This window comes from Medicago sativa, chromosome 1 (genome assembly GCF_051527215.1).
Source record: "Medicago sativa cultivar Bolivia chromosome 1, Bolivia_mono, whole genome shotgun sequence".
In the NCBI taxonomy this organism is placed as follows: Eukaryota; Viridiplantae; Streptophyta; class Magnoliopsida; order Fabales; family Fabaceae; genus Medicago; species Medicago sativa.
The window spans coordinates 31,225,959-31,481,218 of record NC_140749.1 but is presented as its reverse complement, the minus strand read 5'-3'; the positions used below and the strand labels follow the sequence as shown (position 1 = coordinate 31,481,218).

Genomic DNA, 255,260 nt, shown 5'->3' with positions numbered 1-255,260 from the left:
GGAAAGTTACGTATATGTTATGTTAAATTGACAAAATACATGTTTATTAGACATTTAAAATTATGTGACATTTTTTTAATTGAATATGTTTTTTTAGGTTAAATAGTTACTAAAAATTACCGACAACTCACACTATCATCTATCATGTTCGAATTCTTTTTTCACATCCATTTTTTTATTCTAATTAACTTTCTTCCTTCTCATAAAGGAAAGGAATATAACCTTCCTCCATGAAACCACCGTCAACCAACTTTTTTGAACATGTTGTGCTTCCATTTGACCTGATTTCATGTAATTCACGGGTGTGGAGAGTTGCACACTTAATTACTAGATGTTAATGTATCAAGTGTGAGTTAAAGTTTTATCTTGGATGGAAGAGTGGATTCTGAACAACATATAAGTGAAATAACGCATATAACTAATGCCTTGAGTATGTTTTGGTGAAGATGTGATATCAATCTTACTTGTGTCGTTTCTCTCAGTAAAATGTGGTGATCAAATTCAGTGTAGGATCCCTAGGAAGTTCGAAAATTATGATGACTTGTTTTGTCAGTTTTTGGATGTCATTTGTTTAATTTTTTATCATAAATTTTAGTAATTAGATTTCATTCACTATCATGCTATTTTTTAAATTCAACCTCCATTATTTCAAATTTCTCAACTTCGAACTTTGGTGGAACCTAACAACGAAAAAAGCATACCTGTTTAGTTAAGTTGACAAAATATATGCTTATTAAATTTTTTGAAACGAGGTAGCATTTTTTTTACTTTGAGTCTAATTTTTTGGTTAAATAATTATCCTAAAATCTTTAAATCCGTCAACAAACACGAAAAGTTATCAAGAACTCACTTATACTCTCACGATTAAATCACACACTCCTTTTTTTTTCTCATACCATTGCTCTCATGTTAAAATTCTCTTTTCATCTTCTTTCTTTTTCTAATATATTTTCTCTATTCTAATGAAAGAAAGGAAAATAAACCACCATACATAAAACCACCACCAACCCACCTTTTTTACCATGTTGCGACTTTGGCTATGTCCCCGGATTAAATGGCTTGCCAAAGAATTAGCAGAAGCTCCCGAAGTTGTTACAAGGTTGAGTCACGAGCAGGTCGCTCTCTTTAAAACGTTTCGTGGCACTGCCCAAAATTGTAAGTTAGACTATCAACCACGCCGCCTCCAGGATAAAACAAGCTCAGCTACAACTGTGCGGTCAACTAGTGCACTGTGGAAAACCGTTCGACAATTACACCTTCAATATGGTACTAAGACCACTCTTTTAATACTGAAACTAATATGGTACTGTGACCACTCTATTATGGTGTATAGCCACTCAAATATGGTGTTACCACCATTCTAATTTTTAACTTCTCCAAATATCAATATGGTATTTCAACCACTCAAATATGGTGCTACGACCATTCTAACATCTAACTTCTCCATGAATTGAAGAAGAATATATTTGTTTAAGATCATTCTTATTATACCTAAAAAGGGACTATGATCTTAAAATATTATTTATTTTAAAGAGACATAAATAATTGAAGGGACTATGCTCTTAAGACCATCCTTAATTCCGAAGGGAAATTAAACCGAAAAGGGACTATATGGTCTTAAGAACACTCTTAATTCCGAAGGGACAGAAGGAGTAGAAGAAAGGATAAGGACTCGTCAACACAAGTCGAAGGATCAACTGTGAATTTTGGTGTGTAGAATGCACTGTGTGAGCTCTCTATTTATAGAGAAAGTTCACAACTATAATAAGTGAGAAACACTTTCTAATGATGATTAAATTAATTATGTAATTTATCACTGCCAAACAATAAAATATATATCAATATATTTTTTTTTCTCTAGTGCTTACTTTGTTCACATAATTATGCACCCCCTTAGAGGTACACCCCCACTATATAAACACTACTAATGTCTGTGATCATCCGATATGGGACTTCCACTTTTTTCAATTCACACAACACTAGTTCTACCCAACATGAGAATCTGTGTTTAGTCCTTTAACTCAATTTCCGCACATGTTCCAACACATTCCAAGTAGAATAATTTTGGATAACTTTGTTCTTCACCTTCTTTCGCATATCATCTCGCACATAAAATTTTGAAATGGAATGTAAAGTAGCAATATAATTAAAATTCAACATAGATGGTTTATGGAATGCAATGGGAGAAGACTTCATGTAGAATATTAGTAGTTGAAGTTACAATAGAATCTGTCAACACAGCAGAGGAGTTGCTGCTAAATCCATCAATATAATATGGATACTTTAGCAGCTTTCAATTTCATATCAATACTAATGTTGAAAACATGGAGTTCAGTCCAAATGTGACAAGTGAACTAGAATTAGATTCAAATTTTCTAAAAAGATAAAGGAAATGCAGACAAGGTTTTGCCTTGAAATTTTCTAAAAAGATAAAGGAAATGTAGCATGGCAGCAGGGTCGCGCTGTCATGCTACACCACTCTCGTGGCGTTATAGTGTGATGTTGACAGCATAGTATCAAAGTATACCCAACTAAACAAATTTTTTAGCAAATACCTTATAAGTAGAAATTGTCAAATTACAGTATGAACATACAGAAATGAACACAGTAGTTCAACTATACTATGTTGATAATGCCGTAATGATCATGGTGTTATATATCTTGTTTATTGGGAAGAGGCTGTTGCACTTGTAACCTGAAATGATTAATGATTATGCATGTAAAACTCAAAGCGTATGGGGTTGCCACCAATAACTGTATATTGGATGCAATAGGAATGACCGGTAAATCCCCTTCAGGATACTATGAGTTCCTTGACGTGTATTGCACAACCACACCAAGCGTATCTCCTAACATTATTTTACAGATTTATGGTTCCATAAATTCACTCATGCGTTAGAGAATTGATGGATGATTTAGAGTAAGAGAATGATGAAGAATTATGTTGTTAATGTAACAAAATTCTGTCTAAAATTGTGTGTCAAATTAATGCCCAAATGCCAAGTATTTATAGTGCATTATATGACCCTTCACATGAGAGAAAGCACCCCTTTGACTTGAATCAATGTTATGGTTCATTAAGCACCATTTTGCCAAAGGTTATGATCATTTACACTTGAACCAATGCTAAGGTTCATTAAGCACCCCTTTGCCAAAGGTTCTAATGCATATTAAAGCTTCTCATGAAGATTTACAACTCTTGATATAAAGTGATTCCATTATTTTGGAAATCACCAACAATCCCCCACCATTTTCAAAATACTAAATCTCATAAATCCGGAAATTCCATGTCTTCAGATAATGGTATCTCACTATTTGAACCATTACTTAGTAAGTTAAGTTTTCGCTCATTCCCAAATAGTATGGTAGGCAAGCTTTGAACCAACTATTCATTAGAACAAGTGTGCATAACTTACACATAGAATCTCGGTACCGTTGATAAAGGTACTTGTAAAATGACACATTAAGAAGGCCTTGTGTCATATATCCCTTTTCATGAGAATTTAAGAGTCAAGCCCTTGAACTCCGTGAAGCGGCCAAACTTCATTCTCACATAGGTAGACTATATCGAGAATGCCCCATAAGTATGCATTCCAGCAAATATATGCTATATGTCCATTAAGAGGAAAACCTCATCCTACCTTTTTTCTTCTTATGGTCCAAGTACTTTTACCCTTAGGATGTATATATTGTCAAGTACTACAATTACTCTAATAGATTAATTCACCACTGAACCCAATACTTGATGCCTCAAGTGTGGGTTGAGTTTCCACTATTGTTAATCAATTAGATATGGGCTTGAGTCCCATCCCCAATGATGTCTTCAACACCATATCCTTTGTCAGACCTTTCGTCAAAGGATCTAGAAGATTCTTCTTTGTTCTTATGAACATGATGGAAATTACTCCATTAGAAATCAAGTCTCTTACATAGCTATGTCTTAAACCAATATGCCTTGATTTCCCATTATAAACTTGGCTATAAGCTTTTGATAGTGTGGATTGACTATCACAATGTATGGATACTGGTGCCATTGGCTTTTGCCAAACTGGTATGTCATACAATAAATTTCTTAGCCATTATGCCTCTTTACTCCCTGCAGCCAATGCAATAAATTTTGCAGCCATGGTGGAGTCGGCAATGCATGTTTGTTTCTTTAAACCCCAAGAAACTGCACCTCCACCAGGGTTGAAGATCCATCCACTTGTGGAGGCATGATCTTCAACATATGTTACCCAACTAGCATCTGTGTATCCTTCCACAACAGAAGGGTCTCCACTATATGTTAAACAATCATTCATTGTTCCCTTTAAGTATTTTAATACTCTTTTCACAGCGTGCCAGTGTTCTTTACTTGGATTGCTAGTATACAGACTTAAGCTTCCAACACCATATGCTATGTCAGGTCTAGTACAAGTCATAGCATACATCAAGCATCCGATTACTTTAGAATATTCAAGTTGTGCCACAGGACAACCTTTGTTTGGTTACAAACTAACAGTTTGGTCAAATGGGGTAGAGATAGGTTTACAATCTAAATGATTGAATTTTTGAAGCACCTTTTCTATGTAATGAGATTGGGATAAACCAATATGGTTACCATCTCTTATGATTTTAATTCCTAAAATCACATCAGCTTCTGCTAAATCTTTCATATCAAAATTTTTGGATAAGAAAGCTTTAGTTTCTTCTACCTCATTTATACTTGTACCAAAGATCAACATGTCATCTACATATAAGCAAATCATGACACCTTTTCCATTTTGGAATTTACTGTAAATACACTTGTCAGATTCATTTATGATTTATCTGTTGGCTAACACAACTTGGTCAAACTTTTGGTGCCATTGTTTGGGTTCTTGTTTCAACCCATATAAAGACTTAGTTAATTTACACACTTTATCTTCTTGACCTTTGATCACAAACCCTTCCGATTGTTTCATATATACCTCTTCATCCAACTCTCCATTTAGGAAAGCAGTTTTAACATCCATTTGATGGATTACAAACTTATGCATGGATGCCAGTGCAATTAGCATTCTGATTGATGCAATTCTTGCAACAGGTGTATATGTATCAAAATAAATAATGCCTTCTTTTTGTCTAAACCCTTTAGCAACTAGTCTAGCCTTGAATTTATCAATGGTACCATCCACTTTCATTTTCCTTTTAAAGATCCATTTACAACCTATCGGTTTGGATCCGGGTGGGAGATCTACCACTTTCCAAGTTTTATTACCCATAATTGAATCCATTTCTTCTTGAATAGCTTCTTTCCAAAAGGCTGAATCTTGAGATTTTATAGCCTCTTCATATGTTACCGGATCACTCTCAAGGTTAAAGCAAATTGGTCCATAACTATTTATGGATTTATCTGTTCCTTCTACAAGAAACATGAAGAAATCAGATCCAAAATCTTTCTCTTTCCGGATCCTCTTACTTCTTCTAAGTTCTGAACCATCCAATGTATCTACATTAGATTCATTGTTTTCTAAATTTTGTACTTTAGAATGAACAATATCCTTGGGATAAGAAATTGAGTTAAATCTATCTTCTTGAAAAATTGCATCTCTTGACTCAATTACTGTATTAACAGAATATGAGTCATTCGATTCAATAGTCAAGAATCTGTATGTTGTGCTATTTTCTTCATAGCTTAAAAATACACATTCAATTCCTCTTTCACCCAATTTCTTTCTTTTTGATTCAGACACTTTCACAATTGCTCTACAACCCCAAACTTTTAAGTAATTAAGATTCAGCTTCCTTTGTTTCCAAAGTGCATATGGGGTTAATTTGTTCCTTTTGTTTGGAACCCTATTGAGGATGTAACATGTTGTTAGCATTGCTTCACCCCAATATCCTCTAGATAATCCAGAATAGGATAACATGTCATTAACCATTTCTACCAAAGTCCTATTCTTCCTTTCTTCTATTCCATTTTGTTCCATTTTGTTATGGGGTGTATGGTGCAGTTGTAACATCTCAGATTGCTTTCAGGATTGCCGACTGACCCTACAAACCAACACGAGTCTTTTCAGCGTGTTTTGTCCTCACTCGCACGCTTACCGGGAAACTTCCCGGTAGGTCACCCATCCCAAATTTGCTCCAAGTCAAGCACGCTTAACTGTGGAGTTCTTATGGAATGAGCTACCGAAAAGAAGATGCATCTTGTTGATATAGGTAGTACCAAACAATTCTTATAAACCTTCCTTCAGCCATGTAGTCTCATACCTACACGGCCTCAGGATCCCTCTCATTCCGATGTGATTCGGTTCCTCTAGAAACTGTTGGGAGCCGCTCATTGTCATGGCTTGTGCATCGGCGATCACTCCCCATGCCCTCGTCAGCTGCGGGTATTACATGCCCACCAGCTTCCGCTTGGTTCGTCCCCGAACCACACCGTACTAGGAAAAGCCTGCTCTGATACCATTCATAACATCCCAGATTGCTTTCAGGATTGCCGACTGACCCTACAAACCAACACGAGTCTTTTCAGCGTGTTTTGTCCTCACTCGCACGCTTACCGGGAAACTTCCTGGTAGGTCACCCATCCCAAAATTGCTCCAAGTTAAGCACGCTTAACTGTGGAGTTCTTATGGAATGAGCTTCCGAAAACAAGATGCATCTTATTTTTGGTAGCTCATTCCATAAGAACTCCACAGTTAAGCGTGCTTGACTTGGAGTAGTCTTTGGATGGGTGACCTACCGGGAAGTTTCCTGGCAAGCGTGCGAGTGAGGATAAAACACGCTGAAAAGACTCTTGTTGGTTTGTAGGGTCTGTCGGCAATGCTTAAAGTCGTCTGGGATGTTACAGTAGTTACTTGATGCACAATACCAATGGATTCAAAATAACTCGGATGATAGAACTCTCCTCCCCTATCACTTCTAAAGCATTTAATGAAAGTTTCATGTTGAAGTTCTACTTGTGCTTTAAATATTTTGAATTTATCTAAGACTTCATCTTTTGAATGCATTAAATAAACATAACAAAATCGAGAGCAATCATCAATGAAAGTAACAAAATACTTTTTACCACCAATGGTGGACCAACCATGTAAATCACATACATCTGAATCAATTAAATCTAGCACCCTAGAACTTCTTTTAACACTTTTAAAAGGTTGTCTTGTAATTTTAGTAAACATGCAAGTAGTACATGAATCAAAGTTTTTATCAAAATTAGGAATTAGATTTGATTTCATCATATCCTCCAATTTTCTAAAATTAACATGTCCTAATCGCATATGCCATAAATCACAAGACTCAACAATATAAGCAGAAATCATATTATTATTATTATTAATATTTCCAACATTACATTTGAACATATTCTCACACAAATATCCCTTTCCTACAAACACACCCCCCTTTGAGAGGATAAATTTATCTCCCTCAAATACAGATTTGAACCCATTTTTATTAAGTAATGGTACATAAATCAAGTTCTTCCTAACTTCAGGAACATAAAATACATCTTTAAAAGTAAGTGTTTTTCCAGAAGTGAATTCAATCTCTATGATCCCTTTTCCTTGGACTTGCACAGTTGAAGCATTTCCCATGTACAAAACACTCCCATCTTCATTGATGGTCTTGAACATTTTCTTGTTTTTGCACACATGACGAGTAGCACCAAAGTCTATCCACCAAGAATCAACATCCTCAATCATGTTGATTTCAGAAATGACCGCAACAAAATCATCATTTGTTGCCCTTGAATTCTTTTCTTTGTTCTTCTTTTTAAAGAACCTGCACTCATTCTTGAAGTGTCCTTCTTTCCCACAAAAGTAACATTCACCTTTCCTTTTCCTTTTGTTGTTATTACCATTGTGGTTTTAATGAGACTTATCATTTTCATGATTTCTCTTTTTGGAAGATTTTCTTGAATTTCCTTCTTCCATAACATGAACCGTCTCTTGAGTAACATGATTCTTAATACCTTCTTGTTTTCGGTATTCTTCTTCTAAACGAATGTGACTGCCAAGTTGCTCAAGAGAAACGTCTTCCTTCTTATGCTTCATGGTTAGTTTGAAATCTTTCCATGAAGGAGGAAGTTTGTCAATTATGGATGATACAATAATTGTTTCATCCATATTCATGTTATGTTGTTTGTAGTTGTTAAGAATACGTTCAATCTCATATAATTGTTCCATAATAGACTTATTATTTACCATTTTGTAATTATTAAAATGAGAGACAAGAAATTTCTTACTTGTTGCGTCTTCACGCATGTATCTGGTTTCCAATTTGTCTTACAAGTCTTTTGCAAAAGGGCTGCTTTGGTAGATATCGAATAGAGAGTCAGACATACCATTCAGGATATGTCCCAAGCAGATGTAATCATCATTGTCCCATTTCTGTATGTCTCTTGTCTCAGCAATGGTTTCATCATCCTTCTCCTCAGGCCTTGCCATGTTCAGAACGTATGCCACTTTCAATGTTGTAAGAAGAAACTTCATCTTCTTCTGCCAGCGGATGAAATTTCCCCCATCAAACTTTTCCAACTTAACAAAGTCAGAAGTCATTTCTTTCAATGAAGCATCCATAGAAATTGAACCTATAGATTGTTATATATCCTGTTTGATGGGAAGAGGTTGCTGCACTTGAAACCTAAAATGATTAATGATTATGCATGTAAAACTCAAAGCGTATTACCAATAACTGTATATTGGATGCAATAGGAATGACCGGTGAATCCCCTTCAGGATACTATGAGTTTCTTGACGTGTATTGCACAACCACACCAAACGTATCTCCTAACAGTATTTTACAGATTTATGATTCCAGCAATTCACTCATGCATTAGAGAATTGATGGATGATTTAGAGTAAGAGAATAATGAAGAATTATGTTGTTAATGTAACAAAGTTCTGTCCAAAATTGTGTGTCAAATTAATGCCCAAATGCCAAGTATTTATAATGCATTATATGACCCTTCACATGAGAGAAAGCACCCCTTTGACTTGAATCAATGTTATGGTTCATTAAGCACCATTTCGCCAAAGGTTATGATCATTTACACTTGAACCAATGCTATGGTTCATTAAGCACCCGTTTGTCAAAGGTTCTAATGCATATGAAAGCTTCTCATGAAGATTTACAACTCTTGATCTAAAGTGATTCCATTATTTTGGAAATCACCAACACATGGCACGCATTTTCATATACAAAATATTGCTATGACTAGGTTTTGTGATTGTTATATCCATAAATATATAACAACCATCCCGAACTTTCTCCTCCGGCCTCAATATGCCGTCGTTTCATGGTTTCTCCTGCGTATCAGCTTCTCTCCTCCATTCTACTCATCCACGCGCTCAGTCGCACCAAATAATACAATGTTATACTTAAGTTGGATTTTCTTGTTTTAATAAATATTCTCATTTTTAATTTTAGTTTTTATAAACTTTTTTTTAGTTTTATAATCTTCAAAGGTTTCCGTTCACGTTTTTGGTCCTTGCTTTAAAATTAGGTTATATACATCTTAAATATTGAATGATTTTTTGACAAAAATATTTATAATATTATAAGAATCGTTCCAAACAAAATTAGAATTTTATAGAAAACAACATGAATATTTTAAAATGCTTTTCATTCAAAGGTTAATTTAGTTGTTTTCAAAAAAAAAATATCTACTTTTAACTTTTTACTACTTTTGAAAAGTTATGTTTTCTTTACTTTAAGATGGATGATGTATGAACAAATAAAATATGATAACTTTTTTCCTTTCAAAAAAATGTTATAACTTTTGTAACAACACTATAAAAATACACATAAAATAAATATTAGTTTTAGGGAAATGTTAACGAGTGTCCTAAAGACACTCATTAAAGACTTTAAATAGTAAATTTTATCATATCAAGAAAAAGATACTATTAGATTAATCTTCAAGGTATATTAAGAGATAAAGACAAAATCTAGATTTATATCAAGGATGTGAAGCAATCCAATCAATAAGGCATCCTTCTTCAAACAATCTTTTGAGCTTTCATCACTCATTATCATGCTAAAACATTGAGGATAATGTCCAATTCAAATATGGGGTGGAGGTACCTAATCTTGTTCTTCTTTAATCTATGTTTTCTTTTGTTTTTCTTACTTTCACTATTACAGTCAACTTACTCATTGGTTGAACATTTTGTTTTAATATATACTTGTAATTTTAATTCTTGTGTATGTGTGGATAGATGGTTAGTAAACTTTTTATTTGATGAACCAACTCTATGCTTGAGAAGTTATCCCTACAAATGTGAGTCATTATATGTCCTTTAACAAAACCAAAAAAAAAAAAAAAAAAATTCTCCCTTTTCCGTGTTTTGAGTGAAATCTATCATAGATTTTGTTCTGGATCGGCCAAAAGGACCCTTGGCCCATTTACTTAGGTCCAATACAATCCAAAGCTCAAACACCACGTTTGACAAAGTTACTTGCGACACACCCCTTCTACACAAGAGGGGTGCACGGAACGAAAGAGACTGGTTCAAACGAACCACAACGTCTCTTTGCACGTTCCCGCAATAAACTCTCTGGTGGTTACACTTCCCACGATTTCGTAACCGCCAGAGCCAGGTGTGCCATTACAACGGCTCTGCAGCCCTTCACTTCTATAAATAGGGGACTCACGACAGTCCCCAAGGTAGAATCTCTCTTCCTTCTAAACCCTCACTCTCTGATCTCTACTGACTTGAGCGTCAGAGTGTCTGCAAGTACACACCCTCATCCGCTCCAAGAAGCATTCTGACGTATTCCACCACCGTCACAACCACCGCATTCAAGGCACCGGCAGTCACCTTCTGATCAGGTACGATCAGATTTCATGTTCCTCTAGAATTTGACTTGTAACACTTTTGAAGCTATTTTCTTGTGAAGCATGTATAATGAAAATGAAGCACTTTAAGAATTTTGGCCTTCGAAATTTTCTATTAACCACTACTTTCCCCATTTGAACTATAAATTACTCGTTTGGGTAACCAAGGCCAAATACCATTTTTGGTCCTTTTAGTTTGACAGAATTCTCAAGTTAGTTAGTTTTAAGTTTCAAAAGTTTCAAATAGTTCCTTTTAGTTGATAAGTTATTTCACTGTTACTCTCGTTGTCAGTCTCCATTTCAAGACTAACTTGAGAATTCTGTCAAACTAAAAGAGGTATTTGACCTATTTATAAAAGAGAAAAAGAAAAGAACGAAGCGCAGTAAAAGGTAACTACCCTATCTAAGAAGGTTGGCTTGACCCGTAGGTCGCTTTTCTCAAAACTAGTTGATTCCCCAGATGCATAAGGAGGTAGAAGGAAATTGCACTTACTAAGAAGGGTGACCCGACTCGTAGGTCATTTTTCTTCTTCAAAAGTAATTGATCCTCAACGCCTAAAAAACATAATACAAATGCTCAAGTGGATTACACCATTAAAAACCAATTACCCCATTATAAACTTAAAGAGTGCTTTTTTTTTTTAATCATGTTTGCTTCCACAAGAGAAATAGTGGAAAAGTAGGTTTATTGTCAAGCCTATAGCAGGACTTATTCGCTGATAAACAATTTAGTGAGACTCAATTACATTCTCCTAAAATGAGTGATTTTGTGAGTTGAGTGCCCATTTTTGTTGAGAAATTGTGACTTAGAGAGCCTAAGACTCTAACTTGAAACTTAAGTTAGTCAGCCCTTGATTTTTGACTTTGCCCAATGCTTACACATTCATTTGAATTTTGTTCTTATTAATTTTTATCTTTGCTTGTTCCTAATATTTCATACCGAAGCAATTGCTTGAGGACAAACAATGTTTCATGCATGGGGGGTTTGATAACATATCTTTATACGTATTTTATGCATTTATTTTATTTAAATAGTTATTATATTATATTTTTAGAATTACTTTACTACTTTTTATCTATTTTCCAATAAATAGATATGGTCAAGAGATCTTGAAGAATTGATGAAGAAATAGTGGAAATTCATCATAAAACTATTTAAATCAAAAGGAGGCTAAAGTCATAGTTGGTTACGACCACCTGTAGCCAATCACTATGGTCATAGCCTACCATCAACAGTAAAACTATATGTTTTACTTTGTCTATTCGAATGGTTTTGTAGAATTAGGTGTAGTTAAGTCTTGTGGCTAATGAATTTCACAAATTTAGAGTCTATCTATGAATTGGCTAATAATACTTGCATCTCATCATCACTTCATTGTAAACTCTTAGCGCATGATCATGTATCTTGTTCTTTGCATTTCAATAAGGTTTTAAGTTTATTTACTTTTGTTTTTCTTTTATTTTTGCTCTAGGCCCATCAGTATGATGATTGAGAAAATTTTTTCTTGTATTGGATTATGAAAAAGTAATCCAGTAATAAATTTTTCTTTAATTCTAATTCTTTCTTTTTGTTTAGGAGTTTCAAAGAACATAATTCAATCTATTGTTTTTAAGTTTTAATCGGGAAATGATTGTTTGAAAGTAACTAAACGATCGAAGATCACAATTGATATAAGATCAAACAATCACATGGTCATAATCTTTCAAAACATATTGTATCAACGTTGTAACACAAGTTGAAATCGATATCAACATATAACAATTGAATCATCATAACAAAATAATTTAAAACATGTTAGGCATCAAACTATGTACCTAAAGGTGAAGGTAGATGCTAGAAATATATGATTGGACAAGGGATTTGAAATATGAGAATAGTCTAAAATATCTAGATGTTAAATGAGGTAATAAAACTTAATTGATTTTAGCAAAATTGAATCCATAAGAATAGGGGACTAAATTGGTTTAGAATACACTTTTGCATCCTTAAAAGAGGGCATTACATACCTTAGAATTACCTCATATTTAGAGTTTAAAATTTCATAGAATTAGGAATGATTCAGATTTAGTTGGTTCATCATTGTGATGAAATTCAATAATTCCAAGAATCTTTAATACTAAAGAAATTAGGAGAAACTTTTGATACTCACAAATCATCAACCTCTCAAATATTAAACATTTATAGGTAAAGAAACTAGGAGAATTTTTTTATACTCGCAAATCCCTACACGAACGATCTTTTAATTACACGACAAAATCGTGCACTTGTAGGCTTATCACCTTACATTGAACCTTAGATGCCCCTTATTGCTATTTTTTTTATTAATTAAAGTGACAAAAATGTTTATTTTACTATTGTTCCTTAGGGGATTCGAACTCAAAACATTAAGGTTACATAGTTAAACTCTTACCACTGAGCTAATACCTTAAGTGTAAACCTAATTAATTGCTCTTTGTATTTTCATTTATTTGTTAAAAATTACAAATAAGTTTGTCTCACCAACACCTACACAATTATTTTACAAGATTATTATAATTGTCTAAGTAACATTATCGTTTTTTATGTATTTTAAAGGAGAGCAAAACATTGGAGGTTATACAAAAATTAGAATGGAAGAGAAATGCATGTAACAATTTATGTCATAAATAAAAATTTATAGGCATATAGGTAACATATAATATTTTTCAACTTAATCATTCAAGATATTATTAGGGCCATGAATTATCCGGAATAAAGATAGAAAACAATCTAAACATTATTCTTTACATCCTTATTTCATAACTTTACAATCAAATTATTTAGTGCAAAATCATAATTATTTATATGGTCCATGAAATTAGAAAGGTAAGAAAATACAAATTATTGGGTTCCTCTACAATTACTAAATGAAAGCTTATGGAAATTTCTAGCAGAATCTTATGGGCACATTATCTCAAATACATTCACAATTACCTACCAATGTTTCCTCGATCATAACTGGCACAATCATATTGCACCAATGTTTTTTTGGAGGCAAGCATATTTCCTGATCTTTACAATCAGAATTGTTTTGACATATAGAAAATGCTGTGATAAAAAAAAATACAAGGATGTAACTAAAATAAGAAAAAATATTATGTAGGAAGGAACTAATAAATTTGAGTAAGATAGAAAATGGATTACCATCGACGTTTATTGCAACAATAAATAGTGAAAAATAAATAATCATAAGATAAACAAACTTGACAATTTGAGACATACTTTCTCCTCTTTGGATGTAAGAGATAAAATATGTTTTTATCAATTTACGATTTATAAAATTTATTTTTTGCCTTATGTACATTAAATAGTTTTCATATATTATGAAGATGTTAACAACCTTTCTAAAATTAAAATCATTACTAAATGTCTCTTAAGTAAATCAATGTGTTGTATTTGTCCCTTTAGCCTACATAGTAATGTGGTTATATAAAAACTTATAATTAAATTTCTCTTAAAATAATCAAGCACACAAGCAAGAGGTTTTCTATGCTCAAGCACAAAAGCAAGAGACTTCTAAACAAACACAATTACAAAGAAATATGTTTGGGTTTGAACACTTAATATACAATCAACGGTGTTCACAATACCAATCAGATAAGACTCTTAAGACTCTAAAATTTCTAATATATGAAAGTTTATAAGAAATTCTATGTTTGTGATGCATAGCAAACATATATTATCTTTTCAACCAGACTCCAGGGGCAAAGGGATGCCTAATTACAAAGGATGGTGACGAACTCGCACGTCCTGTGAATGCCGATGCAGTCAAGAAATACGTTGTAAAAATAAAAAAATAAAACCAGCTCGATAAGTCGCAAACCTAAAAAGGGGACTTAGGCAAAAATGAGCGTCTCGGTGGACTGAAAACTCGAAAGGGCGGTCCAAGCAAAAATTAGAGACATGAACAAAAAAATGATTATCCTGATAGGTTGAAACCCGAAAGGGCAATCTATGCAAAAGTTAAGGATTATGACAAAGTAACTGCATCGGGTCAGACGTGATTCACTTGGGGCACCTCAACGGTCAAAAGATCTCCGGTTTGAAGCATCTGCAAATCAAAGACTCGAAACGGTGGAATTTAAAGATCCGTGGAGCCACGCCATTGGTAGGCCACCACTCCATAATACTTTTTGAGCTTGTGCCCATTTACTTGAAATTCTCATTCATTCTATTTACAAAATTTCTTCTATTTTTGATGTTAATACTTAAAACAAAAATTTTCAAAAAAATTCTTTTAAAATTTTTTCATGTCTTTTGAAAAGCATAAACAATAAGTACATCTTTTTTGAACTCATGAGTAGGAGAAGCATAAATCAACATCCGTCTCATGAACGGTTAAATTCTGCAAGATAAGTACGACCAAGGCTGTGAGAAAACCTCTGTCCAAAAAAAACAAAAAGAAAAAGAAAAGCTCGCTAAGTCGAAAATCTGAAAAGGCAGCTTAGGCAAAAATGAGCGTCCCGGTGGACAGAAAACCCGAAAGGGCAGTCCAGAAAAAAATTAGGGGCACAAAAAAGAATACATTCCTGGTGGACTGAAAACCCGAAAGGGCGGTCCAGACAAAAGTTACGGATTCTAAAAAAAAAATATATATTCCTAGTGTGAAGATGAGAAAAACACAAGAAAGGGAGGTTGAATTGTGTTAGATTTTTCTTCTCCTAAAACTGAATTTACTTATTAGAAGCTGATAGAGTTTAGGTTCTGATGCAATGTTCAGAGTCTAATTGTAGTGGTTAAATACGAAGAGGAGAGAGAGAGAGAGAGAGAGAGAGAGAGAGAGAGAGAGAGAGAGAGAGAGAGAGAGAGAGAGAGAGAGAGACAGAGAAATTATATAGGTTCCTTCCACAATCTAGAAGTAGTCTTGTCCCCCTTGCACTTCCAAGAAGAGTTCACTAAAATCAATATCTGATTACAATTACTCAAACACAAAAGCAAGAGACTTCAAACTAACTCAAGCACAAAAGCAAGAGATTTCCTATGCTCAAGCACAACTGCAAGAGACTTCATATGCTCAAGCACAACTGCGAGAGACTTATAATCAAACAGACTTGCAAAGAAAATGTTTGAGGTTGAACACTTGATATACAATCAGTGGTGTCTACAATACAAATCAGATAATACTCTTAATACTATAAAATTTCTAAGATATGAAAGTTGTTAAGAAATTCTAAGTGAACTTTGATGTGGAACAATTTCAGCAGAGTTTTGTCGCTTGTAAAATTGTTGTAAGTTTCTCTTTTAATCTTCAAGTTTTCACTCCTTTATATAGAGGTGTGAAAGAGACGTTGTAGATTGTCAGTACATCAAAAAGAGTCATTGTTGAAGCTTGATAATCACCAATGATATGTTGCTTGATTTGGTTATTGTCCTATGAGGGAACAATTTCAAATCCATTCCTTGTATAGAGAATAATCAGCGTAGGTGCAACTCTATTGTGGTACTATAACAGACATGGTCAGTGGAGTAGTGGTTGTACAATTGTACTATTGTTCTTTTTTTTCTGCGCTCTTCAGTGGATAAGCATCCAATGCCTTCAAATTCCTCTGAATTAGTCGTTGCTCCAAGCTTTCATTTCTTCTGCAATCATAAGCATTCAAAATAAAAACTTATAACAAACTGAAGCTTCCGGTCTTCAACTTCTAATGATCTCAGCTTCTAATGACGTCAGCTTCTAGTAGACAGCTTTTGATGAACAACTTCTGATGACTTCCGCTTCTGATGATCATCAGACACACTTTTCTTCAGATGCTTTTTTCTTGCAACACAAGCTTCATTTTGGAATTCCATTGCGCTCATCTGTCCTTCCAGAACCTATATTTGATATAAATTTTTGTTTATGGTGCTGCACACTTGAAACACATATTAGCATATCCAATTGGCATTTTTAATACCTTTTTATCATCAAAACTTAAAGTGGTATTGTTAAACATATTTTGTTCCAACACGGTGGACTAAAAACCCGAAAGGGCGGTCCAGGCAAAAGTTAGGGATTCTCAACAAAAAAAAAGACAGAGGCATGATAGTTCAAGTGTGTCAATAAAAGAATACTTTGTGCCGGATCACAAATGGCGACTTCTTCTGTTCTTTGGGTTAACAATGGGCTTTCTCCCCAAGATTTGTCTACTTCATCATCAATTGCTACCTTAGGTCGGGCTTTACCCCTACAATGGTTTGATCCTTCTCCAATGATATTATCTTCAATGAAGATTGTCGAGTGTTTGTACTACAATGTCGGTCCACTTCCCATCTTACCTGTCCAGTCTTGTTTCATCAAGTTATTTACAGTCGTACAGTTACACCATCATACAAGTTATACTTCCATACATAGATTCATACATTCATGTATTCATACATTCATGCATATACAATGTAACACCAACGGCTGACGAGCGCAGGGGAGTGATCGCCGGTGCACAAGGCACGACAATGAGCGGCTCCCGACAGCTTATAGAGGAATCGAATCACATCGGAATGAGAGGGATCCTGAGGCCGTGTAGGTATGGGACTACATGGTTGAAAGAAGGCTTATAAGAATTGTTTGGTACTACCTATATTAACAAGATGCATCTTCTTTTTGGTAGCTCATTCCATAAGAACTCCATAGTTAAGCTTGCTTGACTTGGAGCAATTTTGGGATGGGTGACCTACCGGGAAGTTTCCCGGTAAGCGTGCGAGTGAGGACAACACAAGCTGAAAAGACTCGTGTTGGTTTGTGGGGTCAGTCGGCAATCCTAAAAGAAGTCTGGGATGTTACAAATGGTATCAGAGCAGACCTCTCCCAGTACGGTGTGGTTCGGGGACGAACCAGGCGGAAGCTGCTGGGATGTAACACCCACGGCTGACGAACGCAGGGGAGTGATCGCCGGTGCACAAGGCACGACATAGAGCGGCTCCCAACAGCTTATAGAGGAACTGAATCACATCGGAATGAGAGGGATCCTGAGGCCGTGTAGGTATGGGACTACATGGTTGAAGGAAGGCTTATAAGAATTGTTTGGTACTACCTATATCAACAAGATGCATCTTCTTTTCAGTAGCTCATTCCATAAGAACTCCATAGTTAAGCGTGCTTGACTTGGAGAAATTTTGGGATGGGTGACCTACCGGGAAGTTTCCCGGTAAGCGTGCGAGTGAGGACAAAACAAGCTGAAAAGACTCGTGTTGGTTTGTGGGGTCAGTCGGCAATCCTGAAAGAAGTCTGGGATGTTACACACAACATATACACAACATCATTAATACATGATTGTATTAGTCACCCAGAGTTTTGTTTGGCTGTATTTCTTCAGTTCAGGTTTTGACCCAAGCAGCAAGTGGCAATTTATTTATAGAAGTAGCTTGCAAATACATTCAAATTTGTCACAAGTGTCATCTCCCAGTTTGTCAGATAATGAGACGTCACTAAATTTTTAGTGTTGGTTTGTGGGGTCAGTCGGCAATCCTGAAAGAAGTCTGGGATGTTACACACAACATATACACAACATCATTAATACATGATTGTATTAGTCACCCAGAGTTTTGTTTGGCTGTATTTCTTCAGTTCAGGTTTTGACCCAAGCAGCAAGTGGCAATTTATTTATAGAAGTAGCTTGCAAATACATTCAAATTTGTCACAAGTGTCATCTCCCAGTTTGTCAGATAATGAGACGTCACTAAATTTTTAGTGTTGGTTTGTGGGGTCAGTCGGCAATCCTGAAAGAAGTCTGGGATGTTACACACAACATATACACAACATCATTAATACATGATTGTATTAGTCACCCAGAGTTTTGTTTGGCTGTATTTCTTCAGTTCAGGTTTTGACCCAAGCAGCAAGTGGCAATTTATTTATAGAAGTAGCTTGCAAATACATTCAAATTTGTCACAAGTGTCATCTCCCAGTTTGTCAGATAATGAGACGTCACTAAATTTTTATTTGTCTCAAGTGTCATTCCCTGTTTTGTCGGATAACGGAATGTCAAAAGTGTCATCTCCTGTTTTTTCGGATTACGAGACGTCACTCAATTTCTTTTCCTCAAGTGTCGTTCCCCGTTTTGTCGGATAACGGAATGTCAAAGGTGTATGTCGGATAATGAGATATCACTCATTTTCTATTTTCTCAAGTGTCATTCCCCATTTTGTCGGATAACGAAATGTCAAAAGTGTCATCTCCCGATATGTCGGATAACGAGATATCACTCAATTTTCTTTTTTCTCAGAGTATCATTCCCCGGTTTGTCGGATTACGGAATATCAAGAGTATCATTCCCCGGTTTGACGGATAACAGAATATCAAGAGTGCCATTTCCCGCTTTGTTGGATAACGGAATGTCAAAAGTATCATCCCCCGTTATGTCAGATAACGAGATGTCACTCATCACAAAGCCCAGTGGATTCTGGAAAACTTTCATGAGCCAAGCAGATAGCTTGCAAATTCTTATCTTATCCAAAAGTGTCATCCCCAGTGTGTTTGGGCTAGAGATGTCACCAATCAAACATATTTCCAAGTGGCAAGTTCTGCAAACAAACATGCTTTCAAATACATTCAATTTCCCTAGTGTGTCTAATCAAGATGTATTTTCTTTCATTTTACCTTTATTAAGCTATTTCACATTGATAGTAGGTAAAACATGTCATCTCTTTTATATTTTGTCTTGCTCTCTCACATCGACAACAGACAATGTCATCTCTTTTAAATTTTGTCTTGCTCTTTCACATCGATAGTAGACAATGTCTTTTCCTTCATTTTTTTTACCTTCTTTAAGCTATCTCACATCGATAGTAGGTAATGCTTGTCAATTTGTCTTCATACATCTATCAATGCGATAGTAGATGACCCTTTGTTCCCCCAGTGAACTTACTTTATCCCCCAACAGAGTCGGATCCCTTTCTTTAATGAACTCGAGCATCCTTTAGTTGTTTTTCTCCAGTCGAATCATCTTCGCCGCATTCATACTTGCATCGTGAGCGTTCATAGCTTTGCATTCATAGCATTTTACAGTCAAAATTGGTCAAAAATTGCGTACTCTATATTTAATTCTCTTCGGCCCGTCGAATAAAAAAATTCATTTTCAAGTCTCCGTACAAAGAAACTTAAATAAGGGAATCTGTCATACCCCATTTTTGACCCATTATACTCGTCTTTTAAGCCGAGATTTTTCGGTGTTTCACACGAAATTTCGGCAGAGAGATATTTTAAAATACCTCATTTTTGGTTCCGAAGGCGACAGTTTTAAGTTTTTATTATTATTTTTATTATTTTATTTATTAATGTTTTTATTTTATTTTATTTTAATTGGTTTTTATTTTTATTATTTTATTTTTATTTCTTTAAGATTAATTTCGAATTTTTATAATTATTTTCCTTGAAATCATTTTTATTCTGTTTTTATTTGTTTTAGTCCTTTTTTTATCCAAGGGTCCATATTGTCCAGATTGTTCTCATTATTGTCTAGATAGGCAAGGGCATTTTCGTCCAACTATTTTTGTACTCTGCAGTTCTTTTCCAAAAATGGCAAATACTCCCAAACCCTAATTCTATCAGTACTTCCATACCACAATTACACTGAACAGTTCCACTATAAATAACAGCCAAATTCCCCAATCATAGGAAGCACAGATTGAGAAAAAACCCTAATTGTAAACCAGCAAAGAACAACAAGAACATATCAAAGAACCAAACCCAGCCGAACTCACAAATTAACATCACAAACACAATAGAAATTTGGCCATCACCATTTTCAAACTATAAATCCCAACAGCCAACAAACATCCAAACCTAGCAATACAAACCTCATGACATTTGAACCAAGCCAAACATCAACACCACATAAACATTTGAAACCAAATCAACCCAAATCACATAACCGAATCACAAGCTTAACCACATCAACATCTAAAACCGAAACAAAATTTAAAAGAAGAAGGTAGGAACAATTCTAAAGTTTCTTTTTAACCTAGATCTAGGTTAAATCTATGCTTTTCTGAAAATTAGGGTTCGGCCACCACCTGGTTCTAGAGAGAAGCCAGAGCTTCTCTCTCTAGAATCAGGAAAGGAGAGAGGTTTTTTTTTTGTTTTTGTGTACTTTTTTTAATGAACCCTATTTGTACTAATCTAAAAAAACCGATCCACCGCTCTAGTGAACCGACCAGTACCCATTTTTGGCTCGGCCCACTTTCTCTTTGTTTTTTGATTCTTTTTTCTTTTATTTTATTAACTACAACGCCCCTGCTTGTTGATACACCCCCCCCCCCCCCCCCCCTATTTTCTTTTATTTTATCTTTGTTGCATTATTTTTATTTCTTGCCTTGCTTTATTTATTTTTATTGTCTTTTCTTTTTCTTTTTTAAGCATATATACCTATATGCAACATTAACTAGGGTTTTCTTATTTTAGTTTATTTTTCATGAATTTTTTTATTTAGTTTCTTTATTTTATTTTTTTTGTTTATTTTATTGCATTTTTCTTCTTATTTTAGTTTATTAGCTGCTTTTATTTTCTCTTTATAATTTAGTTTACTTTATTGCTTTTTTAATTTATTTAGTTTTATTTAATGCCCTTTTCTTTTTAGTTTATTTAGGACCAACATCAACTCATGCATTTTTTATTTCTTTTATTTAACATATTTATTTAATACCTTATAACATCTCATGCATTTTTTATTTCTTTTATTTTTCTTTATTTAGCATATTTATCTATTTCATGCATTTGTCATTTTATTTTATTGTTTGTCATTTTATTATTTATTTATGCTTTAGAATGTATTTTAGGGACAAATGTAAATATAAATGAGAATATTGCATTGCATGCATATTTATTTATTTTAGTTTATGCATTTTATATTTATTTGCTATTTATTATGCTTTATAATGTATTTTAGGAACAAATGTAAATATAAATGAGAATTTTGCATTGCATGCATATTTATTTATTCCGATTTATGCCAAAAAAAGAAAAAAAAAAGTAGTATAGTTTAATCCGAGGTAAAGGGTACTTTCATTTTGATCCAACGCTATTATGAAAAATCCCTCGCGCTTTAGTTTATTTTATCACGCTTAATTTTTTTTAGACTTTAATTAGAAAAACATAAAATCACAAAAACATTCAAATATTCAAAAACCTCACAAAAATTTCTTTTTTTTTAAACAAACCTTGATTTTCAATCAAGTGACTTCTACATATTTTTTAAATCAAACTTCAATCAATTTTAATCATATTTAGACATTTATTTTCTTCAATTAAAATCAATCAATCATACTTTATTTTTATGCCACTTCAACTTTCTACATTTAAAATCATTTTAAAACTTTAAAATGAATCAAACAAATTACTTGACTTTTTACCCCAAACTACGTGATTTTGATCCCGCTCGGGTACGTAGGCAAAATACTTTGTCTTTCCAAATCAACAAAATACAAAAAAAAATATTTTCTTTCTTTCCTCCCTCATTTACACTTAACTTTTTTTGCAACAAATAACCAATTTAGCACAAGATAAATAAAAACAAGAGGTTCCTATAGAGTACTATAGACGTTTAGGGTGCTAATATCGTCCCTTTATGTAACCAACCCCCGAACCTTTAATCTCTAAAAAATAGGGTTTATTCGAACTTTTCCCCTTTTCCTTGGAAAAAATAAAAGCTTGGTAGTGGACTTAAAATTGAGAGACAAACGCTAATCAATAGCTTGATATCCAAAAATCACCGCGACAAGGCCATTGGGACGTTACTAACCTAATTGGTCTATCCCTCTGATGGCTAACTGCACCTGTTGATTGCACGGTGATCCATACGTGTGGGGTCTTGCTAATTCAAAGGTAATTGAAACATAAACTTAAATTGGCTTTCCAGTTTTTCCCAATGAAATGAAGGCCAAGGTTTCATTAGGTCGCCCCATCTATGAATTTTAGGACACTCATAGAACACCCTCTCTACGCTCTTAGTAGTTCTACAAACGGGCATCCCTAATCTACGTCTACCTTACTAAGGGTTTCAAGAGAATGGTTCGATAAAGATTTATTCCCCTGAGACGCTTGTTTCTCTAATTACTAACCAGTTACATCCTAGGTTCAGCAGAGTTACTACTCAGTCTTAGTAATGTCACCTTAAAGTACTTATTAATAGGGTCAACTCTCTTTTGGTATCTTTCGCTAGTTAATAATCACTTACTTCTTAGACATATATTTACTAGTATAATGCTATAGATATCAAGATATAAGTAGCAAGATAGTAATAACAATGTTAGGCTCTGTCACAACCTAAGTACCTAATCTAGGGTTACATTCCTTTGAAATAAATAACTAAATCAGGAACATAATAGCGAACAAAAGAATAAATAAAAAAACGACATTATATTAAATAAATATCCAACAAAAATAAACATAGGTTCATCTTAGAATTCTAACCTAAAAAGATTTAGTTACACATGGTAACTAAAATAAATTACTAAAGATAAAAACATACCTTAGAAAATCAAAGAGAAGATAGAAACTCCCCCGAAGCTCCAAAGTTGCATTCCTCTTGAACTGCCACAATTCTGAGCGAGAATTTCTGAATGAGGAAGGTTAGTATTTATAGTGAGAGTTTCTACCGGGGTTTGGGTTAAAAGTGCGGGCTTTACCCAACACGGAAGTAGGAAAAGACAGTTGCACCCCACATTTTTGCATGCACAGGGCTACCCTAGGCGCATGGCTTATCAAATCCATGCCCTATGCATTTTTTCATGCCCTAGGTGCATGGCATCTGTTTCCTGGGTCCAATTTTCTGATTTTCCGTCGTTTTAGGTCTTCGTCTTCAAATAACTTGCCACAAAACTTAACGAACATAATTCCTCCCTTTTGTAAGTCTTCTGAGGCCTCTTGAAACTTCATTCTTGGTTTTCATAAGTCGTCACAATTCTTCAGATGTTCTTGCTTTTTTCGATTTGCATGATTTCTTCGTGAATTACTTCAAAACCTCACTAAAATTGCTATGTTTCGGGAAAACTAGAATTACAAAGTCATATATAGAAAACATTACAAAAGTCCCGAAATCATAGGCAATTGTTCTAATACTCCTATAATTAAAGTTATAGATTAAGTGGTTTATTTGCTTTAATTTCTCTCCCCTGATGACAATTGGATGCTTGCATTTTGCAATATTTTTATGGTATTTTTTGTTTAAAAAATACAAAAAAATACGAGTGAAATGTAAAAAATGAACTTAACAAAAAAAGGAGTCGTACTAACAGGAGTCGTACACATGATGAAAAGCTTAGAGGTGAGATGCTTAACGACGATGCTAGAATGATAATGCAAGCGATTTATATATAACATAACAAATGCCATATGTAAGCTCTCTTTGTTTTTTTTATAAGTGATTTATAATGCTATATGTAAGCTCTCTTTGTTTTTTTTTTTTCCACATTTCTTAAGAAAAATTCTTAGTGTAATTAACGTGTCAATTTTGTATGTTATTATTACCAAATTATCCTTTGTTTGTATGTATATTAAATTTGCTTTTTCATATTTCAAGGAAACTTAGTAATATTAATTAGGGGTATGTTTAGGTAAAAAAATAATAAATGTATCTAATAATTTGAAAAGGAGTTTACATTTAGGGACAAAAATAAAGTCAAATGGGTGGTTAGATATATAGACACATGGAGTAGCTTTTTGTATAAGACTTACGGGCCGTTTTGGATTGGCTTATTTTTTAGATTATTTAAGACAGTTTATGCAAACAAATAAGCTTTTAAGTATTTTTTTTACAAAAATAAGTTTTTTTTGTAATATTCATAAGTTTGTCAAAGTAATTTATGAAAAAACTATTTAGGAAGATAAAATTTTTGTTTATAAAAACTTACGAATTAACACAAAAGCTTATTTATTTGCATAAACTATTTTTCATAAGCTAAAAAATAAGCCAATCCAAACGGGACATTAAAACCACAATGGCCAATTTGCTAGATTATCACTTATTCGATGAATATATTTAATGGAAAAAAATACAAAGAAACTATGTTAAATTGATTTACCGGCCAATTTGAATTGAAAGGTTTTTTCTTATTAACTTCAATTGCTTTTTTTTAATCTTACACCCATAAGTTTACATTTTCAGGACATATTCTTCATCTTCATTTGGTCAAAAAAGCCAACAAGGTTACATCATATACGGATAAGGACAAAGGATAGTAATTGTGACAATTAAATGCAATACCAAATAGGATGAAGTGAAACACAAACCAATTTATTGATATTGGTCCTTCAAGGGAATACAAAACTGCAAGGCCATAATAACAAGAATGCTTCAAGTCCTTTTCAACAAGGGAATCCAAAGGTGGCAAGCACAAACAATTATTAATGATTTTTGTACAAGCATGATATTATATGTCGTGTATTGCGAAATATATAAAGATCATGCATTGAAATTTTGTTTCAATGGAACCAAAAAGACAATTAATAACATGCAAAAATATAAAGTCCCAGCATGGCTAATGCTATAGTTTTGAGAATATAGTTTGTCACACTCACACTCACACTCACACTCTCTGAATATGCTTCCCATGACTATACCCTCGTTGTAGGCCTAATATAGCTACCGTCATCTATCTAGTTATGTATGGACGAATAGAAGTTTCATTATAATAGTTATGCATTACACATGTAGACAACTTGACAGTTGTTCCAAATGCTTATTTTCATAGTATAAATAATTAATTAATGTGTCTTTTTTCCTAAAAAATAGGTGGGGTGTAAGTGTTACTCATGTGACTTATGGGGCAAAAGTTTATTCCATTATTAAGGAACAATTTTTTATTCCTTATTATTAACCATGGGAAATTTTACCATTAATTAAAAATCTATAAGCATAGGTGAGTCTTTCTTACTCAATTTGATTGAAATTGACATGGGGTTTGCACAAACTGTCATTTAGTTAGTACATTTTTTTCCTCTTCCTTGACAATTAATTGCACAAATTGTCAGTTAGCAAGTTCAATTATTTCCTGCTTTCTTGACACTGAATTTGTGATTGATAATAAAGTATGATTTTTTAAATAAACACTAACAAAACTTCACGAGCATATTAGAAGTTATATGTACTATCCATATGTGTCAATTGAGGTTACTGTGCAGGGATGCTTTGTACAATTATGCATTATTTCATGAGAAAACTAGGTGTCGTCAAATAATTGGAGTCATGACAAATCTACCCCACGCTCCAAAGAAATATTTGCATGTGAATTTGTGAATTCTCCTTATATTTGCAGCCATAACATGTAGTGTCCTACTCATCTCTATGTCTAGTTTAAAATCGTGCTTCAATCCAACAAGGAGCCATACATTCAAAAGAAAAAGTTTAACTTAAAATAGAGGTCACTTTTAATTATAAGATTATAATTTTTTGAATTGTGCATTTAATTATTATCACAAATATCACTCTCAATTCGATAAGTTTTACTTTATATATGACAATAGTTAATATTTTCTATGTAACAAAATATATGCAAAATTGAGTCAAAGAAAATGAATGTATTGCGACCAAATTCAGAGTAAAATAGATCAATTTTGTTTGACTTGGTTTTGCTTATATTTTATAAGGGATGGAGTCTATCAATACTTGATAAGGTTAATTTGTTAAAACTATTACTCTCGTTCTATCATTTATACCTTATTTTTTGTATGTGTGAAATGAACAACGGGATGAAAAAATGGTCTTTTTAAAAAAAAAAAAAAAAAAAAAAAAACTAACTTGTATTCTTAAGGGCACATGTTAAGACAACTAAATGTATCCTTAAAAAAAAAAAAAAAGACAACTAAATGTAGAAACATAGTATTGCGAATTGTGCATTTAACATCTAAGAAGTATACAAGTTTTTTTTTTCACAATGCAAAATTTATTTTTATTTCCATTTTTAGTTCTTAACTTATGCCCTTAGAGCAAAATAGACCAAACTTTGAGCAAAATATATCAATTTTGTAAAACTATTGTTCTCGTTCTATCATTTGGTAAAACTATTGTTCTCGTTCAATCATTTATATTTTTTTTAGGGAAATGTTAACAAGTGCCCTTAGGGCACTTGATAAGAGGTTTAAAATGGAAATTTTGTCTTAAAATTTGTGCATTCAACATATTAAAACATCAAAAAGTAACTTTTTCTATATAAAAGTTATCAATGGTTTCTATTTTTTGAATCCTTAACAAGTGCCCCTAAGGGCACTTGTTAGGGCACTTGTTAACAAAACCCTTTTTTTTAATATGTGTGAAATGAACAAGATGAAAAGATGATTTTGTTTTTGGAAAAACCAACTTGTGCCCTTACCTTAAGGGCACATGTTAAAAAAAAAACTAAATATAAAAACATAGTATTGGAAATTTTGCAATTAACATCTAAAAAGTAAAAAAGTTATTTTTTTTACTTTTCAATGCAAAATTTATTTTCATTTCCTTTTTAATTCTTAATTTGTGTCCTTAGGGCACAAGTTAGTTTGATTCTTTTTTTTTACTAAGTGTAAAATCTAACTATTTATATTCCTTTATATATTTTTTTTGGTTAATAGATGAAATGATAAGAGCCATTGAAAACTCACACTCACAAGTGGGTGAAGCGGGGTTCAAATCTCAGACACGATATACGACCTAACAATTTCAGCTTTTATTATCAGTTAAGTTAATTAGAATTTACGGACTCTTTCTATTCTTTTTATTTTTTGTCACGTAACTTAGTAGAAAAAATTTATCTTGTTAAGGACACGGAAACACTCTTTCTATTCCTTTATTGTTGTCGTTTTACAGTTTGTTACATATGTGATGTATTTTTTTAAAAATATATCATGACAATCAATAGATTTTTTTTATTTATTTTCAATATAATTATTTAATATTTTCCTATAATTTATATTGCCACGTACTTTCTATTTCTATCTCCCTAATAAATAACTAACGATAGTATCGAAGCAAAACAATAACTAATGTTATAGTCAACTTTGAAATTTACAAATAGGAACAAATATCTTTATGTTATTCACTACCCTTGTTTTCACCCCCCTTCCATTATTGAATTTATAGAAGTATAAGTACAATTATAACCCTTATCTGACTTCATAAAATAGCCCAAAATTCTTGGTGCTTTTTCTATCAATGTCAGGAGCCTAACCTGTACATAACTCCATATTTAACCCTCTTAATTATTATCCTCTTTTCATCTCTCACTATAAGAACAAACTACAACACTTGTCACAAGGGGCCAATTCAAAGATGGGGGGAAGTGTTAGTGTTAGCAAGAAAAATGAGATAAAGTATCCACAAAAATATGTAATGAATTTGAAAGAGAAAGTGAGACTTCTACAAGAAGAAATAAAGGAGATAATGTGTGATAGGGAGAAAGAGAGTAGGAACTATGAGAGGGAGATAATGGTGTTTGCTTTCAAGGAGGCAGATTGGAAACAAGAGATGAAGAGGTTGAAAGAAGAGGTGAAGCAGTTGAGGGAAGTGGTGGAAGAGAAGGAAGAGAAGATAAGGGAGATGGAAGAGGTTGGAATGGTTGAGAAGAATTGTGAGAAAGAGTGGGAATTAATGGGGACTAAGCTTTTGGTTCAAGAGATGAAGGAGGAAAGAGCAAGGAGAGATGAAGCTGTTGAGAAGTGGAAACAACTTTATCTTGCAATTAAGAATGAGTTGGATGATCTCATCCAAAGAACATATGATGGTAAGTTAATCATAATTTGTTATTAATGTCTTAAGACATGTTTGAATTGAGTTATTTTAGCTTATTTATGAGCATGTTTGAGAGTTTATAAAAACAAATTATAATGTGTATAATCTATCTTTTTATGTTATAAGTTGAATTGAGTTATTTTAGCTTATTTATGAACATGTTTGAGAGAGTTTATAAAAAACAAATTATAATGTGTGTAATCTATTTTTATCTTATAAGTTTTCTAAAATAGCCTATAAAAACAGTTTATAGTTTATGCCAAAAGAATTTTATTTAATTTTTTTTTGTAGAAATAGCTTATAAAATAATGATTATATAATAATTGTTTAATTAAGATTTTTATCCAAACAATTAGTGTTTGTATTTTTTTTGTGATTTGCATTAGTCTTTGTATGCTATTAATGCCCTTTGAAAAGTAGTGTGTGGCAGATGGGGTTCAATCCCATCATAGTACTTTTCAAAATTAGTCAATTAATATGTGACAATAATGTGGTGAATTATTTTTATTATCTTCTTGAGAAATATTCATACTACTATGCATGAATGCTATGTTTGAACTACTTGAGCTTATTTGCTTTTGGAAATATACTCACAGGAGATGGTTTGTATTGGAAAGCTGAGGAAAATGACATACAAATTGAAAATCTGAAGAGGGAATTGCAAGAGAAAGAAGAAAGCATAAAAGCTTTAAAAGCTCAATTAGGTTCAGTGGAGAAAGAAAGGTACAAACAAGAAAGGGAATTTGACTTGTTAAGGCAAAGCTTGAGGATCATGAATGGCAAGAAGAATCCAATTCAAACTAAAGAGAAGAAGAAGTTGAAAATCAAATTGGGAAAATAAAATGCAAACATTGGTACATAATTGCTTAGATTTCACATCTAAAATCTAAAATTGGTTGAATAGGTATTATTATTGTATTTTACAAGTAAAAGTGTGAAACCACTTATTTTAATTCCTTGTAGTTTATTTTTACACCTTTTTAAAATAAGTAAGGCAATACTATAAAAAAAAAGTCCTTTGGATCTTGAAAAGGACACAAAATATGAAGGAAGATTAGCAATTTTTTTCCTTGTGGACTGGCTTATGTAGTTACTGAATATGCCATGTCTAAGGAGTAGTGAATGAAAATGAATATGTTTTTATTATATAGATTTAAATACGGTCTATTTCTAAAGGATTTCTGCTCTAATACTTGTGTTTCATGCATCTATTTTCAAAGGCAAAAGGGTGGGGTTACCACTTAGCCAATGAATGGTTTGGTTTCCTAGGATTGCGCCCTTTCACACAAACGAATATAGAAAAATAGTATGCTACCCTACCAATGGCGAATTAATATTATTTCATTAATCTACCGAAGACAATAAGAGTAAAAAAAATGACCCTTAATGACTCAAAAGGGTTTGAGAAAGAGGATTAAATATATAGCAGATAGAAACCACTCACAACATTTATTTGGGCATTATTTTTCTCACTCTATGAGTTTCTCGCACGCCCTATTTAGATTCTAAAATCTGAAATGTTTTGGAGATTTTTATTAGATAATTATGTCATTCGGATTATATAATCTAAGCTGCATAAGACGCGAGAAATCAATAGGGTGAGAAAAGAACAAGTCTTTTTATTTTATTCACTAAACCTGATATAGGCAAGGGTGGTGCTAGCTGCAGTGGCCCACAGGAGCAACCTGGGCCTAATAAGTTGGGAAGGCTCAAATGGATCATCGTCAAACAAAGGAAATTGCTCTTTAAGCTTCTAAAATTGCTCTCACGTATCCGAAAATTACCTTAATACTAAAACGGTAGTTAACTACCGTTCACTCATAATTTAAAAATATTAAGGAGCGAATGACAGTTAACTAATGTAAGAGTTATTGAAGGTAATTTTGAATGCATGAGAGTAATTTTAGAAGCGTAAAGAATAATGCTCTCAAACAAAGGAGGTGGAATGACTTTATTACCATTAAGTAGTAATAACTCATTTAATTCTATAAAATTGGTGACTCGTTAGCTTATTTTGATTTTGTTAGTAAGGATTTGGTTGAGCCAAAAAGATGGTAGAATACTTTGGCTATTTAAGATATTGTACCCGCATTATGAGATCTATCAATGAAATTGCAATCATTCCTTTATTGGTACTTTCTTAGGAGGCTTTTCTAACATATAGAGTACACACTACCAAACTCATTTGATCGGACACTTGGTGTATTATTTGCCTTTAGGGGACTCAAACTCGAAATCTTACTTACAATCAGCTTCATATCAAACACTTATTGAGTTGTGTGGAGCACACTAAGGACAATTGTATCTGTCACACAATACAATATTTACATATTCTTAGCAAAAATAATAATTATTCATGAGCCAGAATTAGGGGAGAGAGAGTTTTTTTTTTTCAAATGTATTTATGACATTCTTGACTTACACTGTGATTGATTTGCTAGAATTAGAGGAGAGAGAGAGAGAGAGAGAGAGATTTTTTTTAGGGGTGGGAGAGTTAGTGAAGAGAGAAAGAGAAGAGACATGATTCACTTATGTTTGCCCTTGTACTCTTGTCCTTCACTTCCCGCGATGAGCTTTGGCTTGCTTCCTCCTCTCTTGCATTTTCTTCCTTCGTGTGGTTTTCTTCCTTCCATATTCCTCCAACTTTGATGAAGGGTCAACAACTTTGATCCATCTCTTTGTCTATCATTTTTTTTAAGGAATCTCTTTGTCTATCATTGTCTTCATATTTTACACAACTCACATCCCTACCTAATTTGAATTATTGTCGAAAGTTTCTCATTAGACTCATGTTTCTATGTTTATTCCACATGACGAGGGATTTAATTGAGAAACTTTTGACAAAGACAGAGATTATTTTGAAATAATAGTAGAGTCAGGGACTAATTTGATAATTACTTACAAAGACAGAGACTATTTTGATAGTTTACTCCTTATTTTTATCTTCTCTTTTTCTATTTAACCAAACCAAAGAAGAAAGAATAAAATACCTTTTTACCCATTTCTTCTCTCTTTCTCTTATATCAAACACTACACCATATCTAATATATTTATGACATCTTTATCTCTGACTTCATTCTCTCATCTAATTTATTCTCATGCCAAACAGGGTGTTAATTTCAAATGTATCATATCGAAATGATATTATAGTCCATGTACAAAGATAACTAAATTAGAAGCAAATATAGACCACTAATTAACAATTATACCCTCACTTGTGAGCCGTCACTTAAAATTTAGTTTCTTCTCCTTCATTCACTAAAGATGAGTGGTTAATGGTCAATTTTGACCCCAAAATCACCCCTCTAAATTGTTGTCTCCTTTTCTTTTGTACCATAATTTCAGTCAAATAAATACAATTTTATCATAATAAAAGGACACTAATTAACAATATTCAAGCCAAAAAAAGAAAAATCTATATAACACGTGGTATATAGTATTCATGCAAGGGTATTAATGGAACACAAAAATTGCGGCACCTCCGTGTTTCTTTGCATTGCAACAAAACAATGAAAATAAAATATAGTGGGCCCCTCTATTTCTTTTTTTATCTTTTTTCGACGGCTCTTCGGTAGTCCAAATGAATGAAGTTTGCACCCTTTCTGACATTTCTCTCTTCGTTCTTTTTTTTTTTTTTGAAAGACTGACATTTCTCTCTTTGATGCCCCCCTTTCGTCTTTATTTCTTCTGTCCAAACCAAATGCGTACCGTAAATGATGGAGCTCCATTCATCTCCCTTTTATAAAAGTGGGATGTTTGGTTGTCTATGATGCTAGCTTTGGTGTCATCAATGACATTTTATTTCTTGACAAAAAGAGCAATATAGTTTTGTTGCAAGATAAAAATGGAAGTTAAGTCTAACCAAATGAGTTAGACTCTCTCTTGGTTTGGATATGACTTGGTGAGAACGCATTTTGCAATTTATTGTAGAAAGTGATTTTAAAATTTTGATTAACATGATTGCAAATACTACAAGTCCAATTTCGTCATACATGGATGGTAATTGATGTGTTGATTGGTTGATTAAGTTTAACCTTTCTCTACATTCTCTGAATTGTATTAGATTGGAGAATCCACCTTGTGAGCTACATGGACTTCTTTTTTATGACATCTCCGAAACTTCCATGCTTAGAAATGTTCGACTAGTTTCTTAGTTTTTGGTTATGTCTTTGACCCTCTTATGTACCCAAATTTTTTTTTATCTCAAATACAAGGTGAAAAAAATGTGTATCAAAGATATTAAATTTTTTAAAAGTAGTACTTTTAAACTAGAGGGAGAAAGGGTGATCTAGCGCTCAAGATCGATATTAGTAAAACATATGACAAGGTTGATTGGGGTTTCCTTCAAGGTATGATGTTACATCTCGGTTTCGATGAAAAATGGGTTAATTGGATAATGATGTGTGTGAGTTCTGTTAACTATTCTATTCTGGTGAATTTGAATAGAGTTGGAACCGTTTATCCGGGAAAAGGCCTCCGTCAAGGTGATCCTTTTTCGCCTTATCTTTTCATCGTAGTGGCTGAAGGATTATCAACACTTATTAAATATTTTATGGCCAATGGTGATATTCATGGTGTTAAAATTTGCAAACGAGTCCCGGTGGTCTCTCACCTCCTTTTTGCAGATGACTGTTTTATTTTTTGTAGGGACAATGCTCAAGAGGAAATCAGTTGCTGAATATCTTGCGTGTTTATCAGGATGCGTCTGGACAAGAAATCAATCTTGCTAAATGCGAGGTTTTAATTAGCAGGAATATTAGCCAAGCTGGGAAAGTAGATCTAGCTAGTATTTTGGGAGTTAGACATGCTTTAGGGACAGGTAAATATTTAGGTGTGTCGTCCATGATTGGAAGAAGTAAGAAGGCTACTTTTTCTTTTATCAAAGACGGGGTATGGAGGAAGATAAATTCTTGGAATGGTTGTGCCTTATCTCGAGCTAGAAAAGAAGTTATGCTCAAATCAGTCATTCAAGCTATCCCATCCTATATCACGAGTCTTCCGTCGTCGATTATTGATGAGATAGAAAGGATGATGAATTCCTTTTGGTGGGGCGGGGGAGGAAACCATAAGCGAATTAGGTGGATGGCGTAGGATAAACTTACGTGTCCTAAATCTCAAGGCGGTTTGGGATTTCAAAACCTCCGAGCATTTAATATGGCGTTGCTTGCTAAACAAGGTTGGAATCTTCTCAATAAACCGAATGATTTGGCCTCAAAATTATTGTAATCTAGATATTTTCCAAATAGCTCTTTTCTTAAGGCTAAACTTGGACATAATCCTAGTTATGCTTGGCGGAGTATTTGGTCTTCTCGATCTATTGTAATTCATGGTTGCAGAGGAAAGTGGAAGCCGATTTGGAGGATTAAATCACCTCTGAAAGTTCGGAATCTTATTTGAAGAGTTTGTCCAGATTGTTTGCCAATGCAAAAGAAGTTGCAAGAGAGGGGTGTGGACTGTCCTAGTAGCTGCCCTGTTTGTGACAATAGTGTGGAACAAACAATCCATCTTATGTTTGGATGTCAGTCCAGCAAAGAATTATGGGACGTGCTAGTTCGAAGGATTTGATTGAGAAACGAATGGCTATTACTTCATCTCCCCATAGTGTTATCATGGATATTTGTGCATCAGAGAATAATATAGTGGTAAGTAAAATAGCTATGGTCATATGGAGTCTTTGGTACAATCAAAATAATATTATTTGGAATAATAAGAGATCAACACCTTTTCAAGTCAATATGATAGCTAATTCTCTATTGGATGATTGGAGGCTAACAAATTGTATTAGTGAGAACTCATCAGACAGCCGTAGTGATAATCCTATTCAAAGTTGGGTGAAACCTCCGGAGGGTTGATTGAAGTATGTTGATGCAGGATTTCATCCTCACTAAAGAGTGTCTTCTTTGGGTGCTTGTATTCGTGATGAGAGGGGAGTTTTTGTTAGAGCTCATACAATATTGCGGGAACCGACGTTGCAGGTGATAGAAGGTGAAGCAATGGCTTTGCAGCTGGGAGCCATCCAATGGGTTCTTAGTTCGGGATTTCAGTATGTCATTTTTTAGACTGATTCAAAGATTCTATCAGATGCTATTTTTCGGAAGAAAGAAGACATTTCTAAATTTGGACCCATCGTTACCGAATGGTGAGACTGATTCAAAGATTCTATCAGATGCTATTTCACAAATTAATGGTGGGATATGTAATTGTCGAGCATTATGGTTTGAAATCTACGAGGGAGATTACGATTTTGCATTGAATCAGACATCTCATAGCCATTGCGGGTGTGCCTCCCTTGTGAGGTGAGGGTGAAAATAGTGTTGTTGGGCACAAATGGATTGAGCCTAATTCTGGATTGTGACTATGGCCCTTGATCCGTTCGCTAGATCCAACCTTCACTTGTAATCTTACAAAACTTTCAATTGTTGCTTAAATATGTTAGAGTATTACTTTTCCCACCCTATGCCTTTCCTACCGCGCCCTATTTTTTTTCAATTTTACCCCTGGTCCGGATTTCGTATTCCGGAACGTATTGTTAGTATTCTTCAGATGTTTCCGGATTTTAAAATCCGGAATAGTATTTTAGCAGAACTTTTGCAATTTTAAGCTCTACAATTCGTAAAATAAAATCCAAATAAAATAAAAAACAGAAATAAAAAGACACAAACATAAAAACAACTCATTTTATTAATATATGAACAATACATTACAATAATTTTCAAGCTTTTTAAGCTTATTACATAAGATCCTAAATCTATTTCTAATCTTCTAAGAGCCTAATTCTAATCTCCTAAGAGCGTAACCACTGCTATGTGATAGGACATAGCAGTAGCTTGGCTATTGGAGGAAAACCGAAGGAGGAGGGAAGAGGAGGGCGGGAAGAAGAAACAAATGCCCCTGAGGGAGGTGAGGGGTGCTCAGACTTACGCCCAGACAGGCGAAGCTAAGAACCACACTGACCCACATGACCCTCAGATGAACCGCCCTTCGTTGCAGCGCGGTTCCATCCTCATTGACCGTTCATACAAACCCTGAAAGTTTTCAACGAGGCCCTTATCTATGAAAGGCCAACGATGGAAAACCATGGTTGTAGAAGGAAGAAGAGGAGGAGAGGGATGGTGTGAGAAATGGTGGGGTTTGGAAGGGTATTTATAGGGAGGGGTGGCTGAAAAATGGTTGGGAAGCCATAAATGCAGTCAAAAAATGTGGTAAAACACGTTTTTTTTACTTGACCACTGTCAAAAACGTGAGGGCAGACCACCGGCCATGACACTGATGCGTTCCGGAATATACAATCCGGAATATATTTTCCGGATTAATGCAATAATGGTCATGAACAAGGGGAAAGTTGGCACTTCCTGTTGGGCTGAGGACATTCCAGAATGTAAAATCCGGAACGCTTCAGCATTGGATTCTTTTGAAAGAGAGCCATTAATTTGGGTTTGGACGGTTACAACCACTAACACGTTTTCATTGATTGTATTAATGACCTAGGACTTGTTAAGACTATAAATAGGCTTCCATCTTCAACAAATACCTCCATTCTTCACTTCACCTCTTTTCTTCAATTTTCTTCAAACGTTTTTAGTTTTTTAGGGGTGTCGGTGGTGTCATGGTCATTGTTGACTGTTCCTATGAACCCTGCAATAGCATTTCAGCTTGTGTGGGGTTCATATAACGGTCAACAGAGAACCTTGACATCAAAGAAAGACACAAAAAAATGCACAACATCTGGTCCGGATTTTATTTTCCGGAAGTAACTAACAATCTGGTTCGGAAAACAAAATCCGGACCAGGGGTATTTTTGGAATTTTTACAGGACGTGCGAGAAGGCAGTAGGGTGGGAAAAGTAAATCCCAATATGTTATTCTCTAGTTGGTCCATTATTTTGTGCAACACTATTGTTTCTCTTTTGGTTTATTGCCTTTATTTGTCACGAAAGGTTTAAAAACAATTTGAAAGGATGATAAAATAAACACTTCATTTAGTGAGATATAATGGTTAACTAAGTAAGAAAAACGAACAAACACAACCCATCAATGTATTCAAGAGTTATTTAATGATGATAATAATTTTAGAAATGATTTCTTGCAACTCCAGATGTCGTAAATAGAACTTTAAGTTTCTTTTATATAATGAGATCAAATAATTTTATGTTTCTAACTTGCATAGGAGACTAAATATGGCCAAAGTTATCAAGATTGTTTATATGATTGTCTTCTTTTTCATATTTCTTTCTGTAACCAACTCTGGTGGTAAACAATTTTACTAGCCCTTTTAATTTTTTCTTATTTATTTTATACACAATATTATTTCATATCTTTTAGTAACATCTCTCTACTTTCATTTTTATTTAACAGCATTTTCTGGATGTACGAATGACTCTGATTGTCCAGACCTTTTTTGTCTCCCTCCTCTTGATATGAAATGCCACGAGCTTGTTTGTAAATGTCGATAACATGTAAATTTAAGAGTAATCATATGTTAATGCAAAGCCTATAAATTTTATTTGAACTTCATAATATTGTTAATCTTATGACTTCTCTTACATTGCGATTTATATTTAGCTAACCTTTCAATTTTTTTAACAACCTTATAAGATTTGTTTTCTATTGAAATATATATATATATATATATATATATATATATATATATATATATATATATATATATATATATATATATATATATATATATTGCTACTTCAATGGATAGAGGAAATATGATTGTATAAAGTAGTAATTTCTTCTGATTTCAAATTTATTGTATAAAAGATGTGCGATAGAAATATAACATATATTAGTATGTATTTGAAAAGAATTTAAAAATTATTGAACTATGAAATCAATAATTCGGTTCAAAAGAGGTAAGAAAATATATATAAAAAAAAAACAATGAACACTCGATATTTTGTGATAAAGTTCAGTTAATGCTATATATCAAGAAAGATTTTATCAAGAAAAATTCAAGAATGACATAGCAGAATAATCACCCTTAGATTTTATAAAGAAATTGTCCCGAAATTAATGTTAGCCAATAAAATCTCAGCCCGGTCGGAAATCATGGGGTGGTGGGTGTTATGTATTTTTTTTTTTATGAAAGGTTAATAAATAAGATTGAAATCTAACGGTGGTTATTCTGCCATGTCATTCTTGAATCTTTCTTGATAAAATCATTCTTGATATTTAGCATTTTCCTTTTACGTATGTTTACAATTAGTTGCAGTTCTTAACCATTAGGAAAATGCTCTTTAAGTTTCAGAAATTGCTCTCCCATACCTTAAACTTACTTAAATAGCCTCAATGCTAGTTAACTCTTGTTCACTACCCAACTACAATTAACTACCATTGCACTCTGATATGCAAACAGTAGCATTTGTAATAGCAACCAGGACACAAATCGTCATGTCTCAGCACTTGTAACTCATAAGCACAATTCCAAAAGCAATACAACCAGTTCACTAAAAATACTTGATCATAAGCAACAATGTTAAATAATCATTCGTAATTCAATAACATTACATGAATTCGATACTAGATTAGCGATACACAAACAATTAAAATTCAAAAAAAGTGTAACGTTACAGGTTTTTGACAACATATTACACGAAAATACATAAAAAAACTTAAAAGTCCATAAAATGACACTACATCTCTACTTGCAATTTGGGCAGTTGCAGTTGGAACGAACACAAATATAGAACTTATCATTTTCAACCATAAAGGAAAGCATTGATGCTACATCGCCATCATTCTGAATAACTTGAGGGTTATAAATAGTTTTTCAAAGGTCTTCATCTTTATTCGTCCCCAGATCTATGCATGTTATTTGTACAAATACACGAGACACAGTTTGACTTTCACCCAGATGGTCAAAGTATTTGTTAAGTTATGTCTTAACTCATCCAACTTGCTAGTGGGGGTTAAAAAACCTTAACTGTCCTTTTGATAGCTGGGTATCAAAAATGAGCTTCAACTTTCTCATCTTCAGATATCATTCATGTTATGTTTTTTGACATGTATTGGCTGCATTTTGTTAAAACATTAGTTCTAGCAAGATGTCAGACACAATGTCTTAACATGTTGGTCCGACATCATAGCGTGCCTTGTTCCGCTTACTTGGAGATTCGTTTTAAGCGTGAAGATTTTCATATATTATCTAAAGATTTGTTTCACGTGAAGCGTTGACCAAGAAAGTGTGGTTCTAGAAGCAGAGAAAGGTGGTTTATACTTAGCTTAGTCCTTAAGAATGTTGTTGAAAATTTTAAGGAAACATCTGATCTGCTTCAGAATATTTGTGCTGAAATATCGTGATTCAGCTGATCTTTACAAGCCCATTAAGCAAGTAGGCTATATAAACAAAGACATCAGACCTAATTGAGTACTGAAGCCGCAATTTACAAAAGAGTCTTTAAGGTTTTAGTCTATCGTTGTTATTTGTCAGCCACTCTTATATCACTTTGATATATATTAGAGTTGGACTTTGTAATTGAGTTGTAAAACTCTGAATCTCTCAAAGCTTTTAAGCACGAGTTGGTTCTTTGTCTAGGAGAGTATTGGACAACCATCTTTCAAAAAAACAAGAACAAACTCTTTGGAGATTAAGCCAAGACACATGACGTGGGTATTTGGGTTAAGTGACAGACTACCCCTAACTGGGAAAAAGGTCTCTGAAATACTGATTTCATGATTGTCAACTAAACTACAACCTTATTGTAACAAGTTTCAACAATGTGACTCATGTCCAGTAATTTCAACCACTTATCTTCAAATGCAAATCCACTACTATTTTAGGAAGGATACAAATCATTCAAGATATAGCTAAAACACGTATTACTCCTAAATACCTTCATATAGTCACTCATATGATCTTTCACCTCTTTAATAAGTGCTCTGTGAACCATAGAATGATTTTCTTCGATCAAACCCATGTGCTCAACTAAAGTCCAAAATCCACAATTCTTGTTCCCTTTAACATCCACAATATTTTCAATAAATGGTTTCATGAGTTTTTCCATATGATCAATAGGTGTTAGAACCGGAGTATGCTTTGGAACCCAAGTAGGAGTTGGAACCGGGGAAAGGAAAAAACAAAAGCAACATAATATGCCATATCCGTTGAGGTGACCAAAACTATCTCAAACAACGACATTCTGTACATTTTGGTTTTATAGGTGAAGTTCATGATCAAAACAGTCAAAAAATTGTTAAAAAAAAACTTAATATATATGAGATGAGTTCAAAATACGTCTTGAACAATAGTATCCTTACATTTTGTTTTGGTGAATTGAACATATTTGTGCTCCTCCAACTTTGCGACCAGATGTTGCATCTCTGAGTAGTCATCTCTGCTTGACTTTTTTATCCTTTGACGTGCATTGTGTACTTGTTTTATATTCGTCAGACGGACTTTTCTTTTTAATTTCCTTCAAATTCATTAGAATATTCTTTGGTAGTATCAAACTCTTGGTCAAAGTCACTAACAAGCTCCTTGTCTTTCCCTCTTAATCTACCCATGTGCCCTTCTAAATTTGACACCATCTCATGGTTGTGAAATTCATTAAGAATAATCAACCATCATTACTTTGTTTCACTATTTACATATACACACAACTTGAACACCCACATTTTCTTGAGTCTGTGGATTCATGTTTCACTTTCTTCTTGGGTGCATTGTATTCACCACTCCTTTCATAAGACAATTGTAAAATTGGTTTCTTTGAATTGGATTTTCCTATAAAAATAGTAAATACCACTCTATTTGCTTGTCAACGTACCCAATTAATCATGTCATCTATGACTTTCCATGTATCTTTGGTTGAAAAGAACGTCGATGTCTCAACTTTATTATCACCAAGTTGGGACACACCATAATCAACAAGTGAAGCTTTCACTTGAACATAAAATTCATCAATATTTGGTTTTGCATCAACCGAAGCTTCAACCTTAAACAGTTTCAACTCGACAGAATAATTTCACTTGGTTTCAACCAAAATCAATTCCCATGGTTTCTACAAATGACCTTACACTCTTAGATCTAGACTAAGGAAAAAATCAATTCTATTCACAATAATTTCACAAGATCATACAATTAAACACATACTTCAAAAAATATGCAATACTCATAATTATCACAACTTATATATAGTTACTAACAATTATGGAGGTATTACATGCGGTGCAAACCTTGTTCATATCAATCTTTCTTTTGAACCTTGTTCTTAAGCGAAGATAAACCTTGTTATCACAATCCTCAAATAGCTTATTTGTAAACTAAATAGTAGTGGTAAAAATAAATGTGCAGAAATTAGTTCTCTTATGATTATTAATTGAAAATGGTTTTAAAAGCCTGCAGTATGCTGTTTATTTTACGGGAAAGCCCACAGTTTGTCATCTCTTCTTTTAGACATATTTTATTTTTGTTTTGTGGTAATGTTGTTTTGAAAGTTCAATAAAATTATATAGATCTTCTGAATTTTTTAATATAATATTTTAGTTAGTATTGGTCGCTCCACTAACATTTTATTCAGGAACTGCCATTGATTGTAAATGTAAACAACTGTATAGTTTGTGGTATGTAAATTAGTAAGGGTATTTTTTTCATCTAATATTTGGAAGGATAAATTTGATAGATGAAGGTATTATATGTTATCTTCAAAACAAACCATTAGAAAAGAAAACGAGCAAGGTTTTTTTTATTTTTTTGACAAAAAAGAAAAGGTGCAAGATTATTATATGTGAATATATATCACTTGTTTTTAGCCACTCAAAAAAAAATATCACTTGTTGAGGTAGATAATTTTTCAACAAAATCTTATAAAAAAAGGGCATTTAATTACCTATGATGATTGTAACCAAAAAAATAAAAAATTACCTATGATGATTAAGAATAAGACAAACTTGGAGGTACGTGATTCTCTCTTGTTAGAGGCTTCCATGCATTCTCTTCTCTCGTCCAAAAGCCCATTTCAAAAGCAGAAACATACGCCAATCACTAACTGAGCTCTACGGATCCTATCTTTACGCATTACGTTTCACTTTTTAGTTAATGCATGCAAACCAAAACACTATATATACATTGTGAATAAGTTCAATAAACATAACACAAACCTGTAACATTTATTTCTTCCTTATAATTCTATAATCTTTTCAATTTCCACTAATCATCAACATCATCATGTCAAGTGCTCAGCAAAACTTCAACCAAGGCCAATCCCACGGCCAAACTCAGGTAAAAGCACAAAATTGTTCATGGCATTTCTGTGAATTTGTACTAAATATATTATGTTAACTTATTTTATATTTTTATTTTTTTTATTATGGCTAGGCTAAGGCTGAGGAATGGATTCAATCCACAAAGGATTCAGCCTCAGCAGCCTCGGACAGGGCTCATTCAGCTGCTAACACAACCGGGCAGACTGCAAAGGATTCGGCCTCTGCAGCCTCAGATAGGGCTCATTCAGCTGCTAACACAACTGGGCAGACTGCAAGGGATTCCGCCTCTGCAGCTGCCGACAGGGCTAATGCTGCTGCTAACACAACAGGCCAGGAGGCTGAAAGAAACAAGGAGGAAGCTTCTGGTTTTCTCCAACAGGTTGCTAGCTAATATATATAATATGACAAAAAATATTGATCACGGAATTTACAACACTCACACACAGTACATTAATCACTTGCACTAGAACCCGATGGTTCATATAATAAGAAATTAGCCCTTGATTTTGATACTAATTAGTGTTTTATATTTTGTTCACTCTAACTTTCTAGTCAATTCAAATTATATCATATTTATACACAAAGGTCTAGATTAATGGACTTTTTTTTATTGTGTTAAATTTCGAATTTGGAATGTGTCGTATTGTTAAAAGTTTATCTTCTTATTGCAGACTGGAGAGCAAATGAAGAACATGGCTCAAGGTGCTGTTGAGAGTGTGAAGCATACCCTTGGCATGGACAATAGCAGCAACACCAGCAGCAACACCAACACCGCCAACACCAACACTGCCAACACCAACACCACCACCGCCAACAAGCAGTAAACTAGGACATCTTGATTCATTTGTGAATGTTGTCCTGCTATACCTCCATTCAAATGGAAGGATAATAATGTATTCACTTATTTTTCTTTTTTTTTCATTTTAGATAGTATAGCTTTTTCCTAGTTGCTAGGGATTAGCATACTACTTATGTCATGATTATTGTGCTTTTTGCTAATAAAGAAAGCCATATCATTTATAATAAAACATAGATTCTCTCTATTTTTCTATCTTGCTTTAAAGCTTAATACATAGTTGTCTGACCTATTCATAAATTTTTCATCAAGCATCTTGTTGAGATATTGAAAAATTGTGACTATTTAGTTTTAACTTCACTATTTATTGTATTGATTGAAATTGATTAATCTTCCTTATTAATTAGGGATTAACTAGGAGACCTACCCATATAAATGTACATTCTCCCCACATAATATGATATGATAAACATATTTTCAGTTTTAAGATGGTATACAGAGCATGGTTCTCAAATCCTAGTTTTGTTTTTGGGTTCAGTCGCTGTCAAGGCTAGCCCTATATTTTTATTATATATTCTTTTCTCAATCTAGTTGTTCGGTGTTCAAAGGGCACCGTCCTGGTTTTTGTTTCGTGTTGTTTAATAGCGATCCAATCAGTTTCCACTTCACCACATTGGCTCATTTCAACAATTCTACGGTGTGCCTATCTCATTCCACCAGATCATGAGTTTTAGATTCTGGTGCTTCTGATCATGTAGTTGGTAATCCCTCTCTTATCTCTAACTTGTCACCTCCTAAGATACCTCACAACATTACTGTTGCTAATGGTTCTAAGGCACAAGTTACTGGCATTGGTCAAGCTTCACCTCTACCATCTCTAGCCTTGAATTATGTGTTATTCGTACCTGAAAGTCCTTTTAATTTGATCTCAATTTGTAAACTTACTCAATCTCTCAATTGTTCTATAACATTTTCTTCCAACTCTTTCCTTATACAAGACAGAAGTATGGGAAAGACAATTGGAACAGGATCTGAACACAGGGTCTCTACTGTCTCCATTCTCATCCATCCACCATTTGTGGTGTTTCTGCATCTCAAGATACCATTCATCGTTGTTTGGGTCATCCAAGTTTGGATAAGTTAAAGGTATTAGTTCCTCGTCTTTCACATTTAAAGTCATTGGATTGTGAATCATGTCAGCTTGGCAAACATGTCAGAGTATCTTTTCCAAGTAGTGCCAATAAAAGATCAATGTCTCCCTTTGATATCATACATTATGATGTTTGGGGTCCTAGTCGTGTGTCGTCTACTTTGGAATGCAAATATATTATGTCACTTTCATTGATGATTTCTCTAGATGCACTTGGATCACCTTATTGAAGGATCATTCAAAATTATTTGGTGCCTTTCAAACATTTTGTTTAGAGATAAAGACCCAATTTGGTCAAACAATTCGAATTTTACGGAGTGACAATGCAAAAGAATATTTTTCTACATCATTCAACTCCTTCATGGCTTCTCGTATTATTATATATCAGTCCAGTTGTCCTCACACAACGCAACAAAATGGTGTCGCTGAAAGAAAACATCGTCATTTGGTTGACACAGCGCGAACTTTATTGTTTAATGCTCATGCACTAATAGACTTTTAGCAAGTGTACTAAAAACTATCGAAGTGTTAAAAATTAAGTTCGTTTCCACAAGGACTGTGTTAATCTCAATTCAGCAATAAAGTTAATATTTAGGATGTGTAAATTATTTTGATGCCCGAGGCAGTAGATTTGATTGCATAAAAGTAAATAACAGAAAATAAAGATTTGTTTAGAAAATATATGGAGAGATAAGACTAGGTTATTCAAATCCTTTTATTTCACTTGTCTGGTACACTGCACCTATTTCCTATGAATATTTCTCTAGTTTCACGATGGTTAACTAAAATAGTTCTAATCAATCCCTTGACTTAGGACACTCTTCTCAGATTACAGTCCCTAATTTCGTGATCTAATATTCTTTGAAGGTTTTAAGAACGTTAACCTAATATCACAAATAAACGATTATCCATTCCTAGACTAACCCTGTTTATTTGAATAATTCAATTAGGTCTAAGTTGTAAGTTATGGTCCGTAGTCATTCATTATATAACTAGATTGATATTTAGATAAAACAGAGTTTCACAGCAACATGATTCAAACAGAATTACGTACATCAGATTCATCTTAGACCTAATCTCTAGAAATTAGCTAGACATGATTAAAGGACTGATAGAGTTCCGTCGTTGTCGGCTTTGCTCCTCAATTACTTCTCAATTGCCACTGTTGATGTTCTTTTTTCATATCATGTGCCTTCTTATCTCGTGATGTGTGTTGTTTTTTCTCCCTTCCAAATCATGTATATCTTTCTGGTACTGTGCGCTCCCTTTTATACGTGAGAACCCTTTTGTTCCGTTTGTCTTCTTGTTTTACTGTAACCAAAACCTAAGCAATTCTTTCTAGATTACTTTTCCCACCCTATAGGATTCTCGCGCGCCTTGCGTTTTTTCCAAAAATGCCCTTGTGTAGTCCGGATTTTAAAATTCGGATTCATGTTTACTATTTCGGATTTTATAATCCGGACAATTTTTATGTATAATCAGCCATCAGACTCTCACATTTCCGCAATTTTGAGTTTTGCATTTAAAAACAACAAAAAAACTAAGTAAAAAATGCTAAAAACTTGTCAAATAAAATCATACAAATATAAAAATACCACCAAAAAATTCTAAAAATCAAATAAAACTAGTGCAAATTTTTTCGGATTTTTCTGAAAATATGAATAATTAAAAAAAATGAAAAATGGGTCTAAACGATGGAATTTTGGATTTTGAGGGGCGGAGTTCCGTAGGAAGTCCCTTCTACGGGAATCATGGTCCTTGAATTTTTTCTTATTTTTTGGGGAAATTTCAGAGCAAACCGATAAAGTAGCCCGAAAACGAACTGTTTTAGCTTGAAAAATGGTGTTTAGGGGGTTTCCGGATTATGCCCTATTTTTGAAGTTTCCGGATTACAAAATCCGGAAAAATCCATAACTCCATTTTTCACCCTATAACAAAGGAGAACACCATTCCGGATTATGAAATCCAGAAACCTCAAGGGCATTTTTGGAAAAAACGCAGGGCGCGTGAGAATCATATAGGGTGAGAAAAGTAATACTCTTCTTTCTATCATCTTGGACTAACATCACGTCACTTCCTTGGCCCAACAATTTAGGCAATGCTTTTTTATTCATACCTGCTGTTCAGCCCTTCATATTGCTTTCACAATTCACACTAATAATAATACTACTACTAATAATATATTATTTGACTCAATAAATTAAAAAAGGCAATTTATTTAAACGACTCTAAATTAAATATTAAACTAATAAAAATAGACTAAAAACTTAACTAAAAGTGACTCTAAAAATAGTGTATGACTCATCATGCACCTTTCAGATTTTGGGGTGATGTCATTCTCACTGTATGTTATTTGATGAACTGCATGTCATCATCAATATTGGGTAATGAAATTCTATACTCACTTTGTTTCCTAAAGATCCTATGTACACGGTCCCTCTTAGTGTGCTTGGATCTATGTGTTTTGTACATGATCTCTGTATGCAAAGTTATCTTGTTTAATTTTAGCAATTTTGAGTTGTGTATTGTTTGATGTATTTTCTATCAACTTGAATGAATGAATGAATGAATGAATGCCATTTTTGGTAATAAAAAAATCGTTATCATTCATTCAAGGTGAAAGAAATTAGTTATGTGGGCATAACTTAGTTGGTAGGTATCGAAGTTTGGACCCTGAATTCCATGATTCTTCACCTTAAAGGTTAAATTCTAACCACTAGACTACATGATCGGGAAGAAGAAAAAAAAGGTAAAAGAAATTAAATTTATAATGATATTGCAATACTCCTTCGTCCCAAATTATAAGTAGTTTTAGTCATTTTATATAAATTAATAAATGAAATTAATTTTGTATGGAAAAGAGAAATTATTAGTTATCTTACAAAAATCTCCTTCATTAATGATATGAGAAAGATAAATTAAATAATTGAAAATAGTTAATAGTGTAGTAGATAAAGGGTCATGTTAACATGTGTCTTAAGGTTAAGGGTGTGTGTTGAAAATTCCAGATAGGAAGCATTTATTGAGAAAAAATAATAATTTTTAAAGTTTTGAGAAATAAGGACACATGTGAGCATTTGTATTGTAAAATAACTTATAATAATCAGGGTCACATCTTTTTCTTAAAGCGGCTTATAATTTATGATGGATGGAGTAATAATTAGAACGTAAAATTGAAAAACAATAATTAATATTATATCAAAATTTGAAAGTGTAGTTTATTTTTCCTTATAAAAAACAAAGAAAGTGTAGTTTATTTTGGAACACTTTTTTTGTTAATTGTCACTCATTCTAGGATTGAGTGAATACTTTTTATTAACAATACTACAAATAAATTATTAAATAAACCAAACATCATAACATATAGAAAGTTAAAGGTGTATAACCAACCTAAAACCATGTTTTAACCTATTCACTTGGAAGTGAAATTTTTTAGAGTGGTACACGTGTACATATTAAGGATGTTTACCAATATTTATTCCAAAAATATAGCTAAAACATCTTTTCTTCTTTAAACAATGTATATCAATTTTTCTACTGCTCTTTTTTCTTCTTATATTTCATACAATCTATCAAATTGTTCAGATTTTCATGACAAAAGAAATGGAGAAACCACCATTTTAGTATCTGGATGTGTAACTCGGAGTCATATTGGTCCTTGACTCGGAAGAAAATCCAAATAAATTCTTCACTCTTCAATTCATTAGTCACTTCAGTCCATGACCTTAACCAAGATGTTAGCTTAGTCAAAATTGCTGGCGTCCAGGGACCAAAATGAAAGATAACTTTTATTCTTCATCATTTCCCAACCCCTCTTCTTCTTTAGTATGCAATCCTTTAAAGAATGCTTCAATCATCCAACAAAAGCTAGCTGAGAAACCTAATTTATCCAACCCCAACTCAAGGGAATCAATACACTCCAAACATTTGATTGTTTTTATGCACAGACCACACAAATAATACTTTGAAGAATAGTAAGGGGTGAAAAAGTGAAATTGAGTGAGCCTTCAGTTTATACTCAAAAACAGCTTGACATTTAAATGGAGTGATGAAAATTCTGAATGTGTTTGGAATTTTGAGGATACCAAAAGGGAACTTTATGAGTAGAGGAAAAAGGCTTGGAAGGATTTGTTAGTGAGATCAAAATAATGAGGATGAAAGAGTTTTTGGCTTTTAATTTGATGATCGGTCTTCCTCATATTGGAAGAAGTGGAAGAAAACATGCTTTGAAGTTTCTAAAAGTAGCTGAGGATTTGATAAAGAATTATGGAAGCAAAGGAACTATTACTTTTGCTGATGGTGAGAGAAACTGAAAAATAGTTTGAATTTCATGGAAACAAGAACTGTAAGTTTAAATACAAGGACTCATTCTTAGATTCTTGGTTCTCTATATAAATGAAAGTCAAAGAGAGTTTGTTTTTATTTAGAAGATTATTTTTACTCTGAAAAATTTCAAAAAAAATGTAGAATCATATGTTCACCCTAAGTATGAACTAAGTATGTAGAATGATATTACAACTATATATATATACCTGTCCATGCATGTAATATCCCTTCCATGAAAAAAAAAAAAAATTAAATTAAAATTTAAGTCCAAGGGCATGTTGGTCATTTAGGATTTGAGATATTTTTTTTAAAAGTTAAATTCTTTTTCTCTCATTCTTTCAATACCTTACCCATCTAGATTTTTCTACTTCATTCTTTCTTCTTCTCTCACGTCTCCCTCCTTTCATCAATCATTCCTAAACCTTGCCAAATTAACATGTAATTCAAGAACTAGCTTCCCTCCTTTCCTCTTCTCTTTAACCGAACCCACAACATCATTCTTGAATGTTGAATCAAGCAAGCTTCAAGAGGGTTGTGTGTAGAAATTAAGAAGTTTGAGTGAAGTTATGGCTTAGGATTTGGACTTTGGAAGCTTTAAAGAATTCAGACTTTGTTTATTGGTGAGTTCATTAGATTTTAGACCTCCAATTTGAGTAGTTGAATTTTACAATGGTGGTATTATTATGAATTATGTGCTGTTTCTAATGTATTATGTAATGGTGGGTTGAAATTAATTATGGTTGAACCATGACTAAATTTTTATGGATAGATTGTTAGAAAATTGTATTGGACTGGTTGTGAATTATGGGTCGAAAATCTTGCTGTGTAGCCTGAAAGATAATAATTGTTAGAGATTTAGATTCAACATTCAATTCCCTTCGATTTGAACATAAATTTTGTATGATTCGGACGACAAACGAACTCGGAAAGTGCGTTTGAAGTTGGATAATTCTGCTGGAAAAAGGCTTACGGGTTTTGTCATGATTTTTGCGAAATGAGCTAAATTGTGGATTTAGACTAGTTAGAAAGGTGCAGAATTGAACGCCTATGATTAATAAGAGTTTTGATCGAAGTTTGGGATGAATTCGGAACACGCAGAAGCCATAAACTGCAGTTAAGATGTTTCGGACAAAAGTGCTTACGGAGCACACCGGGAGCTTAATTAGGACTCAAGCAGTGCGGAGACTTCAGAAAATGTTAAGGTGAGTTCCTTTAGTTGAAAAACCCACCTTTGGGTAGTAAATTATACCATTAGATTGCTAATGTTTGCTTATGAATTATTAAAATACGTTGGCATAATTATAGCACAACTATTATGCATGAATGATACATTTGAAACAGAGTAAATATGAGACAATAGAATGATTATTTCTTGATTAGGCATCCTTATTAGTGTATTCTAAAATATCTTTTATGTTAATAAATATGTTGATGTTAGTATAAATGTTGAAGGGAAATTAACAACGCAATTGATGCATATATACTTATAGAAATAATTTGAAAGGAAATTTGAAATGTAACGTATGAGTAATATACTCACCGTGAATTATAGAAAATCACAGAAAAAAATGGAAATGAGGAGAAAAATTGAAATGAGAAACATGCTTATAGAAAAAGAAAGAAAGAAAGAAAGAAATGAATATGATAAAATCCGTTTGCTACAACGAGAGATAATGTAGCCTATGACGTACGGGTCATAGTAATCCGTTTGCTACAACGAGAGATAATGTAGCCTATGACGTACGGGTCATAGTAATCCGTTTGCTACAACGAGAGATAATGTAGCCTATGACGTACGGGTCATAGTAATCCGTTTGCTACAACGAGAGATAATGTAGCCTATGACGTACGGGTCATAGTAATCCGTTTGCTACAACGAGAGATAATGTAGCCTATGACGTACGGGTCATAGTAATCCGTTTGCTACAACGAGAGATAATGTAGCCTATGACGTACGGGTCATAGTAATGAATTTATATTTCCGTTCGCCACAACGAAGAGATAATGTGGTATATTTCCCGTTCGCCACAACGAAGAGATAATGTGGTATATTTCCGTTCGCCACAACGAAGAGATAATGTGGTTTATGTACAAATAATGGAAAGAGATAAATAATGAAATAATTTATATTGAGTTGTATAAATGAGAAAATAATTTATATACTTTATTGATAGTAAATTCACATCATGAGATGCGAGGATAAAGTACACGTCAGTGGTACTATTTCTGAGTTAACAGGTGAGAAGTTCTATGAATTGTTCAGAGAGTTTTTATTTATTGTAATTTTAATGTACCCGATGCCGAGTTTAACACTCATGCTAGATATCCTAGGTAATTTTCTAGTAGGGGTGTTTCAAGTTGGTATCAGAGCAGGTCGATTCAGATCGTGCCTTGGGTCGTTAGAATTCAATAAGATGTAGTGTGGCTATTGGGTTCCAGATATTTATTCCAAATGTCATATCTGGCTGAGCCTGATCAACTCAGACTAGTATATGACACTTAGAACAAATGTCTGAAAGCTGAATAGGACCTTGGAGGAATGAAGCGTACGAAGAAGGAAAGGCATGATGTGAAGTTTATAATGAATTCTGATAAGGAAGTATTTGACATCAATGGTGGCTGGTGATCTGTGAAGATGAAGATTCTTCAGGAATGGATAGAGGATGTTATCGGTAAGACGGAGTACTTGATGTCATTGAATGGTACTTCGTATGTGGAAACAAGAAAAGTAAGAGATTCAAGAATGATAAAGGGATGATTGAAACCTTAACAAGAGACGCAATATAAGGAGTATGATGTAAGGTATGAAGAAATAATTATGAATGCGGATACTCGAACGAAAATTTATTTGAAAGTATAGGGGAACTATTTGTGCTTATTCGCAGGTAAACTTTAAATTTCGAGGACGAAATTTTCTTAAGGGGGGTAGTATGTAATATCCCTTCCATGAAAAAAAAAAAAAATTAAATTAAAATTTAAGTCCAAGGGCATGTTGGTCATTTAGGATTTGAGATATTTTTTTTAAAAGTTAAATTCTTTTTCTCTCATTCTTTCAATACCTTACCCATCTAGATTTTTCTACTTCATTCTTTCTTCTTCTCTCACGTCTCCCTCCTTTCATCAATCATTCCTAAACCTTGCCAAATTAACATGTAATTCAAGAACTAGCTTCCCTCCTTTCCTCTTCTCTTTAACCGAACCCACAACATCATTCTTGAATGTTGAATCAAGCAAGCTTCAAGAGGGTTGTGTGTAGAAATTAAGAAGTTTGAGTGAAGTTATGGCTTAGGATTTGGACTTTGGAAGCTTTAAAGAATTCAGACTTTGTTTATTGGTGAGTTCATTAGATTTTAGACCTCCAATTTGAGTAGTTGAATTTTACAATGGTGGTATTATTATGAATTATGTGCTGTTTCTAATGTATTATGTAATGGTGGGTTGAAATTAATTATGGTTGAACCATGACTAAATTTTTATGGATAGATTGTTAGAAAATTGTATTGGACTGGTTGTGAATTATGGGTCGAAAATCTTGCTGTGTAGCCTGAAAGATAATAATTGTTAGAGATTTAGATTCAACATTCAATTCCCTTCGATTTGAACATAAATTTTGTATGATTCGGACGACAAACGAACTCGGAAAGTGCGTTTGAAGTTGGATAATTCTGCTGGAAAAAGGCTTACGGGTTTTGTCATGATTTTTGCGAAATGAGCTAAATTGTGGATTTAGACTAGTTAGAAAGGTGCAGAATTGAACGCCTATGATTAATAAGAGTTTTGATCGAAGTTTGGGATGAATTCGGAACACGCAGAAGCCATAAACTGCAGTTAAGATGTTTCGGACAAAAGTGCTTACGGAGCACACCGGGAGCTTAATTAGGACTCAAGCAGTGCGGAGACTTCAGAAAATGTTAAGGTGAGTTCCTTTAGTTGAAAAACCCACCTTTGGGTAGTAAATTATACCATTAGATTGCTAATGTTTGCTTATGAATTATTAAAATACGTTGGCATAATTATAGCACAACTATTATGCATGAATGATACATTTGAAACAGAGTAAATATGAGACAATAGAATGATTATTTCTTGATTAGGCATCCTTATTAGTGTATTCTAAAATATCTTTTATGTTAATAAATATGTTGATGTTAGTATAAATGTTGAAGGGAAATTAACAACGCAATTGATGCATATATACTTATAGAAATAATTTGAAAGGAAATTTGAAATGTAACGTATGAGTAATATACTCACCGTGAATTATAGAAAATCACAGAAAAAAATGGAAATGAGGAGAAAAATTGAAATGAGAAACATGCTTATAGAAAAAGAAAGAAAGAAAGGAAGAAATGAATATGATAAAATCCGTTTGCTACAACGAGAGATAATGTAGCCTATGACGTACGGGTCATAGTAATCCGTTTGCTACAACGAGAGATAATGTAGCCTATGACGTACGGGTCATAGTAATCCGTTTGCTACAACGAGAGATAATGTAGCCTATGACGTACGGGTCATAGTAATCCGTTTGCTACAACGAGAGATAATGTAGCCTATGACGTACGGGTCATAGTAATCCGTTTGCTACAACGAGAGATAATGTAGCCTATGACGTACGGGTCATAGTAATCCGTTTGCTACAACGAGAGATAATGTAGCCTATGACGTACGGGTCATAGTAATCCGTTTGCTACAACGAGAGATAATGTAGCCTATGACGTACGGGTCATAGTAATGAATTTATATTTCCGTTCGCCACAACGAAGAGATAATGTGGTATATTTCCCGTTCGCCACAACGAAGAGATAATGTGGTATATTTCCGTTCGCCACAACGAAGAGATAATGTGGTTTATGTACAAATAATGGAAAGAGATAAATAATGAAATAATTTATATTGAGTTGTATAAATGAGAAAATAATTTATATACTTTATTGATAGTAAATTCACATCATGAGATGCGAGGATAAAGTACACGTCAGTGGTACTATTTCTGAGTTAACAGGTGAGAAGTTCTATGAATTGTTCAGAGAGTTTTTATTTATTGTAATTTTAATGTACCCGATGCCGAGTTTAACACTCATGCTAGATATCCTAGGTAATTTTCTAGTAGGGGTGTTTCAATGCACATCTTTTGGCAAACCAGTGGCCAATACAGCCTTGACAAAAATGTCAGCAAGGTACTCTATCTCTAAGATAATAGCCGGCTTCTCTTCATTAAAATAAATATCATTATCGTCAAGTGCAATGAATGCACAACCCTGCGATAGGAGTGCAATGAATGCACAACCCTGCGAATTCCGGAAGGTGTGCAACTTGGCAACCTCTTTTGGACTTATTAAACCGTAGGCTTAATAATTGGGGAAACAAGTTTATTAGTCTTGGTGGAAGAATTGTGCTTCTAAACTCCGTTTTGAATTCTATTCAGATCTACTACTTGTCCTATTTGAAGATGCCTTTGACGGTGTGGAAGAAGATTGTGAGAATCCAAAGGGGGTTCCTTTGGGGAGGAGTGGGGGGCGGAAGGAAGCTTAATTGGGTGAGATGGAGCTTGGTTTGCAAACCAAAAACGGAGGGGGGGTTGGGGGTGAGGGATGTAAGGGCTGTGAATTTGAGTTTGTTGGCGAAGTGGAGATGGAGGTTACTAAGTGAAGAGAATTCACTGTGGAAGGATGTTTTGGTTGAAAAGTATGGTAGGTTGGCTCGTGGTCTTTTGGTGGATAAGGGGTATGTTTGGTCGAGGAATGTGTCTAGATGGTGGAGGGAGTTGGTTGGGTTGGATGCTTTGAATTGGTTTAGCTCGGAGATCACTAGAAGGGTAGGGAATGGCGCAAACACGAGCTTTTGAGAGGTGCGTTGGAGGGGGGACAGAGCCTTCTGGGTTAAATACCCGCGTCTCTTCTCCTTATCAAACCAAAAGGAGGCGAAGGTGGGAGATTTATGGGATGGTTCCACGTCGGAAGGAGGGTGAGGTTTTTTCTTGGAGACGTCTGCTTTTTGTTTCGGAGAATGACATGCTATTGGCATTGAAGGAAGAGTTGGCTGGGTTAACGGGTCGTCAAGATGCGGACGTTTGGAGGTGGAGGTTGGAAGAGGATGGAAGGTTCACGGTGAAATCTACGTACAAGAAGTTGGAGGGTTTGATGTTGGAGGAGGGTTCTATTCCGCTGAAGCGCGGCCGGGTGTTCGCTCGGATTTGGAGGAGTGCGGCTCCGTCCAAAGTGGTGGCGTTTGCGTGGAAACTGCTCCATAATAGGATTCCGTCGAAAGCAAATCTAGCTCATAGACAAGTTCTCCCTCCGGAGGCCTCCCTTTTATGTGTGATGTGTGATGAGGTGGTCGAGTCGGTCAATCACTTATTCTTGCATTGTACAGCCGCGATGAAGGTATGGGATAAGGTAATGTGTTGGCTTGGCTTTATGTTCCTGACTCCGCCAAATCTGTTTGTTATGTGGGATTGTTGGGATGGAGCTTTTAGTAATAAAAAGATCTGTAAGGGAGTGGGTATGATATGGCATGCGGTGGTGTGGAGCATTTGGAGAACAAGGAATGACAGAATTTTTAATAATTTGACGCGCGATGTGGAGGAGGTTGTGGAGGAGATTAAGGTTATGTCGTGGAGATGGGGGTTAAGTCGGTTGGAAACGACGGTTTGCTTGTTCTATGAGTGGCAATGGAATCCTATTGAGTGTTTGAGGCGGTAGTGTTTTGCTGGACTGCTGTGTTTTGAGGTTGAAGCTGTGGTATTCGGCGCTTGCGGGACTGTTTTTGGTGCTGCTGTCAGTGTTGTATATGACAGCATCAGTTTTCTAGTTTTCATTGCAGCAGGTTCGGCTGCTGTTTTTTGCTGTTAGCAGCCCAGTGTTGGTTGGATTTGTTTCTGGGTGTTTGTTTCGGGTTTTCCTGGTATGTCGGTGCCCTTTGTATTATTCTTGCTCGCGAGTTTGTTGTGCTTCTTGTACACTCTCGACGTGAATAAAATTTGCTTATTCTAAAAACACCAAGTTCTGATTTATTTGTTTTCATAAACAGGTAGAAACCTCTATGCCCTCATAATTATATTAGCAAAGATAAAGATGATACTTTTTACATGCATCACAGTACATATTAATCATAGGAGGAGAAACTAAACAAGGGAATATTGGTTAAAATTGAGACATATACAGAGATTGAGAAATGGAACAGGCCTCCAATTAGACATTAATGACAGCAAACTCAAAATCAAAGAGATCGGAAAGTTTGTTGGCCTTCATGAGCAATTCAATTCAGCTGCAACCAACAAACACATACAATTGAAGAACTCTGCTGAAAGGTGGCAAGTAGAAAAAGAAGAATAAATATCCTTATTGGCACAATCAGAGATGACAAAGAATAGTTCTATGTTTAAAACATGAGTTTGTGTTTTAATATATGTTCATGTTAAGTCAAAACAATTAGATAAACACAAAAATGTTGAAATGCAAAAACGATATTTACTATAATAATAGATTAGAGAAGAACATAAACCACGTTACAAAAGTTTGATATAATCAATGAATTACAACAACTCATTAAAATATATATGAAGTCATATAGACAAAAAGAGCACCTAACGTATTTTGAGTCAATTGATATCTCTCCTTTTCATCTGTTCGTCATCAGTAAGACATTTACTGGACTTGATTGCAGATCGGGAATGTGAATTTGGCTTCTCACAACAACAGGATTGGGCAGAAGCAGGCATGAAACAGAATATCATTCTATAATTAAAAAAGAGTGTTAGTGCATTTTGATGTTTAGTATTAAAATTAACAGTATTAGCTGATGATGACATAATGAGAAAGAAACAAAAAATAGGTGTTTCAGTGACTCACCATATAGGAAACTCATGTGATCAAATTATCATCGATAATTATGGAGGGAATGTGAGCAATCTTACGCCAATCTTTCCCTTGCTTCCTCCGCAAACTTGCTTTGAGCATTGGGCAGCGAGTCATATTTAGTACCAAAAGAGAGGAAGGCAAACCTCTTTCTGGTAACGACTTCAGTTTGGAAGCATTAACAATCTCAAGGTTTTGGAGAGAAGTGAGATGTTGAAGCCACTTCTCATCAATGCTTGTATTATTAAGACCACATATGCATAGTGTAACAAGCGATGCAGGTAGCAGTGGCACCATCAGCGTGTTCACCGTATTATTTCCATTAATTCGCAACACTGAAAGACAGGTGAGATGTTCCCAAGTATTCCGCAAAATAGCTCCAACAGGACCAACAGTCAGTTCCCGCAAACTGATAGGCAAATCATCTGTGACAAAAGATTGAAGATTTGGTAGATCATCAATTTCCATTTCTTGAAGGTTAGTTAGACTAATCATTGATTCTGGAAGTGAAGGGAGCTTCTGACACTTCCACACCGCAAAATAAATGAGGTTTGGAGTGTGCAATCCACCTGGGGGAAATGAATCTAGTTCATTACAATCCCATATTTTGATGCTTCTAAGAAATGAGAGACTATTTTGCAACCCATCTTCTGCAATTAATATTGATTTCAGATTTTTACAACCCTCAATAAACAGACTCTTGAGGACAGGGAGAGCACCCAAGGTAAATGATATCATTGAATTACAGCTATAAGATATTCTCAATTCCTCGAGCAATGTGTAACTGTGAAGATAGTCATGAAGAAGGAATTCCAAATTCTCACAATTACTAATTTTGAGAAATTTAAAGGATTTTGGTAAACCATCTGTTGGGAAAGACTTCAGAAATGGAAAGTCATCTATGGTCAACTGTAGAAGAGAATAGAGAGGGAGCATCAGTTGGCGGATTACATGAGAGAATGGAATTATAGTTATGAAATTGCTATTATCATCTGCATGTCTTGACTCAAGTTTAGTTAAGGAAGGAAGTTTGTCAGGTATGTCTCCTCTCAGTTTCGGGCACTTGCTTAGTAACAAACTTTTTAGACTAGGAAAATTTGTAGTTGTACCTCCAATCATGTTCCACTCCTCCCATTCTGGCATATCCTCAAAGTGTAGAGTTTCCAAGGAGGGAAATGGTTGAAATGAAGGAGAGCTATCACTTCCGTAGAACTCTGTACCAACACTCTTTATTGAAAGCATCGAATCAATAATGAGTTCTTTCAAATTACCCAATTTTCCAAGGGATGGAAGCCATATACACTTATCACAATTCGAGATCCTTAAATACACCATGTTGCCAAATAAAAAATCACCCAACCAATTTGGGATGCTAAATCCACCATAGCCTTTGATGATGAGACTTTTCAAATTTGTTGAAGGTCTCAAATTTTCAAGCACAACCCTTTGAACTTGTGAATCTGAAAAAGTACTACCACAATCCCATTCTAAAGCTAACTTGTCTATTCGTTCTTTCATCTTCAAATTGGCTTGAAAAGATTCAGAGGGGTCAGTAACATTTTGTAGTTGTGAGATGGAAAGTTTTCCATGTAGGTGGGGAAATTTTCCTAGCTCGGCAAAGTTCAATCCACCATTATGTTTACTGACAACAAAGTTAGACAAAGTGTGGATATTTTCTAATTTGGCCATTTGTTTTGGCATCTCCCTCAATGCAGTGTCACTGATGTCAAGGCAGCATAGATTGACCAATTTTCCTATGTGCTCCGGCAATTCAATGAGCCTTGTACAACCTGCCAATAACAAGAACTGCAGATTGTAAAGCTTGCATGTTTCAGAAGGCAACCTTTCAATCTTAGTGTGAGAAAGATTTAAGTACCGCAGGAAAAACAATTTTCCAATAGAATTCGGAACCTTTACTCTTGTAGTTTGACAAAGACAACGCACGTAATTGTTTCATTGTTGGCAGCAAGTCATGTACTACCTTGTTTGATAACAAACACAGAGGCCGTTGTTTTTGTAATGGAAATGCTAGAAAGGTACGTAGACCTTTTACTCCATACAATTTATCAAATTTATTAAATGAGTCATATAGCCCTCTATTGTATGATAAATTATCTATCCTTCCATGTAAGTTTTGTTCGTCCAACCAGGTAGCCAAATCATGGAGGAGGCTATGCATTTCAAAGTTTGCTTCCTCATTGCCAATAGATCGTCGATGTATCAACGATCTTGACACTAGTTCATCAAAGTATTCTTCTCCGACTTTTTCCTGATCTGCAGACGATTCTACCAACCCTTCTGCAATCCACAATTGAACTACCGCATTTTTTTCTAAGATGGATTTCTTTGGAAAAATTGAACAATATTCAAAGCACCGTTTTAAAGGAGCCAGAAGATTACGGTAGCTCAATTGTAAAGCAGGTAGAATATCATAATGTACCAATTCCCAAATGTTATGTATTAGGACATTATTCAAGTAATCCGGCTGGGACACTTTGATGCAAAGAAAATCTGCAAGTGCTACTGCAGCTAATGGTAATCCATCACATTTTATTGCCATTTTCCTACCTACTTCTTCTAGATCGGATCGTTGCTGGTTGTTGCATGTTCTAAATGCATGTCTGGCAACTAAAGACCAACCATTTTCGCTTTCTAGAGGTCTCAAATAGTGGACATGAAAAAAGGTTTGCATGGATTTTGGAACTCTTTCATCTCGTGTTGTGATAATGATCATGCTTCCCGTTTTCATAGCATTTAAGATATCCATAAGTAATGTCCAATTGACAGATCTTGCATCCAAAACATCATCTAATACTAACAAAATTTGGATAAACGGTATTCAAGTTATCACTATTGACTGTTTGAGAAGTAACAGATTCAAGAATGGTTTCCAAAACCCTGAAATCATCAATAATGTTTTGAGCAAACCCTGAAATCATCATGATGTTTTGAGATAAACCTTTTTAACTCAAATTTCTCCATAACTTCGGGATCATTGTAAAGTAGTTTGGCAAGGGCTGTTTTACCAATCCCTCCCATACCCACAATGGAAATAACTCTTATTTGACTATCATCAAAATCACTAAACAACAAAAGATTTTTAAGTTTGTTCATATCATTCTCTCTTCCACAAATACAGGATTCATCATCTAAATTAGAACTTGTAGGAGTTTCAAGCCAAACACTGCTGGAATTCGAAACACGTACACATCCTGAACTCAAGCCTTTTAGTTCTTTAATTAAATTAATGACCATCCTATTTAAGCGTTCAAAATGAGAAGAAAAATTATTCAGAACCTGAGAAGTTGGTGTAAGTGTTTCATTCTCTGCATCCACTTTGAAACGCAATGCCTCAGTGTTGATTTCGTCAAACAATATGTCAACATGAAAGACAGCATCACTCAGCATATTCAACCATACATTGACACTAACAGCGTCATCATTAAGTACAACTTCAAAACTGAGCAGTTCTGTCTTGAGATTTTCCAAGAGTGAAACATCAAGCTTCGTCCTCCTGTAGTTGTCCACGAACTCACTAGAAACAATCTTGTTTAACATGACTTTCACGCAAGTTGAGAGGAGTGTTTCTAACACAATACCTTCCATTACTTGCTTTTTTTGTTTGTAATAATAAGAAGAAGAAGAGCTTAAGAAATCACAACAAATGCAAATGTGAGAGAGAGAACTCTGCTCCCCTTTTGGTTTTAGTAAAGTCTCCGTTTCCCTGATCAAGTTGTTATTTATTTATTGTGAAAAAGACAGACGCGTAGTGTAGGTAGGTGGGCTATCACTGCTCCTTGAACAATGTTAAAATATAAACAAATATTTTGATGCTCCCTTCGAACTCATCTCGTTTTAGGCCCTGTTTAGCAAGGCCAAGAAACTAGCTTATAGTTTAAAGCAGATAACTTATAAGTTCGTCTGACAAAAAAAATCTCGTTTAGTAACAATCTTTTGGTAGAACGATACAACTATACATGTCCATGCACATCTTTTGTCAAACCAGTGGCCAATAGTGCAGCCTTTACAAAAATGTCAGCAAGATACTCCATCTCTAAGATAATAGCCGCTTCTCTTCATTCAAATAAATATCATATCCTTATGGTCAAGTGCAATGAATGCACAACCCTGCGATCGGAGCAGATAAATAAAGAACAAAAATTGAAATTGAGTTGAAAAAAGTCAAGTTAATACTATCTTACATATTCTGAAGCAATAATGCAGGAATTCTAAAACATCATTTGAAGAACATTAGATGCAACTTCAATAAAGAGATATCATCTATCATGATAGTGACATTTTTTTTATTGTCTTGAGGCATTGCCTTGATCACGCTAACATATTCTCATTGCCTTGATAATATCAAAATATTTATGATAATAGAAATATTTTAATTTGGAAGAAATAAATAAGGGAAATGCTAACTTGTGCCCTCAAGACACAAGTTAATGATTCAAATATAGAAATAATTTATTGAAATGTGTGCATTGCATTTAATTTTTAACTTTTTAATCAATTAAATGCACAAAATTTTAGAAAATCTTTCTTCTTTTGTGTTTCTTAACATGTGCCCTAAGGGCACAAGTTAACACTACCCAATAAATAATTATAAAATTATTGTAAAAAAAAAAATAGCTTATTTTTTACTTGTTCCGGGAAGCCTACAAAGCAAGACCCATTAAGTCAAAGCCCAAGACAAACTAAGAAGAACAAAGAGTGATTGAGCACACGAAGTCTTGTGCGCATCACCGCACTGGAGCACGCCCTGACACCATCTCAACCGTTCAAATCATCACCAACGGTATCCTAAGATGACGCTGCATCTCATGGAGACCGTTAAGCGTCTGTGTCTATACATGGGTGACTCAGCGTCACCCTCTAGATACACTTCAGTTTTCACCACTTTTGCACATAACCACCTCCTTCAGATACTGACTTGAATGTTGGAGTGTTAACGTGTCTGCATGCACATTTCTCCTCCACCATGAAGACTCAACCTCTGCCACACCATAGCACCGTGGACAATCATTCAGATTCATCGATCGTCACCGGAATGATCATTACTCACTCTAGTTGTTGACATAACTAGGGTTAGTGTAACTAGAGTTGGTGAAGGTAGTTGTAATTGGTTAAATGTTAGTTAGAGAATCATAGTTGGTTACACAAGTATAGTTAGGGTAATTGAGGTCTATAAATGAGACCATCTGTGTACTCATTAATCAATCTTTTTCAATACAATTCAATATGAATTCTAGGGGTTATCCTTATGTTTCTTCCTATCAATCATACTTCTCTTATGAAGCTATAATCCCCATTTCTTTGATCCTATTATTTATGTTACTTGTCCATTTTGTATAGACCGGACGTCGACTAGGTCGGCAACCCCAAACAACTATCATCCTATACCACTTACTCATAATAATATATATTATTAAAAAAATATATATATGTACAAGAGGGGAGGTCAAACCAGACGGGGTGGTTAAAATTTTTGTCTTTGATAATTAGAGTTTTACTAAACCTATCTAACCAAAAATCTAGATAGAGGGTGTGGGTTACAAGCATCTTACAAATCTTGACGACCGCGCCTAAAAACACCTTATAAATCTAAGGCTTTTCTTCTTCAAAGTAAAATCCACCTAAACTAGGGCTCTTAAGAACCTAAATCAACTTTTAGAAAAATCAATTGAGGCGCACCGCATAAAGGAGGCTACAATTTTTTTAACTATAAAAAGGGGGAGATTAGTCACTTTAATCCCTGAATAGGAAAGAAGTTGTCATTTTAGTCCCTAAATGCAGATAAATTGCAAAATAGTCCTTGAATGTAGACTCTGTTAGTCAATTTAATCCCTGAATGCAAACTCCGTTAGTCATTTTAGTCCCTGAATGCAAACTCCGTTAGTCACTTTAGTCTCTGAAATTGACTAACAGAGTCTATCTTCAAGGACTGTTTTGCAATTTCTCTCCATTCAGGGACTAAAATGACTAATATTTTCCCATTCATGGACTAAAGTGACTAATTCCCCATAAAAAGGCTACATGAAGTCAACAATCTCAATAATGAATCTTCCCTAAGATATGCAATATATTTTTTTTTCAATTTTTTTAATCATTAATATGTACTACAACCATTCAACAAATTCAACTCGAACTTTGGTGGATGGTAAAAATGTGGTTGTGATAGGAGATTCTACTAAAAGTGGTCGGTTTAGTCCATGAATGCAAACTCTGTTAATCACTTTAGTCCCTAAAATTGACTAACAGAGTCTATCTTCAAGGACTGTTTTGCAATTTCTCTCCATTCAGGGACTAAATGACTAATCTTTTTCCATTCAGGGACTAAAGTGACTAATTCCCCATAAAAAGGCTACATGAAGTCAACAATCTCAATAATGAATCTTCCCCTAAGATATGCAATATATTTTTTTTCAATTTTTTTAATCATTAATATGTACTACAACCATTAAAGAAATTCAACTCAAACTTTGGTGGATGGTAAAAATGTGGTTGTGATAGGAGATTCTACTAAAAGTGGTCTGTCAGATTCTCTGACCAAAACTAGTAATATGAATACTTCACACTAATGACATGATTATAAAACAAAATAATTTATATAATTCATTGATTTTTCTCATTAAACCAATAATAGAATTGTAAGCGTAAACATCTATATATTTTGTGGTGTGTAAATTGTAACAATATTGCTTTCTTCTAATATTTGGATAAACGACTGAATACATGAAGGTATTATTACATTCCAAGCAAACCAATAAAAAAAATTTCAAGATTATTAGTATATCAAACTAATAATATGTCACATATTTTTAGCCATGGCCATTAATTAGCTATGGTGATTAAGAATAAGTAATACATGGATGTGAGTGATTCACTCTTTGTTAGAGGATTACATGTATTCTCTCATACAAAAGTCCATTTCATAAGCAGAAAAATACGCCCACCACTGATTAAACTATACGGATCCTATCTTTGTGCAATGTTTCACATTTTAATGCAAACCAAAACACAATATATACATTGTGAACAAGTTCAATAAACATAACACAAACTTGTAATATCTATTTCTTCCTTGTAATTCTATAACCTTTTCATTTCCACTAATCATCAACATCATCATGTCAAGTGCTCAGCAAAACTTCAACCAAGGCCAATCCCATGGCCAGACTCCGGTGAAAGCACAAAATTATTAAATTATATTTTTGTGAATGTGTACCAAACATATATATCATGTTAACTTTTTTATTTTTATTTTGGCTAGGCTAAGGCTGACGAATGGATTCAATCCACAAAGGATTCAGCCATTGCAGCTGTAGAGAGGGCTCATGCAGCTTCTACTGACAGGGCTCATGAAGCTGCTGACGTAACAGGGCAGAATGCCTCTGCAGCCTCAGCCAGGGTTCATTCAGCTGCTAACACCACTGGGCAGACTGCGAAGGATTCGGCCTCTGCAGCCTCAGACAGGGCTCATTCAGCTGCTAACACAACTGGGCAGACTGCAAAGGATTCGGCCTCTGCAGCCTCAGATAGGGCTCATTCAGCTGCTAACCCAACTGGGCAGACTGCAAGGGATTCAGCCTTTGCAGCTACCGACAGGGCTCATGCTGCTGCTAACACAACAGGCCAAGAGGCTGAAAGAAACAAGGAGGAAGCTGCTGGTTTTCTCCAACAGGTTGCTAGCTAATAAATATAATAAGAAGATAAAAAATATTGATCACGAAATTTACGACACTCACACAAAGTACACTAATCGCTTGCGCTAGATCCTGATGGGTCGTATAATATGAAATTAGTCCTTAAATTTTGAATTTAAAATATGTCGTTGTTAAAAGTATATCTTCTTATTGCAGACTGGAGAGCAAATGAAGAACATGGCTCAAGGTGCCGTTGAGAGTGTGAAGCACACCCTTGGCATGGACAATAGCAGCAACACCAACACCGCCAACACCAACACCGCCAGCGCCAACACCGCCAACAAGCAGTAAACTAGGACATCTTGATTCATTTGTGAATGTTGTCTTGCTCTACCTCCATTCAAATGGAAGGATAATAATGTATTCATTTATTTTTCTTTTTAGATAGTATAGCTTTTTCCTAGTTGTAAGGGATTAGCATACTACTACTTATGTCATGATTATTGTGCTTTTTGGTAATAAAGAAAGCCATATCATTTATAATAAAACATATATTCTCTCTATTTTTCTATCTTGCTTTAAAGCTTAATACATAATTGTTATTGCTTGACCTATAGATAAATTTTTCAACAAGCATCTAATCAAATTAAATCTTATATATCACAATTAATCATTGTTTTTATCATTTTCATTCTTATAGTTTCATTTAACTGTTCTCAACTCAAACCATATTTTATAAGCTTCATTTACAATCTCCAACTAAAAAGTGACACCTTCAGAAATCGAGTTATGTCACACTCTAATATATCCTTCAATGGAACATTGGTAATTCATACGAAGACTTCACCGAATACTAGCAACCCAATGTATAATACCGATGGGAGCCTTGTAAAGTATTGTAACGCCCTACCATCATCATACTTATAATACTAGGATAGGCCATCACCAAAACAATGTTCATTAGTAAATAAACATGAAAATAAAAAAATATTAACTACTGAGTGGCTTTGAAACTCTTCCGTCTAGGCCTAAATCGATATTGGATGGCGGGCTCTGAAACTCCTCCGTCTAGGCCTCAATCGATATTGGATGGCGGACGTTGTTTCTATGACAATATCTTGCATATAGAGGTTGTTCTACCCATTCCGTGCCAATTGTCACCGCATTCAAAACCATATTTCTAACCCTTATGCATGTCTCCAAACTCCAAAGCATCAATGGTATCAATTGCTGATCACCCTCTATCACTACATTAAAGGGCAATTTTGAAGGCCTGTGATCAATTAGGGGACCTTAACAGCAATTTTCTGCAGAGTTTAGAATGTGAGGTTGGAGGATTAGTGGGCCTTTCGTCTCTGTAAAGTGTACTATCAAAGCCTTTTGTCTATGCGAGTTTAGGATAATTGCTTTTAAGTACCTGGAAATTGTTCATCTTGCTGAAAATAGCCGGTTTGGGAGTTATGACCCGATATTTTATACATAAAAATAGTTGATACGACTTGATTATGAACGAATTTGAAATGCTTAAAGAGCAATTGTACGAGTTTAGAATGTGAGGTTTGAGGAATAGTGGGCCTTCCCTCTACGTTTGAGGAATAGTTGTCCTTTAATTGAAAGTGTATGATTACAACGATTAATTTAATCTATTACACAACATATTCTTTACTTTAATTATGATCAAGACTTTAAGATAATGCTTGTATATATATTCCTTGTTTGTTTCACCTGTGTGAAAGCACATTCTTACAATTAACATGTTTTTATACCATATTTGACAATTTAGGCATCTTAGCACTAGAGGTTACTAGTCTTCTAAAAAGAGTTCCTAGTCCATGGATGTTGTCTTTAAGCAGATTGATCTTGCCATCCAAAATGAGTTAGAGGCACAACTTGATGTCCACTTGCCTTTCATTACTCTATTTTTTTTTCTTTTTTGCTGGAAGTAATTCTATTGAAGGTGTGTTTGACAGCAAATGTGGATACCTCTCCAATATGAGATCCAAACATTGGTTCATCACATTGTGGAGTCTATCTCAACAACTTTGTTGGTTTTATGCCTCGCTAAAATAATTAGCTTTATGCATAATACAAATTTTTTTATATAAAAAAAAAAAATCTTATGGTGATGGGATAGTGCTCGATTCCAGAGTATGGGAGACCTTAGAGTTCAAAGAACACTTACTAAATAATTTACATTTAGCTCAATCCAATGACATTGGTAAGCCTCGAACCTGGAATATTCGAATCAAAGATATTTCTTTTCTATATTTTTTTCTTCTATAAACAAAGTGACAAATACCACTTAAAACTCATATATATACAACGACGAAGTTTCGTTTTCGAACACCGTAAAAGTTTTCAAACTAGATATGTCAACATTTGTCAAAAAAAAAAAATACGTCAACGTTGGTAGTTAAGATATGTCTTTTCTACAACTTTATTACAATAGTTTTTATTAACAAAAACATAATACAATCTTTTTGCGAAAAAATAATCTCTACAATAAAATTTGATTGGTCAAATGTGTTAATAAGAAATTCTCACACCTCTTAATTTCCTGCAGATTACAAAAGTTTCCACCACCTTTCTTCTCCTCCCCCTCACTCAATCTCTCCACTTCTAGTTTCTAGTATGAAATGTCTTCAATTTTGTTACATTTTTTCTCCACACTCCACGAGGCCCCAATTTTCTCACACTTTTCCGCCTCATTAATATTTTCATGAAAAAAAATTCAGTTTATCTCTTTGGAAGTGTTGAATAAAACAGATGAATAAGAAAGATGCAAGTTTTCTCAATTAGTTGTTCCTTGAAACCGAGTCTCAGATAATCGGATTCTTGATGAGAAAGAAGAGGAACGACCTCCTCTGTTTGATATCAACCTTGTTGTAATTCTAGCTGGCTTCACTTTTGAAGGCTACACTTCTCGGGTAACATTTAAGTTTGATAATAAACATTAGGTCTGTTTGATAATAAACATTAAAAGTGTTGAACCTCTTTCCCTTGTGCTTCTATTTTATGTGTTAATGTTTAAGGTCCGTTTAATGCGAGAGTTTTGGAGGGGTGGGGAGGGAAGGGGAGAGATTATTTTTAATTTCACGTGTTTGGTTCAATTTTTAAAAAGAGTGGGGAGGGAAGAGGAGGGGAGCAAAATCGCTTAAAGATCTATTTTTTGTTTCCCCTAAAATCAGAACTTTTCGGATTGGAATGGAGGAGATCTCTTTAAAATTTTATTACATTATCAAAATTATCTTTTGATGAATTTAAAATCTCAATATTATCCTTGTAACAATTTTTATTATTATTAAGTTATATTATCGTTGTAACAATTTTTATTATTATTAGGTTGTATTATCGTTGTAACAATTTTATTATTATGTTATCTATCACTCTTATTTGTTACTAGTAAAAACAACATTTTTGTATATTTAATTAAATTTAAGGGTAAAATAATAATTTAATTTTTAAATTCCTCTTCTCCCATCAAACAAATTTATAATTAAAATATCTCTCGTCTCCTCCCCTCCCCTCTTTTGAACCAAACATAATAGATTAACAGTTTATCTCTTTTAATAATTAAAAAATAACTTTTCATAATTGTTGTATGTGTTTTTAAGAGTTAATTGTCATATTTTTTTTAAGAGTTAATTGTTGTGCATTTTTTTGGTAAACCAAAAATATCGCACAACTGCAGAGCAATCCATTTAATGAGTTGATCCATCTCAACAAATATTTTTTCACATTTAATGAGTTGATCCATTTAATGAGTTGATCCATCTCGCACTTTTGAAGCTGCGAAGCAGAGGTGTTAACTGCCCTTCAGAGTGTGTTAGGTGTGTAGACCCCCATGAAGATAGTTACCACATTCTTTTTCACTGCCCTATAGCAATTGAAATTTGGCAAACAGCTAATATGTGGCATTTGATTTCTCCGTCCCTGAGTCATTTTGATAACGCACCTGATATTATCTTCAACTTATTGCAAAAACTGTCTGCAGCTCACATGGAGTTCATTGCTACTATTATGTGGAGTATTTGGAAGGCTAGGAATCTCAAATTATGGCAACAAGTATCAGATTCGACTGTTACAATTCTGGAAAGAGCAAGGCACCTTTTAGAAGGATGGCGAAATGCCAATCGTAGGCAGGCACCTATAAGGCAAGACAACTCATCGTCCATTCCGAGATATCCCAACAATAGGGATGCAACCTTTAGGTGGACGAAACCAACAAGCGGAAGGTACAAGTGCAATGTCGATGCCTCCTTTCCAATCAATACAAACAAAGTTGGAATTGGAATGTGCATTAGAGATTCAGACGGAAATCATATCCGTTCTAAAACTATGTGGTTCAGTCCAGCTTGTTCTATCGATGTTGGGGAGGCCCTAGGTTTGTTTCATGCAATTCGGTGGATACATGAACTTCAACTTACAAATGTTGATTTCGAAGTGGATTCTAAAAGAGTCGCTGATTACTTCAACAATGGCCGAGGAGATGTCACCGAGTTTGGGTCCATCATGGAAAGTAGTATCTACTTTTTCAACAATTTTTTAACAAACTCTCATGTCGAGTTTATTAGGAGGCAAGCAAATGAGGTTGCTCATACTTTAGCTAAGGCAGCCACATTTAATACTAGCTTCCAGATATTTGATGATATTCCAACATGTATTACTGATCTGATTTTAAATGAAATGATATAATTTATTTTCTCTCAAAAAAAAAAAAATGTATAGTCATAAAACGAGTTTTGGACAAAATGGTTAAACGGTCTTAGTCTCTACGACTTGTGTCATCCTAATTGTTGTGCTTTTGTCTAAGAAAATTGTTATTTCAAGTGAAACGTTATCTCGCAAATACACGAGTGTGTATTCCACACAACCTCTTTTGTTGACTTCCTCCTTTTCCAATTGACTTACCGTAAATTGTGGAAAATTCCAAGTTTTCATTGGTTCCTTTTTAATTCGCTATACTCTCATGATGGTTTTGTTCACTTTATATAGCAATGTTGTTTGTCCAATGGATATGATACAAATGGAATAAATATTATTACATAAGTGGTTGAATTAATTATACACCAACAATCAATCTAAGTACTCCATCTCTTCTCTCATTCTCAAACTCTAGCCGTCACCCCTCCGAGTTGTTTTTTCTTATATCTTAATTGAATAAGTGATTTCACGTATTTTTTGTTTTTTTTCGTTTTTTTTTTTGTGATTTCGTCGTCTCTGAACGACTCCGTTTGTTTTGATTTTTCGTCTTTGTGCGGTGTGTTTTTGATTTCCCGTCTTAGTGCGGTGTTTATTTGATTCAGGTTGAAAGATTAGCTTTGAGCAAGTGCAGATCCGATCAATGACAATGGCTTTGGCGTTGTCAACATTGCAGATCCGGAGACATGAGTATTCCAGAGACTTGAATATAGTCATATTAGTCATATTTGTAGGCATAGATATTTTGTCGTTTTATGCTATTAACATGGATGTTGTGAGTTTGTTCACAAATTCATCCTTTTTGTTTTAGCGAATTTGGATTTGTATTGTATCGATGTACTCTATCAATTTAAATGAATGAATATCGTTTACTTTTGTAAAAAAAAAAAAAAAAAAAGTGGTTGAATTAAGGTTAATAAATTTCATTTAAATCAAATCAATTGAAAGTAACTCAGTGCAATCTTTGAATGAAACCAGTCTTTATCTAACACTAATTCTTTCTTCAGTTACAATAATATATAGACCAAGTATATAGGGGTGGGCATGGTTCGGTTAACCATTTTAACCGAACCGAACCAAAGTGTTGAAATGGTTCGGAAAAACTGAACCGAACCGTTTAAAGTTTGAAAGTATCCGAACTGAACCTAAGTTATGGTTCGGTTAACCATTTTCTTACCTATTAACCAAACTGATCCGAACCAAAACAAATATTTTTTATCCAATGAATAAAATCACTTTTATTAAAAAAAATAACAAATTAGAATTATTTATGTAAAACAGCTTATTAGGATCTCCTTTTTCAAAATAACTTATTCAAAACAACTTATTTATGCAAAACGGCTTATTAGGATCTCTTTTTTCAAAACAACTTATTTATGCAAAACGGCATATTAGGGTATCTTTTTTCAAAATAACTTATTCAAAACAGCTTATTTATGTAAAACAGCTTATTAAGATCTCTTTTTTCAAAATAACTTATTCAAAACAGCTTATTTACGTAAACCAACTAATTAGGATCTCCTTTTTCAAAATAACTTACTCAAAAGAGCTTATTTATGCAAAACGGCATATTATAATCTCTTTTTTCAAAACAACTTATTCGAAACAACTTATTTATGCAAAACAGCTTATTAGTATCTCTTTTTTCAAAATAACTTATTCAAAACGGCTTATTTATGCAAAAAAAAAAGCTTATCAAAAAAGCTTATTTACGTAAAACAACTTATTAGGATCTCCTTTTTCAAAACAAATTTTTCAAAACAACTTATTTATGCAAAACAGCTTATTAGGATCTCTTTTTTCAAAACAAATTATTCAAAACAGCTTATTCATGCAAAACAACTTATTAGGATCCCTTTTTTCAAAATAACTTATTCAAAACAGCTTATTTATGCAAAACGACTTATTACGATCTCTTTTTTCAAAAAAATACTTATTCAAAACAGCTTATTTATGCAAAAAGACTTATTAGGATCTCTTTTTTCAAAAAAAAAACTTATTCAAAACAGCTTATTTATGCAAAAACAACTTATTAGGATATACTTTTTCAAAACAACTTAATCTAAACAGCTTATTTATGCAAAACAAATTATTAGGATCTATTTTTTAAAAAAAAAAAACTTATTCAAAACAGCTTATTTATGCAAAAATAGCTTATTAGGATATACTTTTTCAAAACAACTTATTCTAAACAGCTTATTTATGCAAAACAGCTTATTAGGATTTTATGAATAAGTTGTTTTGAAAAAGGAGATCGTAATAAGCTGTTTTGCATAAATAAGCTGTTTTGAATAAGTTATTTTGAAAAAAGTGATCCTAATAAGCTATTTTGCATATATAAGCTGTTTTGAATAAGTTATTTTGAAAAAAATGATCCTAATAAGCTGTTTTGCATAAATAAGCTGTTTTGAATAAGTTATTTTGAAAAAAGTGATCCTAATAAGCTGTTTTACGTAAATAAGCTGTTTTGAATAAGTTATTTTGAAAAAAGAGATCGTAATAAGTCGTTTTACATAAATAAGCTTTTTTGAATAAGTTATTTTGAAAAAAGAGATCGTAATAAGTCGTTTTGCATAAATAAGCTGTTTTGAATAAGTTATTTTGAAAAAAGAGATCCTAATAAGCTGTTTTACATAAATAAGCTGTTTTGAATAAGTTATTTTGAAAAAAGAGATCGTAATAAGTTGTTTTGTGTAAATAAGTTGTTTTGAATAAGTTATTTTGAAAAAAGAGATCTTAATAAGATGTTTTGTGTAAATAAGCGGTTTTGAGTAAGTTATATTGAAAAAGAGATCGTAATAAGCTGTTTTGCATAAATAAGCTGTTTTGAATAAGTTCTTTTGAAAAAAGAGATCCTAATAAGCAGTTTTGCGTAAATAAGCTGTTTTGAATAAGTTATTTTGTAAAAAGTGATCCTAATAAGTTGTTTTTACGTAAATAAGCTGATTTGAATAAGTTTTTTTTTGAAAAAAGAGATCGTAATAAGCTGTTTTGTGTAAATAAGCTGTTTTGAATAAGTTGTTTTGAAAAAAGAGATCCTGATAAGTTGTTTTGCATAAATAAGTTGTTTTAAATAAGTTGTTTTGAAAAAAGAGATCCTAATAAGTTGTTTTGCATAAATAAGCTGTTTCTAATAAGTTATTTTGAAAAATGAGATCCTAATAAGTTGTTTTGCATAAATAAGTTGTTTTGAATAATTTGATTTTAAAATAAGTTGTTTTGCATAAAAGAATTTATTTTAAAATAAGTTGTTTTGAATAAATTGTTTTTTAAAATAAATTGTTTTTAAATAGATATGCTTAATGGTTCGGTTTGGTTCGGTTCGGATAATTGTGGTTACTAACGGTTCAGTTCGGTTAGTGAATTGTTATCAAAATAATGGTTCGGTTCGAGAATTTGTTAAATAGCTCAGTTAATTTTAATGTGGTTCGGTTCGGTTAACCGGTTCAAAATGGATTTTGGTTATTTTTGCCCACCCCTACAAGTACATGATCTATCCAATGAATCTAATAAATATAGATTTTTATTTATTTATTTATAATAATAATTAAAGATCAATTAAAATAAGTATGATATGCATCAGAAAATGAAAAAATGACCGAGTTTGAATACACTAACTAGCAGCACAATGTCACCGTCCATTGACATAAACCCGAACAAATTCCAGAACCAACCACCATTTCCTGTACATAAACCTTCCACACCCGTACACGTAAAACCCACTTCCACTTCTCACATCAAATCATTTCACCCATTCTTTTCCTCCAAATTACACTAATTGCCACCACTTTCTTCTTCTTCATCCCTCCCTTTTTCTACTTCTACTTTCTTCCACTCACACACGTGTGACACACACATGATGAACTCTCTTCAATTCCGTTACTCTCCAAACTCCACGCGCCCTCAATTTTCTCGCACTTTCCCGCCTCAATATAATTTTCCACCAAAATTTCGGTTTCTATCTTTACCAAGATTCAACGGAAGAATCAGAAGAAGAAGAAGAAAGCAAGGTTTCTCAATCTGTTGTTCGTCGAAAACCGATTCTCAGATTGAAAAGAGTTCTAATGAGAAAAACGATGAACGGCCTCCGTTTGATATCAACCTTGCTGTTATTCTTGCTGGTTTCGCTTTTGAAGCTTACACTACTCCTCCTGTATGTTCTTCTTTTCTGGTGCTTCTTTGTTTGCTAATTATAGATTAGTGAAATGAAGTTGTTAATAATGAATTATTGAAGTCAATAGTTTTAGTTCTTAATGAGATGACGATTATGATTGGCTGATAATGTAAAAGATTCTTAAAATATTTTGAGTTTAATAGGAATGCACATGCGGACCTGAGTGTGCTCCTCCTTGAGGTTTAGGTTCGATTCTCTCTAGTGTCAATTTAAGTAGGTTAATTTAGCTTCTTTAACAAAAAAAAAAAAAATAGGAATGCATTGACAGTGTAAAATACTACTCCGGTCTCAACTCAAATATAGCTTAAAAAAAGTCAAATAAAGTTGTTGTATTTGGTTAAAATTTTGAACCAGATATATCTACTTTCTTTGATTTTATTTGAGTAGTTTTACACTATCATTCAATAAGAAACTATTTTTGAGATTTGATGGAATACAAGATGTTTATAGGTTGTCGATGTAAAACTATTTTACACTATCCATGCCTCCTTGATTTTCTCATTAATTTTTTAAAAAGTTTGTTTTGGTTTTGCCACATTGTATTGTGGGGAAAAGAGTGTCTTATATTGTGTTCAATGTTGAGTTAAGTAATGATTAGAGATCAAATTCGATTACCAATGGAGTTCGTAAGAGGGTATTAACCACTTGCGTCCAAATTAAGAAATGTTTGCAGTTCAAGTGCTTAGGTAATTTCATTTTTTTTTGTTTTTCTATTTTCGGAGGAAAAGAATAACATACCCTAATTACTCGTGTATTTTTTTTTTTCCTTTTGAAGAAACTAAACTAGCCCACCCAAATCGGCATCGGGAAGAATCAAAGCTGAGACCTTGAGAGAAGCACACTCCAAGGTCCCAAGCCAACACCATCAGGCCAACCCAAGTGGGTTTTGTATTTTAAAAAATTATTAATTTATTTTTGAGAGGTTGACAAGGGAATTTAAAACCAAAATCAGTATGTTGCTTGCTAACTTTTCAGTTTTAACATGTTTATGTATGTTGAAATGTTGAAAATGGTAATGTGATGTGTTTTTGGAGGAAAAGAAGCTAACCTGAACTTGTTAGTAAATTACAAATTATGATTTAGTTTGAGAGATGAAATAAGAAAAAAATGAAATTATCTTAATGTGACACTGGAACTAATAATTTTTTTCTTTGTGATGTATATGTACTCTTTTTAACCAAAAAATGAAATTATTTTAATGTGACACTGAGGCTGATAATTTTTTTTCTGTGATGTATATGTACTCTTTTTAATCCTTTTATTTTAACTTCCCATTATAACGTGTTTCAGGAAAACTTGGGTAGGCGTGAGGTCGATACTGCTGGTACCAAGACAATCTATCTTTCTGAGTAAGTGTCAGTTTCCCTTCATTGTTGCCTTAGAGCTGTTATCTTTGTCATTGTATTTAAATTTAAATTATTTGAATGCAATTTTGATAGAACCCAATGACGGCAATTGATCTATGTAGTTTGACTTCATTTAGATGGATAAAAAATCTTAATATATTTAGTGTATGTTTGTATTACAGATGAGTTCGGCAAAATCACAGTGACATCCTGATTTTGTTGAATCTTGAAAGTGTAGCTTCTTCCAAATCACGGTGGCTCACCGTGATTTTGCCATTCTCACCGCAAATCTAACCACACACACATAATGTGCATGCATGACAAGATTTTTTTGAATATATGCAGGGAATTTTTTCGTGAAATTTATGATGGGCAACTCTTCATAAAGTTGAAAAAAGGATCCAGCTTCCCCGCCATGGATCCATGGGTTGGTTGTCTTTGCATAAATTTATTTACTGTACTGGATAATTCTGTAATGTAGTTAGATGAAGTGCACTTCGTGTTACTTTAGCCATACAACTGAGTTATTTTCCCTTTCCATTTTTAGCTAATCAACACAACTACTTGGCTTTCCTTTTATTTCTGTTGTTTTTTACATTCATTGTAGGGAACAAGTGATCCGTATGTGGTCCTACAGATGGGTTCTCAGACTGCTAAAAGCAATATCAAATGGGGGTGAGCTTTTATATTTTAATTTTTTTTTTCCATTTTACTTATTCCAAGCCTACCAGGTAATGGTTAAAATGAATTTTAATAGTTCTAAATAGTTTACAGTCATCGTCACTGCAGCGTTTTTACAGTTTGACTGTTATGGTTTTCTTTATAAAACCTCAAACTATCCTTGCATTTGCAAGCACTTTCTAGTCTGACGTATTCTGAATTTTCATTTTATTTTAAATGTGTATTAGATAAGTTGAAATAAGAATGATTTCATTCGGACTACTGTTTTGAATTTTGTAAAAGCCTGTGAAACAAATATCTTCAGTTTCTGCAGTAAATTAATTGCAGCAGCAGTATAAAGTGTTTAAATTATTAATTTACTATTGTAACTGTAAGTACACTTGGCTCATTTATGTAAAATCATTTGATGGCAGGACAAAAGAGCCAACATGGAATGAGGAGTTCACTTTTAATTTTAAGCGGTCGGGGATGAAACCTCTACAGGTTAAGAAGCATGATCTCTCTCTCTCTCTCTCTCTCTCTCTCTCTCACTCTCACTCACTCTCATATGTGCACCCATACAAACATTGGCATGTCCACACTTATGAGAATCATTTCGGTACATCAAAAATTATAGATGCATGAGAAGTGGGAACCTTTTAAATACGCATGGAAGTGATATTGGAATTTGCATGCTGTGATACATGGAAAAATGTATTTTGAGCTGGTCAAGGTTTGTTTGAAAATAGTGATCATTCCTAATTGATTGGTTATTAAGACGTTGATTGGACTGGATTCACTCTTATAGACAATCTACCTCAAGGTATTGTTTACTTGTAGGGTTTTATGTCATTTTGTCACTAGATTTAGTGCTCTGGATGAGTATTGTGCTACGGAACTAGTCACATGGGAGCTTATCTAGATAAAGCTACTAATTCATGAGTCGATATTTACTGAGGACTGAGGTATCTCAAATGAAGTTGTTTTGCAATGATTTGGCTACTCTTCATATTTCCTCTAAACCGGTTTTTTTGAGAGAACCTGACATATTGAAGTGGATTGTTATCTCATTAGAGAAATAGTTATATCTAGTTGTATTGTCACTAGTTACATTAGTTTTAGTGACCATCTAGCCGATATTCCCAATACATCTCTCAGGGCCCTCAGACTGAGTTCATTTGTAACAAGCTTGGTATAATCTATGTTCTCCACCCTGTGGCGGAGTGTTAGAGTTCTAGATATTGGGCACTTTTGTGTATACGATGTATATCTTAGTATAAATAACCTTGTAATCATTCATTTTGTATAAAGAATAACATATGAATGATTTCACAAGCAATAATTGAAGTGAGCGCTTTTCCTTATGGAACACCTGTACCGAGGTATATCATCTGGATTCAGAAAATATGTGCAAAAAATGAAATAAAAAATCTGACGGTAAAATTAGAGAGAAAATATTAAATGTTAAATTTCTAACAATTGGCAGTATATATTAGGTTGCAGCTTGGGATGCAAACCTTGTAACCCCACACAAACGCATGGGGAATGCAGTCGTGGATTTGGAATGGCTTTGTGATGGTGAGGACTGGAAAATCTTGCAAAGATTGAAAATTCTCGTGTTGTTTAAAATTTCATCAAGTTGAATTATGCTCTAGAGAGCATAATTAATATATCCAAAGAAGTGTTATAGAATCTACCTGTGATTTTATTCAGTAAGAGAACATAAAGTTAAGATGTCATATTAAACTTTTGACCACAATTCTTTTGACCATATAATGTTTTTGTTGTAGGAGATACGCATGAAATACTGGTGGAGTTGGAAGGAATGGGTAGTGGTGGAGAGGTTTGGCTGGAGGTATGTTTCTTTCAATGGAAAAGAATAAAAACAAATCAACAGTGCAAGCTCTTAATATGGGGAAAAAATTGTTGGCATATGTATTTTGATTAAAAGCATGATGTACTATGCCATTTGTTCTTCATGTACATTTAGTGGACAAAACTATGTCTCTCTATTCACATAGAACTTCACGCTTATCCCTTGCATTAAACTGTTTTCTCTAAAAAGGTCTTGATAATTATTAATTAATAAATTCTCCAAGGGCTACTGTAAAATGATTGTTTGTTATTTAGTTGACTTTTCTTGAGATTAGCTATTCACTTTATCATTGACAGTGGCGACTAATTATGCTTAATTTGGTGTCGATTTGCTTATGTGAGTAATACGAGGTTTCCTTTAAATGAGTCGTAAGTAGTTGACTTCTGTAAAATAATTTTGAATTTTAGGTCAAATATAAGACCTTTGAAGAAATTGATGATGAAAAAAAGTGGTGGAGGATACCTTTTGTTTCAGACTTTTTAAAGAATACTGGTTTTGATTCTGCACTCAGAAAGGTTACTGGTTCTGATACAGTCCAAGTCAGCCAATTTGTAGAATATGCATTCGGGCAGTTAAAGTCTTTTAACAATGAGAAGGTCCGGATGTCTGATACTGATAATGATAAATATGATATTGAAAGCTCTGGGAAATCAAATAATGATACTGGTAGTTCAGAAGCCTCTAATGAAGCTTCTAGTGAACAAAGAAACATGGAAGAGTTTCGTTCATGTGACAGTGAAACTGAAAATGGACACGCTTTGGAAGCATCACCACAAGCTAGTGAGGAAGAGTTGTCAAATCAACGTTTTTGGAAGAATTTTTCTAAAGTTATCAATGCTAACGTTGTTCAAAAGTTGGGTCTCTCTGTTCCTGAGAAATTAAAGTGGGATGGACTGGAGTTCCTAAACAAAATTGGTTCGCAATCACAAAATGTTGCAGAAGATATTTATATTGAATCTGGTCTTGCAATGCCTGAAAGCACAGAAATATCGGATAATAAAACAAGTGGTCAACCTTCCATTGCTGCAATTCAGTCTTCACTTCCAGAGGTAAAAAAGGCAACAGAGACTTTGATGAAGCAAACTGAATCAATTTTAGGAGGTTTAATGCTTTTGACCGCAACAGTTTCCAAAATGAAAGATGAAAGGCGTTCTTCTGAAGAGAGGAAAACCAAAGAAGATTCTACCGAAGGAGTAGGCAGTGACATTCAATATTCTGCTAGTGAAAAGTCTCCTACCCCAGAAAATGGATCATTGTTGGACGATAAAAAAACTGAAGAGATGAAAGCACTTTTTTCAACTGCTGAAAGTGCCATGGAGGCTTGGACAATGCTGGCCACTTCACTAGGTCATCCAAGTTTCATCAAGTCTGAGTTCGAAAAGATATGTTTCGTAGATAATGCATCCACTGACACACAGGTGTTTTGTTACCTCCCTATCAATGAGTTCACTTACCTCTTATGAATTTGACAATTGTTGATGTATCATACCAAATTCTGTGTTTTACTGCCAACATATTTTTCCATGCACTGCTTTCTATTTTCTTAACCATTAGAACTTTCAGGTTGCAATTTGGCGTGATTCTGCACGAAGAAGATTAGTGATTGCATTTCGGGGAACAGAACAGGTAGTTGATATTCTTGTTCTTTTAGTCATAGTACTGTTCTGCCATCTGGTTTGTCTTAAAGATACATATGCTTTTATTTTTCAGACGCAATGGAAGGACTTAGTAACGGATCTAATGCTTGTTCCAGCCGGGTAACATTCATTTCTAACCTAGTTATGACTTGTTTAGTAGTTTATTTTTTATATTTATTGTTGTAGCATCTTTCCTCTGCGATATATTTTTAAATCTTGTGAGATACCGGACTTGTATGATATTTGACTGGTGTATTCAGATTATACTGCTTGATTTTTGTATGATGTCATGCTACTCAACAAAATGGTGTTGCTAAAAGAAAGAATTGACACTTGTAGAAACAGCTCTGATACCATGTAATTTCTGTGAAATTAGTGACATGTAAAATATGCCTTGTGTAAGTAGTTGCTAATGAGATTGGAATTAGCAACTACTCACACAAGGCATATTTTTCATTTAATTAATTACACAGAAATTACAACTGTAAAACAAAATAACCGGTAAAAAAGTCAGAAGGGAATTTATTTTAAAAAGGAATGAGGAAAAACGTAAAATGCGGACAACAACAAGGCATTTTACTTTGTTCGTCTATTAAAAAAAACTTATCATCATTGTGAATAGGAGTTGTGTTTATAAATGTTACTCCATCCGTCCCTTGTTACAAGAATCTCTATCAAATTGTAGGGATATTCAGAAAAGTAGTTGTGTCAATAAATTTGTAGAGAATGTGTACTTTTCCATATTCCCCTACAATTAATGATACGATAAGAGAGAAAAGGCAATTTTACGTTTCCCAATTGTAAATTAAATAAAAGTATTTTTGTAAAGAAATTATTACTCCCTCCGGTCACTATTATAAGCATAAGTAGACTTTTTAGATTCATTCAATAAATGATGTATGTAATCTATATATAGACCACATACATCATTTATTGAATGAATCTAAAAAGTCTACTTTTGCTTATAATAGTGACTGGAGGGAGTATTTTTTTAAAGAAGCTAAATTAGCCCACCCAAATTGGCACCGAGGGAGAATCGAACATGAGACCTTGAGGAGGAGCACACTCCAAGGTCCCAAGCAAACACCACAAGGCCAAACCAAGTGGGAGTAGGAACACGGGACCTTGTAAACAAATTATATTAATGCATGTGGAAGTTTGTAAGGGGTCTTAGATTAAAGGGACAAAGAAATATGAAAAAAGGGTCTAATAATTAAAAAAGTGGGAGTAAATTTGAGCTAATCTCCTTAAAACTAGAAAGTATTTTGGAAATTCTTTTGGAATAAAAGGGGAACCAAGAAAAGAAATATCACCACATAAGAAAGGAAAAGACTCCCCATAGAGAATTCTAGCTATAGGAGCATCCATGTTTTTATATTCTGTTCTGATTTCTCACTTTCTCTTTCTTCCAACTTAGTATATGGTTGGTAGGCTATGCCAGCTAAGGGGCCCTTAAAAATGATCCTCTTGTGCTGCTCAAAATCATAACTAATTTAGGGATTAACTTGTAATTTTTTTTATTTCATCATAATATTTTATTCCATAACTAACTTTGCTATGATTTCCATAGGCTGAATCCTGAAAGGATAGGTGGAGATTTCAAGCAAGAGGTTCAAGTATGTTAGTTGCTGAGATCTTTAGTAGATAACCAAAAGACTACAACCACAAAAATTTCTTCGTTTATTGACGGTGCTGAGATCTTTGCAGGTTCACAGTGGCTTTCTTGGTGCATATGATTCAGTAAGGACAAGGATCATTTCTCTGATTCGACTTGCAATTGGTTGTGTGTAAGTTGTACTTCTGAAGAAATTTTATTGCACCAAACACTGCCTTCAAAACATTTATGTCTTAGAATATTGTTTTTGGTAAATGTAAAAACATTTTTCTTGCCAAGTTTATGCTTTTAGTTTTAATCATTGGTTTTTCTTTTTGTGAATCATGTAACAAATTGTTTCAGCAGTGGAAAAATGTTATTATGATTTATTCAACAGTCAAAGACTGTAGAGTGTATAGTAAAACCTTTTCCTTGAATCAATGAATAATTGGATAAATACATATAATAGAGGAAGGTCTGAACAGAATAGAATAAAATAAAACAGAATTCAAGAAATCTTAATATCCCTTGATTGTCCAACAGCCATGAACCAACTAACTCAAAAGTTTGAGTTGGTTTTAATATTTCTCTTGAAATCCCTTTCTTGCAAAAGTTCTTTGAGCATGAAATGTGGTATGTGGACAATACTCTAGCCTATTTTATCATTATGAAATAAATATTTTACATTATTTTTTCTCATGGCAGTATTGCCAATGACTATTGATCATATTGATTTGGATATAACTACCAATTGTCTTCCTTCATACTCCAATAAGCATTGCCAATGCCTATTGATCATATTCATTTGGTTTTTACATGTCACTTCATTAATTTTGCAAAGCTAAATTTTATTTCATACTTACAAACTGAAGGTATACTGTTTTTGTAACAGAGATGATCATTCTGAGTTCATCCACAAATGGCATATTTATGTTACTGGTCATAGTTTGGGTGGTGCATTGGCTACCTTGCTTGCTCTTGAACTTTCATCACATCAATTAGCTAAGTAAGTTTATTATAATCACCTAGTTGAATTTATCCTGTTTATTGTCTTTCTACTGTCTCTCGTGATAAAATTTCAATATTATTTGTTTAGTGTTATATCATCCAAGATCCTATATAAGATAATACTATATATGTTCAGTAATGCTTGGGATGATACAGGATGAAAATCAGTAGTTTTTACAGAAATACTCTTGATTTAAAATATACTATATTTACATAAATTTATTATGTTTTACTTACTTTTAGAGAAATAAAAGTCCATTACCCTAAATAATAGTCATGACCACTGTGTACTTTGAATTTTAAAAGAAGCAAACCTACACACAATGATTAACAAAGTTCAATAGAATTTTAATTTTAACACCTAGTGACAAATTTTAAGGGAGTTTTGTAAGAGCATTGAGTTTTTTTGATTGTCTAAACTTACATGATGATTCTTTTAACTAGTCATATAATTTTGTATTATCCATGCATTTGAAATGTGGGTGAGCCTTGTGGCCTAGAGGCTGCATAAATAGACTTTTCGCATGGAAGCCTCTAGGAAAATTATTTAAACAATATTATTGCTGCCTTGTATTTATATATGGTGGAAGCCTCATTCACTGTGTCACCTTTTACCTATGCATTTTAAATAATTACATGCCAAATTTTCCCTTGAGTGCTTATTTTGTTGCAAAATTACATGCTTTTACATGCATTTATTGTGTAAGACATTAGATTTACATTAACTAACTAATTTCTGTTTGTTGTACCCATTGTTTTGAATATATGTATGGCTTTTGTTCCTACCAATACCATATAAGTTTATCTCTGCCATTCTTGGCAAATTGTTTCTTTAGAAGAGAGGGATAAATACAGAAGAGTTCTATTTCTAATCACACAGTGCTGACAATGCGACAATGTTTTTACTATGAGGAGAGGTGACGGATCTGATAATAAATTTTTGGGGCCCACTGCTCAGAGTGATTTACTCAAGATTCATCATCATATATAATTCCATCTGTTTTGAAGTAAAATTACAATAAATCTAGCACTCCCCTGCATTCTTTTGAAAACGTCAAATCATCATGATGGAGTCAGCTGAAATTTCAGCTATTTCTATTTTAATATAAAAAATGAACATTCGGTCGCACCTTCTTCTGAATACATCAATGATCGGATCAGAGCACAAATATTCTCAGATATTTCTTTTTAAATATAAGTGAGCACATAGTGTACAGGAAATTCATCTTCAGTCTTATTACATGTTTCTTTCTTTATTATCTTCATTGCTTGAAATGTCCTTTTTGCAGCATGTGATGGATCTGAAAAAGTTAAAATAAACTGAATTAATTGATCAATCAAGTACTTTATTTAACTTCTCTGTTTTGGTTAAAGATTTTGAATTGAATATTTTGAAACTATACGATTTTAATCTTAATAATTGTCCTTGTTGACATACATTAATTGTTTTTGTTTTTATGTTTAATCGTTTTCAAGAAGTACAAGACTAAAAAATTAATTTAACCAACTATATATTCATTGTTCATGCCATATGATATATACATGGTAAAAACTGTATTCAATATTGATTTATTGATTGATTTTTCGAACAGGCGGGGAGCGATTTCTTTTACTATGTATAATTTTGGTTCTCCTAGGGTTGGTAACAAAAGATTTGCAGAGGTTTACAATGAGGTCAGAAAATGTTATATAAGTATTTTGTTAACGTTGTTTTTGTCGCCTTGTTATATGCTAGTATATTGAATAAAATGTCCTTAATGTCTTTCATTGGACTAGAGTAGTATAGTTGTCATGGAATTTGGAAATTATGAAACTTCCAAATGAGTGCATAATAGTCTTCTTATGCACAAGATACCTTTGGCTTTGATAATTGAGCCGCTGGATGTTACAAATGTCTTATGATTCATTATGGCACTTGAGTAATAGTAGACGAGTTATATGTGGATGATCATCCTCTACTCGACTTAATAGCAAATTGTAAAGATCCAGTAAGATGAAGGCATCAGATCTTAATAAGAGATGGAATTTTGTATCAGTAAATAAGAGATGTGATTTGTATCAAGAATAATAGATGTAGTACTTCTTAAACCATACTCTGATCTTGTGTGTGTAGGTGTGTATAAAAGTATAAATCCTAGTTATCAACAGCAATATATAGCCTAAATAGGAGATACTAACACTAAATATCAGACTCTTTTGAACAACTATGACAGAAAGAAGACTGGGATCCATAAGTTGTCTCAATTTTTTTATCCCCCTTTTTCCATAATATAAAGCACTTCCACATTATGGTGTAGTTCTTATAAGCAATCTTCTTTAATTGTGGCCACACCCACGATCTGTTATTGGGCACTTCGTCTACTTTCGTTGCAGCAGTGCAACACCTTTAGTTTTCTGAGTTTAGGAGAGTAAATTTAGTCCCACATTTCCTAGATATCTAGCCTTTATAGTGTTTATAACATTTAGACAGTTCTTACCTTACAAGACTATGGCCAACTTCTAAAGACTATGAGTAATTGATCATCTTTGAAAATCCCCTATGGGAACATAAACTCACACTCTCTGAGGTTGATTCATGAGCATGTTCAAACTAGAAGTTATGAGGTAAAATACTTAAAATAAATGCAAATCATGCTAAAACATTCATTTATTTGGGATTTTAGCTAAAGGCAATTGATGTCTTCTTAGTACGGCGGACAACAGACATTTCGGAGAATGTTCAATTAGACCCGGAAAAACAAGATTCTTTATATCGTTATGAAATATTATAAACATCACTACCAAAGCTCAAAATGAATAATGGTGCATGTTGCGAAAAGTCATAGCAAACTCTTAGAATATTTTATTTAGAGCCTTTTTGTCTTCCAAGCTATATGTTAGGTAAAAGTAGAGTTGTTTGTTTCTCTGTTTATGTTTGTGAAACAGTTTAACAGTTTTGATCCTATATTTGCAGAAAGTGAAAGATAGCTGGCGAATTGTGAATCACAGGGATATCATACCTACAATACCCCGGTTAATGGGTTATTGTCATGTCAATCAACCTTTATTTCTTGCTGCGGGAGTTTCAACAAATTCCTTAGTAAGTTTTAATATATTACTCGGCAATGCTTCAAACATACCTAAAATATAAAAGTATACTCTGCGGTGTGTCATATGCTTTTTGCCAGATCCTTGTTTGATAATTTTAATGAGGCCAATTAATTTGACAACCTGGTATGTAGGCAAAATGATTGAAAAAGATCTTCATATTTTGGCAAAAAGGTTTACCTTAAGTTGATTGGGTAAGAATTTAGAATACCAACATTGGGTCCATAGCTCAGTGGTAGAGCATTTGACTGCAGATCAAGAGGTCACCGGTTCGAACCCGGTTGGGCCCTTTTTTAAATTAAATTTTTGGAAGTTGTCAAATGAATTTTTTAAATTAAATTTTTGGAAGTTGTCAAATTAGTCATTAAATGGAAATACCTTTGTAAGTGCTCTTTGAGCCCGAAGGTCTTCCTGCCTTGGACTAGGACGCCATCCCCTCACCCTAAATTTCTTGTATAGAAAAAAAAATCAGTCATTAAGGTGCGTTTGATATGCTAAAAAATGAAGGACACGACATGACAACTCCAGTTGTACAGTCTTTGATTTGTAAAATTGTTTCTGGGACAGGATAAAGACATGATAAACTGAAGGCAGGGGACACGACAAAAACATAAATTTTTGTCTCTCACTAAGCTAGTTTAGCAAATCAAACGCACCCTAAAGTGGTTTTCTTTTCCTTTGTTTTCAAAAACCAAGTGTTTATTTTTTTGATAAAAAAACTGACTTTTAAAAAGGGCCCAACCGGGTTCGAACCGGTGACCTCTTGATCTGCAGTCAAATGCTCTACCACTGAGCTATGGACCCACTGCTAACGTTCTTATCCTATCAACCTACTTTGAATGTTTTTGCCGAAATTTCCTTCTTTGATTTATTTACAACCTAACCTTTCCTCGTAAAATAATTTGAATTTTTTCATGATTAATTTCGTGCCTTCTATGTTGGAATTCTTTATGTTTTCTTTTCATCATGCTATTTTAGGTAGCACTGTGCATAAAAAGTTGTATAATTAGTTTACACTATATGACAGTTGTGTTTGTTATAAACGAGACTAATTTCATCAGTCTTAGTTAGATTGGACATTTTCTGGTTCTTCACTCTTAATGATATATCAAATGCATGTTATCCACAGGAAAATAAAGATATTTTGGGAGATGGTTACGAAGGTGATGTTCTTGGGGAATCCACACCAGATGTCATAGTCAACGAATTTGTATGTTGTTTCTCTATTTTTCTTTACATTTTCCTGTTCATATGCTCTCGCGCGCACACACACACACAAATCTATATGCATGCATTATAAATTTATAATTTTACGTGCATATAACATGTTATAGCAGTATATTACTATTAGATATTGACAAAAAAAAATGTGGAAAAATATTTTTAGTTAAACAGGTTTGAAAAGATTTTTATAACTAAGTTTTTGAAAGTAAAAAGTAAAGATCCCTGAAAAAGTAGTTTTAATGATTTTGCCTCAATGATTTTAGTGTATCATTTGGCACCCGCACCTCGGAACTATAACTCCTGGTTCTGCTGCTATAATCACATTTGGGGTCAAACATGATAGACATTCACTATATATGCCTGATTTCTATTTTTAATGCTTATATTGACAAATTCTTCTTTTTAAGATTTTTTTAGTTATACTTCTTATATGTTTCACCATTCACAACTTTGATCTATCCAGATGAAGGGTGAAATGGAACTTATCGAGAAGTTGTTACAGACTGAAATCAATATATTCCGCTCAATCAGAGATGGAAGTGCTTACATGCAGCATATGGAGGATTTCTATTACATCACATTACTAGAGGTATATGGTACACTCACTCAAGAGAAAAACCTCAGGATTACTTGTGTGATTCTTACATTCTGTTATTATCATTCTTATTTGGCTTTACTGGTAGCTTAGTTTACTTGGGAAGAACTCTTTGTCTATAGGGAAGAGAGACATGAACGAAAGAAAATTGTTCAATTTTTTCATAAAGAGGTGTTGATAATAGGAATCTTTTAAGAAAAATGAAATATAAGAAGCAAAAAGGGTGTAATTTATTGGGTTAGTTTCGAAATTAAAAAATCTAATTTCTCGAGAACTCACAATTTTTGTTTGAAAAATATTAGAATATAAGGATGTATTTATAATTTCTTTGATATTATATTAGAGAATCTTAATTTACTTTTTATAATGCTAGAATTAGTTTTACATTTGTTTTCTAAATTTCCTATTTGTTTATGATATAGTCTATCTCTATAAGCAGGGGTTAGTGTTCAGTCTTTTCTATCAAACTAATGTCAAGCCGGTTTACTGAGATGAAGTTAAGTTGAATCCAAATTCTAAGATGGTATCATGGTCTATCCAAGATTGATATTGGCGGGTTATAATTAAAGACCAAATTGATATCGACGGTTTAGAGGATCAAATTAATGTCACTTGTATCTGAAGGGTGCTTTAGCAAGCCTTTACTCCTATTTTAGTGATATGATTATACAATTACCAATTCCCCCTTATAATTACTTCAGTTTTTGTTATTAATTTATGACACTGCTTAATGATTAAATTATTTCAGAATGTGAGATCAAATTACCAAGTTGCCTCAAGGTCAGAACAAGATGTAAATAACAGCTTATACTGAGCCAACAAGGTCTCGTGGCTGCAAGGCCAGACAGATGAGGTCCGTGTACAAATAGAAGTACGTTACATACAAACTGGAAGATACGGAAAAGATGCACATAATCTTTACTGGTATGGTAGGATATACACGTTGTGTTTGAGAAGAATATTTGTTCTCATTTTTTGTATGATCAAAACAGGATTGAGTCTAGCAAATTGGGTTAGTCTCAAAATATTACGAACCAAATTCGAATCTCTGCTGAGACTGAGAGGTGTCCATATGTATTGTCCGACTGTGCCTCAAAAATGATTGTTTCTGTTGAAGGGAACCTGACAAAAACATAAGCGTTAACGGAACCTTTTCATTGGATGGCAATTACTAAACTATTGATCTATAATACAAAAAGAGAAGTGCTATCAAAACATTTTTTTATATCTGAGCATCACCTCAGTGTATTTCTGGTTTCCATTCTAGGACCAGTGCAATATGTTCCAAGGGAGCAGCTGCCTTTGTTGATTTTCTAATTTCATTTTTTGTTTCAAATAATCTGTTCAGAGTAGTTTTTCCGTAACTTGTAAGGGAAATGACTACTCGGCACGGTTTAATAAATTGTCTTTTGAAACTCAACTTTCTGTTGAATTAAAGAACTTTACATGTATTGGCAGCAAGGAAAATGACAACGTTGTAATATTTTCGGTATAAATAACTTTGCAAATGGAAAGGATGGGCACAGTGGCTGATCTAGACAGCAAGTGGAAAATATTTAACAAAGTTACAGTTCTAACATTACAGCATTTTTCAACACCATTGTTTATTTGCAGTGTTGTCGTATAGTTTTATAACATGGCGCTATTAGTTTGGATGATACGTATTTTTTTTTTAAGGAAGGATGGATGATACGTATGTTAATTGTCATACTGCACCTCATTCTGCAGGTTTATATATAATTTGTGTTTCCAGATAGGACCAGTAAAAATAGTTTCATTATGAACCAATTTTTTCTACCTGTTTGATTAGATTTTCTACAAGATCTTATTATGGTCCATTCATACCAAATCTAACCCCAACTCTATCTCGCTCATTGTACGTCTCTCTTCTCTCTCATCCAACAATTGCAATCTTACACATTTTTTCTCTCTCAACCAAGTGGTTCATTGTTTTTGTTTTTTTTTTTTTTTGAACAAGAAAAGTGGTTCATTGTTAACAAAGCGCAATCCAAAAGTAAAACATTTGAGACAAAAATGGTACAATTTCTTGTTATCAATAATTTTGGTATCTTGGGTCATCCCTCTTATGGATCTTAATGATTTGCTGGAAAAAAAAAAAAATCAATTTTAATTAACATTATTTTCTTGAATAAGCTGTTGAAAGCTAGATAGCAAATCAGCAAGTCCAATGTTATGGATAAAAAAAAATTAATAATCAAATAGTCAAATGTTTTTTATCAAACAAAAGATGTTTTTGTGAACTAGTAAAAATCAGAGGTATAAAAAAAAACTAAAAACTAACAGGGGAAGATGGAAAATTAATGCATAACTTTACATGCAATTGAAGCAAGATTCTTCCATTATGTACATAACCCATTACAAATTTATTTTTTTCGATGAAGCAGACTTTTCATTTTGCTCGATGGGTTTGTTTTTATTAGATATATTAAAATTGGTGTGAAGTAGAAAATTGTTGAAAGTATAAGAAAGCTAGTTAGCTTTTCTAATGCTTTATGACGATGCATTTAGAAATTTGTCAGACTGGAGATGGGCAAAGGGAGTCTGAAATTGTGCATAGGAAGTAAGATACAAGTCATAACTGATGTGTATTATTTGCTTGGATTGAGAAACAATCTATTAAGTATTGGTCAGCTTCAGCAAAAAAAATCTGATTGTTGTTTTCACAAAGATACTTGTAATATTTTTCATCCTGGAATAGGATTAGTGATCAACACTCAAAGGGATCAACAATGAATCAAAAGGATAGAAAATTTATGATCCTACACAAAATAAAGTGATAATTAGCAGAGATGTAGTCTTTGAGGAATCAAAGGGATGGACTTGGAATGAGTAACAAAAACTACCACTCTTGCAAGGTCACATAAGTGTTGAGAAGAACAACAATGATGAAGAAGCAAATGTTGAGGTTCACCCTGATGGAGGTAATAATAGTAATGGAGAAACAGGAGATTCAGATTCTAGCAATGAGGAATCTGATAACTTGTCTCATAGGAAGAAGGCCTCATGTGTGGAGTGAAGACTATGTTATTGGCAGAGAAGCAGAAGAAAATTGCAAAACCTAGCCTTTTTCAGTAATAGTGAGGGTCCAATTACCTATGAAGAAGCATCTAAATTCAGAATCTGGAAGAAAGCTATCGATCAGGAAATTGTAGCTATAAAGAACAATGGTACATGGGAGTTAACTGAGCTACCAAAGCAAAAAGATAGGTGTGAAAAGGATCTATAAAACAAAGTATAACGAAGTAGGGAAGGTTGAAAAGCACAAAGCTAGACTTTGTAGCTAAAGGATACTCTCGACATCATGGAATTTACTATAATGAGGTGTTCGCTCCGGTAACAGGATGGGATACCATTAGGACTATACTTGTTATTGTAGCTAGTAATGACCGAAAAGTTGATCAGCTAGATGTGAAGAATGTCTTTCTTCATGGTGAGCTTATGGAAGATGTATACGTAGATCAACCTCTTGGCTATCAGAATAAAGAGAAGAAGAAAGTTGAAGAAAGTAGTTCCAAGGGCATGATATGGTCTAAGGAAAGCTCCAAGGGCATGGTATAGTAAGATAGATTCTTTTTTTGTCATAGAAATTTGACAAATGTCCTCATAAGCATACATTGTTTGTGAAGCAAGAAATTGAAGGTAAAATTCTTTTAGTAATCTTGTATGTAGATGATCTGATCTAAGGTAAGAAATGATGAAGTGATGTTTAAGAATTCCAAAAACTCTATGAAAATCAAGTTTGTTATGACAAATTTAGAAAAAATGAGATACTTCCTTGGTGTGGAAATTAAGAAACTTGAATGTGGACCATTCATTCCCCACTGAAATTTTCAAATGAAATATTTACTATGAACAGGCTATTAAGAGATGAAGGTGGAAAAGTAGTTGATTCTACCAAATACAGACAAATGATAGGTTGTTTGATGCACTTGTTAGCAACAATATATGATCTTACATTCTCGGTATGTCTCATTGCTAGATACATGGAGAGTCCTACTGAGAATCGCCTAGTTGTTGTCAAGAGAATCATCAGGTATCTCAAAGGGGCCGTTATGATGGGAATCCTCTATATGAGAAATTATAGCTTTGAGTTACAAGGATGGTTTGATTTTGATTATGCATGTGATATAGATGATAGAAAAAACACATCAGGATATGTGTTCATGTTGGGCTCAAGATCAATGTCATGGTCCTCTATGAAACATCTACTGTCACTTGAGTTTGTAATAGCAACTTCATGTGTCTATCAAGTTGTTTGGCTCAGAAGGATCCTTGAGTAACTTGGGGAGTCACAAGAGAAATGTACAATTATATATTATGTGACAATATTTCTTCAATCAAATTGTATAAGAATCCAGTTAGACATGGCGGATGCAATCACATAGATGTAAATATCACTTTCTCAGAGATCTTACAGAGGAAGGAATTGTGGAATTGGTTCATTGTAACACACAAGATCAACTTGCAGACACCATCACTTTTTTCAATTTAACACAAAGCCAAATCTACGTCAAAGTGTTGGGTTGGTTAGTAGATTCATGGAGCAAACAAGCCATGTTAAAGGTACCATAGATCATCGTATTATAATGCCAAATCAAAAAATGTGCAAGAAAGATGCACTAGCACATGATCTATATCTTTTCTTTTTTTTTTTTTTTTTTTTGAGCAACACACATGATCTATATCTATAATATAAATATAACAAATTAAATATAAATTTTTATCTTTTCAAATGACACCAATAAAATTCTTATCCAAAAATAACACATAATTTATAGTATAGTATAAATATAGATCATGTGTTATTTTTGGATACAGTTTGTTAGAAATTAAATCAAGAAATATCTAGATGAGTATAGAAGCTTGGAGTTACTCTTAGTCATTACGAATCAAAATATCTAAATACTAGCACCACCTAGAATAATCTAGCACAGCGTATGTATTTGCTTAGTCATTAAGAAGTAGAAATATCTAAGTACTATCATCTATCTAAATACTAGCACCACCTAGAATAATCTAGCACAGCGTATGTATTTGCTTAGTCATTAAGAAGTAGAAATATCTAAGTACTATCATCTCCTAGAATAGTCTAGCACCATCTATGTAGAAAAATTTAGTAACGTCATCTACTCTATTATGCATTAAGTTTAGAAGCCTATAAAAGGTATATGCTTACCATATTGGAGTATCAACTTTAACTTATCAACTTTTCATGAATAAAAAACTAATTAGATTAACTAATAATAAGAAGAAAATAATAATAATTATAAGCAAGATGATCAACCAAGGGGCCTAGACGTTTAAGTGGTTACTCTTATATAAGAGGAAAAAACAATAAAAATTTTAAAAAATTTTAAAAAAGGGCCCAACCGGGTTCGAACCGGTGACCTCTTGATCTGCAGTCAAATGCTCTACCACTGAGCTATGGACCCCGTGTTGTGTTTGTAGCCAATTAAAACGCTAGTTCACCCTGTTTCTGTCCTTGTCCTTATTAAAGTATTTCCATTTTTATTAGATGAATAATGTAGGAATTCATGAGATGGATAATTATTTTTTTAAGAACACTTTACATTTGCTACTACTTTTGCATATAGCGACAAATAATGAAATCCAATTTACCAGTAGTGGCACATCCTAGTAACATTTGGTCTTCCATCCTTATATAAGAGGTAAAAGGATGAGTCAATTACTCAATTTTCTTAAGTGGCCTTCTAAGTTAACAGTAACAAAAACACACATTAAGCTTCTTAAAAAAAAAACACATTAAAATAATTTATAAATTCTATGACATCATGTCATCATCATTGACAAGAACTTTTACACTGTGATAAATTACATTCGTCATCATTTAACTTAATTTTAAATAATGAGAACATACTCTTCGAAAAGGATGGAGCTTCATTAATGCAAAAGTAAATGGCATAAAAGCATGTTGATTGTCGAAACATGTTTTCTCATGTTTGGCCACTTTGCTAGACGCAACTTTTAAGGCTGTCTGTCCTACCGTAAAATCCCTGACCCCTAAACTCACAAGTGGTGAAACCTCAGTCAAGTCTACACATGCATGTTTTCCTCCAACTCATCTGTACACCATAACATCCGCATGCCTAAGTGTCGATCTTCTAGTGAGTCAGTCAAAAAGTTCACAGGCACCTTCTTCTTCATTGATACTCCTGCCCGCCTCCTTCTCATAAATCAAACAAAATATACCTCAAGTTCGCTCATTTAATTAACAAATTAATTTTTCAAACCAAATTCAACTAATGTAGTTTTTTTTTGTTACATCAACTAATGTAGTTTAACAACCAAATTCATCTATAATTTGATCGAATGGTTGTTATCAGTCCTCTTATTTTGGATCAATCTCTACCATTCAGTACCCTGAATATTAAAAGGAACTGAATCAAACTTTTCTTTTCACCTCTCTACAATCTGCGTTTTTCGTTTCAGCACCATCACTCATTGTAAGTACTCCACTTCCATTTTTCGCCTTCTTTTTTTTTTTGTTTTCCTTTTCTTATCAAATCTAAAATTAACATTGTTAACATGAATTGATGTTTTCGATGTTTAATTTCATTATTTGGCTCAGTTTTTTTGTAGCTATAGCAAAAAGCCCCAATTTTAATTGAAACCCTAATTTTGATTTTTCATGTTTGTTGCTACTGTTTGATGTTGTTTTAAAATCATCTGAACCTAATTTGATTCATTCGCTTTTGGTTTGCTTTGTTCTGCTTGTTATTAGCTTGTTAATGGCATAGGATTGGATTTTCATAATTCCGTTTGGAGTTAATTGATGTTGGTAATGTTTAGTTATGTTCATAAATTATTTGAAAATTTTCTTGAAGTTTTGTTGTTAAATTCTGGTTTTGTTTTGAACCTTAGGTTTTAGTATGAATTTGTGGGACTTTAGAATGTTCAATGTTATTTTGAAGGAGATTATCAAATTAATGTGTTGTTTTAGAGGTTATCAAATTAATGTTAGAGATCATGTTGTTGAGGATAGAATTAAATTCAAGTGTTTGATGGATTAGTTTGTAAATTAATATTCTCAGAATTTTATTATGAGTTTTTTTCTATTGTAACTTTTTAAAGAGGCAAGATGAGATAGAAGTATGGATCTAAGTGTGTTATCCAATGGATTAGTTTGTAAATTAAGTCATAAGATTCAACGATAGATCTGCTTATCCGCTACACATACAAAGTTGTGGACCGTGTAATCCAAATCTTGACTCTACTGTAGAATAGAACTTTCAATTGCGCTGTTTTTTCTTTTTAATTTCAAAATTTGTTGTTGTTAAATGTTGAGACCATAGACTCTAATTAAGAAAAGTGGGTTTTGTGTTGTTTGTAGCAGAAAGTAGAGTAGTGATAAAGAACAGGAAGGATGTCGTACCTGTTGCCTCACTTGCATTCAGGGTGGGCTGTGGACCAGGCGATCCTTGCTGAGGAAGAGCGTCTCGTTGTCATCCGTTTTGGCCATGATTGGGATGAGACCTGCATGCAGGTAACTATTCTATCCTATTCCATATTCCTTCATTCATTCATTCGTTCACTATTACTAAACACCGCCACAATTTTAAAGCCTGGATTGATATTATCATATCATTCATGATGTTTGTTTCTGTCAACATCATCATATGCCATTTCTTGATTTTAGGTTAACATAGGTTGGTACTCCCGTTTGATTTGGTGTTCTATTTTGTTTTGTTATGTGTCAAGATGGATGAGGTGCTGTCATCGGTTGCAGAGACAATAAAGAACTTTGCTGTGATATACCTTGTGGACATCACAGAGGTGCCTGATTTCAACACTATGTATGAGCTGTACGACCCTTCGACAGTTATGTTCTTCTTTAGGAACAAGCACATCATGATAGATCTTGGAACTGGAAACAACAACAAGATCAATTGGGCTATGAAGGACAAACAGGAGTTCATCGACATCATTGAAACCGTCTACAGAGGCGCAAGGAAAGGACGTGGTCTCGTCATTGCTCCCAAAGATTACTCCACCAAGTATCGTTACTAGAATATATATCAATCTCTATTAGGATGTGTAATTTGAAGTGAACTCTGTATTTTCATTCTCATCCTAAGTTGGTTCACTCTTGATCAAGTGTGAAACTGTCACTCAAGTATTATCAGCCAACGTTGACTGTCATCTTAATATAGACTTGGCTCCTCTGAAAGAGAATTTACATTTTATGCTATCATAATCCATTATCTGGATCGTTTAAAATGAATAAAAAATGCCCATTCATTCTAAATACCATTTTTTTCCCTCTCATTTTGGGTTAATATGAGATGAAATCTCTCTTTTAATCCCTTATCAAGTGTGCAGATGTCACTAAACTAGTTTATGCACATACTTGTCTCTGTCATCTTAAACTGCACCTATTATGCTGTGTGTATGGACTTGAACTACACCGAATTTTCTTGACTACACCACACCACCTTTTTTCTTAAACTGTAATTGTTATCCAGGAAATAAATATTTTAGTCCTGAGAAAACCTGATAGATCCAATTTAAACACTAAGAAAAAATAAAAGCAATTTTCACCTGAGGAAAAAAATCAGGGAACTTAATCCCTACATGAACCATCATCAGAAAAAGACAATCAGGCCTCCAAATAATAATTAAAAAGGGGCAATTTTCTCACCGGAAATAATCTTTATTTTTTTTTTTTAATCCCTACAAAAGGAAAATGTTCCAAAATATTTTTTCTCAAGACATAATTTATTTGTGTTCTTTTCTTCTTTATCATTCAAGAAACTATCATATACTAAAGTTGTTTTTATCTTCTTCGTTACTAAATTGACCCTCCCAACTTTTCATATGAATTAAAAATTAATGTTTGAATAAAATTGAAAATAAAATATAAGAGGTATTTTAAGTACCTCAATTTTTTAGCTGTGATTTTGCTTTTTGTTAGATTTAAACCGAGTACATCGAAGAATTTCAGGAAACCAGCGTTGTAAGGTACAAAACAATTGTATTTAACTATAGCCTTGAATTTCACACTTGATCAAGAGTGAACCAAATGAGGTAGGTTTTAGACGACAATGGAAACTAGTTTTTGTCACTCTTGATCAAGTGCATAATTAAAAACTAGTTTTTGTCATACCATTCACTGAACATAATTAATCACGTTTTTTTAGTGACAAACGTTTTATTAGTGATAATTAATCACGTTTTTAAACATTGCTAACCATTCCCTAAAAAAAACATTGCTAACCATAATTTCTCAAATGTTTGAAAATAAATTATACCGGTTGCACTAAAACTTGGTGAGAAAAATACGTTTATTGTTACTTTGTTAGTGAAGCCATGTATTTGAACGCTTGTTGAATTTGCAGTCAAGTGGGAAAACATGTGTTGTTTTCTCGAGTAAGGCAGTCGAAGAGATAGCTTTCAAGATACATTGTGAGTTAGCTAAGTTAAATCTTTTACGGCAACAATTTTTGGGCACACATTGTATTTGAACAAATCAATATTCATCACATGGTTTGCGAGCTTGGAAACTTTTGTACAAATTTTTGTAAGACCTCAACTGTTTACTGAGCCACAAATATCAATCAGGAAAGCTTTTCAATTTAAATGACTAAAACACAGAAACTCGTTGCCAGAACAAGTAACCAAACGAGACAAATAAAACTACAACAGTGGACACTGCTGAATCATAACACCATTTCAAAACCACCAAATATTCAAGTTTTTTTTATCAAGATAACATAAAACTTCACCTGAGATTAACGTGATATAATTGACTTGCAAGTAAAGCAAGGTTCCATGAAAAATGAAGAGACCAGTTCTGACAGCAATTGTTAATTTGGGAAATCAAAGAAGATTCACTTAGTGAAATTTAGTCCTAAAAGATGATTCTGGTACTGCTTTGGTTAATAAAAGTTTCTATTGGTATCCAAAAAAATTAGGCTTAAATATGGAAATGGTCCCTGCAAATATCTGGCGTTTTGTTTTAGTCCCTGTAAAAATATTTTTTTGGTTTTAGTCCCTGCAAATATAGAATATTTGGTTTTGGTCCTTTGTATTTTGTTTTAATCCTTGTAAAATCATTTCATATTGAAATTGGTCCCTATAATATTCATTTTAGTCCACATTTTGAGGGACTAAAATCAAATATTCTACATATTACAAGGACCAAATCCAACCAAATCCAATATGAATCAATTTTACAAGGACTAAAACAAAATACCAAGGATCAAAACCAAATTTTTTATATTTGCAGGGACTAAAACAAAAAAAATATTTTTACGGGGTCTAAAACCAAAATGTCAGATATTTGCAGGGACTATTTTCATATTTAAGCCAAAAAATTATAACTCTGGCTATAGTGAGAAACAAAAGCTATAAGCACACTCTCCAGTCTTTATGGTCGATCCAATTTTTAGAGTCATCACCACAATTGATCACTTCTTTAGAAGTGCATACCTTTTGAAAAATGAAGCAATCAACCATAAAAAAATGTGTTGCACAGTATTTACAAAAGCCTATGTTGCTAACTAGTTGAATAACACTTTTGAAATTGCTAATAGCAACAATATGTTCAAATATGAATTTCCTGCAATAGGAAAATCACTCGTTTGCCACAGTCAAACATCTCAGACCGTCTGAAGAAGATAAATCGATTCAAAATATCGATTCAAAATACACAGTTGCAATGTGAATAATCAAACAGCCTAAAACGTGTAACCGTGGCGAATGTATTTCCTGCAAGATTTTCCAACTAGAAGACATTGTAGTTAAGTAGCAGCTATATTGTAACAGAATTCAAACAAATCACTAATATTCCATAATGCACTATATAGTGCAAAGTGTTGTCAAATAAAGGCTATAACACCTTAAGCGGATTTTGAACATTAAGCTGCAATTCACGACACTTCCTAAGTGTTCACAGCAGTTAGCAATTATGATATTGGGAAATCAAAGATGCATGTACTATATCTCGCTAGAGCAACGACATACAAGCATTGTAACTTTGCTAAATTTAGCGCAAAGCATTCATCAATAGTATATATATGTATGACTGTGCTTGCAGCTATAGGTGCTTCCTTCTTGAAACAAGACTACTACCTATACCTCATTAAAAATCTATTTACAGCTACAGCAGACCTTTTCATACAAATATATATGACGAGAAAAAACAACACAATTTAATTGTATAAGATGATTTTGGTGCTGCTTACACCAGTCTTATTGATTGATCCCGCTTTTAGAAAGGCATCACCACAATTTATCACTTGTTAAAAAGTGTATGACCTTTTGAAAAATGAACCAATTAACAATAAAACGCATATTAAACAGTGTGTTCAAAAGAGTAGGGTGCTAGCTTTCTAATTGTTATGTTGTTAATTAGTTGAATAATAATACTTCTTAAACTATCAATATTCAGTTCCTGCAGTTGGAAAATCCCATATTTGCTGTACCCTGCATCTTAGATTGGCTGATCAAGCAGCTAATGTTTCAACGTGTAAATTGATTCAAAATATGCAGTTGAAATGTAAGTCATTGATCAATCAGTCTAAACTGCATAACTGCGACGAATGTGAGATTTTCCAACTAGAGGGCAATGTTGTCAAAAAGCAGCTATAGCCTAACAGAACAATAACAAATCACCATTGTTCCATTCTATGCTATCTAAAGTGTTGTCGAATAACGGCTATAACCTATGAAGCACAGACACCTCTATAACTACACGTGTCGCGGTGTCCGAAATGCATCAGTGTCCCACACACCTCTATAACTATACGAGGCATGTCGGACAACTCAAGAAAACCAGATCAAAAGTGAAAAACCGTAAATTCAATCAAGTGTATAGTTTCAAACTATGAAGCACTGGCACTCCTTGGATTAGGCGTGTCCCGGTGTCAGACACGTACCGACATGACACCGACACTTGTAATTACACTAAATTATGCGATTTTTTCAAGTTATTAGCTGTGTCCGTGCTGCTTCATAGGTTTCAAACATAAAAGCTACAACAAGAAAATCTTCCCAACAGATTAACAGTGCCTCAACTCAAGCAACTCTAAAAATAACCTTTCTCATCTAAAACGCATTAAAACCTAAGAAACCAATCATCGCACCAAAATCAAACAAACCCTAAAAATACCGTTAACAAAATCACAAACAATCATAAGTCTAATATCATAATCATAATCAATCACACATAAAAAAACTAACACAAATTAAAACACAGAATTCAAAACAAGAAATAAATCCGATTAATCACCAAAGATTCACCATCATATTAACAGAAAAATCCAAAAAAGCAAAGTACTACATGAATTTCAGCTTCATCTTTTCTAATCCATATGAAAAAAACCTAACAAACTAGTTGATATCAGCATCATCGAAATCATCTTGGAAGGAATTGAAGAAATCAGCATCAGCGACTTTGCTATCATTGACGGCAATACCTTCGGATAAGATATCGAAATTGTCGACGTCATCAACATCCATAGCCATGGTTGTTATCTGATCCTCCATCTCCTCTCCGAACAAATCCATTGTTCTCATTCTTCGACTATCTTTTTCTCTCCTTCGTAAATCGAATTGGTACTTTACGTCGTTCATCGTTTATCGATTAGGGTTTTATATTTCGATCAGACGATAGAGTAATAATGGCTTTTCAATATACGATGTCGTTTTTTATAGGCACTTCAATGGTGAATTACTAATTTAATTAATTAATTAAATAATAAATAACTTAATTTGGAATAAGTTGGGCCAAACTATTTTTTTTTTAAAGGTTCAAGTCTGATATGTAAAATAAAATTAAGATCATTACTTTTTCCACCTTATGTGTTACTCGCGCGTCCTGTAAATTTCCTAAAATATCTTGTGGGTTTTATAATCCGAATTTGCTACTCAGAATTTAAATACACTTTGGTTTATTTTATATTATTTAGATGTCAAAATCATAAAATAAATTTAAATATAAACAAAAATAAAAGAACAAAAATGATACACATAAAATTCAACAAATTCCTTCATTCTTCAACTCACCTCTTTTCTTACATTATCTTCAACATTTTTTAGTTTTTTAGAAGTGTTTATTGTGTCATGGTTATTGTTGACCATACATATAATCCCTGCAATTGCTTTGCAGCTTATGCAGAGATTATATGACGGTCAACAAAGACCTTTGATATCAAAGAAAACACAAAAAATCATAGATCGATGTAATTCAGATTTTAAGATCCAAAATATGCTAACAATCTCGTTTGGATTATATAATCCGAACCAGGAGTATTTTCGTCTTTTTTGCAGGGCGTGTGAGAATGACATAGAGTGAGAAAAGTAATGGTCTAAAACTAATAGTCTATCATAGACATGAATGCATTCAACACATTCGTCCCGAGTTTTATAGTGAGAGAAACTTCAACTTCTCTCTAAACTTTCTTTCTCGTTCATTCACCGAGGAGGGGTTGTTTTAGGTCATTTTTTGACCTAAAATCACCCCTCTACTTCTTTTTTCCTCCTTTCTTTCAATCTAAATAAGTGGTTTTCACAAATATCAAGCTTTTCCTTTTGTGTTTTTATGATTTCGTCGTCTAATTGCGTCGTTGTGTTGTTAGTCGTTTTGTGTGGCGTTTGATTTCGCGTCTTGTCGTGGTGTTCGTTTAGTTTCTATTGAAAGATTGACATCAGTCAATTACATATTCAATCAACGATTTCGGCGTCAATGTTGCAGATCCGGAAGTATGGGTATTTCGGTGACTTATATTTTATCATATTATTTGTAGGCATTTTGTTGTTGTATGCTATTAACTTGGGTGCTGTGAGTTTGTTCGCAAATTTATCCTTTACATTTTTAGCGATTTTTGTATCTGATATACTCTATCAATTTGAATGAATGAATATCGTTTTGATTTTGTCAAAAAAAATGACATATTTTTTTTTTTCTTAACCGACCTTTTGGAAGCATGATAAATTACAAATCTATTTTTTTAGGAAGATAAATTACTAGTCTGTTTACATATCTATTTCACGAATGTAACCAAAAAAAATCTATTTCACGAATAATGTATTTAAATAAGTAAAAAAGTATTTTTTTTTAATTAAACTCATTTTTCATATTTAACATGGTACTTTAAATAATGAGTTTAATGGTAGTAGTTGACAGTTCAAAACAATTTTACATACACAACCAATCAAAACATTTAGAACAGTCACATCAATTAAATTATTGATTAGTTTTTAACTGATGTGACAATTCTAAATGTTTTGATTGATTGTGTGTGCAAAGTTATTTTGGATTGTCAACCCACCACCATTGAACTCTTAAATAATTTGATTATATATAATATCATATTATAATTATAATTTTTTTATCAAGTATACTAATGGTTGGGATTAAAAAAATTTAAATGTGAAGATGTGATGAGTTTGGGGTCCGAACCCTGACCCTTAAGTAAAATTGCCCTTGTAGCTATTAATTGATTTGTACTTACAAAACATTCTAATTCTAATTTGTACTAGTTGAGATAGCCCTAAAGTATGAAATTAATAAGCTTAAATTGAAAAGATTACAAATCTATAACCTAATTTAAAGTATGAAATTTAATATATTTTTTTTTTGAAAGAAAAGTATGAAATTTAATATGCTACTATCTCTTTTAAATTTATAACCAAATTTCCTTTATTTAAATTATTATCTAGATTATTATTAATTTTATTATATTTTTTATTATAAATGTATAGATATAATTTTCAGCCTTTTTTGGAGACCCACACTATAAATATCGTAGACCACCAACTTACTATTAATTTGCCCTTCATCCATCCGAGCCATTAAATTTACGGTCATTAGATCAATGGTGAAAAGAGCGTTTAGGTATGATGCTAAAGTTACTAGTGTGGATACCCGTTAAACAAAATATCTTTTTTTGAACAAAATATTTTATACTTCATATCTCAAATTATTTTAGATTTGATGAAAGGTTCTAGAAGTATAATACAAATGCAAAAAAAAATAAAAATTGAAAGGATATTTAAGCTTCATCTTATATTGGCCCTGTTTGGTTTGAGCTTATTTCGAGCTTATGCAAAATAGCTTATGTAAATAAATAAGCTTTTATTTTAATTTTTAATCTTTCACCAACGAAAATCGTATCTTCATAAACTATTTTTTCATAAACTATCTTAAAAACTTATAAATAATACATAAAAACATATTTATTTGCATAAGCTGCTTTATATAAGCTCTGAAATAAGCTAATCCAAACGGGTCTAAAATGGTTTACATGTTTTTTCATATTAAAAATCTCATCAAATAATAAATATTTATTTAGATATTAACGTGTCTTAATTTCCTAATCTTTCTTAAAACAAACAAACCCAAAAATATAAAAATAATTTTACAAAAAAGAAGAATCTTTAGGGTAAATTTAGATTTGAAGTCTTACATTCTTTCTTGAATTATACTTTTGAGATTTAAATATAATTATCAGAATTATCATCAATATAAGCAATATAATTCAATATAAGCAATATAAATTTAGATTTGAAGTCTTACATTCTTTCTTGAATTATACTTTTGAGATTTAAATATAATTATCAGAATTATCATCAATATAAGCAATATAATTCAATATAAGCAATATAATTATTCTTTGTTCACATTCTAATTATAAGCATTATAATTTATTAAAAAGACAAAAAAGGGAAAAAAAAACCTCAATACAACATTTACAAAGTACATAGAAGCTTCAATACAACCATATATATAAGATGGGTTAGGCTCCTCTCCATTTTATCTCTCCATTTTCCCTCTTCCTTACTATAGTTTTGGACCAAAAGATAATGTTAAAAACACCATAACTTAATTATATGGGTTGTCCGAGCAGAAGGAATGACACATCCTAATCCTCAAATTCAACATGATCTTGATCTTTGGCAGAAAATTAAGGAATGCCTGCCTAGCACCTCCGTACATGTATTGGAAGAGATAACTGATGGTGCAAACATAGAGCAAGTTTTCAATGTTGCAGCGTCCGAGCATTCTGTACCACAAATTCAGCACGCAATTCATAATAACAACGAGGACACTGCTCAAATTGAAGGGTCTGTTGTTACAGATGATGTAGAGGTAAATTTACCCGTACAGCAACATGTTAGCAGGAACATACAAAATGGTCTTGATTTATGGGCCAGAATCCGTGAATATGATCAACGAATGGCTGATGAAGGCTTCACTCAAGTTCTTACCAAGGCGCAGAAGCAAAATCGTAAAAAGCAAATCATTGGCACGCCCTATCAAACCCATGCAAAGGGTGGTCTTCCATCTTCCAAATGATTCTGTTAGTGGCGAATATGGGTCATGGGATTCAAAGTTCTTTTTGGTTAGAAACTCTTCCGGCTGATTATCAGTTGCATATGGATTTCGTCGTGATGGAGTTGGTTTGTTTAACTACAGATTTTCTTAGTCTGTAGTAGTTTATTTCAACATTTTTTGTTTGTTTTTCTGAGGGTTTTGGCCTAGTCCCCCCTCTTCTTGTATATATTTTTCCTTTTTTTAATAAAATTTTAGAGTTTGACGGCATATTACGGAGGTTTCCCAGATGCCAACCTAATTGATATGTCGGTGTTTCCTCCCGATGTCTGCCATTACTCCTTGCTTAGCAAAAAAAATTATATGGGTTGTCACACAACCAGTACCAAGACAAACATCCATTTCCTTAAAATTCTAAGTAATAAATCCACAAAACTGGAGCAAGCTTTGCTACATCAATCATGATCTTCAAAGCCTCCTCACCAAGAGACCCATCATTTTATAATTAAGTGTTATTCACCATTTACAACAACATAACTTTAGCAAACCATTTCCAATCCATCACTAAAACACGCCTTTCATCACTTTCCATAAGCCTATAATGTGACAATTTGTTTAATTGAAAAGAAAACATTGAATGTGCACTTGACCGGCTCCCTTGCTGCATTAAAACATGACACCACTTGCTGCAAAATTTTGCAGGCCTGAACCAAAATATTCTGCCTTCAATCCAAAACTACTCCAAGAAGACCAAGCTAGCTACCTATTGTAACAAAGCATGAAGGCAGTTTCAAAAAACAATAGGATTCACATCGATAATAAAAAAAAAATCTGATTAAAAGCTATTTCCTTTACCATTATTCATTATTCATTAACTAGCAGTTTAGCACTACTACTGGTTGTTTGTTTCATGGATTGCAAATTTATTTCAAGGAATGTGACATTGGGAATCCTTGGTTCCCATATTTTTCAATGGTGTTATGCCACGTGTCCTGGACCCCACAAGTTTTTACTTAAAAATCTGGGTGAACATTCTGACCATCAGAATGTTGTTGTGTTCTCAGGATGAACATCAACATGTTGTTGTGTTCTTCATCAGAATGTTTGATATTCATGATGCTCTTCATATGGGTTCATCAATGATGAATGTCTGATGAGTTTCTGGGTTTGTCCAATACGTGACATGAGATTTGTTCAGGTTTTATCCTTAAAAAGTTACTTCTCCATATGCATCAAAAGTTGCTGGACAAAGTAGGATAAAGTTACCAAATTTGTCTTGGACATTGTGCAGGAGAGAGAGGATAGTGAATCTGCAGCTTCAGGCCCATGCTTCTAGGAGATTTGCTTGATTCTTATCAGAGGACATGTTATCTCTGATGCAAGATCTCATTTTGCTTTGCTTGCTAACTTTTCACCAACTACATTGTTCATAGCTGGAAGCATGTGCAGAGCTGAACATTCTGACCTTCAGAATTCCATTTGTTCTTACTTTAGGATGATTTGTAAGACTTACTTTTGATATAATTAATCCTAATATTAAAGACACAACTGAAGTGCAGTGAATGCATCATCTAGGATAATATTCTCATTGGAATATTCCTAGTACTTTAATGTTCATAGTCTTAGATGAACATTAAAGATCCTTTTTACATAGTTCCTTGTCCATGCCTTTATTTGTTGATAGATCCATGCAGATGTACTTTTCTGGACCTTTTATTCATGTCAAGTGTACTTACATGTTCTTCACGTTCTTGATGAATCTGGGTTTCCTTATGAACACCCTTCTGAACTTCCATCAGAAAGTTCTGATCAACTTACTGATCAACATTTTGAACTAACTTTCTGAACTTCAGAGTTAGTTCATGAATTCAATGTCCTTTGATTTCTTGTATCTTGGTATGATTTAAACTTTGTTCCTGTCTTAGTAAAACACTCAAGAGCACAAGTTAAATACCAAGAAATTAATCAACGTTCATTTAATCCTTAATCATTAAAGTTTATTATCTTTAAAATTAATTAGGGATTTTGCCTCAACAAGAACAACCTCAATGCATAGAAAAAATAAAGGTTTGTGGTTATGTAGGACTATTGGAAATTAAAAGATTGAAAATCTTTTTACAATAAAATTATTTGAAAAAAGAATAAAAATAAGAAATATAATAGTTTCCTTATTAAGTAATAATTAGAAAGAGTATTAAGGAAGGAAACTCTTAGAAGATGACAAATGTCATACTTGCTCAAAAACTAACCTTGCTTTATTATTTTTTATGATGTTAAAAAACTGAACTAAAACATTAACATGGTTCAGTTAAGTTTACGAACCACAAGCACGTCCTACCCATAATTACATGTAGTATGTAGATCGAGACCAACCACTTAATATCACATGATTCAGATCTGAAGATCAATATATATATATATATATATATATATATATATATATATATATATATATGGGGTTTGCTAGAACACACCCACTAGTTTTTATGTGGGAGTGTTTTAGCAAAGCTACACCTTAGGGTGTAATTAACCACTTTTTAGTTATTTACTTGCTAAAACACTCCCACATAAAAACTAGTGGGTGTGTTCTAGCAAATGCCTATAGGATTTGCTAGAACACACCCACTTGTTTTTGTTAGAAGGTGTGTTATAGCAACATACACCTTAAGGTGTATTTAACCACTTTTTAGTTATTTACTTTCTAAAACACTCCCACATGAAAACTAGTGGCTGTGTTCTAGCAAACCCCATATATATATATAAAGAAAATCAATATTGTATTAGAATTTGAACCATATGATTTTGATCAGATGGTTGTGAGTCGAGTGCAGCTAGATTGCACTCAAGCTTAGTGCATTCAATCCATTTCCATCCAATTCCAAGGGTGGGTAAAAGGTGAAATTTTAAAAAAAAAATTAGTGATCAAAGTCACAAATTTAATAATGGAGACGAAAATCTTAAATTAACCGAAATTGTTTTGAAAATACCCTACACGAATCTCCTTGCACTTACATTCTGTGTGTTTGGTTATGCGACCGTGAAAATTGATTTTGAATGAATTGATTTTGTAAAATTAATTTTAGTTAGAAGTGAGTTTATGATAAAATAATTTATGTTTGGATAATTTCTGATTAAAAGTGATTCATATCAATGATGGTAAAAAGTGATTCATAACACTGCAGCAACTATTGTTCATTTGTTCTTCTTCTTCTTCTTCTTCATCGGTAGATTGATTGATTCAGTTCTTAATACTCAACTCAATACGCGGTGCATCTTACCAAATAACCATCAAAAAAAGGTTCGTGTAACAATCTTAATCTCTCTTCACCCAAATTTTCAACACTCTCTTTCTTAATTATTCTTTGAATTTCCTTTATTAAACCAAAACAATGACTTCCCACAAGACCCTTCTCAGTATTTTCAACAAAACTGTTTCCTTTCCTTCAAAACAACACCAACCAAATGGAATTGTTCATAAGATTACTCAGACCCTCATCAATTCAACTAACCCCAATTATTCCAAACCCAGTAATAATCCTGAACTTCATTCAATGATCTCCTGCATCACCCCCCATGTTACTTACCGTGTTCTCTCTGACCCTATTCTCCAACCTCACTCTTGTTTAGCCTTTTTCCATTTCCTCAGAACCCAACATTCCAACATTTCACTCAAACCTGACCTCAAGGCTCATTTCATTCTCATTTCTCGACTCTACGAAGCTCGGAAATTCGCCACCATGAAGACTATTTTGAATGGTTTGGTTACTGATTCCGATATTCCTTGTCCTGTTTCGAGAATTGTTGATTTGGTTGATGAATTCGAGCCACATTTTATTGAAAAGTTTTGTGATATGCTGTTTAGGGTTTGTTCTGATAATAGATTATTTGATGAGGCAATTAGGGTTTATGATTATGTGGAGGAAAAGGGGTTGGTGATAGAGGAGAGGTCTTGTTTTGTGCTTTTGCTTGCTTTGAAGAGATGTGGTGAGGTTGATTTTTGTCTTAGGTTTTTCCGTCGTATGGTTGATTCAAATAAAATTGAAATTAGGGTTCAGTCTTTGACACTTGTGATTGACGTGTTGTGTCGGAGAGGAGAGGTTGAGAAAGCTAAGGAGTTGATGGATGAGATGGCGGGGAAAGGTATTGTGAAACCGAATGTGTTTACTTACAATACATTGTTAAATGCGTATGTTGGGAGAAAGGATCGAAAGGGAGTTGATGAGATATTGAAGTTGATGGAGAAGGATCGAGTTGTTTTTAGTGTGGCTACTTATAGTATTTTGATTCAGTGGTATTCGAGTTCTGGTCATATTGAGGAAGCTGAGAAGATATTCGAGGAAATGCGTGAAAAAAATATAGAAATGGATGTTTATGTTTATTCGTCGATGATAAGTTGGAGTTGTAGGTTAGGAAATATGAAAAGGGCTTTTGCTTTGTTTGACGAGATGAGTCAGAGAGACATTGTTCCTAATGCGCATACGTATGGTGCCTTGATTGGTGGAGTGTGCAAGACAGGTCAAATGGAAGCTGCTAAAATCTTGTTGGAAGAGATGCAAAGTAAGGGAGTTGACCTAAATCTAGTGATATTTAACACAATGATGGATGGTTACTGCAGACGAGGAAAGATGGATGAAGCTTTGAGGCTGCAAGCGATCATGGAAAAGAAAGGAATCAACGCAGATGTCTTTACGTACAACATTCTTGCAAATGGGCTCTGTAAATTGCATAGGTATGATGAAGCCAAGTGTACTTTAAATTCAATGGTAGAGAAAGGTGTGGAACCAAATGTTGTGACTTTTACTATGTTTATCGAGATATACTGCAAGGAAGGAAACCTTGCAGAAGCTGAGAGGTTATTTAGGGATATGGAGAAAAAGGGAGAAGTGCCAAACGTTGTTACATACAACACTCTGATCGACGCGTATTGCAAGAAAGAAAAAGTGAAGCAAGCACATACGATAAAATCTGAAATGATAAACAAGGGGTTATTGCCAGATTTATATACATACTCATCAGTAATACATGGGGAATGTATTGTTGGCAGGGTAGATGAGGCACTTAAACTTTTCAATGAAATGAGGTTAAAGGGTATAACCGGAAATGTTGCGACATATACATCAATGATATCAGGTTTATCCAAGGAGGGGAGAGCGGATGAAGCTTTTAAGCTGTATGATGAGATGATGAAAATCGGCCTAATACCTGACGATAGAGTTTTCACCTCACTTGTTGGTAGTTTTCACAAACCCCTCACTCATGCTGGTCTAGAGCAAACATGAATAGGAGAAACAAAATTATACACTTCTGGTAGCTTAGTAGGGTCGAATTTTTGTCTGTCAAATGCACACGGGAAGGAAGTAAAGAAAATGGTGGGTAATGGTGTGAGAGAATGATGATTTTCTCCTTGAAGCTCAAGCTAGAAGACCTGTATTGAGGGGAAATTGATCTATAACAGTGCCCAATTAGAGCTTGGAAATGAGGAAAATGTGCAAATATTCTGGTCTCGGCAAGGTAATATACAAACCTTTTCTTTTTCTTCTTGTAATTTCTTTTGCATATTATCACTTGATAAGGCCATTCTTTGTTGGCATTCAATTCCTCATACTTGCATTGCATGTAACCAACGTTATATATAACTGTAACCATGAAATAATTTTGAATTTTTAGCGTTAATACTTTTGAATCCGTATGAAATCCTTTTGTATATACTATTACTATATAAAATATCTTTTGAGTAGTGATACTTGATTAGCTCTTGGAATCTACACTATCATTTATAGTAAGTTTATGATGTGCTTGTTGTCATGGCATGTTTTGATTAAATTCAGTGATGTAGCCTACCAGAAGATTCCTATTGAAAATTCATGAACAGTTCCAGCTTTCATAGAATTCCATTCCATAGAAATTCTTATTATCAAAGGATATCATCAGTGATGCCTACGTCAACCATTTTTTATCTATTGAGTAAAACCTCAATCATTAATTTTGAGACCAATGGATATTTTGCTTTGAGTCTGCATCAAACATTACCCTAGCATAAGTGATTACTTTATTTTTACTAGAGCATCAGAGGATGCTATGTTATTACACATTGTGATGTTTTTCAAGCAAAAGATACCCCCGTTGCATATATTTCATCAAATTTGATGCCTTCACCGTGTGTCGTAGGGCCTGTTTGGATTGACTTATCTGAACTTATCTTCTTATTTGCACACTTGTGAGATTGTTTGGTAGTGCTTATGGAAATAACTTATGACATGTCCATGAGTTGTTTTTAATTTATTTCCGTAAGCTCTCCAGGATAGCTTATGAAAACAACTTATAGCTTATAAGAAAACAATTTGACTTTATTTCCTCTTTTGTTCAAGAAATAACTTATACATAAGCACTTCTATGAAAGCGTTCATGATATAAGCATTTAATTAAGTTGCTTATCCAAATAGTGCCAAATCCTCTGAAATTTGTTATTAAGTATTTTTAATTCTTGATTTTCTTTTTGAAGATATGTTTATGATAGAACATTATGGCGTAATTTGATCCATGTAGCCGACCCCACTTAGTGGGAAAAGTCTTGGTTGTTGTTGTTGATTTTCTTTTTGAAATTCTATATTTGTTATAAATCCTCTGGTTTTTGTGAACATCTGCAGCATCCAGAAAGCGTCAGATTCAGACTCAGTTCTGCGAAGGGCTTAATAGCCATGTGACTACGGGAGCTCAGTGAAGTTTTTGTTGACTAAGCCTTGCTGATATTGAAGGAAAACTGTTGTACATGGCCATTGATTTCTGATGAACACGACGGACAGGTTTCATTTTTACCTCGCCATTGGTTTCCACCCACTTGCATGTGTCAGAGTGTTTGTTTTAAATATCAGTTGCAAAAACTATATATTATTATAGGTTCTACATCACAATTTATCTATTTGTCATACCACCTTTTTTTACTGAGATTTGACCTTTAAAGGAATTCATGCTTGATCTTTTTTCATCTGTTAACTATTCCTTTGAAATATCGGTGAAATTATCGGTGAAATATGTTTAGACGCACTAAGTGCAGTCTATTGAATGGCTGAAAATTGTATTGGGTGAGGAAGGCGACCCGTGTTTGAGACTTTGTATAAGGGAAAATTATCAAAAGGGAGTTGTAATCACACTGGTTTGCAAGGAAGAAGGGGAATGAATCATGGGCTGTTACGGCCAGAGGTGCCCCATAGGTGGGTTAGTTGGAGAACTTGTTAGTTTGGGAGTTGCGATGTGGAATTCGAACGTGAGTTGTGAGGTCGTGTGAAAGTTGAAAGGAAGTAGGAGTGTCAAAGTCTCAAATTTCCTTGGAATTACTCATTGTATTTTTTTTTTTGTCTATACCTGCTTTGTGTCTAGCCTGGAAAGGGTGATTACAGTAATTAAAAGTTGTTAGAGCAGATAGTTAGTTAAGTGAATAGAGTAAAGGATCCTGTTGTAGAATGAGAAACCTTTGGAGGAGAGTTTTCTCTCGTATTCTTTCCTTTTTATTTTATTTTTTAAACAGCCAAAGTTTTGTAATAAAAGTTTTCTTTCTGTTACAATTCAATTCTGGGTTTACAATAAAAAGGCATTTGGGAAAATAAAAAACTCTCTTTAGATTGAGTTCAATTTCATACTCATATTTGATCGAGAAAATATCATTAGGTAAAATGATCTCTATCTCTCAACACTCTTTACTAGTGAGGCTTTATTTTTTATTGCCATGTGTCTGCTTGAGCTTGAGTTTATGTGACTTTATTTTATTGTCTCTTGAACAACAAAGGTGAAAGAATTATCTAATTTTCATCAAAGGGTTTTGCGCTATTTTATTTAACTTGTTTTTATGTACAAATAGGTAAATATTTAACTTGTTTTTATTTGTTTTTGTGATGTTTGAAATTGGTAACGTTTGAAATTTTGTTACTTCACACAATGGAGAACGCCACATACAACATAGTTTGCTTCTTGGTTATAGATTTTTTTTTTAAATTTCATTCTGAAGCTTTGATGTGATCAGAGCGATCAACCTTCGATACCCCTGTTTGGATTTAGGGTTAGATAGCACTATTGGTTTACATATTTATTGAGACTGTCTGATTATTGTTGAAACTTGAGCTAAGATGTTTAGAAAATGGTGCCAAACCTTTGGAGCTTCTGTAATCAATTTAGGAAAGCCATTCTCCATTCTATCACCCAAGGTTGGATGTTGATGTTGACACACAAAGTAGGGGTTAGCTTTGTTGACAAGTTAAGGGACATCGAAAGAGTTTTAAGAAGGTCCAAAATTCAAAGCTTGAACGCATAACCTACTACATTTGTTTATCCAAAAAAATAATTTACTCCCTCCAGTCTGGAATATAAGGAAAAAAATGTCAAAGTTATATTTGAGAGCGGAGTAGTATTTCTGTTGGAAGATATTAAAATATCTTATGATTTATTAATATTATCTCAGAATATCTTAATTTATATGATTAGATTTGTAAGACACAGTTTAGCTTTGTTAAAATAGAACATGTCCACATGCTTACCGACCCTCTCTCTTGTATGAATTGTTCAAAATCATGTTTCACGGTGAAATGCTTATTTTGAAATACCAGAAGTAGAGCACTGTTTTCTACAGTGTCGAGATTGTTAATCATTAACTAACACCTCATACTAAATCAATTTTTGCCTCCTGTCGCCCTCTTTAGTTATTTTTTGTTATACTTCAAATCATGAGGCAATCAAGTTCCAAAATTGAGGTTTTGTCTTCTGGTTTTTACATTAAAAAACTTTGTATTGTTTCGAAAGCTAAGTCAAATGATGGCGGCGATCGAAGAATACATCATTGAAGTGAAGGTGTTGCTGTGAGCAGGGTGAGTGGTGTGGTAAATCATGGAACTGTGAAGAGAAGATGCAAAGGCATGGGGCTGGGCCAAGCTTATAAGGCACCATACGTAAATCTTCTCCTTTCTTATTTGAAGTATCTTAGATGGTCTCTTAGTATTAGTTTCATTTCAGTTTCAACTGTGTTCTTATCATGCTCTGTTCCCCTAATTAATTAGGATTTACAGTCTTGTATTGTTATAAAATAAGGTTACTGTCCAGTCTGTTTGTATAAAATCATAATTACAATCATTAACCATATGAGACCATATTGATAACTCTGTGTCTTTCTCTTTTATCTTTTTTCAAAGTCATTCTCTTGTCACTAATTTGGTGGAGTTGAGTATTCAATCACATATGTTCATCCAACAAGCTTTTGGTTCTTCTTGCTACTGCTGAGACCACATTCAACTTGCAATGGATTTTTCATTTGTGTTCGGTATAAAACATACTCCAATCTTGATTATAAACAAAAATAATAAATTTCAAACTCAATATGAAATAGTTTAAGTGTTTGTACCAAAAAGACACAGTTAAGTGCAATTCTTTTAACTTGTAAAAAGTAAGTGTCTTCTCAAAATTGTCATTTGTGAGAGTATGTTCTATCAAACTAGAAAAGGCATCACAGAAATAAATTTTATAATTGAGATGTACTTTTGAAATGACATCATTAAATAGAATGAAAATAGCGAGATCATGACCCCCAATCCCCATTAGGGACATCTATTGTTTTTTATATAAAGATATTTCCACGGCTGTCTCTTTGGATCAACTATCAGAATAATTCTTGAATCGGTAGTAGGACGTCTAATTTTTTTTTTATTTTTATCTTTAGGGTTGAGCTACCTCACAAATGAACGACTCTAGGAATTGAACCTATGTTCTTTTTCTAAAGAGACTCGTGTTGGCCAACACTCCTAACATCATGTTGGTAAGGAGTAACTTTTTTACTCATAAATTATAATGTGAATATTAATTGTTTTTTAAGCAGAATATTAGTTGTTATCTCTAGGATAAAAGATAGAGGTGGTTTGAGGGTTAGGAGGTTGAAGGAGTTTAATTTAGCATTAATTGGTAAATGGTGTTGGAGGGTTTTGGATGAGAGGGAGAGTTTTTGGTATCGGGTGCTTAGTGCTAGATACGGGGAGGAACAAGGTAGGTTATGTTTTGTGGGCGGAAGAGGTTCGGTTTGGTGGCAGCAATTGAATGGTGTAGTTGAGGGTGTCATGCTGGTTGGTTGGTAACACTGGTCGGGTGGTTGGAGATGGATCTTCCACTCTTTTTTGGAAAGATCCTTGGAAGGAGGGTGTTCCTTTTTTTGTTCGTTTTAGGAGACTTTATGAGTTGGCCGAAAACAAAATAGTCTCGGTGTCTGAGATGTTCAATTTAGAGTGCGGGGGGTGGAGGTTGTTTGCTTGGGAGGAGGAGGGCGTTGAGCTTCTAACTACAGATTCCATGCAGGTTGGTGTGGAGGACCGGTGGATTTGGAAGCTTCATTCTTCAACTTGTTATGCGGTAAGCAATGCTTACCACAGTTTGACCGATGGATGTTTGACTTGATTCCGTTGATAATAGTTCAATTGTGAACAGTCATTTTGAGTGATTGAAAGTTGTTCCGTTAAAAATAAATTTGTTTGCTTGGCGTTTGTATCTTAATCGAATACCAACAAAAGATAATTTACTTCAGAGGAGGGTGCTATCTCTTAATGATCAAATTTCTTCAGGAGGTTGTGGTTTAAATGAGGACAGGGATCATCTTTTGGGTACATGTGACTTTTATGGTAATATTTGGAAGGAGGTTTCTTTCTGGCTAGGTTTTTCAACAGTGGCTCAACAATATCTTTTGGATCATTTTATTCAGTTTGCAAGCTTAGGCGGCTTCTCAAAACACGCATGTCTGGCTTTTAACATTATGGCTTTCTGTCATTTGGGTTATTTGGAAATAGGAATAGTTGCGTATTCCAACATAAGGAGGAAGATATACTATGTTTGATTTTGACTACACATATTAGAGGCTTAATCCTCTTCGTTGCCTATTAATGTTCCCTTGTGCTTGTGGTCGTATGTTCTTGTTTTTGTTATTTGTTAGGCCAGATACATCCGTTGGTCCTTTAAGTTTGACAAAAATACCAGATAGTCATTTAAGTTTTTTAAGTTTCAAATAGGTCCTTTAAGTTGTTAATTTAATGTACTGTTATCCTTTTAAGGACCTATTTGAAGTTTAAAAACTTAAAAAACTTCAAATAGGTTCAATAATTTAAAAACTTAAAGAACATATTTGAAACTTAAAAAACTTAAAAACTAAGCCGGTATCTTTGTCAAACTTAAAGGACCAAAAAAGATGTTTGGCCTATTTGTTATTTGTATAACTTTGTAACTGTTCAAAGTCTTCTCTTGCACTGTGCAGAAAGACTTTTTGGGTTTTGGTAAGTATAATTCATTTTAGCATGTTCAAAAAATTTAAATCGTTTATTTAAAAATAAAATAAAAAATCGTTGAGTATTATGTTGGTAAGGTAAGAAAGAGAATAATTTTTTTGCTAACAGAGAATTTATATTTTTGAATCAAAGTGTAATATTAAAGATTCAGGTGTGCAAAACTGAAAAAAGTATAGGATAATATCTTCTTTTTTTTAAGGCGTACAAGTGCATACCCTCACATCAACATAGATCCATCCTGTATACTGCACGTCTTTTCTCTCTTTTTTTTATACCAAATTTTGATTCTACGAGTTTTAAACCATTTTTTATGCTAAATATGCTTGAAAGTTAATAACGTATTGAACATACATGATTTCTGAATTTGAGTTAATTTGTGAAAGTAATTTAAGTCTTAAAAATTTAGTCATAAGAACGATTATGTAAAATTATACGTTAAATAGGTAATGTTTAACAACAACAACAACAACAACAACAACAACAACAACAAGAATAATAATAATAATAATAATAATAATAATAATAATAATAATAATAATAATAATAATAATAATTATATTGATCCTCTCAAAAAAAAAATATTGATGATATGATTATAAATTGATACATTTAGATATTTCTTTTTTTTGACAGAAACATTTAGATATTTCCTATCAATCCAAAATACTTGAATTCTTTAAATAGAAAAATTACACACTTGAATAATGTCATCGTCATCAATTAATTAGTTTCATCAATTTGAATTTGTTTCCTTCAAAAAAAATCATTTTGAATTTGTTTTAGATAACTACTCATTAGTTGTTAAATGTCTTAATACCGCAGGAATCCATAATATTTAAAGGATAACTACTCATTTTGAATTTGTTTTAGATAACTACAAATTGGTTTTTAAATATATTACAAAAATTAATATCAAATGGTTATATAACCATATCTCAACAAAGAATATGAAAATTACAGCATTACTGGTAACAATGTAAACTGAATTTGCCAGCTCAAGTATATTAATATCCATAATAACTTGTATGTCATTCAGGCAGAGAATCATTATCATTATTATTATTTAAATGAAAGATGAAGAAAATGAATTAGCATAAAAAAATATTGACATAGAGATGGCAATGGATACATGTTATAATGTAACTCTTAGTGCTTCAAACAATATCTGGATGACTGATGATGTTATGATAAAACGTGTTCCTCTTTTGTGTCTTCAAATTGCTTATAATCTTTTGGTTTCTCGTTTTCTCTTCTTCATCCTCAAGCCTCTTCATGTGCCTCTTATTGTTGCACAAATGTTGGTAAGCATATTCATAATTTGAATCATCAATATACATGACATTTATCCTTTTCTGTGTATACATATTTACAAGTTTTAATAAAATTTATTTGTTTTTTTTTTAATATAAAGAATGTGTTGTCAATTCGAGTTGGCACGAGTAATTAAAAAACTCATTTAGAGACTTTAGTTTCTTAAGAGTGGGCGTTTGAATCTGCCTGAAGTTGTTAAAATCTCTTTAGGTGCACAATCCTTTTCGAAGAGAAAATTAGAAACATTATATTGATGTGATCGAACTGCAATCAGATCCATTAACTAAGGTTTTGGTAGCGAGTCTTATAGATAGGAAGAAAAACAATGTTATACACTAAAGTTGGCATCTAGGTTCTCTGACGTAGATTAATGATGGGCGAAGTTAATTGGTCAATGTTTTGCGCCCAAAACATGGTATCTAAAAAATGTCCTCCTCGAGGAGATTTCTTGGCATCTAGGGTTTATTCAGGAGCTACAACGGCGTGAAACTGTTTGCAGTTTTGGCATGTATAATAATCCCATGGGATGCTTGCTAGTTTCAACCCCTACATGTCATTGGTAATGTCAGAATATTTATTTGTATTAAATTATTTGTCATTTTATTTATTACTTTTATTATCCGAATGTTACCCTTATTTATTAAAGTACTTGTAAGTATATTGCTGACAAATTATAGATGAAGTGCAAAGATATTCAAGTCTCAACATAATAGTTTCCATTGAAAATTGGCTTAAGTAATTATATTCTTAAGAAGTGTGCACATTTCAAATGAGACACGAGGAGTAATGAGTCACATGGAATTTCAACATTAAGAAATTTCTACATTCACACATTTTGATTGCATTGCAAAAATGAGAGGAAAAAACAAGAATTTCTGAACTTTTCTATTATGCAGACTGGTTTTTCTGTTAGTCGAAGTCTCTTGGGATATTTCGAGGGGGTAATTACCTTGTTTTACAATCCACGTGGAATCCTAGCCGTTGAAACCATTTCAAACTTGGGAATTATGTACTATGTGTTCCTAAGTGGTTTAGAGATGAATTCAGACACCATCTTAAGATCAAGGAAGAAAGGCACTAGCATGGCAATTGCTGGCATTGTGACATCAATGTTATTTGGTGTTGGATTTCTTACTCTGCAACAAAAACTTCTAGATAAAAAAGAAAAAACTCATATTAAAGCTTATCTATTTTGGTGTTTAACACTTTCTGTCACAGGCTTCCCCGTCCTTGCTAGAATCCTTGCTAAGCTTAAGCTTTTGTATACAAAGCTTGGAAAGGATACATTAACAGCAGCTATGTTAACCGATGCATATGGTTGGGTTTTGTTTACATTGTTGATTCCTGCTGCTAATAATTGGGGAGAACGTTATTATCTCTCAGTAATCACTACCTTTTTGTTCATAGCTTTTTGTTTTACTGTGGTGAGACCTATCCTTACTCCAATCATTGAAAACCGAACAAATAAGAACATGTGGCGCAAGTCACATATGTTGGACGTATTTACAGGATTGTTTATTTGTTCGTATATTACGGATTTTCTTGGTACGCATCCTATTGTCGGAGCTTTTGTGTTCGGATTGATTTTGCCTCATGGAAAGTTTGCTGATATGGTTATGGAAATGTCAGATGACTTTGTTACTGGTATTCTGTGTCCTGTTTACTTTGCTGGATTTGGTTTTAAACTCGACTTGCCAGTACTTTGGGAGACACCAAATTCAGTTTTAATGATGCTTATTATGGTTTTGTTATGCATACCAAAAGTTTTGAGCTCTTTGATTGTCACTTTCTTTTTTGGTATGCCTGCTCGAGATGGACTTTCCATTGGTATGCTTCTCAACACCAAGGGCGTCATGGCCGTCATACTACAAAATGTTGCTTGGGATAAAAGGGTAATTTTTAACTACCAGCTTTCTATTTTGCAACAATCTTTTTTCATATGTTGTCTTGTGATTTAGGGTCACAAGTTCAAGATGATGGGAGCCTAGTGCACTAGGTCGCCCTTATCTCTCTAGTGATGCATAATTTAAATTAAGTGCTTTTGAATTTTAACTATGTTCGATTTTTTTTTTTTACTTTGCAGTTTTTGGATCCATATTCTTTCATGGTTATGACGCTTGCTATTATAGTGATGACAGTGATAGTCTCTCCCTTAATAAATGCCATATACAAACCAAAATTCCGATTCATGCAATCGCAATTAAGAACCGTGCAAAAGCTGAGGTTTGATATGGAGCTTCGAGTCGTCGCTTGTGTCCACAATGCTAAACATGCCACTAACATGATCCATGTCCTTGAAGCCACAAATGCTACCAGAATTTCACCGGTACATGTCTCTGCAGTTCACCTTCTTGAACTCACTAGACATGGCACTGCTATTCTTGTTTCCCAGATGGATGATTTAAACAACATAGTAGGCGCAGAAACAACCAACTATGGCCCAAAAGCAGAGTTTGAGATCATAACTACTGCATTTAAAGAATTTGTAGAACAATACAATGCTGTTAGATTTGACACATCAAGTGTTGTCTCATCCTATACAACAATCCATGAGGACATCTACAACGTAGCTGAAGAGAAACGCGCCAGCTTAATTCTCCTTCCCTTTCACAAAGAGTACTCAACAGTAGGAGGTTCTCCAGAAATAAGCCACAGTGAACATTGTGAGATAAACAAAAATGTTCTTCAACACGCACCTTGTTCTGTAGCGATCTTTGTGGACCGTGGACTAGGATCGTTGTTAAAAACAAAGTTGCGCATTATAACCCTCTTCATTGGAGGACCTGATGACCGTGAAGCCTTGTCTATCGCATGGAGAATGGCAGGGCATTCAGGAACACGGTTACATGTTGTGAGGATCCATTTGTTAGGTAAGGCTGCAGAAGAAAAGGTATTGAAAAGGAAAATAAGCAAGTCTCCTCATGGAATGTTGTCGACTGTTATGGACGGTGTGATGCAGAAAGAGTTGGATGAAGAGTATATATTTTCCTTCAGACACAAGGCAGTGAATAATAACGATTCAATTGTTTACTCAGAAAAAGAAGTGCATTCAGATACCGGCGAAGAGATTCCAACACTTCTTAATGAGATTGATAAACCTGGATATGATTTGTACATTGTTGGACAAGGCAGTGGTAAGAACACGACGATCTTTTCGAGGTTGTTGGAGTGGTGTGACCATCCTGAACTTGGTGTTATAGGTGACATATTAGCTTCAACTAGTTTTGGTACACACTCTTCTGTGCTTATTGTGCAGCAGTACATGGTTGGGAGAAAACGTGTTGTTTATAAATGTCATGATGAAATGAAAAATAGTCCTGAGGTAGTGTAAATGATAGATCAATAATAGTAACTGTTAGGATGATTTCTATTACTAGATTAGATATCACGGATTAATGAATATCATGTATATTAGAACAAATGATGTTTGTTTTTGTAAATTTTAAGTGTTTAGACTCCATCTTGTTGTTTTTTATCTAGAAATTTAGGTTATATTGATTTCGATTAATCCGAGTCGAACGATCAAGATATAATATGATCCTTGGAGTCGGTGAAACTGAATCGGGAGTCTTGAAGGTGGGAATGATAAAAACTTCACAATTTAAGATAAAATGTACTCCCTCCGTTTCAAAATGAGTGTCGCTTTGGCCAAAAAAATTTGTTTCAAAATGAATGTCACTTTCAGTTTTCAATGCAATAATAACTTTTTCTTTTCAATTGTACCCTCCAATTAATACTCAGCACACTACTTCCAAAGTATTACTTTTAAAACTAACCAATAGTTAATAAGGATAATTTGGTAAAATAACCATTCTCTTTCTTTTAATCATTGCATTTCTTAATATGTGTGTAAACATCTAAAACGACACTCATTTTGAAACGGAGGGAGTATTTTTTTTTTTGGGGGGGGGGGGGGGGGGGGGGGGGAGGCGGAGAAGGCTGCACTGCGATTGGATAAGTCGTGGGAACGCCACAAATGGCTATGGACCATTATGTGGTTTAATATGTCAAAACAATCATTTAAGTGGCTTAAAAGCCAATTATGTAATTCTTAAAATAACAAAATAAAATTTAAAATGCCAAATTGTGAACTACCTTCCAAAGCAAATTGTCAATCAAGAATTTAAAATTCATGCTCCTTTAAAGTCACTTAATTATAGATTAAATAAGTTTTCCGTCCATATTCTCTAAAAAAAAGTCTCTGTAAAATTTTCGAATTTGGTTGAATTTTTCTAAAAAAATTCGTCAAGTTTTAGTCCCTAAATATTTTCCGTCACGACTTTTGGTTGTTGCTTTATGAAATATATTCACGTGTATCTTTCAAAATTTTAAGTTGTTTTTTGTAGTAATGTTTAGTACATTATAGAATTCTCTCTTGTTGTCCTTGTGAACATAGCTCAGTTGGTAGGGACATTGCAAATATATGCAGGGGTTAGGGGTTCCAACCCCGGACTCCCCACTAATTTACATCTCCGCACTTATTCACCTTAAGGTGAAATTCTAGCCATTGTACTTCTTGATAAATAAAAAAAAAAACTTTCTTGCAAGTTTAATTTTCTTTAACAAATGATAAATATAGATCAAATGCTTGACGGAAAATATTTTTGGATCGAAGATTGAAACAACATTTCGAAACCAACTCAGTTTTTTTAATAGTTAAATCATACAAATATTAATTGAACACAAACCTTATATTACAGGTTCAAGCTAAAAACTATATATTATATTATAGGTATTGAAACAAAACCAGGACCAAAAAAAACTACAAGAATTTACCACTTGGACGTTAAAAACTGAAGGATCAAATGAAATTTTGAAAATAAAAATCTTACAAAACCAAAAAATGTTCAAGGATAAATAATTAACTATAGCATGTTTTACTATTTCAATGATTCTTTTCTTCCCTAACTAAAGCTCAACTCTTAATTAACTATGTAAACTCAATCACATGATTTATTTGTAAACAAAATTATATTTAGTGCAAAACAAGGTTTAAAAATGCTAATATAAATATCATAAAACTATGTTGGGAAAGTAAAGGTCTGCACAAAGCTTTATTGATCCCTCCACTCTAGGAGAATCATTATGAATGGCACCACAAGCTTTGGAGATTAACTGCATGATCACCATTTGTACAATATGTGCAGCTTATTGGAGACAACAATGGTACTATGCATGCAGACAATACAAACTTTGTAGAAGTAGGTAGCTATGCATGGATGCCATGTGCACAAGAAAAGGTAAAGCTTCAACACCCTCTTGGAAACAACCTCAAAGTTTGGAGATGATAATGTAGTTGTGATGCATGGATGACAAGTGCAGAACAAGCTTTGCATGCAAATGTAACTAGTAGTGTATTTACTCTATATAATGGGAACATTGTAACACTCTCATACACACCTAACAAAGCTTCCACAGTTATCACTTTCTCATAGCCAGCCATGGAGTTTGCACATCTCTCAGTTTTAGCTCTTTTCTGTGTAAGTTAACATATTTTCTACTATGCTAGCTTGATCAAAATGTATGCTTGCTTTTCACTTTAAAATCAATACTAATAATATATAATACAATGTTAATAATTTTTACAGTTGGCTTTTGTTGGAATTGGAGCCACAACACTGTCTCCAGAAGATTATTGGCAAAGTATTTGGCCAAACACTCCTCTTCCTAAGGCTTTCTTTGACCTATTGCTACCTTGTGAGTAATATGAATTGTATATTTTGCTGCCTCCTAATAATAAGACTGTCATGATTTAGGAACTAATTGTTTTTTGGTTTTTAATGTGGCAGATGGCAAAACAAATAATCTACCTATCAAAACCGAAGAATTGAACCAATACTCGACACTTTTTTTCGAACATGACCTCTACCCTGGAAAGAAAATGATCTTAGGTAACAATCATTCTCTTAGAAAGACAGTACGACCATTCGGAAAACCACGACAAGGTGTCACAGATTCCATATGGCTGGCGAACAAAGAGAGACAAAGTCTTGACGACTTTTGTAACAGTCCAACCGCTACAGGAGAACGCAAACATTGTGTATCATCCTTGAAATCGATGGTTGATCATGTCATTTCACATTTTGGAACGTCAAAGATTAAGGCGATTTCAAGTACCTTTGGCGTAAACCAGGATCAATATGTGGTGGAGGAAGTGAAAAAAGTTGGGGACAATGCAGTGATGTGTCATAGATTGAATTTTGAAAAAGTTGTATTCAATTGCCACCAAGTGCAAGCAACAACCGCTTACGTGGTCTCATTGGTAGCCCCTGATGGAGGTAAAGCTAAGGCCTTAACAGTTTGCCACCATGACACAAGAGGCATGAATGCTGAATTGCTTTATGAAGCTCTCAAAGTCGAACCTGGTACCGTCCCAGTTTGCCATTTCATTGGCAATAAGGCTGCTGCATGGGTTCCCAATCATTCTGAGGACCATCCTTGTGTCATCTAGATGCTAACTGGTTATGCACATCATTTCTCGTTCAATAATGTCGCGCGAAAACCATGCTTGGGAGTAGAGGATTTTCACCTTCATGGGATCCTCCTGATCAAGTTGAACTTGTTTTAAAATTATGAATATGTATGTATGGAGAAATGTAATGTGCAACTATCTGATTTCATGTTTTCTGAATAAAACTAGTTAGAACTATGGTGTATCTTTGTATGTGTTGGTTGCATGGTGTCCTGTGCTCAGTACACTTATGTATGTTTGAAATTGTTAATGACAAAAAAAAAAATGTTGTTTGATGTACTATTTATGTGTGCTTTTAAAGTATAGCATTTTTTACCAAGCATTTTCAAGACTAGCTTGTTGCTGGAAATGCTTGTCAACTCAAAAGGAAAAGTATTGACCACAAATTCATAGGATAAAGTATTTTGACTCTGCATTTATTTCATGGTTAACTGCATGCTCATATATGTTAGTGTCATTATATACTCTTGAACTGGATTTGTTCTGTACATTAACTCGTTTGAATTTGCTGGCCTGTCTGTTTTATGAATGGAACCCCCAAGACTGTCTATTGCGGTAACGGTGATGTTTTTTGGTGTCTGTCGTGAGGGTGGTGAGGCTGTGGTATGCAGCGTTATAGTGGTTTGACAGGTAGTATATGACAGCATCACTGTCTGTTTTGTACTGCGGTTTAGGGGTTGTTGGGAGTATCTGTTTGTTGTCCCTCGCTGTGCCGTGAGGCTGGGGTGTGTTTTTTGGGTTCATGGCTGTCTGTTCTTTTCAGCACCTTGGTGTTTGTATATTGTATGTGCTTTTGCTCCGCGAGCTTTTGTGCGTCTTGCACAGTCTCATCAAGAATAAATTTGCTGATTCTAAAAAAAAAATCAAAGTAGATATATGCTTTCTAGTCCTCTCATTTGGTTTATAAAGAGCTTATCCCTATCTAATGACACAAATTTTTCATACTTTTGTGTATATAGAGTCTCTCAGCTGTGAATCTGCAATATCACAAGGGGTTTGGATAATGTCATATATTCATTCACTTTTGTGTTATTCTCTTCATGGTATTTATCTGCATTAGGATGGCAACATTTTTAAAAACCATAGGAAAAAAAAAACAGCATTTAAATGTTCTCTAAGATATAAACTCTTCCTATTTTGGTTGTCATGTGATGAAATGATTGAAATTCTACTAGAGTTTAAGATATCATAGTCAGAATTACACTAAAATGACATAATAGAACAAAAATCAGATTCAAATATATACATTGGAAACTCATTTATGAGCATGAATATAACAAAAGTTACAAATATTTCGCAATTTGTAACATTACATGGAGCAAGATAAGCCAAGTATTACACTTACGATGAACAGCTCAGTCTATATTTTTTATGAAAAAAAATGAAAATTACAAGAAAAGACACAGCAAAACAACACCGCCTAGCAGCACCCCCAAATATAAGTAAAGCAAGGGAAGGGCAAACATCCTTTAACAATGTCCTGGAAGCAGCAGTTGCGAGATGATTGAAGAGCATCTCAGCTTCACCATATTAACAATCACTTTTGAGTCAAATTATAGAAGGAAGCTTGACACCTCTGCGAGAGATTGTACAAGTCCGTCTATAGTGAAGGAAGAGGTCTGGTGAATATTAAATAGGTACAAGTCCCGCTCCTTAAGAAACATGATATCGAGTTTTAACCAAATCAGAGTTATATTGAAAGAGTTTTCCTTTCAAGATCTGAATCAGCTGTTTGCAGACTTGCTTCGGCTGAATTTCTGTCCACAAAGTAGCATCAACTTAACTCTTTAACTTGTAAATTTTATGATGTGGACAGTTTTGTGATATAAAAAACAGAATGCAGCTTGTCAATCAATTTTTCTTTGGAAATGACATAATACATCAAATATTTCCCCCTCCCCTGGCTCCTTTTTTCCTCTTTCAAATAAAACAGTTCCAACTGTATTTTTCATGACATATTTACCCAGTAGACCAACTGATGCTGCATAAAAAAATACAACCATACAAACTAATCAATTTCAATCATATGCTTCAGATAAAAAGAAGACTAACAAAGAAACTTAATCATGTTTGATATCATGATTTATGACAGAATTCTGAAAATGACTAGTGTCAAGGAGCCTTTTCATTAATAAAACTATACCTAAATGCACCCACTGGCCACTGCACAAAGTTTCTATGCTGAAGAGAATATATAAATTTTGATGGCAATTATGATCCAAATTGTGTGTTCCGATCTAGATTCCTACTATAAAAATCTATAATGAGGCCCTTAGATAATATATGTATAATTTTACAAACAGAGAACATATGTATGTGAAGGGGAACGATACCAATGTGAAACTTTAGCTTAGGCATTAGTTAATAAAGTTTAGTACTGAGAATGCTAAAAAGAAATAGAGATATAGACTTACTTCCTCAATGAAGCATGTAAAATTTTGACTCTTAGTGATGCATGTGGTGGATGCTTCATCTTCACAGGTCCTGCAAAGTTTTATTGGGCGAAGCATAAAAAACATAGAATATCATTACAATATTATCATTAACTGATATGAAAAACTATGAAGAAAAAAAAAAAGCAAAATAACGAATATGATGTGATGACCATTCTAAGATAAACTGCAACTTGATAATGTAACCAAAATAGGCATCCTTAAAACGATTATTGGGGGCAGATGTAATATACTGTAATCCATAAATTGCTCATATCGATTACTTGCAAGACTAAGTATACTCCCTTACATGAATCTCCCACTCATCAAATTCCCACCCACCAACAACTAGTACACACATCACATTTGGACAAACTCAAACACATTTCCAGCAAACCCTGTCATACACAATAGAAATTGTAAAAATTAAATATATAAACCGGTTAATTTGCCAATGCCTGACCAGCCAACCATCCCTCACTAATCATATGCCATATGCTCTTTCAACCGTCTTATACAATAACAGAAGCATCATGGATCTATCACGTACCCTAATGACTCACTATCTCACCAATCTTCATTATTAAAACTTGACAGCATTATAACATTATGTCAAACCCAGTCTATATAAACCATTGCTGACTATTAGTCACGCCTCTACTCTTATACAGTATCAAGCTCCAAATAGACTCAGTATTGAAATAGAAACAAAAGAACCATTGTGAGATGAGACAACACGAACCGCTCAGCATGCAAATCAACAATAAGAAGTATTAAAATAGTGTAATAAGCATTGATCTGAATATATTCCAATGCTAAACAAATCAAGAAATTAAAAAAAAAAAAAATACTACAGATTATGTTTTGAAAGACAATACCAATGTAATAGATCAAGTGTCCGCAGTGCTTTGATTCTTAAAAAACTAGAACTTTTGTAGAACTACATTTCAGAACTACAGCAATAATTGCTCTAAGAAATTACAAACCTGTAAAAGAGAGGAAGTAACTGATCTTTTTCAATAAACCAATTGACAGATGCTTCTCTATGATGCCTTTGGAACTCTTAAGATGAAGCAATGTAGGTGCTTGAGCTTCAGGAACAGTCTAGCAATGTAGGTAACAGAATAAGTTATCCAAATTACAATTAGAAGATAAAATAAGTAAACTCATAACTACAAGTAAACTCATAACTACAAGTAAAAGATGATTTAAAACACTTTCATTATCATTAATCTCAATTGCTGTAACATGCATAATGTGATCTAACTTGGCATCTATACTCTAAGGTATATACTTCGAGAGTGTAATTCTTCTTTTAACTCAACATCTTAGTCATTCACAAATCGTAAAAGAGATCATTCAACATAATGTCAACTGTCAAACTCATTCTTTTAGGACATGCAATATGTTGCATTATTTAGCCTCCAAAGGCAAAACTATCAAGACACATTGAATTACTTTTAGATCACATGCTTCAATCATTTGGGATTGAAACATAATCAATCTTATACAAACAAGTGTTTTTGAAGTCTAGGTGCAGTTTCATGTTTCCTCCTATCTTGATTCTCATTGAATGAAATGATTGGAATCCTTCTAAAGTTAAGATCCTGGTATATAGAAAACTTATGGAGGGTCAATCTTACACAAACTTATGGAGGATGTCCAAAAGAAAACGCATCACATGAGGAATTCCAGAGCCTGCCAAAATTAATCTTTTGAAGATAAACTCGTCATACTGATCATAAGTATCTCCATTATCCTGGCAATCAACATAATCCTAGCAAGATATAAATAAATTATTAAATACCACAACCCTTACCGAAGGTCAATATCACAGATTAATATCATGAAATATGGGTTTCCAATTTCAAAGGTAACTCATAATCAACAAACACCAGAACAATAACTTCAAAGATGTTTTACAAAAAAAAAATCAATCACAAGAACCCATATGGATATTATTTTTCATAAAAACATAGTAGTCCACCTTCACATACATTAGCTCCATATAAAACAGGGTAACGTAACGCAATAAAGTACAAAGCATCTCACTTACTTTTACAATTATAGTAGACGTCGAGCGATCATTTCACGAAGAAGTTTCTCAGCCTTGTCATTCATGTCTTTTTCAAAGAAAGCATTAATAATTGTTTCATAAGCTATAGCATCAGGAACGCAACCTTTGTCTTCCATTTTTGACAGCAAGGTCAATGCTTCATCAAACAAGCTCTCTTTACAAAGTCCATTGATCATAATACTATATGTTACAACATCTACATTATGGCCTTTCATCAAAAGATCCTGAAAAACCTTCTGAGCATCTGTAAGTCTACCATCTTTGCAAAGTCCATCAACAAGTATATTGTATGTATACATATTTGCCTGAATACCTAGATCTTTAATTTTCTTTAGTAATGCAATTGCCTTATCAACTTGATGGCTTTTGCACAAAGCATCTATCAAAGAAGTGTAAGTGATTACATTAGGTGGTTGACCTCTATCATGCATCTCATCAACATACTTCAAAGCACTATTGATTCTCCCTGATTTGCACAAACCATCAATAAGAGAACTATAAGCTACCACATCCGGAATCACATTTTCGTTACGCATCCCTTCAAAGAGATCCATAGCTTCATTCATCATTTTCATTTTACATAATCCACTAATCATGACACTATAGCTATGAACATCACGAGTCACTCCCATTTGAGCCATAACGTAAAATATATCCTTGGCCTTCCCCGCTTCCTTAACTAAAAAATATCCATCCATCAAAGCATTATAAGTAAAAACATCCGGTCCCACACCTTCTTTCATCATCACTGCAACCAAACTTTTCGCTTCTCTCATCTTTCCTTCCTTACACAAACCATCAACCAATGTATTAAAGGTACAAACATTAGGGTTTACATTTTTCAACACCATTTCATTTAACAATCCAAGCGCTTCTATCAATTGACCCACAATGCAAAACCCATATATCAAACTCGTGTAAGTAACAACATTAGGAAAAACCTTCTTCTCAAACATTTCACAATACAAATCAAACGCATCACTCACAAGTTTATCTTTACATAAACCATCAATAATAGTATTATACATTACAACATCCGGTCTACATATCTCTCCGTCAATCTTTCTCAGTAACCGTATAGCTGGTCCTGTTTGTCCTATTTTACATAACCCATTTATCAACGTCCCGTAACTAACATGATCCAACTTAATTCCCCGAGAAACTAATCTATCATGAAAATTTAACGCTTCCTTAACTTCGCCATTAAGACATAGTCCTCTTATAAGGGTAGTGTAGGTAATTACATCAGGTTGATAGCCCATTTTGAGAATCTTGGCGAATACTGAAAAGGCGGAGTTGATTTGACGGAGGTGGCAATAGGCATTGATGAGTATGTTTAAAGTGATGTCGTTGGATTGAATTCCGCGGAATTCCATACGTTGAAAAAGATGAATGACGATTGGATAATGTTTTGTTTTGACGAGGGAACCTAAGATCTTGCCGAATTTGATGATTGGTGGAGGAGGATGCATACGGAGCATGCGGTTGAAGGAATCAACTGCGTCGTTGAGATTTGGCAGAGAATGAAAATGAGTATGAGAGAGTAATAGCGTTGAGTTTGGTATTATAGAATGAAATCTGAATCTAAGAATAACCATTGTTGGAGTATTGAAGAAAATGAAGACGAAGAGAAAGAGATGAAGAAGAAGATGTACCTCGTTCGCAAGATTGAAAATGAAGATCCAATTCGCGGTCGTTTTGTTAGAGAAGAATGAATATGCACCGTCCGTTTGATCAAATGACTCTCTTGTTTCACTGTGTAGATTTTGATCAAATTACTCTCTTTTGTTTGACTGTTGTCTGACTAGATCAATTTTATGACTTTAGTGAATCACATCACAACCCCAAAATAATAAGTGAATAGATAGACAAGAAATCCTCCTAAAATTGTGACTTTCAGTAAAACTTGGGATTTTTGCGAAACTACAAAAACTTTTTAAAATTGTCAAACATTAGTCAATTACTCTCTCCGTCTGTTTTGGCCATTACATCCTATGATGTGGTAGCTAATTGCACATGTGACACCTTCAAGTGAAGTGAAGGTTATGTCACGTCATAATGGGTAATTGACTGCACATGTACCTCAAAATTTAAAACTTACGTGCAAATACCCTCTCAAATTTAAACTTTAGTGCAAATTGAATTAAATCTTATGTGCAAAGATTGTTTCAAATGTGAGACTATTTTGTAAAAAATTTGTCATAAAACAATAGTTTTGTATCATCTGTTGCAATATAAAAGATATTAGACCCAAGAACGCTGAGATGAGATTACATGAGTCTCTCCTAGCTTAACCAAGGTCTTGGGTTCGAATTCAGCTTTGGACATGCAACAACGTTAAAACTCTTGGGGAGAGTTTGCCTCCCATTTTGGTCCCACAAGGCTCGAGGGATTAGTCTCTGCAGTTGCACACGCGGAGGATACCCGGTTTACACCAAAAAAAAATATCAAAGATATTATGATTTTGCTGTCATGTAGTTATCAGTGATGGTTTTCTTGTAGCTTCATAAGAGTAACTATGCCCGAGGTATATTGATGGATGATGAGGTTCTTATCTCTGTGTTTGGTTTTCATTTCTTTTATGCTTGTTTCTACGGTTAAAGTTGAGTTTTCCTTGATTTTGTTATGATGGGTAATTTTATTTTTTTTTAGGCTTTTGAAAGAAAAAAAATTAAAATTAAAAATAGTCTCTACAAATAGGGATCATTTGATTTTTGCTCTTTGAAAAAAAAATTAAAAAAAATCCTTGCAAAATTTTATGTCTTTTAAAAAAGTCTATGGCCCTAGTAAACAACAGAGGTTGCATCATTTTGGTCATGTGGCAATTGCTGACTGTTCAACTTTAGCCACGTGACGGTGACGTGGCATGCCACATAATAAGAGAAAAAAAAAACAGTTTTTGAATTTTGGTAATTCATTTTTATATATTTTCAAAATTTAAAATAATTAAAAAAACAATGTGTTTGAGTTATAAAAGAAGAAAAGGAGGGAAAATTAGATTAGGGTTTCATTTTCCCCATTTCATCTTCTTCACCATCGATTCCCCTATGTTCTTCGTCTTTTTCTTCTCTTCGTGTTCGTCATTGCTCAAATGTCAATTCTTTTTACAAAGAATTTATCGCCCCTCTTTTTTAGGTTAGCTCTCTCTCTGCTGACTTATCATTCTCTGCAGGCTTCTCCTGTTCAGGCTTTCTCAATCAGAGATGAAAAGCATTTTGTTTTAGTCTATTGAAGAAGCTCAATGATAGAACGTTACAAGGTTTGTCAGAAAACTTCATTAAATGTCTGTCAACTGTATATTTTTTTTTTGACTTTATACTATGTGCAGGGCTTGGCTTCAATTTCTGACAATGATGTGAATGTGAAAGAATACTTTGACAACTTTCAGAAGCACAAGAAATTATTTTATTGGGAGGATGTTTCATACGAAAAAGCCATAAAAATGGCTTTTGGTAAGGAGGAGAAGGACATAGAAAAAAAGAGAAATGATATACATGATTTTAAGGTAATAATGTTTACAAATATTATTGCTAACACCACTCTACACACACTTCTGGGCCATATATTACTTGCATGTATGATCAAAACCGAGATAGTCTTTGAAAAGTCTCATCCAAAAAGAACACCTGCTAAAGGTCCAAGCTCAGGACACTGTTACCAGAAAATGGTTATACACTTTGTAAGTATGACAATTATTTTTTGATGGATCGTTCTTAACTTACGGAATAACTTAGAATACTCAGAAAATAATTACAAACATTTTACTAAGTTATGATTTAAGGTTTGTATGAAGCAATGCATGAAAATCTATTGAAAAACCATTTTTGAACTATAGCAACTGGTTGCACACTAAGGTGAAATTGGTTGCAAGTGCCTTGTTTTTGAAAAAACATGTTTTGAAGTAGTGCAACCGGTTGTAGCATCTAGTGAAAACGGTTGCAGACACTTAAATTTCAAAAAATATGTATGTTGCAAGGTGCAACCTTTTGCACCTCATATAGAAACATGTTGCAACGTGTATAAATTCATTTTTATGAAAAGACACCATTTCAAACCTGCTTCTATTCATTGGAAACCCTTTTTCAAATACTGTATTGCTTCATAAACATTGTTTTAGCCTCTATAAAAACCAACTGAGATCAGAATAACAATCAGAGTAATTTTTAAACTCTCAATTATGTAATTCAATGTAACCAAAAAAAAAATATTGTGTAATTCAATATCACTTGCACTTGCATTAAAATTCTTAATGGAAGATAACTCGTCTCCGCATCCTTAAACATACTAAATAATTCAAAACAACAATTAAAGAACCATAAAATCCTAATTTCAATGACGAAAACTCATAGTGATTTCCCCGTTTGCGAAACAAGCATCAACCATAAATCTTACACATCTTCTTGTGTACTAAAATGTTGGTGTGAGGGATCAACTTCCATAACCACAACAACACAAAACGAAACAAGTAATTAAAAATAAAAAATGTACATATACCGTTCTTTTGCCAAAAGTTAGATTAAATAAATACAGTTACCAAATTTTCTCAACAATGAAGAATAGTAACTAAAGAAATATGTTGAAGATAAAAAGTTTTACCTTTCATTGGTCTATATAACCTTAAATCCAAAATCAATGGGCATTGTAATTACCTAGAATCAAAATTGATAACATTATTCCTTATTGCTCCCAAAAGAAGAGTATTACTCATCACATAAAGTTGCAACTTGTTTATATATTTATACTAAAGTCCTAGGTTGTTTATATATCAAATTACAATCATTTTTATATACATTACGATTGTATTTCGTCTTTTTTCCTTTTATTATTATCTTTTCTTTCAAAATGCAAATGGACTCCAAACATAACTCAATCCTGAGAAACTTTATGGAACAAATATGCATGCTCATAAGACTATATGATCCGGATATAACCAGCCCACCACTAAGACTGTTATCCCAAACAAAACAGGAAGCTTTGAAACAGATTGAAGAATCAACATTAAACAAAGGTTAATAATGATTTGTTTATTGTTTACTTCTAAAATTAACAGGAAATGATACTTTACTGAAAAGTTTTAAAATTTTGCAGTTGAAAAGAGAATTGATGAAATTCTCCTACACAAAACAAATCATGAACCAATGAAGGATCCAAATATTGTGCTAGTGAAAGAGAAGAAAAATATTGACTGGATTGATATCCTTGAGGATGCAGAAGAGGCTCGTGGGGAGGTCTCTTATAAATGCACACTAATAACATATTATTTTTATTTATTATTTATGCAGAAGAGTGACCTACCAGTAATTGGCAAACAGTTTTATGGTGTGTACCCATTGAGAGGGAAGATTCTCAATCCGCTGGGAAGTAAGTAACAGCAAAAATGTCACGGACAACAAAATAATTAATGATATCATAGAAATTCTTGGAATAACAAAAGACAAGGTGTACAATTCCATTGATTAGTTGAAAATCATGGCTCATGTGGTGAGTTACTTAAATATTACAGTTCCATGTATGCATTTGTTTTATTTATTCCCTCATACTATAATACCAAACTATTTCTTTCAGGACATCGATGGATCACATATAAAAGGATTACTTGTTAATTTATTTCATTCATTATGTCCGTCATTGCTCAAATGTCCATTCTTTTTACAAGAATTTATAACGCCTCTCTTTCGGGTTATCACTCACTCCCTCTCTCTCTCTCTCTCTCTCTCTCTCTCTTTATATATATATATATATATATATATATATATTTTGACTTATCATTCTCTTCAGACTTCTCAATCAGAGATGAAAAACATTTTTTTTAGTCTATTGAAGAAATTCAAGAATGGAAAAGGTTTGCAAGTGATCTCCATACTGGAAGATAGAACATTAATAAGATTTGTCAGAAAAATTCGTTAAACAACAATTAAGGTTCGTATCCATTTCAAAAAGAACAATAGTGAAATTAGGTTAAAGTTCCTAGCGGAAGATAACTCGTCTCCGCATTCTTAAACATACTAAATAATTCAAAACAATAATTAAAGAACCATAAAATCCTTATTTCAAAATAGATGACGAAAACTCATAGTGATTTATGAAAATTGTGAAAAAGCATCAACCATAAATCATACTCATCTTCTTGTGTACCTAAAATGTTGGTGTAAGAGGTTGATTTCCAAAACCACAACAACATAAAACTAAACAAAGAATTAAAAATCAGAAAATATACATATACCATTCTTCAACCAAAAGTTAGATTAAATAAAAACAGTTACCAAATTTTCCTAACTATGAAGAATTTAACAAAAGAAACATGTCGAAGATAAAAAGTTTTACCTTTGAATGGTTTATATAACCTTAAATCAAAAATTAATGGACAATATAATTACTTAGAATCAAAATTGATAAAATTATTCGTTATTACTCCCAAAAGAAAAGTATTATTCATCACATAAAGTTGCAACTTGTTTATATATCTATACTAAAGTTGCAGCTTATTTATATATCAAAGTACAATCATATTTATACATATTACGGCCGTGTTTCGTTTTTTTTCTTCTTCTTTTATCATCTTTTCTTTCAAAATGCACATGGACTACAAACATAATCCAATCGTGAGAAACTTTATGGAACAAATATGCATGTTTCTAAGACTATATGGTCAGGATATAATCAGTCCACCACTAAGATTGTGATCCCAAACACTACAAAAAGGTTTGAAATAGATTGAAGAATCAATATTAAAAAAAAGTTAACAATGATTTGTTTATTGTTTTCTTATCAAATTAACAGAAAAATATATTTTACTAAAAAAATTTAAACATCTGTAGTTGAAACCATGACCCAGATTTGGTTACTTTGTGTGGAAAGATGACACGTTGCCTAAGAGAAGACTGTGCAATTCTGGTTATGGACCCAAGATTCAATGAAAAAGAAATGAACCGCACCTTTCTTTCCTCGTTGGAAAAATTCTTCTCAAAACTTCGTGTTGAAGATGCACACCAAGTTGCAGAACGAAACATATTTCATGTGTCTAAAGTTTTGACTTAAGATGAGTTGGAAGAAATCTCTAATGAGTTTCGTCCAACAGTAACAGAACAAAACATAAAATTATTGTTATTATATATAAAATTTGTTTATTATATATAAAATCATTGTTTATTTTTTTAAATAACATAGACGACCCTTCTAATTTTATAGTACTCCATCCGGTCTTTTATATAAGAAACTTTTTCAAAAAAATTGATTCTGTTTATAAGAAAAAGTCACAACTTTTAATGTGTATTTATTGCGCAAAAGATTTTTTTTCCCTCATTTAATGTTTGTCTATTAATATTAGTGGGTATATTTATTAGAGGAAATTGCACTCAGCTCCCCTAAGGTTTATTAAAATGGCACTAACACCCCCTCTAGTTTTAAAATGAACATTAACCTCCCTTAAGTTTTCAACAAATAAAGAAACACCTCCCTTCTTGGTTAACACCGTTAAATTGTCCGTTAACTTTTTTTTCCTCAGTTTTTTAAACATTGAAGGTCTACACAAACACATTTTTATACATATGATAATTTTTCATATGATCATACGATGACACTCATAATAATTCTTCAAATTCACGTGACAGTCCATGAAATTTGAGCAAATAATCCTAGTTTACAGGTAAGATAGCGTGTGCATTGTCTATAAAATCATTCATGGTCCTTCACTCAGCAACTTAAGCTTCAGCTTTAAATTTAATCAACCAAATGTAAGCTTCAGCTTTAAATTTAATCAACCAAATGGAAACACCTCTTAATGACTTGAAAGAACAGGTTATCACTATTGGCATCAAGGAGTTAAGAGACTAAAATCTATAGAATTATAAATTTCTTGATTTTGGTGCATGTGATTGAATTTTTACACCACACAGGTTTTACTTTATTATTATGTAGAAAGTGCTCATTTTATATTGTTGTCTTCTTGAATACAAATGGTTCTAAAGGTTTTACACCATACAAGTTTTACTAGAGTCTAAACCAGGTTACCAGCAAATCATATTAACTAGAACATAAGACAAACCATAAAAAATAGACAGAAAAGTACATGAGGAGAAAAAGACATTTAAACACACGAGTATGAGAACTATGGAGACCACAAAAAGAAACATTTATACGACGATCGACGGCGTGAAAAAAATAATGGTTAGCGAAAACAACACACCAGAAACCAGAAAGAACGATGCCGCAATTAACGTTGAGAGCGACGACGACAGCGATAGAGAGAATGCACAGAAACAGTGGTTAGTAGTGAGTGATGAAGGAGGATGACCGAAGATACAAGTGGGGGTGAAGATGAACAACTATGGAGAGAAGGAGGATGATCAGTAGTAAAATCCCATGATTTTTTGCGGTTTTGAGAGAGAGGAAACGCAAAGGTCGCATGACCTAATTATGCTGATTTCTAAATTCTAACAGAGAGTTAACAGAATGTAACTGAGGGGAGGTATGTGATGGTTTTGAAAATAGAGGGGAGGTTTGTTGTATTTAGCCATAACTTGGGGGAGGTTGTTATAATTTGCCATATTTATTACTTCACACATTTTTATGAGGGTATATTTGTAAAAACATTCAAAAAGTTGCAATAATTAATGATTGTATTGATTTTGATGTTTTTTTAGTTTTTCTTGTTATATCAAGAACCAGAGAGAGTGTATTTGAATAAGTTCATATCAAACTCTAGGCTACTACGATCAATTCAAAAACTATCATATTCAACAAGAAATGATATTTGTATAACTCTTTTCATACAACTTTTGGACAACTTTCTCTCTCATACTCACATTGTTTATTTATTCTTATTTCATTTTTCTCTTTCTATTGTTTTTGACCAATAAGAAGAGAATAAGGTTGTTCTAAAAGTTGACACAGAATGGTTATACAAATATCATTACTTCATTCAACCTTTACTTTGTCTTTAACCTTTTTATTATCAACAACATTCTCTTATTTCTCAAGGTTTTCAACAACTATCACACCATCGTATATGATTATCTCATTACTTTGTCGCCCGACTAAGTTCATTATAACTAACCATCATATGAATATATCTAGACTTTTTGGCTTTGCATCATCTCGACGATGTTTTGCCCACAATACTCTGAGGAATTGGACATTCGTTATTTAGATATACATGTAATATAATTTATGACGATTCCACATAAACAACGATAAAATTAAATATAAACTAAATTCATAAAAAAAATGTTTACCATAATAAAATGGTTTGTCACTTACATGTGTAAGACACGTGATTTGGTCTCTCCATGATGATGCACCACGTAAAGGGAAAAAAATTGTCTACCCTTTTTCGATGGATAATAGTAGTACCACATTGTAATAAGAAAGCTCACATCTGGCATAATCTTTCATTTATCCAGAGGTGCGGTGTAACACCCCGTTTTCCCAACGTAAAAATTTCTTAAATAAAATCAGAGTTTTTTCATCATAAAACGGAATGTCACATTTCTTAAAAAACGTAAATGGAATAATAATTTATCCTTCAAAAATATAACAACATAATCTTTAAAACTTCGCAGCGGAATAGTTTGACAACTTAAATAATCTTTGGCACAAGGGCCTCAATATAAAATTTCATAAAACTTAGTTCAACATCAATTCTTGAAAGATTCATAAAGTAATACGTAAGGAACAGAAAGTAAAGACATAATCCCATCCTGTTACGTATCAGAGCACCTAAGACACACTTGTGAGGAGTCCACTCACGACTGCAACTAATCCTGGTTACCTGCAAGTTACCCATACGAAGAGCAACATTTCCAAGCAGAGGGGTGAGATTTCTCAAACAATAATATTAAGCATATAAATCATATAAAGTACATTCAACAACTTAAACATCTTATAATTCATTAATCATATCTAATAACTTAAACTTCCTTAACTAGTGTCATTATCCTTCCTACATTAGTCATATACTTCATCAAGTAATCTCAATTATTATTCATAAAATATCTTATCTTAAATCATGATCATAAGCATCAATATCTAACACCAAATATAATCGTAAGCATCATCATATAATTCACATAAGTATCATTATCAAAACATAGCATTTATCGAAAGCAACTTCATAATCAAGTTCATAATCAACTTCATAAACAAACATCATCATTAAATCATAATCATCAAATCACAATCAAACTTCATAATCAAACCTCACTTAACTCGACAATGCGACTCAACTCGACTATGTAACTCTTAACATCTCAAATTATCTTAGCATCTTGACAACTTAACAACTTGACAACTCGACAACTTCACATCTTAAATCATCTTAAACCTTCTTGATATGCAAATGCATGTGGTACCATTCAACAACATAAATGAGCGTAATTAGGCTCTTCAACATGTGAGCATAAAGCTGTCGGGCTTAAAGCCCCCAACTTTAATGAGCACAAAGGCTGCCGGGCCTAAAGCCCCCAACTTTAATGAGCACAAGGCTGCCGGGCCTAAAGCCCCCAACTTTAATGAGTATGCAATGGACTCAACTTCCTAAAACTTAGACAACTTTATGAACATCTATGACATCCTAACATCTTGATATCTTGACAACATAACATCTTAATAACTTGATGACTTCATAACGACTTGACGACTTAACAACTCTTATCATCTTAACGTCTTAACATCTTAACATCTTGATAACATATGGATCACATAAATAATTCATGTCATATCATAATATAACAATATCAAATGATAATAAACAACATCTTAAAACATCATATTCATCAATCATAAACAACTTCATATAACATCGTATTTAAACATCAACAATAATTCACTATGTATCTTTGTAAAAACATAATAAATTATCCACAACATATTTTCATGTCAAACCAAAACTATTGGAAAGATATCACAAATATCAACAACTTTCATGTTTACAACAAAGATCAATTCAAAACAGAAACATATGAACAAAACGCAAAAACATGAAACAGAGAATGCTGTCGTACAATTTTGCTAAGACCTCCCTGTAGTATTTTCATCATAACTCACAGACCAAACATCATTTTCACGTCAAACCAAAGCCACTAGAAAGCTAACAAAATTATCTAAAACTTTCATGTTTACTCCTAAGACCAATTATGTACCGATCAATACCAGTTTTTATTTTAAATTCGGAAAAGTTGTGCTGAAAGTCCATAAAAATTCACTGTGACCTACATGCAGTAATTTGACCATAACTCAAGTTCTATAAATTCTATTGACGTGAGACCAACGGCATTAGAAAGCTAACATCCATACATACAACTTTCGTGTTTACACCTAAACCCAGTTCGGAACTTAAACTTGTCAAACTGAGACAATAAAAACGTGTTTTGCACATTGACAGCAAAATCGCAGTTCAGCTGCGATTTCGCTTTGGGGAAATCTTTTCCACTTCTTATTCGATCCAATACTCTCCAAATTTGACCCTAATCATTACCCTGTGATTGCCCTATCATTAGAACACTAATTATTCATCAAATTACTGTATGCAAATTCAAAGGGTTCTCAAATCTATTAACAACCTATTACAATTATTAAACCCTAATTCTTAAATTCACCAACATCTCATCCAATTCCATGGTTTTAACCTCAAAACTAAATCCAATAATCATTCTATAGGTTATCTAAGGACTGTATACAATTTCTACATCAATTCAACAAGTTTTCATCATCTAATCATCAAATCTCTCTCAAAACCCTAATTCTCAAATTCTCACAAACTTTCCCCAACTTGTTAGATGCAATCTAATGATTTAACAACTTAATATTAATGCAAGATAGTCTCACCCTCACCTTAGACTAATTCCTGAATCAGCGGCAGCGTTCTTCTTTCCTAAGGTCTTATCCTCTTCTCTTGACTTTTCTCTCCTCTTCTCATCTTTCTTGTTCTCCTCTTTTCCAAAAAGCGGTTTCCGGTAAACTCTTTCTAACCTAAGCTTCTCTATTTATAATACTAAACGCTCTTCCTAAATCTATTTTGGCCCAACAACTTATTCTTCTTTCTATTCTAACCCCCTTCTTATTTCTCTTACACCTCAAAACTACTCTATTCCTCATAATCTTATTTATTTCTAAATTAAATATATCTCTCCCCCACTTAATAATAATAATACACCAATAAAAAATATATCTCTAACAAATAACAAATATATTTCTATACCAAATAACAAATATATCTATAACAAATAACAAATATATTTCTACACCAAATAACAAATTATATTATGCTAGTAAATACCAACATATAACATAACAAAATATCACATAAATCATGTAAATCATACCAATCATATAAATATATTCTAAAACTAATTAAAATAATTAAATAAAAAGGAGGGCGTTACATGCGGGACCAACTCCATCGGGAGTCAGATCCTGACTTGCTTAAATTAGTTGAAGATAACTGTCATGATTATTGGTTAGCTTTCGTAAAAGTTCAAGACATATAATGCGAAGATCATCAATATACATATCATGTTGGCTTGCAACTGCACGAAATCCAAAATGACTATCATTCACAACATCCACCACCTTTTCAATAAATGGATGCATGTAATACGAGATTTTGTCTTTGTTTAGGATGTCGACTTGAACCGAACGGGGGTTAGGAGGCTTATTACTCGCACGCATAGTTTTCCTACTAAGCATGTTGACTTCGACTGCGAAATGTGTATCTGGATCGCGAGTGTCGACATACTCTTAGAGATAAAGTGATTGCTTAGTTAACCATACAAAACATTCCACATTTTAGTGCATCTTTTTTTATTTACCTTTTTTGGAGGTAAACACGTAGAGGTTGTTTACGATAAAACAAACTGCCGAAATTGCTCTTTGATATGCATCTTCATATTATAATCATCATCTTTGAATCGAGTTTGTAATGTATAAGCATATGCTAGGATCATGATAAAAACAAGAATATGCATTATGTTATGTTACTGGGCATTTCAAATTATATAATTTGAATAAATTTAGCATAGTTCGATTTATAAAATTTGAAAAGCACCCAACATCCTACAAAATGAGCATATTGGTACACATTCAAGGGGTGTGGAAATGGTCAATTTCGAATTATATAACCCAAATTAGTTTTATGTATACTTCCTATTATATAATTTGAAATGCCCCATAACCGTGCAAAATAAACGAGCTGGCATGCAAGAATGGGGTTGGAAAACCACCCTTTTTAGATTATATAATCTGAAATACATATATGTCATTCAGATTATATAATCTGAAAGGTCCAAATAACATAGCATAATGGACAATTACAACCAAGCAGAGATTGAAATATTGAACCTTAAGCAAATTTCATTTATGGTACATGAGATGTATATGGTAGGCATTTGTTAGCAACATTGTCAACCTCGAACCACAACATTTTCCTGCGAATGTGAATTTCATACAAACGAATCGGGGTATTGAGCTTTATCTTCATGACAATTGTACAGACACATGACAACATGTATTTGATTCTAATTAATTAACCACATTTGGATTTATCCATACCATAACTCAATGTTCGATCTGCATTGTCTACAATAAAATACAATATGCCTTGATATGTTTCTAACCAAGAAGTTCGTGCCATATTGCATCTCTATCATTGAGAATATACCACTTCCACTTGTTTAGTGAAGAAATATTAAATAACTCAATATTTTTTTACACCTATACCACCATATTCATGAAGCTTGCAAATTTGATTCTAATTGACCCAACATATCTTCCTCTGCCCATCATCACCTCCGCACAAGAAAATTTATTGTATTGAAATAAAAGTTATCAAGATTTCCTCTGACATCTTAAAAAAAGAGAAGAGAAAATGCACGAAGATGCTATTTATAACTGAGTTTATCAAGAGCATCATCCCACCCATTGATAAATGTCATCGTTTCCAATTGAAATCATTTGTATTATCTCAACAATCGGAGTTTACATCTCACACCTAGGATTTCCACCCATCGAGAGACCCAAAGATTTGAAAGGAATAAATTCCACTCAACATGACAAAAACTTTGAAGTTTCATCCAAGAGGTGGTCCTCCAAATTAATACAATACATTATATTGAAAAAATTCACCTTCATCCATAAATGAGTTCAAAGCTTCTCAAAACCATCTCTATACTCCACAAATCATTTTAGGAACCATCACAAAAAAGAATCATATCATCTGCATTTTAAAGAATATGGAAGTTGAAGTTTTTTTTTTAACCTTTAATCTTACAAAATCATTGTTCGAAACTATTGCAATAATAAATAAGAATGGGGGAAGATGATCTTCTTGTCTTAAACCTCTTCCAACTTTGAAATCCTCAATCAGGGCACCATTAACAAAGACCAACAAAATATACTAGAAAATAAGCAAGCATTCACCCATCAAACCCATCATTCATAAGCTTACTCGACCAAGCATGTATTCGAAATAAGACAAACTTACAAAATCATAAACCTTTTCGATGTCCACTTTAGTAAAAAGCACTGGTATTTCGTCCTCTTCGCAAGATCAATTATTTTGTTTACCACTGAAATTCCATCATAGATTTCTCTTATCGGAAAAATATTGATTGACATGAAGAAATAATCGACCAGATAACTTTCTTCAACCTTAACGCAAGAAGCTTCAAAATGATTTTACACGTGCTCCTTATCAAACATACATGTCTTTAATCAATGAACTCTCAGGGTGATTCACTTTCAATATTAAGAAAGAAATGCTACAATTATAAAAAATGAATCATCCTAAGAGTTAGGTCAAATGCGGTGATCAAAATTTGAATATTTACTCCTCCACTTATGTGGGTGTTAGTTTCCAATGACTATTTTCATTTCATCTATTTATAAACTAAACCAAAAAATCAAAACTCGAGCATAAAATTTGTTTACAAATTTTTGCAAAAAGAAAAACGATTGTTTTTTTTTTTTAGAGAACACTATACAAGAAGTTTTTGATAGTAAGATATGACAATTGTTCCTTTGTGAAAGAAAAACACACGCAAATAAAAAAAAAGCAATTAATTTATATATTATATATATCCTAAAAAAGTAATTTAAGTTTTTTAAGGGAAATAATTTAATTTATATACATTGAAAATGTGATTAACTTTTAATGACTTAGTCTGACAGTAAAAAGAGAGGTATTTAATTCGAAAGTTTTCGGGTTGCGTTTCACTAATACTTTTGAAAGAAGATAAATGTAAAAATCTTTCTAAACACCTTTTCTTGCCTCCGACATCATCCCCTCACTTTAAAATTAATTTTATGAAAAAATAAATAAATATTTTTATGTAGATATATCTAATTAGATTTGACACCAAATTTAATTCAATATAGAATCACCATATAAAATAAAATATATAATATAAATGTTAATTTGAAATAAAATAAAACCTTATAATAATAATCTTTTGTTTGAATGAATGAATGAATAATAATAATAATAATAATAATAATAATAATAATAATAATAACTTATACTATATATAAAGAAAATAATCCATTTCACCTCTTTTGGACTGACTTTTTCTCTTTTGAAAATTACCCACAACTTTGGATACAATAACACATAGATAAGAGTAAATTCAAATATAAAAATAAAAGTGTAATAAACAAGATATAAGTATATATATGTCCAATTTTTTTTCTTTATCCTTTAAAAAGTGTAACAAACTAGACGATTATATTTATACTTACTTTTTCATTATCCCCAATTAAACCATCAAACAATTTTTTCTTCGATAATAAAGATTGTTGTTGGTGTCATTAAAAAAAATTAAGAATTTAGATTATATTTTTTTGTTATTTTGTTGGTGCCATTGAAATAGATAATTATGGTTAGTTTGATTTGTTTTAATTTAAAAGAAAAAATTATTTATATTTTTACTTTTAATCAAAATCAAAATTTCATAAAAAAAAAACATCGTTCATAATTTTTAAACTTTAACGCAATAATAGAAGCAAAAAGACGGGCAACGTGAGTGCCCGTCTTTTCGCAAGTAGTAGTAATAATAATAGAGAAATTCTTATGTGAACTCTTACCCAACACATCATTCTTACACCCAACCAATTAAAATCTAACACCTCACTAAAATAATAAAAAAATTAATATAAGAATTTTTTCTCATTATTTTTAATATTCATCTCTCCTTTTTCCACTTTCTTTAACCGACAAAAACCATCCACCACCATTTATGTGTCATTTTCTTAATTAAAATCACACTTTTTTTTAAAGTTAATAACACGTGTCATTCTTTTATTGGTTGGGTGTAAAAATGATGTGTTGGGCGAGAATTCATGCAAGAATATCTCATAATAATATACAAGTGTTCGAGTCCAAAATATATTTTCTCTTTAAATTAATTAAAATCACACTTTTTTTTAAAGTTAATAACACGTGTCATTCTTTTATTGGTTGGGTGTAAAAATGATGTGTTGGGCGAGAATTCATGCAAGAATATCTCATAATAATATACAAGTGTTCGAGTCCAAAATATATTTTCTCTTTAAATATACATCATGATATTATATTTGAAAACATGTACACAAATAATATGAAATTAATATCTACACATAAACCAACGAAAATATGAAATCTAATAAAATATGTGAATAAAAATATATTACAATTATTTCCATTATGAATGTGAGAAATGATCCGTAAATACCTTTGAAAATAGTGTTTGAATCTTCAAATCCGCCTTTATTCTACCAAGTCTTTGAAGCTCAATTCATCTAAACAACTTTCTTATACTAAAAAAAGAAGAATTATTTTAACTATATACATATATTTTTTTTAGTAGACTAAAAAAATATTAAACACTATTAATATATATATATTTTTACAAATATTAATATATATAAATTAAAATCATAAAAATTATTAAAAAAAATTGAAAGGTACTCAAAATGATATTAGTAATTTATTAATTAACTTGAATGGATTAAAATTATAATGTACTTTTTGACTAAATTCTAATGAAAATGAGTAGAGAAAAGAAGCATATATATCTTGTCAAAAAAAAAAAAAAAAGAAGCATATATACAGCACACAAACAGCATCATCGTAGCACAACACAAACTTCATCCATCATCAGAGAGAGAGACAAACAAAACAAAAAAAATCTCTCTCTCTCTCTGATCTCTCTCTCTCTCTACCCTCTGAAATTCGGATCTGATTTGCGGCGTTAGGGTTTTGAAGGGTTTTTCCATTTTCATCAATGGCTACACCTTTTCCCATTCCTCTCACCGCTGCTCAGGTACACTCTTTCATTCTTATTCTTCTTCTTCTTTAATTTCTTTCTCAATCGTCAAACCCTAATCCTAATTCGTTTCTTTGTGAAGGTTGGGACTTACTTTGTGGGTCAGTACTACCATGTGCTTCAGAATCAACCTGAGCTTGTTCATCAGTTCTACTCTGATGCTAGTACTATGCTCAGAATTGATGGGAATGCTAGAGAAACTGCTACTGCAATGCTTGTATGTGTTTTTTCGATGTTACCCATGTTTTTTTTGTGTTGTTTGTTTCTGATTTTTTTTTTTTGGGTGTGACTGGAATTTGATGTTAATGGTTCTGAATATGGAGTGGTGTGAGTGTGAAAGTTTGTTTTTTTGGAGTGTGGGTTTTGTTGAAATGTATGATGGGTTGTTTTTTATTTTTGATTTGAGAAGTTTGGATTACATCCGAGGTAGCTGACACTTTTGGTTGAAGACCCGTGTCATGTACTATGAATCACTGACACGACATAGACACTGACACGTCGACACCAGTAATAATTTGAGAAATGACATAATTCAATGTAATTATATGTGTTGGTGTCATAGTATCCGTATGTGTGTCCGTTTCCGACACCAACACGACACCACCGACATGTGTGATTATATTCAGATATATAGTTTTTTAAATAATTATCGATGTCGATGTGTTAGTGTCGTGTCAGCATAGATTACATCTATGATTGTGGGTTTTCTTCAAAACGTCTATGATTGTGGGCTTTACTTGTTGGTTTTTAAGTTGTTAAGAAAAGGATTAAGAATTTAATGAATGTGGGTAGGAAATAAATGTTGTTGGTGTGGATAAGATAGAATTTTTGTGAATATGGTGGAACCCCTTCCTGGGCCCTGCGTATGCGGGAGCTTTAGTCCACCGAGCTGCCCATGTGTTGTTTAGTGTTTATGGTCAGATGAGGATTTTGAATTGATTTTATTGATGTGGCGTAAGTTTTATTGTGTGTTGTGTATTATTCTATTGAGAATCGGAAGAGATGACATGTTGGATTATACAACTAACTTATTATTTGAAGAGTTTCAACTGGGCCTTTCATGGTTGGTTTCATTCAGTTCATGAGCATTGTTCTTAATTGTGGTTGTGGTTGTTGCAAGTATTGCAGTAGTTGCAATGCGAATACCAACCATTGTCCCTTGAATTTATTTTTTGTTTGCACCAAATCCTTAGGCTGTAGCTAAGATCCATCATGGTCAATTGTTGTGGTCTTTACAGCATTATGTTGTGCTTTTCATTTTATTTGAAATATTTCCTTAGCAGCAGTATATGTTGTGGGTCTCAATTGTGATTGCATCAGGTGATGTGGCGTACACTTTAAAACCGATGTTCAAGAAATTCAGCTCTTTGCATTTAAACTGGTTACAAATCATGATTAGGAAACTAATGCATGCACATTAGATTTATTGACTGTACTGTGCCAATATAATTATGTAGTGTTCACAATTATTACAGCCTTTTACGAAATGATTCTTTCCGATTATATTTTAATAAATTGTTTACTTGTACATTTTTAAAAGAAGGTCTAATTTTTGAATCACTAGAGGCAGAGGGAGACCTAGAAAAACTAAAAGAGAAACTATTAAGAAAGATCTAGCGATTATTGAGTTGGATAGGAGTATGTTATATGATAGAGCATTATGTCTGCGTTTGATCCATGTAGCCTTTTACCTCACTTAGTGGGATAAGACTTGGTTATTGATGTACTTGGTTATTGATGTTGTTGTTTACTTTTTGAGTAATGTGCAACTTGTTGAAGTGGTTTCATATTGCTGTTCTCTATTTCATACTTTTTATTAGGTCTTTAATTGTGTGAAGGTACATGGCGTTGTCTTCAATTGTTTATGTACGTTCAACAATAGTAATTTACATATCCCCATTTCACTCGAAACTGAGAAAACTTGTCTCTGTGCAGCAAATCCACGCATTGGTTATGTCACTCAGTTACACTGGAATTGAAATCAAGACCGCACACTCTTTGGAGTCTTGGAGTGGTGGCGTTATTGTGATGGTTTCTGGATCTGTGCAAATTAAGGACAACCTGAGGAGGAAATTCATGCAGACATTCTTCCTTGCACCCCAAGAAAAAGGCTTTTTTGTGCTAAATGATATTTTTCACTTCGTTGAAGATGATTTAATTCACCACCATCACCACCAGGCAGTCTTGTTAGCTCAGAGCAATCTCGATTCAAAACTGAATGTTCCAAGTACACTTAATATGCCAGGTAAAGTCAGAGTTAGCTTGTACTTACTTACCTGAATTGAAAAAGTATCACTTATTGCAGTTAAGTAGTATAGAAAATGCAGAACTTTGTTTCCCCTAGTTAAAGTTTTCAGAGGTCATTATGACTTTGAATCTCTCCGTGGGTGTCACCCATTCTTTTATCAGTTTATGATAATTATGGATCTGGTCAAGTTTAGAGTCTATGTTGGACTGTTAGTCCCATGTTCTTTTGTTGTCTTTCTATTCTCTGAATCTCTAGTTCGTATGTTCTTTTAGACAGAAATCTTTGTCATGTTTATGAGCTTTTTTCCCTTTTATATCTCAAGCTATTTTCTTTACATCAACTGCTGTTGGCACTCCTTTTTTTTTTTTTTTTTCCTCCTTCTTTTGAACTGTTTACAGGTACTATATTTATTAGTTTATCACTGTTACCAACTGTGTATGCTACATTGTTATCAATTGTACACTGGTACACTATTATCCTGTCGACAACACTTCAAAACCATCTGTTCCTTCAACTTTGTTGGAAAAACTGCATCCTCTCTGTTAACAAACTGAAGCATACCTTTCACTCTCCGATATTGAATTATAATATCATACATTGGTTTCGGTGACTTGAAATTAGACAGTTGCAAGCTTAACCTTATCCTTAGATATATATATGCAGATTGTTGTTGCAAGTTGTTGGCTATAGTTTTTCCTTAAAACTTTAAAAGTGTAAAGGTGGAAGTTGTCAGGGAAGCTTGATCACAAACCACATTTTATCATCAGTCATAAATGTTTAAATCTTAAAAAAAAAAAAATTCAAACTGTCCTAGAAAAATTTAGATAAATAACCAATGTGGCTGTTTATGTAATAATACTTATTCTTGAAACTGTGATGTTTCTACTTGTAATTGATTGAGAGCAATGGATTTTGCAGTATCCAACTATATGCTGAGTGGAGATATTCAGGCTAGGGAGTATGCTGCTACAAATGAGGTCAAAGAAAATGGTGTAGCCGACAATTATGGATATTCAGAGCAACGAATCCAGCGTGGCCCTGATTCTGAACATATCAGGGAGGACAATGCTGCTGAGGACTCAAATGGCTCCCTTCATTCTTCAGGGAATGCTGTGCAAGATCACCTACCTGCTTCTCCTGAAGAACCTGCCGGGGAGCCACAAAAGCACACTTATGCCTCCATTGTATGTTCTGATTAACCATGATATTAATATCGAAACAATGTTTTCTTTTGGGATTTAATTTTGACATTGAAACTGACCTTGTTATGGACTATCGTTGGCAGTTACGTGTTGCGAAAGGACAGTCTACACCTATGGCTTCTCAGCCCTCTCATAAGAATGTTTCCTCTTCAGAATGGGACTACATTCCACCTAGCAGTAATCAGCAATCAACCGCATCGGCAAATGCATTTGAAAGGTCTGAACCAGATGCAGTGGAAGAGCTTCCTGCAGCAGAATATGAAGGTTACTACGTACTTTGTTTTATAGAATTGATTATTTTTTTTATAATCCTCCATTTATTATTTATAGTTGCTTTCTGGCAGTGAGCACGTTTTCACTGCCCATTACATAATATGCAAATATTTTTTTTGGGTATAAATCTAATAATTTTTTTTGCTATGATTTCAGATGAAATTAAATCCGTTTATGTGAGAAACCTGACGCCTACAGTGTCTCCTTCTGAAATTGAAGAGGAGTTCAAGAATTTTGGTAGAATCAGGCCTGATGGTGTCGTTATAAGAAGTCGCAAGGTTAATGTCTCTTAATAATTTCATCTTCAAATAACTGTTTTTATTGATATTAGTACATTTACGCCCACTTTGATTTATGAATCTAATCTTTTCATTTTTACGCAGGATGTTGGTGTTTGTTATGCATTTGTTGAATTTGAAGACATGTCAGGCGTTCATAATGCAGTCAAGGTTTTAATTTTCTCTATAAATTAACTATTATAAGTTTGAAAAATATAGTCAACGTGAATTATTTGACCCAAAACCACAGTGAACACTGAGTCTTGTTTGTCTTGTATGTTTTCAGGCTGGATCTGTTGAGATAGCAGGAAGACCAGTATACATTGAAGAGCGGAGACCGAACAGTAACATTCCTTCTCGAGGAGGAAGTATGTCCTTTTTATTGCTGTTGTTATTATTATCGTCATTATTAGATTTTTTCGTCACTAAAAATTGATAAATTTTAATTTTGTTCCATATTCAATTTTATTAGTATCCATGTTTTTTTCCTCTCTCTCGTATGTATAATTAAATATTTGTAAGGCATTTTTTAATCTTGTTTCATTATCCTATTTTCGCTGTCTTAACAGGACGGGGTAGAGGCAGGGGTAGCTATCAATCAGATGCACCAAGAGGGCGTTTCAATTCAAGAAGCTATGGCAGAGGAAATGGTCAAGATGGTGGCGATCGCGAGTACAACAAACCAAGAGGAAATGGTTACTATCGACCGAACCCACGCCAAGAGAGGGGATATTCAGGTCACCAAATGCCAAGAAATGGGCAGAATCTGGCTGAGTCCTCCTAAATCAACTAATTAAAAAATTATCAAGAGTCCAATTTTGTGTCCAGATATTTCAGCTCCTAGTAGTCAATTTCAATAGATTAGACCAAAAATTGGTATTTTTTAGTCTTAAAGATGCTCAGAGAATATGGATGTGATATTTTCATTTATGATCAATTTTGTTCACAAGGGGTATTCTATTCCATTTGTTTCTCCAGGAATTTTTGTTTAGCTGGTAATGTGGCTATTTTTTTTTTTTTTGAGGGATGGTAATGTGGCTATTTCAAACATGACAAGTTTACTCCCAAATGAAATTTGAAATCTAGTTTTTATATTTGTTAGGGTTTGATACTCTGATCACTTAAATGACATATACTGGGTGATAAATAAATTCTATATGTAAATTGCAGATTGCCTAAATAATTGCAAGCTTTTACAGAGTTGGGAGATTCTGCAAGATTATTGCTTTGTTATTTTCAATTTAGTTTATTTGCAGTGCATCATTATAAAATAGTAGTGAGCTATTTATATGTAGCGGGGTCATTTTTTTTTCTTTCTTTCCTTTCAAAAGCATGGTCGTTTTTAAAATATTCTATAGGTTGTCTTGGGAAAAATTGAGGGAAAGTTACCCACGACCAATTAATAATACATATTTTAATTGTTTTTGTAGAAAAAAAGTTTGTTTGAAAGTAGTTTTGGCTTTTATTTACGCAAGTTTGATTTTTATTTTTAATACAGAAGATTTGATGACGAATGTTATTGCGAAATTTTGTTTTATAAATAGAAACAAATGTTAACAAATGTGTTGAATTATAAAATCTTGTGTTAACAAATGTGTTGAATTATAAAATCTTGTGTGTAATTTATGGATGGTCATGTTAGTTTGTTTTGTAAGTTTATCATTCAAAGGTTAACATTATTTTTTTTTAAAATACAAATTTTCTTCTAGAATTAAGAATCAATATTAACTTGACGGTGCGAATATAAACCTGTCTGTGCAAGCTAATTATGGAGCTCTAGTTAGCTAATCCATAGCTATACCTATATATTGCAATTACACAGATTAAGTGTTGGAAACTAACAAGATTCTAAAATAGGCAGGTTCACTTTGTAGCAAGTCATGTAACATAACTTTTACCAACAACTAATCCTAATATAGACTCATATCAAAAGGAGAGAGAATTTCACACATCATCACCTAAATTAAGGGACCTAATTCAAGGTTGAAATCTATTCAAAGCTCCTTTGATTTGCTGTCTACAGTGTAGCAAAGACCTTATTTGCCTCTTTCCTTGACCTTCATGTAACGCACTCAACAACATTCACATCTTCATTTTCTTTCCTTTCCTTTCCTTTGTTTCCTTTGTTCAAAAGTATTAAAGCAAGACAACAAAACCATTGATAAAACTCTAGCACCAATACCTTCATTTTCCATTCCCTCTTGTTGCAATTACATCAATTATCATCAATAGCTGGCTTCAATTCATAGCCTTGCATTCTAATTCCCTCATACTGTTGATGCAATTGCATCATAACCATTAATTGGTCGGTGTCATGTCTAACATTTTGGCATGTTACCAACTCTTAGAACTCAATGTCATATCAGCACAAGATTTGGCTGAAGTTGGCCGCTCCATGCGTACCTACGCAGTTGCATGGGTTGACCCTGACCGCAAGCTCTCCACTCGGGTTGATTCCCAAAGTGGGACCAATCCGGCGTGGAATGACAAATTTGTCTTTCGGATTGACGAAGACTTTTTATACGATGACAATTCAACAATAACAATTGACATTTATGCCATTCATTGGTTCAAAGACATCCATGTGGGTACAGCCCACGTCCTCGCCGATGATATCATCCCACCATCACGACCTTCCCATAACAATAACTATAAACCTCAGGGCATGCGGTTCGTGGGGCTTCAGGTCCATCGACCCTCGGGTCGCCCGAAAGGGATTTTAAACGTTGGTGTGGCGGTCATTGATAGCTCTATGAGGAGCATGCCTCTTTACACACACAACAACACCCCAGCTGCTGCATATCATCAAAATGATCATCATGATCAACTAAGCAATCAAGCCATGTCAGAGCTTCGGCGTGCGAAGAGTGACTCCAGCTCAATGATCGGCTCAGAAGTTGTGGAACATGAGAAACGACTCAGAGCTAAAAGAGGAAAAGCAAGCTCCCAAGTTACTCTTTCCGAAGTTAGCACATATAGCAAGAAAAAGTCTGCCTCTATGTTGAGTGGCTCAGATGTGAAGGCTACACCAACCTCGAAAAAAGTTAAATCCAGAAAAACGAAGAATAACTATCCAAGTGACTTCAACCCAGCAGCTATTGTTAGTTATGACTACGAAGTTAAACCCTCCCCAAAGCCGCAGTTTCTAAATTCTCCGGCTACAGGGAGAGCTTACAATAACGGTGGAGTACGAGCCACTCCACTACATGCATTCGCCATAAATAATGCAGTGGCGAATGCAAATATGGAGTACAACAGTCCATACAGAACAAACATGGGCCACCATCGTCCTATCATAACGGACTCTGAATTGGGTCCGTCAGCATCCGAGGTGGCAGAAGCGGTGGCAAGGCAACCTGTGATGGATGAGGGAGAGAGTTCTATAGTAACAGGGTGGAGCTTGAACGAGAGTGTCGAAGATTTGCAACCCAAAATTGAGAGGTGGCAAACGGATTTGGCACCGGTGCACGATGGCCGAGAGATGTCAAGTAAGCCAACAACTAGCAAGAAGAAGGATAAGCATTCACGTAGGCGCACAAATGGCGGCGGTGGCGATGGTCGTGATAATGGCTTGTTCTCTTGCTTTAGTGTTATTTGTGGTCTTGAATGCTCCATCGTCTGCGGCGGCGATAAAAAGAAAAAAAATAGGCTTCGCCGTAATCAATCTATGGATAGTGCAAGCTTTGTATGAAAAAAGGGTGTGAATATTAGTTGCATGCATGCATGGCTGATAAAACTTATTTTTTATCCAACATTGTTTTATTTCCAATAAATTTCAGGTTCTCTTTCAAATATTATTAGTTTGATCATTGCCCAGATTACATTATTAGAGTATGTTACTTTGTTTAACCAAAAAAGGAAAGAAAAAAAAAAGTATGTTACTTTGATGATGAATACGTCTAATTTTATAGTTGACTATTTGAGGTTGGTTAATATTAACCATCTCAACAAAAAAAAAAAAGAATGGCTTTATTTTATAATGAACATAATTTGTTTTTTTTTCTGTTGATATAAGGAAATCATTATATTTGATCATTTGAATTGGTGGAGATTTTAGACTGTTCCTCAAATTTTGTCAAAAAATATTAGACTTCATATTTGAATTATTTTGTGCTATTGAATTGAGACTTTAATTTATTTTTTACTGAAAGCTAGATCTTGCCAATAAGCCAATCAGAGATTTGATGACTTGTGAAAAAAAATAGAAATCTCATTAGTAGTAAAAATTGGTAAATTAAATTAAAATAGCAACCAAATGGAGCACCATAATAACTATTTATAAATTTATATATTAATTTTTAAATGCAGAACAAATAAATTATTTATACTAAACCACAATTTTTTTTTTTTTGAGAAGTTATAGTAAACCACTTAATATGCTGCCAATACCCACTTAATTAATTGAGTTTTAATATCTTTTGGGCCACCTAAACAAGAACCACAGCTAGGACTAGCAGGTACATCACAACCGGCTTCTTCAAATATCTGTGAGCAAGTCTTACTACCGGATCCAGGGACAGGAAGACTATACACGTCCATCCAAACCTGAAATTCCATTAATGGAGATACGTCAAAAAAAAGATTCATCTACCATTATTTACCATGAGAATTTTATTGAAATGTAAATCAACTACTAGTGATATATGAACATGGAATTTTTTGCAGACCTTCTGTGTTGCAGGGACGAGAAATTTTGGAACTTTGACCTTTTTACCCTGCGAATACAGATACGATGTTCTACATTAGGAAGAAAAGTTGCAAGATTCATACAATAATACATCAACACAAACAAGTCATTAAAAGATCATTGTAAATAGGATGGAGAATATGTTTCAATGCAAAATAAAATAACCTAAGAGTGTTTTACAAGCATTGAAACATATTCAGAAAGATATTCTCCATTGCAAAATAACAGTGTCAGATAAAAAACAACTTATCGATCAATGGAAATGCAACCAAATGACTAACCTTGGCCACCAACGGCTCCAACTTTGAGACATCAAATCTATACTCAGAAAGAAATCTAGTTGCCGACATAAAAAGTATTAGTAATGAATAAAACTGGTTACCAACAGATACTAATATTCAGTAGCTATATCGGATTTTCTCCAGTATAAATATCAGATACTGTTTTTCCATAACCATGATAATTTACAAGGGATGCATGCTAAATATAATCGTTAGCAAACAGATGTCATGCATATAAGCTCAGTTTGATCATTGTGCCATTGATATGGTATAAAATGCTTTGAATTAATCTATACATTCAAGAATTTATGAGATATTTACTAGATATTCTAACATTCTCAATCTAAATCGTTATTACTAGTAAATAGTTCAACAATGCTTGTAAGCTAACTTAATAAATAAAACAATGAGATGATGAAAAGAGAAGTTCAAACAAAATTCAAATATAATTTCAGTGCATTAACTCAGATGTACAAATCTCGAGATATTTGTATGTAATGCTATCCGGAGGAATAACACCATTCTTTCCTCCAGCTTCAACAACCATGTTGCACAATGTCATCCGTTCTTCCATGTACCCAAAAGAGACAAATTAGCAAAACAACGTTTGTAATCAAAACAAAGATATCAGAAAATTGAAGAAATGTTGAAAGGTACTTTCAACAGTTGAGCCAACAAACTCCATAGATTTGTAAGTTGCACCAGCCACAGTTATCTCACCAATAATCTGTAAGTAAATAATTCACTCATGTAAGAATGCAATCTCCATATTTTCTACATGTAAACAAAATAACTATTTTCAGGGATACTTACTTGCAGAATCAAATCTTTTGCAACAGATCACGCCCCGATGGGGACTTATTCAAGTCAAGATGTTAATTGTCAAAGTTGTCAGCAATCTTGTTCCGATCTACCTACATTTTATTTATTGTAAAAATATGCTCTCTTTATTGCTATCATTGCTGTCAACTGCGGATCGCAGAAAATAGCTACGCAACAATGCTAGAGCGCCGCTATTTACAACCAGTATTATCAATCATGAATTGAGAAAAATAACGGTTTGTTCAAATTCAGCTACGCTACAGTGCTATAGCGTCGTTATAGCCACTATTTGACAACACTTTGTACTATATAATAGAAAGTATCAGTTTCGTCACATCCTAAATGTATGCACATCCCTTTGCAACTAGGAGGGTTTTCAATTGACCAATAGTTTCGTTTAGATTTAATTTTAAAGCGAAACTTAGCTACAACCAATATCCGTTGGACTACTGGTTTAGTGGCTCAATTTATTGACTAGATTGGTGTCTACTCTAGTCTTGGTTTAATATCTACGTCTTAGAGGCTTCCATGTACATTGAAATATTCCCCTTATGATATCAATCAGTGTTATTAAATTGCAGCTATAGCAATGTATAGCACTATATATTGCGCGTAGCTGAATTTAAACAAATTGCTATTGTATAGTTGACATCAGTTAATGTTCTTTATATCCCTCTCACAATTAGCCCCTGTATCAGATGGATGTGATGAACACTCTTCTTCATGATGACTTACCCAGAAAATTAACTATGGAGAAAATACACAAGTATATGTTCAGAGGGGGGTAGAGAACATTTCTTGATCAAATAAATCATTTTATGGCTCATATGTTCTTGCCTGGGAATTTGTTCAGTAAATTTGTATATGCAACGTAGGATGGAAAAGGAGCAATAGTGGTTATATTTAGTCCCTGTTTATCAAAGTAAAAAGAATCATGATACAAGAACTCTAAACAACAGCACGGTATAATTTAGCGAAACATAAAATTACCTTAAGCAAAAGCTAACCTTTTCACGATCCCAAACTTTCAGAAGAGCAATACGGTCAGGAAATCGCAAAACTTGGGCCTCAACATGAAGAGAATGACAGTTCAGCAACCCTAGAAAGACTATAATCCTCCTATGAATCACGTGATTATAAGAACTAAATTCACGATAATTTTCTTTACAGCTACATTTTTTAAGCAAAATCATTGCAATAGTAAAAGTGATTCCGACTAGGTTGGTTCCATAAACACTGAAAATCATCCGCAACACGCAAAAATATCATTGATAATAAATAGAGAAAACAAAAGGCAAACCAAATCTATTTCGGAAGAAATTTTCAAATATAAATTTGAGAAGGGAATCTTACCAGACTAGTGCAGTTATAAAATAACCCCGAGAGACAAGCCTATCCAATTTGTATAAACATGAGAAAGAAAAATGTTTATTTGATTCACTAAAACTAAACAAATAAATACTGCCCCTATTCCTCGGCCTACGGGGGAAAATGGTACTACTATTGAAAGCTTGAATAACCAGCTGGGAATCACATTCCAGCCAAATAGTGTGTCAACTTTGTCAAACATAGCTCCAGTCAGCTCAGTTTGAAAGGCATTCTTAATGCCTATGTTGGAAGAGAAGGAATAAAAGCATCAATATCTTCAAAAACTACCACCAATGGTAGCAAGACCAGGACAGCCTCTAACTACACCATTAGTGTTACACTTCACCATATAGCTCCTAGGAGTTGAATTTGATTGGTTAGGCTTTGAATTTGAAGAATGTAATGTTTTGGTTTATTTGGAACGTTTAATGGAATTTTGTGTATAGAGACAAAATTTATTAATTTTTGTTGCAATTGAAACAGCCTAGCTGAGTTATTTAAGAACTTGAATTGAAGGAAGATGGAAGAGCCATAATTTGAAGTTTGATGGTCAAGCCATCCACACATTGATATCAGAAAGAGGTATGTTGTTAAAACCATACATGATATATGATGTTATTGTCTTATTTAGTGTAAAAAACTGATATTGATGTCGAAGCAATTATAATAAATCTGGCAAGCTCGCGAAATATAGGGCAAACAATTTAAACAAAAAGTCAATCTAAAATTAGGATTATCCAAACATAGTATAGATTAACCATCAACCTATCCAAAAGAAATCACAATTATCGATGTCCCAATCCAAAACCAACATATTGTCTTAATCAATAATTGCAGAAACTGTAAAATTGTTTCAAAGTAGATAGTAACAAAACATATAAAAGCTGCTAGTAACAAGACATCATAATTCATCAAACTTTCACCAAAGCTCTCCTTTTCTTTTCCTGATCCATCCGTTAACTTGCAGCCTTTGACAATACTTCATTAAACAACATATTGTTACTAGAATGCTCCAAATGAGGTGCAAGTTTCATCCTAACTAGTAGCTGTGACAACCTGGAAGTAAGAATTATAAATTCTTCCATGCTAGTTATTAAGGATAACTTGTAAATAAATAAGATAGTGACATGAAATAAACGTACATTGATATTTTGATAATCACTTCTGAATGCACATTCAATCATCTATTTAGCAACTCACACTCCACAATCATTTCTATGGAAAATTAAAGTACATTAGTGACACCGACAACAACCATAAATTAAAAATAGAAATAAACAAAGTATAATGAATGAGATTTACGATCCATTGCGATGTGTTGGAAGGGAACTTAGTTGAATTATACAGAAGTTTGACATTGAATTGGATGAAATCACATTACCAATAGATTCATTACTCAATATTTGCTCAATAAAAATAGCTTGCAATAAATTACAAACCTTGGTAACATAAGCATAATAATAAGTTAAAGTAAATAGAATGTATGATACACACCAGCTTCAAAACCTTTCTACGTCTTAGGTCATTTCTTTCAGGAGAAGGAAAAGAGTCTAACAACACAAACTTTCTTTCTAAAATATCGACGACCATGAAATACCAGCGCACCCCTTGATCGTTAACAGGAATGAAAATCTGTAAAATTTCAAAAAACATAATTCAGTTGATTCTTTAATTTTGATGTGGCAATAATCATTCAAACATAATCAACATAAAACAACCTTTGTAACAGATTGACCTTGTTTTGGCATGAAATCCTTTTGAAAGATTTTCCACAAGAAAAAAAAAACAGAGCGATGAAAAAAAAACTTCTAAAGTTTGAGTAACGATTCTTAAAAGTCCATCCTAAGAAGTGCGGAAAATCTTTCAAAAGGATTTTATGCCAATGGAAGGTCAATCTGTTACAAAGGTTGTTTTATATTGATTCAGTTTGAATGATTATTGCCACATCAAAATTAAAGCATCAACTGAATTATGTTTTTTGAATTCTTACAGATTTTCATTCCTGTTAACAATCAATGGGTGCACTGGTATCTCATGGTCGTCGATATTTTAGAAAGAAAGTTGGTGTTGTTAGACTCTTTGCCTTGTCCTGAAAGAAATGACCTAAGACGTCGAAAGGTTTTGAAGTTGGTGTGTATCCTACATTCTATTTACTTTATAACTTATTGTTATGCTTATGTTACTAAGGTTTGTAATTTATTGTAGGCTATTTTTATTGAGGAAATATTGAGTAATGAATCTATTGGTGATGTGAATTCATCCAATTCAATATCAAACTTCTGTATAATTCAACCAAGTTCCCTTCCAACACAGCGCAATGGATCATAATTCTCATTCGTTATACTTTGTTTATTTCTATTTTTAATTTATGGTTGTTGTCGGTGTCACTAATGTACTTCAATTTTCCACATAAATGATTGTGGAGTGTGGGTTGCTAAATGGATGATTGAATGTGCATTCATAAGTGATTATCAAAATATCAATGTAAGTTTATTTCATGTCACTATCTTGTTTATTTCACGGATAACTAGCATGGAAGAATTTATAATTCTTACTATTTTTTTCCAGGTTGTCACAACCACTAGGATGAAACTTGCAGTTCATTTGGGGCATTCTAGTAACAATATGTTGTTCAATGAAGTATTGACAAAGGCTGCAAGTTATTGGATGAATGAGGAAAAGAGAATGAGAGCTTTGGTGAAAGTTTGATGAATTATGATGTCATGTTACTAGCTGCTTTTATATGTTTTGTTACTATCTACTTTGAGACAATTTTACAGTTTCTGCATGTTTTGTTACTATCTACTTCGTGACAATTTTACAGTTTCTGCAACTAGTGATTAAGAGTTAAGACAATATGTTGGTTTTGGATTGTGACATGGATAATTGTGATTTCTTTTGGATAGGTTGATGGATAATCTATACTATGTTTGGATAATCCTAATTTTGGATTGACTTTTTGTTTAAATTGTTTGCCCTATATTTTGCGAGCTTGCCAGATTTATTATAATTGATTCGAGGTCAATATCAGTTTTTTTACACTAAAACACTAAATAAAACAATGACAGCATATATCATGTATGGTTTGAACAACATACCTCTTTCTGATATCAATGTGTGGATTGCTTGACCACCAAACTTCAAATTATTCAATTCAAGTCCTTAAATAACTCAGCTAAGCTGTTTCACAAACAACAAAAATTAATAAATTTTGTCTCTGTACACAAAGTACCATTAAACAATTCCAAATAAACGATATAAAGTTATTTATTCACAACTCCAACACATTACATTCTTCAAATTCAAAGCCTAACTAATCAATTTTTAATCAATTTTTATTTTATTTTTGAATCAGCAAATATTTTTTTATTAACTACTAGCAATCATGAAAGTTGCTGACAGGACAAAGAAATACTAAAAATAAAAAATCAAGAACTTGACCTGGCTAAATTCAATCATGTATACGATCATTTTTTTAACTCCAAACATGGGACTGCATCATTCAACAATTGTTATGGTCCTAATAGTAAGTTCTATGCATCTAACAATTCTTAAAAGAGAGAAAAATTGATATGACAGTAATAGAAATAGTGGAGTCTTGTATAAAAATAAAAATGAACAATTATTTGCATATAATAGTGATATGACACAAAATAAAACCATACTTGCGTCGCATGAGTTAGCATTTTGGAGGCATATTTTTTGTCCACATATTGAAATGCAATGGAAGCAGCAGCCAAAGCAGCAGCAGTTTCAGCAGCAAGATCAGAACCAGCAAGATCATAGCATTGTTATGGTAAATGCCATTGGAAAACCTAGCTTCAAGTTGTCTCCAGCATCATAGTATCCTCCCACTAGGTTAATCTGCACACATAAATAAAGTTTGTAATTTGTCTAAAAATATGTATACTAACTAGTATTTCAATTTGAGATATTAGATTCATTTAAGAGAATGATCTTTCCCTACATGGTACATACACTTTTACAAACGTCTCGAACAAGGATCCAACTCCTAAGTATACTAATGAGAAATTATGAGATTTGGTTATAGAAAACAAGTATAAGATTTTTAATACTCACAAGTCTATCAAATAGAGACAATTAATTAACAGAAGAATGAAAATTCTATAGAACAATTATAAATCAAGGATTAAAATTAAAATAGATTAATATTTATGATGTTCTTTAGTTTGCAAAAAGAATTAAAATTGATGTATATACAATGTTTCTTATCTTTTAGTTTCTATTCTTGAATAGAACATAATTTATTATTTCTAAATTGTGTGTTGAGAATTGGTTAAAAATCACACCAATAAAATTTGATGTGTGAAGCAAATTAACCAAGCAACCAATATCAATGTGGGTGACAGTTATAAACACAAGCAAAAATAACAACAGCAAGAGAGGAGAGAAGAAGAAGAACACAAGAGAATTTGTTTACCAGTTGGTGTTTGTTGCCAAGAGAAAACTTTACAAACCCTAGTTTTGTTGTTGGCTTCTAAACCCTTGTTTTTCTATTATCTCTTATATTTCATCTGATACAAGATCTGTATTTATAAAGAAATATAACTCATAAAATTGAAACGGATATCACGCTGAAGATACGTTTTTCTTTTCTACTTCAGCGCAAAATATATTTGCATCAAATATTCCTTGTAAAAATATATTTTGCATTAAATCTTCCTTCATACGGTACAAAAATATATTTATTGTCCATAAATATATTTTCAGTAACAATCTTCTAGAAGCACAAAATATATTTGAAACAAATTTTTTATATTTTTAACAACAACATTTTTTCATCCATCAAATTTTAAGTCAATTTCAACATTGTGAAACAACTCAAATATGGATCTTGTTCATAAAAACTACTACCACTAATCACAAGTTTGTTTAAAAAAATAATATGGAATACTAATCTTCAGCATTTTCATTATGAAATGAAGGAAAATTCAAAGGTGCAAAAAGATATAGCATATATACTAATAAATATATCTTACCCTAACATCTTGACCATCTTTAAGTGCAGAATCCCCTCTCCATGTTACTCTTTGGTTACCTGAACGTTGGCCCTCAAAAAACAACAAACTTTTTGTAAGTGCTGTTGCATAATCAGCAGAAGCAACATTATGAATCAAAGAAAAACAACAGAGGAGAATGAAAATGAACACAATGGTTGGCGACATTTTGAAGGACAACAAAGATCAAAACAAAAGAAGACACGTTTCTTTTGGTTACAAGGAGACTATGTTTCGGTAGAATAAATTAGGGTTAAATATGTTTTTGGTCCCTATAAATATGTCAACTTTTCGTTTTAGTCCCTCTAAAATTTTCCTTCAACTTTTGTCCCTATAAAATTTTCAATCACTACTTTTGGTCCCTATTTTTAATTTAATTTTTGTATTTTTTAATGAAATTGTGCATAAATGTGTAAAATATTCTAAAAAAAATTCCTAAAAAAAATTAGAATTTTTTAACAAAACACAAATTAAATATGAATTTTTAACCGTAAAAAATATAAAAATTCATATTAAATTCATGTTTTGTTAAAAAATTCTAAAAAATTTTTGGAGTGATTTTTATAATATTTTGAATTTTTCTGGAAAATTTTATTAAAATATATGAATTCTACATATGAGTTTACTTTAAAAGAGGGACCAAAAGTGAAGATTGAAAATTTTATAGGGACTAAAAGTTGAAGGAAAATTTTAGAGGGACTAAAATAAAAAGTTGACATATTTATAGGGACTAAAAACATATTTAACCCAATAAATTATTCAGATTTTAGACACTAATTTAGAGCATGATAAGCGGTTACATATTACAAATCTGATTATGCGGTTTCATATTACAAATCTGATTCACCAAATAATTCGGAATATTAATATTAATTATATTATCTTGGAAATTAAATTTTAACTAATACATGGAGGAAGTAGTAATACATATAAGGAATTTTTTTTCTTCCTAAAATCAGAATATAATACTTCCTTCGTCTCTTAATATAAAGCTCAAATTTTTTTAAATGGTATTATATTATTATTAAGAAAAGTTGATAGTGTAGTTAATGTGTTTATTATATGAATGTACCAAAAATACTTTTTTGTAAGTATGTGTAGTAAAATTTGACTTTTTCTATTCTAAAGCAATTAATGGTATTAATTAGGGGTTTAGTTGAAAAACAAATAATAAATATATCTAGTAATTTTTCTTTAAAAATAAATAAATGTATTTAATAATTTGAAAAATGACTTATATTTAGGGATAAATTTTTTAATCAAATACGCGTGTTACTTATTATGAAGCAAATTGTGCATCTTTTTTTGAACAAACTAAAATGATATATATAAATCACGATGATTCAGCCCGCACAATCTGTGCGAGAGGCAAACCAACCAACAGTATTTACACAATCATGGTGGCCACAACAGAAAAAAACCACCTGAAAACCAAAAATTACAAGTGGACACCCATACACAACAGCGGGTTTTTCCACCAATCATGATAACTATAACTAAAGGTCCCCTGTTTCGATTTCAACCATAAAAAAGAGTGCAATTTGACCTTTTCAACAAGTGTTGCAATAGTGGAATCCGTATGTTGGAAGACACGATTGTTCCTTTCCTTCCACAAAACCCAAACAGAGGCACACCAAATAACTTTAAAAAAAGAGTAAGTAAATCTAGGCAAACCTGCCATGTTAGTAAAGTGTGTGAAATGGTGTCTGATATCACACGGCATAACCGAGCAAATATTTAACCAGCTCCAAATATGAGACCACAAAGATCCAAAAATGTCACAAGAGATAAATAAATGTTTCACCGATTCCTGCTCCCCGCATCCTGAGATACAAACCGATGCATCATTACGAAGGACATGTCGCCGCACCAAATTGTCTCTTGTGGGAAGTCTGTTGCGAAGAAGACGCCACACAAACAACGACACCTTTGACGAAATATGTTTTTCCCAGACATCATCAACCAAAGACCTATCCACAGATTCCCCATTAGTAGTGAGAAAATGATAAGCTCCCCTCACAGAGTATCCGTGAATAGGATCTAAAAGCCAACGCCAACCATCATGAACATTATCCTGCAAAACAATGTTATCAAGTAAAACATAGCACTCCCTCACACTCTCCTCCTCCCAAGCCAACAAACGACGACGCCACACCCCTTCCCATCCCCTATCCGACACAATAACCCTCCTAGCCTCCGCCACCGACTACTTTTTATTCTCAGCCAGCTCATACAGACGGGAGAATTTAATTTGAGAGGAATTTCTCCCCCCCCATATGTCATGCCAGAATAAAGCAACTCTACCATCACCAACAATACGACGAGTGTTATCATCAAACCATCTCCCAACACCCTCCCCAAGTCCCTCACGCACACCATGTTGGAACAAAATGTGTTTAACAATGAACCTTAAAGGGTTTTGATGATAACAAGGTATTAAAAATTGTAAATTGGACTAGCTAATATTTGTTCAAGTGTACAGGACCATAATTATAAAGTTACATCATCATTGGTTCTGAATGAGCAAATAAAGAGCTATGGAAACAACAAAAATTTGAAGCTTGGACGCTCCTGAAGGCAACTTGCTACTGAAGAGAAAAAGCGCTCCTGAAGTCAAGCTGCTCCTGAAGAAATAGCGCTCCTGAAGTAAGTTGCTCCTGAAGAATAGTGCTTCTGAAGACAAGAGGTCCAGAAGCCACATCATCAGAAGCTGCGTCATCAGAAGCTGCAGAAGCCACATCATCAGAAGCTGTATCATCAGAAGCTGCATCATCAGAAGCTGCCTCATCAGAAGCCATTTCACCAGAAGCTGAATATCAACTGGATTTGCAAAGAATCAAGAATTGAAGAATTATCAATGCAAAAGCTGTCTATTGGATTCGAAAACACAAACAAAGGATTAGTGGAGTTTGCAACGGTCATTTCAAAGGTGTTTGAAGGCGTGTGTTTGCAATTTGGACGAAAGCGTTGACATTGTACTTTGTACGAATTGTACAACCACGTTCTCCACTACTCTGTTTTGTGTCTGCGCTTCATGACAAGAAAACAGCTCCAGAATACGGTCTCGCCTGCATAGATGTTCCTTTGGATAAGGAATGGATTTCAAATTTGTTCTTCACAGGACAACAACCAAATCAGGCAAAAGATCATTGGTGAAAGATCAAGCTTCAACAACGACTCTTTGGTGTGCTGGCAATTTCACAACGTCTCTTTCACACCTCTATATAAAGGAGTGAAGACCTAGAGAATTGGTAATGCAAGAACTCTGAACAAAAGACTCACAAGATTTTCACAAGTACCAAACCTCTGCTGAAATTGTTCTGCATTCACTTAGAATTTCTGTGTCTCAAAGTCATATCTTAGAAATTCTTAAGTCCATTGAGTCTGTATCTGATTTGTATTGTGAGCACCTCTGATTGTATATCAAGTGTTCAACCTTAAACAATTTTCTGTGTAATTTTGTTTAGTTAGGAAGTCTCTTGCAGTTGTGCTTGAGCAGGAAGTCTCTTGCAGTTGTGCTTGAGCAGGAAGTCTCTTGCTTGTGTGCTTGAGCATTGGAAGTCTCTTGCTTGTGTGCTTGAGCATTTGTAATCAGATATTACTCATAGTGAAATCTCCTTGGAAGTGCAAGGGGGACTGGACTACTTCCGGATTGTGGAAGGAACCAGTATAATTGCTTTGTGTTGTTCTTCTTCTCTCTCTCTCTCTGTTTTATTCCGCTGCATTTAGATTCTGATTATCACTTCAGAAGCTGTCTCACCTAGCTTCTGATCAGTGTGTTCAGTTTTTAGGAGAAACGAAGAATTTTTCTAAAACACAATTCAACCCCCCTTCTTGTGTTTTTCTCACCTTCAATTGGTATCAGAGCCTTGGTCTGTTGTGTAACACTTAACCGTGCAACAGTCAAAGATCTGAGAAAAACATGACTACTCCTCCTCCTAATGGTTCTGGTTCTAGTGATACTAGCTATAAAAATGTCTCACATGATTATAGTGATAGTAAGAAAACCAGTGTTGGAAAAGTTCCAAAGTTCAATGGAGATGCTGAAGAGTTCTCTTGGTGGAAGACCAACTTTTACAGTTACATCATGAGCCTTGATGAAGAATTATGGGATATTCTGGAAGATGGTGTTGGTGATTTGGTCCTTGATGAAGAAGGAGCTGCTGTGGATAGAAAGAAACATACTCCAGAACTGAGGAAACTTTACAAGAAGCATCATATTATCAGAGGAGCTCTTGTCACTGCCATACCCAAAGCAGAATACATGAAGATGAGTGACAAATCCACTGCTAAAGCTATGTTTGCTTCTCTCTGTTCAAATTATGAAGGGAGCAAGAAGGTCAAAGAAGCAAAGGCTCTCCTGCTTGTACATCAGTATGAGTTATTCAAGATGAAGGATGATGAAACTATTGAGGAGATGTACTCAAGGTTTCAAACCTTAGTTTCTGGGCTACAGATTCTAAAGAAGAGCTATGTTGCTTCTGATCATGTAAGCAAGATTCTCAGAAGCTTACCTGCCAGATGGAGACCAAAAGTGACTGCCATTGAGGAAGCTAAAGATTTAAACACTTTAAGTGTCGAAGATCTTGTTAGTTCTCTCAAAGTTCATGAGTTAAGTCTTAATGAACATGAGTCTACTAAGAAGAGTAAATCAATAGCTCTTCCATCCAAAGGCAAGTCATCAAAAGCTCTCAAAGTGGTTGAATCTGAAGAGGAAGAACAGTCAAGTTCAGACTCTGAACCAGATGCTGCTGAAATGGCCATGCTCTCAAACAGACTTCAATATCTGGCCAAGAAGAACAGAAAGTTTCTCCCCAGAAGGGGTAACTCCAGAAGCTCAAAGAAAGAAGATCAGAAGGGATGCTTCAACTGTAAGAAGCCTGGACACTTCATTGCTGAGTGCCCTGATCTTCAAAGAGAAAAGTCAAAGGACAAGTCAAAGAGGTCTACATTCAAACCAAGCAAATTCAAGAAGCAGATTAAGCAGAGTTTAATGGCAACCTGGGATGATTTGGGTAGTGAATTTGGATCTGATAAAGAGGAAGCTGATGAAGATGCAAAGGTAGCTGTTGGGTTGGTAGCAACAGCAACTTCAGAAGCTGGATCAGATTCAGACTCAGAAGATGAAAATGAGGTATATTCCAAAATTCCCAGAGATGAACTTGTTGAGTCACTTAAAGAACTTCTTACACATTTTGAAGTAAGAACCAATGAGTTGAAGGATTTAAAAGAAAAATATGCTGATTTGGTACAACAGCAAAAATCAACTCTATTGGATCTGAAAGCTTCTGAACAAGGACTTAGGGGCTTTGACTTCATGTGTAAAACATATGAAGACCAGCTCAGGTTCTTATGTCAGAAGCTACAAGAAAAGTGTAATGAAAAACCTTTAAGTAATCATGAAATTGCTCTTGAAGATTTCATTATATCTGGCATTGACAGAAGCAGAGTAGCTTCTATGATTTATAGCATTTACAAGAACAATGGCAGAGGATATGGTTGTCCAGAGGTAAAACTGGAGAAAACCAATCTAAAGTCTTGTTGTGAATGTATCAAGGAAGGTCTGAAAACATTCTTTGTACCAGAAGGGGCTGAGTTGGAAACTGTTGTTCAATCAGAACCTGAAGCTTCTAGTTCTAAGGCTAAGATTACTTCAAAGCCAAAGAACTCTAAGTCAAAGGCTATGATCAAATCTGATTCCAAAACTTCAAAGGTTAGGATCCTGAAAAGATCAGAACCTATTCCTCAGAGTCTGGTGAAACCAAAATCTGGGGTTCTGAAGTCTAAGTTTCAGAAGAAGACAGTTACTGCTTCTGAAGTACCAAAACCTAAGGTAATGGTTAATCAGAAGCAACCCAACTCACAGCACAAGGTACAAGAAGTGAAGAGTAAAGCCTTAAGTACTAACCTTCCAGGACCCATAGAACAATGGGTACCTAAATCTAAAAATGTCAATGGTGCAGGTATGTCTAAGAGCAGTGCCAAAGCAAAGATCATGGTACCTAGACAGTGGTTGCTCAAGACACATGACAGGAGACAAGTCCATGTTCCTCAGCCTAACAATGAAAGAGGGAGGAAATGTGAAATTTGGAGGCAACCAGTCAGGCAAGATCATAGGTACAGGAACTATTGGTAATTCCTCTACCTCAATTAATAATGTATGGTTGGTAGATGGTCTTGAACATAACCTTTTGAGCATTAGTCAATTTTGTGATAATGGTTATGATGTGCTTTTTGAAAAACCCAACTGTACAGTAATCAACAAGGAAGACAAATCCATTGTGTTCAAGGGAAAGAGAGTTGACAATGTCTATAAAATCAATTTTTCTGAACTGGCTGATCAGAAGGTGATTTGCCTACTATCAGTGAATGATAAGAAATGGATGTGGCACAGAAGGTTGGGACATGCTAACTGGAGGTTAATCTCTAAGCTTAGTAAGTTACAACTTGTGAAAGGGCTACCAGACATTGACTATCATTCAGATGCACTTTGTGGTGCATGTCAGAGAGGGAAAATTGTGAAATCATCTTTTAAAACCAAAGACATTGTCTCAACCTCAAGACCTTTAGAATTACTCCATATTGATTTATTTGGACCAGTGAGTACTGCATCCTTATATGGAAGTAGATATGGATTAGTCATTGTTGATGATTACAGCAGATGGACTTGGGTGAAATTCATAAAGAGTAAAGATGTTGCGTGTGATGTATTCAGTAGCTTCTGCACTCAAATTCAATCTGAAAAAGAATCAAAAATTTTGAAAGTCAGAAGTGATCATGGTGGAGAATTTGAAAATGAGCCATTTGAAGCTTTTTGTGAAAAACATGGAATTTTCCATGAATTCTCTTCTCCTAGAACACCACAACAAAATGGGGTTGTAGAGAGAAAGAATATAACTTTACAAGAAATGGCCAGAACCATGATTCATGAAAACAATTTACCAAAACATTTTTGGCTAGAAGCAGTGAATACAGCATGCTATGTTCAAAACAGGATCTATATTAGACCTATTTTGGAGAAAACAGCATATGAACTCTTTAAAGGAAGAAAACCCAATATCTCTTACTTTCATCAATTTGGATGTACATGTTACATTCTGAACAACAAGCTCTACCTAAAGAAATTTGATGCCAAGGCCCAAAGAGGAATCTTTTTAGGTTATTCTGAAAGGTCAAAGGCATACAGAGTGTATAATTCAGAAACACTCTGTGTTGAAGAATCTATGCACGTTAAATTCGATGACAAGGAGCTTGAAGATAAAACTTCAAAGCAAGGTGAAAGTTTTGCAGAGATACAGGTTCCTGAAGCTACTCCAGAACCTGATCAGATAGCTGAGTCTGAAGACAGTCCAGAAGCTGAACCCACATCAGAAGCACAAGATGAAGCTGCTTCTGATGAAGCACAAGATGGCTCACATCAAGAAGATCCTCCCAGAAACACATTCAAACACAAGTCTTCACATCCTGAGGAGCTAATCATTGGAAACAAAGATAGTCCAAGAAGAACAAGATCACATTTCAGACAAGAAGAGTCAATGATTGGACTAATCTCAATGATTGAACCTACAACAGTTGATGAAGCACTTTCAGATGATGGATGGATCCTAGCTATGCAAGAAGAGTTGAATCAATTTCAAAGAAATGATGTGTGGGATCTGGTACCCAAACCTCAGCACAAGAACATTATTGGAACAAAATGGGTATTCAGAAACAAGCTGAATGAGCAAGGTGAAGTAACTAGAAACAAAGCCAGACTTGTCGCACAAGGGTATAGTCAACAAGAAGGCATTGATTACACTGAAACGTTTGCTCCAGTTGCAAGATTGGAAGCAATCAGGTTACTTCTTTCCTATGCAGTTAATCATGGCATAATATTATATCAGATGGATGTCAAGAGTGCATTTCTCAATGGTGTCATAGAAGAAGAAGTGTATGTTAAGCAACCTCCTGGATTTGAGGATATTAAATATCCTGACCATGTTTTTAAACTGAAGAAATCACTATATGGCTTGAAACAAGCTCCCAGAGCTTGGTATGATAGACTAAGTAATTTCTTAATCAAGAATGATTTTAAGAGAGGACAGGTTGACACTACACTCTTCAGAAGGACCCTTGGGAAAGATATTCTTGTTGTGCAAATATATGTTGATGATATAATATTTGGTTCTACTAATGCATCTCTTTGCAAGGAATTTTCTAAGTTAATGCAGGATGAATTTGAAATGAGCATGATGGGAGAGTTGAAGTTCTTCCTGGGCATTCAAATCAATCAATGCAAAGATGGAGTCTATGTTCATCAATCAAAGTACACAAAGGAGCTTCTGAAGAAGTTCAAACTTGAAGATTGTAAAGTGATGAACACTCCAATGCACCCTACGTGCACCTTAAGCAAAGAAGATGAAGGAGCTAAAGTAGATCAGAAGCTGTATAGAGGTATGATTGGTTCTTTGTTATACCTCACTGCATCTAGGCCAGATATTTTATTCAGTGTATGCTTGTGTGCAAGATTCCAATCAGATCCTAGAGAATCTCATATGACAGCTGTCAAGAGAATCTTCAGGTATTTGAAGGGAACAACTAATCTTGGACTCCTTTATAGGAAATCCTTAGATTATAAGCTGATTGGATTCTGTGATGCTGATTATGCTGGTGATAGGATTGAAAGAAAATCAACCAGTGGCAATTGTCAATTTCTGGGTGATAATCTTATATCCTGGGCTAGCAAAAGACAAACAACTATTGCTATGTCTACAGCAGAAGCAGAATACATTTCAGCTGCAAGTTGTTGTACACAACTACTTTGGATGAAACATCAGTTGGAAGATTATCAGATAACTGCTAACAGTATTCCCATTTATTGTGATAATACTGCTGCTATTTGTTTGTCTAAAAATCCAATTTTGCATTCAAGAGCTAAGCACATTGAAATCAAACACCATTTTATCAGAGATTATGTTCAAAAAGGAATTTTAGATATACAATTCATTGATACCGAAAATCAATGGGCTGATATATTTACTAAGCCTTTAACTGTTGAAAGATTTGATTTTATAAAGAAAAATTTGAACATGCACTTCGTGTCTGATTAAATGTTTGCTTGCTCCTGAATAGGGTTTTAGGTTCTGAAGTTAGTTCAGAAGCGGTAGTCCATCAGAAGCTCTTTATTGAGGTTCTGAGGAAAACTCGCTTCTGATGATGACATCAGCATCTGAAGTCCAGAAGCTGGATTTGTTGCTTCTGAATAGTTGAATTAGTGGAAACGTTGGGAGTTACTTTTTAAAGTAACTTCTGGCCCACTAACTTGGTAGTTACTCTGTGAACTTCTTACGTGGCCTGTATGTGTTGGTGTATAACTAAACAGGGCAATGATGATTTAAAAGCTTTGAAAGTACTTTTCACGCGCCCCCAATTTTGTCATTAATGTTATGTTTGTTTGTCTCTTTTGAATTGCAATCGTTTTACTTTTAACACTTTGTCAATTCACACACTACTCACTCACAACAAACACATTTGCTCTCAAACCTCTTGCGAAGTAAGCGCATTCTCTCAACCTTAGAACCCTAAAATCTTCATCTTCTTCAAATCTTCGTCAATCATCAAATGGCATCATCAAGCTCAAAAGTTTCAGAATCTACATCAAACAAGCAAAGCGTATCAGAATCTGGGTCCATCTACAAAGAGAAGACTATGGATATTCCATGGGAATCCTTAATAATTCAAGTAGAGTCACCGGTGGATTTTACTTCACTCAAGAAGTACGAAGTAAACATGGAAGGATTGATAGAGACACAGGAGCTGTCTGAGTATTTCAGGATGCTAAATGGGCCAACATATGTGAACTTGGTCAAGGACTTTTGGTTAAAAGCTGAAGTGTACAATGAAAAGCCTGCAAAAGTTGTAAGCAAACAAGCTGGGTCAAAGAAAGGGAAAATGGTTATGGATATGAATCCTACATCATTTGACAGCTTAGAAATAAGGTCTGAAGTGATGGGCATTCCTATAACCATCACTGAGGAAGTTATAGCTAAAGCTTGTAGAAGGCATGCAGAGGGAAGATTCCAAGAAATAGTCAGGAAGGAAGAGGTCCTGCTACAAGGTTACTTCAACACTCTTTTGGGTGGGAAGAAAGATGCAAAGCCTTCTGAAATGGAGATTCACAACAGGATGTTGGTGAAATTCAGTAATGACTGCTTCTTTCAAAGAGCAGGAGGATCTGACCAACCCAACAATCAACAGAAGCTGGCAATTTACTTCATGGCTATTCTGGAAAAGATAAACTTCCCAAGATATGTAATGGATCATCTCTGCTGGGCCATAAACGAAAGCATTACAAGAGGAAGAAAACAAGTACCCTATGGAAGATTCCTGTCTGAAATCTTTCATCAAGGAAGGGTACTGGAGTTTTTAAAAGGGACAAGGAGTGCTTCTGATAGTTGTTTCGAAGTCTCTACTGCTGAAAGGACTATCAGTAGCAGGAGCTTATGCTCTATGAAGTTCATCAAGGAAGTCCCTAAAGATGAAAAATGGTTAGAGATGACAACTGCTGAAACTGAGATAATCAGGGACTTTCCTCACATCTTTAAGGAAAGTGACTCTGATTTTCTAGTTCAATCAGTAGCTGAGTACGTCTTGGAGGAAGCTGCTCATGCTAAAGGGAAAAGCAAGAAGGCCAAGGCAGTTGCTGTGTCAGAAGCTGCTGTTTCTGATGCTCCTACAGGGAAGAGAGCCAGAACTAATGCAGTATCTGATGCTGCTCCTGCTAAAGGAAAGAAGTTCAAAACTAGTACTGAGCCAGAAGCTGCTAAACCTGTTTTTATCAAGGAAAAAGGAAAGATGCAGAAGGTTGGTGCTGCTTCTATTCCACAGAAGAGGAGAAAAGGTAAGGCAGACTTGGTAATCACTCAAGAGCAGCTGGATGAAGCTCTTGAAGAAATAGAGAAAGAGGAGGCTGATCCCAAACTGAAGAAGAAGAAGGCTCCCCTTCAACTTGTGAGTCCTATGGTTGAGATGACTCGAATAAGGAAAAGGATGGCAGATGAACGTGCTGCTGATCTTATATCAGAAAGAAAGGATCAAAAAGCTCAATACATTCATCAAAGAGATGAAAAGCTCAAGGCTTTGGGATTGGAGGACTGTGATAGGTTCTACAAAGATAAACTGGCTGAAGTAAGAGCCATTGCTGGTAAACCTACTGAAGACAATGAGGAAGACGATATGATGCTCGTCTTTGAAAATGCTCCAGAAGAGGGAACTTCAGAAGCAGTTTCTCAATCTGCTGATCCACAGAAGATCACTTCTGAAGCTGACCCTGCAGATCAGGTAATCCAGATTCCAGTCACCTCTATCCCCACTTCACCCTCTTCACCATCAGCACCTGAACCAATAGAAGACACTTCTGTCTTAGACAATCTTGCTCTCCACTACTCAGGTGAGTTACCCATAGACAAAGCCGCAGAAAAAGCCTCTGAAACAACTCCAGAAGCAACTGCTTCTGAAAACGTTGGTTCAGAAAACCCCCATCAACAAACACCTGAACCACATAAACCCACAACACCCCCTCAATCACCAATAGCTACCACTGACCCCCAACTCAACACTCAAACAATAACTTCACCACAACAACCACCAACTGAAACCGAACTTCAACCTTTACCTGAACACTCTCCTGAACCAACTCCCATGGATGTTGACATCTCTCTAGTCAATGTTCAAGCCTCAACCTCCACCACACACATTGATTCTGACCAGCCCTCATCTTCAAACACACAAACACTCCTTACCATTCCAGTTCCTAACCCTATTCAAGATTTAGAAATCAATGATTCTGATCTTGAAACCCTTGATCATCCACCCACAAACATCCTGGAATCTGGATATATTAATTCTGAGTTTCTCACAATCTTGAGTCAGATGCATAATCTGGTGGATCAAAGAAGGACAATTGATCTCACAGGTGCATATGAAGACTCCTGGGCATCTCTTCAGAACCGGGCAGCTGGGGTTATTGAAGAAATCAAGGCCAAATGCATCAGAGTCAAGCAAGCTTCAGTCAGAAGGGTAATGGAGCATGTGAATCAGAGTCTGAGAGTAAGAAGCTCTACACTGCTCCTGGCAAACCAGCCTTTCTTCTTTGAAACGGATTACTTGACCAGAGAAGCAAGGCTGTGTAAGCTTCTGAAGAAACAGATGGCACAGCAGCAGCAAGAAGCTAAAGAAAGGGAACAAGCTCTTCTTCAGAGGCAACAACAACTTGAAGAACTGTTGAAGAAGAAGATTGAAGAAATGGAAGAGATGAAGAAACAACAACAAACCAACCATTAGTTGCACACCCTTGTGTTTTTCTTTGTTTGTTGTTTGTTTTAACATTTCTTAGTTCTTGCTTCTGAATGCTTACTGATTCTGACTGTTTAGCTGCTTCTTATATTTTAAATTTACTTGTTTTGCTCTGATTTATTTAGTTCTTTGCTTAGTATACTTTCTCATATCTTTTTGTCTTTCATGCTTAATTTTATTTTAATTTTTTTTGATAATGACAAAAGGGGGAGTATATGTGACAAGTATTTAAAGGCTCTGAGCCCCATTAATGGCATTTGAAATTTTTGAAAAACTTCTATCTTTTTACCTTATTGGTATAAGCTATGAATGAACGAAGGAGTATCAAAATTCAAGTAAAGTTAATTGAATCATTCTTCTTATCTATAAGTTAATTCTTTCAATGATTCAATTTTGCTTTTAAGCTCTGATAATAATTATTGCGCGCAAAATGAATTTAATTAACCTGGATAGAACTTAGGGGGAGCTTACAAACCTCACCTTAAAGACTATCAGACTCAGGGGGAGTTTGAGCTTACAAACCTCAGATTCTGAGCTTACAAACCTCAGAACCCCAAAGTCAACTTGTTAATTAGATTAACAACAATTGATCAATTTTAAATACTTTTGTTTGTCATCATCAAAAAGGGGGAGATTGTTGGAACAAAATGTGTTTAACAATGAACCTTAAAGGGTTTTGATGATAACAAGGTATTAAAAATTGTAAATTGGACTAGCTAATATTTGTTCAAGTGTACAGGACCATAATTATAAAGTTACATCATCATTGGTTCTGAATGAGCAAATAAAGAGCTATGGAAACAACAAAAATTTGAAGCTTGGACGCTCCTGAAGGCAACTTGCTACTGAAGAGAAAAAGCGCTCCTGAAGTCAAGCTGCTCCTGAAGAAATAGCGCTCCTGAAGTAAGCTGCTCCTGAAGAATAGTGCTTCTGAAGACAAGAGGTCCAGAAGCCACATCATCAGAAGCTGCGTCATCAGAAGCTGCAGAAGCCACATCATCAGAAGCTGCATCATCAGAAGCTGCCTCATCAGAAGCTGCCTCATCAGAAGCCATTTCACCAGAAGCTGAATATCAACTGGATTTGCAAAGAATCAAGAATTGAAGAATTATCAATGCAAAAGCTGTCTATTGGATTCGAAAACACAAACAAAGGATTAGTGGAGTTTGCAACGGTCATTTCAAAGGTGTTTGAAGGCGTGTGTTTGCAATTTGGACGAAAGCGTTGACATTGTACTTTGTACGAATTGTACAACCACGTTCTCCACTACTCTGTTTTGTGTCTGCGCTTCAAGACAAGAAAACAGCTCCAGAATACGGTCTCGCCTGCATAGATGTTCCTTTGGATAAGGAATGGATTTCAAATTTGTTCTTCATAGGACAACAACCAAATCAGGCAAAAGATCATTGGTGAAAGATCAAGCTTCAACAACGACTCTTTGGTGTGCTGGCAATTTCACAACGTCTCTTTCACACCTCTATATAAAGGAGTGAAGACCTAGAGAATTGGTAATGCAAGAACTCTGAACAAAAGACTCACAAGATTTTCACAAGTACCAAACCTCTGCTGAAATTGTTCTGCATTCACTTAGAATTTCTGTGTCTCAAAGTCATATCTTAGAAATTCTTAAGTCCATTGAGTCTGTATCTGATTTGTATTGTGAGCACCTCTGATTGTATATCAAGTGTTCAACCTTAAACAATTTTCTGTGTAATTTTGTTTAGTTAGGAAGTCTCTTGCAGTTGTGCTTGAGCAGGAAGTCTCTTGCAGTTGTGCTTGAGCAGGAAGTCTCTTGCTTGTGTGCTTGAGCATTGGAAGTCTCTTGCTTGTGTGCTTGAGCATTTGTAATCAGATATTACTCATAGTGAAATCTCCTTGGAAGTGCAAGGGGGACTGGACTACTTCCGGATTGTGGAAGGAACCAGTATAATTGCTTTGTGTTGTTCTTCTTCTCTCTCTCTCTGTTTTATTCCGCTGCATTTAGATTCTGATTATCACTTCAGAAGCTGTCTCACCTAGCTTCTGATCAGTGTGTTCAGTTTTTAGGAGAAACGAAGAATTTTTCTAAAACACAATTCAACCCCCCTTCTTGTGTTTTTCTCACCTTCACACCACACATCTCCCGCCACCAACCCAACAACGACTACCGCCTTCCTTCAACCTACCCCCTCCTCACCATACCGAGCTTTTAAAACTCGATACCACAACCCCTCCTTTTCCACCAACATCCTCCACCACCACTTCCCCAACAATGATAAATTAAAAGCTCCCACCCTCCTCACCCCCAACCCTCCATCTTCCTTTGGAGTACAAATAGACTCCCAATTAATCCAGGTTATTTTCCTATTATCCTCACCACCCCCCCAAAAAAAAAATTAAAAATAGATTCGATAGAAGAAATTATACCTGCAGGGGCTTTGAAAAAGGAAAGAAAGTAGACCAGAAGAGAGGACAGGACAGATTTCAGAAGAACTAGAAGACCTCCGTAGGAAAGAAATTTGTGATTCCACGACGACAGGCGCGTGACAATACGCTCAACAACAGGTTTCCAAAAGGAGATTTTCCTAGAATCACCACCGATAGGCATACCCAAATAAACAAAAGGAATTGTTCCCCGACGACAGTTCATAACCAATGCCGCCTCCGACAACCAAGATTCTGAAATGTTTACACCCGTCAACATGCTTTTGTTAAAGTTAACCTTCAAACCCGAGATCTCCTCAAACAATAGCAGCAACACCCGCATTGTACGAACATTTTGCCAACTCTTTTCTCCAATAATGATTGTGTCATCCGCAAACTGAAGGTGAGTAAGTCGCACATCACCAAGATGACCAACACCATACCCTTTAAACAATTCGGCCTCCACCACTGCTTGCATGAGAACATTGAACCCTTCAGCAGCCAAAAGAAACAAAAACGGGGACAAAGGATCACCCTGGCGAAGTCCCCGCTCAATAGGAAACTCTGCCGTCGGACAGCCATTAACTAAAACCGACGCCGTTGCGGTACCTATACACTCAAAAATCCATTTTCGCCAGAGTTTAGGAAAGTTCATGTTAGCCATTACAGAGTCGAAGTAGTTGAAGTCGACAGAGTCATACACTTTCTCGTAGTCCACTTTGAACAAAAGCAATTCCTTATTCATGTGTTTAGCTTCATCGACCACTTCATTTGTAATCAAGATACCGTCTAAAATTTGCTTCCCTTTGACAAAAGCAGATTGAGATTCAGAGACCACACTACCAACAACTGTACGAAGTCGATTAGCCAAAACCTTAGCAAGAACCTTATATAAACACCCGACCAATGAGATAGGCCGAAAATCATTGAGCCGCTGAGGACTGGTCACCTTTGGAATTAAAGCTATAAAAGTAGAATTCAAACCTTTCGTCAGCTTCCCGTTCCTATGAAATTCGACCATGAAACGCACAACCTCATCTTGCAAAATATCCCAAAATTGTTTTAAAAAACCAAAACTGACACCATCCGGACCCGGACTTTTATAACTATCACAATCCCACACTGCTTGTTTGACTTCCTCGGGTGAGAAAGGTTTCGTCAAATTTCCTGACTCAGCCCAAGATAACTTGCGAAACTGAAGACCATCCACAACTGGTCGGCTAGTCCCCAAGGATTTAAAATGATTAGAATAATGATTGAAGACAGCCGCACGGATATTATTCACCCCTTCCACACTAACACCGTCGACAGACACCATATTTATAGCATATTGTGCATCTTAATAATGATGCTTCATAATATGTTGAAAAGGGAAAACCATGAGGAGGAACCTGAGCAAGAGGATGCATCAAAAGATCTAGAGGTACATAATTCTCTAGTAAGTGTATCCTCTAATTTAAGCTATGTTTAGATTGATGGAATATGATGGAATGGAGTGGTAACTAGCTAAATTTCATTGTTTGGATTTGCAAAAAATGACGGAGTGGAATGAAATATAATGGAACACATTCCATTCAATCCTCATATTTTTCATTCCCTCCAATTTGGGGTGTATCCAATGGAGTGAGCTTCATGATAAAAATAATACTTTTTTACCCCCATCGTCAGACCATTGACTCTTTCTCTACAGTAAAAAAATTCATTCTTTCTCGTTTTTAATTCGGCATGCCATTGTTATAAGCTTCTTCAATGAACATAAAGCTTGCTTATATGTCCCTGAACTCAAACAAGAGCTAACTGTAGGCAAAACATACAACAACTTATAAGTCAGACTCATAATTTTTGGGTTTGCCAATATGTGCAAAATGGTAAACGAAGTAGCATTATATATTTTTCTGAATAAAGAAGTAGTAGATATATAGGATCAACGTACTCAACAACTTTAATTTTTAGAGTTTCTATGGGTATACTTTTCTTAAGACAAATTCGATTGGTAAACAAGAATGTTTGATTTGGAGATTTTATTTGATTAAAATATAAATTTATTTTTAAATTAAAATGACATTCCCAGTTATTTTTAATTTGTGTCTTATTTCGGTTTTTTTTTTTATTCCAATTATGTTGAAGGAAATAAGATTTTAGCAATAATGTGGTTTACATAATAATAGTGTTTTCTTAAATAAGGGTAAAAATAACATAAAAATGTTATAACTTGTTCCGTTCCATTTAATTTCCAAACAATGGAATGAAAATATCTTATAGAATATCCAAACTTTGTCTCATTCCACTCCATTTCACTCCGTTCCATTCCATTCTATTCCGCTCCGCTCCGTTCCATCAATCCAAACAGAGCCTTAGGTTGTGGTACTTAATTTCGAAGAGTGGATTCTTGATTGCGAATGAGGTTGTGGATGAATCTACGAAGAAAAGAGTTGGTTTGTAAAAGGCTAATGAATCTGTTGATTGTTATTACCTTGATTTTATCAAGAGAGAGATGAATTTCCTTTAAAATGATCAGGTGTTGGTTAAGTACAACCTCAACATATGTTCTTGTAAATGACAATTGACTGATTAGTTTGTAATGGGTTGGGTCGGGTTACGGCAAGGGGGTCAATTGTCCCCTTTCCTCTTTCTTATTGCACCTTCTTATTTTTTTAAGGTGATCAAGGCTGGAAAACGTTTATGAGCTTTAAGTGGTTAATGACAAATCTTTTTGAGTTACTCATCTTCAGCTTGCCAATGATAAGTTGATTATTAGAAGAAAAAAGTTTGTGCAATATTCGTACCATATAAGCTACTCTACTACTTTTCAAGTTGCTAAATTTTCACAAAAGTCTTCATGTTGGTGTGAGTGTCAAAGCATCTTGGTTGAATAAGGCCACCTTTGTGTTGAATTGGAAGGTGGGGGCATTACCTTTCAAATATTTGGGTATGCCAATTGGTGATATTCCTAAAATAGTGTCTTTAAAACTCTGGTTGAACAAATCAGAGAAATATTATCTTTCTGAAGATGTCAGAACTTATCGATGAATGATCGCCTAATTCTTTTGAAAGCCGAAGGAGCCGGACCATATTTCTTTTTGTAGACCAAAGGAGGAGATATATGAAAGGTTGATGGATCCGGCTCCTCTAACGTTGCATAGAACCATTTATCTATGTCAACAACTTTGATGTAAAGTCGTGAAATAATAAATTTAAAATCTTTTTGTTAAGAGACAAACACATGACTGATTTTCATATAAAATGGTTTTAACTTTTAAACTTGAAAGAGAAATCATAAGTTACAATAGTCATAATTACATTTAAATAAGAATATCATTTCAATTTTTCTATTTCTAGAAACACTTTTTAGAAAATTTATCCAAACCCATAACCTTTGTTAATCGTTGCTTTTCAAGAACTAATGGTGTATGATTGATGATCTCTTACGTATAAGTATAGATCATATAACAATTGAAGATGACAAAGGAAATGAAGTACCATATGATACTCTCATAAAGTACTAAAGTAACTACTATTGATTTAGTCACTAAAACTCAACCAATTCATTAACAGGCACAATTTCTCCACTGGAAAGAAATACCAATAGAGTTGTAAAACCTTAATAGCTTAAGTTCTAAATTTGGCTAGAGAATACAAAACTAACCAATGTATACAATACAATACAATAGAATACAAAACGGATAATATAGCTTACTGCAAGAACTCTCTTGGATCAGTAACATAACCGGTCAATGCAGATGCTGCAGCTGTATATGGTGAAGCCAAATATATTTCACCTTCCCTGTGTCCCATTCGCCCCGGAAAGTTTCTATTTGTGGTTGAAACACAAACCTGAACAACCAACACATCAGCAATGGAAGTAATTCAGATGCTCAATGTCATCATTTATATAGAAAGCATATAAATGCAATCAGCAGTCATTTGTCAAATATTCACAAGCAGGACATTATCAACTAGCCGAGTGAGACATTAAGAACGGCACCACAGTTCTCATTAATTACAAAGAAACGGTTGGTTTCACTAGCTGTTGATTTTTCTTGCTGAACGGTTCAATAAGGGTGTGTGATGATTTCTCTTAAAAATTACAAAGTGATTGTCATTTCAACTAGGTTGGCACCACAACCACAAAAAAGCCAACAGCACACCAAAAATATATTAAAAGATGCTAGGAAAGAAGCAGGGAACTTGCCTGAGGTTCATTCATGCGGGCATAAGTATCTTTCGGGCCACCCAAACAAGCACCACAACTAGGACTAGCAGGTGTATCACAACCAGCTTCTTCAAATATCTGTGAGCAAGTCTTACCACCAGATCCAGGGACAGGAAGACTATACACGTCCATCCAAACCTGAAATTCCATTAATAGAGCATTAGAAAATATTCATCTACCATAATTTACCATGCAAATTTATTAACAGATGTAAATCAACTGCTACAAAGATATATGAACATGAAGTTTTTGCAGACCTTCTGTGTTGCAGGGACAAGAAATGTGGGAACTTTGACCTTTTTACCCTGCAAATATAGATATCATGTTTTTCATTAGCGGGAATAGTTGTAAGATTTGTACCAGACATTTGCACAAAAAATCCATAAGCATAGGAAAAATTTCAAGTCCAACTCCAACATCTTTTTTTGGTGCTGTTGATGGCAGAAGGCCTAAAATCCACCATATAAACACATTGGGGCCTATGGCCACCATAGAAGGCATCCCTTCACAAGTTGCCTATGGCGGTGGTCGAAAAATCCACCACGCCATTCCGCCGTGGCAGCGCCATGGCCACCAATTGAAAATACTGCTTTTTTCAAATATAATATCATAGATATGCAATAGGAAAATATGATGCATACTGATGCTAGGAAAACTTTTGCAGCAGCCATGAAATCTTCTGTTTTTCCACCCGTACAAGATCCTATGTATACTCTGTCAATTTTCACATCCTTGCACTCTCTTGCCAAAGCACGGTTATCCGGTGAATGAGGCTGCAACATTGAAGTAATTACATTAGTTGAGGAATATAGTTACCGCGTCAGACAGTAACAACATCTTGATCAAAGGAAATGCAATCAAAGGACTAACCTTGGCAACCAGTGGCTCCAATTTTGAGACATCAAATCTATACTCAGAAAGAAATCTAGATTCCAACAAAAAAACAGTATTAGTAATGAATAAAACCGATTACCAATGGATACTAATATTTCTGTTGTCATATCCAGTTTTTCTCCTGTATAAAATATCAAACACTGGTTTTCCTTTACGTTGTTAATTTACAAGAGATGCATGCTAAATATAATTGTGAGAAAACAAATGACATGCACATAAGCTCAGTTTGATAAATTAAGCTCATATGCAACATGGGAATTCAACGAAGTTTTTATAACTTGAACTACAGCCATAAAGCCCCCTTTTTAAGATGTTATTTGATTGATGATGAGAAAATAAGTGCAACACAAATAGTAATTATGCTCCCATAGGGTCTTCTTACAATGATAAATATTTGTTGCGTTGTTTTCTACTAACAGAATGGCATTTATAAACCACCGCTTGCTCATCAAATTTATCAAGTTAACAAATTAAATTTATCAATTCAAAGTGATAGATGGAGCATTAGATATTCCTAAACACTGAATATAAAGGGGGGAAATAAAAAGAAATTGAAATCTTTGTCTACCTTGCTTGCTGGTCACTATATACTGGTTCATATGGCACAGATGTCTTGCCCTAAAAATAAAATGGAAACAACATTAAAAGCAGTGCCGAGTAGGACATGAACGCAATATGCAAAAGGGAAAGCAACATTCAAGGGAAATTGCACATACAACACCATGTCAATACAGAAAAACTTATGAGATGCCATATTCAGCAGGCAAGATTAATTACAGCAAACCAATAATAAGAAAAATATGACACTTTCGCCACAATACATCATAACAAAGATTACACATGATAGATAGAGATCTAACTGCTAAACTAAAGAGCTAAACAATTACATAAGTTGATCACTATGCCATTGAGGTAGAGCCTGTTTGGATTGGCTTGATTTGAACACTTGCGAGACTGTTTAAGTGAACTTATCGAAACAGTTTATGGAATGTTTATAAGCTGTTTTCAGCTTATTAGTATAAGCCCTCTAAGATAACTTATGAAAACAGCATATATGAAAACTGTTTGACTTCATTTTATTTTTTGTTATAAAAACAGCTTATGCATAAGCGCTTACATGAAAAAAGCTTTAAATTAAGTTGTTTATCCAAACAGGATCATAGTCTAAAATGCTTTGAATTATTCTATACACTCAAGAATTTATGAGATATTTACTATATATTCTAACACTCTCAAGGTAAATCATACCAAGTTTTAACCTCATTATTACTAGTGAATCACAAAAAGGAAATAACATACATATGAAGAACGCTCTACAAAACCTAGCTGAAAATATAACTCAGCGAGACGGTTGTGATGATCATCAGCCTGACCAAATTCTAGGCAAGCAATCCAGCAAAGTAAAAAACCAGCATTTCTCCAAAACAAGCACTTAAAAGCTTCAAAGAGCAAGAAAACATAAGAGGCCAGAGAGCCAATAAATTTGGAAACTTAATGGTTTACAGATAGTGGTAGCTAATGAGAAGAGAAGTCACTACTGGTATCATTCTTATGTGAGAGATCACCACTACAGCGTTAGTCTGAGGAAAGGGAAGTCACCACTAGTTTGTTGCTTTGAACGGAGCATGTGCCTCTGGTTTTCTCAATGGGTGATGTTGAATTGTATACTATTAATTATGAGCGTGTATAACATGCTGTTGGTATAGGTAACATATGTGCGTCGTGAGGTTGGATTAGTGTTGTTGATCGCGGATTGTGGAAAATAGCAGTTTGTTCAAATTTCATTATGCAACAGAGCTTTAGCACCACCATAGTCACTATTTGACAACATTTGTACTAAATAACGTATAGTAGAACAATAGCGATTTGTTCAAAATCCACTACGCTATAGCGCCGGTGTAGCAGCTATTTAATGACAATGGGTTGGATGTTAGTTGTCTGGGGCTATTCCTATTTATTTCGCTTCTTTCTATTAATGTATCTCAACTTGTGGTACATCTTTATAAATAAAATTTTGCTTTTTTTTTTTGCTTGCAACTGGAAGACCAAAGAAACGCCCAACAAATCCCAAAGGCACAAACTATATATAACTACCAACAGGAGTGTCAAGAATCAGTCCAAGCCAACTGAAGATAATAATGGACGAAGAACAAACCTACCAGATATGAGCATCAAACAAAGAAGAAAATAGCCGAAGGGACCTAACAGACATGTTGAGGTGTAGAACAGTGGTGGTGGGGCTGAACAACAGAGATGGTATAACAACGCAAACAATTGTGACCGTGGAAAGAATGAGGATTTCATGCATTCCCACACACCCTAGATAAATAGGATGTGGTAATCTAAGATTGTAGACACAGAAAGAAATGGTCGCTCAAGAAACTGAGGGCAAATGGATGAGAAGAGACCAATTAGAGATATCTCTGCTCTCTGGACACACCTTCAAACACAAAAATGCAAAGCTCATCATATTTTTGCAGGTAGCACATGGTGGCATGTTGAAGCTAAAGTGGTGGTGCAATTTCAGGCCCTCTCAATAATTTGATTGCGTCTAGAACTAGTCTTTAGTCAACACTACTACACAACCTCGCAAAACAGGTTTGTGAGATGAGGATTGCCCTAACTTATAAACACATGTTCAAGTCATCTCTCATGCAATGTGGGACTCTTTAACACACCCCCTCACACCCAACACTATTGGGCTTGGTGGATGGATATAAATGGTGGGTCCGATAGCGGAAACGTGATAGTAGGTGGCCCGAGGGATCTTGGAGGAGGTGTTGGGGTGAACACAAACCCGGCTTGTGAGATGAAGATTGCCCCCACTTATATCAAATGTTCATGCCATCTCTCATGCAATGTGGGACTCGAATAGTTTATAAAGGTAAGGAGTGAATGGAGTCGGTACATTATGACTCCTAATTCATATCTATAAGGAAAACATATCACAATAAATACAATAAAATGAAGTAATCACAGAAAAGAGTTCAACTAAGATACTCTAATGTAGGGCTGAGCAGAAACCGTTGACCCGCCCGAAACCTGATAGAGAAATAACATGACTGGTCGGGTTCAAATGGTTTGCGGGTTAACAGTTCAAGTTTCAGTCTTGCATGGGTACTAATGGGTGGATGTGGTTTTCAGAATTTATTTCGTAGAAATCCAAGCCCAACCAAACACTGACATATTTTGTACACTGTTTTACACTACCTTATCTAATGACAGCATTTTGACGTCAAAAGAAGTATGACAAACGCATAGAAAAAGCAAACCTATAGTTTCATACCCGTCATTGAGACCCACAAAAGCACATGGCATAAATTCTTAAATAATTAAAAATTAATTTCAGTACCAACCAGTATTCCTTAATTTCAATTATTATTATATTTAGTAAATAAAAAAGCAACTTGTTGGTCTTCTTGAGTCATGTAGAGAATACAAAGTCTCGTCTCTGCTACGTCACATTCTTCCGCGATAAAACTCCAAGTTGCCACCATCAAAATATATCTCCCATCCCATATAAGAGAAACGTCAATGTTTAACACTGCCATTGGCCCATACTGTGAAACTCTGCACTGACTGCAAAGGAGTTATTTCATTTGGTATGACGAATTCGAGCCCGAACCCTCCCGATGCTCTACCCTACTTTAATGTAGGGGGTTTGGCATGAAGACAAAACGGAAAGGAACAACCTGATTTGTGACGCTCTCTTTGGTTCCACCCTTCTTGATGGAACCAACATGTACCACTTTCCTACCATTTCTATTATGTTTTACTTTTCATTGCACCAAACACAGAACAAAGTCCACAGTTCTGTTTCTGTCCATTACTATCTACGGAACGCTGCCTAAACCATTCTTAAATACAATAAAGAATTCAAGATATTATCATATTGTGTGATAGTATATGTTCGAACAATGTCTATTGCTAATTTAAAAATAAATCACTGATATGAAGTTCAAGTAAAATTCAAACAATATAATTTCAGTGCATCTACTCAATTGAACAAACCTCAAGATATTTATATGTAATGCTATCTGGAGGAATAACACCATTCTTTCCTCCAGCTTCAACAACCATGTTGCACAATGTCATCCGTTCTTCCATCTATCCAAAAGGGACAAGTTATCAAAACAACAAAAATAAAAGAGATTAGAAATTGAAGAAACGTTGAGAGTTGCATTACGGCATAGCAAAACATCTTTACTTAGCATACTTACGTTTAGACTTTCAACAGTTGAGCCAACAAACTCCATTGATTTGTAAGTTGCACCAGCCACACTTATTTCACCAATAATCTGTAAGGTAAATGATTCACTCATGTAAGAATGTAATCTCCATATTGCTAATGTATGCAAACAAGCTAACTAAAATCCAGGACACTTACTTGCAGAATCAAATCCTTGGCAAGCAAATAACTTGGCATTTCTCCATCCATTACAAATCTCAAAGTTGGAGGCACCTGCATTAATATGGAATATATAAGATAAATAAAAAGGTATTTTCCATTTGGGTTAATTATGTTTTTGGTCCCTACAAAATTGCAACCTTGTAAGTTTAGTCCTTACTTAATTTTAATAGCATTTTTAATCCCTACAAAAAATTTCTACACTCAATATTAGTCCTTACTCAATCCAAATTTGTTTAATTTATGCTTAAACTCTTAAGTTTTTCAACAATTTTTTACAGGCGTGTTAAGAACGTTATTAAAAGGTCCTCCGAAAAAAATATCGCAAAAATTTGATTTCTACGTCCATATTTTTGTTACTTATATGTAATATCCCGCTTAAAAACACTGTCAAATTATTTGTTAGTTAATATCATTCTTGAGACGTAAGTAAGGGTGAAATGAGAATTTCACATAAGAAGATTTTTCAAGACCGTATAATATCATTCCAACGGACTTAAGGAGTTAAAATGGTTACGAGATAATGGAGGGTAATTAAGTTATTTCTCTTGAGGGGTAATTTGGTCATTTGGGGCATAAGATTTTTTTTTAGTAATTGGGCCATTTTTCTCCCACTTTCTCCAAGCTTCTAAAGGATTCCAAAAAAAAAAAAAAAAAAAAAAACATTTTCCTCTTTTCCTTCCCTCACTCTCGGCTCTCCCCCACTACAACTCCATCTCCACTAAACTTCCACTTTCCTTCAAGATTATCATTAAACAAGATTAGAATCATGATTTAGATACTATCTTAAACATCTAGCAAGCTTTCTACCCTCAATTTTTCCCTCTTGGCTGCCCCTTTTTCCCTTGTTCCACTCTTATGGTTCATTTTTGAAATTGGATCAAGAAGCTTGTACAAGCTAAAATTCGGGTATTGATGTTAGTTCTTATGGTGTGCAAATCTTTGGATAGGAGATAGAAGTTAAGCTATAGCTTTGGCTATAAAATTTTGAAGTGGAATTTGGGGTGAGTTTCTAATAAGCTTGTTTTTTTTAGAAGTTGTGATTGTTAGAGAATGAGATGATGTTAGGAGTTGGAATTAAGAATTTATTAGGGATTAATGAATGAATTATAAAATTAAGTTATTACATAAGTGATTTTGAAACTATTATGCATGTTTGGATGGGTAGAGGTGATTATAGTTGGATGTTATGGTATGAGTGTCAAATTCGTATGGTCTTCATTTGGCTCGTATATGCTGCTGTGTAACCCATAATTGAGTAACTATTGGATTTTTGGATTCTACACTTAATTCCCTTCAGTTTGGATATAAATTTTGTATGTTTTGGATTAGGAACGGACTCAGAAAACGCATTTAAAGTTTGTAAAATTTTACTGGAATTCGGTTACGGGTTCTGGGACAGGACTCCACTAAAACAGTAATAACTTTCTCTCTGTAACCTGGAATCATGTGATTTTTTAATGCTATGGTTAGCTAACAAAATTACGGACGTTTTAGTACTAGTTTCACTAATTTCGGTTCAGTATTGAGGTCTGGAGACAATTTTGAAGTATGAGATAGTAGAATGGTTATTTCTGAATTAGTGTATCCTAAAATCTCTTTTATGTTAATAAGTATGTTTATGCTAGTATAAATGTTGGAGGGAAATTCTGTCAAGATAATTGATGTATATAATTGTAGAAATGATTTGAAAGAAAATTTGAAATGCAATCTATGAGTAATATGCTCACAGTGAATTATAGAAAGTCACAGAAAAATGGAAATGATGAGAAAAATTGAAATGAGTAACATGCTCATAGAAAAAGAAAGAAAGAAAATATGAAAACTCCGTTTGCTACAACGAGAGATAATGTAGCCTATGACGTACGGGTCATAGTACTCCGTTTGCTGCAACGAAGAGATAATGCAGCCTATGAACAAATTGTTCATAGTATTTTAAAATTGATATCCGTTTGCTGCAACGAAGAGATAATGCAGCCTATGAGTAACACACTCATAGTAATTATAGATATTCCGTTCGCTGCAACGAAGAGATAATGCAGCCTATGAACCAAATTGTTCATAGTATACCGTTCGCCACAACGAAGAGATAATGTGGTATATTTCCGTTCACCACAACGAAGAGATAATGTGGTATATTCCGTTCGCCACAACGAAGAGATAATGTGGTATATTCCGTTCGCCACAACGAAGAGATAATGTGGTATATTCCGTTCGCCACAACGAAGAGATAATGTGGTATATTCCGTTCGCCACAACGAAGAGATAATGTGGTTTATGTATAAATAATGAAAAGAGATAAATGGTGAAATAGTTTATATTGAGTGGTACAAATGAGATAAATATTTTATATTGATGAGATAATTTATATTGAATGGTATCAATGAGAAAATAATTTATATACTTTATTGATAGTAAATTCACATCATGGAATGTGATGATAAAGTATAAGAGAATGTGTCAAATTTCAGTAGTTTTGTACTTTAGAGAAATGTATTAACATAAAAATTATGTTTAGAACGAGTTAGCTACGAATAAATATTTCATGGGTATTTTATCAACAGTTGGAAATGAGGAATTTTAGTTATGAAACTCCGGCTTAGTTAGCCGAAATTAGTTATTATCGGAAAAGGATCCGAGACATACTCAGATAAGTATGTCAAAGTATAAGTTATATCAGAATACGATATATTGAATATATGATCGTGATTGATATGATTGTGGTGATTAGGATTATATTTGTTATATGATTTGTTTATTGTTGCTGAAATGAATTTTAGGATTGGTGCCGAGCGGAGCATTGCTTCCTCTGATGCAATGGGGAGAAAGGACTCACTTTATCCTTGTCATTGTTAATGGATTTCATGAGGTTCCATTCTATTATATGGATATTGCCATTAGTTTAGATTTTTGAATTGATTAACGTTAATATTGACGCATCTTGATGATCTAGGAAATGATTATAGATTAACGTAAAAGTGTATATATGAAGTATATAATAGTAATTTTGAATCAAAAGTATTTATCTAATAGGATGTTTTAATTTGAGTTGTACAAGTAGTATGAAAATAAAAACGTTATTTGGAGATTCTGGCTGATAGAACAGATTTTTAAAACAGGATTTATATCTTGGAAATGTTGAAAATACAGAGGAAACTCTGTCGAAATTTCAGTGAATATTTCTTTGAAATGAAATTCAAATTGGAATTTTTTTTATTTATTTATTTTAGTTGTCAAGTTCGATTAATAGGCTTGCCGGGCTAGAATGATCTAGTTCGTGCGCCGGTCACGATGATTGTTTTTGGGTCGTGACATTATATCTTAAACTTTTGTCGTTTTAAAAAATTCATATTTAATTTATTTCATGTTAAAAAATTATAGATTTTAGTAAATGAACCTTTCATAGTGTTCTAAACTTGTATAAAAAGAATCGTTAAAAAATTTAAGAGTTTAAGGATAATTAAACAAAATTTATTTTAGCAGGGACTAAAATTATAAGTACATTTTTTTTTGTAGGGATTAAAAATGCTATTAAAATTAAGTAAGGACTAAACTTACAAGGTCGCAATTTCGTAGGGACCAAAAACATAATTAACCCTTTCCATTTTTGTAAGCTTCAAGAAAATCCTTAATTTCTGATTCTCTATTTCGTCCAACATTATCTCCAATTCTTTTCCACATAACAACACAATTGCTGTTTAAGGGTAAAGCGGGAATTTGCAACAGATGAGATCACACTCCAATGGGGAGTTATTCAAGTCAAGATGTTATTTTGTCAAAGTTGCTACCAATCTTGTTCCATTGTTACTATCTACGTACATATACATTATGGTAACAAAAATGTCCTATATTTATTTTGATATCACAAGGGGACTGTTTAAATGCACGCAGAACCCTCTAAGGCATAGATATTAAACATAGACTAGACAGCAATCTAGTCGATAAATTGAGCCACTAGACCAATAGTCCAACGACTATTGGTTGTAGACAAGTTTGAGCTTTAAAATTAAATATTAATGAACCTAATGCTCAATTGAAAACCTTCCTAGTTGCAAAGGGTAAGCATAAATTTAAGGTGTAAATATACTGATTCTTTCTTTTGTATAGTTGACATCAGTTAATCTACTTTATTTCCTTGGATACCTCTCACAAAAAGTCCCTGTGTCAGTTGGATGTTATGAACATATTTCTTCATGATGACTTACAAAGAAATTAACTACGAAGAAAATACAAAAGTTTGTTGCTCAGATGCGATCAAGAACATGTGTCAATCAAATAAGTCATTTTATGGCTGAAAGCTGCAAGGAATTTGTTCAGTAAATTTATATATGTAATGTAATCTTAGAGTTATGATGGAAAAGGAACAATAGTGGTTATATCAATGTTTAGAAACATTCTGAATGAAAGCTGCACTTTTTATTGATTGTTTATGCAAACCGGTGTTCACAAGAAGCTAGGTTATACTTTTCAAGCCAGGTTATGCTGAGAAAGTAAAGTACAGCAGTGGCCTTTAAAGTAAAAAAAATCATGCTATAGGAACTCTGAGCAATGACATTATAGAACTTGATGAAACATAAAATTACCTTAAGCAAAAGCTTCCCCGCACCCAACACAAAACCGGCATCAGTATTACCAATCCCTGTTGCAAATTGACCAAATGCTCCAGCAGTACAAGTGTGAGAATCAGTGCCCAAGAGAACCTGCAGAAAGAACCTAATTAGCAAAACATGAATCAAATTCTATCTTAACAAATGAACAATACTTCATTGTTCTTTCGTTAAACTAATCGAACCTCTCCTGGCCTGCAATGACCTTCCTGAGCAAGAGCGATGTGGCAAACACCTTTGTAATCTGGATTTACCTGCATTAACATTCCATTACCAACGATATCATTCATATTAAAATACTCTTTATCAATTGAACAAACCAAATCTATATTGAAGAAATCATAAGAATGCATACCTTAAAATTACTGAGATCTTTAATATCATAAAAGTACTTGATATCTTGCTCATGGCAGAAATCTCTGAGTATGTCAACATTGCGATTCGCACGTTCATCGCTTGTGAATATATAGTGGTCAGGTATTATTACAACCTTTTCACGATCCCAAACCTACAAAGGAACAACACAGTCAAGAAATCAAAAAACTTAGATCTCAGCATTATAGCATATACGGAGAACGACAGCAGCAAACGTATCGAAACTACAATCCTCCTATGAATCACATGATTTATAATCCACAATATTTTTTCTTTATAGCTACTAGATACATGGTTATAAAAGGGCAACCCGGTGCACTAGAGCTCCTGCATATGCAGGGTCCGGGAAGGGGTCCCACCATTTGGTGTATTGTACGCAACCTTACCCTGTTTTACACAAATTGCTATTGTTCTGCGATAGGCCAATTACTACAAAATGTTGTCAAATAGCGGCTATAACGGCCCTATAGCACTGCTTTGCAGATGAATTTGAACAAATCGTTGTTTTTTAGCAGAAATTACATACTCAATTTTGATAAACATCAACTACTACTACCCATATATTTCTTCGGTTTAATTTCATTACATGACTCTAATCCTATCACCTTCAATAACTATCACACAATTCAATTTTCACCAAATTTCCTAACCAATCTGTACAATTCCAGTAAAATCCATTTCCATAACATTAACCAACCACAACAAATCAAAAAGTTCCAAAACTAAGACATGCAAATCATAACTACCTTAGCATCCTGACCAAACTCCTTCTTAAAAATCCCAATAGAACCAGGGCCACAAACATCATGAGTCATCAAAACATCAACATCAACCCAAATATTATCCCCAGGTGTAACATGCCCCTTCTCAGAAGCTTTCGCCATTATCTTCTCAGTCATAGTCATAGCTGTCTTCACCTAAAAAAACCCATCAAACCAAAAACACTAAATCACCAACCAAAACTAAAAAAAACATGATAAATCCAAAAGGGTATTCAAAAAAACAAACTGATCCAGTTGAAGAAGGTTGACGCTGTGTCTGTTGAGGTGCAGCAACAGAACAAGTGATTCTCTTTGAAGCATGTTTGTGACATCGTTGAGAAGATGGTGATGAGAAAGCAGAGAGAGTGAGATCCTTCTGAAAATGAAAATAAGTGTAAAGTTAAGCCTTTTGGGCAAAAGGGGGATGGAAAAACAAGTTTTTTTGGGGAAAATGAGAATGAAGAAAGTACCTTGGTCTGGAAGAAGGAGGTTGAAGGAACAAGAGACGAAGCCATTGATTGATTGATTGATGTTTGTGTGTGTGGCGGCTGTTGTTGTAGTTTTCTGAGATTTTGTTTGATTTTTACTTTTATTATTGTTATTCTCTGAACTGTGTTTGCTTTTTGACCCAGTGTTTCATTTTCATTTGCTTCTCTTCTCCATTTTCTATGTGAGATTTAATTTTTGTGTTTGTGTAAAATTATTTTACACGTGTATATAGTGAAGTATTGTCAATACATTTAATTTAATATATGCGAAAATACAAATGATTTTATTGTACTAATTTTTTTTTTTAACAAGTTTTATTGTATTAATTTATAACCGAGCCAAACCAATTTGATCAACGAACTTCACAATTGTTCAACAGAATCTAAGTTTGATTAATGGATAGAACAATTCTTGGTTAAATTTTACTTACTATACAATTGAATTCTTAAGTTCAAATTCAGTCTTAAACATGCAACAAATTGCGTTTAAAAGTACTCAATTCACAAATTAAAGTGGTAGCACATCATTAAATACAAGTATAAAATAATTTTACATTAACAATGTACAAACTAAACTCGAATGGTATTTTTATAACGTTTTGTACCAAATGTTTAGATGAGGAAATGCATGAACTTCATGAGTTATCAATCAGTTTGCATTTCATGGCTCTTACTCAAACTAGTATCAATTGGCAGAAGGCACGGATGAATTGGTTAAAGGAAGGGGATGCAAATTCTAAATTTTTCATGGTGTTTTCACAAACCGACGGCGTCGGAATACTGTTAATATGAATGTAGATGGAGTTAATATTGAAGGGGTTCACAATATCAGATCAGCGGTCTATGACCACTTTTCTCATCATTTCAAGTCAATAAGGGTTGTTCGGCCTCATGTGGGCAACCTTGCTTTTCGAAAACTATCATGTGCTGAAGCATGAAACTTGATTAAACCTTTCTCTTTGGAAGAAGTGAGGCGGGCTGTTTGGGAGTCTGATAGTTATAAGAGTCCAGGGCCAGATGACATTACTTTTGGTTTTTTAAAAGATTTTTGGGAGGTCGTGAAAGATGATTTTATGAGATTCATCGTGGAATTTCATCGTAATGGAAAGTTGTCGAAGAGGGTGAACTCAACTTTTATTGCTTTGATTCCGAAGGTTACTAGTCCTCAAAGGCTCCATGATTTTCGGCCTATTTCATTAGTGGGGTGTATGTATAAGGTGTTAGCGAAGGTTCTTGCTAACAGATTACGTGAAGTTGTTGGAAGTGTGGTGTCTGACTCTCAATCAGCTTTTGTAAAAGGGAAACAAATTTTAGATGGAATCCTTATTGCTAATGAAGTGGTTGATGAAGCAAAGAGAATAAACAAGGAAATCCTTATGTTTAAGGTTGATTTTGAGAAGGCTTACGACTCAGTGAATTTAAATTATCTAGACTCTGTTATGGCTAGTGATAAGTGCTAAAAAGTGTTAATTTCGTGTTATATTTTAAGCACTTTTTGTTACTTGTTTTGCAAGTTATTGAAGGAAAAGCCGAGAAATTAGCGTTAAATGCCTTATTACGCTTTATATATCTTACTCTATCCTTTTATGCAGAAATTTACCCCAAGACACTGAGCAAAGACCAAAAATCATGAAAAAGTGCAAATTAGCAAAAGCTGGTTTTGAAGAATTCGCTATTAGCGTGTTCCACGCTATTAGCGAAATTGGTCCAGAGAGGTACGCCATTAGCGTACCTGGAGCGAAGCAGAAGCTGGGTTTGAAGAAATACGCTATTCGCGTATATTACGCTATTAGCGTAAAAGCTCCAGAAAATCACGCTATTAGCGTGATTTGGGCGAAGCAGGGCAAAAGGAGCAACCTGGCAGAATCTCATTGGCCACCATTTAGGCCGACCTACTTCGCTAATAGCGTATATGTCGCTATTAGCGTAGGTGTAAAAACTCAGCCCTTTAAAATAAAAGTTTACCTCTCTTTTAGATTTTTACTATTCCATTAGATATTATGTTAGATATTATTTAGATATTATGTTAGATATTATGTTAGATATTATTTTAGATATTTACTATTCCATTAGATATTATGTTAGATATTATTTAGATATTTTGGGCTTGATATATTATATATTATTAGAATTTCATTAGAGAGATAGATAGTTCATATTAGTCTTAGTAACTTAGTTAGTTTTTTATAGCTTTTCTCTTAGTTTTCATTGTAATATCTTAGAGAGAAAATAGGGTAGATCATATGAAGTGAGAGTGATTTTGGAAGTTGGATCCTTATTCCTTTGTTGAGACATCACAAGTGTAATGGTTCCTTCCTTTTCAATCCATCCTTGCAAGGTTTCCATGATGATGTGTAGCTAAACACTCTTTGTTGGGATGAGAGGTACTTGATTCTTGCTAACATGTAATCTTTTGATCTTGCAAAATATGATTCTAGCAATTTATATTCAATATTGTTGTTATTCTTGTGTTAATGCTTTCAATGAGATTCAAGATGATTTGGACACAAACTCTTGAATCTAGAGCTAGAGTAGCAATATATCTTAGGTTATATCATTCTTGACAAGTTTGTTAATCTTGTGATAATCACCATAATCAAGAGTTAAATGCTTTTGGATACTTAATCAGGCTGGACACGGTCGATTAGGTTATTCGATCGACTTTGTTATCGTTTAAGGGATTTGGACACGAATGTTTAAACGATACCTTAGAATTAATTATATCGCTTTGGACACGAAGGATAGTTTAGAATTGATTGTGATAATGTTGTTTATAAAGCTAGAATTCGTATGGATCATTAGTTTATGTGTGACGCTTGGTTAAGAAACGCTACTCCTAACAAGTTTCAATCCTTATTAATCTCATCTTTTACTTTTTGCAGTTAGTTAACATAGTTGTAAATTCAAACAAACAATCACCCTTTTTACTTAGAATGATATTTGATGTTGAAATATCCGTGATGTCGCACTAATCCCTGTGGAGACGATACAAATACTTATCTTGTTTTTGATGCAAAACTACTTCATCAAAATGGCGCCGTTGCCGGGGATTGGTGTTTAGATATCATAGATAAAACGATTGATTTATTGTTTTAAGTATTCGTACATATTCCGTAAATATTTTTCTTTACTTAATAGTTGTTACCACTAACCCCTCTTTGATAAACAAAGAAAAGTTTCTTGTTAGTTGTTTCCATTTCAGATCATCACCTAGACAAAATCATGGCTGATCATGGTTATAACAACTTCTACACTCCACCCGAGTATGAACCATATCAACAGCATCAGCAATATCCTTTTGAAGATGAACGAATGACCAATGTGGAAAATACTTTGAATATCTTCATGCAACAATCCATGATAAACATGCAAAATACCAACCAAAGATTGAGGAATTTATCAATTCAGTTGGAGATGATTCAAGCTCAAATCATGGATAACCAAGCCAACATTCAATCCAATCACGGAGAACATGAAAATTCATCAAATCTGTGTGAGGAAAATGGAGAGACTTTTGAAGAAGGTGTTGATGAAAATGAGGAAGATGCAATAGTAGAGGAATGTGGTGCACCACATGAAATCGAACTTCCTCAAGTAAAGTCATTTACTGAAGAGGACAAAACTGTTGATATTGGAGAAGCAATGAAGGTGACAGAGAAAAAGGAACGGTTACTAATCAAGGAAGACTTAGTGGAAGCAAGGGGGAAGAAAGTGAGCAAGGCTGAAATAGACCGGGTCATTGATGAAATTTGCGCCTTGTTCAAATCAAAGTTAAGGAGGACATGGACTCCACATCATCTGTATCTTAAGTTCATGGAATTCCTCCCGAAAAGAAGGAATACAAAGGATGATGTATTGTCCGTCTCATTTTGGCCACCCTAACGAAAAAGGCGTTGAGCTAACGAAGTTAAACAAGCGCTTGTTGGGAGGCAACCCAACTTGGTAAGTTCTCTTACTGTTAAAATAATGTGTTAGCACTTTTGGTTAATTTAGTACTTCATATTATTGTGGAAGTCTTTTGTATCACTCTTTCTTAATTTCAAATCTCAGATGATTGGTAATGATTCATAGTTGTGATCAAAAGCGCAAAGCCAAGGTACAAGTTTCCAGTTTTTCTAGGTTTTTACTCGAATATGGAACGGGTACTTTGTGTAAATTTCATGTCATTTAGTTCTTCGCAATAATGTGTTTGTTTGTGAACCACTTAGTTCTAGCCTAAAAGTGAGGAAACCTCAAGTGTTTGTACATATGCAAGGAGATCGGATTCATTGTTTAACTCGATTGTGTTATTTTAAATCCAATAATTGTTTTGAATTGTGTGAAGGCATGGAAGTGATCAAGGCACATTTTTTGTTAATGAGCGAAACATACTTGACCACAAATAGCCTACTTTGTGAGAAGAGCGAGTATTTGCTAACCCACTTGAGCCAAATGAATCGGAGTCCTCAATTACGAACTGTCAATTCATAAGCACAATGCTTGATGAATTTGCCTTTAAAACTTTTCAATATCCAGTTCATTTTTGACACACTTTAAGACTCTGATATGTTTTTAATTATTGAACCCTAAACCTTCAATGTTTATTTGTCTCTTTTGCCTTAGAGTAAGGGAACATTCAAATAGGGTGTATTTTGATTCAAGTTGGGGAGAGAAGGTAGATGTAAATCTTTTGTCAAGTATAATGGTGTAATTTTATCTTTGATCAAGACAACATGTTGTTGTAAATATAAAAAGAAAAGAAAAACAATGTGTACATGAAAAGAAAAAGAAAAAGAGAAAAAGAAAGAAAAATCCAAAAAGAAAATAAGTTGTCAAGATCAAAGTTTGTCATGTTTAAGCATCAAGGGTTTGTGATGATTGGTAGGAAAGATTGTGGATTTTAATGGTTGATACAAGAAATGTTTCTCTTTGATAGGCTTTTTGATTTCAATTGCCCCACATATGACATTTCTTTTGTAGCCAAGCCAAGTTATAACCCTCAAAGACCTTTTGATCCATGTTTTCATGCCTTTTGAAATGATATTTGGATGGACACATAACTTGATTGGAATGTTAACTTGATTGCCGGATGTGTGTTCATAACCCCCATTTTTATGTTTTCAATTGTTTATCTACTTTCAAAGAAGTGTGTTAGGCGTGGTTCGTGAATAATTATATTATTGTCTTGAAATATTTGACATGAACTTTGTACTTAGGACTCATCTCATGTTGGTAGTAGAATTTTAGATTAGTTGGAAACTTAGACTTGCCCGCGCATTCACTTTTAAATCATTCGTCTGAGAAAAATTTCAAAACCTTTTGTACTTGTGTCTTGTCATTTACTTGTTTGATCTTTTGTTTGAGGACAAACAAAGAGTTAAGTTGGGGAGAGTTTGATAAGTGCTAAAAAGTGTTAATTTCGTGTTATATTTTAAGCACTTTTTGTTACTTGTTTTGCAAGTTATTGAAGGAAAAGCCGAGAAATTAGCGTTAAATGCCTTATTACGCTTTATATATCTTACTCTATCCTTTTATGCAGAAATTTACCCCAAGACACTGAGCAAAGACCAAAAATCATGAAAAAGTGCAAATTAGCAAAAGCTGGTTTTGAAGAATTCGCTATTAGCGTGTTCCACGCTATTAGCGAAATTGGTCCAGAGAGGTACGCCATTAGCGTACCTGGAGCGAAGCAGAAGCTGGGTTTGAAGAAATACGCTATTCGCGTATATTACGCTATTAGCGTAAAAGCTCCAGAAAATCACGCTATTAGCGTGATTTGGGCGAAGCAGGGCAAAAGGAGCAACGTGGCAGAATCTCATTGGCCACCATTTAGGCCGACCTACTTCGCTAATAGCGTATATGTCGGTATTAGCGTAGGTGTAAAAACTCAGCCCTTTAAAATAAAAGTTTACCTCTCTTTTAGATTTTTACTATTCCATTAGATATTATGTTAGATATTATTTAGATATTATGTTAGATATTATGTTAGATATTATTTTAGATATTTACTATTCCATTAGATATTATGTTAGATATTATTTAGATATTTTGGGCTTGATATATTATATATTATTAGAATTTCATTAGAGAGATAGATAGTTCATATTAGTCTTAGTAACTTAGTTAGTTTTTTATAGCTTTTCTCTTAGTTTTCATTGTAATATCTTAGAGAGATAATAGGGTAGATCATATGAAGTGAGAGTGATTTTGGAAGTTGGATCCTTATTCCTTTGTTGAGACATCACAAGTGTAATGGTTCCTTCCTTTTCAATCCATCCTTGCAAGGTTTCCATGATGATGTGTAGCTAAACACTCTTTGTTGGGATGAGAGGTACTTGATTCTTGCTAACATGTAATCTTTTGATCTTGCAAAATATGATTCTAGCAATTTATATTCAATATTGTTGTTATTCTTGTGTTAATGCTTTCAATGAGATTCAAGATGATTTGGACACAAACTCTTGAATCTAGAGCTAGAGTAGCAATATATCTTAGGTTATATCATTCTTGACAAGTTTGTTAATCTTGTGATAATCACCATAATCAAGAGTTAAATGCTTTTGGATACTTAATCAGGCTGGACACGGTCGATTAGGTTATTCGATCGACTTTGTTATCGTTTAAGGGATTTGGACACGAATGTTTAAACGATACCTTAGAATTAATTATATCGCTTTGGACACGAAGGATAGTTTAGAATTGATTGTGATAATGTTGTTTATAAAGCTAGAATTCGTATGGATCATTAGTTTATGTGTGACGCTTGGTTAAGAAACGCTACTCCTAACAAGTTTCAATCCTTATTAATCTCATCTTTTACTTTTTGCATTTAGTTAACATAGTTGTAAATTCAAACAAACAATCACCCTTTTTACTTAGAATGATATTTGATGTTGAAATATCCGTGATGTCGCACTAATCCCTGTGGAGACGATACAAATACTTATCTTGTTTTTGATGCAAAACTACTTCATCAAAATGGCGCCGTTGCCGGGGATTGGTGTTTAGATATCATAGATAAAACGATTGATTTATTGTTTTAAGTATTCGTACATATTCCGTAAATATTTTTCTTTACTTAATAGTTGTTACCACTAACCCCTCTTTGATAAACAAAGAAAAGTTTCTTGTTAGTTGTTTCCATTTCAGATCATCACCTAGACAAAATCATGGCTGATCATGGTTATAACAACTTCTACACTCCACCCGAGTATGAACCATATCAACAGCATCAGCAATATCCTTTTGAAGATGAACGAATGACCAATGTGGAAAATACTTTGAATATCTTCATGCAACAATCCATGATAAACATGCAAAATACCAACCAAAGATTGAGGAATTTATCAATTCAGTTGGAGATGATTCAAGCTCAAATCATGGATAACCAAGCCAACATTCAATCCAATCACGGAGAACATGAAAATTCATCACATCTGTGTGAGGAAAATGGAGAGACTTTTGAAGAAGGTGTTGATGAAAATGAGGAAGATGCAATAGTAGAGGAATGTGGTGCACCACATGAAATCGAACTTCCTCAAGTAAAGTCATTTACTGAAGAGGACAAAACTGTTGATATTGGAGAAGCAATGAAGGTGACAGAGAAAAAGGAACGGTTACTAATCAAGGAAGACTTAGTGGAAGCAAGGGGGAAGAAAGTGAGCAAGGCTGAAATAGACCGGGTCATTGATGAAATTTGCGCCTTGTTCAAATCAAAGTTAAGGAGGACATGGACTCCACATCATCTGTATCTTAAGTTCATGGAATTCCTCCCGAAAAGAAGGAATACAAAGGATGATGTATTGTCCGTCTCATTTTGGCCACCCTAACGAAAAAGGCGTTGAGCTAACGACGTTAAACAAGCGCTTGTTGGGAGGCAACCCAACTTGGTAAGTTCTCTTACTGTTAAAATAATGTGTTAGCACTTTTGGTTAATTTAGTACTTCATATTATTGTGGAAGTCTTTTGTATCACTCTTTCTTAATTTCAAATCTCAGATGATTGGTAATGATTCATAGTTGTGATCAAAAGCGCAAAGCCAAGGTACAAGTTTTCAGTTTTTCTAGGTTTTTACTCGAATATGGAACGGGTACTTTGTGTAAATTTCATGTCATTTAGTTCTTCGCAATAATGTGTTTGTTTGTGAACCACTTAGTTCTAGCCTAAAAGTGAGGAAACCTCAAGTGTTTGTACATATGCAAGGAGATCAGATTCATTGTTTAACTCGATTGTGTTATTTTAAATCCAATAATTGTTTTGAATTGTGTGAAGGCATGGAAGTGATCAAGGCACATTTTTTGTTAATGAGTGAAATATACTTGACCACAAATAGCCTACTTTGTGAGAAGAGCGAGTATTTGCTAACCCACTTGAATCGGAGTCCTCAATTACGAACTGTCAATTCATAAGCACAATGCTTGATGAATTTGCCTTTAAAACTTTTCAATATCCAGTTCATTTTTGACACACTTTAAGACTCTGATATGTTTTTAATTATTGAACCCTAAACCTTCAATGTTTATTTGTCTCTTTTGCCTTAGAGTAAGGGAACATTCAAATAGGGTGTATTTTGATTTAAGTTGGGGAGAGAAGGTAGATGTAAATCTTTTGTCAAGTATAATGGTGTAATTTTATCTTTGATCAAGACAACATGTTGTTGTAAATATAAAAAGAAAAGAAAAACAATGTGTACATGAAAAGAAAAAGAAAAAGAGAAAAAGAAAGAAAAATCCAAAAAGAAAATAAGTTGTCAAGATCAAAGTTTGTCATGTTTAAGCATCAAGGGTTTGTGATGATTGGTAGGAAAGATTGTGGATTTTAATGGTTGATACAAGAAATGTTTCTCTTTGATAGGCTTTTTGATTTCAATTGCCCCACATATGACATTTCTTTTGTAGCCAAGCCAAGTTATAACCCTCAAAGACCTTTTGATCCATGTTTTCATGCCTTTTGAAATGATATTTGGATGGACACATAACTTGATTGGAATGTTAACTTGATTGCCGGATGTGTGTTCATAACCCTCATTTTTATGTTTTCAATTGTTTATCTACTTTCAAAGAAGTGTGTTAGGCGTGGTTCGTGAATAATTATATTATTGTCTTGAAATATTTGACATGAACTTTGTACTTAGGACTCATCTCATGTTGGTAGTAGAATTTTAGATTAGTTGGAAACTTAGACTTGCCCGCGCATTCACTTTTAAATCATTCGTCTGAGAAAGTTTTCAAAACCTTTTGTACTTGTGTCTTGTCATTTACTTGTTTGATCTTTTGTTTGAGGACAAACAAAGAGTTAAGTTGGGGAGAGTTTGATAAGTGCTAAAAAGTGTTAATTTCGTGTTATATTTTAAGCACTTTTTGTTACTTGTTTTGCAAGTTATTGAAGGAAAAGCCGAGAAATTAGCGTTAAATGCCTTATTACGCTTTATATATCTTACTCTATCCTAATATGCAGAAATTTACCCCAAGACACTGAGCAAAGACCAAAAATCATGAAAAAGTGCAAATTAGCAAAAGCTGGTTTTGAAGAATTCGCTATTAGCGTGTTCCACGCTATTAGCGAAATTGGTCCAGAGAGGTACGCCATTAGCGTACCTGGAGCGAAGCAGAAGCTGGGTTTGAAGAAATACGCTATTCGCGTATATTACACTATTAGCGTAAAAGCTCCAGAAAATCACGCTATTAGCGTGATTTGGGCGAAGCAGGGCAAAAGGAGCAACGTGGCAGAATCTCATTGGCCACCATTTAGGCCGACCTACTTCGCTAATAGCGTATATGTCGCTATTAGCGTAGGTGTAAAAACTCGGCCCTTTAAAATAAAAGTTTACCTCTCTTTTAGATTTTTACTATTCCATTAGATATTATGTTAGATATTATTTAGATATTATGTTAGATATTATGTTAGATATTATTTTAGATATTTACTATTCCATTAGATATTATGTTAGATATTATTTAGATATTTTGGGCTTGATATATTATATATTATTAGAATTTCATTAGAGAGATATATAGTTCATATTAGTCTTAGTAACTTAGTTAGTTTTTCATAGCTTTTCTCTTAGTTTTCATTGTAATATCTTAGAGAGAAAATAGGGTAGATCATATGAAGTGAGAGTGATTTTGGAAGTTGGATCCTTATTCCTTTGTTGAGACATCACAAGTGTAATGGTTCCTTCCTTTTCAATCCATCCTTGCAAGGCTTCCATGATGATGTGTAGCTAAACACTCTTTGTTGGGATGAGAGGTACTTGATTCTTGCTAACATGTAATCTTTTGATCTTGCAAAATATGATTCTAGCAATTTATATTCAATATTGTTGTTATTCTTGTGTTAATGCTTTCAATGAGATTCAAGATGATTTGGACACAAACTCTTGAATCTAGAGCTAGAGTAGCAATATATCTTAGGTTATATCATTCTTGACAAGTTTGTTAATCTTGTGATAATCACCACAATCAAGAGTTAAATGCTTTCGGATACTTAATTAGGCTGGACACGGTCGATTAGGTTATTCGATCGACTTTGTTATCGTTTAAGGGATTTGGACACGAATGTTTAAACGATACCTTAGAATTAATTATATCGCTTTGGACACGAAGGATAGTTTAGAATTGATTGTGATAATGTTGTTTATAAAGCTAGAATTCGTATGGATCATTAGTTTACGTATGACGCTTGGTTAAGGAACGCTACTCCTAACAAGTTTCAATCCTTATTAATCTTATCTTTTACTTTTTGCATTTAGTTAACATAGTTGTAAATTCAAACAAACAATCACCCTTTTTACTTAGAATGATATTTGATGTTGAAATATCCGTGATGTCGCACTAATCCCTGTGGAGACGATACAAATACTTATCTTGTTTTTGATGCAAAACTACTTCATCAGCTAGTATGAATTTCCCAACCCTATGGCGGAAATGGATGTCAGAATGTGTTGGAACGGCAATGGCTTCAGTTCTTGTAAATGGTAGTCCGACGGAGGAGTTTCATATTGAGCGGGGTCTTCGTCAAGGGAACCCTCTCTCCCCTTTCCTATTTTTACTGCAGTTGTAGGTTTTAACATCTTGATGGAATCTATGTTTGAGGCAAACAGGTTCTCGGGTTACAGGGTTGGCCTATTTGGTGAGGTTCATGTAACTCATCTACAGTTTGCTGATGACACACTGATTGTAGGCAAGAAGAGTTGGCAGAATGTGCGTTCTTTACGCGCAGTTTTGTTGTTGTTTGAGGAAATTTCGGGGTTAAAGGTGAACTTTAATAAGAGTTTGCTTACCACCGTTAATATAACGAATTCCTGGTTGGCCGAGGCGGCTATGGTGATGAATTGTAGAATAGGGTCCATTCCTTTTCTATACTTGGGACTTCCTATTGGTGGGGATTTCAGGAAACTCGGTTTTTGGAAACCGGTTGTTGATAATATAGTAGGCCGCTTGTCGACTTGGAATAATAGATTTCTCTCTTTTGGTGGTCGCCTGATATTACTGAAATTTGTTATGTCGTCGCTTCCGGTTTACTTTCTTTCCTTTTTCAGACCACCCGCAGGTATAATCTCATCTATTGAATCTATTTTTAAATCAGTTTTGGGGGGGGGGGTGGTGAGGATCATAGGAAAATAACATGGATAAATTGGGAATCTGTTTGTGCTCCGAAGGAGGATGGAGGGTTGGGGGTTAGGAGGATAAGAGAGTTTAATATGTCGTTAATGGGGAAATTATGTTGGAGGATGTTGAATGATAAGGAAGGTTTGTGGTTCCGTGTGTTGAAGGCTCGTTACGGGGAGGTAGGTGGTAGATTGAGGGAAGGGGACGTAATGATTCTTTGTGGTGGAGGTCTGTGTGTCGCGTCCGAGGGAGTGGGAAGGTGGTTTAATGACAATGTCCGTAGGTTAGTAAAAGATGGAAGAACAACCTTATTTTGGTTTGATCATTGGGTAGGGGAAATGCCGTTACGCATCAAATTTCCTATACTCTTTGATTTTGCCATAAATAAGAAGTGCACGGTGGAGGAGATGGAGCGTTTAGGTTGGGAGGTGGAGGGGAGGGCGTGGGAGTGGAGACGCCGCTTGTTAGCGTGGGAGGAGGATAATGTGAGTGAGTGTTCCGAAGTGCTTCATAACATTGTTTTGCAGGTTGAGGTTACTGATTCGTGGAGTTGACTTTTAGATCCGGTGCATGGTTATTCGGTGCGGGATTCTTACCGCTTTCTCACATCTTCAGAGGAACAGGTGGATAGAAGTCTTGTAGATGATGTTTGGCATAGGCATATTCCTTTGAAAGTGTCAGTGTTCGTGTGGCGTCTCTTGCGTAATCGACTTCCAACCAAAGATAATCTTCTTCGGCGTCATATTATTCATGCTAACGACTTGGCTTGTGTAACCGGATGTGGAGCTTCCGAAATAGCTACGCACCTATTTATTGTTTGCGATATGGCCTATTCACTGTGGTTTCTTGTCTTGAATTGGATAGGACTGTCGATGGTCCCTCCTTGTCAGCTTCGTGATCACTTCATTCAGGTTTCTTTCATGGCAGGGATGTCGCGTGGTACTCATGCGTTCTTTAAGGATATATGGTTTGTTTGTGTCTGGGTAATCTGGAAGGAACAGAATAATCGTATTTTCAAAGATACGGTGTCTACATCCTTGGTCCTTTTAGAGAAAGTCAAGTTACTATCTTTTCTGTGGCTGAAAGCAAAACAGGCTTCTTTTCATTACTGTTATCATGATTGGTGGAGATACCCACTGCCTTGTATGGGTGTCTGCTGATTTTATTTTTGTCTGTTTGTTGGATCTCTTGTAGGATTATGAAAATGTAAACTTTGGCAGTGGTGTTCTTTGCACTCCTTGTGCATGGAGTTGCACTGTTGTTATATTTATATATATTCCATTTTGATTTCTCCAAAAAAAAAGTTTTAAAAAAAATAAATAATAATAATAATAATAATAATAATAATCTATACGAATAATAATAATAATAATAATAATAATAATAATAATCTATGTTTTCAAAAAAAATAAACAATAATCTATACGAAAGGAGGTGTATTGTATTAATAGGCATTTCTTTCCTTTTTAAATGCTAAGAAAAATATACTAATAAACTAAAGAAAAGTCTCTTTAGCATGAGATGTACCACGTAAACTTAACAATCCAACAATGTCAAATTACAAAAAAATAACAGAGAAAGCTAGGAGGGAAAATTAAGAAACGATTGTTAAGCAAGGATTATGTCTTCGAACAAGAAAATCAAAATCGAACATAACATAATTCGATTTTTACCAACAAAAATCACGAAGTTTAACATTATCACTTAACGATTGAAGAAGAAGATCGATCTTATGTTGAAAAATCATCTTATTTTTCTCCTTTCAAATCACACAAATCTAAAATAATATTAAAAGTGAATCAACTTTATGTCTAATAATGCTTTTCGGTTAAATGATTGTGTATACATTTTTATCATGAATCAAAATTAGGTGCATTCATTGAATCAAAATGTCTCGTACACATACACATGTTGCATAAGAAAATTAAAGAGTAGTGATATTTTGACAACCATTTTGTTACAACCTTTAAGACAATTTTGTTGTTCTCTCTTTTCATTGGTCAAAAACAATAGAGAGAGAAAAAGGAAGAGAGAGAATAAAAACATAATGTGAGTATGAGAGAGAAAATTGTACAAAAGTTGTATCAAATTGGTTGTACAAATATCATTTCTCAAAATTAAAGGACACTGTCCTGGCTGTTGTGTCATTTTTATCGAGGACTTAGGCCCACAATGTGTGTTGATCTTCGATCTAAGTAAGTAGGGTTCTTCTTTGATACTATTTTTTGCTTTCAATCAGTTTGTTGAATTTCCTGATCCAATAATTTGATGTGAGAGATGAACGAGAATGAACAAACAAGAACGAAATCTATTATGCTGTTGCTTGGGGGGAAATAAGGAACCGAAAGCGACCACACATCTGTTTATTTATTATCTTCTGGTAAATAGTGTCAAATATAGCATGGGAGGTTAAATATTATTATTTTTTTAAAACAAGCATGGGAGGTTAATTTTGAGTGAGAAAATAGAAGGGGCGTCAATTACATTTAAAACTTGTGTGTATCCTCGTGTTACGTACGAAATAATTTTATTCTTTAGTTATTATTCTTTAGTTATTATTATTTGTCAATTTTTTATTATTGAATGAAATTTGTGTAATTTTCACTAGTATTAATATTTAAAAGTTGTCCCGTGAGCATAGTTCAGTTGGTAGGACAATGCATTATTATATGCAGTGGTCGGGGTTCGAACCTCGGACACCCCACTTATTCACCTTATAAGGTGAACTCTAGCCACTAGACTACTTGACCCAAAAAAAAAAAAATATTGCCACTAGGCTACTTGACCAAAAAAAATAAAAATATTTAAAAGTTTAATTAACAAATTAGTAAAATCTTGTTACAACACCACAACAATAAGTCCCCGTAAGCTTAAATCAGTTGGTAAGGACAATGCATAATATATGCAAGGTACGAGGTTCGAATCCCAGACACCACCAAAAAAAAAACACCACAACAATAAGAATAATATTCCCGTGAGCTTAACTCAACTGATAGGAATATTGCATATTATATGCAGGAGCCGGGGTTCGAACCCCGGACACTCTACTTCTCCACAATTAAATTGTGTGAGCTGTAGCCACTAGGCTACTTGACAAAAAAAAAGAATAATAACTTATTCGTACAAAAAAAGGAAGAATGTGTAATTTAAAAGTTTATTTTTTTCTCCAAAAAAAGTTATTTTTATTTATTTATCAAAATTATTTGAATGTAGTATATAATAAAAAATAATTATGTACATAAGTTATAATAAAAGTTAAGGTGTCTTTCTTTCCGCTAGTTGCATAGAAGTTTAATTTATATTTTTATTTTTACAAAGTGTTTTTGTTGAGTGACTAAAAATATATTTTTGAAGAGGATACATGAAGAATTTGAGGTTCAAATTTCGACCTCTACATATATAATGCAATTTCTTTATCAAGTGAGTCATGCCTATAAAGATTTTTTCTTACAAATTTATGTATCATATATGTCAGTATTTTTTATGCACATTTTTCTTACAAAGTTTATGGCCGTAAAAATTGATACATATTTTGTGATAAAATATATTATGTGAGAGTGTGAGCAGCAATCGGAACCAATGGCTAAGATCACGTGACATAATATCGTACCACCACAAACTTATCGTAAACTTACTTTTTGGAAACTTCATCACGAATGAAGGTGACATTTCACATGAGAAATATGAAAACTTTCTCACCATGGAAAAGTTGCTTTTAGCTATTAAATCAAATATGGAGCACATCTATATTATAGTCTCTCAACACTAGACCATTGTCTCTCATCCATTCCTCCACTAACCCACCACCAACATCAAGTCATTGCTCATTCTTTCCTTATTTGTGTAACTAACAATCGTGTGAGTTTACAATCTAACTAACCCACCCAGGGCCGTCTTAACAAATTCATAGGCCCGGTTTTAATTTTATAAAGGATGCAAAAAAAATTAAATTCTGGGCCCCAAAAAAAATAAATAAGCCATTTTAAAAAAAAAAAATTATAAATCATACTTTGGTGGGTCTTGAACTTGGTGGGTCTTGAACACATGACCTCACACTCAACAAAAAGTGGCCATGCCACTAAAGCAAGCTGTACAGATTGAAATAATTTGCTTTTATTAGATATATATAACCATTATTTTCGTGTCTTACATATAAAAAAAAAATATTTTGGGCCCCAAAAAATTGGAGGCCCGGTGTCGTCGCCCAACCTCGACGGGCTATGGGCCGGCCCTGAACCCACCATACTATTCCTTTGTCTCCACCAACATCATGGCAACCCTCTTACCCTTCCTCCAACAACTACATGATTTTATCCAAATTAATGTTTAGTTTAAAACATTACCCCTACTTCTAACCTTATTCATTGTCCATCACTTCTTCTTGCAATGAACTTGACAAAGATTCACTCTTATCTCACTCTTTAAATATCTTAACCTTTTCACCTCTCAATTGATCTTCTTCTTATGATTGTTGCAATGGGAAAGACACAACTTGTGATCAAAATAATCATTGTTTTTTCAATCAGATTGATAAAGGGTTGTCCAACTTTAGTTTATTTTATGGCTGATTTCACTTTTGGTGCTCAAGCTCTCATCCATGACAATCTCACGAACAAGCGTGTTTATGCTTTATACAATTAATAATTATTAATGAATAAATAACAATATAACAAAGGATGGTGGGTTAGATGGTAGGAGAAGTGTGATGCCAATGAATAAACAGGGAAGAATGAGATTTGGGACGGTGGGTTATAGATGGTATTGTTGGTGGAGGGTGACACTACTAGAAAAAACAAAATTAGAGAGGGAAATTAGTGACGAAAAAAATAAATTTCCATACAAATTCTTTGGTCGCAAAATTTAGTGACGGAATTAGAGAGGGATTTTCCCTCTCAAAATTTCCCTCACTAATTTTTGCTTTTTTAGTAGTGTGAGTGGGGATGGAGGAGAGAGAAGAATGGTAGGACATAGTGTGTCGTCTATGATAAAACTATGTTATTTATTTAATCTAATGGCTTAAAGCAACTTTTTTGTAGTGGGAAAGTTTTCCGCTCTTCCATGTGAAATGCCACCACGAATGAATAATAACATAATTTTTCAATTTTTTTCCTTCAATTTGAAAAGTCAGATTCATACTTTAAACTTAACAGTTTTGTGTAAAAAGACTTTGTATTTATATCAAGGGAAAAATAATATGTATTTAATAATATGAAAATGGAAACTAATAAAGAAATCAAGCAAATGAAATGATCACAAAAGAGAGCAAAATGATATAAACGAAGAGACATTTGTTTTTCACATATATTCTTGCCAACTAACCTTTAACTATTTCACCATGGTGTCATTTACCGTGCACAAATATAAGATTTATGCACCATGCACATTGAAGGACAGTTGTCGGTCAAAAACCTTTTGTAATCAATCCATTAAAAAAAGTAAAGATTAGTTTAATGCCAAATATTAGTTTTATTGTTTTTGCTAGATGCACCCCATAATTGAAACAATACTAGTTGTAATTGAAACATTAGGAAAAAAAAAAATAAAAAAACTCTAGATTCATTCTTTTGTGTTTCACGTTTCCTTCAACCTGAACAACAAAAAAAATATAATACTCCCTCCGTTTCAAAATGAGTGTCGTTTTAGATGTTTACACACAAATTAAGAAATGCAATGATTAAGAGAAAGAGAATGGTTATTTTACCAAATTATCCTTATTAACTATTGGTTAGTTTTAAAAGTAATACTTTGGAAGTAGTGTGCAGAGTATTAATTGGAGGGTACAATTGAAAAGAAAAAGTTATTATTGCATTGGAAACTGAAAGCGACACTCATTTTGAAACAATTTTTTTTGGCTAAAGCGACACTCATTTTGAAGCGGAGGGAGTACATCGTTGGCTATCTTTTCTGGAGTTAACCATCATGATCATATTATTATATTCGGTAATGCAATTGTCAGTGATGAAATAGAAGAAATTTATGTGTGGTTTTTTGCAAAATTTGTTTAAAGCAATGGACGACAAACTACTGATGTTTGTTATAACTGACAATGATTTGGCTATGAGAAATGCAATTAGAAGAGTCCTTCCACAAGCTCATCATAGTTTGTGAGCTTGACATTTGCTAAGAAATGCAGAAAACAATATAAAAGATCCAAGATTTGTACCGAAGTTCAAGCAATGTATGTTTAGTGATGTTGATGAATTTAATTGCAAGTGGGAGACATTGGTTGCTGAATTTGGTCTGGAAGATAATACCTAGATTCACAAGATGTACAACCGCTCATATACGTGGTAGTTTTACGGGTTTTAGACAACATCTAGGTGTGAAGGTCATCATTCTAAATTTGGAATGCTAGCTATACCAGTTTTCATTTGGAATGTTTGAGGGAAACTTGTTCTTGTAGGTATTCCATGCAGATAAGCCTTCTGCAACATTATTATATAGTCTTACTACACAATCTTTGTATACATAACCTTGTGCTTAACAATCGATCCAACTATTCTAGACTCCTGTCTGGAAACCATTATACACTACATAACTCTTTGTCTCATTTGATAACATTTTTTTTTTTAAATTTAAAGATTGGTTGCAAGTTACATTAGAGAATGAATCGTTGTATTTATACACAAATTCAGACTATATTAAATACACATTTAATTTATACAAACTGCCCCATTATCAAACCAATATAAACGTGTTTTTAATTAATTAATGGGTCATTGATAAAAAACGGGTCCTATGGATATGCCATACAAAAAAAAAAACTATTGCCGTAGCAATATGTAAAGCACATGAGATAGAAAATAAGTGGTACAATAAGAAAGGAAACCATAGCTATTACTTTTCTTAAAAATAATGTTACTTTGGTGATTAATTCTTTTTTTAATGATACATAAGTATAAACACCACAACTATTGCTTTTCTTCATTTAGCCTACTAATAGACTATTTCTATGTCCAACACATGTGCTGCCCAACAAGATCATTTAGCTAGTGGACAATCCATTGCTTTACACTCATTAAATTGTGTATACATTTCAACTTGAGTTTTTTTAATTACAAATATCATCGTGTATGATAATCAAGAAAAACATGGTGAACTAAGTTAACTTTAAACTTCCAGAAAAACATGGTTATGATAATCAAAAAATTTATCAGTGTAGAAGTTTACATATCCAGGCAAATGTTGCATTTGAATGTATTTAATCAACCTCAAAATAAACAATAAAATCAGGAGAACAACACACTTGAGTAATCTTAGTGATAGTTCATTAAAAACCGTAGGTGATAACATAAACAAACATAACTCATAGTGAAAAGAGAAATAAATTGAATCACAAAAAACATCATTTCTTCACTACATTTTGTTCAAAGAAAAACAAGCACATACACAATAGTTGTCAAGCGCTCTGTTGTCAAAGCGGAAACGCGGCGCGGCGCGGCCACCCCAAAAATTGACGCGGCGCGGTATGAGGGCACGACGCAGACGCTATTACATGACGCTGACACTAAATATTTAATACTAAAATATACTATAATGTTGAAAAAAATACTAAAACAACTTAAATATTACTCAAAATTCATAATGTATTCATAATTTGAAATAAAACATGTCTTATGCAAAAACATAAGAACATACTTGCAAGAAATACTAATAAAATTTAAGGTAGTTAACACCTTAAGCCTCTAAAGCCTAAAGTAAGAGAAGTACTAAATCTGAAATAAAAGTTCAAATTCAATAATCATGAAAATCTTCATCATCACTTCCACTTCCACCATCATTCATGTGCTCTGCCTCATCCTCTTCCTCTTTATTATCTTCCTCTTCATCCTCTTTTTCTTCATCCCCCCAATCAGTAATAAACTCTGGATCATGTTCGTCAACTACTACCACTTTCTTTCCTTTTCCCTTGGAACTTTCTCGCCTTGCTTTCCCTTTGCCCCTTGATTTCCCTTTCCCTTTCCAGTAGATTTTGATGGAGCTGCAGGAGCTGTAGCAGCAGCTGCTGCCTTCTGCAAAGCTGCTTGGCTCCTAGTGTTGAATAAGGGCTCGGCAGCACCACTCGCCAATTCAACATCTAGCCAATCTAAATCATCACCATCATAAACAACATCACTTTGACCATCACGAACACGAACTTCATCTCCCAATAACCATAAACTACCAGCATTAATTTCAGGATCATCCATCAGCACCGGATCAATATATTCATCACTTTCACGGTTTTCCTTCAAAGTTTGGTTATACTTGACAAAAACCAATTTTTGCAACATCTCATGTTCAAGCCTATTTCTTTTCTTGGAGTGAATCTATTGCAAATTATAATTTAAATGTTAGTTTAAAATTTAAATGATAGATGATTATGAAACTCTAAATATAAAGAACGTACATGCTCAAAAGTACTCCAATTCCTCTCACACCCCGATGAGCTAACAGTCAAACTCAAAATTTTAATAGTAAGTAACTTCAGATTTGGTGTTTTTGCTCCCCACCTATTCCACCAAGCAGCTGAAAAAAGGGTTTAGGGTTTAGGGTTTAGGATTTGGTCTAAGTGTTTGGTTCGCGTTGGTGAAAACAGATCGAAAATCAGAATTTTATACCTGAAAACAAAAAATTAGTCTGTCAGTGTGGCACGACTGTGCGCCCTGTTGGCACGGCCATGCCATCCCCCTTTATGTGCGGAAACCCCAATTTTTCACTTTTTAACGGTATTTTAAATATACCAATGAATTCCAAACACCTAAACCTAATTTAATGGACAACAATTGGACTTCTAAGAGTGATTTAACATAGCTTTACCTTGGGTATGAAATTGGTTTTGAAACATGTTAAAATTGAGATGAACTTTGAGTTTTTGAGAAAATAAACGAACCTTATGAAATCAAAATGCTATGATTGATTATCTTAGATGTTAGATGATATGTAGAGATGTTTTTTAATGATATGTAAGAACATGGAACCCTAATTTGTTGATAAAATTGAAAATAGACTTTTAGAAAAATAGACGAACTTTACTGAAATTGAGTTTTATGATTCCAAAACGTGTAAATGAATTGTATTCATGTTTATATGATGAAATGATGATGAATCAATGTTTGTTCAGTGTAAGGTATGTTGTTTATCTTGATGTGGTGAGTTGTCCGTCTATTATGTGATTTGTACATTTGTGAGTCTACGTTGTTTTCTTGGTAGGGATAATTGTTGATAATGTTTATGATGATGACTCCTTTGATGTTCATGACTTGTTGATTGCGTGGATCTAAATAGTTGATGATGCAATGGTGGTTTCTTGGTGAGGATATTATATGATGGATGAGTTATATTATATAATGTTGTGATTGTAACATTGTCAGGTCTTTACTTGTATATCCATGTATTCATAATCATGTCGAGTCTTGGTGGGTAACATAACCGGAGGGATTTATGTTAGTACGTAGTTGGAGGGGATTATGTAATGGAATTTCGGTAAGATTATCTCCGAATCCAAAACTTGGTACCACGTGCATCTAGAAGTGTTTAGAACATTGCATGCATTTGAAATTGGTGAAATGTTTCATATTTGATTATGTGAATTGATGATTATGTACATTGGTGAAACTTGGTGAATATTTGTGATTAAGTGCAATTGTGAACTTATATGAAATTGTTTAATTATGCTAATATGATTGTTGAATAACGTTGAGGTGAGTGGTTCATGGATGTATAAATTGAGAATGTTTATGCTATAATTTATATCCTTGAACATTTACCATTTGTATATATATTATTTGTGAATATAAACTAACCACCAGTGATCGTTTGGTTGACCACCTTCCTAATTCGTATGAATGGGTAGACGGCATGCATGAGTGATTTGTCTTTGCTTGTAAGTATGCTTGAGGAATAGCTTTGGAGCTACCTCGTTTCCTTTTTGCTTGTAGTCTAGTTTTAGAACTCTAACTAGAGTGTCGATCTTTTGTCGTTTATGAGATTTTGTTACTCATTATGTTGAGATTTGAGATTACATTTGGTGACGTATTATGATACGTGTGACATGGCTATTTTGGAGATTTTTTTATGTGATGATGAGATGTTATGATATTATTCCGCTGCGAGTTTTGAAAATTAATTATGTATGTTTTAGATTAATTGAAGATGTAGCATCTAAACTCTTTGTATGATTGTATTATTTGCATGATTTACCGCTTTAAGGGTTTAGGGTGTTATAGAATGGACTACCAAAAAGAAGATGCATCTTGTTGATATAGGTTAAATCAAACAATTCTTATAAGCCTTCCTTCAACCATGCAGTCTCATACCTGCACGCATGGGCGGATTTAGACATTTGATACATGTGAGGTTAAAGTTTCAAAGAAACAATAATGAAAACTATATTAAAAATAAGAAATAACATTGTTTGCTACAATATATTACAACGAAAATCGTTTCCTATCCATTTATTGAAAATGAGATAAAATGACATCATTGCTAATTGTTAAAAGAACATATATTTCTATATAAGTTATAAGACGGTTATTTAGCCACTGGTCACCCATTTTGTTACATAGTTGACTCTTGACAACTTTCATAGCTGAAAAAACACGTTCAACTTGCTACCGACAACAACAAAGTCAACTTAAAAAGCTTATAAATCATAGCAAATGTGCACTTATTTGTTTCCACAAGTTTTAAACAAGGTTGTTGACTTGTTGTTCTTATTCTTAACATAATGCATTTTTATTTATAAGGGGTAATAGTCATTTTGGTTCTTGAATTTGTAAGGAGTAGCCATAATAGCCCCTCAATGTATCAAAATTTCAAAATAATATGTGATTGTGCACTTCATTAATCAACATAGTCCCTAACATTAAAATACTTCGTTAATATTGTTATATTAGTCCTTCAATATACTTACTTATTTCAGTTTAGAGACAATTTTGACTAACAGAGTGCAAAATCATAGACCATTTTAAAATTTTAATATATTAAGAGACTATTGTGACTACTCGTTACATATTCAGAGACCTAAATAACTATTACCCTTATTTATAATAAAAGAATAGTGAAGTTGGATGTGGGGCTTTTGAAGGTGAGAAAAACAAAAGAACGGGTGGGGGGGTTGAATTGTGTTAACTTTTTCTTCTTTTTAAACTAAGTTCAAAGTCTAGAGTCTGATAAAGTTCAGATTCTGGAGCAATGTTCAGAGTCTAATGTAACAGATAGAGTAAAGATAGAGAGAGAAGAGAAAGACACAAAACAATTATCCTGGTTCCTTCCACAATCCGGAAGAAGTCCAGTTCCCCTTGCACTTCCAAGGAGATTTCACTATAATCCAATTCTAATTACAAATGCTCAAGAACACAAGCAAGAGACTTCAAATACTCAAGCACACAAGTAATAGATTTGCTATATATGCTCAAGCACAAAAGCAAGAGACTTCTAAATAAACAAATTACAAAGAAATAAGTTTGGTTTGAACACTTGATATACAATCAGTGGTGTTCACAATACAAATCAAATTGGACTCTTAAGACTCTAGAACTTCTAAGATATGAAAGTTATTAAGAAATTGAAGTGTTTGATGCACAACAATTTCAGTAAAGTTTTGACACAGTTTTAAATGTTGTTGAGTCACTACTAATCTTCACGTCTTCATTCCTTTATATAGAGGTATGAAAGAGACGTAGAAGTGCCAGCACATCAAAGAGTCGTTGTAAAAGCTTGATCAATCACCAATGATCTGTTGCTTGATTTGATTAATGTTCTATGAGGGAATAATTTGAAATTCATTCCTTTTATGAAAAATTAACCAGCAGAGACACAATTGTATCTTGTACTATGCGCAGACAATAATGGAGTAGTGGAGTAGTGGTTGTACAATTGTACTATTGTCCTTTTTCTTAGCACCTTCAGTTGATAAACATCCAATGCCTTCTAATTCCTCTGAAATAGCCATTGCTCCAAACTTCTATTCCTTCTGCAAACCTGTGTCTTAAAATAACCACTTTAACTGACTTTAGGTTCTTCACTTCAGACTCTGATGATCTTCAGACTATGGGTGACTTTAGATTCTGACTGTCAGCTTTTGATGGTCTTCATACTCTGATTGTTTTCAAATTCTGACTTGCAACATAGCTTCCTTTAAAAATTCTTTTGCTCTCAATTGTCCTTCCAAAATCAATACTTTCTTTAAAGACTTATAGATTGTCTAAGTCCTGCACACTTGACAAATATTAGCATATCCAATTGAACTTTTAATACCTTGTTATCATCAAAACTTAAGGTGGTAATGTTAAACACATTTTGCTCCAACAACTTTAGCCCCACATAGTCCCTAAATATCCGTCCCTGCCTGCACGGCCTCGGGATCCCTCTCATTCCGGTGTGATTCAGTTCGTTTAGAAGCTGTTGGGAGCCGCTTATTGTCGTGTCTTGTGCACCGGGGACTACTCTCCGCCCTCGTCAGTCTTGGGTGTTACAACAATGATTTTGAGAAGAGAGTATCATTAGAAATGACATGGAAGAAAACTAAAAAAATCATCTTGTACTCCATTTTTTCAGACCGCACGGTTTTGCGAAACCGGCACCGGTTCGGCGGGTGCGTCGGTTCTACCCGATTTTCCCCGGTTCGAGCGGTTTTTCCATCGATTTTAGGACTGACGGTTCTAGTGGTCAGATCGAGCCGGACTAAACCCCGATTCACGGTTGAACTGGTCAACCCGACCAATTCGGCCTGGTTTTAAAAACATTAATTTATATAACTAATGATTTGAAAGAGTTAGAGTTTTCCAAAGTTTGTGTATTACCTTACATAATATCAAAAGTTTGGGGGACTGTAGCACTTAGGTTCTTTTAGTTTGGTCCCGCCTTTAGATCATCTCAATTCTCGCACAAATTAAGATGAAGTTAGAAATGAAGTAACATGCACGGGGACTCAGGGGTCGACCTGGTTGCTCTCATGTTCGATTCTTGCAGAGTTAAAAAACGTGTTGACCAACCTTTTCTTGCACTCTAGGCGAGCACATATTAACTTATAGCGTGCAGACTATTTGTGGGTAGCCAACGATGATCTTGGATCAAACATAAGTGAGAATGATTATGAAAAAGAGGAAGTAATTGTTATTTATTAATTTCTCATATATCCATTTATATGTTTGAAAAGACCAATATAGTAGCTTATAGCTTATTAGTTATAGCTTATAGCTTATAATAAGCTCATATGATTAAAAAAGAACACATCGCTACATAAAAGTAAAAATTAAATGAAAATGAATTTTTATATATGCTGAGTATATTTTATTGTTACATTTAATTCTTTTATTAAATATAAAATACATATGAAAATGCATTTAATATTAAATTTTAGAGAATTAAAATTAATTTAATAATATATTGAAGATAGAGGATAGTTAGACCATCTACAATGCAGCACTCCATTTGGGTGCTTAAACGGGTCCCGACTGTACACGTCATTCGTTTTATATTATAATTAATACTTAATAAGCACTCAATCTCTCCAACCTAGCACCTCAAAATAATTATTAATTGGGTCCCTGCAATAACTCTATATCATTAAATTTTAACAATAATTTATATATCCATTCATAATTATATAATTTTAAAATGTTGAAATAATTTAATTATAAATTATAAAAAAGTTAAAACTTGAAAAAACAATATAAAATAAATGATAGTAAATTATTTGTTGTTTTGCTTAAATCCAATCACTGTATGTTTGTTTTGTTTTTTTTCCCATTCAGATGGGTAAATTATTTGTTGTTTTAAAAAAGTTTTGGTTGAAAATTTAATATTGATCGATTAAATATTACTCTTGCAACTACTATAAATTTTACTTTTTAATATTAAAATAATACAACAATTGAACAACTACTATAAATTTTACTTTTTAATATTAAAATAATACAACAATTGAATAGAGAAAAAAATAGAATTAATTGCACATGTGGGATCCATGAGTAATAGGAGAGATAAGGTGCCTATAAAAACACTCATCTCTATAAACACCGTATTAATTAGTGTCACATTGAGGGTGCCTATTTAGCATGATGCTAAATAGGGGAAGGACTTCCCGTTGTAGATGGCCTTAGCAATACCTACTTTATTTTTTAGGGAAAAATTAGCAATACCTACTTTTTTTTTTTAAACAAAGAGGTTGTAACCTGAGAGATTACAACCCCAAAATTCATTCAAGCAAAGACAGAAGTACAAAAAAGGATGAGAGTGAGGGGGGACAAAAAACCAAACCCTCTAACAGAGCTAAGAGAACCTATAGGCTGGAAAACCAGTCTTGTTCCTAGAGAAATCTGCCAAAATCTGAGGAGGCACCTCAGTGTACCAAAAATAAGAAGACAAATCCAGACCAATGTTAGCTAACTTGTCTGCACAATGATTACCTTCTCTATATATGTGTGATACTTGGAACCTAAAACTATTCAACAAATACAAGCAGTTATCCCATCTATTCCTAAGGTTCCAAGGAACAATATTAGGAGACTTGAAAGCCAAAAAAACTAGCATAGAATCAGTCTCCAACCACAGATTTTTCCATCTATGCACATGAGCCAACTCTATCGCAACCATTGCTCCTATTAGTTCTGCATTCAAGGCTGAGCATTGTCCAATATTAATGGCAAAGGCACCTAGAAAATCAGCTTCTGAATTCCTGAAAATACCACCGCAGGAAGCTTTACCAGCACTAGCAGCACCATCTGTGTTGCACTTGACCCAATTTAAAATGGGAGGGGACCATAAAACCTCTTTTATGATAGTCGGCTTGGGGGGGTTAACCTTAACATCAAAATGCTTGAGAATTACAAATTCAGCAATAGAAGCACTGGCAGGTAGCTTCGTAAGATTACCTGAGAGAGAGGTCCCAGAGATAATCAAGTTGATTGCAGATAGAGAAGATATGGCTTTGTCATTGAACCGCTTTTGGTTTCTGCAGTACCAGATTGTGTTAAGGCTAAAAATGCAAGCAGCTAGAATCACATTTCCACATTGTGGAGACCAACTCCTGCCAGCAATCTTCAAAATGTCCATGAAAGATGAAAAATTACAGCTTAAATGGATGATGGAAGATAACCAGTTCCAAATAGAGACTGTAAAAGGACAGTCCAGAAACAGATGAGGAGTAGATTCTTGAGCAGCACCACAAAGACTACACACAGAAGGAAAATGTAAACCTCTTTTGATGAGATTCTCATCAGTTGGGAGTTTATCATGAAACAATCTCCAAATAAAAAGAGACTTGGAAGGAGGAATAGAATTATGCCAAATTATTTTAGCCCAATGCAAATGTTGAGGTTGTGATATTTGGAACCTATAAGCATCTTTGAAAGTTAAATTTCCATCATGTTAAGGTTTCCAGATCATTTTGTCTTCTTTGTAAGAATTTGGAATGGTGGTCAACAGAAGCTTCTGATGCAGTTGAGGGTAAGCAGTTAATAGAGCCTGTGGAACACTCCATCTGTGATTCATCAAATAATATGAGAGATTTGATTGCAGCAGGTGATGAAGATGATCAGGTATGTTTAAAAGTGTGATTAAAGGTTCACCACACCAAGAGTCTAACCAAAATCTGATGGTTTCTCCATTCCCAATTTCCTAGATTACCAGGAATAGATGGTAAGACAATGAAGGAGCATGCTTTGTATGACACTCTTGATTAATTGCACTCTGCCTGCCATAGAGAGAAGTGATGCTTTCCAAGCTGAGAGCTTCAGTTTGACTTTATCAGCAAGAGGTTGAAAGTAAGCATATTTTGGCTTGCCTTTGAATATTGGAACTCCAAGATATGTAAATGGAAGGGAACCAATTGTAAAACCAATTTGATTGGCAATATGATTTAACCTATGATTAGTTATTGAGCCAGCAAAAATTGATGACTTATGAGGGTTAACAGTTTGTCCAGAAGCTTCTGCATACTCCATGAAAATATGCTTGAGAGCATTAATATTAGAGTTGGTGCCTTTGCAGAATACCATCATGTCATCTGCATACAAGATGTGTGAAGGAATGTGAAGATCTCTGGTACCATGAATGAGCTGAAGCTTTCCTTCTCTAACAAGCTTTGTCAAACCTCTACTGATTACTTCTTCTGCCAGGCAGAAAAGGAGAGGGGATAAAGGATCTCCCTGTCGCACTCCCCTGCTGCAAGAGAAGAAACCATGAAGTTTACCATTAATGGAAATAGATAGCCTAGCAGAGTTTAAGATTGTACTAATCCAGCTGCAAATTTTATCACAAAAACCAAAGCATTTAAGGACCCTGAGCAAAAAACTCCAATCTAAGGTATCAAAGGCCTTAGCAATGTCTATCTTCAATGCTAGGTTCCCTCCAAAAGTCTTTTTGTTAAGAACATTTATGGCTTCTGATGTTAAACAAATACAATCCTTGATGCTCCTTCCTTTGATGAAGCCCCTCTGTTGAGTTGATGTGATTGCAGGCATGAAAACTGAAAGTCTATCAGCCAAAATCTTTGATAAGACTTTGAATTTGAAGTTGGCAATAGCAATTGGTCTATAGTCTGAGATTGTACCTGCATGGTTAGTTTTTGGAATAAGCACTATATTGTTTGAATTAAAATTTGGCAAAATCCAACCAGTTTCAAAAAATTGAATCACAACTTTTGAAATATCATTTTTAACCAAATCCCAAAAAGTTTGAAAAAAGAGTGCTCCAAATCCATCAGGACCTGGAGCACTATCTTTGTTTAAAGAAAAAACAGCTTGATGAATCTCATCTTCAGATGGAACAGAGGTAAGAATGTTGTTTATCCTATCAGTGATCAAAGATGGTATCACATCTTCCACCATTCCATTATCTATGATATTTGAATTACTATTGAAAAGATGCTTGAAGTGATTGACAATATGCTCAGATATCTCAGAGGAATTAGTTAACAGTTCATCACCATTGGCCAAAGAGGTTATGAGAGAAGAGGCATTCCTAATTTTGGCAATCCTATAGAAGTAGGCTGTATTCCTGTCCCCTTGACTGTGCCAGTTAACTTTGGATTTTTGCTGCCAAAAGGTTTCTTCAATGTCCAAAACCTTTTCTAAGTTGATTTGAGCTGCTTTCTCTTGATCCAATAAATCATCAATGGCACCAGAGTTATCAATTTCATCTTGAATAACATTTAACTTATCAGTAGCTTCTGTGACCTGAAGGTGAATGTCTCCAAAAGTGGTCTTATTCCAGTCTTTCAGAGCCAATTTCAGATGCTTCAGCTTTTGATTCAGCACAAACATGGGGCAACCAACAAAAATTTGGTCCCAACTTCTCTTAACAATATTATAGCAATCAGGGTGTGAGGTCCAAACTTTAAGAAATTTAAACTGAGACACAAATTGAATATCATCATTTTTAAATTCTAAAAGTATAGGATGGTGATCAGACCTTAACATAGTGAGGATAGAACAAGAAACAAGATTGCAGGCATGGAACCAATCTTGACTGCAGATATCTCTATCCAATCTCCTTTGAATATGGAACCTGCCTCTTCTACCATTTGACCAAGTAAAAGCAGCTCCTCTAGTGTGAATATGTATTAAGTTATTGTTATTTGTCCAGCTTTGAAAATCCTGCATTGCTACATTTGGAGTTCTGAAATTGCTTCTTTGCTCCTGTGCCCCGAGAATAACATTGAAGTCCCCTAAACAACACCAAGGGCAGTTGATTGAATTTTGAATATCTTGCAATCTGCTCCAAAGAACTCTTCTCTTCAAGTAACAGGTTGATGCATAAACTCCAGTAATGCCAAAAAGTTTGCCATTTAAAGTAACTTGAACAGTAATCTGTTGGTCATCTAAATTGAAAATAACAGGAGTGATGTTTTTAGAACAAAAACACCAAAGGTTAGGTAACAGGGTTCCTCTATAGTTAACACAAAAAAGTTTCATGCCAAGTTTGTCAATCCAGCTTAAAGAAAACTTAAATACCTTCATCCAAGGTTCAGAAACAAAACACAAATCTGGTTTATGCTTATTAAGTAACTTTTTTAAAGCTAACTTAGTTGGGGAGTTAGCTAGTCCCCTCAAGTTCCAAAACATGCACTTCATTTCAAAGGTCTTGATGTGACAACCTTTGATCTGGTAGAGTATGTGCTTTTCGACATAGCAGCCTTTAGAGGTTTCTTAGATTCCTTTGTAATCACTTGCTGAAAACCCTCATCATCAATTACTGGGCTGAGAACTGGTGAGAGGACAGGCTGGGCAATGTCTTCAGTATTAAAATCTTGAAGAGCAAGAAACCTGTTCTGGGATTCCACTGTAACATCTAAATCAGCTAGTTTGCCCATGATTCTTTCAGGAAATCAATGTCTTTCTGTGCCAAGTTAGCATTAGGAGGAACACTGGTAAGACTCTGAGAACATTCCAAGTCAACCTGACTTTGTGTATTGCCCACAAAATCAGTCTCTCCAACACTGACAACAGGTTCAATAACTGGTACAACTTGTGAAGCAGACTTGTTAACTGAGTTAGAGGCAAATGCTGCATTGTGTGCTTCAATGGCTACATTTATTTCTTCTTCCAAAGCAATATCCTCTTTGTTTCTCTCAACTGTTTTGGTAGCAGAATTCTCCATGTTGACAGCTACAGGTTTCTTTTGAACATAAATTTTCTCAGGAACCTTAGCTTTGCCCTGCAGCTTCTGGGGTACACCCTGATTCAAATCCTTCAATCTCTTACAAATATCAATGTGGTGACCAGTACATTGGCAATGAGTACAAAAATCAGGGAGATTTTCATACTCAATGTCAACAAAAAAAGCAAATCCCTTCCTTTCAACTAAAATCCTGTGAACCAAATCCTGTGCTAGACTCAAATCTACCAAAACACGTGCGTAATGACCAAATGCTCTCTCTATTCTAGGTTTGCTCGTAATGGAATCAGTGCAAATGGGAGTGCCAACCCCACTAGCAATAGCAAACAAAATTCTCTGTCTCCAGTATTCTTGAGAAAGGCCAAAAATACGAATCCATACCTGTGCAGTGGTTTGTTGTTGCGTGCTAGGGCTAAAGTCTTTGGTCCAAGCGAAAAGCTTCAACATACCTGGATTAAGAGCCCAAGATCCCACAGATCGCACCCTTCTAAGATCTTCGATGGATGAAAAAGTGAATTCGTAGAATCCCCTTCCAATAGATGAGACTCCCCATTTTCCCAATGATTTCCACAGAACAGACAGCTTGGCACGCAAGTTATCCAACGAAACCGGAGACGACCCCTTAGGCCAAATCATTCTCCCGTGCAAGTTGTGTTTGCACTCATCTAATCCAGCAAAATACTCCTCTTCCGGAATTTCGATAGCCACGCGATTACCCTTTTTGATTGGTTGAGGTAATTGGCTTAAAGGAACATCACAAACATTAGAAAGGGCTTGTGCAAAGGTTTTCTGTTGGTTTTTGGTCAGTGTGACACCGTTAGGGTTGGACATGTTGTTAGGTTGATTAACAATTGGTGTGTCTGTGTGGTCAATCATGCAAGGCCAAGGTACGATGAAGTTAGGGATGGTGGTTGTGGTGTTTGTCATGGTTGGTTGGTGGTGGTTGACGGCAGATTAAAGGTTACCTAGTGTGAGGGTTAGGTCATGAACAGTAAATAAATCGCCTAAAAATCTCCAGAGCATATTATCATTCCCCAACTTCTCCAATTAGCAATACCTACTTGATTTGGACAAAAAAAAAAAAATACCTTTTACTATTTAAAAAACATCGCTCCATGTTTTGTGTGCAATTTACCGGAAAACTTGCTGTTATCGGTTTATAATTTACCCTTAACATAGCTTGAATCGTTAGATACAGATAAGCAACTATGTAATATAATAATTATAATTAAGTCCATTCTTAGCATATATATGTTAATTACAGCTGAAACTTATGCATATGAACCAACCGTACTATTGACATACAGGAATAATATGGGCTTGTCTCAAAAAGGGGTTATGAGTCTATTGCATTCACTTCCAGTCACTACTTAGACTTTTATAGATTGATTTGTACTTGCTTGTATTTTATGCATATAATCAACCGTTTCAGTATACATTTCAGCACTTATGGGTTCACAATTCAATGACCCTGCAATCCAATCTCTCTGCAAACCAGTTCTTGGCAATTCAAGTAACACAAACCAGAATGTATGATCGAATGACATCATGAAACACTTTGAAACCAATAAAACAATGTTGTCAATTTTCATTCTTATATAATAACACATGGCTTAATGAAATTCAGATGATTAGAAGTACCAAAAAATAAAGGCTTTATTTATTGTAATCAGAGTTTAATACAAACATATCAAGAACCCTAAGACAGCCTCAAATATGTGTAAAGTTAACAACATCAAGACAACACATATCGGATGATATTGTTAGATTAATCAAAACAATCATAAAAACTGGAAACTAATGTTGGTCTATAACTTGACGACGATAGGCACGAAGAACTTTGAAATCAAACCGTTTCTTGTATGGATCCCAATGCATTCCGATTTCATCTCCTTTCTTTAAACCCCTTCGAACTACAAAATCCTTGATCCATGTCTCTTTGAAAACAGGGCTTTTATTGGAAGGCCGTATCTTAAAAACGAGGGAATGGAGAGAGTCGGTGTCGACATCCCACACAGCAACATTGACTCCTTCATTCTCAGCCGCTTCAGCACCCAACACAGAAACCACAAAATCTTGGGCCAATTCTTTGTTGAGCAAAAGTCTACTGTTATTGCCAAGATCAGTTTGTGTCAACACTTTCTTTATTTTCCATGGATCATCGTATAGCATCAACTGAGTTGAACATTCCCAATTTCTTAGGGTTTCAACATCAACATCATTGTAATTGCATGTCTTCTTTTTCTTGTTGTTCATTGTTGAACAAGAGAGGGAAGAACAAGAAGCACCACCTAGTGATAAACAGACACAAACAACATTGGTTTCAACGGAATGAGAAGTGAGTCTCCCCCAATTGTTATTTCTTCTTCTTCCATCAGAATCATCACGTTTTCTTTTCTTGTTTCTCTGATCATGATCATGATCATGGGTACAAGAAGAAGGTGAACCAACAAGGTTTTTGTTTATGGTATGAGCAGCCATAGCCATGAAGTCAATTGAAGAAGAAAAGGAAAGTTGGTGTTTAGGGTTTAAAGAGAGAAGAGAGAAGCTATGCGTGTTTAGGGTTTCCTTTCAATTAAGTGTACTGTGATCAGTTGAATTAAACAAAGCCCCTCTCACTTTCACTTATATATAATAGTTAGGGTTTATCTTTTTCGCAAACAAATTTACTATTTGGCCCTCTAGGAACCTTCCTTCATAACGGCTAGTTAACTGATACTTTGTAGCTCAACATTATGTTTATTTTATCAATCAAATCTTTTCTAGATTATGTTTATTTTATCAATCAAATCTTTTTGTTAATAAATCGCTTCGAATTCAGTAATAAAATATTAAAATCACTTTTCTATTTTATATTAGATTTTAATGGCAGCTACTCTTATTTTATATTAGATTTTAATGGCAGCTACTCTTATTAAATGACCAAAATATATTTATATCTATTTATATTAGATTTTCTAAATATATTTTTTTGTCAGGATATTTTAGTTATCTAATTCAAATTGTAACAAAAAATATATTCCTTTTTCTCCGTTAGAGTGCGGAATAAGTTAGATTGACTTGTGGATATGATTATGATTGTCTCTGTGAGTTTAGTTTAGTTCGAATATACAAGGCATTATATATGTATGGGCTGAAATTCAAACCCTGGACAAACCCTTTATTCACCTCAAAGGTGAATTTAGCCACTAAACTACTTGATGGAAATAAAAAAAAAAGATATGATTATGATTCTTTTAGAAGTTTATTTAACTAAAAATGAGAAAAGTCAAGAGGGAGAAAAAACATTGTCGGGGATGAAGTTCCATGATCAAACAATAAATCAAGCTATAAACAGCTAGTAAAGGTTTTATATAAGCTATATGATGATCATAGAACCTAGCAAGGATCTAGATCATCAGTACGGATATAGAGAATTAATTTATTCATCAACTAGATTAATTAAGGAATTAATTTTGTTCAGTTTTGCTTATGATGATGAAGTTACAATCTTATTTTATTTGGATATAAATCAAAGGGTAATAGCTAGTTTACAATCTTATTTTGTATGTTCAAAAGAAAATCTTGGTATGTCCTCGTGGTCGTACCTGATCAGAAGGTGGCTGCCGGTGCTTTCTTTAATGCGGTGGTTCACGGAGGCGAGAATACTTTAGTGAGCGTTGGACCGAATGAGGGGTGTGTACCTGCAGACACTCTGACGCTCAAGTCAGTAGAGATTCAGAATGGGGGGTTTGAGAGTGACAGAGATTCTACCCCGGAGGATGCGAGGAGCCTCCTATTTATAGAGGTGGGTGAATGCAGAGCCGATGTAATGGCACACGTGTGTCCGGCGGTTACGAAATCGTGAGAAGTGTAACCGCCAGAGAGATATTCGTGGGAACGTGGGAAAAGAGACGTTACTGTTCGTTTGAACTGGTCTCAGTTGCTCCGAGCACCCCCCCCCCCCCCTACGGAGAAGGAGTGTGTTGCGAGTAAATTGCCAAATGCAGCATTTGGGCTTGGTTTGTTATTGGGCCTAAGCAATTAGGCCCAGGTCTTTGACCGGTCCAGAACAGTAGCCCACCAAGTCGTCGCTCTTGAGGAAGAGTGATGACTTAAGTCGCAGCGGGGGAACCGATCGCGGAGGTCTTTGTGGAGTTTGGAATGTATCGAGGTAAATATGGAAGAGCAGAGACGAGAGGACCTGATAGATAGGAAATGTCTGACTGTTCTCGAACTTATCATGTCAGCGTTTTACCCTTGATTGTGGGTTAACGATGCCGTTCACTGGAGTTTGCCTGTCAAGACTTTCGGATCAGCTCACTTGAATATGGTGTTTTTATTAACGTGTTCGCAACAGAGCCAGATGGTTTTCTGAGGAACGCCGTTCGAATTCTACCATAAGCGACCTACTTGATCGGTATAGACGAGCTTATGTCGAGACTTAGCACTTTGGTGATTATGTCGACATAAGGTTTGAAGGCAATGTGCACGCGGGCCTGTGCTTGCTAATCCTTCTTGTGTGCTCGTCATCTAGTGCTGGGGCTGTCATCTAGTGAACAGGTGTTCGGCATTGCCACGTTTGCCCATGTCAGAGAGTTGGTCGTTTGTCATTCAGTAATAAATGCCCATGTCTCGAGGGAGAGACTGAGGAGACATGACCTTTAGGTTTCTAACTGCCGCGTGTAAAGGCTATGATAGTACTTGAGTACCTTGCACCTTAAGGGCGTCTTGGTTTACGTTTGCAAGGCGTTATCAGAACCGTTGATCTAATCATGACGTTTGCGAACCATCTGCATTTGACAGAGACCGTTGGATGTGTGGACAAGGATGATCTGGATCGTTGTTTCGTTTCATTAGTGAAGAGCCGTATGTGAAGGACTGCACCAATGGTGGCTAAGATTAAAATATGGAGTTAAGTAACTACTCACGTGACATATTATAACACCACCATAAACATATTGTAAGCTTACTTTTGAAAACTTCATCACGGCTTCAAAAACATATTGTAAAATTATATTTATGAATAATAACATAATTTTTCAACCTTTTCTCCTTACAGTGATTGATTATAGGATAGGATAGATTTTTACATTCTGATCTTGTTTCCCTTCTCTATGATAATAATAATATTGAATGCAGAATTTATCACAAATTTGATTTCCATGAATAAAAAAAAAAAAATATTGAAGTTATATTTGTAGTCTCACATTGCTAAGGTTGTTGGATGTATATATGTGTTTGGACAAGCTTGTCTTTGATTCCTTAATATGTGTATATCTTTAGTCAGTGGCGGAGTCACGTGAGGACATGGGATGGCCATGGCCTCCCCATTATTTGCTGGAAATCACCAAAATACCCTTGGGTTAAAATGAAATTTACAACCATGCCATCCCACTTTTTCTAATATTAACAGGGAAGCATGCCAAGAATATGCAGAAGAAGTGGAGAAACTAGCATATAAATTGATGGAACTTATTGCAATGAGTTTAGGTTTGGTATCAAATAGTGTCAAATGATTATTCATACATTTTAAATTGTATGTTAGAGTGGGTGTGTTTAAACAAGATTAAATATAGAACCGAAGTAATGCAGGTTTGGAGCAATGATGCTTATAAGATTATTCATAATATGAGAGTGTAGAGCACATGCATGGTTATGGTGAACTCTGATGTTGAGCCCTTAGAAAAGTTGACAAACGATAAGAACCCTCCCAAATATTCAAAAATCAACCGGGGCATATTCCGAACTGCCAGATTAATGCAAAGTAATTTTACTAAATCCAATGTTGATAACCTCGAAATTTATCATTTCAAGCTTTCCTAGTAACCAAGTTAGAGTTTATTTATTAGTCCAAAAAAAAAAAACTTTATGTACCGTATACACTACAAAATGTAAGCTTGAGGAGTTTATACTTCATATTATAATAAATCTTGTGAACTTCTAACATAATACAACATACTCTTTTTGAGATCGACTTTATGTATTATATAGTTTTAAATTTGTAATAATCGACTTTATATTTATTGCAACTTAAGGGTGTTGTATACAATATGATTTATATATATTAATTTATTTTGAAGGCGGCCACCCCAAACTTTTTTGTATGGCTCCGCCACTGTCTTTAGTAGTATTTAATTATGAGGAATAGGATTTTAGACGGCATGTCATAATAAGTTTTCTGTTTAGGCTAGAGTAGCATTCCTCTCTTAGTTTTCTCGGAGCTTTACTCAAGTTATGATGACTTTGTTGCTTCATGGTTATATTTGAAATTCAATTTCAGGTTGAAGATGATTATGAGCCCGTTTGTTACAGATTAAAATAAAAGTGATTTTGACATAAAATAATTTAGAGATTATATTTTAGAGATTTTGGGTCCGTTTGTTATAGCTTTTTTAAGAAAAAAATCACTTTTTTTAAACAAATAATCACTTTTAAGAGTTTTGCATCCGTTTGTTACAGATTTTTAAAAAAATCAAAATCTAAAAAAAATCTAAAAACAGCTTCAAATGAGAAGCTGTTAAGAGCAGCTTCTCAAAAAATAGATTTTTTTTAGAGGAGATCGAGAGAAAGGGCCCGTTTGTTACAGATTAAAATAAAAGTGATTTTCACATAAAATAATTTAGAGATTATTTTTTAGAGATTTTCTGAAAAATCATAATCTATTTTGCGTTTGTTTACCGTAGTAAAAATCACTTTTTTAAAACAATAATTTAGTTTGTTTGGATATAGCTATATAATAGCAATTTTTTTGTTACAAAATTAGTTCAATCTTTAGATCCATATTTCTCTCTCCTCTAAAAAAAATCTATTTTTTGAGAAGCTGCTCTCAACAGCTTCTCATTTTAAGCTGTTTTTAGATTTTTTTTAGATTCTGATTTTTTTTTTTAAAAATCTGTAACAAACGGATGCAATACTCTTAAAAGTGATTATTTTCTTAAAAAAAAGTGATTTTTTCTTAAAAAAAGCTATAACAAACGGACTCAAAATATGATTTAAAAGATTGAACTAATTTCAAAAAAAAAAAAAAAAGATTGAACTAATTTTGTAACAAAAAATTCCTTTTATATAGTTGTATCCAAACAAACTAGATTATTTGTTTAAAAAAAGTGATTTTTGTTACGGTAAACAAACACAAAATAGATTCTGATTTTTCATAAAAATCTCTAAAGTATAATCTCTAAATTATTTTATGTCAAAATCACTTTTATTTTAATCCGTAACAAATGGGCCCTTTATGAAAAATCAGATTCTATTTTGCGTTTGTTTACCGTAATAAAAATCGCTTTTTTTAAACAAATAATCTAGTTTGTTTGGATACAACTATATAAAAAGGATTTTTTGTTACAAAATTAGTTCAATCTTTTAAACAATATTTTCTCTCTCCTCTAAAAAAAATCTATTTTTTGAGAAGTTGCTCTTAACAGCTTCTCATTTGAAATTGTTTTTAATTTTTTTTTTAGATTCTGATTTTTTTAAAAAACTGTAACAAACCTATGCAAAACTCTTAAAAGTGATTATTTTTTTAAAATAAGTGTTTTTTTTCTTAAAAAAGCTATATCAAACGGGCTCTATGTCTTATCATATGATGTGATGCAAGGAGTTACAAAATTGCTTATTTAAATTTTTTATCTACTGATTCAAGTATGTTATCTGCTAAATTATAAACGGATAACATGTTTCTATTAACTGATAGTCTCAAACCTTTCTTCTTATATTGGGTCGGCCCATCAAATCTTACAAAATCATATTATATTTTACTTATTTTCTCTTAACCCCTAAATCTTTTCCTATTACTAATTTCTTAGATCAATTTATATCTAATAACCCTATCAAATATGATTTTTCGATTGTCATTATTTATTTCTTTGTATAATTATTTCTTCAATCAGCAATAAATAACACGTTGAAAATATAAACTAAATTTCTCTCTTAAAGAATAAAATTGTGAAAACAATAATGATTACAAACAATTTTAATACAATTGTCAACTTTTTTAATTTCTGTGGTTTTGACAAAAGGATCTTATATATAGGGACATAGGTAGTAGTTAATGAACTTTGGAGTTTGACACTGACTTGAAGTGTGTATTTTCCTTTATTCTACGTATCAATCGAGCTTTTATTGAGAGAACCTCCCATGGCATACTCATATAACCCATCCTGCACTACTCGATCTTATTCAACCATGTCTACAGTTTTACCTTCATCACCATCACATATCCTACCCATGAATGAATTGTTACAAATTTCTCAAAAATGCTCTCAAGAGTAGCACCTTTTAAGCAAGCGCATGTCAACACCACTTCAGCGCCACCGCCGAGGGCACCACCATACAAAGACTCTACCACAACTCCAATGTGCCTGTCACTGTCGAAGTCACCTAACTCACCATTGAAGCGATTGGATCTGCTCAAAACTCAGCCGCCACCGTTGTCAATCTCTGCTCTTCCTTTGGTGTCGTCCTCGCCACAGTCACCACCGAATCTACTATTTCCTAAAAAAAAAAGTTTTATCTCCACTCCAAAGCGTCTTTATTTATGGAGTCTTTGACCTTGAGGACAAGGTCAATTTTGAGAAGCGAAGTAATGATAACTTTGGTCAAGAGGAGGTGGTGTTATATATCGGACTCGCGATTTTATCATGACAAAGGATTGCGTTACTATCCAAATACAATAAGACTAGAAAAATTGTTCCTGTCCATTAACTAATGAAAAGACAGACACTGACGTGTTCGTCATTCCGCTCTACTTATTGCGCTAACTCGTGTAAATTATCAACAAATATTTGTGACTTTTAAATTGAAAAAAATTCAACAAACCATGCTTATATTTTTCAACGAAAAATATAATTTAACAATTTTTTTTTACATTTTTTAATAACACTAACAATATAACATTGATTTAGGAAAATTTGTTTAAGGGTAATTTGGCTAGTTTTTTCCTTTCCAATATTACACTTCATTTAAATTATTATATTTGCTATTTTTTCCTTTTATAATATTATCGAAATTATTAATTAAAAAATAGTTAAATCTCATTAAAATAAGAACAAGCACATTGCAATAGCTACAATTTTATACCCAATAATAAAAACTTTTTTTTTATTATTTTAGAGAAACTTATTTCAATATTATTTTCCAAAAATGTTTAATTGCTACATCTTTCTACATAATATTCAATTTTATCCTTAAAATTTTTTTCTATAATAATGTTATATTGTTGGTGTTATGAAAAAAAATAAGAATTTATATGATATTTGCGATATTATTTGTGTCGTTGAAAAAGATAAACATGATTTGTTGAGTTTATTACATTTTAAAAATCAAATGTATATATACTTATAATTTTAATTAAAATTTCATATAAATTACTGTTTATAACTACCAACAAACCCGGGCCTGTTCTCCACAAGGGTTGGGATTCGAAGCAATTGTTATGTGTCAAAGCGCATTGCAATGTTATATGCAATGAGAAAATAAGAAAAAATGCATTGCAATGTTATATGCAATGAGAAAATAAGAAAAAATTAATGATAAAGCTGACATGATAAAAGGGAAAATTACATTGACCTCCCTAGATATTTTCTTAAACACAAGCACCCCCTTTAATTTTTTAAACATACTAACCTCCCCTCATTTATCCAATTTAATTTCAATTGCAAATACACAATTTCATTTCAATCATTTTAGTATTTGTTTTCTCTTTTGGCAATTAAGTTGAATGAGGTTTTCTTCCCGAAATGGAGAAACAACAACAACAATTGATTTTATCACCAAATATAATCAAACACAAACAATTACACAAGATGGTAAAAGAGAATATAGAATTTGGAAGAGTTTTGGTGGATGGACATTGTGCTTGACCTATAAAAAGGAAATAATATTTGATATACCATTTTATTACGTTAGAATTTCAAATTAAACCACCTTGATAGAGAAACATCGAGTGTTCTCGTGAGCTTAGCTCAGTTGGTAGGGACAATGCTTAATATATGCAAGGTCCGGTGTTTGAACCCCGACCACCACCAAAAAAAGAGGAACAATGAGTGGTCTCTTAAGTTTGAAAAAATCACCAAAGTGCAAAATGATAAGAAAAAATGGTCGAAAAATAAGGGAGTTCGTACTCGTGCAAGGAAGTGAATTGCTAAAAAAAGAGTCGAAAAATATGGTAATTGCTTGTCAATTTGATAACAGAATAAGGGAGAATAGTGTTTAGTTAGAAATAGAGGGGGTGCTTGTGTTTTTTAGGAAGACATTAAGAGAGGTTAGTTTAATTTACCCATGATAAAATTATTGAAATAGTTGTTTTTAAATATTATAAAGTGGTAGACTAAAAATGTATCAAAATATTAAAAATAATAAAGATCTTGTTAACGATAAAGATGTTTTTATGAGTTTCGTGTATGAATTGTACAACTATATTATTTAGTGACTTATTGATCATTTATCTTGTGTTTTTCATAGTCATACTTCTAAATGTTATAATAATTAATAATGCAACAAGTCCTCGTGAGCTTAGCTTAGTTGGTAAGGACAAATGCATAATATATGCAAGGTCCAGGGTTCGAACCCTGACCACCACAAAAAAAAATTAATAATGCAACAACGTAAACAAATATTTTATAAAATGACATTAAGATAATAAATTTTTTTTTTTTGATAAGCCAGGAGAGTGGATAAGCATCAAGCGGTATCATCGACATCCCAACTAGGTTGGCACCCCGAGACACCTCCATCCTATACCTCCACACTCAAAAAAATTTATTAAAAAAAGGGGAAAAAATAAATACAAAAAGAGGGGGGACTAGACCAAAACCCTCAAAAGGAAACAACAGAAGCAAAACAGAAAAATAAACAGAAACAATAGACCCCGAAAAACCAGACAAGGGAATCTGTAATTCGGAAGTCCACATCTATCTCTAAAGAAGTCAAGACCCACACCCGGGGGAAGAGTGTCTATCCAAACTTCACCAGTTATGGTGTGACCCATATTTGCCTATTTGTTGTCTCCCCGTGCACGGGATTTAGAAGGCTGCTTTGACATTACTTGTCGTACCTTAATTTTCTGTTTTTGGTTTCTTGTAAGAACATGTAGGGTGAGCTGCTTCCGCTGCTGTCCTTGCATCATACTCTCGGACTCTCTCCCACAAATCAAGACCATGCTGGATATTTTTGCTAGGATGAACCTCTTGCCGTTGCATACCAACCACCTCATGTACAGAAACTGTAGTTAAATTATTCACCTCCAAAGATGTTGTTTTCGTGACAGTAGGTTCCTCAGTCACATCATCCATCACGACAATGTCCTTCAAAGTATTAACAGGATCCTCTTGCATATCATCATGCTCAACATTGGATGGCCTTGTAACAATCTCACGAGCACTCTTGGGACTCTCCTCCAGCTCCCGTGGGCTCACATGATCTTGTTCCACACCATCCTGAAGTGGTTCAGATACACCATCAGTCACTGGGGTCACCAACGACGTTTGAGTTATCTGCTCCACCCCGTTAGGTCGTATGTCCTCACGCCCAAGAGGGGATGAGTGTGTACCACACACATTAGACTCCTTGGGACTCTCCCCTAGCTCCCGCAGACTCATATGATTGTGTTCCACACTATCCAGAAGCGATTCTGTATTTTCAGTTACCAAGGGGTTCACCTCCACCTCCCTCGGTTCCTGAGTCAACTTCCTCACTTCTACAGGTTGCACGTCATCGTGCTCTACAGGGGAAACAAGCTCAAGCATAGGCCTTTGGAGTGGCAACTCACTCGGAGTAATTAAATCAAACACATTTTGTAGTGGTATACTGAAATTATTAGACCTATCAAATCCAGGAGCAGCCACAGTAGATGAAACAACCGGACCCATCTGAGGGGTAAAAAAAAATTAATAATGCAACAACGTAAACAAATATTTTATAAAATGACATTAAGATAATAAAAAAAATTTAATAATGCAACAACGTAAACAAATATTTTATAAAATGACATTAAGATAATAAAAAAACACAAATTATTTTTACCAAAGAAGTAATCTTAAAAGTAGTTTTTTTTTTTATTTACAAATGAAAAGTAGTTGTATCCCTTCCACCAAAAAAAAATTAATAATGCAACAACGTAAACAAATATTTTATAAAATGACATTAAGATAATAAAAAAACACAAATTATTTTTACCAAAGAAGTAATCTTAAAAGTAGTTTTTTTTTTATTTACAAATGAAAAGTAGTTGTATCCCTTGTAATAAATAGTAATCCTATGTATAATTTATAAATGAGAAATATTTTGTAACTTTTTCAAAATAAAATTTGAATAAACTTTCTCAAAATTATGTTATTAATGAATAAATTTAGATGCAAAAATACGTATGAATGAGAATAGTCATGTGTTGTTTTTGTCCTCGCGAGCTTAGCTCAGTGGGTAGGGACAATACATAATGAATGTAAGGTCCGAGGTTCAAACCCGACCACCAGAAAAAAAAGTCATGTGTTTTTTATTTTATTCATCAGTTTCGTTAAGTATCGACGATAATTTTTTCGTCCACATACTTTTTATATCATTGATAAATGAAATGTATTTATTTATGTTTTTTATTATTATTTATTCTTATTAATATTTTTACACTAAATATTTAAGCAATTGTCATTTTTCATTGGATTACCTAAAACATAAAAAGTCATAGGAAAGCTAGTTCTATGGCATCCTAAAAATGAAAAACTCATAGCGAGATAGTTCTATTGCATCAGATGGACTCAGTAGGAGATAACAACTCCTAAACATCATAAAAAATGTTTTTTGTAAATGTAAATTAAATATAACGTTCGTTTGTATAGACAAAAAATGATATTCACATTCAATAATTTAGAGATTTAATAAAATAACATAATCAATTTTGTGTTTGTTTATCGTAATAACAAGCACTTCTTTAAAAAATAATTTAATTTTTTTGGATACAGCTATATAAAATAGATTTTTTGTTACAAAATTATATTCATCTTTAGATACTTATTTTTCGTAAAATCTCTAAAATATAATCTCTAACTTATTTTATGTCAAATTCACTTATATTTTAATCCGTAACAAACAAACCCAGTATAAAAAAAATCAGACTCTATTTTGTATTTGTGTATCGTAATAAAAACATATTTTTTTTTAAATAATTTAGTTTGTGTAGATTTTTTAAAAATAATTTAGTTTGTTCAGATATAACTAATATGAAAGGGTAAATATATGCGGGATGTGGAAAATTGTCATTAACTTTCATAATTAGAGATTATATTTAGTTTGTTTGTTTAAAACAACTATATAAAATGATTTTTTGTTACAAAATCATCTCAATCTTTCTACAGTTATTTTCTCTCTCCTTGAAATATGATTATTTGATACAAAAGACACAAAATGGTTATGTTCTAAACTGGCCAGAAGGCCAATCGAATTGTGACACATGGGCTAAACACCCACTAGACTAAGCCGCATCGCCTGAAGGAACACGACAATACATGTACACCTTACTCCACTGGAGCGCGCCTCGGTGCATCAGGTACCGTACACATGTCCTCTAACCTCCTCCTAAACACACGCCGCAACTCACTGAGGCATTTATTATCACGCACGCCTATATAATGGTGAGTTAGCTTCACCCTCAAGGTATGATTCATTTTTCCCAAACCTTTTACACTCTCTTTCTCGGTTTCAATATTAACTTGAGCGTTGGAGTGCTAACGTGCCTACATGCATCTTTCGTTCCACAATGAAGACTCATCGCCACCGTACCGGAGCACTTTCCGTCACCGTTGCCTGCATCAGTCTCTTACCAGACAAATCAGGTTAAAATAAGCTGAAGTGTCAAATGATTATGATGAGATAAACTTGTGTTTTTGGTCATCAATATGTTCAAGTTAGAGAACGAAAAATTGTGTTTTGTTAATCATTAAGTTTCAAAATTAGAGAAGGGATAATTTAGAGATTTTATGAAAACAGATAAGAATCTATTTCAATGTTTTGAAAATTATTTAGTTTGTTTAGATACAACTATATATAAAACAATTTTCGTTACAAAATCATTTCAATCTTTTGAAAATTATTTTCTCTCTTCCTGAAATATGATATTTTGTTACAAAAGACATAAAAGAGTTAAAATATGTTGAGGTGTCAAATGGATATGACAAAATTGTATCTTTGTTAGTCATTAAGTTTCATAATTAGATAATATAATTTACACGCATCAGCACAACAAAAAAACGAAAAAGACAGACACATGTGCTTGTCTTTTCGCTAGTACAAAATAGATAACATTGTTCCTATTGTGGTGAGATAATCATATTTTAAAGAGATTTATTTTTTTTAATTGAAATTTAAAATAATATTTTTGTTAACAAGAAATTTAAAATAATATGGTTCAAGGATAAAATAGAAAATAAACTATTTTAAATAAAATATAAAATAGAAAAGAAAGCAGTCAGCCGAGGCTAAAGTAGATTTTTTTTTTTGAAGGAGATTTATATTGCCTGCTTTTTTTTTCTTTCTATTTTTTATAATAAATTAATATTGTTTGTTATGCTAGGAGTAATAATAATAGCGAATTTAGTTTCATATCCAATCCTTGTATATAAATAACTCTTAGAGGGTTTGAACGGTAAAAGAATTCTCTTCATAACTCTCATTCATCCATTCCATACCACAAGTAACGCACTCACGAAACAAGAAAACCCAATCGTCCGATCGAAGACAATAAGAGCTTTGAAAGATGCCATCGATTGAGTGCGAACCGATGAAGTCACGGTGTGGAGACGGTGTTGGTGATGATCTTGTGGAGAAGATGACTACCGATGACAAGAAGAAGAAGAAGAATTCTATTCTGGTAAGGGTAGGTAACCTCCCCCCCGAGACAAGGAACACTGACTTGCGAAAGCTTTTCCAGCCTTTTGGTGTTATCAACAGTGCCCATGTTGGTATTCAGCAAGACTCATGCTTTAATAATCGATGGGCTATTCTTGAAGGGCGCTTTGGTTTTGTTAACTTTGTCAACAACAAAGATGCTCAGAGGGCTATTGAAGCACTCAATGGGTCTGACTTCCAGGGTTTTGTCCTTAGAGTTGAATATTCCACCCCTATCAAGGAAGACGTCGACACTACGGTCTCCTCTGACAATGATGACAGTCGTCCATTACCTCGTCCAATACGTTGTTGTCGTCATACTCCTGACAATCAAATTCGTCGTCTTAGATATAAACTTAGTCCCCCACAAACGGTTGCGGGTATGTTTGTATTTCCTTGCTTTAAAGCTTTTGTGGAAGAGATGACTACTGGGTCATCCGATGACAAGAAGAAGAATTCTGTTCAAGTAGCCGTAGGCAACCTCCCCTTCGAGACAAGGAACCGTGATTTGCTTAAGCTTTTTGAGCCTTTTGGTGATGTCATCAGTGCCGATGTTGCTTTTGATCAAAACACTGGCTGTAGTGGCCGTTTTGGCTTTGTTAACTTTGCCACCAAGGAAGGTGCACAGAGTGCTATTGAAAGACTCAATGGGATTGACTACCATAATTTCGTCCTTAGAGTTGAATGGCCCACCCAAAAACAACCTAAGTATTAGTTACTACTAAGTTTTGTATATATTTTTTTTTTATTTCTTCTTCAAAAGTGTTCATTTCCTCCTGGTTTATGTATTAAATGATAGTTGTTATGTTATATTTGCTTGCATAGTTGTTTACATGTTATTCATTTATGAGATGCTTGTGTGTGTTTCTTCTTCGTATTGACTTGACCAAATTATTATTATAAAAAGAGTAAAGACTTTACACATGATTGACTTGGTTCCAATGCTTGTTATTCCCAGAGTATGTATTTGATTTCGTAATTGAATATATTAGAATTGGTTTTTGTTTGTTGTTGGAGAATATTTGAGTTTCGTCTCTTGAAACTAATTTTTTTTTTATTTCAAAATTTTATTCAAAACTAATTTACTTGCATTAAGATTCCCTTCAATTCATCATTGCTTAGGTTCTCTCCTTATTTCCTAATGTTTTGAAGATTAAACTATCTTCCTTGCATATAGCTTGAAGTCATTGAAAGTAAAAATTGAAGAACTTTCATATGGATTTTGCATGGTACTCAGGGATGCCAAGTTAAAGAAAGTCAAGTCACATAGAGAAGCTTCCTAAGATACAGAATGCATTTAAAGCTGGATTGGAACCGTCTTCTCACATAACTAATAGAACAGTGGACTTCTTGCTTCAAAATTCACCCTTTACAATAGTGGACTCTTTTCCTCGACCGAAAGACCAAAGTAGAGAAATGGGTTTTTTCCCACTTTACAATTCTCAAAACTTATTTCTTTTATTTAATCAAAACTAAAAACTAGATTGATACTTACTTCAACTCCCTATGGATCGACATTCTTTTTACTACTCATACAAACCATACACTTGCGGATTCCTAGCATGAATATAGTTGTTTTTTTGTCAGTAGCCTAGTGGCTAAGAATTCACTTTTAAAATGAATAAGTGGGGTGTCCGGGGTTCGAACCCCGGCCTCTGCATATAATAATGCATTGTCCCTGTCAACTGAGTTATGCTCACGGGGACTAATTTATTTAGGAAAACTCTTGGTTTTACGATTTAATTGAAATAATTTATTTTGAAATTACTTTGGTGCATATACATAATGCGTGAACTAAAGGGGCAATTATATCTCACTAGCTCATAATTTTAGCAAAAATATTTTCCATTTCATCTTAACTTATGGGTGAGTTAGTAGAAAGAGAAGTGGAACATTAACTGAAGGGGCAGTACCAATTTAAAAAGAGAAGAAATAAAATAACACGGTTGTAAATTGTAATCATATTTTCTGAATTGAATCGTAAAACAACCTTTGTCACTAGCAAAATTATTTAGGCACCCCTTCAAACTACTCTAGATACTCTATGATAAAAGTAAGGTCTAGTAGACGGTAAAACAGTCGCATGGGAGAGACTTTGGGAAGGAATGCCTTGGTATTTAAGTGGTTCAAGGACCCACCTCTCATTTTTGGGAACCCGTTTCATGTATCGTTTATTTTGCGAACTAAATAAATTGCTTAGTAACAACTTAAGTGTTAGATTTTTATATTGTGTTGGCTGCATTTTGTTAAAATAATATGTTCTAGCAAGATGTTGGACCATATATGTCTTGACATGTTGGTACGACATCATAACATGTCTTGTGTCGCATTCTTGATGATTTTATTCGTGAGATCACTGAAGATTGATTGAAGATATGATTCACGAATATTGTGCTCCAAGAAACGTGTGTTTTCAAGAAGCTGCAGAAGTCGGGTTGTGTTTGGCGTGTTTCTCAAAATGGATGTCTAAACATTTAAGGAAACCGTATATTTGCGTTTAGAATATTGTGCTGAAGATTCTATGGATCAGCTGCATTGTTTAGCCCGATTGCCCATCAAGGTCATGATATTCTCATGATATATAAAGGAAGACCCTAAACCTAAAAAGATCACTGAAGCCGCATTTGTGAAAGTATCATTTAGGGTTTTAGTCTGTCCATTATTATTTGTGAGCCACTCTTGTATCACCTCGATGCTAGATCTGGCTGATAGTTGTATTTGTGAATCACTCGTATACTTTTAAGCAAGTTGATTTTGTTTATTGGAGTGTGTCTCCTCTTTGATTGTATTTGTTGTAATCACGGGTTCGTGATTGAGAGGAAGTGAGATGGGATCTCAAATCTAGGTGAGTCTTAGATAGAAATATCATGGATAGTGATTAGATGCGAAGGCAGTAAACCAGAGGTTGTTTACATAGGACTTCAAACTAATACTATTATAGTGAATTTCCTTCCTGGCTTGGATTCCCCCAGATGTAGGTGACATTGCACCGAACTGAGTTAACAAATACTCTGTGTTATTACTTCCTGCAAATTTACTTTTAAGTTGTTTATTGTTAATTGTGTTGTTACGTTGTCCTAACATTGCATTCGATATTCCTGGTGTCCTGACATCGTATACGACATTTGTCCCCTACATGCCAGAATTTCATTAAGTAATGAACTAATAACCCAAAGGATTGGGATTAGACCTTGTAATCTTTCTAACCCTATTAGGATTGTAGAAATACGAGACGACCCCACATAGATGGATATAAGAGAGTAGAAGATTTTTCAATTTAATAGGAGAAGTTAAAGAAGTAGTTAGTCCCAACTTAAATAGGAGAAGGAAAAGGAGTAGTTAGTCCCAATTTAAATAGGAGAAGGAAAAGGAGTAGAAAATAAGATAATTGGTAAGTTAGTCCCAATCTAATAGGAAGAAGAAGAGGAGTAACATAAGATAAATAAATGGAAGAGTTAGATCCAATTTATTAGGAGAAGAGTTATTTCCAACTAGCGAAAATATGTTTTGATTCTTTGCTTTTTAGACTATATGGAAATTTTTTTTTTGACAAGAATATGGAAATTTTTGTATATGATTAAAATTTCATTATTTATCATAGTTTACACTTCGGAAGTTCGCAAGTAGTGTTATGTTTCGGATAAATCATGAATGGGATAAAAGCAAGCTCGCCAAGGGCAGATAAATAATGAGCTCATCAGAAATAGATCGTAGAAAAATAACACATTTGAAAGCAATGACCTTGTAACTGAAAACATGAAAGATGAATCACAAAATTTTCATAACCATTTTTTGCTTTTGAGATTTGTTTTTACAGGAATGAGAAACACCGCCCAGATGAACATCTTGACTGTGTAAGACTTTGCGCGCGACGGGAGCATCCTCAGGCAGTATACGATTTGCCACGTAGGAAGTATCCCATTGTTAGCAAGTCCAATTGGGCACCTGAGCCAGTATAAGACTTCCAACATAGGAAACATGCCACCGTTAGCAAGTCCCACTGGGCAACTGAGCCAGTATATGACTTCCCACGTAGGATGCATCCCGCCATCAACAAGTCACATTAGGAACCTGAGCCGGTATAAGACTTCCCATATGTAGGAAGCATCCATCCGTTAGCAAGTTCTACTGGACATCTGAGCCGGTATAAGACTTCCCACATAGGCAGCATCCCGCTGTTTTAAAGTTGCACTGGGCAATGCTGGTGTAAGTCTTCCCACGCAGGAAGAATATATATCCCTCCTATATATAATGCTCCACACAACGAGAGTATCCAGCCTAAATATAACTAAGTCTGAAACTAAGAACCCTTGAAATTGATGGGAATAACATACAAGAAAATGGTATAAAGTATGAATTATGATATAAAATAGTGGAAATAGCTTTGTAATTGAATGTTAAGATCCAGAATTACAGTAGAAGAAAATGAAAAGGATAACAAATTGGTAGAAGCAGATACCAACCCTAAAGCACGCAGGCTTCCCAAATCACCAAAGGTGACCCCACACAATCATAACAGTATTCTCAGGTGATTATTCTCTAGTACTATCCCTGTTTATATAAGCCAGCCCATGCGCCTTATGCATTCTTTGCCACATCATCATTCTTAGCTATTTTTGTCTTCTTCCTACTATAGACTTTCCACACTCCTGGCTTAGGGCCCAAGTCAAGGCCCATTCCTTCATTCACGTTTCTATCAACTCCACCCTCCTTAGAAACAGCCTTGTCCTCAAGGCAAAATTCAGGAAACTGCCCTTTTAGTATCTCATTATCTTCTCAGGTAACATCTTCTAAAGACTTGTTTTTCCACTTAATCAAGCTCTGCCACACCTCAGTATCCCCTTGTCTTATAGTTCTGGAACCCAACACCTGTTCTGGATACACATCATCTTCCCCATCAATCTCAAGTCCTTTGGGCAGCTGACCTTGCACCTGATAGTTTCCCACTGCCTTTTTGAGCAGTGAGACATGAAAAACTGGGTGTATCCTAGATTCAGCTGGTAGCTTCAGTTGATAGGCTACCTCCCCAATTTTTTTAGCTATCTGAAAAGGACCATAAAACCTTGCAGCCAGTTTCTGATTGATTCTCCTCACCACAGATTGCTGTCTATGAGGCCTCAACTTCAGAAAAACCCACTCTCCAACTTCAAAACTCAGGTCCCTTCTTTTCTTGTTAGCATAGCTTGACATCTGTTCTTGAGCCTTAGATAAATGCCTCTTCAGTTGACTTAAAGCTTCATCTCTGTCTTTCAATTCAGCAGCTACAGCAGCAACTCTAGTCTCATTGGATAAAAACTTCACTATTGGAGGAGCTTGCCTACCATACACCACCTCAAAAGGTGTCTTCCCAATTGAGACATGAAAAGTAGTATTATACCAGAATTCAGCCCAAGGTAACCAGTGAGACCATGTTTTAGGATGATCAGAGGCAAATCATCTTAAATAGCTTTCTAAACATCTATTAATCACCTCTGTCTGCCCATCAGTTTCAGGATGGTAAGATGAGCTCATCTTCAATTTAGTGCCCTGTAATTTAAACAGCTCCAACCTGAAATGACTCACAAATATTGGGTCTCTATCACTGATCATTGAATCAGGAACTCCATGCAATCTTACTACCTCCTTAACAAACACTTCAGCAATAGACTTTGCAGTATAAGGATGTTTTAACAAAATAAAATGACTATATTTTGATAATCTATCCACTACTACCAAAACTGCCTCATACCCTTTGGACTTGGGCAAACCAGTGAAAAAGTCTAAGGATAGATCCTCCCATATAGCATTAGGAATTGGCAGAGGTTGTAACAATCCACCAGGAGTTGTAGCACTGTATTTTTGTCTCTGACAAACATCACATGCCCTGACAAATTCTCTGACACTTCTCTGCATTCCCACCCAGTACAGTGACTCAGCCAATCTTCTGTATGTTCTGAGAAAACCAGAATGCCCTCCAGCAGGGGTGGCATGAAATTCTGCAAGTAACCAGGGAATGGAAGGTGACTGTGGGGATATAACTAACCTGCCATGATATAACAACACTCCCTGTTTCACTTCAAATCCAAGATGAGATGCTGGATTTTCTTGCACCTTATTGGCCAGTTGTTGGATGTATGGATCCTTAGCAATTTCATCAAGTATTCTTACCCTATCCTCCCACAAAGGATAAGAAACAATTGTATTCATCTCCCCTTCATCATAGATCCTTGACAGTGCATCAACAGCTTTATTCTCCAAGCCTGGCTTATATTTAACTTCAAACTGATATCCCAATAATTTAGCTAACCAACATTGCTGGTCTGGTGAAAGAAACTCTTTGCTGTAAAAAATGTTTTAAGCTTTTATGGTCAGTGTACACCACAAATTCTTTGCCCAGCAAATAATGCCTCCAATGTTGGATACATAAGACCAGAGCCATCAGTTCTTTCTCATACACAAACTTGACCAGGTTACCCTCTGACAAAGCCTTGCTGAAGAATGCTATTGGTTGCCTTTGTTGCATCAACACAGCACCAATCCCTCTACCAGCAGCATCACATTCCACTTCAAAGGGTATATTGAAATTGGGAAGAACCAGGGCTGGAGGAGTGGTCATTACCTTCTTCAAGTGTTGGAAAGCTTTATTTGCATCTGCCCCCCATGAAAAATTGTCCTTCTTTGTCAATTCAGTTAGGGGTTTGGCAATTTTCCCATAGTCTCTGATAAACCTTCTATAGTATCCAGTCAGACCCAGAAAACCACGTACACCTTTTACATTTTTAGGCTCAGGCCAGGCTACAATACACTCTATTTTCTCAGGATCCACTGCTACACCTTTTCCAGAAATAATGTGACCAAGGTAATCAATCTGGACACATCCAAATTTGCACTTTGATTGATTAGCTATGAAACTATTGTCTAATAGCAGAGTTAAAACTAACTTCAAATGATCCAAATGTTCTAGCATATTTTTACTATATATTAAAATGTCATCAAAAAAGACTAAGACAAATTTCCTCAAATAAGGCCTAAAAATATCATTCATTGTAGCTTGAAAAGTGGCAGGAGCATTCATCAGGCGAAAGGGCATAACAAGATATTCATAATGGCCATTATGAGTTCTAAAAGCTGTCTTAGCAATATCATTCTCATGCACCCTAATTTGATGATAACCAGATTTTAAATCAATTTTTGAGAACATGACAGCTCCATTCAATTCATCTAATAATTCATCAACAATAGGAATGGGATACTTATCTGGGATTGTAGCTTTGTTAAGGGCCCTGTAATCAACGCACATCCTCCAACTCTTATCTTTCTTCTTTACCAAAATTACTGGACTTGAGAAAGCACTTTTACTTGGCCTAATGATTCCTGCTTCCAAGAGTTCAGCCACTTGCTTCTCAATCTCTTCTTTCTGATGATGAGGATACATGTAGGGTCTGACATTTATAGGACCATGATTTGGGAGGAGATTAATCTGATGCACTATGGACCTCTCAGGAGGAAGAAGAATCTGACTCTTAAACACCTCTTGGAAATCTCCCAAAACTTCATTGAGATCTTGTGATTCCAGAGCTGTACCAGCCTCAATGGATTGAAACTGAGGCCACCATCCTTCCAATCCAATCCTTCCATGTATATCTTTTAAGAACGAGTTCAGATCACCTTGACTGTCTTGCTTTCCCCCAATACCTTGGAGTTTCACCAATTGATTTTTGTGGACAAATTGCATCGTCAAAAGCTTCCAATCCGTGAGCACCTCTCCCAACATACTCAACCACGCCATCCCTAATACCATATCTAATCCTCCCAACTCCAGAACCAAAACATCAATCACTATTTCAATTGGTCCCAACTTTACCTTAACCCCCTTACAGATTCCTTCAGCCACCACTCTGTGCCCATCTCCTAATTTAATTCTCTTTGCACGTATCGGAGTAACGGTGAGACCTAGAGCAGTCGTGATTTTAGGTGAAATGAAGTTGTGGCTTGCTCCACTGTCCATTAGCACCACCAAATCCACATTTTCAATTCTACCCTCCACTTTCATAGTTTGGTACTCCCCCATTCTACCCAGAACTCCCATAAAACTGCACTCCACCTCCTCTTCTTCTCCATCTTCCACCACTGCTTCCTCCATAATCACTATTTCCCCGTCTTCATTCAGCATCTCTCCCTCCCCCAAAATCAACACCCTCAGAGAACTCTCAGGACACTTATGCAGCGTGGGATGGTATTTTCCTCCACACTTGAAGCATAAGCCCTTAGCACGTCGTTCAGCAATTTCATCGTTGTGGAAGCTACGAACCCCTTTCCATTTTTCAGATGACCCAGAACGATGATTTGAATCGTTTTTGCGAGCTGAAGATATGAGGGTTGTGTTGGAATTTCCACTAGATCCAGTCGTATTTGGCTTCTGCATATTATTCGACCCACCCGTTTCGGTCGATCGGGTCAACCCGTTTCTGTTAGTCAGCAACCCGGCCCAATCACTTTGGCCCACTCTGTCCAACCCATTTTTCTTGGTCCCACGTTTCTCTCCGTCATCATCCTCTTCCTTCAATTCGTCTTCCACGTCCTTAGCTATGCGCATCATTTCCATGCGACTGCGAGGATTCAAGGTACGTACCCTCCGTCGAATTTGGGGCTGCAACCCACTCATGAAGTAACCCAGGTACTGTTCTTCAGGGAGTCTTCCAACCTGAGATGACAACAGCTCAAACGCCTCAACAAACTCCTCCACACTCCCCTTCTGTCTCAACGTTGATAACTCCTCGAAAGGGTTTTCCAATTGTCTTCCTCCATAACGCGCAATGAGTGCTCGTTTCAGCTTCTCCCAAGACAAATCATCCTCCGTCTCCATTAACAAATTGAACCAGTGGATTGTTGGACCCTCCATGCTCAAACGAGTCAGTTTCACACGTAGCTCTTCCGGAGTGTTTTGGACATCGAAATAGATCTCCGCTTTGGTGATCCAAGCAACATGATCGTCTCCGTCAAACAAAGGAAGTTTCACCTTCTTCCCAGCTAAACGAGATTCACTCTGAGACGATTCACCCGAAGAACCTTCACCATCCAGATTCGTTACTTTCTTACCAATCTGCTTACTCAACTCAGTAAGGATCACGCTCTGTTGTTGCATCTGTGTGGCATGTTGTTGCATCTGTGTGGCTAGAGCTTGTAACGTTGTGGTTACGTCACCCATCTGGACTTCAAGCGCGTCAATTCGATCTCCCATCTTTGGCTTTCTTGGCATCTACCCACTGATAATTGAGGGGAACTATCCGGTAGGTCGGACCAATTGATGGGAATAACAGACAAGAAAATGGTATAAAGTATGAATTATGATATAAAATAGTGGAAATAGCTTTGTAATTGAATGTTAAGATCCAGAATTACAGTAGAAGAAAATGAAAAGGATAACAAATTGGTAGAAGCAGCTACCAACCCTAAAGCACGCAGGCTTCCCAAATCACCAAAGGTGACCCCACACAATCATAACAGTATTCTCAGGTGATTATTCTCTAGTACTATCCCTGTTTATATAAGCCAGCCCATGCGCCTTATGCATTCTTTGCCACATCATCATTCTTAGCTATTTTTGTCTTCTTCCTACTATAGACTTTCCACACTCCTGGCTTAGGGCCCAAGTCAAGGCCCATTCCTTCATTCACGTTTCTATCAGAAATTTTCATTCGATACTCATAATTCAACAATACTTTTGATTAATCAATCACAAAAGAAACTACGCGCAAAAAATAATTTTCATGCTCAAATTAGATAGTCCTAAATGGGATCAAATAAGATAATATCTCCATAAACAAGTTACTTACTTCTCCCTTACAAGTCTCGTGCTTGGGGGACTGTGGGTCGTATGAATATATATCATTTAAAGGGGTGACTAAGCAATATGATCGTGCCACCCATCAGATAATGACGATCACTATCTTAATAAGCTAGCTTCCGTAATGTTAAGAACAAAACTTTGCTATAGTTTGCTACTTTTTATGTTAATATGTGAAAAACTGTCTCAATATAAGTTTCATTCATGTTCCAAATCTGAAAGGGAAATTGATGCGGGCATGTTTGGAGAAGGAATAATGCATCCAGTGTATACCATCCAAACACGAATACAAAACCAAGATAAATTAGATTGTGATAGTCTTGATAAATTAGAGTCATTACATAGTACATATTATCCAGAAAACTGATATTGTGTATAACTTCCAAATTACCTAGCAATTCAAGATAAGGGTATTTATTTCAACAATTCTTGAGCATGTAATACGAATATCACAAGAAAATCTTTACGAGGGCTATGAAAAGTAAATGAGTTATTAACAAATCTTTTAAATTTCAGAAAATAAAAGCAGAACAGCAAGAGAAAAGAAAGTACATAGATCAATAATCACATAGAGATTAAATTTTGCAATGTTTTTCTATATAGTGCATCAATGTTTAATCAGGATGAATGAGCATATGCATAACAAAAAGAAATCTCTTTACCACTATGATGAGTGAACTGCAAAACTAGATCAAATAAGGGGTCTCTAACTAAAGGAAAATCAATGATGATTCAATCGAAAAAGCAAAAGAGAAGTGAAGCACAAAGGAAATTACAAAGATTTGAAATCTTCGACTGATCACTTGTTAGAAGGGTTTGATGATGCACACTTTTGGAACCTCTGTTGGACATATGGAATCGATTCCTTAAGAGTTAAGCCCAACAGACTCAAACTTGACGATGCTTGATTTTATGAAACTTGGACTGCTGTATAATTGCGAAATACCAGACAATGTCTTAAATTTTTCGATCCGATTGGAAAAACAATTAATGCATTATGTGACAAAATTAAAGTTATCCTTCTTGAATTAAGCATATAAACTTGATGCAGCGAGTAAATTCTTGAGAGATGTTTAACTCTACTATAGTTTCAAACACATAACAAAATGAAGCACAACGATTATTTTTTCTCAAATAAAGCACCAAAAAAATTAACCAACATAGAAGAGCATGGAAAGAGGATGGAAGCAATATTTGAAGAATATTGCAAAAACTAGAACACAGTCGGCATTTTTATGTTTTTTTTAACAGCCAAACGAATTATAAAAGGCACAAAAGAGAACCAAAGTTTTGAAACAAAACAGAGTAAAAAAGGCCTAAAACACCAAATAAATCCCTATAATACAATTGCATAAAAAAAAACACCAAAATAAAATAGCTGCACAGGAAGAAAAGGGTAATCCGCAACACAGACACCAACACAGAGTTGCTGGCGCATAGCAGTCACAAACACCACCTGCGACAAATGCTCAACCTCCAAGACAAAAGCGAGGATTCCAACACCATTCGTAGTATAAACACGTCGCAGTTTTGAGCCTACTCAAGTTCCATTGCCACGAAATCACCTTGACATGGTCCACTATTTCATCAACGCCGCACACCTTATTATTAAAAATCTGATCGTTTCTTATTTTCCAAACCACCCATATCGGCGTGCCAAATTAGCCAAGCACCTCGTCTAAGCTTTTTAGACCGCACCTCGCTAAACCAACATATAAGTTAACTATTCCTTTTATAACACCTAAACAGCTTTTAAGATTAAGATGGACTAGCAGGTGAAGAAAACCATTTGGTTGGAGCTATAAGTTTTGAAACCAAAATGCCTTACAGAGACAAAGCAGATTATGAATCAATGAGGGTCAGTATGCACAATTTTTATAGATTTTAAATTTTTACCGGTTGAAATTCTTATAATGATTATAAATTTTTACAGGTCCAAATCAATGAAATAAACTCTTTACCATGTATAAGTTCCTTGCCATTCAATTATTATACAATGAAATGAATGATATGGAAAAACAGTGAATTTCTATTGGAAGTGAATGTAAAGTTGTGTTACATTGCATATATATATATATATATATATATATATATTTGGCAGCAGCAAAAAACGCTTAACAAATATAAAGTACACAGAATAATGATCAAAAGAAATTAAAGTCTATATATAACCAAGAAGCAACAATAAATTCTTAATTTCAAAACATTGTAAGCGATTATTGTTTCTTCAAAACATCGTAAACTTCAAAACAATAACAAACTAAATAAAGAGAAAGTGTAAGCAATCAACTAGACATTGTAATCAACACCTATGAATAATTACAAACTAAGATTTCTCGATCAAGAACGGAGAAATCAAATCGGTTGTTGAGTTGATCCCAGCGAAGGCCGATTCGATCACCTTTCTTCAATTTCCTTCTTTTAACAAACTCTTCGATCCAAGTCTTCGTGAAGACATAGTATTTGTCTGAAGCCCATATTTTGAAAACAAGCGAATGTAGTTCTTTTTCGTCAAAGTCCCAAACTTTAACTTGCACTCCTTCTTTTTTCCGAGCAGCTTCAGCACCACCCAACAAGTGAGGAATGATAAATTTATCAGCCAAATCCTTATTCAACATAAGCCTAATTAAACCGGGACAGATATCACTCGTTGTAAGAAACTTTTTGATCTCCCATTGCTGATCATTAACAGCATCGATTTCTTGACCCCTAAGCTTTTGTTCTGTAGCGATTTGATCGCAGCCGCAGGAAGGCGAAGACAGTAAACAATGGAGACAGACGGTGGGATCATGGATGGGTTGGAGGAGTTTCAAGTTGCTGTGTTTGCCAACAGCAGAATCATCATTGCATGTCTTCTTTTTCTCGTCATCATGAGTGGTGGTGGCCGTACGGTGGCGGCAAGAAAGTGAAAGACAGAGACAAACATCGTTGGTATCATGTTGATAAGGGTTGAAAGTGAGTTTCCCAGAATTATTGTTTCTTCTTCTTTTTCTTTTTCTTTTTTCAGGAGGAGCATGATCACGTTTTCGTTTGTTGTTGGTGTGAGCATGATCATCATAGGGTTTGTTGTTACAAGAAGAAAGAGTAGCAACGACGTTGTTGTTGATGTTGTTGTTGTGAGAAGCCATAGCAATGAAATCAATTGAAGAAGAAAAGGAAACAACGTTGGTTTCAACGGAATGAGAAGTGAGTCTCCCCCAATTGTTATTTCTTCTTCTTCCAACAAAATCATCACGTTTTCTTTTCTTGTTTGTCTGATCATGATCATGATCATATGTGGTACAAGAAGAAGGTGAACCAACAACGTTTTTGTTTATGGAATGAGCAGCCATAGCCATGAAATCAATTGAACAAGAAAAGGAAAGTTGGTGTTTAGGGTTTAAGAGAGAAAAGAGAAGTTATGCGTGTTTAGGGTTTCCTTTCAATTAAGTGTACTGTGATTAGTTGAATTAAACAAAGCCCCTCTCACTTTCACTTATATATATTAGTTAGGGTTTCTCTTTTTCGCAAACAAATATTTACTAATCTGCCCTCTAGGAAACTTCCTTCATAACGGCTAGTTAAGTGATACTTGTAGATCAAGATTATGTTTATTTTATCAATCAAATCTTTTCTATATTATGTTTATTTTATCAACCAAATCTTTTTGTTAATAAATTGCTTCAGTAAAATTTTAAAATCATTTTTCTAAATTATATTTGATTTTTATGATGACTATTCTTATTAAATGACCAAAATATATTATATTTTGTCACAGCTGTTTATTCATTTGTATCTACTTTTATTTTTACAGCAAAACAAGCTCCATTCATTCATACGATAAAATATGAAGAAAACTATTTAGAGGATCATGAATTACGGCATTCTCCATCTATAATTTGAGATTAGTGCAAGTTATTAAGATAGCTAGATACGTACTAATGATACATATAGAAAATTTAGAAGTCAAGGCGTGAACAAACCAAAATTCTAATCCTAACAATTAAACTATTTTCTTTCACAAATGGCCGAAGGTCCGTGATAATTTGAGATCAACAATCTTTGATTTGATCCAACTACAAAAGAAGATATTTACAGGTGTCCGCTCATAATGACTATAAGTAGTTTCTAAGATGATCAATGCAACCACAAGTTGACAAGTAATTTGTATGACTGAAAGGATGCATATTTTGGTGATAGTCGCCATGGTCCTGTTCCTCAAGATATAGTACTGAAGAACCATGTCCTATGCAATCTTTCCAACAAACACATGGAGTTCAAACTTGAAACAGACTAAGAACGACAAAATATACAAACTAAGAGACATAACAATGAAGGAAAATTCTATTGCGAAGTTCTTCAATTGACTTTTTTGGTGAAGTTACCCTACATCCAATAATAATGCACCAAGTTTTTAAATGATGTCATGTCATGTCATGTTGATGGCTGCATGGTATGTACCTTGTATATTTACAGTTTGCTCAATATGTTCCACCATAGACTAGTTTTATCAGATTTTTTGAACCAACCGATTAAGCACCTCACTAGTGTTATTGTGTTCCTTTGACACTGTATTTATTTCCTTTCTCCCTTTTTGACTTTTTCGTCCTTCTCCTTATTTCAACAACACATTTATTCTAATTAATTAATTATTTATTTATTATTTTAGATCCTAACTAATTAATTTTTTATTATTCTTTCATGAACGTCCACCATATCCACCGCCATCACGACTTCCTCCACCATCTTCAGGACGGTTACCACCTTCCTCCACCACCATATCCACCACTGACTCCGCGATATCCATTGCCACGGCTCTGAGCCTCAACCTCTTCCCATCGTTATGTGCTCTGACCGTTGTTGAAATATGGGTTTTGTATGAACAAGAATGAACAAGATTGCTGGGACGAATTTCTTATATGAACAAGATTGTTGGGACGAATTTCTTAATTTCTATAAATTCGAACCGTTGAATTGCATTCCGTTATGTGCTCTGACCGTTGTTGAAATATGGGTTTTGTATGAACAAGAATGAACAAGATTAGAATGAACAAGATTGCTGGGACGAATTTCTTAATTTCTATAAATTCGAACCGTTGAATCAAATTCCGTTATGTGCTCTTACCGTTAATGTTTATTTGTATGAACAAGATTGCTGGGACGAATTTCTTAATTTCTATACAAGATTGCTGGGACGAATTTCTTAATGATGAATTTCTTATCTATACAAGATTGCTGGGACGAATTTCTTAATTTCTATAAATTCGAACCGTTGAATCGAATTCCGTTATGTGCTCTGACCGTTGTTGAAATCACAGATAAAATGTTTATTTGTAGAAATGTAGAAATGTGTTGCAGAAATTTGAGGCCTAACTCATCCTTACAAAACCGGCTTGTGAGGTGAGGAGTGTCTCCTCTTTATAAACTCTCATTAAGAGTCTCATCTATCCGATGTGGGACTTAGGTTTTTCCAAATATTTTTTGTTCAAGAATCTCAGTTTAAATCTCCATAGGTTTCTTTTTGATGATCTTTCTGGGACTTGTTTTCTTAGGCATGTTCAATTAGTTGTTTAGTTTTCTGCTGGGCCTTTTGGCCCTCTTTTGTACAAAAAAAAAAAAAAATGGCTTGATTTAGTGGTTTTCATGTTTTGGGTTATGTGGGTCTTCAACCGGGTCGAATTGACCCGTATGAAGGTTGAAGATGATGCTAAAAAAAAAAGGAAAAAAAAGTCGAAAAAATTAATTACTATGACATTATTACTTTCGTTTTCCAATACCTGTTGCATATGCCCATAATAAATTTCCGTTTTTCCACTAAACATTTTGTTTTCTCAAAAAGTTAATGTCAGTATAAGTATTGCCACCATAAGCAGTCTATTGAATATTGACTGTTAGATTCAATTGAAATTATTTTTTTAGGAAAGATGATTCAATTGAAATTATTAAAAAGAAGTTTATTGCATAGCTCCATGATTTATCATAAAAAATAAAATAAAAGTGTGGCTTCATTGTTTCAATATCTCACGTGCTAAGTTTCTTATTGTCATTGATCATATTCATATGGGATAGGATCAAATGACACCAAGGTGTCAAATTAAATTTGACACCAAATCCTAGCCATTAATACGGTTTTAATCTAACGGCTCCCATAAACACATTAAGTGATCACAAAAACCGGTGAAGTTGATATTATTAAAAAAAGAGTAGTGCTAACAACACTCTCTTTTGGACACTCTTCCTAATACTCACTATTTTATTGATTTTAATCGTTGTGGATCAACATTTTAGAAATAGAGCCAACACAAAGTGGTGAGACATGTATTGATTTCATGCAATAAAAGAGTGAGTGTTGTTAGCATTTCTCTTAAAAAATAATTGATAACAAACATCTTAAGAAACGGATAAAACTGATGTAGGGTGGCAAAAAATACCCATGCCCACGGGTACCCGTGGGTAAAATCCGTCACGGGCACGAGGCGGGTAGCTAAACGGGTATCCACGGGTATAATAAATGGGTATTTGACGTATTAATGGATACCTCAATACCCACGGGTACCTGCATACCCACGAGAGTACGGGGCGGACACGGCTATCATATTTATTCAACGGGGCGGGGACGGGTATCAAACTATCCGTACCCATGGGTACCCATTGACATCCTTAATTAAAACAGATATCCAATAAATTTTCTAAAATTTCTTCTGTGTTAGACTTTTAATCTCATTAATTTAGTAGGCTGCATGTTCAGTTCACTATTTAATAATAACAAAAAAAAGTATTATGGGTTGGACCGGGTCTCGGGTCCTTGTCCAAACCTAATTATTATTATTATTATTATTAACGAAAAGACGGACACGTGAGTGTCCGTCGTTCCACTCTTTTTATTGCGCTAACTTTTAAAAATTATGAACGGTGTTTGTTTAATTGTATAATTGGGATAATGAAAAAGTAAGTATAGATACACTTATCTAATTTGTTACACTTTTTAAATGGTAAAGGAAAAAATTGGACATTTGTGTTTGTCAAACTCATTTTAGTCAAGAGAATTCGAAGTGAAAACATATATATTTGATTTCGTCAGGTACATGTTGTGTTCTCTTAATCTTTTAACTTTTCAAAGGGGCTTCCAAATCACTGCATTCCGTATAAGACACTTCAATACCAACATCTTTAGTAAAATAACAAGAATTAAACTTAAATTCCAACAAAATAAAGACACTACATAATAATGATGCTACCTAATCATAATCTTCTGGTTTTGGCGGAATCAAACTGTTGAGAATATCTTCAGCTTATCTCAGTAACGTGACAAACATATCGATCCACGGGAACATGTTGTGCTGCTAAAAAATCGAGAACATGCTCCTCACGTCGTCATCATTCATTATATCTAGCCAACTGAACATTATTCTCCCCTCGTTCAATGTTGGACGTTCATACCAAATTTATTCCACCCTCCTTGTGTCTCCGGGGGTTGAGGTCTTGGTTGATTTCATCCAGTTGATCCTTGAGACCTTTTAACGTGACACTAATGAAGCGAACCTTGAATATCTGACGATTTCCACCGTTGAAGCGTATGCAAACATTGAACAAATCGGTCATTGTTTCAAATCTACACCATAAGAAATTAAACAATCAATGAAAAATTCATTCAAACATTTCATCAAACACTTGGAGTGCAAATTATACATAAACCCTACCACTCATAACTACAACATAAACATGCAAACATCTAAACAATTAAGCAATATAAGTCATTAACTTGTAGCATTGTATCATTTCTTGCCAAAAAAAAAATCAAAATTTAAACAAACCCTAAAACTAAAAAAAAAAAAAAATCTAATTTAAGAGGAAAAATCTAACATATAAACATAAAAAGGTTAATGGTGTTTGATTATGAAAACTTACTTGTTGTTAGACTGTTGTTTGATTTGAAGTTGAAGGAATTTTGGATTTGGATGATTTGAGAGAGATTTTAGGATTTTAGATGGGAAATGAGGTTCTGCCTGCCTTTAAAACAGCACGCAGCGTGACTTACTCATGCAGCGTGACTTAAGTCACGCAGAATTCACAATAACGTGAGTTAACTCACGTAGGGGTGATTTTGAAATTTTGGTTGGGAATGAGAAAAATGTGTTGGGTAAAGAGCATAATTTAAAAAGAACACCACAAAAAACTAACAGCACAGCACAACAACTTGCATCCGACACCAATAGCCCCAAAGAAACACCAGATTCTATCTAATTAAACAATTCGAGGGTTCCAATACCAGTCATAATACAACATGATACTATTTTCAACTTACTCAACTCCAATACCAAGCTAATACCTTGATATTCTCGACCAATTCCTCTATCTCAACCACCATTTTACCTTCTCTTCCAAATAACCCAAAAAGAAGGAAGCCAAATCAAACAAAAACCCTATCTTATCTTCTTAGATGTAGCCTCATAATATTGATAGGTTCGCTCGAAAAATGTCGGTTTTAGTATAAAATAGGGTTGGGAATAGGCCAGGCCGGCCTACAGGGGCCTACGGCCTGGCCTGTTTTGGCCTGGCCTGGCCTGGCCTGTTTAGTAGATAGGCCTAGGCTTAGGCTTTTTAAAAAGCCTGTTTAGTTAAATAGGCCAGGCTTAGGCTTCCAGAAAAGCCTGTTAAGCCTAATAGGCTGGCCTATTAATACTATTTATTAAAAAATGTTTTTTATATTAAAATAATTGCATATATTAAAAATATAAATATCTTTTTCTCTATCTAGTAGTCCCATAATAGGCTTTGTTGTTATAGACTTTTAAGTAGGCTTTAATCTAGTTAAAATTTACTTGTAGTTAAATAGGCTTTTAAGTAGGCTTTAAGGCTTGTTTAGCTTATTTGGTAGGCTAAATGAACTATTTGATGGCCTTAATATAAAGTAGGCTTGTAAGTAGGCTTTCAGGCCAGTCCAGGCTTTTAAATAGGCCAGGCCAGGCCAAGAAAAACGGCCTATGATAGGCCATAGGCCAGGCTTAGGCCTGTAAAATTTTTCGTAGGCCAGGCTCAGGCCTATCAAAGCCTGGCCTGGCCTGGCCTATTCCCATCCCTAGTATAAAAGATGTCGAATCCCACAGAGACCAATATCAAGTACCGTTATCTATTGTCATGTTGTTTATCTAAGGCGATACTAATTAATTCGGTTGCAAAATTGGGAAAATAACTTGTTTTTATGACGAGAGACCGGTATACAATTCACGTCGACATTGTATACTCGTTAAGTTATATTTTATTATTACAACAGGAAAATATTTTCGCACGTAAAATGAAATGATTAAATTAAAAGGGGTCGCCAGCTTTCGCGTGTACCACATTGAATTTCGACTTTGTAATCTATTCGATAGCTTTCGCGTGTACGCCTTACAACTTAAAAAAAATCCATTTGAAAAATAATCAATTTTCGCTTGAAATTTTATTTTTTAGTAAAAAACAAATTTAAAGGTACCGCCGGCTTTCGCGCGCCCGTTACCAGATTTTAAGCTTATAACTGCCAACTTTCGCATGCACAATTACAATTTTAAAATCTCTTTTTGGAAATTTGTAATTTCTAAATTAATTGAAGAAAACTCTTTCGCTGAATTTTAAAATTAATTCCTGAATATTCTATGGACAGATACATGTTTCACTCTTTCCATATGAAACCGGTATCACGTTATTCCAGTTTTCACCGTGAATATTCATCGTTAAAAAATCAGATTTTTCAGGCTTAAAAATAATTTTTGTTACAGTTTCTAATCATGTAACTTAACAGAATATCATTGGTACACGAAAAGTGTCTAGTTAACCATTGACAGCCGTAGCAAGTGAAAAGGAATTGGCACGGCACAATTTTAATTCTGGCAATGGGAATTCGCTTTCAAATAGCCATGCAGCAAGCAAAACCACCAGGGATTAATTACACAAGAAGATTTAAATGAATGGCAATTGAATTAAACTATGGAGGTTTAATTCGAGTGTAAAGAGCCATGGCCATAAAACTTAAATGGAATTGAAACAAACGGGCGCAACAACAGTAAAGGAACGGCAGCAATTTAAATGGCATTAAAAGGGAAGAATAAAAAGGAACTAAAACCATCTACAACAGAGCACCTTAAACTGGGTGCTTTAATTAATTTCATATGTCTACATCACTTATTTTATGATAATATATTTAATAAGCATCAATTTTTACCAACCCAACACCTCAAAAGAAATTATTAAATAGGTTTTACAAATAATTTTATATTATTACATTTCAACAAAATTTATTTATTTTATTAAGATTTATTAAATGGGACCCATGAAAAATGAAGAGAAAGAGAGGGTGCTTCCATATCCACTCTTCTCCATAGCCACCCATATATTATACTCCACAATGGGGATGTCTATTTAATATGGTGCTAAATAGATGAAAACCCCCACTATTGTGGATGGTCTAAGATCACAGTAGTTATCCAGAATCAAAGAAAACTAGAACTGAATATATATAATTGTACCGTAGCATAAACATTTGGGAATGAAAATAAAAACAACTGAAAATGTAATCTGCAGACAAGCACTTATAACTCAGAAATAATCAGTTTCTAAATCACTAAATTTCTCTTTAAAAAGGTTGGTGTCTTCAACAAAGTTTTCAAGGTTTATTTATGGGCAAAAATCTGCTCTGAATCATGTCCGAAATAGTGGAGAAAGTGAAGGAAGTGGAGGTAACTGCTTCTGAAAGTGGTGAAAGTGGGGAAAGAATTGGTCTGGTTTTGACTTCCCACCTGACGACTTTTTAAACTTTTTTTCCTTTTTTCCTTTTTTTTTACCGTATTTCATCATTTTGGCGTGCGACGACCTTTAACCGACAAATACCTATAATAGACAGACAATACCAGCTTAACATTGCAAAAATCTATAATATCGAGATCAAAAAATGTGTAAGTCGTGCTAAAATAATATTGCATTTTACGTGTTATCAACTACCAACATTCAAATGAACAAAAAGATTATGTGGTATTAAAAAATTCTAGCCAACACATCACCCATTGCCACACCTTCAAAACCACCTCACAATGCAAGAAAACAACACATAATTCTTCGATGCCTCCACATTCAACAATCCTCTAGAAGCTAGGTTCACCCTTGTCGGAATTCTATCAAGTA

At 34.1% G+C, this 255,260-nt stretch overlaps 20 protein-coding genes, 4 long non-coding RNA genes, 3 other non-coding genes and 3 pseudogenes across 35 annotated transcripts; 17 read left to right on the top strand and 13 right to left on the bottom strand.

The window, feature by feature from the left end:
* Positions 1-4,079: 4,079 nt before the first annotated feature.
* Positions 4,080-4,421, bottom strand: LOC146954284 (secreted RxLR effector protein 161 pseudogene; annotated as a pseudogene).
* Positions 4,422-13,557: 9,136 nt separating this feature from the next.
* On the bottom strand, positions 13,558-14,110 carry LOC146954283 (uncharacterized). Its single transcript, XR_015012619.1, has 2 exons — positions 13,971-14,110; positions 13,558-13,874 (listed from the first exon to the last, which is right to left on the bottom strand). It is a non-coding gene; the product is annotated as an uncharacterized LOC146954283 (long non-coding RNA).
* A 13,782-nt stretch (positions 14,111-27,892) lies between these two features.
* LOC146954282 (golgin family A protein) lies at positions 27,893-29,688 on the top strand. Its single transcript, XM_085715643.1, has 2 exons — positions 27,893-28,490; positions 29,095-29,688. The coding sequence occupies exons 1-2, from the start codon at positions 28,040-28,042 to the stop codon at positions 29,337-29,339; spliced, it is 696 nt and encodes a 231-aa protein (XP_085571769.1). The 5' UTR covers positions 27,893-28,039; the 3' UTR covers positions 29,340-29,688.
* Positions 29,689-36,248: 6,560 nt separating this feature from the next.
* LOC146954281 (uncharacterized) lies at positions 36,249-37,006 on the top strand. The gene is made up of 2 exons (XR_015032164.1): positions 36,249-36,747; positions 36,853-37,006. It is a non-coding gene; the product is annotated as an uncharacterized LOC146954281 (long non-coding RNA).
* Positions 37,007-41,572: 4,566 nt separating this feature from the next.
* On the top strand, positions 41,573-42,751 carry LOC146954280 (uncharacterized). Its single transcript, XM_085715701.1, has 3 exons — positions 41,573-41,722; positions 41,819-42,085; positions 42,378-42,751. Exons 1-3 carry the CDS (start codon positions 41,669-41,671, stop codon positions 42,528-42,530), a joined length of 474 nt encoding a protein of 157 aa, XP_085571827.1. The 5' UTR covers positions 41,573-41,668; the 3' UTR covers positions 42,531-42,751.
* Positions 42,752-48,200: 5,449 nt separating this feature from the next.
* LOC146954279 (uncharacterized) lies at positions 48,201-51,557 on the top strand. The gene is made up of 2 exons (XR_015012646.1): positions 48,201-48,598; positions 49,077-51,557. It is a non-coding gene; the product is annotated as an uncharacterized LOC146954279 (long non-coding RNA).
* A 3,873-nt stretch (positions 51,558-55,430) lies between these two features.
* LOC146954278 (putative disease resistance RPP13-like protein 1) lies at positions 55,431-59,514 on the bottom strand (annotated as a pseudogene).
* A 3,223-nt stretch (positions 59,515-62,737) lies between these two features.
* LOC146954277 (uncharacterized) lies at positions 62,738-64,049 on the top strand. Its single transcript, XM_085715692.1, has 3 exons — positions 62,738-63,024; positions 63,114-63,524; positions 63,703-64,049. Exons 1-3 carry the CDS (start codon positions 62,971-62,973, stop codon positions 63,835-63,837), a joined length of 600 nt encoding a protein of 199 aa, XP_085571818.1. The 5' UTR covers positions 62,738-62,970; the 3' UTR covers positions 63,838-64,049.
* Positions 64,050-67,485: 3,436 nt separating this feature from the next.
* LOC146954276 (uncharacterized) lies at positions 67,486-68,877 on the top strand. Its single transcript, XM_085744151.1, has 2 exons — positions 67,486-68,005; positions 68,822-68,877. Exons 1-2 carry the CDS (start codon positions 67,486-67,488, stop codon positions 68,875-68,877), a joined length of 576 nt encoding a protein of 191 aa, XP_085600277.1.
* A 3,031-nt stretch (positions 68,878-71,908) lies between these two features.
* Positions 71,909-86,900, top strand: LOC146954273 (putative triglyceride lipase). 2 transcript variants are annotated; one of them, XM_085715667.1, is made up of 18 exons: positions 71,909-72,340; positions 73,652-73,710; positions 74,053-74,134; positions 74,315-74,382; positions 74,802-74,871; positions 75,864-75,945; positions 76,158-76,222; positions 76,651-77,661; positions 77,807-77,869; positions 77,954-78,000; positions 79,451-79,496; positions 79,588-79,667; positions 80,367-80,480; positions 82,075-82,156; positions 83,436-83,561; positions 84,699-84,779; positions 85,257-85,382; positions 86,137-86,900. In XM_085715667.1, exons 1-18 carry the CDS (start codon positions 72,044-72,046, stop codon positions 86,200-86,202), a joined length of 2,565 nt encoding a protein of 854 aa, XP_085571793.1. In that variant the 5' UTR covers positions 71,909-72,043; the 3' UTR covers positions 86,203-86,900. The 2 variants fall into 2 exon arrangements, with proteins under 2 accessions (XP_085571793.1, XP_085571798.1); XM_085715672.1 differs by having other exon boundaries at positions 85,828-86,613.
* TRNAC-GCA (transfer RNA cysteine (anticodon GCA)) lies at positions 83,788-83,859 on the top strand. Its single transcript has one exon. It is a non-coding gene; the product is annotated as a tRNA-Cys (tRNA).
* Positions 84,302-84,373, bottom strand: TRNAC-GCA (transfer RNA cysteine (anticodon GCA)). The gene has a single exon. It is a non-coding gene; the product is annotated as a tRNA-Cys (tRNA).
* A 3,869-nt stretch (positions 86,901-90,769) lies between the features above and the next one.
* On the bottom strand, positions 90,770-90,841 carry TRNAC-GCA (transfer RNA cysteine (anticodon GCA)). The gene has a single exon. It is a non-coding gene; the product is annotated as a tRNA-Cys (tRNA).
* Positions 90,842-91,722: 881 nt separating this feature from the next.
* LOC146954271 (thioredoxin-like protein YLS8) lies at positions 91,723-93,675 on the top strand. Of its 2 annotated transcripts, none has more exons than XM_085715630.1 (3): positions 91,723-91,873; positions 92,764-92,913; positions 93,129-93,675. In XM_085715630.1, exons 2-3 carry the CDS (start codon positions 92,794-92,796, stop codon positions 93,435-93,437), a joined length of 429 nt encoding a protein of 142 aa, XP_085571756.1. In that variant the 5' UTR covers positions 91,723-91,873; positions 92,764-92,793; the 3' UTR covers positions 93,438-93,675. The 2 variants fall into 2 exon arrangements, with proteins under 2 accessions (XP_085571756.1, XP_085571760.1); XM_085715634.1 differs by having other exon boundaries at positions 91,769-91,873; positions 92,761-92,913.
* Positions 93,676-97,628: 3,953 nt separating this feature from the next.
* On the bottom strand, positions 97,629-98,053 carry SMAP1 (small acidic protein 1). Its single transcript, XM_085715657.1, has one exon. It carries the CDS (start codon positions 98,001-98,003, stop codon positions 97,761-97,763), a length of 243 nt encoding a protein of 80 aa, XP_085571783.1. The 5' UTR covers positions 98,004-98,053; the 3' UTR covers positions 97,629-97,760.
* A 6,800-nt stretch (positions 98,054-104,853) lies between these two features.
* Positions 104,854-115,340, top strand: LOC146954269 (Pentatricopeptide repeat (PPR-like) superfamily protein). Of its 3 annotated transcripts, none has more exons than XM_085715599.1 (4): positions 104,854-107,214; positions 108,351-108,506; positions 110,558-110,639; positions 111,404-112,604. In XM_085715599.1, the coding sequence occupies exon 1, from the start codon at positions 105,093-105,095 to the stop codon at positions 106,980-106,982; it is 1,890 nt and encodes a 629-aa protein (XP_085571725.1). In that variant the 5' UTR covers positions 104,854-105,092; the 3' UTR covers positions 106,983-107,214; positions 108,351-108,506; positions 110,558-110,639; positions 111,404-112,604. The 3 variants fall into 3 exon arrangements, with proteins under 3 accessions (XP_085571725.1, XP_085571720.1, XP_085571714.1); XM_085715594.1 differs by having other exon boundaries at positions 110,494-110,639; XM_085715588.1 differs by lacking the exons at positions 110,558-110,639; positions 111,404-112,604 and adding an exon at positions 115,214-115,340.
* LOC146954268 (cation/H(+) antiporter 15-like) lies at positions 114,109-117,775 on the top strand. The gene is made up of 3 exons (XM_085715620.1): positions 114,109-114,307; positions 115,214-116,209; positions 116,401-117,775. Exons 1-3 carry the CDS (start codon positions 114,122-114,124, stop codon positions 117,646-117,648), a joined length of 2,430 nt encoding a protein of 809 aa, XP_085571746.1. The 5' UTR covers positions 114,109-114,121; the 3' UTR covers positions 117,649-117,775.
* Positions 117,776-119,641: 1,866 nt separating this feature from the next.
* On the top strand, positions 119,642-121,068 carry LOC146954267 (embryonic abundant protein VF30.1-like). Its single transcript, XM_085715607.1, has 3 exons — positions 119,642-119,797; positions 119,906-120,014; positions 120,107-121,068. Exons 1-3 carry the CDS (start codon positions 119,759-119,761, stop codon positions 120,766-120,768), a joined length of 810 nt encoding a protein of 269 aa, XP_085571733.1. The 5' UTR covers positions 119,642-119,758; the 3' UTR covers positions 120,769-121,068.
* A 907-nt stretch (positions 121,069-121,975) lies between these two features.
* Positions 121,976-127,057, bottom strand: LOC146954266 (uncharacterized). Of its 5 annotated transcripts, none has more exons than XM_085715571.1 (6): positions 126,954-127,057; positions 125,278-126,796; positions 124,865-124,998; positions 124,208-124,325; positions 123,204-123,273; positions 121,976-122,770 (listed from the first exon to the last, which is right to left on the bottom strand). In XM_085715571.1, exon 2 carries the CDS (start codon positions 126,777-126,779, stop codon positions 125,286-125,288), a length of 1,494 nt encoding a protein of 497 aa, XP_085571697.1. In that variant the 5' UTR covers positions 126,780-126,796; positions 126,954-127,057; the 3' UTR covers positions 121,976-122,770; positions 123,204-123,273; positions 124,208-124,325; positions 124,865-124,998; positions 125,278-125,285. The 5 variants fall into 5 exon arrangements, with proteins under 5 accessions (XP_085571697.1, XP_085571677.1, XP_085571701.1 ...); XM_085715551.1 differs by adding an exon at positions 123,532-123,619 and having other exon boundaries at positions 125,278-127,013; XM_085715575.1 differs by having other exon boundaries at positions 125,278-127,014.
* Positions 127,058-142,398: 15,341 nt separating this feature from the next.
* On the top strand, positions 142,399-147,558 carry LOC146954265 (nuclear transport factor 2-like). The gene is made up of 9 exons (XM_085715535.1): positions 142,399-142,589; positions 142,675-142,809; positions 144,528-144,837; positions 145,759-146,024; positions 146,126-146,306; positions 146,472-146,593; positions 146,699-146,764; positions 146,880-146,961; positions 147,163-147,558. The coding sequence occupies exons 1-9, from the start codon at positions 142,551-142,553 to the stop codon at positions 147,375-147,377; spliced, it is 1,416 nt and encodes a 471-aa protein (XP_085571661.1). The 5' UTR covers positions 142,399-142,550; the 3' UTR covers positions 147,378-147,558.
* A 1,324-nt stretch (positions 147,559-148,882) lies between these two features.
* On the top strand, positions 148,883-150,284 carry LOC146954264 (uncharacterized). The gene has a single exon (XM_085754443.1). The coding sequence runs from the start codon at positions 148,908-148,910 to the stop codon at positions 150,282-150,284; it is 1,377 nt and encodes a 458-aa protein (XP_085610569.1). The 5' UTR covers positions 148,883-148,907.
* A 780-nt stretch (positions 150,285-151,064) lies between these two features.
* Positions 151,065-151,308, bottom strand: LOC146954263 (uncharacterized). The gene is made up of 2 exons (XR_015032107.1): positions 151,261-151,308; positions 151,065-151,138 (listed from the first exon to the last, which is right to left on the bottom strand). It is a non-coding gene; the product is annotated as an uncharacterized LOC146954263 (long non-coding RNA).
* Positions 151,309-176,965: 25,657 nt separating this feature from the next.
* Positions 176,966-189,341, bottom strand: LOC146954262 (3-isopropylmalate dehydratase large subunit, chloroplastic-like). Its single transcript, XM_085715524.1, has 15 exons — positions 189,234-189,341; positions 189,011-189,139; positions 188,749-188,919; positions 187,983-188,135; positions 187,813-187,881; positions 187,604-187,720; positions 183,000-183,074; positions 182,833-182,910; positions 182,624-182,719; positions 179,181-179,230; positions 178,589-178,643; positions 178,360-178,491; positions 177,976-178,023; positions 177,698-177,856; positions 176,966-177,339 (listed from the first exon to the last, which is right to left on the bottom strand). The coding sequence occupies exons 1-15, from the start codon at positions 189,276-189,278 to the stop codon at positions 177,199-177,201; spliced, it is 1,518 nt and encodes a 505-aa protein (XP_085571650.1). The 5' UTR covers positions 189,279-189,341; the 3' UTR covers positions 176,966-177,198.
* Positions 189,342-192,334: 2,993 nt separating this feature from the next.
* On the top strand, positions 192,335-193,259 carry LOC146954261 (uncharacterized). Its single transcript, XM_085715517.1, has one exon. It carries the CDS (start codon positions 192,474-192,476, stop codon positions 193,131-193,133), a length of 660 nt encoding a protein of 219 aa, XP_085571643.1. The 5' UTR covers positions 192,335-192,473; the 3' UTR covers positions 193,134-193,259.
* A 3,001-nt stretch (positions 193,260-196,260) lies between these two features.
* On the top strand, positions 196,261-199,046 carry LOC146954260 (uncharacterized). Its single transcript, XM_085715505.1, has 2 exons — positions 196,261-197,119; positions 198,687-199,046. The coding sequence occupies exon 1, from the start codon at positions 196,400-196,402 to the stop codon at positions 197,057-197,059; it is 660 nt and encodes a 219-aa protein (XP_085571631.1). The 5' UTR covers positions 196,261-196,399; the 3' UTR covers positions 197,060-197,119; positions 198,687-199,046.
* Positions 199,047-208,388: 9,342 nt separating this feature from the next.
* Positions 208,389-209,347, bottom strand: LOC146954259 (uncharacterized). Its single transcript, XM_085754275.1, has 2 exons — positions 209,229-209,347; positions 208,389-209,148 (listed from the first exon to the last, which is right to left on the bottom strand). Exon 2 carries the CDS (start codon positions 209,110-209,112, stop codon positions 208,726-208,728), a length of 387 nt encoding a protein of 128 aa, XP_085610401.1. The 5' UTR covers positions 209,113-209,148; positions 209,229-209,347; the 3' UTR covers positions 208,389-208,725.
* An 11,892-nt stretch (positions 209,348-221,239) lies between these two features.
* On the bottom strand, positions 221,240-221,974 carry LOC146954258 (B3 domain-containing protein At1g10455-like). The gene has a single exon (XM_085744106.1). The coding sequence runs from the start codon at positions 221,927-221,929 to the stop codon at positions 221,240-221,242; it is 690 nt and encodes a 229-aa protein (XP_085600232.1). The 5' UTR covers positions 221,930-221,974.
* A 12,146-nt stretch (positions 221,975-234,120) lies between these two features.
* On the top strand, positions 234,121-235,108 carry LOC146954257 (28 kDa ribonucleoprotein, chloroplastic-like). Its single transcript, XM_085754177.1, has one exon. The coding sequence runs from the start codon at positions 234,168-234,170 to the stop codon at positions 235,011-235,013; it is 846 nt and encodes a 281-aa protein (XP_085610303.1). The 5' UTR covers positions 234,121-234,167; the 3' UTR covers positions 235,014-235,108.
* Positions 235,109-238,763: 3,655 nt separating this feature from the next.
* LOC146954256 (uncharacterized) lies at positions 238,764-243,964 on the bottom strand (annotated as a pseudogene).
* A 2,378-nt stretch (positions 243,965-246,342) lies between these two features.
* LOC146954255 (uncharacterized) lies at positions 246,343-247,409 on the bottom strand. Its single transcript, XM_085753968.1, has one exon. It carries the CDS (start codon positions 247,250-247,252, stop codon positions 246,434-246,436), a length of 819 nt encoding a protein of 272 aa, XP_085610094.1. The 5' UTR covers positions 247,253-247,409; the 3' UTR covers positions 246,343-246,433.
* Between the last annotated feature and the right edge of the window lie 7,851 nt (positions 247,410-255,260).

What these genes read in the sequence shown, in the direction of transcription:
- LOC146954282 (XM_085715643.1), top strand. Translation starts at nt 28,040, where the DNA reads ATGGGGGGAAGTGTTAGTGTTAGCAAGAAAAATGAGATAAAGTATCCA. An exon ending in CATCCAAAGAACATATGATG is followed by an intron (nt 28,491 to 29,094) that starts GTAAGTTAATCA and finishes ATATACTCACAG; the next exon opens with GAGATGGTTTGTATTGGAAA.
- LOC146954280 (XM_085715701.1), top strand. Translation starts at nt 41,669, where the DNA reads ATGTCAAGTGCTCAGCAAAACTTCAACCAAGGCCAATCCCACGGCCAA. An exon ending in AATCCCACGGCCAAACTCAG is followed by an intron (nt 41,723 to 41,818) that starts GTAAAAGCACAA and finishes TATTATGGCTAG; the next exon opens with GCTAAGGCTGAGGAATGGAT. An exon ending in CTTCTGGTTTTCTCCAACAG is followed by an intron (nt 42,086 to 42,377) that starts GTTGCTAGCTAA and finishes TTCTTATTGCAG; the next exon opens with ACTGGAGAGCAAATGAAGAA.
- LOC146954277 (XM_085715692.1), top strand. Translation starts at nt 62,971, where the DNA reads ATGTCAAGTGCTCAGCAAAACTTCAACCAAGGCCAATCCCATGGCCAG. An exon ending in AATCCCATGGCCAGACTCCG is followed by an intron (nt 63,025 to 63,113) that starts GTGAAAGCACAA and finishes TATTTTGGCTAG; the next exon opens with GCTAAGGCTGACGAATGGAT. An exon ending in CTGCTGGTTTTCTCCAACAG is followed by an intron (nt 63,525 to 63,702) that starts GTTGCTAGCTAA and finishes TTCTTATTGCAG; the next exon opens with ACTGGAGAGCAAATGAAGAA.
- LOC146954276 (XM_085744151.1), top strand. Translation starts at nt 67,486, where the DNA reads ATGGAGTTCATTGCTACTATTATGTGGAGTATTTGGAAGGCTAGGAAT. An exon ending in GTTTGGGTCCATCATGGAAA is followed by an intron (nt 68,006 to 68,821) that starts GTAGTATCTACT and finishes GAGCAAGTGCAG; the next exon opens with ATCCGATCAATGACAATGGC.
- LOC146954273 (XM_085715667.1), top strand. Translation starts at nt 72,044, where the DNA reads ATGATGAACTCTCTTCAATTCCGTTACTCTCCAAACTCCACGCGCCCT. An exon ending in TCATCACATCAATTAGCTAA is followed by an intron (nt 80,481 to 82,074) that starts GTAAGTTTATTA and finishes TTTTTCGAACAG; the next exon opens with GCGGGGAGCGATTTCTTTTA. An exon ending in ATTACATCACATTACTAGAG is followed by an intron (nt 85,383 to 86,136) that starts GTATATGGTACA and finishes AAATTATTTCAG; the next exon opens with AATGTGAGATCAAATTACCA.
- LOC146954271 (XM_085715630.1), top strand. Translation starts at nt 92,794, where the DNA reads ATGTCGTACCTGTTGCCTCACTTGCATTCAGGGTGGGCTGTGGACCAG. An exon ending in GGGATGAGACCTGCATGCAG is followed by an intron (nt 92,914 to 93,128) that starts GTAACTATTCTA and finishes TTATGTGTCAAG; the next exon opens with ATGGATGAGGTGCTGTCATC.
- SMAP1 (XM_085715657.1), bottom strand. Translation starts at nt 98,003, where the DNA reads ATGAACGACGTAAAGTACCAATTCGATTTACGAAGGAGAGAAAAAGAT.
- LOC146954269 (XM_085715588.1), top strand. Translation starts at nt 105,093, where the DNA reads ATGACTTCCCACAAGACCCTTCTCAGTATTTTCAACAAAACTGTTTCC.
- LOC146954268 (XM_085715620.1), top strand. Translation starts at nt 114,122, where the DNA reads ATGGCAATGGATACATGTTATAATGTAACTCTTAGTGCTTCAAACAAT. An exon ending in TTATTGTTGCACAAATGTTG is followed by an intron (nt 114,308 to 115,213) that starts GTAAGCATATTC and finishes TCTATTATGCAG; the next exon opens with ACTGGTTTTTCTGTTAGTCG. An exon ending in ATGTTGCTTGGGATAAAAGG is followed by an intron (nt 116,210 to 116,400) that starts GTAATTTTTAAC and finishes TTTACTTTGCAG; the next exon opens with TTTTTGGATCCATATTCTTT.
- LOC146954267 (XM_085715607.1), top strand. Translation starts at nt 119,759, where the DNA reads ATGGAGTTTGCACATCTCTCAGTTTTAGCTCTTTTCTGT. An exon ending in CAGTTTTAGCTCTTTTCTGT is followed by an intron (nt 119,798 to 119,905) that starts GTAAGTTAACAT and finishes TAATTTTTACAG; the next exon opens with TTGGCTTTTGTTGGAATTGG. An exon ending in CTTTGACCTATTGCTACCTT is followed by an intron (nt 120,015 to 120,106) that starts GTGAGTAATATG and finishes TTAATGTGGCAG; the next exon opens with ATGGCAAAACAAATAATCTA.
- LOC146954266 (XM_085715575.1), bottom strand. Translation starts at nt 126,896, where the DNA reads ATGGTTATTCTTAGATTCAGATTTCATTCTATAATACCAAACTCAACG.
- LOC146954265 (XM_085715535.1), top strand. Translation starts at nt 142,551, where the DNA reads ATGGCTACACCTTTTCCCATTCCTCTCACCGCTGCTCAG. An exon ending in AAGTACACTTAATATGCCAG is followed by an intron (nt 144,838 to 145,758) that starts GTAAAGTCAGAG and finishes TGGATTTTGCAG; the next exon opens with TATCCAACTATATGCTGAGT. An exon ending in GCGTTCATAATGCAGTCAAG is followed by an intron (nt 146,765 to 146,879) that starts GTTTTAATTTTC and finishes GTATGTTTTCAG; the next exon opens with GCTGGATCTGTTGAGATAGC.
- LOC146954264 (XM_085754443.1), top strand. Translation starts at nt 148,908, where the DNA reads ATGTCTAACATTTTGGCATGTTACCAACTCTTAGAACTCAATGTCATA.
- LOC146954262 (XM_085715524.1), bottom strand. Translation starts at nt 189,278, where the DNA reads ATGGCTTCGTCTCTTGTTCCTTCAACCTCCTTCTTCCAGACCAAG. An exon ending in AAGATCTCAGTAATTTTAAG is followed by an intron (nt 187,882 to 187,982) that starts GTATGCATTCTT and finishes ATGTTAATGCAG; the next exon opens with GTAAATCCAGATTACAAAGG. An exon ending in TGGAGCCACTGGTTGCCAAG is followed by an intron (nt 178,492 to 178,588) that starts GTTAGTCCTTTG and finishes TCAATGTTGCAG; the next exon opens with CCTCATTCACCGGATAACCG.
- LOC146954261 (XM_085715517.1), top strand. Translation starts at nt 192,474, where the DNA reads ATGGCTGATCATGGTTATAACAACTTCTACACTCCACCCGAGTATGAA.
- LOC146954260 (XM_085715505.1), top strand. Translation starts at nt 196,400, where the DNA reads ATGGCTGATCATGGTTATAACAACTTCTACACTCCACCCGAGTATGAA.
- LOC146954259 (XM_085754275.1), bottom strand. Translation starts at nt 209,112, where the DNA reads ATGTTGCAAAAATTGGTTTTTGTCAAGTATAACCAAACTTTGAAGGAA.
- LOC146954258 (XM_085744106.1), bottom strand. Translation starts at nt 221,929, where the DNA reads ATGGCTATGGCTGCTCATACCATAAACAAAAACCTTGTTGGTTCACCT.
- LOC146954257 (XM_085754177.1), top strand. Translation starts at nt 234,168, where the DNA reads ATGCCATCGATTGAGTGCGAACCGATGAAGTCACGGTGTGGAGACGGT.
- LOC146954255 (XM_085753968.1), bottom strand. Translation starts at nt 247,252, where the DNA reads ATGGCTTCTCACAACAACAACATCAACAACAACGTCGTTGCTACTCTT.